This window comes from Stigmatopora argus, chromosome 10 (assembly GCF_051989625.1).
Source record: "Stigmatopora argus isolate UIUO_Sarg chromosome 10, RoL_Sarg_1.0, whole genome shotgun sequence".
In the NCBI taxonomy this organism is placed as follows: Eukaryota; Metazoa; Chordata; class Actinopteri; order Syngnathiformes; family Syngnathidae; genus Stigmatopora; species Stigmatopora argus.
Window position 1 is genome coordinate 6,253,006 of NC_135396.1, and position 242,262 is coordinate 6,495,267.

A 242,262-nucleotide genomic window follows, 5' to 3' on the forward strand; every position below is an offset into this window, starting at 1 on the left:
GAACTTTTTCACTGCCTTCCCCGTTACTCCGTCAAGCCACAACCCCCCTTTGGCAAACAGATTAGACAGTGATGGGGTCAACCTAAGATGGGGTTCAGAGTGCTAGATCCCGACGCCCCCAATTGAAATGACATTTATCACCCTGACTTGGGTGTACATGATAAGTCTAAGAGGCCGAGTTCAATGTATCAAAGCTCATTGTTAGCATGCAAAATTGTTATATATGAAGTTTTTTTTGGTTCTTTATAGCTACTATGATGGGTGTTGGTAGATTTTGAGGCTCACACTTGATATGACTTTTTTTCTTTTGCTTCAACAAAGTTTCCAACATCACACCTTCATGTGGGTTTTTAAAAAGAAAAGCTATAACACCAGGGGCTTGCAGCATAGCTAACCGCAGAGTAATCTTCCACATCTCTTGCTGCTATTGCCATTTCAAGATGCATAGGTATATATACACACACACACACACATGCTAACAAATGACACTCAGCATCACTTATAAAAAATAAACGAAAATCACAAGGACCTGTTGCTTGTGCAACAAAGATTTCGAATTTCAGCATCTCCCTGACATCCTTTCAGATAAGCAGTGACATAGAAGAAAGTATTGCATTATCACTGCTTTTCTGTAACACTCCATTCAATTTAAAAAAAAAAAAAAAAAGATAATGTATATAGTTTATATATATTTTTAGTACTGTACTGCATAACCCAATGAACTAGAGAGGCCAAAGTGTGAACAGGAAAATTAGCATTAACATCAATAAACCTGATTTTTAATTTATTATAGTATAATTTTTACAAACCCTAAAAGTGGTTCAAAAATATCTGCTCTGACTTCAGGAAATTCAGTCTATAAGCGTCGTTAAGGGACCTCTACTGGCCAATAGAAGTATATCTCCTACTATAGTGTTTCCCAATCCTCAGGTTGCTTTATTACAGTTTCAGGTCCCAAAACGAAAAATATATAAATAAATACAACCTCACACCTGTTTTTTCTTTCTCATTTTTAATGAATGTTCGTTTTTGTTTCCCGTCATTATGTTATTATGTAACATTATGTTGGTAAATTGATTGGGTTGGAAGATAATTAAAAGAAATCCTAAGGGGTAGAGTGGGGGGAAATCCACGTGTTCATTAATACTCTGAGTGGTATTCGTAATGTTTTGTACACACATGCATGGGAACAAAAGTGTGTGAATGAGAGCAGGAGAAGGTGACCTGCTTTAAAAAAATCTAATGGGAAGCATATGTGTTGCACTGTGCAGCAGTTTTTTTCCCTCTATATGTTGCATTTCTGAGTGTGGGCTCTAGTGATAGGAGAAGAAGGGGGAGGCTGTTTGTGTGTATGGGGTGTTGGTGGCCGTCTGGTTGTTGGGAAGGCATGAGAATGTAAACTTTGACGTAAGTGAGGCGATTTACTGGGGCCTGGGAATAAAAAGTGGGGGCTGGCAGTGGAGGTCGATGTGTGTGAGTGGACACAATTCAAACCACATTGTCTAACTAACAAATACAAGCAAAACACAGTTAACTTATAAGTTTGAAAGCAATGGATTCTGCAATGCTAAGTGACCTCCAATTTGCTTACATTACAAAAAAAAAATCTAGACAAGGGGAAGTATACATTTAAAAAAAACACGTAACATATTTAATATAACAGACTTTCTAGCTTCAGAGTAGAACACGATGATTGTTTTAAAAGGAAAATAGCTGCATCTTTTTTTTTTTTTTTATTTAAAGAGGGAGTTGTTTTCATGTTTTGCAAACTAAGGGGTAATGTAATTTGCACAGAATGAAATGACCCACATTAAGGCTGCAATTCCTTTAATTTCACTACCGGTAATTAAAACCAAACCTGAATCCATCTTAATTATATTTGTTAATGCTGATAAAGTACTTACTTAGAATTTATACATTTAAGTGAGTATTTTTTTCCACCCTGTAGTCCAAACACTAATACAATAAGAGCACCACATGGGAATATGGGACATATATCTCCTGGTTCGTAACTGCCCAAGATTTATATACATTCATAAAAGAAATATGTTTGGCTTGTAGCCCAGCTCAACAGCCAATTCTCATATTTGGCTTTTAGCCAGAAAAAAAATGACAACAGTTTTTCTCATTTATTGATAAATAAATGTATAAATAGCAACATGAAGGCAGGTGAAAGAAACAGAGCCGGGCGGTAGTACAGTAATATATTTTTTTTAAAAGAGCAGATGGAGGGAAAGAAGAAGTGGGAAGAGTAGAGGGTAGGGGGCAAGAAAAAAAAGATGGGATGAGGGGGAAAAATGAATTAGGAAATCCTACAGGGTGATAGCAACACCTATCAATGAAGGTTACATTGCTCTTGTCCACCTACTTCCAGCTGCCCCCCCCACCCAATATGTCCTGGCAGCACCTGAACTCTGGGTCTCATCACCGCTACCTGCCAGGAATTAACCAGAACCTGTTTCTCTGCTGTCAGATAGCACCCCCATACCCCCACCCTCTCTCTGTCTCATTCTCTCTCTCTCTCTCCCCCATCTCCCTCTACAAAACTAATTTGCTCTCAGACACTCACACGTGCACTCAAGGAGAGGTTGTAATAGGAGCCAACTGGACTTTTCAAGGCTGTGTGGTGGACCAGACAAGTTCATTCATAACTCTGTTGTTAGTTTTAATGAAGGGAGGTTGTTGGGGAGCAGTGTGGAGAATTGAGAAAATGATGAAGGCAGATGGGGGAGGGAACATCTTGTTCCTTGTTGCTCACAGTCGCCAACTTCACTATGTTCTGTCAACAATATTGGGATCAATCCTAGACTCTTAATTTGTCTGTTAAGTACTTTTTGGATTCATTCCAAAGAACCCTTGCATTTTATCTTGCAACAAATAGTATTAACTTGTGTGCTTTTATCTTCCTTTGGCTATTATAGTAACTGTTAACAGGGAAGAAGTAATCTTCAGGCAGCCAGTGAGCGTTCTTTGCATGTAGGCCTCACAGTTTTCAGATCGAGGCTTCAAACCTGCGTAGTCCAAACTTGGTTTAGTTTAAGTGCTGCTCTGAAGACCCAGAGTGTTTGTTCCTCACATTCTCTAACATCCTGTAAGACAAAGCAGATGTCGTTTTATATTGTTTACTATGACCAGCCTATTTTGATCAAATATTATACCTTATTCAATCGCTCAACCTCTGATAAAGCAAAGGCTAAGATCAGTCATATTGACCTTGTCCTCTATCCCATGAAAAATGGTACATTAGGTAGGTACATTTAAATTTTATTAGAAAATTAATTAATTAAATTGATTAAAACATGATTCCAAAATTACTTTCACTACATGTCTTTGGAATGAAACAAGTGATGAATGTTTTGAGTGTATTTTGAATACATTTGAACCTGTATATGCTCACATCTCAGTTGTAATGAAAGCCAAATGTGAGGAGGTGTTGAAGGAATTTGATGTATTTTAGCGAACGAAGGTGGAGGAGAGCAATGGTCACCTTCGTCTTGCTTTTCACCGAGTGTGGATGGGTGATGTGTAACTTGAGCTAGTGAAGTAACGATAGAGAAACAGCCTTTTTACACCCTGAGGTCAGCCTGATGTGAAGACCAGTAAACCCCAGACTGGCATACATTCTTTCTCTTTAACTTTATTGTTGTGTGTCTTACTGGTGTAAATGTTTGGATAAAAAAAATCTTCTTGCTAAGAAATGAATGATACAATCTAACTCTCTCCACTGTGAATAAATGTGTAGTGATAAAAATGGGTTGTGCAACACTTGAGGGAATCCACATTTGTCAAGTTAAAAAAATTCTTATATGATTGTAAACGAATATAAATTGCTAAACAGGGATGCTGTGCGTTGGCTTGGAACTTTATATTTCATATCGGATGAACAGACATGTTTCTTAGAAATTTAGAGATGTTATCCTACTGCCCCAGATTGTTGCGTGGGTGCGATTATGTATTCATGTCACACCGGGCACTTGGCTGGTCTGTGAAGATTTCAGCAGGGAAGACGGGTTCACCCCGAGTTGACAAGAAGATAGTCCTCTTTTTCTGTTAGGCTTTTCTCTGATCCCGGCATGCACGACGGGGATGAATCACCCACCAGCCAGCTGGGCTAAGTGCCAAAAACGCAAGAGTTGCTGGGTGATTTCCTGTCTGAGGGTTCTCCTTGTATTCGTAACATGATCAGCCACCTCGCTCCGTCCAAAAATAACCAGTGACCCTGCAGGAGATGGCAAAGCTTTCGGGGCACCAATGCAGACTTCCCAGTTTCCTTCCTCAGAGGATGCTGAGAGGATAAAGGTGATCGTTGCTCAAACTTAGTTGTACAGTCAGCAGCTGGGTCAAAGCCAAGGCCAGTGAATCTCTGTAGGACAGGTGATACTCCTCAAAGGAACATTTAGTGTTCCAGTAATAACAACAAAAAAATACAACCAGCACTTGTTATTTGCAGATGTTGGCTCTGCGGCTTAGAAACCCCGAATGTTCAACAGCAAAGTTTCAGAAAGGAAAAGTGGTGAGAATACACACGTTGGTTAATGTCATGCACATTGTTTTCAGTTTCTCTGCTTTGTGACCTCAATGTGCAACAGCAATGCAAACACAAATCTCTGTAACAAGATGGATGGGTGTTGCATCAAAGATGAGAAAGATAAAAGGAGGCACTTACAAACCCAAAGACAGTCATTTTGCTAATTGATCGGTGTTGTTTAAAAAAGCCCAGGCTACCATTGGAGGGGATATTTCCAGTGAATGAGGAATTTTTTTAACCTGAAGTCCTTACGCTATCGCTTTGGCACAACTCAAAGAAGTAAGGGAGGGACACAAGGCTCTAGATCCACTGAAGGAAGCTAAAGTATTACTCAAAGGGCCAGAAAGAGAAGAATTGCAATTGGTCTGAGAGTTAACTTGTCCAAAGGGAAAATGTTTGAGAGATCCAATGATGAAATAAATCTGCCCACAGCTTCTTTTTTTCCCGTTTAATGAATGTGAAGCTGATTTATTTTCCGTATGGCTTGGCTGATTTGTCTGGGTCCAGAACAGAGTGTGCTCTGTTCTGCGCCACACTCACCAAACCAGGTGTGAGACAGACGGACTGAAACAGTTCAAGTAAACTGAACAAATCTGCTTCAAAATGCTGTACTCCTTTTTTTTTTTCCAAACAAGTTTGCTTTGGAATATAATAATTTGCACAATCTGGCTTTTGTCTCGCTGAACTTAATAACACAGGCTAACAATGTTTTCTTTATGTGGTTTTGCAACATTAAATGTTTTGATTGCAGTCTACATTCTTCAAACACATGTATCAATGATTATAAGTACCGTAGTTTTTGTATAATGAGTCATACTTTATCCATAGTTTGACTACACTAATACTCAGTTGCGATATATATATATATATATATGTTAACAGATGCATATTTAGCCAGTGGTTTGAATTTTTAATATTGCTACTTTAACATGCTTCTTCTTGGTTTCTGGTGAAATTGGTCTCCCAAAAACTAATATCCCAATGCGACTTTTGTCCCCAATTAACACACAAACAGGTCCAATAACATCTTACTTAGTGCTTAAAATGGTACAAAGTGTGCTGAATTAATACCAAATACGCAAGTCAATATATACATTTTATCTATTTATTTTTATTGTTATTTTATCATTCCAAGTGATTTAATGTATGTTTATCTTTGTATTCCAAATCCTAGATGATTGAGAAAACAATTTATTTGTCTAAACAGGCAATTTGAATCATTTTAAATGAATATGTGCCTTGTGCTACTGGGCAAAACCTTTTTTTTTCCTTTTCTTTTTTGTTTTGTTTTTGTTTTGTCTTGTAGATAAATGCTGCCCTCTGCCTGTAGTTCAATGCAGGATTTTTTTTTTTTTTAAATACTGTTCTCAAAGCATTTGAGAAAAAAAATCCTCAATCAATAACATTGTGGCATCTTTAAATAATTCCCCAAATACCAACCGTGTTAGGCATATATACTCTGTCAACAAGCTTGAGGAATTCAATTGCATACGCAGCACTTTTTGTGTCCCCATGTGTGTTCTATTTAGACTTTTGTGTTAGAGCACACATGTGGCTAAAATATGTAGCCTTGTGCACGCCAAAAGCAACATAGCTCATTCCAGTAAAGGTCTCAATGTGCAACCCTGGAACGTGCTGCACTGACACCAAAAGAAGTCAGGTGGCCACTTGTTCCAATGCAGATAATTTGACACTGATTCAGGATTCCCAAGGCAAAAACGCCAAGCAAATCAACCTAATACTTATTGAAATGGGTGTAAGGAAAATTTAGCTGTCTTGCGTAGATGCCTTAAGATGTCACATGGGAAGGACACATTTACAAAACACAATATTGAAGACATAATGCATGTGTCAAAGTGGCGGCCCGGGGGCCAAATCTGGCCCGCCGCATCATTGTGTGTGGCCCGGGAAAGTAAATTATGAGTGCCGACTTTCTGTTTTAGGATCAAATTAAAATGAAGAGTATAGATGTATATTAAATTTCCTGATTTTCCCCTTTTAAATCAATAATTGTAATTTTTTAATCAATTTTTTTCTGTGTTTTTAGTTCTAAATCATTTTGTAAAATCTAAAAATATATTTAAAAAAAGCTAAAATAAAAAAATGAAATCAAGTTGACGTTAGAGTCTGACACCATTGCATTAGACAGACCTATTGCTGATAAAGAGGGCTGAAGACTTTTTATATATATATGAAATCTTCAAACATGACACAGATAAAATATACTACCATATCACATCATCACCTTAACACATTTGGTTTTGGTGATACAAAAACAATAACATCACCAAGGTTGACTATCTCATACAGAAGTTATGGTTCCTTTGTGCCTCTTCATGAAGTTCTTCATTTCATATATAAAATATTCAAGGTTGAGCTGTCGGAAATAGCTAAAACATATGGGAATTGTGTGTTTGAATAAAATGTAAATTCAAGAAACTGTTTTCCATAAAATCAAGAAGGGGTGGGGCTTCATATGAGCTTCCAAGCCTTAGAGTGTCAATGTAATTCAAAACAAAGAAATAAAAACATTAATGTTCTTTCAACTATGTATGTTTTACCGTGGTATATTAACATCGCTTCAATTGGTTGCAGCTAAATTGTGCATCACTTGAACATAACCTTGTCGGACTAGGTAATATGTGTTTTTTAAAGCAGAGCCAGTGGAACTTTGGCTTTTATTTATGCAAGATGATCTTAATTTTGACTCACTCAGCCTAAAAGTACCGCTATACAAATCTAAGAAAATATAAGGGCCACACAACATAAATATATGTAGGAAGAATAGGGGGAAGATAGTATGCTTTCAAGCTAGAGCAGGCTGCTTGCCAGATGCTGTTTTCTCTCAGCAGCTGGAAAAGCGATATAATGAAATTTCAGATCATTCTATAAATGCTGTGGCCAGCTGTTTCCACTTAATGTCAGATGATGATTAAAAAGTGCAACACTGATCGCAGTTATTGAGCAATAATGCTTTTCCCCATCACAAAAAACAGAGATAATATATGAGTTTCGAAAGTAGATCTAGTGGAAAATATTTATTGAGCCATGGGGGAATTTGGTGTTAGTTTTTGGTGTTATCGTATGTTGCGTTTGGTTCCATGAAAATTTTCACTGGGTACTTTGAGGTCAAGGATGTTGGGGGGTGTGACAGCATCTTTCACCGATCCTCCCATCACCTTCAATCCCGTTGGCGCTTCTCCAGTTACCTGCTCATTCCCTCTGGACTATTTTCCTAGCACATGCGGATTACCTCCGGCTTAACTATTTGACATGCAAAAATGTTCAAACATTGTTTGCAAAAACAGACCACAATACAAGCTGCTTCCAGCATGAACGTTTTTGTTATGGTACATGTATAAAGCCATAAAAAGGCTTCGCTTTGCAGTGATTTAGTTGGTGTCAAACACAGAAGCTAAAAATATAATTAATATATTATAAATTCATCGCAATTTTGACAAGATTGACAGGATGTTGCAGTATTGTTAAGATTGATGGGTAGTGAGGATGTGAATCCAAATTAGAACTTTAAATATCAGGAGGATGAGGTCAACTTAGGGCAAAAAACAAAGCAAATCACTTACCAGATAAAATGTTTTAAAAGATGAAGAACAGAAAAATATGTTATGACTGATTAAAAATAATCAGATTATTCAAGAATTAATAAACCATTAAAGGAGGTTAGTGGAGCACTGTGTGTAATATGTAGAATCTCAATTACACCAATTAATAGTAACAAGAACACTAAACTCACAATTTAAATGAGACATATTAAATCAAATATGTAGTTCACTTAACTTCATCTATGGTGGAAGACCTCCATTTCATTTGCTGGTTGTGAATGATTAGCGGCAAAGGCACTGAAACATGATAATTCATTACTAACCCTCCCAGCTATAAATGGCAGACATTGAGTTTACTAATTAACCTGCTAATATAGTGCAATCGTAAGATTATTAGTGGATATTACACTCGGGGCAATAACCATTGCGGTAATCAACTCATCTTAAACAACACTCAAGGTCTGTTTGGCTGACACAACACAAGGGCAAGCTTGGTGAGAAAAGTGATAACCAGACGCAAAGCACTGTAGGATAAATGGGAAAGTGTCTCAACACTTTGATGAAACCAAAAAGAAGCAACAAATACAACTTAAAGTTGACAAGATAAATGTGACTGCCCTGGTGTCAGTAAAGTATTTATAGGCTTACTGTGTGGTTTGGCAGTAATGTAAAGGCCTATGTGCTGGCTGTTACTCTTCCTCATTCTCCACAGCTGTTTCCTGACTCAAACTGCTTTAAAACTGTGGCAATAAAACAAACCAAAGACTTTATGTAACTATTTGACATGTACAGACTACCAATAGCACCTTCCAGTACCTACCGGTCACCTTGCAGCACTTCCTCTCTAAATTGGGTCATTTCCTCTTTGGTCATGTAGGGAAGGGGTGGGAGCATTTATTTATTTATATATATATATATATATATATATATATATATATATATATATATATATATATATATATATATATATATATAGATATAGATATAGATATAGATATAGATATAGATATAGATATAGATATAGATATAGATATAGATATAGATATAGATATAGATATAGATATAGATATAGATATAGATATAGATATAGATATAGATATAGATATAGATATAGATATAGATATAGATATAGATATAGATATAGATATAGATATAGATATAGATATAGATATAGATATAGATATAGATATAGATATAGATATAGATATAGATATAGATATAGATATAGATATAGATATAGATATAGATATAGATATAGATATAGATATAGATATAGATATAGATATAGATATAGATATAGATATAGATATAGATATAGATATAGATATAGATATAGATATAGATATAGATATAGATATAGATATAGATATAGATATAGATATAGATATAGAGATATAGAGATATAGAGATATAGAGATATAGAGATATAGAGATATAGAGATATAGATATAGATATAGATATAGATATAGATATAGATATAGATATAGATATAGATATAGATATAGATATAGATATAGATATAGATATAGATATAGATATAGATATAGATATAGATATAGATATAGATATAGATATAGATATAGATATAGATAGATATAGATATATATATATATATATATATATATATATATATATATATATATATATATATATATATATATATATAAAATGCAAACGACACCCTAGACAGGTCGCCTTAGGGCACACAAAGAGATAGCCGACCATTCACACTCACAATCAAACTACCAACAGCGGGAATCGGGCCCACGCCTGCCCACACCGAAGTCAGCCGGGTGGACCACTACATAATCAGGCGGGTCTGAAATAGACATTACACAGTGAATTTATAGATAGGTCGTTTTAAAAATAGTGTGAGCAAGGGATCTGGAAAAACAACATCAAACATTTTGTCTGCCATCCTGGATCCCATTCCCTTCATATCTGTGACAATGAATCATAACAATAGCAAATTGGAGCTGTTTATCGCAAGCTACGGTACTGTTTAAAGAACATCCCAAAACACAAGCTGCTTCAGATTGGAATCATTTGTGAAGGAGTGCTGGAAAACACTTGAAAGAGGTCCCAAATGGGTCCATTTATAAACGCTTTGGCCCTCAAGTGTGTTCGGCGAAATTGCCCTCTCGTTGCAAAATGAGACAGATTGTTTGTGACAATTAGGCTGATGCCAGATACTGCCCACAATGCTCCACACAATCGCCAAGTTCCATCAGCCAACTCTGTTTATCAGCAATTATGAATGAAAAAAGGGGGCGGGGGGCGATTTCCACCAGGGAGTGGTCACCGAGAGAGAGAGAGAGAGAGTACCCTGCCCTAAACAAAATGCGGTGTTTGCACGAGGTCTTAAAAAGGGAACAGCATGACCAGAATGAAGAAATGAAAGAAAGTCAGAAAGAAGGATGAAAGAAGCTTTTGCCGCAAAAAAACATATTTAGATTACATCAGATACAGAAACCAAGTGAAATTTCATTTCAAATTCATTCAATTTAGCATAGGAAGCAATTAGCAAAAGCTGAAGCAATGTCAATTGAAAGAAATGAAAGACAAAAAGATTGGAAAGAATGATTATGCATTGATTATTTTCCGTAGGGTCAAATTAATTCCTCTTATTATTGACAAAAGATGATGACTGATGTAAAACTATTTTAAACAGCAGCATAGAGGTACATTTACAAGCCCTTGCTATCCTTTGTAACAGATGTGAGATGATCATATCTATTCAATAACCTGAACACGATCATAACATCTGTTTCACATCCATTCAACTTTTTTCCCTGGGTTGCGAAATTGTCCTTTTTATTTCCCTGTAATCCTCTGAGTTATGAGATATATTAACTATTTGTAGGATTTTATTGCAATTGTTATTACCATATTATCCACACAAAAGTTATACTACACTAGCTATAATTCCATACTCCCTCCTTCTCCCTAAAGGCTTCCTTGAAACAATCACAGAAATCTTGTTTATAGTTCTTCACATATTGACCATTCCCAGAGACTTTTCCAGTGAGACACAGCATATGTACAATAATCTGCTCCAAACTGCATCGAAAGTGATGAAATACAGTAAAAGTAGCATCTGTTGAAGTGATTGCACACAGAAAGCAACATACCAAAATGTATATTAACACATCTGTTTATTGCATCCTATTCGAGAAAGACAGTATTTTGTCTTCTAACTTTTCCAGTCACCACTCTGTATCACTACTGTTTTATATTTAATTTTGAATGCGGTGCAGTACAGTATTTCTCAAGGGCATCTCATAGAACGGGTTAGAGGGTTATTGCTGCTATCTAGTGGCTACCTCTAGTTAGTACCCTGCCTCTGTGAACCTCAACTAAGGCAAAAGTTGAGATTGGAGTGCTTCCATATTTAGCCAACTAAATACTAAGTACTAGTGGTTCATTTGCCTGGCATCAGTGCAGGCATTGTGGGATTAATTCCCATCAAAAATCTATGGTTTGGCCATAGCAGTTGATTTATATATATATGGCACAGCTTGTAATGAGACCACGCACAAACACATTTTGAGCATAACTTTAAAGCGATTGTGATTGTCAGCATTAGAGGGACAAACTCTGCATCATTCATTTTATTTCTTTTTGTCCTTGAAGAAAGAGGCAAATGTGTCCTTCCCAGAGCCTTTAAAAGGGATCTCTTTAGTGCAATAAACAATGAATCAATGCAAAGCTTTGTGCTGGCTCCAGATGGTGAACTTTCAATCTTGTTCGCACCTCCAAATCAATTTAATGTCAAGTTATGTTTCAATGTCAAGTAAAAGTGAAACAAACAACACAAACACACCCACGTGCAATTGGAAAAAAGTGAAATAAATCAGTCTTATCACCATCACCCAGATGAAATCTATGGATAACCCATCTGTCCAAAACTATTTTTGTGTTTGTGTGTCGGTTGGAGATGCTGTTAATTACAAAGTATAGGCCAACCATGACATGATCAGAGCATCAAAAAAGTTGTGTGTGGGTGTTTTTAAATCTCTGTTCAAAAAAGTTGTGACTCAATAGTTATAATAAGTATTTATTTAATCTATGTGTCTTCTTCCTGAGTGTATATTTCGACCACCTCAATTGTTTTGCCTTACACAGAAGATGTGTTATATTTGTTAAGATTGGTTAGGTTTACAGGTTGATTAATTCTGGTAATTAAGTCCCCTCTGAAGGCAGAAGTATCCATTGTGAAGGTAATTGGTTAGTCAATTCGAAACATGTCCGTATATCAGTATACTATAAATGCTTTTTGGTTCCATATTCGACTTGACTACACATGATCATTTAACCACGGGCCACTGGCAACTAAGAAAAGAAAACCCTGTAAAAACTAGAATTTTTTAATGTCTACCCAATTAATACTTATGCTTTAGTCTCATACACCAACAAGCTCAACAAGTAAATCATCATCCGGTCTTAATTACATTCCCTACCTTGAAGGCATAGAGTTACGTTTCAATTATAACCAAAACAAAGCACCTCATTATGCAACAAACATACTTGGGGCTATTTCTAAGAATTAATTCTTGATGTCAGATGGGGAGGGTGGTTCTATAAAATGTTGTGTATTATTATTCCATACATAAACAATGTAAATATAGTGGGAGAATTGGTGGGTTGCTTATCTGGATCCAAATATTATGATCTCTGGTATGCAACATAATACTGCAATATACTATAAACAGTAAGCAAATGTGACAATTGTTTTCACTTCACCTTCACATCATGTGTAGGTTTCTTTACATTTTAAAAGCAATACAAAATTTATGAATTTTGGCATCAGTCCAGTATCATATGTAATGTAGAATCATGGGTTGCAATTTGATTACAAAGCTGTTGCGGTTAAATTATGAAGATGACTTAATGTGCTATCAAGAAACAGAGCAATACAACTAGATACTATATGGAAGAAGCGATAAGATTTTTTTTAATAATCTGTACTTTAACTGTTTATTCCGTAATCAATTTTCTAAGACGCTTATCCTCACGAGGGTTGCAGATGTGGTGGAGCCTATACCAAGAAACTAGGAGCAGTAGGTGGGGAACACTCTGAAGAGGGGGCCAGCCAATCACTGGGCACATGAAGACAAACAACCAATGGCATATAGATTCATACCTGCAGGCCATTTGAAATATTCAATCAGCCTGCGACATGTTTTGGTGATGTGAAGGAAAACAGAATACCTGGAGACAGTCCAAGCAGGTGCAGGCAGAACATGGAAACTCCACACAGGAAGAATAAAAATTCAGCGAAGATTAAATGAACGCAAGTCCTTCAGTCTTTAAAATGTTTATTGCAGGTATTTTTATATGATTTTTTTTCAGGTAACACTGTCTACTAAAACATCAAACTAAGTCAGGTAGTATATTTTTTCATGAACAATTATCATTTGCAGGTTCTCGACACTTGAGAAGCTTAAGGAATGCCTCCATCTTATGGGAATCTTTCTTGAAGCAACTGAGTAAGATGTAGTCCCTCATGACAGATTCCACCACATCTGTTTGCATTTCATATTGGAACAGGCCTTGTTCGCTGTAACTTGTTGTCATTAGGCCTTCGTTCAGCATCTGGACAGACACATTATGGCACATCACAGGGGAACTAGTAGTTTCATGATCTCAAAATAAATCTTTAAACAGTTGTGGTCAATATCACTGCTTGATTGACTGTACTTGATTGAGTGTTATTTAATTGAACATGAGTGTTTCACAATCTATATTGATAAAATGTTTTTTTTTTACAATAGAACAGCCCACCACCTAATTCAAGAGTCAGAAAATATATAGACATATTCACCACATTATAAGAAAAGTGTGATTCTTACGATTAATTCATTCATCTTCCAACGACGCATCCTCATAAGGGTTGCTGGAGCCTATCCCAGTCGACTTAAGACGAAAGGCAGACTACACACTAAACTTTTACATTTGCATAGCAGTAGTTCCTACCTTTTTAGTGAGAACCACCACCCCATGCTCCAGACTGATAAGTTTATCAGACATCCACTTGGTCTTGTTGAGGAGCATTTCTGGAGCACCATCATAGCGGTCCATTGTTGTCTGTAGGTAGACCAATGGCTCGATCCATGACTGGACTAGCATGAGCACAGAGTGGAGCAACCATTTGTCCTGGAAGACATGGTAAATGGTTTAACATTAGGGGTTCAGTATCTTCCTCAAGGATACTTAGACAAGGTCACCATGGCAGGGACTCAAACCCAGAACCTCTGGGTTAGAGAATGACTATAGTTCTCTGCCACAGATCTCCATACATACATGGTTTACTACAATAAATGTGCTTAAACAATACTTGTGATCAAAAATAGGGTTAGAAGTTATAGTTTATGGGTCATTGTTAAATTTTACCTCCCCGTAAATGAACAATATTATTGATCTATAATACTGCATTATCATATTTTTTTCACTTCAAATCTTTTTGAATTTATTTTGAAATATTGAATTGAGTTGTATGCAAAATATACACCCATACGCTTAGTTTGTGTTTGTACGTGTGTGTGTGTGTGCATACAGAACTGTGCTATGCAATTGTATCTAAATCCTCCAGTATTGAGTTTTGCAGTCAACATTTGATATGTTATATACATGTCTCTTTAAGGCTCACATACAAACACACTGACTATTTTGCTGTTCATGCGAATACTGAACATCAATACTTGCTTACAGACATCTGCTGGACTTCACCAATGGAGCTTGGAATGGGGATGGCTTTTGTTAGGCACGCATATGCCGCCTGATTCCTTTGAAGTCGCAATGGATATGGGACAAATATGTCCTCCTGCATGTGATGGAGACAAGGGGGTGGGGGAGTCACACACACACACACAAAAACCCTCAAGTTATTATTTTAACTGTTGTTTCAGAAGAGCTCATTTGAACAGAACCTTCACTACTGGAGACCCCGAGGGAATGCGCTGTCTTTTAGTGTTATTGTCTCCAACCTTCTTTGTGACAAGTTCTACTATCATCTTGGCACATAGAACATAGTGTGCATGGTGTACCTTTTTAAAATTTACAAATTATGACACTTTTGAATCTTCATTCGTCTATAATTATTACATTTGTATGATACCTTTTTTAACTACTGTCACTCTGAAGTGCAATAGTAAATATGCATTCAGGACTAAAAAGACAACAACACTGAATGACATGACCAAAATTGTCTAGCATTTAGACAGTGCAGTTGTGTTCATTTATCCTATCAATCACTTATTGAATCACTGATAATAATTATAAACATATAATAAAGGACTTACATGCCATTCATTCTCTATATCATTATAGAAATAAAAAAATATGAGTATGAAACTAATGTATTTTATTTCTTGTGAGTTAACACTAAAAGTGTAGACTTTTCAAAGCCAATATTTGGCATCAAATTTTAAATGTACTATTATTATTTTCCCCATGTTGAAATATAGTCACACTGAATTATGTCTCAACATATTCTCATTCCCATCATTATTCTATATTATGGATGTGAAAAAAGAGAATGGGCATTGAAATAATTATTTCATCTGTTTATCCATTTAACACCACTTATTCTGATCACTCTCATGGGATGCTTGAGCCTAGCCTATCTGATTTTGGCAAGATGGTGGACTACAACCTGAATTGGCAGCTAGTCAGTCAAAGTGCTGAATTGTAATACTATCACTGTACGTTTGGTATATTTACAGATATGGAATTTCAAATTGTTATCTATGATATTTAATCTGGGGAGTTATCCATTTATGATGTCCCTAAAACATTGAACTGGTTTACTAAAGGCAGCCTTGCTTGTGCAGCAAATATGACATTTTTATGTTTGGGTTAAGGTTGGGCTTACTCACAAACAAAGAGCATGACTCTTCTGAGACGCGGTAGATGAGCTCGGCATGTTGGATCACCCTGTCGAGAAGCTTCTCCTGTGAGATAGATAAACAGTAGGGGTGGATGACCTGGTCCTGATCTGTACACTCGAGCAAAAAGCTGGCGCTAAAGAGGCAGGGCCATAACAATATCGCCCGTAGAGCTCCTTCGAAAGCTAAAAACAAACACAAAGATGCACAGTGGAACATAGTTAGTAAGTGAGTGAGTGCAGCTCTTCCTTTACTTAACTTAGTAATTCATATAATTTTGCTTTATATTTTGTCATGATTGGTCCTCCATAAATCACAAGTACTAAATAGTGAATTCTGTATTTAGAGTAATAAGAGTGTGTAGAAATACCAGTCATCCTGTAGATTCTTCTGTGTCCCTGAGGTCTTGGAGGTGATAGCGTTAAATGAGAGGTGGGCCTCTTTTATATACTCTTACAAGGCCATGCATACAAGAAAAGGTCATCCCGGGCAGGAGTGAATCATAGTTGTCGTTATTCTTGCCATTTAGATCAAATTTATATTCAGTATATGCAAGGATATTTTTCTTTATGATCAATCATTTTAAAATTGATTCGTATTCTAATGTATCATTATTGTAAAATTATACCACTTGTTGTTAGAGTTTTGCAAAACATTTTTGTAAGACAAACCTGGATTGAGAAAATTATATTATGCTAGATCAGGGGTGCCAAAGATATACACAAAAGGCAAACATTTTAAACTGTGAGAGGCAGAGAGCCGCACCTGCGGAGATGATTGGCGGTCTCTTACGTTAGAAGCAGCATAAAAGAAATCCAGTCTACTAAATTATTTAAAAAAATAATGTATTATTTGTATTTAATGGGCCCAGATGAATTTGAGTGTTTTAGGAGAGAATAAACATAAGAGAAACATGAATCGAGGCAAAGAGCCACAGTATATACAAAATATGATAGAAAACAAAGAGCATGCGGCTTGAGAGCCACATGTTCGCCAAGCCTGTGCTAGATAATTAAAATATATACATACATGTATTTGAATTGATGATATAATAATGGAATTTTAATCATATTGAGATAAATTCATTCAAAATAATTTAAAGGTCAAATTGCTGAAGAAATGCTGCAAATGTGCGAAAATGCAAATGTTTGGGAAATAACACAAATCCTCTGTGTTCTGTTAAAGACAATATTTCCAGCACATGACTTTAGAACATAGAAAGCTTACCATTCCATCAAAATAAGAAACACGTTCTGAAATACTCATCCTAACTAAAAATAAGCAAACACAAGAAGCCTGGTTCTATGACATGAAATTATCACGCCGTGTTGTACATTTGACTGTGGGTCAAAGAAAATGCCTTTATTTACGCTCAATGAATGAAAATAATTTAAAAATGTGAAAATTTTGTCTGTGTCTCCTGCCTTGTGCCCATATTTTGTGGAGTTAGGCTCCAGTACAAGCCATGGCTACATTATGTCTGTATATCATTCCAGAGAGGGAAGCTCCATCATGACTCAAACACAGGAATATATATTTTTTACTAATCTTGGTGATGGTCCTTTTCCCATGTTTCTATGGATTAGGGAAAGAAGCACAGGTGTCATGTTGCTGTACGCAACATTGCACTTGATGTGTATTCACAAATCCTAAATATATTCACACTTGAGGATTATTGACACACAAAGGCCAAAGGTTTCCATATTAAAAAAAGGGTCTCCCTTTCCCTCCCACTCCTCTGGCAGGTTTTCACATTTAAAAAGCTTTTTAAGGGTGCTGGCTGTTCTTTCTTTCTGTTGCAAAATTAATGTCAAGTAAGAATCAAAAATTGGTTTATTCCAAGGACAAAATCCTGGGAAGTAAACTCAGCAATGTTTTTCATGCAATGAAATATACTGCAGATTCCTATGATTTGTAGAAACCCAGCAATGCGCCGATTTATATCTTCAAAAGAAGGGGAATTCTTTTAGGGACACTAATTCAAAATTTTGCACTGGCAGGACCGAAATACTAAGAAGCGTGAAAGAAGCCTTCCATGTAAAGTAGGAAGCCTTGTCTAAATGGAGGAGGAGTCTTATTCTATCACCTAGTACTTACAACACTGTTCTGACATATCCAATCAATTCAACTTTATTGAAGCAGCTCTTTCGAAAAGCCGGAACTATACCAAAGAGGTTTAAGGAAATGTATGAAGACATATTGCACAGGAAAAGTGGCAGCTAAACAAACTTTTACCACTAAAAACGTACATTCCCTGATGATACATATGGTAGCTGCCGACAACCTTTATCTGGCAATGATAATATTCTTATTGTGACAATTCCAGGGTTTGCATTAAGCACAAAAAGGAGCCTAAATGTGACCTACATATCATAATGATTTACCTTGCTCTTTTAGAGGTTCAGGAGAGTGGATGTCATATAAATTGCTAGTTTGTAGTACGTCTTTCAACTGTGGGTCTGTGAAGCTCTTTGAGAAATTTGTTGTGATTAAATATAGTATTTTTTATTTAAAAATGCTTTGATTTGACATCAAGGTGGACATAAACTACGTTTTAGTCCATTGTTTCAAGACATTCCCAGTCTATGGTTAGATGTTGATCCTGTCAAATAATAATCCGACTTTTACAGGAGAACCTTCTAAATGAAATTTGAAATAACTTTTTCTCTCTTTTTGTATTTAACCAATCAACCTATAACTTTGTTCAAGTTCTTGTTTTAGAAAGAATCCCACCATTGATGGAATTGCGACAGAAATGCAATGCCGGGCCATTAAAATTTTGCCCTGAGCTTATTTGGCTACCCCCCTCCATATTAAGAAGTAAAACTCTCATCGTTTAACACAATAATGTTCCTAATTGGGTTGTATTATTTTCTGTTTACAAACACCTCTCCCTTGGGAACAGAGGCAGAGCATACCTGCATGTAAACTAACAATTACAGATCTGTCTTATTCATTAGTACAGATGAATTCCTTTGCAAGCGCACCTCTGGGATTTGGCAGTGTTGCAGTACCCGTGTTACCTTGCCTAGTGATGTGTCTATTTTTTTGACAAGCCATGGGGATAAAGAGCAAGCGTGTAGCTTCAACAATCAAATTGGTCACGTCTCCCTGCCATTCCAGACAACAAAACCAGGCTCACAAACCAAGGTCATTGCCGCAGTATCAAAAAGCTTCCAGGAACAATGTTAAATTCTATTAGAAATTGTACTGTGAAGTACACACACACACACACACAGTGTGGAAGGAATTTGTGTGGGGACAGGTAAAAGTATATTCTATTATAACTGAAAGAAAAAAAATAGGGTTGCTCCTCTTCAAAGTGAGACATACGAAAAAGGAAAGACAAGTTTTTTTCCAAAGCAGTTCCTGGTGGTGGAGAGACTAAAGGTGCTCTATTCCATCTTCCCTGGGGCACACTTACGCTAAAGCTTTGCTACTTCATTCCCTGTTCTTAGAATGGTGCATGTTTCCACAGAAGTGCAGTTGCTCTTGCACTTGTCTATTAAAATTAGGCTTTAAAAAACAACAACTGTTTTTCTCTTTCCTCTCCATGCTCACGTCTAATATACATGCCTTTACCCCTTGTGCACTGCTGCATATCTCTCCTGTTCCCTTTACCTCCTGCCTTCTCACCTCAGGCTTTGTCTGCATGTCTCTCCCTCAATGTCTGGCCCAATCAGATATATGTTAGCTCAAAGCCAAGCCTGCTTTTAGCAGAAGCCAATGTAGCAGGTCAAATAAACTTGAAATGTATGGTATCTGTAGCAACAAGTCATTTTCATTTTTTTTTTTTTTGATTTCCGTAAATACCCTCTTTCGAGAACATGCCCCGCTTGACCATCACTGGTTGCAGATGATCACGTGACATTGCTTGGCCAATCAGTGCTGCGAGGAATTTATACATCTTGAATTTGAGAAAAAAAAACATATATATATATATATATATATATATATATATATATATATATATATATATATATATATATATATATATATATATATATATATATATATATATATATATATATATATATATATGAAACTGGTGGGGTTCGGTATCTCCAACCAGGTTAAGAACCACTAATCTAACAGTTTATCTTTACCTGGGAGATTCAGACCCATAATTTCCATGCATATTAATTTCTATTACAGTAGTAATGTATGCCAAAATGTGCCGAAATGTCCAACGATTGTCAGGTAAGATTCAGAAACACTTTTTCTAAGTCTTACTTAACCCTTTCACCTGTTTATAATGCGATTGCCTTTTTTTGTTTTCGTCTTTTTCTTAGCACTGGGTAATAAGTTCATTGTAATGCAGAATGTGGCTCCACGGCCCAATGGGTTCTGTTTGAAATTAGATTTGAGAGAGTGAGCATGAGCGACCATGACAGAGAACCTTCAGTCGCCTTAATGAATAAAACATGGGGTTTTGAGCATTCTCTAAACAACAACAGAGCCTAATTAGTTCAGTTCTTTTTATTTATTAACTATTTACATGACACTTCCTTTGTGTTGCTCCTTTCATCGTATGCATGTTGCCTGCATACTGTAAAATGTTTTTTTCTCTCACCTCACATTCTTCTGAATCAATATACGTAGAAAACCATATTTTCATAATAAAAAGTAAAGTGTTTCATATATATATACATGCCTTTTACGCTAATACCTACCTTCTTCCTCAAGGACCACTTAAATCCGGAGCCCTAAACACTGAAAAAAGCCATTTGGAGGTTGCCAATTCCTGGTTCTAAAATGTGGCATATTAAGCATATAGGGTGTAAATGTATAAATGAATGATAAATAACCGAATGAATATGGTGGCATGGTGAGTGGTTAGCACATCCGTGTCACAGTACTGAGATCGAGGAGGTTCCATCCCGAGTGTTCTTATATATTCTTCCCAGCCTTGAGGTCCCGTCTCTGTATTCAACTTTGATTGACAGCTAGGGTTCATGATCGCCATTCATAATGCAGACAGGCTTGAGCAAAGACAGACTCATGGGTAGAGTGACACATGACAACCTTGAAATAGTCAAGGCTTTGTTTGCTTAGAGTAGACCCATCAGTCGCTTTCTGTTTCACCTTTTCTTCTGTGCCCTTTCGTGAAGTCATCCCTTGATGGCCGTTAAGTGACCTTGGTTAAAACGTGTTGGTTACATTGAATTTACAACACTATTGAAAGTCTGAATGTTACATAAGGTAAGAGGTGTCAGTAGAGATTGATGGCGACATTATAAATGCACCTTTAGATCATATTTCCTAAGAGTTTAGATGTTCTTTTTTTCTTAATACATAGTTGATTTTAAACTGCAATAGCTTATTTGAAGATATCCTGATTACTAAATTGTGGATAGATACATATGACAATTTAGTTTTTCCACATTTCTCTTTGAAAACAAACATCACATTTAATGCAATGATTGTATTATTTTAAAAGTCTCCCTTATGTGATTGACAGTTGACAGATATAAGGTATAACCTACCTCACACCATAAATCACCTAGGACACCATTCAGCTTCTAGGCCATCTTGAACTAGATAATTGGCACAAAAGAAGGCACAGTCGTTCAAGGATGAATGAGTGCCAAAGAAAATAAGGTATAGCCATCAATCTTTCTTTATTGTAAGCATTGCATCTGTGACCCAGTTTTCACCAGCACTATACTCAGGATTGCCAACAAAAAAACATATATATATATATATATATATATATATATATATATATATATATATATATATATATATATATATATATATATATATATGTATATGTATATATATATATATATATATATATATATATATATATATATATATATATATATATATATATATGTATATATATGTGTGTATATATGTATATATGTATATATATATGTATATATATATATATATGTATATATATATGTGTGTATATATGTATATATGTATATATATATGTATATATATATATATATATATATGTATATATATATGTGTGTATATATGTATATATGTATATATATATATATATATATATATACAGTAGTAATGTATATATACATCTAATATATTGTTATCATCTTCCCTCCCCCTGCACACTCCTTCAAATCTAGGACATTCTTCTTCATGATCACTGTGCTTCAGACTCTGAAGTAGACTAAGACTCGATGCCAAAATGAACCTCTAGGGCTGGCATTGCTGCTCCTTACAGTTATGTTGCTGGAAAAGGTACCACTAATTGCCTTACACCTATTCATAGAATTATCAGATTTGGAGAAAGATGAAAGCAAATATGGCATCATTTTCTTTAGACTGTGTTCTTGTTGCTAAGACCAACACAAAAGAGAGAAGGCATTGTGTGTTTGCAAAACTTCAACAAAGTGTCAAATTGCACTGGAGAATGCGATCCATCAAATAAACCAAACAAGTGTATAAAATAACATTGATAATACAGTTGTAAAAAAGAAAATTTCAAATAAATCATAGTTAAGGGGTACTATGGTACTACTATTGAGACACAGGAGCCATTATGCCATTAAGTAAATGGTCATTTCTGTTTGTCTTTGATACATTATGGTTCTCCTGGCGGTGCCTTTTAGAATAAAGACATTACACACTGTATGAAAATTATGATGAAGGAGAGCCTTTGCTTGAAATGTAAGAGGGACGGCGTGAAGATAACAAACAAGCTGTTTTTCTCAGGATTGGCTCAGGGCGGCGCTAAAATCCTGCACTCCCTGTTTCACTATTGGTATGGAGCATTTGGGTGGCAAGCAATAGACAGTTGTGGTGTTATTGATTTAATACATAAATAAATAAAACACCAACTATTGTACATTTAAAAAATGCAATGTGATTTTATAAACAACAAATAGTCACTCACCTGAATGCATCACTAAGTATACCCAATATTAAAAAACACGGTTTTACAATTAGTTGCCATTGTTCTTCAGTTTTTCTGAATAAAAAAACAACAGAAAACATTGATTCAATGTACTCAGGATCTCATAGTAAAGCATGTGGGTATTGAATGAGAAAATGGATTCAGATCAATAAAAAGCAAAGTATATTTTTTCATTCCCACACAAAAGGGGTATTGAATTTTACGGAAGAAAAAAAAACGGAGGCAACCAAAAGCTGAAGTGAGACTGTCTAAAATGACATTTAATATATAGTATGGAACACTGGAACTGGTCTATCACTCACACAGCATTTCATATGCCTGCCAGGCAGCGGAAAATTAATTAGCACACGGAACGGGGTTAGAGACACATAATGGAAGTTATTGGCCATGTCACTTTTATCATCATTTCCCCTGCTCCTGTATGACATTTACCTGCTTAGTCGAGTGTGAAATAGGAGCTAGAATGTGTAACCATACCTGTCCACCAACACATTCAATGGCTGATCAAGGCAGATTGATGGCTTCAGCCTTACCATACTATTTAAATCCAAAATAATTAAATAAAAAAGGTCGCTGCATACCTTAATTGTTTTAGACCTTCCTGTACAGCCATAAAGAAAGGTAATCATTAAAGAGATGCCTGGAGATAGAGGTTTAATTAGTCCTGTGAGCATGCGTTATTTTGCTACATGTTTTGTGGCATCACTTTTGTATTGTAAAATATGTTTTGTAAATGAATAATCAAATGCAAAAAATGGAAGTTATCCATCCGAATACATCAGGCCGTGGACCGGTATCCGTCTAGTTTTTTTGGAACCACCCATCACATTAAATGTGAATAACTTACATCATTTTCATTGTATATATTACACGAGTTTGAGGAATGTTGGAATGGGATTTTCTGTATTTTTAACAATATAATTCTGGCAACAATATGTATAATTATATATTGTTTTCCTCTTCATTGTGTAATCTTTGGCTGGTGCGTCTTATTCTCAGGTGCGACTTACAGTTCAAAAAATACGGTAATTTCAAATAATTAGCATTTCTTTTACACAAATCCCATTCTATTCATTTTCTGTGTTACACTGCTACATGGACCTGAATGTCCCACTTAACACAAGTTGGGGGAAACTTTGTCAACTGTGTTGCAACAACCAAATAAACTAGAAGATCTTTGCTGACTTCAAATAAATTCATAAAACTGTGAATTAATATAAAAGTTACACACTAAGCCCACAAAGTAAGTATGAGTTGAATATGGTAATTGGTGTATTTATAGGTTTTTTTTTACATTGTGTCAGCATATGTGGACTCATAATCTTGGTTCCATTTTCCATTGTGCCGAACAAACACGGCAATAGGATATAATAATGAGAGCTTGTTTTGTCTGTATAGCTAACAAGAGTTATTGTGTGCAATGTTTCATCGAGTTCCTTAATTGGGCTGTTCATAGCAACGTTCAAATTTCATGGAAAATCTCCTGACTACACACACTAGAACCTTCCAAGCAAACAAAATATAGGAAAAGACGAACAAAGTTTGCAAAACATATAAGATGTGTTTACACAACATGTGCAATTGTCCTCCTATAGCCTTGAAAGAGCGTGACTTGTATTTCCTCTGGAAAGAATATGATTTGTTCAGTGAAGGTTTTCATTTAAAGAGGTTTTTGATGACCACATACGTACACACTCATCACACGAGCGTAGTGTAAACCATGTATTCTACCTATCTCTATTCATGTATCCTTACATCCATTTATTTCATCCTTTTCACACTGACCTGTAAGTAAGTAAGGGTACATAATTGACTGGCGGCCAGACAATCATAGGGCACATATAGATGAAAAAAAAAACCCGGATCATTTAGAGGAGGGGTGGGCAATTAATTCCACAAAGGCCCTCAGTGGGTGCAGGTTTTCGTTTCAACCCATAAGAGGAAACCTTTCCACCAATCTGGTATGTTAGATATGCAATCAGTGGGTTGCAGGCAGGTGCTTCTTGTTTCAGCAGAAATCTAATTGGTTCAATTGTCTGTGTTGGATCAGTTGGTACAAAAACATGCACCCACAGAGACCCTCGAGGACTGGCTTGCCCACTTCTGATTTAGAGTTTTCAGTGGCCCTGACATGCATGTTCTTAAAAAGGAGGAGGAAAACAACACACCAGAAGAAAATCCACACAGGTTGAGGGAGAAGATCAAAAGCCCAGCCAGAGGGTTTGAACAAATGATCTTTTCAAATGTGGGACTTCTGCTCTAATAAGTGAGTAAGTGTTATCTTTTCCAATATGTCGCATTATCTGTCGTATTTACTGAACTCAGTAGAATACATATACTCCCTTTTTAACACCAACTAGAGAGCAAATTTGGTATAACAACAAGATGTGGCTGTGTAGATTCTGAATTATTAAAAAGAAATAAATAGCCAAGAATTATGCTTCAAAATGGATTGATATTATTGCATATGAATGTCTGTTTCAGTTAGAGAAGGAAGGTTTTTGTCTTTGTAAAAATTTACAATTTCAAAATACTACAGAGGTTTTGTTAAACATTTGAGGTATTTGTCAACAAAATGCTCAATACAGTGCGTGCCCAGGAGGAACGGTCCTTGCCAATGCAGTTTGTTTATCTTTTTTATACTTTTCGTACACTACTAGAAAGAGGCACCATTCATCATAGAGCCATCACAGGATTCAGCGTGGTTCTCCAAATCAATGGCTCATTGACTCCCCCAGCAGCAAACATGGACACACGTCTATCTTGTTGACAGCTACAAAAAAGAAACAGGAATACAAATTGGGCTACTGTCTGGCTGAGAGGGCGAGTGAGCGGATCATTGACAATCATGACAGAAATCCATCTCTGAGGCGTGAATCTTCCTTTATACTTGTGTCACCCTGAGATCCCTACAGGCTCCATGTCCCCAAGTACATATCAATATAGTCATGCTTCTAATAGAAATTTTGTGTGAATTTGAATGTACAGGCGTTTCAGAGGCCATCACAATAATGGGAGACGGACTGTGGCAGCGAGTGGCTTTACTGTTTATTGATTGCAAATGTGCTGTGAGCTTAATTGACATTTTGCTGAGCAGCACACAAGAATTGCAGGTCACAGGACAAAAAAACAGGTTTCTGCTTACCTCTCGGTCATCCCAAATGGTACATTTTAAGATTTTTTTTTATATGCATACTCGGCCCAGGGTTTCCCTTATGAAACATTGCTAAATACTTAAATGATTAAACAAAACCCTTACACATCTAAAATTGAAGGACGTGTGTGTTATACACTTTAGGTGACTTAGTTTTACAATTCATTTATTCATTCATTCATTCATCATCTCAGCCAACTTTTGGCAATAGACGGCCGACACACTGAATTAGTTGCCAGCCAATCGCATGGCACATAAGCAATTATTTGCTTATTCCCAAAGAAAATATTGCCAAAGACTAGACAGTCTTGACATAATTTTGTCTTCATTGACAGCTAATTGGGAACAATTGATTTAGAGTCTAGAATAGTCAGCTCATAAAGAAAATGAAGAATGTGCCACAAAGTGGATCCATGCGAATATAGACTTACAGCTACTAGACAGTTGAGACCTTGTACAGATTTACGTAATTGTATTTGCATGAAAATAATCAAGCACAATTGTAAACATTTTCAAGCCGAAATTTTTATTCTAAAAAGTCTAATCCTTTGAACAAACAAAAAACATAAATTTTTAAATGCCATCTTAAACAATATGTGGCAACATACTTTAACACAAACTGAATTTCAGACCGTCAGTTGAAGAAATTAGAATAAAATAAATAGTGTGCTATGAAGTTTGAGTGAAGTTCCAGACTGGTGCCTTATCACATAGGTTATTTCAAGATCAAGGTCATGTCTTTGCACACAGTCATCTGTCTTATTATTTGACTCTACACAATCACCCGTCAACCAAGCTTTGAAACATCAGTGCCTTCTTCTCCTATTAAAGTACCTCCAACAGTGTCTCCTGATACATGATAGCACCAAAAGATCAGCCGGTCCCTTATCTTCCTGGGGTGAAAGCCTTGAATTTGACAAGAGACAGAAGTCGGTAATGACACTGCTGTAAGACCTGCAGGCAGGAGGTTGGAGTGGGTGGGCGTCCATCTAACTCAGTAGATGGACACCTAAGAGAGTTTGTCCAAATTTTGCCTCAGTAGCCTTTAGGGACTTCACATTGAAAATTCATGATAAAGAAAAACAGGCATAGAACCACCGCTATAGTTCAATAAGATCTGCAGATGAAGAGAGAAATCCCAGGGCAAGATAGAAGGGAAGAAACATGAGTGGGCAACCAGAGGATTTACGCCTACCAATTGTGCGTAATACGCATGTTTGGATGTGCTCGTACACGTTGATGTGTGAATGTTTGTGTAGGCTGTCTAACTAACATTCATGAATACCATAGCTTCTTTGCCAAATCCATTTTTTTTCATTTAACCAGAGTGAATATTAAATTAGCTTACCCTGACAGAAATGAATCATGCTGGCGAAGAGCACAGAAAAGAGCATATAATGAAATAGATTGTTCACTGCATCAGATATTTTTTTTTTAAATGTTTTGTTTTCTGATGTATTAATTAATTAATTAATTCATTGTATGAACCACTTATACTCACAAGGGTCTTGGGGGGCGGGGGGGGGGGGGGGTGCTTGAGACTATTCCAGCTAACTATGGGCATCAGATAGGGGATGATCTATTTATCTAAAATAAAATCATTAAGGCAAAAAATAAAGCATATTTAAGCCATTGTATTTTTTTTATACAATATCAATGAACAGCACACATTTACACAATAAATTTGGCATTAATAACCTTAACTTGCAATGCTTATAAATAGTATGTTCAGGTAAATGCCAATATGCACTTAATCTGGTATTAGTTTTGGGGATAATTTAACATGTTTTTAACATTTTGAATAATCCGTTAACATACCTAATTACACAGGTTTTTAAATTAATTGTTAATTTTTTTTCTAAAGGCCACAAACTTGACAAGGCTAAGTATTGTTGAGATTGAAATAAATTATTAAATGCATCCCTTTGTACAGTTTATCCGCACTAATGTGGCATTTAAAAACAAAACAAAATAAGAGTACCCATTCAGGTAGAACATAGGTGACTTGTTGCCTATTTTGGAATTGCCACTGTTGTTTTTGTTTACCTGTGCAGTTGGCATAAACAGTATCATGCAAAAAGTCAATGTCATGTCAGCAGAAGAGAATTAATATGAAATAAGTGCTGAAAGTGTATGAATAGTTGTTCAGGTCATTCCTTTATATTCATGCGCTTGTGTGCCAGCGTTAGCTATCCTGTGTGACGGAAGACTGAAAAGAACAGAGGCATTGAGTGCACATGTTTGATTCATATATTCTGAAGGGCATTATGTATAAATGTGCATGCATAATGGAAAAAAGGCCTTCTGTGATGCAAGATGCCTACATGACATTTGATGGTTTCTGGGCATCTTGGAGTGGTCAATTTTTAACAGAGGAGAGAACTCACGTAACCAGAATGAGTGAGAGTTTCAACCTCTGACCTCAGATACCTCAAGCATCTTGCACATTATTAAAATTCCGTAGAGTGATGCACTCAAACTCGCAAACAAGTATTGAGAATGTAAACATGGAAAATAACAAAGTTTGGGACATAAAAATTTAACGGAACATGTAGGATGAATTGAATCTCAGCCGATTTTGTTCATCTGCAAAATGTAGAGAGACAATTGACTTTATTGTGCTAATTACAAATCATTGCTTAACTGTACTGTGCACGTCATGCATATGTGTATTCAAAGTTGTTTTTCCACGAAATTATATTTTCGGTCCCATCCGTCTTGACACTGCATGCATATTATAAACAGTGCAAAAGCCTCAGTTATACGTTATGATTAAAATAAACTTAAATACCCTGCGTTGTTTCAATATAATACATAATTGAGTCCAAGTGAAGTTAATGGTGTATACAAACGCAACAGCCTGACTGATTGGTTTATTAAGCAAGACAGTTGGACAATGTAGAGAGCTGATTTAAGTCATTCTGTGAAAGGAATTAAGACCTATCAGCAGCAGTTATAGAGTATACAAGCGCTATAAACATTGTACATTGTATACACAATGCACAAACCACATGCCGAGAGAAAGGTAAGGCAGCTGTGACCTTCCAATGTGTAAGAGAAAGACTAAGCCAACATTCAGTAAGGCAAAAGAAGAATGGAGCACATTTCACCACTATGACAATTGCACTTTGAGGACGGCAGAAAGAGAAGTGACAAGTGAAATGCCATGTGTAAACTTTGGTGTGAAAAGGGAATTGAACGTCACTCATTGAAAGAATGTTTTCCAAATTTGATTCAAATGTTTTTTTCTTTAAAAATCCAATTATGCCATCAGATTTCACATTGAAACTGTGGTATATATAAGGTGGTATCTATGCCAAATTTTATTTGTAGCTATTCTTAGTCTCTGCAGGAATCAATGCCAAAAAGTCTTAATCCTGATTCTGCAGAGAGAAATTATTGATTGCTCCACTCAAAAGATGTTTTTTTTTTCCTCCGGGCATTAAAAACAACCTTAATTAACTAGTTTCTATAAGGCACATTCGTGTATTGAAAGACTCAACAATACCAAAACACAGAAAAACATTATGGTAGTAAATTAGTAAACCCAATAGATTAAATTTGTATTATCTTTGTGTGTGAATATTACTTATGTTGATAACTTTTCAAAGTTGTTGCACATGTGCAATATAATAAAATACAACAGGAATTGCAACATTGCTAGAGGAAAACTAATGACTTGCACGTTTTACAGTTTAATTTGTGTGTGTTTTGGAGGTGGCCTGGCGGCTTGAGTGATTAGCACGTCAGGCTCACAGCTCTGGGGTCCTGGATTCAAATCCAGGTTGGTTCGCTTGTGTGGAGTTTGCATGTGTGGGTTTTCTCCAGGTACTCTGGTTTTCTTCCCATATTACCCAAAAAAAAACATACATGGTAGACTGATTGGATACTCTAAAATTGCCCCTAGATATAAGTGTGAGTGAATGGTTGTCCGTCTCCTCGTGCCCTGCAATCGGCTGGCCTCCGATTCAGGGTGTACGCCACCTTTGGCCCGAAGTCAGGTGGAATACTCTCCAGCACCCCCTGCGAACATAGTGAGGATAAAGCGGTTCAGAAAATGAATGTATGAATTGTTTTAGTTGGTCAATTACAATGTGACTTTGACAACAACAGAGCATAATTTTTTATATTCCTTCCAGTTTAACATTAAGAGGATTACTTTGGAATCAATTTAAAAATGTTTTCGTTTTTTATTTGTCTGTAGTAGGTCTCACCAGGTGTTAATTTAAGAATGCATTAATGAGGAGAAGAATAAGATGTTGCCCTGAGGGGGGGACATTGGAACATTGTCCTACTTCCCATGCATTAGAAATGTGGTGTGATGTCTGTCTTGGCTGCTACAAGCAATACAAGAGTTTACTGTATTCTCAAAACCACGTGACTGCCAAAATGCATTAACCAGTACAAAATCTCTGAAATAATGAAATAAGTGGGTGACATGGCTTGGCAAGAAGAAAATTCAGATTGATTAAAACTTTATGATGTGTCTTGGTAGGAAAGTTTTGAAACAATTACTACTTAGCATAGTATAAACGGTTGTGTGCTAAGTGAAAAATGTGAAGGAGCGGAATATAATTTAAAAAAAACGTATTCTGTTTTCACAATTCTAGCTTTCCAATGAGCCGGACACAATTGTCCTCTTTTCTCCCTTATTGCTCTCTTCTATTGCTTCGGGGGAAGCATAGTAAATCATTTGTTTTTGCTCTGGCTTTCATTTACATGTCATTATGTGCATTGTGCTACCTATCTTGAATCTCATGATTAAGTGTGTAGATGTAAAGCTTCAAAGAATGCTGCTTAATTGAAGAATAAATTGTCTTTTGGTGCAAATGTTAGTGTTAATGATTATTTGCCAAGAAATTGGCTTGTCAATAGAGTGCAGGCTGAATCCAAAGTTTGCTACTGGTCCCAGCTCATTTATGACCCTGGTAAGGATAAGCGATACAGGTAGGGGATTAAAAAATGCTTTTCAATTCAACATTCAGTCTTTTTTTTATATTGAAAGAATGGATAAGTGGATATAGTGACCCTTGTGAGGATAAGCAGTACGGAAAATGAATGAATGAATTACATATTAAATCATGTAATGTGTTCGTGTATGTAGACTGAATGGATTCAATTCTGTTTGCGTGTGTGCATGTGTGTGTGTGGGAGCTAGCACTTGTGCTTGGGAGGGGAGGAAAGCTGGGTGATAATTATCGGCACACTCGGAAGCAGGCATTCCTCAGGACAAAGGCAACAGCAGAACATACTGCAGATTATAAGGTCAGACAGGAGAGATGAGGCAAGTTGCCATAGACTCCTACCACCCACGCAAACACACGTGAAATGCACATAAGACACACGCTTCTTTCCTCTTGCAGCTTTGTCAAATCCGACTCCGCCCCGCTGGCTCACGGCCGCCTGCGCTCCCAAATCCCTCACTATTCCCAAATTGCTTGTCAAAAGGACAAAATTAGAAAATAAAACTGTGCAGCTGACAAACAAGATTACATGCTGTTTGCACCTGGCTCTGGCAATTAAAGCTCTGATGACAAGCAAGGATGGCCTCCTAATGTGCTGTCTCAAGGCTCATAAACCTTTTTCCGACAACACTGCGGTCCACATGCCATTGTAGCAACACTAGTAGCCAAGTCGCCTGTCATTCTTTGGCCCTTTTTCTGTCACAAAGCGTTGAAAAGACGTCTGGCTTCATTGAGACATTACTATTCAAGACTGAGATACAGCTCAAACATTACTCATTTGCAATGGCGGTCCGTGCATTTTCTCGTAGCGCCTTCAACGGGTAAAATCCACTTCCTAGCAGCATTTAATGATTAATTTAAAATTAAATCAAATACTGGAGCTTTTCAGACATTACAACCCGGACGGGGGGTGATTTTCCCGGGAAAAGACAGCGATGGACGTCAATGGCGAAATGGCAAAAAATGCACTAAAATGGGGTAAAATCCACTTCCTAGCAGCATTTAGTGATTAAATACAAACACTGGAGCTTTTCAGATATCAGAACCAGGCCCACAATTGAAATATTATTTAGGAATATAGCCATATTTTACTCACCAAAAATCATTTTTAACTGTACACAATATCCATCCTCCTTTCTTCCTTCTTTTCTATCGCCATCGAAGCTAATGCTGAAAGTCGACCCTGTCCTGTCGTATTTCTGGCATAGTCCGTCTTGAAAATGGCTTTAAATCAACACAACAATATATTTGCTTCTGCAGCTAGCTCTAGATACAGTTTGTTAGCTAATCACGGTTGGTGAAAGCGATGACGTATCCCTACGCCTGAGACAATACATTGTGGTGTTGCTAACTCGAAATCTGATTGGTTAAAACAAAAGTCTTATCGACGCTTGTTTAATGCAGCAGAGCCCGCAGAACTGATTGTGATGGCTTTGAGGCAGATTTCTGACCCTGGCAACAAATAATGGCTGAAATGTGATTGGTTAAATGCTTCAATATGAAAACACACATCTGGAAGTAGTGCAACCAGGGGGGAAAGCAATGAAAGGAAGCTAACAGACAATTTGGAATTATTTAATAAGTATTGATGGACAAAATATAATATGATTCAGATATTTCTTAGGCCAGCAGAGAAGGCCTTGAAGGCCCTGACGTCCCGCCACTGCTCATTTGGAAAAAAAGCTAATTGAAGAATGCTTTAGAGTTTATATGATGCATTTTGACTTGAGCAATCAATTATGTATACAGTATTCCTTTATTATTGACTAAACTGCTTGAGCTATATTAGAACAAACATTTTTTCTTCAGTAATTGGAACTAAGACTTCCCCATGAGCAGTTACTATTGGTATTCTGTACTTGGTGACATGGTACATCTTGACTATCTAGCTCCTGTTGATTTTCTTTTTGTGTGGGAAAATGCTAGTGTCGTGGGCTTTATCATGACAGACGGAGTCAGCTTTTGTGACTTCTAGAATCTGACAAGCCCCTTCTGGCCCCTTCTGATTGAGAGTCTAAATACCGATCGACTCGTGTGCATCAAGCCAAGATTTGTTGTGTGTGAGTAGTTGTCTCAAGCGGCTCCCACGTGGCTCACTCGCAATGACGGCAATGTCACATCTTGACAACCATGTCATTTGCAGCCAGAATTGATGCCATCGCGGGATGATGTATGACGTCTTTATGAAAGTAGTCAAGGCAGACAGAGTTATGAATAAAGATAAGAAGCAATAGTCAATAGTTCATTTTGTAATATATACCAATATTTCTACTGAGTACTGTTAGGCATACACAGAAGTGTAGTTGTTTTTTGGTCACTGTCTGTAAAAGGTTTTTGTTGCATATATTTGTATTGTTGCATTTACTTACTCTGTTCATTTTTTTCCTTTCAAAAGAGATGCTACATTCTGTTCAAGAAAACTATTTGAACTTGGCTGTATATGACTTACTTTCATTCCAAAATGTCAGCACCTAAGAGTTTGCTATTTTCTGTGTTGAAGCAATAGTTTTTCCATTATCATAATTCTAAGAAATGTATGATTTGCATATTTATATTCTCTTGAGCAAGCATCTATCACAGGGTCTTTTATACTCAGATCCCTATTGCTTTAATACAACAATGCAAATATAGCAATTTGTTTCAAATTGCTCTTACATATCATTTGTGTTTATAGGGAGACTAAAATATTTTCTACTTTTGTGTAGGTGTGTGCACAAGTTGATGCTGCTGAACATGATTCACATTTGATTTTACTCCAATAATCTTAGCAACTCTGTAGCATTATGTATTTCGGCATTATACACACAAGCAGGCAGCAAAAAAAGGATTAATGCAACCCAGTGGACTCAACTCTACTAAATTACCCTACTTCTATATGCCTACTTCCACTCACTGTAATTACTGTAAAGGGCATGTCTTCCAGAGCGTCACTTTAAGGTCCTTTTATTTTATACGAGATTAGGGCGATTAAAAAACTAGAAAAAAGTACAAGCAAGAAGATGAACACATTTTAACACCCAATTCTTTTTAACACAATTCGCATGACCTAACATGCTTCATTAAAAATATTTTAGTTATGTAACAGTGCTCTTTAATATTTTCTTGAATAGGTTTGCATACTACATATACTATACATTTCACATTGAGAAAGCCTGCATCTTTTATTGAAATCACAGTATGTGGTGAGTTACCGTAAGTCGAGTAAGATGACATCATGAACGAGGACATGTGAATAAATAAACAAACAGATAAACACAAGTCGCACAAGTTGGTTGCATTAATATCTTAATTTTTCTCAAACCTACATATTATTAGCCTACCAATATAATTGTTAAAATAAATAATTTGTACAAGTCAATATAATTGGGCACTTTTTGTTTGATGATTGTGTGTTTTTATTTTTTTAACTTTCATTGTTTTCAATGTTCAAAAATTATATTTGCGATTATTCCATTGGGCTAACTCTATGAACCATTGCATACTGATTGCATGCATGCTACAATGTGTTCAAGGTTTCAACATCATCAAGTATTCAGGAGCTGCTGCATGTAAATGTCATAACCTTTGTTTCCAATAACCAGGATACATATAGCTCAAATATCCCAAATGTTTTATGAATGAAGATAGCTGGTACTTTTTAATATGAAAAAATGCAAATTACAGTGCTGTCCATTCTTTTTTTTCCTCAATGGTTAAGTCCATTAGCTTCTGTTTTGCAGACTAAGTTTACCATCCACTCATCCAAGTCGTCACATAAAAACATATTTAACATTTATATATATTTTTTATAAAACTAAAAATGTCATTTTATCTGTAAAACTTGGTTCTAACCTCAAGTAAACATTTCAGAACATTATAATGTTTTTGTGTTTCTTGGAAAACGTTCAGTGTTGTATTTTTTGCTGGAAATTTAGAGCTTACTACTTCTGGGATGTTTAGTGATATGGCTCCTCAATGTCAAAAAATGTGCTGATGGATAAAAATTACTACAGGAATACATTCTGTGCAGATGTATTTTCTTTGCTTACAAGCCACAGGATTGAACAGGTTTTAAATACCAAAAGCCATAAAAATGTTTTGTATCAGCTTGTTTTTATAGTGTTTCATGATAGATTTTGCATATTTTTATTCTATTTGAAGGTATTATAAACCTACTCATTCAAATTAAATCTTTTTATTATCACAATCCTATTTATGTTTCTGGTTGTTTTCAAAGATAATTTAGGTTTCCATTCATTCTGAAATGCTGTTATGTTTTAATATCTTCTTGGATGCACAGTATTGTTTGCCATAGCTTACTTGCTTGATTTAAATGGTCTGCATGCTGCAATTCCTATTTAATGCTGAAAATCCAGCCGCAGCTAATGGTTTTAGCTATGAGACAAATTCCAACGCAAGTGCCAAGGAGGAAAGCCAAAATCCCCTTCCCCTCCATTGCCTACAGATAGAGCAGCAGATATTGGTAAATCCTCCAATGTAAACCAAAGGATATTCACAGGTTATTTTTAAAGATCCGAGATGAAAGATCCTATTTGTGTAATTTGCAAAGAGAACATTATTTACGCTTTATCAGCGTGCTCAATTTTAGTTATGTACTATGTCAGAGTGCCAGCAAATGTGGAATCTTAGCAAAGCAAAGGGGGAAATGTTGTGGACATTTGATGATGGTTGCAGTATCATTTTTAGCCAGAAATCTTACTCAATGATCCCTTAAGTTTATGGAGATTTTTACTTATTTATTTATTTTATTGACAGAATGAAAGAAGTGCAACATGTCAGTATTTGTACTGCATTTGTTTTGGAGCACAAAGTGGCATTTTAAAAACTATTATCACAATTATTCATTCTCCAAATGAGTTATGCTCCTGGAGGAGTTCACAAGTGCTCCCACAGCTCCCTCTCCTGGGTTTTAAACTCTGTCTACCTCTTTGAAGATCCCTTCTTTTTTGCAACATCTGCTCTTTTCTTCCACCCCCAACCCGCTGCCATCGCCCCCATGCTTTTTTTTTTTTAACTTTGATTGCGTGTATCTCTCATTGGAGTCCTCTGGCTAATTGCATCATTCTAATAGGCTTTTTCATGATCATACTAATACATACTGCGCTAAGTTGATGTCCCATGCAGCTTATTACTTGCAATTACGTTTAGAATAGAACTGAAAAAGTAAATATAAAAGTGCTGATGACAGTTTATTCTGTGTAAAACTCAGTTGTTTGGAAAATTGTTATTTCGACCGTTAGGGACAAAGGAAATTAAGGGCTGAGCCAAAAAGTTTACATCATGCTTTTAACTTATTTGGGAATTACTTGCATAATGAATACACAGTCAGTACTAGTCAAATTTTTGATGTGATGAAACATATTTTGCATGCAGTTTTTTTAGACTAATTTTCCTGAAATATTCCAATGATCATACTAAAGAAATAAAGAATCACGTATTCATGACGGACCGAATGATACATACAGAGAAATAATGTTCACTATTCGACTTTTGGGTATAAACATTGAAACATGTCTAATCTAGCTAGAAACCAACTCGGGAGAGGATTGACGTTTTTGGAGAGGTCCCTACAACCATACCTGTCAACCTCTGCCGATAACTGCCCTTATAAATGATTATGATTCCCCTTACAAACCCCCCAAAACACCTTACAAACACCGTACGACTCGTACGTTGAACACAGTAACTCCAACATCAACTTTTATAGATACGCTGACTTTTTAATAAGTACTTAATGACTCACTGAGTAATTATTGTCTTTATTTGCAACCTTATCAGTCCGTGATACTCACTTCTCGGCTTCCATGTTAGCTCCTCTCAACAAAGATCCTTTTCAAGATTAAGATCGCTTCAAGATCAAGTCAAGATCACCTAAGCAAAATGGGACAAAGAATGAACAACAGAGACATTTGACCCTACATTTCCCACATTTCCCAAGGGCGGCAAAGATGAGGTGTCCCTCAGGTCCATTACATATGTCCATGGCAACGTCGAACTTTATTCATTTATTGCACATTTCATCATTATGAATTGCGTGAAGTGTTGCAATGCAGTATCCAGCAGTGAAAAGACGGGAATTGATTTTGTATTGCTCTACTGTGTACAGCCAGGCCTGCTTTGCAAATGAGAATCTGTTCTCATTTCTGGATAAATTAAGGTATATATAAATATATACACACTTTTATTTTCTGAATATTCTGCAGCCACGCAGTTTTGGTTGAACATTGGCCTTTCATCTTAAAGGTTTTAGGTTACATGGTTTTGTTCACAACATGACATCTAACGACAGAATGATGCTTAAGCAGTAAACCTTGTCGTCTCATGAAGGCAATGTAAATCTAAGTCAATTCCTATTGATTTGATTCTTTTCTTCCCCAAGAAAATGACTCCCAGCAAGAGTCGATCATTACCTGCCTCTCTCAAAATAACTCGGCTCCATAATAGTTATACCTCGAGCCACCTTGAATAGTTCAAACCTCGCTGAATCCAGGAGACAAAGTCTGACTAACACAGCCATCATCGTGACAGTTATGAAAGATATCAATCGTTATCGCTATCAATATTATTTTATACTCGGAAAATAGGATTCAGTAAGATTCTGTTGTAAATGAGTCTCATGCCGCTTTACAAAAAAACAAAACATTATTATCCAATAACGTGTAGAAACCTTCTGCAGTCGTAATTGAAACAACGCAGGATGGAAAGCTTTGCCGTTAATGTGATTGGTGAAATTCTTTCGGAAAAGAATGACTGATTTTGCGGTTTTCGTATTGGTGAGAAATACTATATTTTTATTACATTAGCTAAACATAATGTTGTTGACTGATAAGATTGCTATGATATAAAGTGTTGCCTATGACTGCAAGTCCGTTTGAGAGTGAGCGAGTGCATGCATGTGTGTTGAAGTGAAAACAAATTTGCCAATACACAATGGGGCTCTAATTAAAGCTTATTGCTTCACATTATACTAATGAAGTCTAATGAAGCATTTTCCCAGGACCATTAAGATTTAGATATGGATTCCGTGCACAGGTGTGCTAACATTTATCATAAAATCAATTGATTCCCATGCCTGAGTTGTAATTAAAACTGTCAAACTCTGATAATATTCACACAAAACTTGGAGAGAGAGAAAAAAAGAGAAAAAGAGACCAACATACTTGCTGCACAGTACGCTTAATGACCCGATAACAATCATAATACAATTATTTAATGAGCCACTGGCAAATTTGAATTTATGGATTGGTTGATTTATTGATCGGTTATATGGACCCATCAAGCCCGCTGAGATTAAATCACATTTTACTTGTAGATTGTTTAGTACAGCCTTAAAAAAACACCAACATTTGCAATGTTTCTCGGTCTTTTCACAGAGCAGGTGTGCCGTTCATATTGCCGATAGCGATTGGACATTTTAACCACCATGTTTTTAGGCAGAAGAAATTGAATAAATGTGACATCTAGGTAGCCAGAAATTCTGCCTGACTTGGTTGAATTTCTAAAACGTAATACGTAAAAGAAAACCCCCATAAGTGCTTACATCATGTACCAATCAAAGCCCATGAATGACTTTGAAGCCATTAAAGTTGTTTGTTTTCTTGAGAGGAAAAACAAATTCAAACCCTCCGTGTTTGCCACTTTATTTCAGCTCATTGAGGCTTAGTCAAGCATTATGGGAAAGGAAGTAATTACATGCACCCATAATTACGGTCTTGTAAAATATTCATTTTATTCACTCTAGAATGCCTCCTGTACACAATAATGTGATTCCTCCTCTACACAAATGTTTAAGGCTCTGTTTTGTATTGTTAGCTTACCTGACGATGGCTCTTCAGACACTTTGTGTAGTTTATTTGTATAGTAATTAATCAGAACAACAGCTCCAGGTTTTTACAACTACTACCTAGCATCTGGGAGGAAAGCATCAAACTCTTACGTTTTACAACTGCTTGATCCATGAAGGGTCATCACAGAGAGAAACTGGCTCAATATTCGAGCCCTGTTTGACTAGACATTGTCAGCCGTAGAGTTGAGGTGTAAACCCTGGCGTAACAGCAAATGATTGGCTAAGAACACCTCCTGGGAATCTTGCAGGGATAAGGGGAAATGAATGAATGTATTTTCTAAGTGGAAATATAAATAGAAAAAGATAATATCATGATAATTTTGTTTTGAACTTTTGACAGTGTGATTTTCACTTACACACGTGGTGATACAAATAGTGAACTGATGATGTTATGGCACTATAACCTTTAAAAAATCAATTCATGGCTAAGGCTAGTCAACGTGTCAAATGCATCATGTACCAAATTTTATAGGCCTTCACAGACATTGACCATGGATAAAGTCTAAAAACAGCCATCTTCAATCATGTAAATGTGACATTAGATGAGAGAAAAAAGATGGCATTTGAAGATTACTCTACCTGAATAGGAAACGAGTTCATTAGGAAACGCTGCAGGGGTACTGATATCGTCTCATCATGTAATGTCAAAATATCCAATTATTAGTAACACAGTGATGTTTTTTCTTCCAGAGATGTCCTTTTGCACCACAGTTTTGAGGTGTCTGCGGATGTCTAAACACTCTTTGTGGTTAATTTTAAGTTTACTACATTAGAATAAAAAATCATTTTGTATAACACATTCAACAACTTAACTGTTGAGTTTATCACTCTTCAGTCTGAGATTTATTATTATTTTTATGACGGTAGCAACACTTAGTAGGCGACGTTAATTAGGGCCAACTTGAGTATTTGAAAAATATGCTCTATATCGGTCGAATGTGTTTATAAATCAGAAAACCATAGTGTTTGTCCAATGTCAGCATTTTACATGCTCCAGGGTTTTCAACAACGCAATCCATACCAAAAGCCGAGATAGGGGGAAAATTCAATTCCCTGGATGAAAAAGATGGAGCACAGGGAATTTTGGAAATGTTAAGGCCTTGCAAAGTGATGACTAGTGAGGATCACTGGCAACTTCAAAGCTTTCATGGATCCAGGTCACCTGCCAGCCAGCCTGCTGCGTGTATTAATGAGTTGTGATTAAAATGAACCTGCCTTGATTCACTTCCAGCCACTGACTCACTCCCACCGCATATAAAAGTGGAAAACATGTTCATTGAAAAATAAAATAAAACTTTGGCCATTATCTCACTTCTACAGGCAGTATGGTGGGCAAATGGATAGCACATCCACCTCATAGTTCTAATGTCAAGGATTCAGCCTGAACAAACCATACCTATTTTATTAAATTGAAATCCTACTGCATTTAAGAGAGAAATAGAAGTGGAGGAATCAAGAGTAAACTAGCTCAGGTATCAATAATCAAAATCCAAAGTCAGTGTTTGGAATTGGATGTAATATATAATTGATATTTTTTTTGCTTTGAAATGTTTTGCCCCACAATAAATATAATAACCCCTAAAATGAAGCTTTATTTATTGCTTGTCCCGTTTTGGGTCACAGAGAGCTGGTTCCTATTTCAGCAGACTTTGGATGAAAAGATTGACAGCTTCATGGCTCCTTACCAGACAGACACAATGATTAAGTCTCGCTTTCACTTAAAAGTACAAACTGATTTAATATTTTCTGCAGCTTCAAGTTAATTACATTAAGGTATACACCACAAGTGCCTTAACTGCCAACATTTTAAAAGTTAATTTTCTTTTCTTTGGTGGCCTAGTTTCCCGGTGGTTAGCGCATCAGCCTCATAATTCTGGGGTCCTGGGTTCGATCCCAGGTCGTTCCTCCTGTGTGCATTTTGCATGGTCTTGCTGGGTTTGCGTGAATAAGCTGTTAAGAAAATGAATTTTTTTTTTTTTTACAATTAATAGTTATTTTCTAATGAATACAGTACTATTCAGTACACATAATGCAAAGTGTCTGTTTAGATACTTATCTTCCTTCTAAATGGGTGTTCATTCATCCTACCAGCTTCACGAAAATCCTCCCCACGCTTCTCTGAATTTAAGACACGTTTTGACTCAACCAGCAGGGGTGCGTTGTCGTCACGGTGAAGTAACAACTTCGCAATTAGGATGACAGGAAGCTTCATACTGCGACTTTATAGGGTACTTAGAGGAAGTTTGACCAGAGTTTTAGGTGGAGCATCCTTCTTCTTTCATCTGTCTTGCCCGCCAACAACATGACTGGATGTTTTGTACACACCAGAAATGGAAGCAAATATGTTTATTTTCTTTTGCATCATGAAAGTGTAATCTAATATGTGGCTGGGATGTCATATTTTTAATCCCACCATTGCATTTTCAGGCTTTAATATCATACTTCACACCATGAGTATTCAGGTCTTAATTAGTTTAGGTTGATTATGCACTGCAATAAGTGACTCCTGTTTTACGTCTTCTTTTCATCTATACTTTTAAACTTTTATTGCCTTGAGCAAACCTGCAGTGGGGCACCTCATTCCGAGAAAGCTCTCTGTTAGGTTCTAATTTGCTAATATAATCCCACTAAAGATCTCACACTATTAATTTGCCCATTTAATCACCCATACTCTTCCGATTCAAAATGAATCACACACACACACACACGCACACAGATTATTACTTGCATGTTAATCCTCAGTTTTCAATTTTGTACCAGCATATATGTTCAGGTCATAGGTTCCGTCTTCATATCCTGGAAATCATTTATCAGTGAGCCTTGCAATCATCACTCTTTGTCTATATATATAGTATCTGTGGAATCTGCTTTGTGAACATTTTGATTTTATTTTAAGTGTGTATGTGTGTGTGTATATATATATATATATATATATATATATATATATATATATATATATATATATATATATATATATATTTTTTTTTTTCTCTTAAAATAAAATCAAAATGTTCACAAAGCAAATTCCACACATACTGCGTTTACCTAGATCTGATCTTTAATAAGACATTTCACACCAGCTGTGCATAGAAAATTTATTTGGTTTTTCTATCTCATTTTAATAGTTTCTATCCCTGACTGGGAGCTTCCATGCTGTGCAAACCTGTTTCCCCGAGTCCTGATTGAATCTTGGTTGCTTTTATGTCTCAATTTCTTCATGAGCCACCTGATGGTGTAGTGGTTTACTCACCTGACTTAGGTGCGGGCAATTGTGGGATCGATTCCCGTTCTGTTGTGGTATGTATGTCTGTTGCTGTGTGTGCCCTATGGCTGACTGACAACCCGTCTAAGGTGTAGTCCGGGATAGACTGCTACAACCCTTACGAGGATGAGCGGAATGGATGATGAGGATTCATGAATTTTGTTTTGCCCTCAGATTGTTCATGTCTAATTCTGGTGTTCCACTTTCTGTTTTTATTTGGGACTAACTGTTAAGCTTGGATCAGATAGCAATCCAAAGCTGCAAGCTGACACGGGTCTCTAAGGGTGATGCCAAGCCATCTGTTTCTCTCCAGCTTCCAAACAAGAGAAATCCCCGAAGGAGCAGGATGAGAGCAGTTTAAAGGAAGCTATAATTTTCCATGAAAAACGATATGCTTACTCACAGGTAATCTCTCAGAAAATGATCATGTAAATTGATTAAACAGGTGTTTTAGCATTTTTATTTGCTCTTTTAACTGAACACTATGAAATTCAGCCAAATGTGTGAATAAATGGATTCACCTTTGTTTTCATTCTGCTTATCCGCACAAAGGTTATGAGTTACTGGAGCCGATCCCACTCAAATTTAGGCAGTAGGTGGAGGACACCCTCCAATACTCCATTGGTTGCCAGCCAATTGCAGAACACATTGAGAATTAAGGGTGTCCCTTGCCCAAAGTCAGCCGGGATATAATGAATATAAAATATAAATACACAATACGGCCTTATAGATTATCCACAAAAGAATTGAATGACAGGGAGTAAGTAGGGTTGCTCAGTGAATGCAGTTGTATGTAATGTACAACTTGTGACAATGTAATAATAAAGACAATGCTAGTTTCCACTGAAGCAAAGAATACCTCCAGATTTGTTTGCGACAAACAAGTCAGGCTGAAGGAAAGCAACAGATTTTCGGTTCTATTTTGGTAGCCTATTTGTTAATGTGTAGTTGCATTTGTTCTCCCTTAATGTCCTGAATGCCAGTCAGCAGCACTCAAAGCTGCACATCAACTGCCTCCCATTCCACTCATGGATGTTTGTTTCCTTCCAGTTTCTCGGCTCTGACAAGGAACACAGTGACTTGCAGGTATGTGAAGTCCTAGTTCTATGAGGTGGTGGATGACAGGTGCTATAAAACACATTCAGCAAGAGGAAACAATTGCAAATGGGAGCGCAAAGAATAAATGATTACTTTCCAGAGAAGAACTTTTTGCATTGTTAAATATAATCATCCTCTGTTCAACTTGCAAACTCAAGACAAACACTCTTTAAAAGAAGGTATCTGAAACTTTTGCAACCTTAGTTGTATTTTGTCAAATATAGTGACTAAAATGTTCCATACAAATAGTTTAGAATTATTTGTAATTGTAACTTAGATAAATCATTCAAGATGCATTTAAATGTATAATACAAATATATTCTAGAATCTATGCCTCATACTGGACCTTCTTAGGTTAGGTTTTGGCGTTTATTTGCTATACACACAAATGGCATACATGGATAAGAGTGTCTTTGAATTTGGATTACGTACTATTTTGAAATTAGAAACTATTGTTTGATACACCTGTCACCCTGTCCAATGCAGTAAATGAGCCAAATGATCAGGTCTTTTTATGAATGTGCAATTCTTATTGGATAAAATGTTTTCTGTAGGATGGGAACTCTTTCATTGCTGATAGTGAAAAAGTGCTTAACAATAGGCATGATTTACATATTAAATTATATGAAATTTACATTTTAAAATAATAGTATTCAAATGGGTCCGCCTCGTGGTGAAGCGGTTCACTTGCCTGATATCGGTGCGGGCATGCGCGGGCTCGATTCCCGCTGGTGGGGTATGATTGCGAGCGTGGATGGTTGTTTGTCTCTCTATGTGCCCTGTTTCTTATTTTCCCATCTCTTCAAAACACTTATTTCGATGTGTAAGACCTGGGCTAAATCTGGGACCCTGCTGCAGGGTTTCAGAGTAGGGCCAATTCTTCTTCATAAAAGGAATCAGATGAGGTGGCTTAGGTATCTCTTCTGGATGCCTCCTGGACACATCACTTCGAAGTGAGACAACTCTGTCACTCAAGTGTTGACTTGAAAAACAGAAAGTAGGCTACAGTTGTTGAAAAAAAAACAGTATTGTTTCACTTGAATATAACCCCAAAATGCACATTTGCCTGCATAAAACATGTTGTAGTTTGTGCCTGAATATAGAAGTAATATTTTCGGAGCTTTAAACCTCTTATATATTGATTTAACTCCCATGAATAAAACAATGGAGCAGTCCAAGCTTTTTATAAGCCTGTTTACAAAGACTTTGTTCCCTACTTATTAATATGCAGTAGAAAATTGTAAAAATTGAAAAGTAATTTCCCTGAGAATCACATCACCAAAAACTGAGCGACTGGATTTGTCTTCTAATCCTCTTTTGTAACATTCATAAATGATTCGGCAGTGCCAACAGTAGTCATGTATGTCTAATCTATAGGAAACTCTTGTACATGTTTTTTTACAAGGTCTACATGCCCTGCTCTCCAGCCACTGTCACCAGGAGCAGTGCCTTCTACATTCTAATCCCAACAAATCTCACAGCCTGACCACGCAGTCAGAGCACAACCTGGATTTCTGTAAACCTATCACCCAGCACCACATTGCTCTGGAACGTCGCCAGGTTCTATGTTGTGCCAAAACAAAACAAAACTCATATCTCCAACAACACCTGTCTGCTGATACAATTTGACCAGAAATTAGATACATTTTTCTGCAGAGTTGGATAATTCTGAAATTAATACAATGAACAGAATTATATCACGTCAGACAAGCTGTGGAAGTAGTATACTGTATTTCCTCATACTTTCTTAGTTTGTTTAGTTGGCATCTGTTAGAGAAAGAAACAGTTATTTATTATTATTATTTTTTTGGGGGGGGGGGTCTGTTGGTGGGTGAGGAAGAAGGCTTTATGTTAGTGATTTTATAACATTAAAAATATGGCATGGATTGTTTTTTAATATTCTACTTTCACTGATGATGTAGTGGTTCATACGTCTGAGTTTTGGTGCAGATAGATTCCCCTTGGTGGTGGTGTGATTATGACTGCGAATGGTTGTCTGTCTCTGTGTGTGCCCCATGACTGACTGGCGACTAATCGAGGGTGTAGAGCGCCTTACGCATAAATGCCGCTGCAATAGGCTCCAGAAACTTGTAACCGTGATGAGAATAAGTGGTGTGGAAGACAAATTCAATTTTCTACAATGCTGATTGTTGATTAGGCTGTGAAATAAATTAAACATGGATATTTATGACAATTAAAAGGAGAACATATTTTCAAAAAGCAGCATATAAAAAAGGTTAAACAAAAATTATCAACACTTAACAATTTCAAGATAATTTCAAGCTGTGTGACTCTATATGGTTCATGTCAGCCCAGCCTCCCACCACCATTGTCGCCCTCTTGCCCACTACCCCAAATACTGCACTTTATTATTGACATTAAGTTTGTCATGTCATTGTCCCACTCTATTACATTTATTGATCCACACCATGCATTTTTGGTAAATACTGCCTATTGTCTACTATTGTCTAAAATTGGTTTTGTTTTACGATCTTCTTCTGAACTTCTTGTAAGTCCCTCCAACGTCTTAACGTTTTTTACTGTGCCATATACTATAAGCAATGTTCACTTGACTATCTCCAGAATGCATTATATGTTGAGTCCGTGGTTTGGTGAAGAGGCTTTCTTAATATAAAATGGTCTACTTGGTGTGACATGGACTGTTAAGAATATTGTCATGTTTGTTAGTTTAGGAATGTAAGGTTTTTTTAAGGTAGAATGCAATCTTTTCCCCACTTGGACTCAATAGTACATAGATACATATCTTCAATACCGCCCATCTTTGAAAGGGTTGCTAGAGCCTAGCCTAGCTGTCTTTGGGCGAAAGGCAGACTACTCTAGACTGGTCACCAGTTAGCCGTAGGGCACACATGACTCAATAGAACACATCCATTATTATAGGCATATAGTAGTGTATTTTTTTTCTATTCAAATTGACTACGTACCGAGCATATAATGTGAGAATGGTGTCTATAAAGATGCTGCTACTGTTTGATTAAATATGGCAAAAGAGACCCTTGCATTGCTTCTCCTCAAAGATACCACCACTATCATAAACTCTCACCACACTGTTAATTTGGGTCACTGTGTCACCTCAGCTGAGACTAAGGTTCTCTCATTAAGAGCATCATATGAAGTAATGCATCACCGTCTGAAATGCACACCTTCGGGGTTTGTGTCTGTGTGCTTGAAGCAGGAGGGGAGGGGGCGCGGTTGGAAGGGCGAGAAAGGACCAAGTGAACAAAGCACAATTTCTTTTAGCGCAATTATGGCAAACCCAAGCCCCCTGAATGAAATAGCTGCATTGTCATCTTTTATGGTTTTCAATATGCCGATGAATGGGCCGCAAAGGATTGTGCCTTGATGCCTAGAGTGAGTCATTGATGATTTTCATTTCACAGCCTAGTGAGCACATTCAATGTGGTCTTGATATACTGTACATAGAAGGAAAGGCAGGCCGAGAAGGGTAAGCTGCAGCAAGAGCACTTGATCTGATAGTACCTGATATTACCCATTCAAAAGCATGTTTTTTTATTAACAATGTAAAGTTTATTTTTTGTTGTGACAAATGACGACCTAAATGGTTTTATTCCAGTCTAAAGTAGACAATTGAAACATGTACATATTTAAAGTGAAATTTTCCAACGTAAACTTTATGACCAGGTCAGTTTTATGCATTCACAGTATGAGAGACAATTTTTTTTCACTGTTTGTTTTTTTCACTATAATATTTCCACCTTGGCACCCATTTGGCACTATCTCTACTACCCCTGAATAGACCATATAAGGAAAGCTGTGTAGTTTGATTCCCTTATAAATAGAACACGCCGTCCGGGATCCTACTGTAGCCAGGGATCTGACCACCAAGGACCGCTCCTTTGGCTGCCACCCAACTGCTTACAAACCCAACCTCTTTGGCCCGACCCACAGATGGTGTGCTCATGGGAAGGGGAACCCAAGTTGACTTTTCAGGCTGTGCCTGGCTGACCACTAGAGATGCAGGACTGGGAACCAGACACTCGCCATCGTGCCTCACCTACAGGAGTACACAAACCTGATTTTGTTTATTCCCTGCATATGGGCATCATTTGCGATCCAGAATTTGTAGCGGTCGGTTTAAATTCAACCCTAAATGCAATGCCACTGCAGTCTTGCTTCAGAAAGGAGATAATTTATAGTTATAAATATCTATTTCGTTAGTGAATGAGAAAGAAAGACAGCGTAATAGTGCATCGCTATACTCTAAATGTAAATTTAGCAGGTGGAAATGGAAACTAAACGTATAAAAGCTCTTCAAATATAAAGTAAGAGGAAAGAACTAACTTTTAAAATGATTTTATTTTTTGGAACATATGCTTGTGCCCTAAATTAGCGAGATTACCATCTGTTTATTTGATCTCCCTCACACCATAAACAGTGGGCAGGGCAATCAGATTAAAGAGTTGCTAAGTAGCTTCCACTTTATCTATAAGGAGTCCATTAATGGGTTTGAAAGGGGGAGGAGTAGTGAGAGTTTCATGTATGGTAATCACTGGATCCATAACTAAAGAACCTCCTTTCAGGCTACCGAATGAGTGTGTGTCTTTGTTTGTTTAAGGAATGCTACATTATTAGTTTAGTGTGACCTTGACCTGAAATACTGTAAGTAATTGGTCACAGTAGAACATCGTTTGTTTTAAATTTAACTGTACTTTTTTTCTCGCTTGTAATTTTGTTGATACTTATTCAATTTTAAAATTATACGTTTTTTAAAGCTCCGTTCGCTGTCCATGGTGCTGAATGCACACTGCTAATCTTTGAGGGACTGGATAAGACAACAATTCAGTTTAATGGTCAGTCATTGCTATCATAATGGGCCGACATGGGTGTGCATGGATTGGATTGAAATTGCCTTCTAAATATTTGTTGGACAGATGTCACATGGAATAAAGAAAATAATAAAATTTTAGGTTTCAAATGACATAAATGAGAACAGATGAATGAATACATTTAAACAGTATAGTAAAGATAAAATACTCTATACAGTTCCTAATGTTGGTAGAGGAAAATGTTGTCACTTGTGCTGCACATTTACATTATAGCAAACATTTTAATGTCTTAAATTAATCTGATATGTCCATTCTTAATGCAGAGACAAAATTCCACCCTGTGTTTGTTCAATACTATATATATTTGTTTCACTGTTGATTATGTTTCACCTCCTGTTTTAGCCAACCAGTTTCTTCTCAGACTTTGTATTCTACCAGCTATTTCATATTTTGTCCTTAAAGACTGAACTACTGCTCCTCCTCCTCTAATTAGGTCCCCAGCCTCTGTTTAGTCCTCGTTGCTGCTTTCCTCTTCATGCACCTAGCGCTCGGCTCAATTCTCTAATTGCAAAATTCTTGGTCCTTTTTACGAGCTACACACTCACAGCAGAAAATCCATCAAGGAGATGGTAATATTGATGATATGAAGTGGGAGTATGGGCACAAGCTTGTAGAATAGAGGTGATCCTTTCTTGATGACGTTATTAAATGGAGATAGAAACTACAGCATATAATACTACGTCATAGCTTTGAAGAGACCTTGGACCTCTGGCCAACAGTCCAATCTTTCTTCTCCTTGGTCCAGTTGAGATGCTACACACCCACACTAATACACACACACATACACACAATCAATACCATTTGTGGCAAGGTATGTAAGGTATAGAATATCATGTTACAGAATGTTTCAGGAAGGTATGAATCATGTTTCAAATTGCACCTTTGTGTGGGCCATGATCTTAAAAAAACAAAATACACCAACATGTGACAAATTAAATACATTTTGTTAGTCTATGATTGTCCAAGTGATATTTGAACAGTCTTGAAATACAGGAAAAAAATACAGTTTTACGAAGTTCATTAGTGTGTTTTATTTTTATTTTTTATTCATACTGTAAAAATTAGATACATAGATATATTGTATGCTCATCTGGGTACAAAGGCAGGATAATGCAGTAACATTAGTAGAGTGAAGTAAGCCAAAATATGACTAAGGCAATTATGCTAATAGGCTAACAATTTGTCAGAAAAGTAACATAAGAAGTGGATACTTTATGGGGACATTACATCTTTATCTGCTCTGCAAGCATTGGCTCCCACTCTCTACTCCATTACACTTTATTTCATTTATTGCTGAATCCTTCACAAATGCTCTCACTTTATCGTTTTTTAAAATCTTCATAGCAATAAAACTGAATCATACTTTTGATGCAATATGTTTAGGGAAATTCACTTAATTGAAAGCGCTCAAATCTTTGCATCACTTGAAAAAGTGCCTGTTAAGACTATTTTGGGGGGTGGTTCTCTTTTTCAACACCTTAACTTTCCACAATTGTCTCCACATCCTGGCCCTATTAACTCTCTCTTCACTACAGCCATTACTCCTTCCCCCTGCACTCAACCAACTGTAGCCCCACCCTTAGTTCTCATTTGGTAAAGGAGTGGATATGCCTCCCAGCAGGCTCACAAGTGGATATCCCGAGGGCTGGCTGAGATTGATGCCTGCAATCCAGCTGTGCTGATTTACTCCCAGGATCCGTCGGGGACTGAGCGATTGAACCACAACAGAGGAGGAGGGCTAGACAGATAAATAAATAGATAAATATATATAGGACAAAGAAGACACAGGTCATGTGGTGAATGTAGGCCTTTGGATATTAGTGCTTTTTTTTGTTACCTGAGAATATCTTTTATCACCCTCTCATTCAAATCCAGCACCAACAACCAATTATCAATGTCTTTCAAAGATATTACTAATACTATCAATTACATTTTTAATGATGTTTTTCATTTCAATCAAGGTACACAGGATACACAGGTGATGGCAGTGTAACCTGAATGTCTACATAGATTGAAACACCAGAATGATTGGACTGAGGGTGATATAGCATCTTAAAAAATGCTGGTCAAGCCAAATCTGAGTTTAAGCCAAGACAGGTGGCATATATTAAAGTCAGTCATGATTTGGGGTACAATGTCCAGTGCAGGTGTTGAAACTCTCCATCCTAAAATCCAAGGTCACAGCAACAGTCTACCAGAATGCTTTAGAGGAAGTCATGATCACCAGTACTGAGTATGTGTATGGAGATCCATATTTCATCTTACAGCAGGAGCTGGCATCAGCCCATAATGCCAAAAGCACAAAATATGGTTTGATGTCTATGCCATCAGAGTGCTTAAGCAACCAGCCTACTCACCTTATGAAAGAGAGAGAAAAAGGAGACCCAAACATAAAGAAGAGCTGACAACAACCACCATGGATATCGAGCCCTCAATAACACTCAGGCACTGCCACAGGTAATCAAAATAGTTATTCACAAGTAAAAAAGACTGACTTGTTGTTTTGAAAATACAGTCCAGTTTGTATTGTCAGTTGAGAGCAAATGCATTCATTTAAGTGACTCAACATTTAATGGATCACCATTGGAAAATGTTTTTTTGACACTGTCACACTTGTATTGGTTGTATAGACTCAAGAGATTTAGTGGTCTTCTCTTTTCTTAAACTACAACACTTATATTAGAAATAGACAGTTTTCTCTGCAACTCTTTGAGAAAGTTTGAAATGGGTTAGCACAGTATATTCAAACATCATGCCTACCCTACCTAACCCCATCAAACAATGCTGATGTGGACTAAAAAGCTGACTTCTTACTTCCCCTGTAAGCTCTCTCCATGTAAGCATTTGTTAAGAGTGGCAATAAATATCTTTAATTTTCACAGATATGTAAAGAAATAATAACACACTTTTGGCATAAATTCAAAAATATATGGATACTTATTTTTCACAGTGAAAATTTCAAAATTTTGAGCTTCTACCAACTGGTGTATTATTCACCTCTACAGTAATGCAAATAATACTTTGGCAATTGCCAATTCTGTTAATTTCATCTTGGGCATGCAGTGCTATTGGGTGGTATTAAAAAATAGTGAAATTTAAATGACACAGCTGAATCCTCTCCACTTTGGCATAAATCTTCAAATTGTCAATCCTCACTCTTTAAACACACACAGCATCATCCTTTAGAAAACGTCACTGACAATGAGCAAAACAAATACACATACAAGCTGTACTCGTTAAACATGAAATAGACTGTCGGTGTGGGAAAAACATGAAGATTTTTTTCAACTATCTTTTGGAATATTAAAATACTCCTCACAATATTGGAAGCAGCTCCCTCTTCTCATGCTCTCTTGACAGAAACTATAATGGCTCTGTGATTTCTATAGATTTTCTTTGCCATCCACATCAAAGAGCAGGGTTATGTTTGCAACACAAACACATGACATTTGTGCAAGGATGTCTGACACTCATTTGAGGCTCAGGCTCCTCAAAGTCTGTTTTCCTTTTTGTGGAAGCAGTTTGTTTCTTTGTTGGTTTGAAGCTTGTCTCAACAGGGCTGAAGTGCCTTCTGCAACATAGCCGTAGCATGTGTTGACAAATCACACAATGCAGCGTACACCTGCATGTGAGAGATTAGACTCTTCAAACCACAGCAAACTCCTGAATGGTGACAGCAGGTAGGCAAAAGGAGAAATCATTATTCCAATAATGAGACCTAGAAACAACAATATGTTGCTAGTCACTATCTGTACACAGATGTGACCTTCACGTAAGTGTTTCTAAATAGCAATAGCATCATGTATTATTCAGTTTGACAGGCTATTTCAAATTGTAAAGGTGCTGTCATCAGCATCAGATTTTATATATTCTAATTTGTCATGTTCGCTATTCACACAATAGAAGAAATCACACAATCCAATGCACTTATTGTATGAGAGTTTTGACAGTGAGTATTGGACCGGCTTTGACAGTATGTTTGCTTTATGCTTTATGTCAACATATTTTGTAGGTGTAGTAGAATTCTTACGCAACTGTTCTTCTCAACTGCATTCACCTTGGGCACCGTATCTCTCTATTGTAAATTTTACAGACATGAAAATAATAATTATAATTAAAATGTAACAGAAAAGATGTATAATGTCAGAAGGGTGTTGGGAAGCTGTCTCAACGGCCGTTCTCCTTGCAAGAAAAAAATCCAAAAGACTGTCTTTTCCTATTTGTTTGTGCATGAATTTAATAGCAAACCTGACATTCTGACCTCAAGTGTGCTGCAATGTGCCCTGTGATTGGCTAGAAACCAATTCAAGGTGTACCCCATCTAGGGGGCTGGGATAGGCACCAGCATCCTTCGCGAACCTTGTGAGGATAAGCAGTATGGAAGATGAATGAATGAATAGTCCAGGTTGCATGTTGAATTTATCAGCCTTTATATGGTTGGGAGGGGAGAGGTCTCCAATATTTAAATAAAATGGTTTTGATAATTAACTGTTTTTATTTCTCACTTACTATATTTAATTGACATTATAGCAGTAAAATGTACTACTATTCAAACCAGTCACCCTAAAACAGATACCCAGGGATCAAACTTTTCCTTTTTGTGGTTTATTTACAAGTCTTCCCATTATTTTAGATTGCTGACCATGTGAAACACACTCACAAGAAGACTTGACTATAGAGAATACTTGATTGCCTCTTGTCAGTAACCTTTGCATAAGAAGCAACATCTGTCAAAAGGTGATGCTCCCTTCATTAGAAGATCTACAGAAGACTAATAACCGCTGGTGCAAGAAAAGGCCAAGAGTTTTGTTGAAAAAGCTGTAGTCTTACAGTAAGGGAATGACAGGGAGCGGGAAAGAAATAGAAGTTTTGGAAAGGATTTATACATGGAAAAGATTAGAAACCATATCGGGCTTATCGTGCAGCCACCATACTTGGGAGTTGAATGTAGCAGCTGTCAAATTTGAAACACACAAAAGCAGTAATCCTACAGTAAACAGAACGTTGGGTTTAAATGCAGCAAAATCTACAGAGACTGTATAAGGCAGCGAGTAAGTATCCAAGGGCAAATAATCTAACAAGCAGTTTGTTTAGCAATGATCTTTCCGTACATACATACAGCTGACTGTTAACACTGATAGAGAAGCATCACCCATATGGGGAGTGGGTGAAAGTGATAGATAGCGAAGATGCTGCCAAATTCCCCAATTATGACTGCTTTTGTGTTGTCATGAAACTCTGCGCTGACATAGCTGTACAAGGTTCCACTGTAGAAATTAGGATAGTGTGCTGCCCCTGTTGCTTTGAACTAGCTAGAGCTACTTCTTGACTTTTTGTAATCTAACTAAATGTGCATGAGAGTAGAGAAAATTGACCATTTCTGGATCAATAAAGTTTGAGAGGAGGAGACTTTCCTTTGAAAAAAATTCTGTAGTTTAAACCAGCAAGATTTGGCATCAGATATAGTCTGGCAGGCATTTAGATGAACAATAATCTCGCCACTCCGAAAACATCAGGACACTTCCGTGACAATGCATTACTGTTGATCGCCAATACTGGTATCAATGTGGAAGTTGAGTAGACTAAAATAGATAATGCCACTCAACATCTACCCAACTTCAAATAATATGACAGTCAACAATACTCCACGACGTGTCTGTCTAACTAAAACTGGTCTGAAATTGTGTAGTCTGAATAATTAGAGAAACATGTTTTCAATACCTACCCTGGCATAACCTACCAAATGAAAAGCCTGCTTTATGCCACAGGGACAATATTCATATGCACATTCTTAATGTACAGGTACAATAATAATTAGTGAGACTGAAAAAAGTACCTACCAAAAGAGGATGAATTGAAGTGTTTTGCTCAGGCAATACAATTCGGGTTGACTGAGTATGTATGCTCCAAGGCTTCCAAAGCAATGTTTTTGAAAGACATATTTGTGGGACTAATGGGGCTGTAGTGCGGTGGTGTCAAAACAGCCCCAAGGTATGTTGCTGTGTAGTTGTTCCTGATTACTGAACAGGTCATTTATATATGCATACTCAGCAGCGCATTTGATACCCCTTTCTGCTTCTTTAGCCTGCACGCTGTTGAAACCAGCATTCTGCTGTTTGGTATGCAACACACACATTCTCTCCTTCCGGGCATCATCAGTAGAGGCTGAAGTCTGATGAGCGAAAAGAGAGCATGGAGAAGAGAAAGAGCAATAAAATGAAAAGGGTGGAGGGGAAGGGGACTTCACTCAGTGAACCAGAAATGAAGCACATCATTTCCCAAAGATGTCAATGTTTTTACCAATGGGTTTTGATTTGATTAGCCACAGCTCAAAGGCTACATCTTGACCTCACAATGAAACAATTTGGCCATCACCTGTTGAAGAATTTCATCCACCAAATGTCCTTTCAACTCCTGGGGTGGTAAACAATTTTTTTAAGGTATCTGTTTTAGTCAGTACTGTAGCTCAAATGAATAATCCTTTATCTGTCTTTCTCCCCATATAAAAGATATCCAGGAAAGAAAGCCAGAATCATTTGGCATTTCTTTAGCAAAGGCCTTAACTATGTATTAAATCATGCCTGGCACATAATTCTCATCTCCTTTGCTGTGTATTTGGCTGCTCGACAACATAATTATGTCTGGGGATGCAGCTCTGGGCAGAGTTTAGATATAAACTATAATGGGGGAAAAACAGAGGTGAATACAATGTTATTTTGTAGTTATAGCATGGCTCAAAAGTCCAAAATATCATAGTTTTACACCAAACAAACAAATAAAAATAGAATAACTTGTGGTATTTCAAAATTAGAGTGAATTAAATTAGAAAATCGATGATTAAGAAAGAGAAAAACATGATGGGCACTCACTCAGAAAAAAATGTTTGTTATTTCTTGCTCGCCCATCTATCTTATTTATCTGCAAAATATTTGTTCTTGGACTCTCTTCATGCTTAAATACAGCAAAGCCTTTAATAATCTGTCATCTCAGAGAGTTGCCCCTTTAGTCTTCGTAATCCGGAGGGGTCAGTAGGCAACTGGCTGGCTGTTTTTTTTCTTCTTCTCCATCTCCCCAGTGATTCACAGTATATGTCAGATGGTCATGAGTTTAGTCTCCATTTTGTCACCAATCTTACTCCAAAAGACTCAGTGGGCCATGCATAACAAGGATAATGAGAGGGCTAATAGTAGGCTATTAAAGTAAAAAATGCAGTTAGACCTTTACTTTTGACTGTCTGAAAATCTGGCTCTGCACAGCAATCGAGGCCTGTAATGTTTGGCTCCATCTTTTCCTCCAACACTGTGCAATGTGCTTTATGCTCTGTCTTCTAAAAGTTCTCAGTAATCAGTTCTGGACTAGGCTCCATCTCACACTATAATTGTTACTTAGCAATAGAGCTGTGACCAAATAAATGTTTGTGAAGACAAGAGATACAAACTTATTGAGAGCAACTTCCTCAACTAGATCCGCCAGTAATATATCATTTTTGGAGCTATGAACTGGCTATCGTGAAACCAGGAATTGGTTAGTATTTGAGACATCACATTGTTTTCTTTTATAAACCATTGTGTGCACTCAGTGCAGTTTTTAAACTTTTAAGATTGTTGCGACAGCTTGCTTGACTTTGTGAACTCTGGGACAAGAATATTCAATATATTATTATAAATAAATAAATTAATATTAGCACTTGTTTACCTTGAAATGTTATATAAGAGGTGAAAATGCACTTTTGATATTTTTTGTGTTTAAAACACAATGACTGCAATTTTTTTCCTAACCCTTTTCTTAAGAAATGACACTTGTTTTGACATTTTTGCACCAACCGTAAAATATGTGATGAATGACTTGTAAGATTTAGCATCCGACCATGTGAGCAGACATGAATTCAGACATGGATCTTAGATATTGCAGTGCTTTCTCAATTTAGAACCAGAGTTATGATGGTTCCAAATGTAAGGTTGTCTCCAGGGATGTCCAAGCCAATGCTCAATCTAATAAGGGAGAGACAAGTGAGGAGCAGAGCAGGATATTGTTCCTTCAGGCTATTTAGTCTGCTTTATAAATAATCTACTTGTGGGGGAGTTGACTTCCTTATGGTATGCGTCAAACCAAGGGAAAGCAAAAGCTTTGTTTTTTTTGTTCGTCTTAATGTTATACATTTGTGAAAAATGGTGGCCTCACGGAATCCTAATGTGAATAATTATCATGGATGTCTTAGAACTATGATGACAGCGAAATTAATCTTTAGACACCAAAATTGACAAACCTCATATGCTGCCATTGTAGAATGAATCTGACGTCAGTTATACCCAAGCTTCTTTGTGCTAGAGATAACTTACGCAAAGTTTGTTTAGAGGAAACCGGAGCATCAATGTTTCTCAAATTAGTGGGTTGAAAAGCCAGAGGAAGACTTGTTGTGATTTAAACTGTGTTGATTAGGTTGATCTAAAAGATATAAGAAATAATGTGAGTTTCCTTAGAAAATAACGAAAGATCAGGATTGTTTGGAATTAAAGAAAATTCCAAATAAATGCCCGGAGAACATTCTCTATACCATTGATGTTGTGTAGCTCATGCAGGAGGGTACCTTTTTATTGCTACAACTCTACAGTCTCCAATAAAGATTGTGCCTTGGGCATTTTATTTTCTTTTTCATGCTGAGAAAGTGCAGGCATATTTAGCCCTGTGTGATACTCTCAATAGTTGCTTCTTTCTTGCTTGTATTCAGTCACACATGGCTCACCTCACCACACCAGCAGTAATGCACCTTTCACAAGTCAAACACACTTTCACAAGACCGTACAGAAGAAAAAACATATCACCAGACATTTTTCTAAAGGTGCTTGCAGGTTTTCTGTTGTTCAATGTTGCACACATATAAAGGTTAGGTCACCCGATAGTAATTAGTCAACGTTAGATTTTCCCAACTGACATTAGAAACTTACTTTAGAAATGGATCATACACAAGTCTAAAAAAAGATTTACCTCACAAAACCAAATAAACCAGGTTTATATTGATGTAATATACTGTAACAAATAGGTTTTCCTAATATCATCAGAAACGTGGGGTAAGTTGGTAGTGTCACAAATGTGTAGATTAGTTACACGTATTTATATTTTTGCTTAATAGATACTGAATGTCTTGCTTTTATAATTCTCCAGAGAAAGACTATCAGAATAATAATAAACCAATTTAAGAGCACATTGGGGATTTTAAACATAAAATACATTAATGGAAGATGACACACATTTTCTATGAAACGTCGCATGCTCAGGTTTAAGTATGAGCTAAAGAATGATCTGTGAACAACACAAATTTAAAAAAAATGATGGCTCACAAATGACGAATTTAAATTTAAGACTTATTACGCAGAAAAAAAAAATGCAATGTATTTGCTTCTGTTCCAACTGTCTTTCATACAATAAATGTATCAGGATTACACAGACAGTATTCATATTATTACTAAGAGACCATAATGAACAACACCTCCTGGAAAGGGAATATTTTGAAAATAATGATAATATGAAAGAAATATATGTGGTGAGTCAACAATCGGCCAAACCAGAAGGTGGGGGCTTCGCTAGTGTCTTATAACTTGCAGGCCATCAGAAGAGGGTTGCTGAGAGATATGTTTGAAGACTCCAACACTATTATAGATCCGTGTACAATTTTACATTAGTTTGAGACCTTAGCCCAACCCCGCCCCTTTATGCCCACAAATTAGCCCCCTTGGGGCCCGGGTGCAGACTGGAAAAGCTGTGTACGTCATCATAGCACAAAGCATCCAATCAGGTTTTCCCTCTTGTCAAAACACGCAATTAGTCAAGTTTGTCAGCAGTGCTTTCCTTTTTCCGTAGATTTTTCCAATTAGCGGTGAGTCTAATGTGTCACTTGTACCCATCTTTCTTCATGAGTTACTTTCCTATGTGATCTGTTGTTTTTTTATTGTTTTTTTTGTCTTGTTCTCATTTGCAGTTGTTTTTTCATAGTTCGTTATCATTTTTTAAAATGATTTGCCAATGTGTTTTACTCTGTAATGCCATGGATTTGTATTTAAAAAAAGCAATTGACAATCAATTTTCAACTTCCCATAAAGAAATTTTCTTCTATAGGGTCAAAAACCTAGATGATAACTTGTCCAATTGTAAGTTTCTTCAGAAAACAGTATTGTTCATGGATGATCGCCCCTCACACAAAAGCCAGTGGAAATGTGTTCGCGCATCCTCCTGAGATGAGTCATTCTGATGCCTTGTGACAGCCCTCATTCCACGAGTGAGAGAGGCTAAGCAGGAGGGCAGGTTTGCCCCAAACACACGCTTCAGGGCAGACTCCATCTGGCCCAAATAAGAACAAGTGAAGCGAGGTTAAAAATAACCAACGGGGAAGGTATGGCAGCAGCACAAGGCAGGGGAGATGAAAGCATGCACGCATGGTAGGAGGCTGCCATTGAGGCATAACTGTACAGCTCTCAGAAGGCCAAACAAGCTGTATTGATTTGTTTTCTTACTTTTGTTTTCTTTCTTTTTTTGACAGAATTCGAATGAAAACAATCCTCACTGTTAAATCTATGGGGGAAAGAAATATATAGCACATGGTGATTGAGTTGGTAACCTACACAGCTATACACAAACCTTTCAGAATGTTTGTGACTCATTTTCCGTTCTCTTCGATCGGGCAGACAATGGCACCAAGTTGCGTATGAATGGCATTTTCACAAGCGGGATCAGTTAATTAATTTGTCATTTTAGAAGGCTGAAACGGGTTTAACCATGATGGACATTTTAGTTGCAAGTTAAAATATTGCCTTTTACGTTAAGTTGATTTCATTGCCACTGAAATAATTAGTAATTGTTATAAAAGCATGAAAACTACGTGCCTTAAATGAACAGTAATGAGAATATAAAGGTTGGTGAGCCGCAATAATAGAAGTCAGAACATGCATCCCATTATTTTATTGTATTAAAAGAATTTTAAAAAAATTACTGTATACTTTTGGGCTTTGACATCTGTTCTTTTTCTCATCACCAGCCTATTTATTAGGTTTAGGGGAAATGAGACAGAATTTAATTTCTCAGATTTGCTTTGTATTTTCACATTTCAATTGAGATATTTATGATATTATATAATACTAAATTAAAGTAAGGATTTAGCATTCTCTTATTCTCGTTCTCTCTCAGTCATTACTTACACTCTGAAATTACATTTTAGTTTGTCCTTACTCTACTCTGTCAGTCTTGCATGTCTTGGAGCATGCTCATGGCATGATCGGCTAATGGTGTGGAATGCCAGAGCCCAAGGTGAGTAAAATACATATGTGCTGTTTTAATCATTTTTCACCCTTCAGGGGTCTTAGATTTATTCCTACAGTTTTGTCAATGCTGAAGTGAAAGATAACACATTATCTCTAAGTTTAGGTAAGACTCGTGTTGGACATCTTGCGAGCTCAATCTGAACAAATTCAAGCCAGTTACTTCGTGGATATTGGCAATAGCAGTGTGGAATAGTATATGTATATGAACCTGAGAACTGTGAGGTGGAGGATTTTAATAGCCATGCCTGTAACATTCAGAATTTTTTTATGTGTCTACTAGAAAATATATATATATTTTTAATGTTATGACTGTTTGATCTTATCTTGAGGCAATGACATACAAATCTCACAACATGGCTAGGGGTTGACAGGCATTGCCATTTAATAAAAACAAAACAAAAAGAAAAAGAAAAATATAGAGCTCCCTGGAGAAATGTTATCGCTTATTGAGAAAGTGTTGGGGTGAGGTCCGATGTGCGTGACACATTGAAGCTCGTCGTCTAAAGTCACTTTGAAATGTTTTTACTCATAATACAGCCGACAGTGTGACATTTTCCAGCCATTCCCTGTTCTCGTGCAAAGTTCATACTGATTCATACATATTTGAGAGGCAGCCTCAGGCTACAACTCACCTCTTCTGGCCATCAGAACACAAGGCAAAAGTAAAGGAATATATATTTAGTATTTATATATATATATATATATATATATATATATATATATATATATATATATATATATTTATTTATTTATATATATTTATTTATATATATTTATTTATATATATATATATATATATATATATATATATGTATATATATATATATATGTATATGTATATGTATATATATGTGTTCCTATGACTTTTAGCTTACGTTTAACCTGTTACTACTACTGATACTGATTGGTAGTACAATTAAAGAGGACTATGGCCTCACAGCAATTTCCTTATATACGTTTAATTTATTTATTATTTGTTTACTTTTATATTTTCTACTCAACAGCAGAACCATCAAGAGCTACTTTCTGGTAGTTGCTCACGGTTTAGTATCACAATCGTGTTTGTTTATGCAGCCTTCAATCCCCAAAGCGTCTCAAAGGGCTTTACAGGCCCATAGTTAACAGAGATTAAAGACACTCCTAAGGTTGAATACGTCTGATTTGACTGGCTGTTAATCCCCAATAAAGTCACTCCTATATGTTATTATTGCAACTGATTATTTCTGAGTTTGGGAGGATGGTTATGCAAAGAGGGCGGCCCGATGGAGCGAGTGGTTAGCTCGTCGGCCTCACAGCCTTTGGTTTCAAATCCAGGTCACGTCCACCTGTGTGGAGTTTGTATGTTCTCCCCGGGCCTGCGTGGGTTTCCTCCGGGTACTCCGGTCTCTTCCCACCTTCTAAAAACATGCATCATAGGCTAATTGGACACTCAAAATTGCCCCTAGGTATGGTAGTTAGTGTGCATGGTTGTCTGTCTCCTTGTGCTTTGCGATCGGCTCACCACCGATTCAGGGTGTTGTCCCCTGGTCAGCTGGGATAGGCTCCAGCACCCCCCGTTACCCTGATGAGAATAGAGCAGTTCAGAAAATGAGATGAGATGAGGTGAGATGAGGCTTTTTTTCATATTAGAATCCAAACTTCTTTTTTTTTAGATGTCAAGAAAAAATATGAAAAAAAGAAAGAAAAAAAAAGATTGCAGTGAATAATCATAACTATTTTATTCCTTATTTTAAATTAATTATACGATGCATAGCTCAAAACAGTGTTGATTACTTCCTTTCACTGGCACATAATGTCACTCACATTTCCACGATTTGTCACTACCTATCCTAAGTATGATCTATTTTTGACTGATCATGACTTAATGGGATGATTCCTTTATCTCATGGAAAAAAGATGAATAAAAAGATTAATAATAGATCACAGGATAGGAGTTCTTTGAGAAGTTATCTTTAATCTGCTGCAGAGATGAGAGGGTGGAGAAAATATGTTTTTGTTTAATGGGACTCAATTTCCTATAAATGAATGGCTCATGACTATACTCCCAATGTAGTTCTCTGGTATGTGTTTCTTTGGAATCCCAGTTCATAACCCAGCAGGCCTTTTGAGAGTACGCTTAAGGGAGTGCCCATTTCCCCTCCCTCATTGCTTCTATTTATCTCACAAGGCTGGTATGCCCTGCCAGTTTTTTTTTTCTAAACACACAGTGCCCTTAGCTTTATCTGCTTAATTGGCTCTCCTCCCATCAGCAAGGTAGCACTTTGTAATTGGCTTCCCCTTAGCCATCCGATTGATGCCATTGTTCAGGTACCTGCTGTGTCACTATGAATAACCCTCTCTTAAGCACAAATTCCCAGACAGAAGGCTCACCCCATGAGTTGTCTCTGGACCAATGTCCCAAATCTACCTGCTGTATGTTTGTGTCAAAACAACCACAGTGTTCTGAAAAAGTGCCTCTCCTGCCAAGATAAGACTAGTGGTGCAGTCTTGGTGTATGGTCATTCATTCATTTTTTCTTCCTTGCCAACAGCATTACCAGAACTTCCTAAAGTGTTCAAACTTGAGGGATCCTGATTGGGAGACTGTTGTGCCTTTGAATTGCCACTAGCTTACCTAACTAATGGCCAATAAAGGATGGTTGTGAGAAAAGCCACTGGCTCAACTTTATGAGTCAGATGGATGAGACATATTTGAAAAGATCACATGGATTGATGTTTTTTAAGGTTCTGTCTCCTAAAAAGTAGTCAGTTGTCACCCAGATGACTGCCACTTTGGCCCCGGGTGAGTCTGTTTCCTGTCAGTATGTAATGAGCCCCAATGTGGGTGAACTCCCTGTTCCCTGAGCCCTGGCCTGTCTGAACTAATGATCTTCTGAATAAATCTGTGTTGGTAGTCTACCACCCGCACAACGCCTTTCTCCTTTTTAAATCTACTTCCTCCTTCTTTTCATCGATATATGTCAACTGTCCTTTATATTTTCTGACCCTGGCTTATTGTTCAAAATTGTAAAGGTCAAACACATTTCTTTCCAGAATTCAGGTTAAACTTTATTTTCTTTGGATTACTAATATATAATTTCTCACACAAAATAATCATAATGGAATTTAATTTCTCAGTTAGTCATTTTTACTGTAATTTCAAATGTGTTACGCAAGGCTGTATTTTTTTTCCGTATTTAATACCTCCCATCTGAAGCTATCCAAAATGCCCCAAATAAATAAGAGCACATAGAAACCCTGTTTTTGGTGGTCTTTTTAGTTTTTTTTGCCAACACAAATCATGCCGCTGCACATGTCAAACAGCTTTGCACTTGAACAAGCATAACTAACAATACTGTTTTGTCCTTGCACACATGCACAGCTCAAGTCACAGTCAGGTGGGCAAAAAACATAGCCCAGCGGATGAGTGGTTAGCGCGTTGGCCTCACAGTGGGAGTCCTGGATTCAAGTCCAGGTCGGTCCACCTGTGTGGAGTTTGCTTGTTCTCCCCGGGCCTGTGGACTGTGAAGGAAAACATAGTATAGGTCGTGGCGGCAACACAAAGTGAGCTTCAAATGTGAGCTGGAAAACATTATGGATGATGCTACCTGCAATCTGTCTTTTCTTTTCACCCCGTGCAACCTTTGTGAGGATATGCAGTATGGAAAATGAATGAGGAAAATATGCACTACTTTGCCAAAGTAATAAAAGTGATGAATATTTTTTTCCATTACATTACCTGAGATTCATTTTATATAGATGAACTCAAATTAACATTGGGCACCATTGTGGTATTATAATTGGTGCACATTATCATTTTTTTTAATCAGTTTTCCTAGCAAAGGCTAGACATATTAGAAAATCATCATCAGCTAGATGGGGAGACGTGGAAACGCTTTGATAAGTACTTGTAGCTGCAAGTGCGGATGGTCGTTTGTCTCTGTGTGCCCTACGACTGACTGGCGACCAGTCTAGGGCGTCGTCTGCCTTTCGCCCATAGACAGCTGGGTCAGGCTCCACCAACCCCCTCAACCCTTTCAAGGATGGAAGGTATGGAAGATGAATGATGAATAGTACTTGTAGCTACTTCTCAAATACGCAAATATGGAGCCAAAAGTTTTGATTTATTTGTCTCAGTCTGCATAATTTTAATGGTGATATGTGACTAATCAAATTATGAGGGAGTTGCCAGTAATTTAAATGGGAAATAAAAGCACATCCAATACCATTTGGAGGATTTGGAGCAGCCTTTAAGATGTGCGTCAGATAATGGTCCAATCAATCCAGCATGTCGTGTAAGATACAGCATGAATTAGGCGCGGGTGGCAAGCTATTGAGCTCTTCCAAAGATAAAATGTAGCCCTGGGCTAAGAGCAGTTACTTTTACAGTGTGGTCAGCATTGTTGTTCCTCATAGATTGCCTTTCCAAGGTGGCTGACCTCTGAGCAAATGATGCTAGTCAAAGAATTGGCTGTCATCAAGTTCTGTGGCTTTACCCACAGATTGCCGACCTCTGAAAAAAGTTATCATTCAGCTTGGAGGAATCAATCGGCAGATATCGTTATTTTCTCTCCACTGTGTTTGCCGAGCCTGTTTTGTGATTGAATTATTGTAATGGTTTGCAACTCAAAACCTATATTTTACAATTAAGTTCACCCCTCCAGAATTATTACAACCACATCATTGGCAAAGACAGAAGACTACAGCGAGTCCAAACCCAAATAGTCTAGCCCGTCCATGCATACGTGCAACACAGATGGCTTTAAACCCCTCGAGCAACACACAATTTATTCAAAACTCCAACAGAACAATTTCAGATAGTCTGTCAGATTTCCAGATTCAGTAGTCACCAGACCATCTGAGACGAATACTGAGACCATTTACCATTAAGATAAGGACCTCCTCATTTCTAGGCTTGACCACTGAACCAAAGCATAAATCTTCCAATCTATGACCAGTACTCAGCAACCAAGTCACACCCAGTGTGGATAAAATCCATTTTAGTTTTCGCATGAAAGTCTCCATTGAACATGAGGCTTTATCATTCAATCATCTAAAAAAAAAGATTTTTTCCCCATCAGTCACATAAAATAACGTAGGCCAATGGTAAAATTTAAATTTGGATGAACTGATATGGGAAAAGTTAATAAAAATATAAATTGATAATTTCAGCTTTTGAAAATGTAATATTTCCATTCAGGGTGACTGTTGCCGTCTGCAGGTCAGATAACAGCACAATCTCAGGATGTGCTGCATGGAGAATTTTAAATCTTATTGTCTTTATTGGCTGGAATAGTTTTAATTTGCCAAATGTGAGTTTGGTGTAGGTAGGATAGGAAGTACACCCACCAGGTAAAGTCACCATAACTTTTCTATCAATTGCAAAGGCTTAAAGATGCTACACACAATGAACAAATAGTTGTTTACATCAGCACATGAGTAAATGTGAAATGCTGCAATCTCAGTTGACTGACTAGTTGAAGAGAATTTCTTGGCATTGACTCATTCCACTCAACTACCACTTGTCCTATCCTTTTCCTCGACACTCCACCCACAGCCAAAAGTACCTTTCTTGCTGCTGTTGCTACTTACACATTCTTACTTGCTATATTTGTGATTGTGCCCACTGAAGTGTTAAAAGTCATCATCTGGGCCAGTGGATCTGGAAATAGGGTTCTAGTTGAGGTCAGCCTGAGACAAGTCTTGAGAGCTTGCCTGGCCAAAAGTACAGGGGCAATGAGTTCTAACCTGCGTGAGACAGAAGTCTTGGCTTCCTATTTTTTTAAGAATTCAATGAGTGAAGTCGATTTGGTTCTATAACACAACAGTGATATGAGTCTCAAAAGATTGTATACTGTCTGAAAATGTTAATGCTTCAATGATTTTGAAAGGTGCAGACATGAATCAATAAAGCTATTTTGATTCACCCAAAATAGGCTTTTCAGAAGTACACAACAATCTTAAAATGCAAAAGACTTTTATAGTAACATTACTTAATAGTTATTGTGCAGTAATCATTTCTCATTCATTTGTTCAGATGTGTGAAACAAACAAAATGTCCTTAAACATGTTTTTGGTAACAATATGTAGCTATTGAAACATTCTGCTAGATCTTGGAAATATACCGTTATTTGAATTGCGTGTATATAGTTTCCCAACGTGTAAATTGAGTCACATTATAGAGATTTCTTGTTTTCCTCCTGGGATACTTAATGTAGTTAGGGTTTCAGTTTCTTGGTGTTTGGTTCATTTCATGTTTTTTTTTCCTCAGAGTTTGTAGTTCCTGTGATCATCATTCGATTTCACCTGTTGTGTTGTGCCTGATCCTTGTGTTTCGAAGAATCGGATGCCTTTCATGCCTCACACCTGTTGTTCATTGTCTTGTTTCTCGCTGTCTGTCTATTTAAGCGTTTATTTGCTTTGGTATTTTTCAGATGGTTATCCACGTTACATCACGTCATTGCCCATGCCAGTAGTGTAACATCCAAGCTTTGTTCCTCGAAGTAAGTTTCTTTTGAAATCCGGTCTTTTGTTTGCCTTTGGTGCTTTGTTGTGTATTTTGATTTTGGCACAGTGCTATTAAAACAATTGGAGTTATCTACTGCCTGGCTTACGTGGTTCACAGGAGTTGTGGTGGTCCACTGCTCATCCTCAAACCATAAAATGTATATTATATTACTATGATCTCAACTTCTATTGTAAATGTAATACCAAGAGGGCATCAATTTGTTGGTTAAACATGTTTCAAAACTACATATTCTCTGAAACAGCTTTCCTGCTCAATAAAATGGAAAATAATAAATAATAGCTAGTAATAGCAATCAATGCATGTTAAATCCTTGTAACCTACTTAAATATAGCATTCTATTTAGTGCATATATTATACATGAGTTTGAGCTGGGAAATGTATTCCTATTAATTAATTTTAAATTTCAAATGCGTAGGGAGGGAATTTTAGGCCACCAACTATTCTTATTATGCACATGGCAGTGCATGCTGAATATATTTTTGTCCTATGCTAATTTATCAGTAATAGTCAACGCCACACACCACCACAGTAATTCCAGTTTCCATATGAATGTGCCCTTATTGTAACAATTTCTATTTCCATCCTGTCAGCAACTCTTCGCAGAAATAATATGCTTTTAAAGAAAGTGCCCTCATTCACTCATTAAAATATACTTGTACGTATATTATTTTTGGGGAGCCAAAAGTTGGTGGAATATTTAGGTTATAACTCCTGATTATATTTTATTTCCTGCTACAAATTTTTAACCCAGCCAACAGTGATTTGATCCTCATCTTAAAATAAATCACTTCAGCCATTAGTAACAATATTTTTTTATTAAAATACAGTATACAGAACTTGAACCCAAACTAAGTAGTAAAAGTTGATGATGCTATGCAAACTGGTTTGCACATAAAGCCTAACGTGTGCATGCATTGTTTATGATTGCATGGTGTCCAAAGATTTTACAATAAAGTTGTGTACAAATCAAACACAGCAACTTAATTAATGATCGGAAGTTTATTTGTTGCCGAGACAAGAGCCAGCCAAGCTTTCTTGCTGCTCCCATTCTTTATGCAAAGTAACCTGTAAGCTCATACACATCTTCTCGTTTTAAAGGACAATTTTTGGGGACCATGCTGATGAAAAGGAAAATATAAAGTAAGGAAAATTGATGCATGTGGTATTCAACCATACTTTCATAGAAGAGATTTTGAGGAATATGGTTGTCTCTCTCCTTGTTTCTTTGGTTCAGATGTGCAATATAATTCTCTCTATGCTTCTCTACTTTGACACTAGAAAACATACATAGATGAAGGGGGTTTTGGAAATAACTTAGTGGGACCTGCTACCATGGAGTGTACTGTGATGCTTTTAGATTAGCAGACATTGTTCACCTCAGCACCTCAGGGAAAACAGTGTTACCTGCTGGTCTTTTGCATGGCAAGCACAGCATGCATGGGCCAAGAAAATAATTTAACCACGGGAAGTGATTGAGTAAGCAAAGTCACTGGTGCCAGATGGCAATAAGGGGGTGAAAATCAAATACTAAAAGCCTGGGGTCATGGTTAAGTGGAATGTTGGATAAAGTAGAGAAGGCAAATAAACGTCACATAGTGATTAACAAATTCTGAGAAGCTCACCACTACTACTTTCTCCATCTAAGAGATTTCAGGCCAGTTTGAAAAAGAGTTTGTAATTGCCTGTCAAAAGTAACATATTTAGTAAAAAAGAGACTGTTTAAACAGCTACCATTTAAACACTTGTCCCTTATACTTAAGGTCATTATATTCAGGACCGGCGGCAGACTCACAGTTCTGGGCTCGTGGGTTCGATTCCATACCGTACAACTATACTCATTCATTTCATTTGATCTCAATTACTATTTGTGGGTACCTAGAAAATATGACCAATGTCTGCTAATTACCTTTTGTATTATGCTGAACAGCTCTTATAGCAAGGTATGTTGATAAAGTCATCTATTGTACAGAATCATAATTACCTTGTTTACATCGGAGGGGTGGAGCATTAGTCTGTTTTATATGGTGTAGCGCTTTGGAAAAGAAATGAAGAATGGTCTGAGTTTCATTCAACAATTTGGCCCTTTCTGCCTACATGAGACCCCTGAGGAGGTGATCCAATACGCCTGTGTGTCAAAGATAAAAGGCTGCTCGCCACATCCCCAGAGCTGAGGGAACTTGGCACTGAGCACACTGCCAGTTTGCTCATGTAACCGAGCCCACCACTGACACTGAGGAGTTTGCAGAGCTGGGAGATTAGCGTGTAAAAGGTAAGATTTTCAGTGATAGCAGCAATGGCAAAAAAAATTGCGTAAGGCAATGGAATTTTCCATTTACAGACCACAAAACAACATTATTGTCTAGAGAGAGCTTGCCATTGATTGAATGCAGAACTTATACTGCATTTAGGGTAAACGGTGTTCTCAGAAGAAAAAAAACCTGCAGAGTTAAGATGAAAATCTTCTTTTGATTAATTTTGTTGCTAAAAATGCTCCAACTTGAATTTAATCTTTAATGTCCCAAGGTCAAATTGTACTCTCACCATCCATCAATTTTCACCACCGCTTATCCGGTTCAAGGTAACAGGGTGCTATTACATCTGCTAAATACTTAAATTGGTATCTTTTCAGTTTTACTGTTCCGGTGTTTTATTGTTAATTTTGGGAGTATTTTGTTGTCACTTATGTTTTGGCTTTCAATTAAGCAAGTAGTAATCAAAAAGAAAATGTCTAATGTTTATTATTGAGGTTCAATACAAGTTCTTTAGTATTTAAAGCAACATAGTGATAATATCCCATCAACAGATGACACTGTGCCATAAGGGTCACAACAAACATTATCTGAGTCTTGATAAACACTCAGATTGTTCACACGAAGTGCTTTTGAAAGATGCTATCTTTCAAAATTTTCTTGGAACTCACCTGAAACTTATTATTTAAAATCAGTGTAATTGCTCTCCAAAGAACAAACATTTTATTTTTTCAAAGCAAATGCCAGTCACTTGGATCAGCAGCATTCTCTCTCCCTCCCTCTGTTTTGATCTCTCCCCCTCTGTCTCTATCTCTCTCTCTCTCTCCTTCCTTGTCATCCCACTCTCTTCAAGCTGTGGTTAATTAAAATTGAAAAGGATTTGCAGTCAGTAATTCCAGTCATTTGCTGGAAGTTCATTAAAAAGCATGAATCATATAAGAAACATGTTCTGTTCTCATAATTTTTTTTAATATTACTTTTTAAGCAACCTGGTAGATTAGCATAAAGCGAAACATGGATGTACTGAAAGACATCTCCGAGACATGGATTTTCACTAAATTACCATTTTCTAATTCACAAAACGACCTTGACATGTTTACCAATGTCAAGGTTTTTATTTCATATTATTATACATTTGCTCGCAACAAAGTTTTAAATTGGCCTTTGTAATAAAAAATGCTTTACTCACCCTCAGCCAGGACACCTCGGAATACTGAGAACCTGCTCTAAGCACTGTACCTGTGCCCCTCCACTTTCATAATTATCTTCTTTATAAATTAATGCAAAGAGTTCAGGATACCTATCTGGATGTTATATGATACAATATATAGAATCAATACTCTGTACTTTTTATGTGCTATAATCTGCTGTGCACACACATTCCTATGCTCTGATTGCTTGCAGTGATAGCTTCCAAATAGGTCAAACAAAACTTCAGTAAATGTAATGGTGTAAAATCATCGCTTGTTGACAGGCCAGGACACAACATTTAAGTACCTAAAAATCAATAGTCTTCTTGTGAAAGCTCCTTTGAGAGTATTGGTGTCGTAAACAATGCCCATTATTGGATTGATATGAATGCAGGGGTTGTATAAAACCCCCAATGGGGATGACAAGCTTGATTAATGAATCTTCATGAGCACACAATTTTCCAGAATTTTTTTTCAAGAAATGTAAAAAATAGGAATGCTCGAGCATGTATGTCCAAACCGCTCCTCAAGCAGTGGGTGCAGATTTTCATTCCAACTGATGAAGGACACACTTTCCCCATTCTGATGTCTTAAAATTGTAATCGGTTGGAAGTCATCATGTGCTGCTTGTTTCAGAAGAAACCTCATTGGTTAAACTGTCAGTGCCGGATCCGTCGGAACAAAAATATGCTCCCAATGCGGCCCTTTGTGGAATAGTTTGGACACCCCCTGTTTTAGAGACAGTTGAATAGCATATGAAGACAATTAGTATCTCTTTGTAGAATTAATTGGTAACGTGAAGGGATTTTGTGAAATAAACATGCCACATTACGGACTTGCAATGATTCCGCATCGCTTGGAATTTGACAACAGTGTGCGATGGCGCGACAGCTGATAACAGCAGTCAGGCAGCTTTGAGTCAACAACAAAACCCGGGGAGTTTTTATGTGAATCCTGACAACAGACAGGAAGACTGGCTTTCAGAGAAAGCTTGGCGATGAAACAGTTTGACGCACATTGACATGGGAAATAAAATAGTCAATGATTTTGCAACAAAAGGGTAAAATCCTGAGATTACATTCAAAGATTCATTTTTGAACAACCACGATCTTTCAGTAAATTAAATTGAATGCCTTTATTATCATTATACAAGTATAATGAGATTTAAAGGTTCACAAAGTACACATATAAATAACCAATAAATAAGCAATAAATTAAAAAAGTACTTAACTTAAATAAGTAGTCAACATAAATGAGTAGTCAACATAATTAGTCAACATAGATATTTAGTCAATCTATTGCCATTTTGTGAATAATTGCAAAATGAATTGTCAAGTATAGTTCAGTAAAATAGCAAAACTGCCTGCAGACCTGCCACCTTTATTTTAATTCCTTATTTGGTTTCTTTTATATTACTCCACTGATAAGTGCTCTAAATGCTCAGCTGCTCTTGTGGAAGTCGTGTGTTTGATTCCCACTCTTAGGTTGCATATGGAATTGTATTGACAAAGAAAGCCTACGTGCCAAATCTCTCATACAGCTTCGCTGCAGAGACTCCTGAAGGAAAAAGCCAAAAGAGATTGAGTAGCTTTGTGTCACGACATGATAGTCTACAGTTTCCAAATCCAATATTTAACCATGATGTTTGAAGTTTTGTATGCTCTCCTTATATAAATGTGAATTTTCTCCAGCCATATTGCAGTTTTATTGCCATATCAAAAGCTTTGCTAATGCTTCATTAGAATAATTCACAGTCAAATGTATGCCCACCATGGATCTTGAACCTATCTTCATGATTCCCTATTATCAAAACCAAAAATAACACACTATTTATTATCCTGTTGGTGAGAGCGGCTTCATTTGCACAACAGAGGCCTCAATCGTCATCCCGGCAATAATTTTGTTTTGATTTATGTGCAGTGAGCAGTGTTAGGAGTGCATTTTCACACTTCTGCTCCCTTTTGTCTCTATTAATGTTGATATGGAATGTGATGAAACACGGATGTTAATCCACACTTATTTTTTTATGCAGATCTGCTCATTCATTATGTAAGATCAAAAACTAATGGTTGTTCTATAAAAACTGCATTTAATGGTTTGGCATAGATTTCTGGCAAAGCATCTAATTGTCTGTGTATGAATTTGTAATGAAGGATCAACAATAATAGCCAAGCAGATTAGTAATCCATTGTAAAGTGAACCTTAATGAAAAACAAAATGATTGTAGGAAAAACAACCATCGATGCTCAAAGTTGCACCAATGGGAAATTTGGTGTGTTCAATCAATCTACCATGCATGTTTTGGGGGATTTGGAGGGAAACCGGAGTACCCAGAGAAAACCACTTTAGACACAGTAAAAACATTCACCGAGGGAGGCTGGAGATATGGATCGGATATGGAAGCCTTGAGGTTAGAGCCATGAGGCGCCGTGAAAGAGAATTACACATCATGCAACTAGCTAGTGGTCATTTAATTAACAATCTGTTCAATATTGTGGTTGCATTTATATCTGTGAAGAATTGCCCTACGCATACCAAAAGGCTTTCCTCGTCCTACTATTGCGTATTTACCCTTTCAGCGTGTATTATTAGTCACATCACATTGAATCAATCAATAAAAAATAAGATATCAATATAAACAGGGTGGGGAAAAAAACTGGGAGCTTTTAGAAATTAAGTAAACCTGTGATGTGATGGGAAAAATATTTTCTTCATAGTAAATTAAACATTTTAACCATGCCATTTGTGGAAAAATGATGGCCTTTCCACAAGTTTAAAATGGTGTCTTTCTGTACGAATGTATTCTTGAAATCTGCTGTTGAGATTCCTCAATGACCGTTGCAACATATCAGCCTTAATTCAGTGTTTACTTGTTCAGGGTTGCTGTCTTGCAGTGCTGTCACTTGCTCATGTCTGCCAGTACACACGTTTTGTTGTCTAACGCTGTGTTCATAGAAACTATCAATCCGATGTCTGAAATTGTTCATTAATTGCCAAGCTTTTGAAGATAGTAGCTCTTCTGTTGATTAAAAACATGGTAGAGTTGACTTCACATTATATTTTTGTGTGCACCCTTGTTTTACATTTAATTAAATGGTAAACGTGTTTGGACTCAATTGTGCTGGCAGAATGTGATTGCCTTACAGCTTGACAGTTTATGATTGGCCGCAAAAGTGATTATCAAGGTGGACTCTGTGACCCATGAGTTTTTGATGTGGCTGTTGTGAAATGATGTATTATATTAAATGATATTCTCTCTCATTGTTTAGATAAAGTCTTTGTTGATGCTATGGCTGTGAAAATCACATTTTCAAAGTAAAATGAAAGAATTTCTCTGGCAGGTGTGAACAATCATGTTATGAGATGGTGGGTATGTGTGTCACACCTTAACCTCGTTTTCCAGTAAATCTATCTTTTGTTTGTACTGCTTCCCGGAATGAAGTCTCTGAGCCAAGATGATTTAAATATGAAGTATGTGCACAGGAAGAGTCCAATGTTGTGCTATTTCCAAAGCACATGCATTGGATTTCCTTTAAGAAAATGAATCATGGAACCTTTTTAATACATTCAGTACAGATCATTTATTTATTTATTTAAACTGCAATACTTATCTAGTGTGAAATTGATTATTAAAAGCTAAGCCTATATTTTTTTCCAGTGGTACTTTAAATGAGAAAAGGGTTACGCCATCAATGCATGAATGTATTAACCACAGAAAATACCCAGCTGTTTTGCTTTAAAGTACAATAAAGCTTGCAAACATAACAGTTTTATGATCCCTTAATGTAATTAAATATGCAAGAAAAAAATAGACGGACAAATTCTTGGTCTCCAGCCAAGCGCTTCCATTAACAAGTGGGAGGTAATGCCTTAAATTGGAAAGCAATAACATTTTATTTGTTTAACTGATATTTGATGTTACTTCAAAATAGCTGCACAAAATGTCAAATATATTGCACGTGACCTCTGCCCTTTAAATGTCAGCTGTTAACATACTTTTCAAGTAATAAAGATGCATTAAATTTCTGAACCGCTTTATCTTCACTAGGGTTGCGGAATGTTTTTATTGTCATTATACAAGTCTAATGAGATTTAAAGCTTTTACCACGTAGTGCACAAATAACAACAAACCAATAAATAAATAGTCAATACATAAGAAATGAAAATAAATAACCAGTATATCAATGTTTGCGGGCACCGTTGACAATTTTTGGGCAAATTGTTTGTTATTAATAGTACAGTAGCTATTGGATGTTTCCAATTTTCCATTTATTTTTTCAAAATTCATTTTTTTCTTGCAGATCTTTTCAATCTGGCAGCAACCCAGTTTGAAAAGGGTCAAATAGCAAAGCGTAAAGAGGTTTGTGTGCATGGCCAAATTTGTAAATGCTGACGGAACAGCATTTCAGAAAGTTAAGAGCGAAGTTTTTCATCAGTGAGTGATGGAGGAGTTGTTGCAGTCTTTAAAAAGAGCTTTACTAGTTTTGGAAAGTGCAGAGTATAATGTCATCTGTAAGATACAGTTTCACAGTTTCAGAATTTGATGACCGATAGTCAAAAGCGATGATATCCAAGCAAAAATGTGGCGACCGTTACTCTTCAAAGAGCATCTTTAATTTGTAAAGAAATATGGCTTAAAAGTATAACAACTGTAGGAGGAGCATTGGACCTAATTATTTCTCATTATATGGGCCATCTTCTGTTTTCCCATGACGACCTCTGAGCCCCGCTGCCCTGCTGCATATTTAATTAAGAAGGCAACAAAAAAATTCTCTTAGTTTGACCTGAGATAGAGGAGGTTAATCATTGTCACGGATAGAAACAAACTTCAGGAGCGCCCCTCTTTATAGATTGCATTTTGCATGACAATACATCATAGGTCACTATTTTTTTCAGAAATGTTTTTTTTACGCAAATGAATGATTCCCTACTCTCAGCAATAAAAAGAAAATAAAGGCACTTGAGTGCTGAGTGACATTTCAATTAGCCCCCTGTCCTCCAACACTAATAATCAGATTGTAAGGCATGCAAAGGACAAGGCAAGCCATTAAATTATCTTTAGAAACCCTCAAGATTTAAAATGAGCTGTAGATTTTGCTTGTATTGCCTGACAGCAAGACGGGCTAACCCCTATCATCCGTTTACCCATCCCCAGATGAAATGGACACTATCTTGCTGTAATTGCTAAAGAAAACTGATTTACCAGTGTCGGGAATACTTTATATGCCATTTAATTCCACTATTCAATTGCAAGACTCCACATCCATTCTGTTTATGGCTATTCAGAGTGATGTTACTATTGAGTAGATAACAATATTACGATGGCTCTAACCCTGCTATTAGACAAGGGAAGCTACGTATCTTTATAATTGTGTTGACACTCAAATGGAACTTGATATGAGCTTGTCCTAGTTTAAAAGCAGGGCTTCAGAAGCAAATATTTAATAACTGGACAAAATTTAATTACAATGAACAATTAAAAGTCAACCACTGTTATCGCTGCTCAACTTCAAATTAGTTTATGTTTCAGAACTATTTTCGGGAACTGAACTTCAATGGATATAGAAAAAAAATCTGTTCTAAAATGGATGTGTGCAATATTTCAAGTACTAATAATAACAATAATAATAATAATAATAATTGATTTTATAACTTAAAAATTAGCAATCTTGTTTTAAGGGTTATTTTAAATAATGGTTGTTTAATCCTGATGGGTGCAATATATAGTAAGTATATACATCATGCTCCAAAAATATCTTTATTAAGTCAGAACTGTTTGAAATCAGGGCCAACTGTTTTGCATCTGTAGGGAATAGAGTGCCTGATAAAGATGGAGTGAATGTGCTTCCTTGAGAGACATCTGGCTTATTTGCGAACATCAAAACACAAATTGAGGCTAACACATTTCTGCACACTCAACACACATGTCTACAAATCACAGTGATTCATATGTTTTCTTCGAGATCCAAACAAACAAATGTACTGGCCCAGGAGAGATAAACAAATGTGTCACATTCCATTTAAGTCAAAACTCTCCACATGTCCATCATATAAATGTGTTAATTTTCAAAATAATCTCAACAGGAAATGTGCTGAATTTGACATTTTAAATTAAACAAAAGTTGATTACAGTCTTATTTTTTCATTATCATTACCATATTGATATTGATCTATATTCATTCTGGGAGAATTCAACTAAAACCATTTCATTGAGGTTTCAAGCAACCAAGGTCACTTTCAAACCCAATCTAATTAATATAGTAAGTCAAGGGATACTGTGTTTTCTGCTGTGCTTTGCAGAAGGTGATCCTTGAGCTTTGACCTGCATCCCTGAGAAAATTCTGAACAAACAAGATGTATTGCCCTTTCTCCCACCAATGTGAGCTGCTTTACAGGAGGTTAATTTGATGTTGATGTCCATTATTGAATTATATCAGCCATAATTACAATTGAAGATTGAAATGTTCAGGTAGGTGGTGCGTTTAAATACTATATTTCTAGAATGACTTCTTTGGAAACAGAACGGTGACCTAGTGGTTACATGTCTGCCACTCAGTTATTATATATATATATATATATAGGGTTCTGGGGGTGTTGGTAATTCATTGTAAATTATGAATGGAATGAATTTGAAAAATAAATCTATATAATTAGAGGCTTCAAAATTAATTAAGTAAATTAGGTTAATCACATTTTAATCACTTTAAAATATTTGTGCCAAAAGCAAATAATATTTAATTGAAATTATGTAAGTGGATGACTTAATCAAATAATAACCACAGACTTAAATGTTGTGAAAACTGGATAGTGTTTAGTTGCATTTCAATCCAAAGAAATATAGCACAATAAAAATCTAACATCCTATGCAAAAATGTATCTGTGCATCCATCCGTCCATCGACCTGGCTTCTTAATTTTCTGCTTTTACTTCTAATTATTTTTAATTGGCATCCATGTTGGTAATGGCAACTGGTCTTTCTTCATTAACAGTGGCATTTGTAATGGCCAACATGATACAGGCTGCATCGCCCCCATGACTCTTGTGAGGAGAAGCGAAACAGAAAATGAGTGCATGAATATTTTATCAGCAATATTGATCTTTAGTTTACATAATTTAAAAATAGAAATGTGTATCATATATACAGTAAATGGCATTTCTTGTCGGAATTTGCTAAAAGCATTATGCAAATGTCCAATACAACTTCATTCATCATTGTATACCTACAATGCTTAAAGAATGACAAAATAATAATAATAACATCATTTTATGCTAAATGTGTGATGTTCACAAATGTTCTTCCCTGTAACACCACCACAATCTACATTGAACAATTAATTGGGACCGTTTTAGCCTTGAATGCCAATGTGATCTTTATCATTTGTCTAGGAAACCAAACTCCCCCCTGTGAAATCGTAGTAATAAAAAAGAAAATAATCCAAAAAGGAGACAAAGGTCTGTCTGGGAAAAGGGGTTAATGCTGCCAAGCCACTTGTATTCTGATTCTAATCAGAGCTAATTTTTCTCCCACGGTTGCTCCGTTGCCAGAGTGAGGACAAGCACCTCGCTCCGAGGAGAGGGGCCAAGAGAGGGAGGAGCCTTGCAGCTTCATCCCCATTGAGTGTTGGGAGTTGTTGAGCAAGCGAGGGAGAGAGAGAGAGAGAGCATGTGATGGAGAGAGACGGGGAGAGTGAGGGCTGATGAGCTGGAGTATGGACGGCTAGCGAGTACCGAGACGCGCGTTCAAGGCAGAGAAGATAGTGAAAGAGCAAGGAGCTCCTGTCAGGAGAAGAGCATGCAAGTCCGAGCTCTCCGCCAGCAACTCTGAAGATTCACACACAGGACAAAGACAGAAGCAAGACGACCGGCGAAGGACTGAAGACACTCTATTTCCTCTGGTAATAGGACACTTTCAAAGGGATGGCTATTTCAGCATCCATCCCCTCAGTAGAACAGAGGACCACTATGTTCTTACTTTTGCCGGCAAACTTCACACACCCCCACTGTTTTGTTGTTATAGGTTTTGGCTTTTCACACTCAGTCATGATTCCTCGAGTAGTCCTGCTCATGTGGATCTTCGGACATGGTAGGATTTCCCACATATTTTAAGTTGTTTGTTTGTTTGATATTGTGATGCTGGGTGACTTATTGGAAGACACATACTATTTATTTATATATATATATATATATATATATATATATATATATATATATATACACATATATATATACATATATATATATATATACATATATATATATATATATATATATACATATATATATATATACATATATATATATATATATATATATATATATATATATATATATATTTTTTTTTTTTTAAAGGAACTTACTTTTTATTTTCCTTGATTGAGCAAACAATTGTCTGTGCTTTTCTCCATCAGTCTGTCATAGCACTCAAAGCTGATAAGTTAAATACTCTCTTTGTGAGCTTGGTATTCCTGTCACACACACTGACACGCACATCACCCCCACCACCACCACCACCACCACCGCACACGCACACACAAACATAAAGCCCTCTAACACCAGTCCAGTCAAGCGTTTACTCTTGAGCCATAGCTTTGAATTGACAGCCCTTTCCCACTGAGTCCAACAAACGGGTTTTCGGAATTCTGAAGCACTTTTTCTCTCTGCCAGAAAGAAAAAGTGCTTCAGAACACAGGTTTTTTTTTCTTCTCTGATTGCTTTTAGATTGTTCAGTTTTTGGTGAGATTGAAGATGGACTTGATTTTTCTACAGTTGCCATACATATATACATTTTTCTAAAACAAACTGATACAAGCCTTACTTTTATTGTTCCTGATACACAAACTGTTTTAATCTCCTGGAATATTCTGCCACCTGTTTCACGCAAAACTACCGATGCCATTCTCAGTGCAAACGTATTACTACTGATAAAGCCAGAATATGTGATAAGGCAGATGGCAGTCTGTTTGTTGGTCAAGTAGATTGCAAACTTGGCCAACAGGCTGCTGGTCATGCTGATTTATAGCATGGAGGAAATGCCTATCACATCACTTTGCTGTGGTTATCCTTTCCTGCTGACTTAATATTTTGTGTTAGGCAAAATGCTGTTAGACTGTAATGGTGAAACGCGGACAGTCTAATTACCGTCTTCAGAGTGGTTGTCCACTCGATGCTTTTTACCTTTCACTTTTAGGATACAAGCTGTACTTATGTTATGCCAGTGTGCTTTAGATGCCCCTAATGGTCCGATGTTGTTTTTTTGTTTTTCTCAGTTTGCATAACCTTACTGCCGTCTGTGCTTATTGTGATGTAAAAAGGAAACAAAAAAATAAAAATATAATCAGCCTTCAGCTTTATCTCTTTCAAACATCTGTCAGTATTTCTATCTTCTTAGTTGCAGTGGGAATAGCAATCGGCCACAGTAACAAAGGTTAGGTTAGGATTTATAGTGTATTAGTATATTATAAGAAAAATAGAACAAGCGAAAAATATAATATCAGAAAAAACAATATGCTCTGAAACTAATTTTGATTTAGTTGTTTCCTTTTTTTTCCCAACCATGCACTTTCCCCACACTTTACTAAGGAATAACCGCACATACTGATTGCAAATCTTACAGCGAAAGAATATACTTATTTAAAAATGCTAAAAGTGTCATTTGTATGCCCGTGTTGACAGTGCAGGGTGGATAATTTATCCAGACATCATTAATATCGACGATGAATGTTGGTTTACTAATATAATTTATAATATATTATATTACAATATCAATATGTTTACAATTGCATCTACATTTTATTGCAATCCAGTTTTCAATGCATTCCTTACCTAGTCATGTTATCGACTAAAACATTTTTATTTATTTTGTTCTCATTATGCAATGCAACCATCACATTCTCATTCCCTCGCTATGATTGGTTTGGTTTTACTTCCCGAAACAAAAACCCCACATATCAACTAAGATTGCACAAATGATATAACAATATGGTTTAAACAGGTAAACATGGCATAATTATGGACCTCCCTCATGCAAGTCTCTGGGGGGGAAAAAAGGGGGGTCTGTATAAATGTGATTGTTGTTGTGCAAATTACTTCCTTTTATGTGGCTAGTCTCTGTCAGCAAAAAGCCTCTCAGAAAACAATCTTGATTTTATGAACAAGGGCACAGAGGGAAGTAGTGGCGGCAGTGAAATGTCCTGCACAGGTGTGAGAGACAAAGATAGCAAGGAAATATGAAAATTATAAAATAGACTTTTTCACTGCATTTTTTTCCCTCTACCCTCTGAAAGTAAAAATCTAGAAACTCTAATCACCCTGTTTGTTAACATTGCAGAGTAGCTTTTTGCGGTCACATCTCCTGCTAGTGATATATGACACAGCAAGACCAAGGTATCCAGGACATGCACCAGGAACACATTCACCTTAGACCATTTATCCCAGACATTGTCCATTTTCCCCTCAAACTCATTTTTTTCCCTTCCTACTCTGCCAACAAAAACGACAATAAGCATGCCTTACGCTAGTGTTGGTGTCTTGATTTGCCTCCTTAACTGGCAGCAACACATTTCTCACTCCCTCTCTAGCGATTCCATTTGGCTGCCCCCGCTGAATATTTTAATGTTTGCTCTATGATAATAAGTTTTAGGTATTTAGCTGGGCATATTTTCTGATGATTTAGAGCTATAAATATAAGTATTTATTGACTTGAATTTAAACCCGAATTTTTAAAGTGCTGCTGCATAGAAATAACATCTCAATCTGCGCAAAATAATAAAAACTGCGAGAAAAAAAACTCCCTTGCTCAGTTGCCTTCATTAACACACTGTCATTTAATATCTTGAGTCAGTAACCAGTCAAACTAAGCTGTCTTTCAGTCATGGAATGCAGATCTTAATATCCCAACACCCACTACCCCCAACCCCCCGCTTCATTCACTGCTCTCTATTAATGACTGTCTGACAACTTCAAATCTGCCTTTAGGTTGGATTTTTTTTCAATCTTTCTCCAAGGATTTTCATGAGCTTAAAGTCTTTTTCACAGTATTCTGTGGTACATCATAAACACAATAATGTAAGTCTATGTGAAAATTTAAATAAACCACACATAATAATTCATGTAATGTTTTATAACTACTTTCAAAACTGAGGGCAACATGACAATTATTTTCCCTGCATGTGTTAAGTAAACATGTTACATTTGATAATTGTGACCATACAGCCAGCAAATGACAAATTAAGACATCATTTCACAGCTAATGTCATTGGGGCAAATCATTTCTTTTATTTTTGGGCCACACGTCCCATCAAGGCCAACCAGTTTAAGTCACCTCAGCCGCTGTAACACCCCTGCTCATTTTTGCGCCATGGTAGATTAAACCCAGTGTAATCCCCCTGAGCTTGGAGCCCTGTTGGATATTTATGGTAATAAGTAAACATATGAGCGAATAATCTAAGAGGCTGCCTGTGGACAGCTGGAAGTTGTAATTCCTAATATTTGGCAGATGCTTTGCCATTAAAAGGAGATGCTATTTCCAGGGAAAATAAGTATACCCAGTAACAGGACCTTGTATACTACTTATGGAAAAATATAATTGAGTTTCAAAATTAGATGTATCAGTAAATCAGTGGAAAAACAAACAAACAGACTGCATGTAATGTGTTAAGATGATTTTTACCAATAAATGTTAAGTACAGTATATCCAGGGACTTCACTTTAGCCCAAAGCCTCATTTGGATTCAGCCAGGATTCAGGTCAGACAAACCAGGATGATTAGACTGGGGACTTCACTGAAGAATTAAAAAAAATGGTGGCCTTGCTGTGTAGTTGGCCAACCAGTCAATAAAGTAAGTTGTTTATTCTGGGCTTCATTTATTTGTTTATTTATTATCCTTTGTGAAGACCCACTTTCCAGTCCCAACTGATCTTTTTAGTAGCAACCAATCGACCTCCAGCCCCTCATCTTCTCTCTTCATGAGACACTGTGGCTGGATCTAATTCCTTTGGGATGAATTTACCCAGATTGAAGCACTCAGTAAAAGGGCATTATCCCGGATTACATGTCTGTTGGGTGGCAGTGTTAAGTAATTCAACCAGATGCTGTTGTTATCACTGGCTAACCTGTGAAGGCATGTCAAACAGCTGCATGTCATTCAGCATTTCATTAGTCATCTACCGTATATGAATTTATTGGATGAAATGCAGCATGGTTAGATATTTATAGACAAGGATAAATGTATATGGAAGTACATGGGAAATTTTGTTGATCTCTTTCAGGATTTTATTTGAGATGGATTAAGATGAGGATTAATGACATTTAAATTGCAGTTTAATGCACTGGCAACAACAATCTAGGTTTATTCCTTCAGGAGCAATCATAGTAGTCTGACGAGGCTTTCATTGACCCAAACGTGTAGGGTAGCGTGATGTTATTTATATTTTACAAATGTGAAATAAATACATATTGAAAACATACAAACCACCCCAAAAACCTATACATTTATAAATGTATATGTTTGTGTGCATAGTTTTGTGTGCATATTTCAGTCTGGGCATTTACAGCTGTGGATGGTAATATAAATGCAAATTTGCGCTTTAATTTGTACAAGCAGAAAAAGAAGGAATGATAAAAGATATGATAAGATAAAAGAAGATAGTCTGTCTCAATGTGTGCCCTAGTACTGACCGGTAGCAGTCTAAGGTGTGGTTCGCCTTTTGCCCAAGGTCAGCTGGGATAGGCTCCAGCTACATGTGACCTTGACAAGGATAAGTGATTCTGAAAATGAATTTGGAATAAACTGAATGAATGAATAAATAAATGAAAGGACACATTAGTGAGTCTTTCCTGCATATTAAAAACTCTTGTTTTTGCCCTTTATCACTCTTTCAACTTGTGAGAAGAGGCCCGAACTTTATATCAGCGAAAGCCAAAACTTTTCAAACCTGAAAGGGGATGGACGTGCAGCTTTGGGAATAAAAAGTTCCCTCCCCCAACATTCCCATACCCGGTCACAATGTGCATGATGTTTTTTGTTTTTATTTTCTTCCCAATTGGGAAAAGGGCTCTGAGCCACCTGCTTGTCCTACCAAGACAATTAAGCAATTAGAAATAAAGGCCCTTTCATTACTAGATACTGCACCGTTGAAAGGGCCCAGCTACTGCCAGCAACTGAATGCAGTTCTCCCCCCACAAACTTAAGTGCATCAATGCTATTGGCAGGACTCAGCCAACTTGCTTTACAGATGCTCTGTGAAAAGAGATGACACAACCTTGAAAAAACATGAACCATTTTCAACGTGATCGAACACATGTACAGGAAATAGAACATATACATTTGAATCAATGCAAGCTCCAAAAGGCATATTTTTGAGATGTGGGAAGAAAGCGTAGAAAACCCATGCATGCTCGCGGAGAACATGCAAACTCCAAATAGTGAGGACTGAGCTCGAACCCTTGGCTCCAGAACCGTGATGCCTACATGCTTACCCTTCAGTCCCTGGGCTCCCATTACTAATTAAATAGATAAATGCACATTTTAATGGTTTAAATGTTTCTGACTCCTAGAAATACAGAAGTCTTTCATTGTACATATAGTTGAGGAGCTTGATCCCCGCCCAGGAGACAATACTTTAAACAACAAAAGGACACATAAGTCATTGAAGTTTCTCTAACCCTTTCAACCTGACATAATCAAATAAAAATACAGCAATGCAAACCAATATGAAGGCAAACTTTTAGACAAGCAGTTGAAGAGCAGACAGAGATCCTTGGGGTGAGCCACCGGCAATGCCTTCCATTACTTCCTGTACATCGAAGAGCAAAGAGATGTGGAGGCCTGTGGTGAGCAATGATGAACAGACTCAACATCAGAGATTGGATTAGAGTGGCAATATGGGGAGCCCTAAAAGCCATGTGCACTTTATTGAAGTGATAATGTTAGTAGAGAAAGGTTGCGTAATGACTGACAAGTGGACAGTGTCCTGTTAGAGAAGCGACATTAGGCAAGATGGGGTAAGGTGTCAGGCCTGCCATGGTCAGCTCTTCTTTCAAAAGCAGAAAGTGGAGCCAGTTTGTAGCTGCAATAAAAAAGATGGTCTCTGGCACCATGGTGCCCCGAGGGCAGTCATTGCAGCTGTATTTAGTTTGGAAAGGCGGCCAATGCATTACAGGCCCTATTCTAATAATCTCATCTCATTTTCTGAACCGCTTTATCCTCATTAGGGTCACGGGGGGTTCTGGAGCCTGTCCCATCTGACTCCGGCCCAGAGGCGGGGTCACCTTTAATCGGTGGCCCCACGCAAGCCCGAAAACATGCAAACTCCACACAGGTGGATGTGACCTGGACTTGAACCCAGGACCCCAGAGCTGTGAGGCCCACGCGCTAGCCACTCGCATCACCGGGCCGCCTATTCTAATAATGATATATAATATACAATGTAATCTTGGGGCATTGGCAGGACAGATATTCTTAGCACTCAATTTCAGACACGCAACATTTCTACATCTAAATTAGCATTTGAACTCTGTAGTGAAAACCTTATGTCGATATAAATGGAGATGCAAAGAGTATGTCATCTGCCTCGGTTTCAGAGTATGGTGTGGGTCATGGGGAGTGCTCGAGCGGTGCTGTAGGTGCCATGTTATTAGTTGCTTTCGTAGGGGCTGGTGCTACTTTCTATCTTTTTTGGCACTAGCCTGCAATATATCCCCTGCTTGGAAAGAAAAAGAAAAATGGAAATCAAAATATTAATATGAATCCCTTACTTGAAGCCCTAATCCTAATCCATGTACAAGCGCATTTGTTGTCTGAATCGAGTGCTGGTGCATACACTATTTGCAAACATCTTGAAATGAGATATTCTTCCTTTCCATTGTATGCTAATTGAATTATTTCGCATTGTGTCATTGTATCCAATAAGCTTTGCCTCTGTTTTTAATACACTAGCTTCCTTCAAGAATTAGTATTGAGGGCATGAATGCATTGGAGCCTATTTTACTCCGATGATGGTTCAGAAAGTCTCTGTTGGCACTGTGTGACAGCAACACAGTAACGCATCAAAAATGCAGAAGGGCATCTAACGATGAGGGTGTTAGCACATGGTGAAATGTTCACCGGTGTCATCACTCGCCTCATCACCCATGATGCATGGTATATATACCGTCCCCTGGTTATTAGTGTGAATTATTAACATAAATTTCATTTAAAAATGCAATTTTCCCAGACCCAGCTGTACGAACTTCTTGCACGACCTCAATTCAAATTGCAGTAACCTATACATTTAAGTGGATTCTCAATCTGCATTGAACGAATGATGAATTCGGATGGTAGTAGTTGAGGGAAATGATATAATAACCAACATTTTTTTCATATAGATATACAAGTCATTAAACTGTTAACTAGTTTCTCAACTTTTTCAACTGTTGTATGATCATCAGCATACCCTGCAGAGATCTCACCCCTGGTGTCAGCAAATTAACTCTTGCCCTTGTGCTTAGCAGAAGTATCTGCTGATTATATTATTTTCATATTTTTGTCAGATTCAACTTAGTCTTAGAGTAATACAGCTTGAGTGGGCATTGGTGCTTATTTCAAATTAAATATACATTTTTTTCTTCCTCAGTTTACATTATTTTGATCATTTACACCATATTGAAGTTAAAATGGTGAATGAACAATGCCAAAAACAAAGTGACAGAGCAGTTTGGCTCTTTGAAGAGTTTCAAACACACATACCTTTTATAAAAATATAAATAAATAAAATAACAGCTGCGTTATACAAAAGGACTACTGCGCTTAGCAAAACATCTTAACTGATTTGTTTTCCTTGAATTGGTGTCCTTACGAGTGCATAGTGGCATTCCGACATTTGATGAGACAAACCAGAATTTTACTCGGAGCTCCCAGGGGACAGAGTTAGGGTCTCACATACAGGACATTTTGTCCCAGAGCATGGCCAAAAGGGAGGTCCATGTCAACACCCTTATGGTAATGTAACCCCCCCTGTATAAAAAAAAGAAAGAAAACGAAACTAGGGCAGCTTTGCATAAATGAAAGAGGGAACGGAAGGGAGGGGGGGACAATTTGCATGGGCCGTGTCAGCATACCACATCTTTTATACTGACGGCTCTAACTAATTACAGCAACAGATTGCTTTGGAGCAAACAAAGCTTGATGAAACTAAAATGAAAATTAATTGCCAAGAAAAAAAATATTAATATGAAGCTTCCCAAGGAGAGAGTGCTTCAACAATGGATATATTTTACACTCAACAAAATTATTTTCTCTAGTTTTTCCTTTTTTTCTCTGCACCCTCTGTTCTCCACCTCCCACACGCCCTCATCGTTCCTCCTTGTTTTGCTTTATAAAACACAGCAGTATGTAGACTGTTCTGCTCTGTAGGACCCTTGCTCCATCAAGCTAGCCAGGTCAGAGAAAGCCTGGAAGCATTTTGTTATTAAAATGCTTCAAGTGGAGGACAACAACGAGATGTAGGGCAAGGTGAAATTGAACATATGTCATGTAAAATCAGTATGACTGTCAGACTATCCATCCAAAAAGAGAGCTTTAAATAACCTTGGAAATGAGCAGCAAACTAAAATAAATCCTAATAAACCAATAGGTACGTTAATAATAATAATAATAATAATAATAATAATAATAATAATAATAATAATAATACTAATAATAATAATAATAATAATAATAATAATAATAATAATAATATCAGTCCAATTAGGTAACTCTCCCACAGGAGAATAAGGTGCACAATAAAAGATGTTATCATTAATTTTGAATAATGAAAGGTCAGAGCTGGCCAAAGTGAAAACAGTGGCTAAGAACATTTCCACAAATGAGGGGAGAAAGCCATTAGGGAATGCAGATAAAGCCGATCAAAGTACATATTGCATACCAGACTATATGTTAAATACAGTATAAAAACTCTTTTTAACAGTTCTGCCTTTGCAAAGTTTTCCATAGACAATATTTTTTGCAGTTTTTTTTATATAGACATTTTTGCCTCAAGTTTTTTAGGGATTGTAGCTAAAATCAGGTAAACAAAATAAATAAAAAAAATAATGGTGTGGTGGTTCGGATTCCTGTGCTGCTGTAGGCATTTGTGCTGTGGATGTGTGTGTGTGTTGGTTATTAACGTTGGTCGAGGTAGCCTTATGTAGAGCTATTTGTCTTTACCAATTTTATTTTCTCAAACTCCCAGAATAAGTGAAAGTTCAGGATCCCACAAGAGTGTGGTTAGAATGCTAAATTTAATAGAGTGGCATCACGGCTAAGTGGGGAGGTCCCTTAACCACGGCTTTTTTTTCCCTCTTCTACTAAGTTAGGGAGAATTTATTGGGATGGATACAGAAACCCATTGTTTTTTAAATAATAAATTAGCGTGGTCAGACAAGAATACGGTCTGTCAGCAGCAATATGCCAATGAGCAAAATTGCCTCATTCTTTGTGCTGCGGAAGCTGTTTGAGTAAACACTTAAAGTGGAACAAGGCGGGTATCTAGAGGCATGAAGTGTGAGCCATAACACGATGCTCCCTTAGGCATGATGCCTGTCCTACTTTTTACCAAAAAAAATCCCTGTACACTCATCCTTATGATGGTGTGCTTCTGGGTGTACCTGTGTGCATGCTTAGTTCATGGCTTGATTGCACATGCCATCTTGGTGCATCCAACAGAGAGCACTACATTTCGAAAGGTGCCAGAATTAGTTTGTCACGGCTAGCACAAACTTGTGGAGAAAGCGGACTGTGGAGAGAGTCATTCCCCAGGCATGAAGAGTCTGTCAGACTGATTAAGTCACACGGTTGGAGTGAGGAGTTCGCCAAAAAAACGAGGCATTGTCGGGAAGCATGGTATGACAGCTTTGAAAGAGTCAAAACTAAGACAACATGGAAGTACTAACATGGCTGCATGTTGCATGCTCATGCATTTATTCCTGACCCCAGAGATTCCTGCTGGGACCCTGCATACCAGCTTGAATCCCACCCACAGTTCCTTCACCCTCGGGCGACATAAAGCAGGTCAGGGGCATTTAAAGTTCATATAATGAAACATGACAGGACACCTCTAACATATGCCTGTGTGACAGTGAAGGAGGTATATGACTGATGGCAGATATGTATCTGAAGGGTAAGACAAGTGCTATGGAGAGTGCAAGCTTGTTTTTTTGTACTACTTTAGCATTTCACAATCGGCCATATATATATATATATATATATATATATATATATATATATATATATATATATATATATATATATATATATATATATATATATATATATATATATTGCCAAGTGTCTCAAGACCTCAGTGGTCAGAATTTACTCTTTGCATATAGTGCATACATGCAATATTTTCATGTAGCATGGAGTGATGATTATGCAACATCTATCTCCAAAGAAGGATCAACCTCATCTTCTCACAACTGTTCACCTCCATATTGAAATTAGTAGGCTGTGACTTTCCAAATTTATCTGCCCGTCTATACCACCACCATCACTGAATGACAATTGCTCACCAATTGCATGGAGAGAAAACGGCTCACAGAATTAAGAGTCATTTAGCAAGAGGCTGAGTTCAGTGCAGCACTCTCTGATGCTTGCAAAGTCAAATCCATGCAGTGATGCACGGAGAAGCACTGAGAAAAAACTGCTCTCTCCACACATCCTTTAATACAAATTTGAAGCTGTGCTTAGCCTTGTGAGTAATTACTGCGACAGAATACAATATCCCACTTAATAGGTTAAAAGTCGACCATATTTTCACTTCACTTACCTTTTCAAAAGGACACTAGTTTGCTGGTAATATTACGTTTTTGTAAGATACAATGAAAACAAACAGGTTTCTTCATATCCAGGTGGATAACAGGATCTTAGGTAGCCCGTACATGAGAGCAAAATGTGTAGGCCTTTCATCAGGGATGTCTGTGTTGATAACAATAAGACATCTGCGGTTGGTCTCAAGAGGTTTTGAAGTACACTTTTTTTTAATCTCTCTTGAGGTACACTGTCTCTGTAGCTTCGGTTTCTCGATATCAGTCTACATTATCAACCAAACATTAAAAAAAATACTGATATATTCTGATGTTGGTCTTTTAATAAATGTAAAAAATGGACGATGTAGTACTTTTTTATTAAATGTGAGAACACTCAGGAGCCAATGACTCTGGCCTCAGCTGCATCATTAAGACAGGCAGAAAGAGCAATCTTCTGTGACTGGGACCGACCCATGTGTTGTTGCTGGGTCAAGGTTTGAGCCAGTGGCACAAGCTGAGTCCCTGTGCCATTTGTGATACACAGTGGACCACATCATAACAAGTGTAGACAGCAGGCCCTAGTGGAAGTAGGCTATGTTCTTATTTACCAAGTCCTACAAGCAAACAAGGGCTGCGCTATTTAAAATATATTAAAAGCAAATGACATAGAGTCAAGGAAAAAACTTAAACAAGAAGACTACAGGTAATCCAAGGAATACGTAGATTGTAAGACTAAGTGAAATGTTGTGTATTTTTTAAAGGGGTCCATGGGGTGGGGATACAATACATGCAATTCTTGAGGATTATATATTTTCTAAAGCGATTAGCATAAATGACCATGGGAAATCTACTATCGCAGCAGGATCCTCAGATTTTCTAGTGTCTAAATTCACATCATACCACTCCTGTGAGAGTGAAGCCTGATGAAAAAGTAAACAGAACCAGAAAGCACCAGAGTGCAAACCTCTAACAAGGTAGCCAAGCAGAAAGGGGAGTTTTCCAATGATTGCTGGACCACTATATAAGAGGTACATAAAATGTGGTATATAATTTGTATTGTTGCATTTTTTTTTAGGTGGCCTGGTGGCGCGAATGGTTAGCGCATTGGCCTCAGAGCTCTGGGGTCCTGGGTTCAAATCCAGGTCATGTCCATCTGTGTGGAGTTTTCATGCTCTCCCCTGGCCTGTGTGGATTTCCCCTGGGTGCTCTGGTTTCCTCCAACATTACAAAAACATGCATGGTAGGCTGATTGGACCCTCTAAATTGCCCCTAGGTATGGGTGTCTCCAGGCTCCAGCACCCCATGCGACCCTAGAGAGGATAAAGTGGTTCAGAAAATGAGATGAGACATTTTTATTTAGGAATTTTGATGTTAATATTTCCTGAACAAATCCTAATGGATCCTCATCTAAATGAATCATATCTTTCTGTGGATAAGGAATACACTGTCTAGTTCCGCATGTGCATATTGATAATGTCAAATAGTATTTTTTTTTGTTTGGCTTCATTTTGGTTGTTGATTTGTTTCCTGCTGAGCCAAATCAATTAAGACGTTAATTGGACACCACCTTGATGTAATTGGAAAGAGCTTGGATAGTTCGAATGAACCAGAATGCACTTGTCTTACAACCATGCCTTGAGAATTTAACATTTAGAAGTTTAATTAGAATTCTTTCCAATTAGCTCAAGGTAAGGGAATTAATTATATGTCCAATTAGGCTGTGGGAGTTGGCAAATGAGTTAGTTCTTAAGTACAGGGAAGAGACTGTTTGGTGGAGAAATGAGTTAAAGGTCAAGCCACAACAAGACAAGTGGTTATTCTGCTAATCAGGGACACACACAAAGGATACATACAAAACTCTTGAGAAGGGGAGGAAGCAATTCTTAAAGGTCCTGACTTGAGCAAGTAAGTGGCTTCCTGCTTGAACTCTGTTGTGCCTAATTAACTATCAAAATCTGTATTAATGTTTGTCTTTTTGATTTTTTTTGATACTTCTTAAATGGCTTCCAGTATTCAGAGAGATTGTAACCCTTTAGAATTTTTTAGTAGTTATTAATTTAAAAAGACAAATTCCTTGTGTTTTCTGTTTTCCATTCATTTGAACAATGAAGATGATTCTCATTTTCATTTAAATAAGCGAGAGTTACTGTCATTGTCAGCCAGTTGATAAAACAATACATTGTGTGACTGTTTGAAAATATTACTAGGTAAACCAGACACAGATCCAGCTTAAAAATCTTTAAATCCTGCCAAGCCTTTTTCCCCCTTCTCCTTGCATGCTCTGAAAACTGCAACAAAATTCAATTTTCTATCCTTTTATGAATACAAATATGCCATGCATTATATTGTCAAAAGAATTGATTACTTTCCAGGGCAGATGCAGCAATCTTTATCTTTTTAATAAAGGAAATATATCCATAGATCATGTCATCATTAGCACATTGTCTCTATGCCATATAAAACAAAGCTTATTGTGACTTGGAAAGCTGGGAAATATATCTGCAAAACCTCTAAGCTTTATTTTACAGTCACTTACGGTAGAATATTTCTTAAACATTTAGTCTATTGTAACTAATTAATACATTTGGTGGTGCGAATGGCCGTTTGTTCCTCTATAGCTTACTGGCATCCAGTCTGGGGTGTAGTCTACCTTTCGCCCAAAGAGAGCTGGTTTAGGGTCCAGCAACCTTTTCAAGGATGGGCGGTATGTAAGATGTATGAATGAAAGAATGAATATGGTACGTTGAGGTGTCCTTGGAGTGTATTGTAAGCCATTAAACCTGGCTGAAATGTTCTTGTCCTTTTTGTCTCATTGTAAAAGCTGAGCACTGTGTCCGCCCTCTAATAAATCTAAAGAACAAAAGGGATTCTGTCATTTAAGACCTAATAATGCCTACTTTAAGTTGTCAGAGAGAAATAAATAATATCCAATTGTTGACTCAACGTTGTGACATTGAAACTGCATACCTTGATGACAAATATTCATTGTTTGAATTAATATCAGTTTTTTTCCCAAGACCTATTACCTGCTATAATTTGAAAATATTTTTTATCTTTGGAAAATATTTTTTGGCCCCTGTTCCTCTTGATTTCCAGAGCACTTATCATTTTAACTTAGTTATCCATGGGATTTCTTTTTTCACCCTTTTGAGAAGAAGCGTCCACACAATACATTTGCAAGTCATACTTTATGACATGGTCAGAGAAAGTGTAGATGCTCCATAGAAATTGGGAAAGAGGTATCATTAATCCTCACCCATTAACACAGTCCATTGCCAGGGATTGTGGCAGCTGGATTCTGTCTGAGATGAGCTGCACTTCCTGGGAAATTGAAACAGGATGATGGAGATCAGTGACAATACCGTCTGGATAATCACTCCCAAATCACAGCCATCTGCTCTCAATCTTCATTCTGATCTACACGCACTGCTGTCAATCCCTCTCCACCAAATCTCTAAATCCTAACAATCTGTAGCACTCAGTTTGGGACCTGGTTTAATCCACCTATGGTAAGACCACATTGGTGGACAGGAAGGTATCATGTCTCCCTTTTCACACTATAAATACAACTTTGCTGTTTACTTTATAAATACATGATGCAATATATATACTTGATATAATAAATTAATAGATGGTGTGTACATACAATATAGTACTCGCTTATATTCACTACATGTTTAAACTGACTGTCCACTAATTGCTCACACTTACATTAGGTGGAAGAAGCGAATGTGCATTTATTTCACTTTGGAATCTGTTGTGTGCAAGCGTGTAACTTTTACGTAGTTTTTTTCTTAAAGGTTTCATTGGTAAGAAAGGACAATGCATTTTTTTTTATTTGGACACGTCACCTCATTGGTAAATCCTCTAGTTTCCTTATTGGTGAGAGCAAAGAGTGTGCTGTAAATCTTGCAAGGAGGCTTTGGAGGACAGAAGGTCCTTGTCCAATGCCTAAATTGCATTCTTGGGGAGTTGCTACCGTACAGCAATTGGTGGGTTGTTGAGGTTGATTGGAGGAGGAATCTTGATTAATACAATGCACCTTGACTCTTACCGATGAATTCACTCCGTTGCAATCCACAACCTCATTCACTATCAGGATTCCTGTTTTTTTGTGATTGGGGTGACCGCTAACAAGGTCAGAAAACACAATGTATTTCTTCTCTCTAAGCACAATGTTATTCAGTACAAAACAACCTATTTTGTTAGAACCCCTCAAAAAAGGGCTGGCATGCAAACTGCTCAATGGGCCATTGATATAAACATGATATATGTATTATTGGTTCCAATGATCTGACATCAATGTAGACCAAATACAATTTTCCATATTTTGCCTTTCTATGAGCAAAAGTAAAGCTTATGAAACATGGCACTTGTGAAAAAAATGGAAATGTTGCAGAAAGTTACCTTATCTTTGCAAGTAAGGGTTTTTCTAACAATACACTAACTATTTCCCCCCTATTGGTTTTTAATTTAATTCCTGAACATATGTTATCGGGAGCTGACAACCAGCCAATGATTATGATTTCTTCGAGTTCCAAAGAATCGAGGTATTTCGAGAGTATTACATTTAAGGAGGATTACACTACAGAAAGCTGCTGTCACATTTGCTTGCTCAAATCCTTGCATCAAAATTGGCGTGTCATCTGTTTTTAATTGTATCATTTTGAATATTCTTCTTTTTCTTTTGTGCTATAAAATTAAACAAACCATCTAAAAACGATTCCTAACTGTGGACATGTATAACAATGAATTCAATTGTATTCATTCCTTTCATGATTCAAGGATCACTAGGTCACTCGAACATTTCAAATATGGCAATGACCAGGAAGGAAATACCTGGAAACCAAACTTAAAGCTGTAAACAATCATTTAGTTATTTGACCTTGGAAGGATATGAAACATGTTTACAAACAGCAGAACCGGGATTTGGCCCTTAAAATGATCTAAATTCAGCACCACATCAAAGTATATTGTATAATAATTATTAGCAAATTAGGGTAATAGATGAGTGAACACTAATTCTATTTGAAATAACTCTGAGTCTGATAAGTCTGATTGGTACAAGAAACAATTCAGTGTACTGTATCCAACCAAGAAGCACATACCAACCCTCCCTTACACCTCCAGACCCTAATTAAAAATAAGAATAAAAAAAAATGCCCCATTTTCTGATCCACACACAGACCTCATACAAAAAATATGTAGTATTATGATTTGGGAATTATTGGGATAAATGCTTGGTTTACTGCAGTGAATTGTTATATCCTTGTAGAGATGATATGGAATGAAACGGCATGGACCTAAGAGTCTTACTGAGGAAGAATTTAATCTTTTCTGGGAGTTGGGAGTACTTTCTGTAAGTTGCTATGGCAAGATGTGAAGACACATTAGGCCATACTAAGCCTACTATGAATGACTATAGTGCTCTTCCAAATTTATTTGCAGTGTACGTATATCATTTCTTTATGAACATCCTGATTTACATACTGAAGGTTTCCAAAATGTATGGTACGCTCCTTCGCTTTTCTAGAAGCAGACTATAATTAAAGACATCTGGCCATATGTATGTAGATACCTGCATATGTCGATAAAGCTTGATTAAGAAGTCAGTAGGTTGTGTTTTGGATTCCAATTCACCAGTGTTATGTTCATTTGCTTCACTGGTGGAAAGCATAATAAATCTGCTGTGTTTCTGTTTTATCTTATTGACAAACATCAACGCGTTACTCCTTTTCATTTTTTTTGTGTGTTAAGCATATGCCATAATCTTTGTTAGAAGCTCTGTCTAATCAAACATTACATAAAGTATTCATAATTACTTGTTTTGTTGGTTTGAACTCATGATCCCATAATCAGGATGATCTTTTAGAGAAGAATTGCATTTTGGTGTAGAGTATCCGAGCCTAAACGCCATCCATTTCAGTGACTGTACTATTAGCAGGAAGCGAGTATAGTGAAATAGCCACGAATCTAATGGCACTTGACAGAATGGTGAACGATATGTAGCTTATCTTTGTATTATGTGAAAAGAAGCCATTTTCTCGGGTGATAGTGTGGAGTGGAGAGCAAGCTGACTGCTGCTCAGGTGGATGTTTTCATTGAGTGCAAATAGGAAGCATATATTTTCATGAAACAAACATATTTGTCAAACAGCAGGTTGTCATTTTTGAACGAACCAACAATGCGGTAAAAATTCCGTGCAAGACATTTCTTCATCATAGCATTGATTTTCCTTTTTTTGCTTTTCAGTATATGGATAAAATACCAAAGGAACCCTGATTAGTCACCATTTTGGTCTCATACGAATTTAACAGCAATAGGGCTAAACATCAGGGGGACACAAAATACAAATGATGTCACAATTACTCTACTATGTTGCCTTGTTTTCATCGCATTTGAGTAAGCCTGGTTTGTAAAAAATGTGTCTGTAGATATTGCAACTGTATCAGGCTGTCGAAGGTAAGTGTGGACATTTATTTCCATCATTTAACCTGCATTTTGTCATAAGCCTACTCATCAAAGCCAGCATTTCCCCAGTGACATCATGCTATGTTCCACAATTTTGATCAGTCATTCATTTATTTTCTGAACCGCTTATCCTCACAAGAGCCCTGCGATCGGCTGGCCACCGATTCAGGGTCTCCCCCGCCTTTGGCCCGAAGTCAGCTGGGATAGGCTCCAGCACTCTTCGCAATCATAGTGAGGACAAAGCGGTTTCAGAAAATGAATGAATGAATGAAAATGATTTGCTGTGGGTAATATTTGCAACAATTGGAAATTGTATCTGATACCCTGGCTAAGCTCATTGATTTTATACTGTTCTATAAGATGAGATCATTTAAATGCATTGACACTTCATCCTGCTTAACATCATTGTAAAAAAAAATCGGGGATCACAGTCCATAATACATTCAGCTGAACCCAAGAAATACTGTTAATTAATACCATCAGTTGTTGCATTATGAGGGTTCTGTAAATCCATGCATTAGACAAGGACACACAGCCCCATGGTTATCTGTTTTGTTTTACATTTAACAAGCACAAAGCTCATTGGTTTCTATTGCAGTACAGATTATTCAAAGGCACCCAGCATGAAATTGAGAATTGATTATTGTAAGACAATTCTGCTTGGTTAACTCGACTCGGTGACACTCATTCATACAAACTAACACAGCATCCTGCCCCCTGGCTTTCAGCCTTAATTGTCTAAGAACTGTGCTGCTGACCTCACTGTTTAAATATTTACACTGGTGAAATTTTGCTCCGAATGCCCTTGCTAGCATGCTCTTTGGCGCTTATGAGTGACAGTCACAGCCCTTTGTTGCCATAACAGATGAGACACTGAAGAATCAGCCAAGCAGGCCTTCATGCGTTTTTAATGCAATTGCTGCTCTACTCTTAGACATGAACTCTTTGTTGTCCTTCATAACTTTGTCAAAGTTTCGACTTAAGATAGGGGTTAAATGAGGGTAATCTAAACAAGTTTACTGTGATGTGCCTTGAAGTGACAAAAAGCCCCCCCAAAAACCTGCATCACACCAATGATTTTGAATGAAGGGGATTTTTAAAATATTTCTTCCCCCTCAGTGTTGTAGCAGGAGCTCAGATTTCATCAAAAACAAACAAAGGAACAAATAAACAAACATGATAAATAAACCACAACAAAGCGACAACCAATATTACAGTCTCGAAGCTGCTGCCATTGGATATTTCCATATAATATCAATTTATATGCTTTAGAATTTTGGTTATTGGGATCACTTGTCATCCAAAACCATGGGATGGTGGCCCAAACTTGCAGTGCAATCTGGCAGTGTAGAGAGGATTCAATTTGCATGGAATAGCGTAATAGTAAATTTAAAAAGAGAGCCATCTGCGCTGTTTCCAGTAAAACACTCGTGGCTTATTTTGCTTTCCCTCACACCAATGAGCAGTCCTCTCCTCGTGTCCTTTAAGGGCCACATCTTCCTTCAATGTGACGAAAGGAGAAAGTCAGTTTCACCAGCAGAAGGTTAATGCGCTTTCAATGTGCAAGTTGATGCTGGCTTCAAATTTAGATTTTGTAAAGATGGAGAAAGGGATCTGAGAAGTGTCATGGGAATCTTGACACACCTTCTTAGCCAATAACTCATGTAATGTGGCATGGGAATGAGATGACTTCCCTATCTCTGTGTTCTGTATTTTTTTCTTCTTTTTTTTTAAAGCATTCATTCAAATAATAATAGAGAACTCAAGCACTGGGGCTCAATTGAGACTGGGAAACAGAGTGGGTCTGTGTGCCATTCGGTATGACAGCAGGGAATAATTTGTCTGCCTATTATAGAGCTTGATTGACATGTTGAAAGCCTTGACATTCTTGCAGGTATTGCAAAGCCTATGATTATTACCATTCTAATCAACACACGGTCAGCCTTTAGGGAAATAATTTCATGTCAATGGCCTTATTGTGGTTAATGAGTGTTTTCTTTATGGTACGTTGTCTGCACGTCTTTTTTTTTCTTTTACAGTTTTTCACTGGTGATAATGGAAATTCTGTGAATATCGAATGCAACCATCATGTACTTCAACCATACTAAGTCACAACTCTCTCTCTTGCTCTCACTCTCTCTCTCCCTATATAGATATAGACACAGATATAGATATAGATATGTAAACGCATACACATACACACCTCTCTATATATACACACACCTGCCCTTGGTGTTATTTAAACCCAGTGTAGTTATCACGTGTTTTCCCCCCATGTCCTATTTATTACACAACAAATCCACTTATTAAGAATAAAAGCAGGATTGTGTATGCGTATTAATGGCATAACGTGGCAAAGACATTAAAGCCTTACTCCACACCTCCATACTATACCTTGATCAGCAGCCCAAACACTTTGTAAGATATACTTGTCAGCAGATGTAGTATACTGTATGAGCTCCCAGGGGCTCAGCTAAAATACATTTATAAAACCATGCAGCAAATGATAAAAAGCCAAAGAGTTGCAAGTCAGGCAGATGGTGTCAGATTATGTTACAGTCGGCCAAGATAATTTTGCAGAGCTCCTTTTTTCATGGTTTTCTGCATGTGATTTTGAGTAATTCATGAGTACACATCTATTTACCCAGTGCCTATGCTATATCTGTGAAACCAGCAGGGATAAATTACATTTTTCTCCATCATGACGCTCCCTCTCCCACCAAAGAAAATGCTCTGGAAAGCCCCACGGGGAGGACTAGCCCTAACCCTCCACTCACCTAACCCTTGGAAATATACAAATGCCAACATTAAGTAACTTTACAAAAGGCCCCATGAGTCCAAAAGGAGTCATGTCGGTTAACTACTATCTGCTCAGCCAGGTGTTTTGTGCGGATTGACTCCTGTCTTATGGGTTACCCAGCAGTAAATCAAAGACTCTAAACACTTACTCCCCTTTGTGCCTAAAATAGAGCTCAGTCACTCATGGGAAGGAGGAACAGAGCTTACGTGAAAGAATGCCTAATGCCCATGCGCCAAAGGGGGCAGTTCAGCACTAGAGCGGAAACTGACTGGAAAAGTGAGAGCAACGTGATGTGCTTGTCAGCCTCTTTTATCACGTAGTCCTAGTGAGACCGGGCCTTTCAATTATTCAGCCATTTTCTTTGTCCTTGAAATGTACATTAGTGTTGTTTCATTCTCTGTGTGTTAACAAGCAACGTCTTCCCTGCACTGGCGAGGATGTGACTGTCACTACTAATTCTCATCTATTTATTTTTTAATGGTAGTGGTGAATAACTCCCAGAAGGAAGATAATATATATGTATATATATAATCTTCCTTCTTTCTAGCAATACTTTTGTCTCTGTGTAACAGGTCTCAAACAAAATACAAAATTAGCAGTGAAAACTAAAAAAAAAACAAGACAAGAAAATTGGATACACAATGGAGCATGTTTTTTTTTTCCAATTAGAACTGTGCAGCTTCCAGTTGACTGCATGAGCCAACCAGTATTCTTGACCACAACATCACAATCTTTGATTTTAGAATGGTTTCAAATTAAATTAATCGTAATGTCTTGATTTTTCCAGGCAGCAGCACAGCTTGAGTGCTTAAAATCAACCGTCTGCCCCAAATTTACTCATGCTGTGGCTCCCCCTACGAGTCCTGTTTGCTCATCCCTTCCTTTCTTACTTTAAAAGGCATAAAGGCCATGACCTTTCTGTGGTGCCTGTGGTGTTTGTCCTTTGAATGTTGACATACCTTGGCCTTTTCAGTCATTTAGATTTTTGCAGCTAATCAATTTACCTTTAGATCATGACTGGCAATAGCTCATAAGCTTGAGGTGTATAAAATAGTGTTTATCAGTTTCACAAGCAACTTGAGATAAGTTGACGTGAGCTGACACATGATACTATCACAGTGTACGTAGTTTCATGGTTTGGAAATTGGTCAAGCATACTAGACTGAAGTGCACACATAACCTGTTGCATATCGCCCAAAAAATCATTATTAAACCTTGATTACAGTAGATGAAAGGTAACCATGTCATTGTTGATTTTAAAAAAGTTGTATGTGCATTTTCAAATGCGCACAATTTTGTTTTCATTGTTTTTTCCTTATTATGGCTGATACAGAGCCAGCAAGTGATACAAATAATTATTATATCGTAATATATCTTCCCTGGAGAAATTAACTACCTAGCTACTTTTACAAACTAAAATTAGACCAATGAGACTGAAGCTTACTCTTATCTTGAAACGATGAGTTTGTATGAACAAGCTTTTAGGTGTGACTAATTGTTGGTTAGAGAAAGAAGAGATTTGAAATGAGTCACATAGATCACATTTGACAGGAATTAACAGAAAAGCTCAGTTAGATTGAATGTGAGGGGACAGGTAGGTGGAGCCTTAGAGACCTTGTTGCTGTCTGAAACCATACAGACAAAATGGTAAGATAAAGCCTCTTGATTGGTGTAACCAACATGACAAATCACAACTTTTTTTTTCATTATATCTGCTTCCACTTGATGATGTTGCGGCTGATAAGATATGACACCAGTTTAAATATTGACTATGGGACCTTAAATTAATTAAATTTTCAATGATTGTGGTCAAAGGTTGCCTGATGTAATGAAAACAGTGAGGGACATCACTGTAGGAGAACAAATATTCACAGTGAAGCTATTTCCTTGAATAAACACTCGTTATAATCATATAGGCAAATAATTTAACGTTAACAGTGGTTTACAGTAACTGCGGAACACAAAACCACAACCTGTGTTTTCAAGGAAACTTTGTTTGGACACTTAATTGTTGGAAGGTGTTACTCCATTGCATTGAAAGTTAGATGAGGAAAATATTGAAGAAACATGAACTGCAATAGACCCAATAAAAAGATTGTGGAGATTTTCCTTCTTCTTTTTTTGATACAACGTAAAAAAAAAATGTCTTTCTGGGAGCTATACCCTGTACCGCTGTGCATGTTTGTGCTATTCTACATCTAAAGGGATTATTATTTTTAGCACCATGTGTCATTGTGAAAAGCTAAATAGATAGATTAAATGAAATCCATTTTGTCGTTGTACTTAACCTTTTCTTCTTCTTGTATAAGGGTGCCTTTCGTGTGTCTGCGTAAATGCCTTTTCAGTGACTAATTATTTTAAAACCACCCTTATCAACATGTTTAGCAAATCCAGTCTCACTACATACCATGAATCCTTAATTGCCTAATCTAATGATCTCTTATTGCTATACAAAAGTCGACCCTCTCAAATTCCCATGCAAAAAGCCATTTGTTGTATTTATGTATCATATCATCACCCATCCTACATCTTTCCCGTATTCCATTCCTCTCTTATTTGCGTGGCTACACTTAAAAAGTTCACACGGCACTTTATCACTGTTATGAATCTGGCGGACTCCTCAAGGAGAGGCCGTCCTACCGTAATGCAAAGTCAACTGTCCACTTCGTCCCCCCTCGCAGCCCCTGTAGCTGGCTCTTGTATTTAATGTGATGCAAAGAGACAGGTTGATTAAAAGAAGGTTAAGAAATGTGGCGGGCCCCGTCACTCTGTCCTGGTGACAGATTGGTGACAAGCAGGTCAAGGGTGTAGATAGCAGTGGAAGAAAGAAAACAGTCACCTACAAATACTTACCCTCCTGCTTAAAGTCACAAGCACTTATGCCTCCCCTGCACTTGCCCCCATGCGCAGTTCAAAAGGATTTACAGCGATACAGGTGTTGGCCAGGAAACGCCTTTGCTTTAATTAAGACGGACATTTACCACGAACAATGGCAAAGTCACATAGAGGGGAATGGGACCTGGAGGGATGAGGATGTCAAGCTCATCTAGCTTACTGGATGATTCCAATTGACTGTGTTTTATGAATCATGCCAGACGGGTGGTTTCTCCACAGGAAAAATAAATAAGATGTTCACAATTTTTGAATAGTTCAACAAAAGAATCCAATTTAACACACCGACATAAAAGATAAAAACAAACCCACACTTTGTTATATTACTCTGAGGGCTAACTATTTTCTCAGATGCGTTGTTTTGACCGTGAACTCGCCATATCTGTGAAAAATAGCCCCTGTGAGTGAGAGCGAGAGATGGGGAGGGAGAGGGAGAGAAGTAATTGCCCCGCAGCTATTCTGGCAGACTGCATCTAGAAACGGCATCTAAAAACCCAGATTCATGGAGTCACTGGAGAATTCCTCTCTAAGATGAGGGGAGCATTCTTTCACGCTTTCACAATAGAGGAAATCGTATGTCATTCATGCAGAGGGCAACAATTATTTTGAATTAATGAATTTATTGATTCATGCAATGAAAATCGCCTTTGATGGCGCTAGATGTCTAATTCATTTTGACTGGGAGAGGCCGATTGCTGTGATCCCTCACAGTCAAAATGGATTGGACATGTACCGTATTTTGCTGATTAATATACCCGGGTATATTAAATGATTTTTGCTTTTTTGAGCCTCCCGTTTGTGCGACATTTAATATACCCCTGCCGTTTAATATACCCGGGTATATTAAATGGCAACTCAGCTTTTTTTTAGCAAGATTTGTATGGTGTTCATGGGGGCATAATTATAGATACTTAAGGTCATTAAAATTCCAAGTCAGACTTTATTCAGCATTAAGTAGTTTTAACCTGAGCAGTAAGTAGTTTTAGTCTGCAAAACATTGATGCACCCCGTCACGACAGAGTGCGTAGTGGATCGTACCTTCCCGTTTGTGTGCCATTTAATATACCCAGGTATATTAAATGGGGGGTATATTAAACAGCAAAATACGGTAGTGCCGACAATGGCATTGAAAGCTAAACATTCATTAATAGTCCTCCCGAGTTTAGATGAATTTCCAATCTAACATTGTGAAAGACAGACGATGACTTTATAAATCAATTTATTTAACACAATTGTGACATATTGAGCCGTCTCGTGATGTGTATATATTACAATTTCTGTTTTCCACTCTTGATGCAACTGTTGCCATTCATCTTGCTTGTGTTCTGTCGCTGTTTCTTTCCTGTTGTCATGCCGCGTGAACGAGACACGCAGAGATGGTTATTATTTTGAGAATGTTAGCCTCACAACATCAAACACGGAGACTTAAGGGAGAAAGCAGGCAGCACATCCGACTAGTATCTCAGCCGCCATCTGTCTGTCACAAGTTCTCCAGGGATGAAATCAAACCCCACTCAAATTTTGATTTAATCTTTTCCAGAATTCTATTTTGTGATAATATGCACAATTGCTGGCTTGTTTAGAGCCACCAAATGAAGCAGCAGGAGAAATTCTGAGGAGCAACAAAGTATTATGTCGGCTTAAGAGTGGCCGTACAAACATCTCTCTTTCCGGCCTCGGATAACCATGCAACACAGTTTGTGTAGCAGACTGTTTATTTCAATGCAACATTTGAAAGGAAGTACACCCTTCATTTCATTCTAAAATAGGTATAAAATGAAGAGAAAATCCATCTTCCTATTTCCCACCTCTCCCAGTGGCATCTGAGGTTTGCTTATCGGAGATGGCAGATGCACCGAGCTTATGGGACCTCATCAGAAAGGCTCTCTGAAGGGTATACCTGCTCCTGCTGCCCGTGAACCGTTGCCTCCATTTCCTCTCTCCATCCCTTTTGAGCCCCACCTAACCCATCGCCTGCAGGCTTGACGGACGGGCACTCCAATTACTTCAACCGAGGGAGAAACTCGTGTCATACAAGGTGGAATGACAACATGCCTCACAAGAGAGGTCTCAACTACTTCGACTGTTGTTTTTTTCCATTTTATTTTATTCCTCAAATGTAAATTGATAAAATATTATATAAGGTGCAGCCTTTGAGATTATTTGTCAATATGCTATTTTTTTTTGTCTGTGAATTTTATATACATCGAGGACAAATTGTAGTATGCAAATTATGGAATACAGTCTTTATGTATAGTCATGATAAATATGTCCTTTTTAAATGTTTGCTTGATTAGCTTATTTTACTAATGGTCCAATAAAATATTTTCTTGAAACATTTTTACCACAACACATTGCCTTTTTAATTATTATTATCTAGCAGAGCAGTGGATCTCTATAAATAGAAGTCGAGTCAATCAGGTCTTATTTTGAGGGCACACCTGTAACTTTGTGTTGGGGCTACTGCTGTTTTAATCAGTATGAGTTCTATATTCGTTATAAAATAAAATAAACAACAGACAGATTGCTTAACCACAAAGGTCCTTAGCTAGTCTGCATGGCATGTTGTTGAATCTAGTATCTGAAGATGAAGCAAAATGGAAGCTGGTGAAGGGGAAGTTACAAAGCTGTACTTGAGATAGGGCCCAGGAAGAGTTGTCAGCTTTGATTTATTAAGTGCAACTGCTGCTCTGACTGCTGGTAACTTGTCAGTCTCCACATAATGGATGGGGCTCACAGCTCACTGCACCATGATTGGCTTTTTTTTTTTGCCAAACCCTGTCAGTCGGGCCGCTCATCCAAAGCTATCTTGTTCTCATTTCTAATTAATTTGTTATTCACAGCCCCCTTCCACTTTCCCTTTGCCCTGTTACCGATGCCGGGCTGCTTCCTTTTTTCACTTTCCTGCTCCCTTCACATCTCTAATTCTATATTCTTAGTGCTGTCTGACAACACCTCCCTGTGTAGTCAATGTTGACAAATGACTACTACCATTCATATCCTATTTCTCTAACATATGTTGACATATTAATAGAATTGCAGTCAACAGAGATGCCCGAAAGTCATTTTACCTTGGCCACAGTGACTACATTTTCACAGACTTCTGTATCACTTTCTTCTTATGAAGTTATACTAGTTATAGTATTGGGTATGACTCACACCTGTGTGACATGACCCTTTGCCACATTTCCTATAGTCAGCCCTGATGCCTTTTTCCTCTTAAAATTTGACTTGGTATGAAAACCTTTTGTATTGTGTTAAGTTCTATTCATGCTTAGAGAAAGTAAGAGATTTCAACAACTGTGACTGAGTTCAGGTAGACATTTACAATGTACTCCAAATATAGACTGGGCTATGTTTTTATTCCACATTAAACTGAGCCAATACATTTGATGTTGCTGCGTACATGGATGGTTTAATCACAGTCATTAAATACACTGGGCTAAATTTGCAGTATAGCAAAGTATTTCTTGTAGGAATTCCAAGGAAGTAAGCAGTATGACAATATTTGTGTATTGACAGCAATAACAATAATGATAAGGAAATCTGATCTTTTTATCTGTAAAAATGTTACTAATATACCATGATAAAGACTATAGGTCATAAAACATTTTTCACAGCATTCCTCATTACTAAAATTGCCATACAGTACTTGGTACACACTTTATAATGATGCTAAACCGTGCCAGAAACTCACAAATTTTGCTCCACCTGCACTTACACACTTACACATCTTGAACTAAAACTATTTGATAGTGGCTAAAATTCAATGTTTGTGCCTTTTAGTAATATTGGTTTAAAAAATATCCATTTGTTGTTTATTGAGCTAGAAATAAATGGTATTTGCTATTCTCTGGAAAACATTTTGTGTGGATGCTTACATCCATCCATCTCAGTGTGTTCAAGTAAAATCGAGCCAAACACAGTTGGATGGAAGCCTGTGCTATGCTTGTGCAGTGACCCACTCAATGAGCTTGTGATCAAAGACACACACAGACTTCCACACACAAACATCACACCAAGTGCAAGCATAGCTGCCCTGCGGCGGACCCTTCCGCCACGATCCCTCACATCCACGTCCTTTGCGATTAGCTTTGTCTTTAGCCAGATGCAGAACAACAGGCCTGCGGGATCTAACACAGTGTGGCCCTATTACTCAAAAACAATAAGACATAATGTCTACTGATTTTTATTTTTTATTTTTATTCTCTGTATTTCCAACTTCTCGCTAAGATCTGGCCACAATTGAATGATTGAATATGATCTTTTTCCCCTCACTTTGAGACATGTTTGTTATTTAAAGTGTCATTCTTTGGGTCATTTATCAACCCCACATGACAGTGTGACACACTGCTTTTAAACCAATGAAGATTTTTCGGTGCTAAAAATGTTGGTCTCTGGTGCATTCAACTGTGTCCTGGGCCTTTTTTTAAATTGTGATGTGCAGATTAATGCTGTCGCAGCTGTTCACAAATGACAAATTAAGCTCACCATCCAAGTGTTCAACCTCCATTTGGCTGTCGAGAGCAACTAAAATTGGAGGAAAACTTGGAGTATTGTTGCCACATCAAGCCAGAGATCACATATTTATACTAGTTTTAATGACCACATTATGTATGTATATGTATATGTATATTCAGTTACAACTGTAAAAGTATGCCATCTGTAGGGTAAAGACATTATAATATTGCATTTATAATGTAGAACTGCATATGTAGTGTGAGGGACAAAATGTTCAAATGATAATAACATTAGATAAATAAAAATATATTTACAATGTTCAATCCTGGAACAACCTCTTTGGAATTTCGTGGATGGAATCTACTGGGATTGAACACAATTTTGAGACGGAAGTGCTATCACTGTGCCGCCATATACATATAATTTATTTATTTTTAATAATACACCTGCTTAACTTGTGCTAGTGCTTGTTCTGTTTTACATCTCTGGTTCCTACATAATCAAAATCTTCCAGCACTATATAACTGTGGGGCACACTTGGACGCACAAAGCCTATAAAATAGGACTATTCCTTGTTGTGTGATGCCATTGTTATTATCAAACTACTTTGTGTTTAGCAAATAAAACAACTGTGGTAAAACACAGTATAGCAATACAATAAAATCAATAGAGCAAAACCTGTGAAAGTTTAATTTAAAGTACTGTGTATAGCTAAAAGTCCAAAGAATTATATATTTACAAGTACCTATGAGTGCATAATAGGATAAGAACAATACTGTGATTAACCAACAGCACCAGAAGAAAAGAAAGAAAGAAAAAACAATGATTTAGCTTATAGTGTATCATAATTTTAATAGTTCTTCCACATCTATTAAATATTAGACTATTTATGTATTTTTTATATCACTACTGTATACAGCAAAATATTTATTGGTGTGAAATTATAATGTCAAGTGGATAAGAAATGTGAAAAATGGTTTAATAGCTCTCAATCTGGAACAGAGCCTCCTCATCACCTAGCAACCATGTACCATGAATAGAACAATGGCTGTAAGTGGTGTACACTACATTGCATAATGATTCAATTTAAAAGTAAAGTAAAGACTTTCTCCATCCATATTTTTGCTTGGGAATTTTAAAATTGGATTCCATTTGCTTAAATAATGCCACCCAAATAATATAATGACTAGTCCAGTATATCTTCTTGAGTAGCTGTGAAGCAATATGTCTGAAGGAGCACATCTTCACACTGTGAAAAATAATTAATAGCAAAACCAGCAGAAATTTTGACGGGCGTCTTTATTTTTATAAACTTTCCTTCAAACCAAAAGTTGCTGTGCAATATGAAATACATAAAATAATCAACTTAAGCCATCATCATTAATAATTATCATTATTATTTCATTGGCCAGGTCAAAAATGCACCATATAGAAATGTATGAGGATGTAACCATATGAACTTGTCTTTAATGGCCATGAAATTTTACTTCTTCATGCTAGGGAGCACACACCAGCTGGATTTAGACCACATCTTTTATATTACTCTGCAAGTGTCTAAAAAACATCAGATCAGCTATATCAAATAAATTATTTAATGTGTACACCATATTACCTTTTGTGTATTGACAATTTGATAGTGACATTTAGTTGCCAATTTCCTCTGAGTCACAAAATCAAACCGGAAAAATTCTGGATCATAATGATATAGTCATATCTGTCCATGACCTTCTCTTTTGGCTTGTTTTGTTTCTAAACGTCTCCCCTTTGCCCGCCTTCTTCCGATCTCATGTTTGCCAGCCATTGTTTATCTCGTAAATCCAATACTTTTTTTTACTTCCAAGCAAGTGAACCAAGGGAAGCAGTAGAGGGTGAGCTCGTGATAGTAGCTAATTAGGTACAGCTGCTGATGGGACCCCCATCTTGCTGGCTGCCAGAGGAGCCTTGACAAAATTGCAATCAGATAAAATCAGAAAGGATGAGCCATTTTGCCATATTAAGATCTCAGGCAAATTGAAGATAGCAGGAGGGAAAATGGATCAGATGACAAAAGAAGCTTTGGTGAGGATACTTTCATCTAAGGGAATATTATATGTTGTCTTGTCTTTGCACTTATCTTTGGAGAGTGGAGAGAAAACAAGGACAATACCAATTGTAAGAATAGCTGAGAAAATAAATATCAGAAATAAAGCGATCTGCCTTAATAATGTAATAAAACAAAGCATCCAGAGTAATCCTATGTAAACATGCATTTCAGAACTACTGCACCTATTGACACGTCTCATCTTGCATTAAGAATATAAGAGAACAAGCAGAGGGGCCGGCTTTGCCGGTTCCCCCTGCTTGGGCGAAAAAGCCTCTCCACTTGGAATATTCATGGTGCTTTAAATAAACAAAGTATTTTTTGTCTAAAAGTGTCGCATGTACGGAAAAAAAATGCCCAAAGTTGCGCTTTTTGACCTTAAAAATGCGAGTCCCAGTTAGAAAAATAGATTTTAAAAAAACTGGGGCCCAAATTCAAAAATCGAGAGCGGTAACATCCTAGAGTCGTACATTTGCAATGTTTTGTTCAAAACCGCATTCAAATCGGATGTATGGTGTTGTCTCCATTTTGTCCGATATTAACGGACAAACACACACACACACACACGCATATTCTCAGAAATAGTGATATGTATAGATAAAAAGGTGGCCTAATTTATCACACTGAATTCAGCTCTTATTTTTTTGCTGACAAACATTTTATTTTTCCTCTTCTCTGAACTGTTTTTTTCTACATCCATGCCATGGGCCATGCATTTGGAATAGATCTCTTCTGCTCAGGTAGAATAGCATATTTAGTCCATTATGCATACTTGTTGGGACTTAGAGCTTTTAAAATGCTGAGTTTTGTGTTATGATGTAAGTCTACACTGGTTACTCAGATCGTTCATCGATTTAACAACTGCTGAGCATGACATTTTCGTAAGAAATACTTTCTGGAATCATATCTTTGTAAGTTCCAAGAGGCCTGCTTCTGAAGACACACACAGAGACACATACAAACACTCTCCGGGGCTCAAGATGCATCATTGCAACAGATGGAGCATCATTTTATCTATAGCAAATGTGTGGGCAGAGCACCATGTACATTATGTCTGCAATTTGTTATGTGTCTGATGCCACATTCTAGTCACGGCTTTAGTGGTATATTCTTGGCAACCTGTTACGTTGCCAAGATTTTTGTCTTCTCATTCTGAAGCTATGAAGACCGGAATGACTAAAAAAAGTCTGGCCAACAAAGACAAATGGGTTCTAAGGGGTCTTATATATACGTTAAAATTTTGTTTCAGTTGTCAATTGGTTTTATTTTGTCCACGTTTACATGCATTACCCTTACAGTCTGAAATAAGGCTGATTTTTTTTATTACTGTTCAGGCTGTTCTGAAGTGACAATTTCCAGGGGTTTACCTTGGCGTGAGCTTGGGGTCTCGGTCCAGGTTAGGGAGGCCTGCGGATGCCAACATGCTGACAGCAGCTGGAAAGATTCAGCAGATGTAAATTATCAAGTGTACTGTTTGGTTCATTAGCTGCTCTTTCACTTGCACCAAACACAGCTGTTGCTTGGCCTACAGAGCAAAGTGGCAAGAGTGTGTTTGTATGTGTGTGTGTGTGAGTCTGTGTGAGCGAGAGAGAGACTGTGTCAAAGTTAAAGTACTGTAGTTGATCTATCCCCACTTCCCCACAGATTACATTTCTGTCTATCAATCTAGTAGAATACAGTCTATTTCAGCCCCCTACCACTACTCCTACCACACACACTACATCATTTTATATTATCATTATGTTTGCCAAATTCAGAATGCATGTTAATCAGCCAAAACACAGATGTTTTATTAGCAATGTAAAAATTATTAAGTTATGCATTTTGTCTTTTCGACTTGGGGTTCAAGATATTTAATTTGACCTGTGTTTATACCAGGGTTAGCATATTGACAATTAAATATGCTATAGACATCTCACTTTGCATCTCTGCATACACGGTTATTAATCTTATAATCTTGTTTACTTTAATTTCTAACCATTGTTCCCTGTATATCCAAGAGAGTGTACATACATTATATATGCAGATTGCTCTGCCCTCCGAACAAATATTATTCAGAGCCAAGGTCTGTTGTAATTAACAGGAAGGCGACTGGGAGGATTCTATTATCCTTCTCTCTGGACTCACTAGCTGCTCTGCAAATCTCAGGTCAGCTGGCTGTTTTATGAAGATCTTTTATCAAATCATTCTACTAGGCATCTCTGTGGATGATTGCATCCTGTCAAGAAACATTTTGGACTAATGAAAATGCTGTGGCCATCACCACATTGTTTTCAAAACAATGTAATAAACACATTTAGCAGTTATTTTTCATTTTTACTAGTTAGTTTTTATATTTTATTTTTTAACTACAATTTTATTAATAACAATGCAGATGCAACACACAGCCACCATAGTGTTTTAAATAAATCCAATTAAAATGTGTAACAATTAAATTAGAACAAAACCATGAAAGTTAAAAGATAAACATAAAAAAACAAACACAACAATGGTGTTCTGACCCTATTGACAGGCATCAATAAAAGGCCGCTGAACATTTACCATCTAGTAGAGAAGATATATGGTAGGTAGAGTATGCATTTCTTACCAAAAAAACATAAAAGCATATCACGGAAAAGAACAGCTATATATCTATGTGTGGTAAGGTGGTAGTGGTACAATAGCCAGACAGCAGAATGTTTTTTTTTAACTTTCCCTTACCCACCCTTTTTGAACTGCTATCTGATTTTGTATGTACACAGAGAAAGTTGTCTTTCAAGTGCATCAGAAGAGGTTTCAGAAAAGCCAATAGTCTTTGAAAATGTACAGCCCCCAAGTCTAATGTGAATGTATTGGCAATTTAGGGAGTATTTGGAAAGTGTTGTTGCTTGTCTTCGTGCTTTCTGAAGGCGTTGCTTACCGCTGAGTAGTTGTGTTGCTTTCGCAAAGCCCTACTGACCAGAGAGATGTTGCTCTTCACGATCAAAAAGTTTCGCTGGCATGGTAAATGACTTCTGTAGACATGGAAAACATCTAAACAAATATCATCCACGTTGTAAACAGTGTCAATTTGAACAGTCAGTGGACACATTACAGTGTCTGAGACCTGATCTGTAGTTAGAACTTATTTAAATATGGAGAGCACACTTGACCGTCCCTTTAGAATAAATAATCTTTTACAAGCTCTTCTACCACCCTTTTACAATGGTTGTATACATTGGTCAATATATGGTGTATAATCATGCTGTATACTATTTGTATTTTATTTAGACATTTTGCTGTTATAACAACAAAGTTTGAAATTAACTTCGGTACAGCACTGCACTTATGTATTTATTAATCTACTCGAGGGTGCATAAAAGGCAACTTATTAAAAAAGGAATTTTGTTTTAAAAATAAAAAGATGTATTTAGAGCTAAAGGGTGAGTGATGTAATGATAGAGCCCACATCATAAATGCGTTGGATGAAACCCCTCGTGTCTAATTAACTGAAAATGGGGAAAAAATATGCTCATGAAGCTTTCAAGTCACACAGTGACACCCACTAAAGAGTCATCAACTGAGAAAGGTGGATAAACTGAGCTAAAGACAAACGTCAAGAGAGTATTTACCTTGAACCCGCACCGTTTGCACAGATGACAGCTTAATAAATAACACTCTATGATTTGTTTCAATAAGAACTGCTCCATAGCTCTCGGACGTTGCGGACATCTTCATACCTAATTGGTTTCCCTTCCTCTATCATTAGCCAATAACCATCAAATACTAAAGTATCTCTATCAACATATTTTATCCATTCCTCTTGGTTTATCCCCTCAGAGGTCACCTATGTTCAACAGTTGAGTCACATGGTAGATTTGGCAGACATTTTATGCCAAATGCTCTTCCTGGCAAAACTTGTAAGTGGGATTTTAAACCTGGCGACCACAATGTCAGTGTGGCACCCAGACAGCACCAGCATATAATAAAATACATGCTCTATAAAAGCACCAAACCTAGCCATCACCCATAATGTGGCACAATAAGTGCAAATTCAGTTTTGATATTTTCCATTGCACAATATTTATTTATACGCATTTGCTCCTGCAAATACACATGAAAAACACCCAGATAAGAAAAAAACATCACAAATATCCATTACTCTTCGTAAGACTAATAGACACATGAGCACTTTCCCAAACACTTCCTAAATTGCCAACCGCCTTACAAGGTTGTGGTGTGGGAGTTCAATCTCTGGAGACCTGACAATTTTGTCTGAGCATTAGAAGTCAGTTCAGTCTGCATGAGCTGCCAGCCAATCTGTTAATTAAGCATGATAATGATTTTAATTGAAGCTGGTGGTGAACACAGTGGCTGAGGTAAATGCTAGGTTCAGCACATTGTCGTCACGGTTCACAATGTGCCTGTATACTGTATACATATGTGTCTCAAAAACACTCGTGATGCTATACCCCAATTTAGTTGTACAACTGTGCCTTTACAACAAATGTCCTAATCATGCATATGACCTTTAATGCAGTGGGCTTTGTGTGTGTTTACATCATTTAGTTTGATCCTGTTTTTTTTCTTTTTCTTTTTTAAATATAACCCTAGATTATGCTAAACTGCTATACCTGTTGTGCTGCTGTATGTGTTGCGAGTCAAATCCGTTTTCATTGTCTCCAAATCTGTTTACCACTTCAATCATTTAAATTGTGTCCTTGTAAAAATGGAATATGAAGCACGGTTTGATTAAGGCTTATTCAAAATTGTAGCGGATATTATAATAACTGTTGGATACTTGTGAAGCATATAAATGGTACCATTGAAATGTAAATGTGCACTGTTATATTCGCCATGATGAAAATTCATTTAATCTATCTTGTTATGGTTTCATTATTTTCAGCAGAGTATTTGTGACAAAACTCCCATAGAATGGCTTGAACATAAACCTGTTAAACTGACTGGAAGAAGAAAAAAGTAGTTTTAAATAAAATGTGTAAGTCAATAATAAAGTTTACACATTTGTCTATAAATCACAACTGAAAGACAGTGGCACAGAAACATGTGAGTAATGATATTTAATAACTCTTTGGTATAATGAACGATCTTGAGTATGGGAATCCGAAAAGGCGGGTAGATCTATTACTGGACTGTTAAAAAAACGTGAAGTGGGGAAATTAACCCTGTTAACTTGATAGTGCTATAAACTACCAAAGCTTTATTCATTGGAGCATCTCATGGGTACTTAAGCACCTGGAAAGAGCTGGAGGACACAACAATGTGAGATCAGAATAACCTCCACCCTCTGGCTTTGGGATTTGTTTGTAATATTGAGAATGGAATTAGTTCCATGTAATCCATTCATCCTCGTAGCAGATTTATCCAAAACAACATTCCAGTGATTATTGGGGGAAGTCCCATCAATGGGGGTTTCATGCATTATTATTATTGTTTTTATTTTTTGTAAAGGGAGCATGGAAGCACCAGTTGGAAGCAAATTTAGCTTTAATTTCAGAATTTCGTATGCACCACTTTTACTTTAGTGAGAATAACAAGATACTTCCCTTTTGTTAAAGTATGCATTGACATTACTTTATAGTACTATATTCACCAGCTTTTCATGTTCCTCCTTGTTGATATTGGCGTCATCTTGTATTTCCACATCTATCATCCCCACTCTCTCCACCCAGCAAGGTGCCTGGTTTGTTAGCTAGCGGCTGTTTGTCAGTTTAGAAGCTTGAGTCCCACAGAACCTTGCCCTTGTCGTTCTCAGCCACCCTATGTTATGTATGTTGTGGGCACTTGTAATCCAGAGTTATAGCTGTTTCTTTATACAATCATAGCTACTTGGTTGGGCCTCTCCATGAACTCTCTGTATGCTGATCCAACGAGCATCATTGTGTTGGAGAGTCTTCGGAGCAGTGTGTTCATTCATGGAGTGTGTTAGCTTCTTCGAGTATGCATGGTTCATATTGGGGTCGGGTATATAGCTTTTCGTCTTCATCCTTAAAACTTTCTTTGAATGAAAAGTGAGGTTTTGTATACTCGTACAGTAACTTTTTTTGTAAAACTTTGTAATTAATAAGAACACAATGAATGTCAAGTCAGAGAACAATTTGGCAGCTGAACAAAGGAAAGCAACATTTTTTTTTAGGTGAGGAGAATTATTGAAGGATAAAAAAACTGGCTTCAAGGTGTTGTACTGTTTTCTTCAGTGCTGTTGTTCTTCAACATTTTGATGTTTGGAAAAAAATGATACAAAAAAAGTTTAATTGAAGCTGAAATACAATTACCTTGTACATGGCCGGATTACATTTAAGGTTTTAAGTTTCTGTCATCTATTTAAACGTAATCACAAAAAGAAATGTCTCAATGAAGCTGCAATTTAGTTTGTATTTACTTTTTTATTATGATTATTTTGTTTTTCTTTAATAAGATCCAAACGGAGGACAGCAATGCTCTGCTGGGGGACTCCTACATCTATTACTCAGTGACAGAACATGCCACAAGCAGTGTGCTCTGTTCACCTAATCACCAAATCTGTCATGCCAAGCCTCATTAGCTTGATGGGAGATCTATGGCAAGTGGCCCCCACACTAACCTCCTGTAGCCCACAAATCAATGTTCTCACTGTGTGGTTTGGTGAGGGAGGTGAAATGGGAGCCTCTCTCCTGTCTGTCAGTGCCCACTGCAATGGGTTAATTATTTAGTCCTATTTTTTTAAAGTGGGGCTTGAAAATAGATGAGACAAACGTAAAATAAAAAAGGAGTTAGAACAAAACCAGCATTGGATTATAACAACTTCAACAGCTATTGTGGCACGATAAGTGGTGCACATGAAGTGGCTTCAAAGCGTAGTTTTGCTCATATGTCCCTCCGTCCAACTATTCAACCATTGTTCATGATTGATCCTCTATGGCCACTTATCCATATTTGAAATTACAAAAGCCCTCTCTTGTGGCTGCCTTATGACTTGTGTAATGGAAGGTTAAAATGTGATTCTATCCACATAACTAAGAGAACTTCTATGATGCTGGTGGCCACACCAGCAATCTAAAACTATATGATTTATCTGCAACAAAGACACAAAACATACATTGGTATGATTTTGAATCAATAAAAAAAAGTTGGTAAAGGGCTAAAATACTTTTAAAATCCTGATGAATGGACAAATACACGTTGATTGTTACCAATTTAAATATATGTGATGAACAATATGTTTAAATTGTTGTCTAACTGTGGGACACAATGCAATAAAATTCATTTAGTATTTGAAAATACTGGAAGTTACATGCACCATTTTTACCATGACTTACAGGTGCAGGTGAATCTGCAAGCATTTTCACACGTGTCAAATCTAATTTTATGCTTCTCTGCCTCCTTCTCAAAAAAGGACAGCATCATAAGTTTGTCTACAGAATATCAATTCTCAGACCTGAGCCGAACTGTCATTGCCAGTAAATCATTTAGTGGGCACCTCGGCAGAAATAGCTTTTTTTTTTCTTACTCTGTCTCATCTTATCAAAGACAGCAGCAATTAGAATTCCTCATGCACAAGGGGATGCAATGAAAAATAAGAGAAACCAAAATAGAAAATGAAACTTAACCAGTTGAAAATAAAGAAGAAATAATAATTATAATAATTAAAACAAAACAAAAAATTGCTGTTTTGCGTTTTTTGGTTCAGTTTTGGTCAACTTGGTACAGACTGGTAAATCCTATTTAGGCTTGAAAATTCACCAGAATATATCCATATGATAAGATTGTTTTTTGATATATCATTGTTTACATTTAATCGTATTGTATCATTGTAGTGTGTGACAACAAACTTGTCTTTCTATTACGATAAATGTTTTAATACCACAATGTGTAGCTTCAACATAAGGACCTGAAACCGCAAAAACAGAATGGCCTCTCATCCGGCACTGCGGTATAATTAACTGGAGAGGCTGACTAGGGATTATGCCAGGAGGGCCGGCGAATTAAAACTCAGATAATGAGCTGAAGTTTCTTAATTTGTTCTCCCCCGTAATTCCAGAATGGATTAGCAGTAAGTGTAGTCGCCTCTTCCCACCGATTAGCATGCCTTGCTCAGTTTTGTCAGAAGCAGTGGAGAGGTTACAGCAGAAGCGGAGTAGGGGTGATTGCATATTTTATGAGTTGAGTTATTCTCTGCTTAATGTGCATTATGTTTTGGAGGACAAAGGTATTCACCTTCTTGGGAATAGGATTCATTGACTTGAATTAGCAACATAATAAGGAGCTAGACAAAAATAAGGCATTTAAATGTGATGCTCAAATTCATTATTGTACTGCTGGGGTAGTTTGGCTTGCCAATGGGACATAGAACAGGAATGATTTTTTCAATTGAATATTTGAATGTGCAATGCTCGGAAATAAACTCCTCAGGATTTTGCACATTAACGACAATGTGATTTGTCAAAACATATCCACACTTTAAAATTTGGGTTGCTAAGGCAAATAGAAAGTCAGCATCATGTGTGTGGTTAAGTGAGAGTCTTGCTGAGACTCCTGTTGATAGTATTACACAAAGACAATCTATCCCGGAGGGTTATAATAACGCTGACCTCTGCTGTGACCTCACTTATGTTGACAGCAACTGTGCTTCAGACATGTTCTCTGAGGTCCAATGTACCCACCATCCTTCCTAAATGAGAAAAGATTAAAGAAGAATTTAGAGTCGATCTTGGGCACTACAGACACACAGAACATCACAGGGTGTACTAATACAAGTCTCCCATCCTGCTTTAAACAGCTTCTGTTTTCATCTCAGAATGCAGAAGAAAGTTGCGTATCTTAATGTTGCAAAATATCGACTTGGAAGTGAAAAGCATGCCTTGATGTTTGCTCTCGGTTTTTAATAAGATAGTGTCTGCTAATTGTATATTGGTGGCAGTGAATACACGAAAATTCCACACAGGGAGGTCGGAACCTACTGGGAATTGAACCCTCGATCTCAGAATTTTGAGGAGGACCGCTAAACACCCTAACACCGTGCCGCACAGTACAGACACACGTATTTGTCTAAATTTCAACCACCACCTCTTCGTTTAAATTTACACGAATAAACTTATACTTATCCAATACGTATAATAGCTATTTATCTTTTCCTAATACTGAGTTCAAAACTTCAAATTGTTTATCAATTGTCAATTGTCAATTTTTATTTTAGGCGTTATGAAGTGATTGTAGTACATCATTTGGGTAAAAGATTCCCCTCCCCTCACTTGAACAGTATATGCTTATTGTAACAGTTTTATGAAGATCAAATACCCTTTTTCCAAGGTTGCTCACAAAGTCATGTCTTTTTTGACATTATCCTCTGTTATAATCGCTATCAGGGGTAATTGCCATTCTTTTAAACTGACCACAGGTGAGCTGATAACAGGGACAAAAGGTGATTCATTAATATTGTCCTAGTCAGCACTTTTTATGGAGCATTTAGAATGTTTAAGGACTAATTTTACCAGCATGTATGAGAACAAAGAGTCCCTCACATAACCCATTATTGCATTCCAATGCAGCATTTTTCAAGGGGATCTATTGTCAGTTTTAGGAGATTTTTATCAACAATTGTTCTCCTTGTGTTTCACTGATTGGGTCCTGGCAGCTTAAGCAGCCGATAAGAAATGAGCATGAAAAGCTACGTTAGGATACCTGTCAAAGTTGTCAGCTTCGCAAAGCTCAAATGAAAGGCCCCCAGATAAATAGATATTTTATTCGTTTTTGGAATAGTTCTTTATCTTTTACTGTCTTTTGCTTCTAATTCGTAGCAGATTGTTTGAACTGAAGATAACCCTATTGTGGATCAACAAAATGAAGTTAGAGAATAGAATCTGCTGTACATGTCTCGGTGGCACAATGATTGGAATCGCCTTGTGAGAATAGCCTGTGATTTCCGCTCATAACTACGTAAGCCTAATGCTCTGTGACAGCTCTGGTACTCTACTGCCCAAACACATCTGTCATGTTTTGTCATGGTGGGAAAGAAACCAGCAGACATCTACCTCTGTGGACAAAATCACAATCACACTGCAATGGAATCGTGAAACATGGATGGGTTGGAACTTGGTACAAAGTAAAATAAATTTCATTTCACTTAAACCTAATTCAATAAGATATGATTTGCTCATGAAATTATACACAGCAGAAAATTCCTACTAATAAAATGAGAATAAACTCGCTTGCAACCCACAATATATTCTAAAAAGTGCCTAACTGTGGAAAAGGATATACATATGTATATACTTAACGGAGCTTTTTGTTGTTTTTAAACACACAGCAAAACTATTCTCTTTGCTTCATTTCACCCTGAAGTTTCTAAGCTAGTATTGATGTCAACATGAATTGATTTAGTCCAACCTAGAAAAATGAAACAAATCAATGAGAAGTCGACTGGCACACACAACTTGTACTCATCTGGGCCTTTATGTATCCCTTGGCATCCAATGCGCAAAATTCACTGCTGGCATCAAATAGCAAAATTGTTCATGGAAAAGTTGGAGGAGTGCTTTATTACTGTCTTGAGTTTAAATGATCACTATTTATACTGGTTGTATTTTGAAGGTTTTCTCTCTGGAGTAGATAATAAATTATTGGAGTATATTGCAAGACTTGATTTCTATGGGAAATTGCTGAAATTAAACCTATTCCAATGAGAGGAGGGAGAAATCAGACCAAGACAACCGAATGATGTCATGTTGGAAATAGGTTATGAGAAATCTAAAAATCTGGCACATTTACTGTTAAGTGGAATACAAGGCTGAAATCAATAATAATGGTCATTGTTTTCATTAGTTTTTCAGTTTTTGTGAATGAATTTGCTCTCTCATACAAGAAAGGAAAATGTTATTTTACCAAACAATATAGTACTTTTGATTATTTCAATATCAGAATGTGTATGGTCAAATCTTACATGTCAACAGTGGGGACTATCAGTGGAGAGACAAAAAGCTTAGGGAAACACTTGTTCCCACTGGTCAGGCAGCATGACTGACAGGAGTAAAGTAATGAACGCATCTGTCACTCAAGATTTTCTTGCCTGTCATCTGGAATATGGTGTCTGTCATGATGGTGAGCTGATGATGGGTCACAGGTGGGGCTAAAAGTGGAAATGGATACAGTGTTAACTGTGATGGACAGAGAGAAAAAATTACAACCTGCTAAGATTCACTAGAGCTGAACAGAATTTTGTAGACAATGTGTATATTTTTAAAGGACAAAATATTCAAATAACACACTGGAGTTGCCATTAAATGAGAATATGTCTTAGTGGGTGTAATGTAATCATCTGATGTTTAATGGAGTCTTTATTACGACTTGGATAATTTTGGTGTCACTACTAAGGCAGCTTTTTAAAATTATTATCATTAATATGATTATTGTCCGTAGGAAAAATTATTTGTTTTCCACATTTTACCATTACAATTGGCTGGCAACCAATTTATGGTTTATCCTGCCTGCTGTCCATTGTTAGCGTGGATAAGAGGTACAGAAAATTAATAAATGAATGGTGAATGAATTTAGTCTACCACCTCTGTAGTAATCAAATGCAAAAAAAACTATGTCCCTGTCATAGTAAAGTTTCTGTTACATAGTCCATCAGAAAAACACGTGTGTATTTTATACATGATTGAGTTGTTGTTTTAACAAGTGTTGACATGACCACTTACCGGTACTTTTTGTTGTAAAGGTCATCTGAGACCATTGGCAACTCTACTGTTGCAGGAGACTAATATGGCCCCTCTCCAGGAGTACAAGATGGCTAAAGCAGATGGCCAATTATGTCCCATAATGTCTAATTGCAAATGATGAGGCAGGTGTCAAATTGGGCTTTTGTACAAATGAGAGGATTTTGAGTTTTAGAGAGGAACTCATCTCTATGTTCAAAGAAGTAATCGTTTAAATGAAAATAAAAATAAATAAAACTTGAAAGGCATAACTGCATATTCAGACTGTAGAAACTGTAATACAGGGTTGCTCCATCAAGGTTCATTTCACAGAAAGAGGAGTGATATAGAACCAAGTATATTTTTAACATTTCTATGGGGAAAAAAAGTAAAACAACTTAATAATAGAAATCAATGAGAGTTTTGTGCTCAAAATGCCCATGCGACTGCAGCAAAATGTTTATTTAGATTCAAGGAGTCCTTGAAGTGCTGTATGAAGGTTTGCATAGGTGCCGTTCAATTTCTCTATGCTTTTCTCACAGGTCACTGTGTCCTGATTCTCCTTCTCGTCCTTCCAAATTCGAATACTGTCTGTCCATTTGTTGCACAGTTACTTCTATTAATTAGGGCAAACCTTTTTGTCATTGAACATGTATTTCCTCCTACAGATGACACAGACCCTCGTTAATCTGGAGTGTCTACACATTACGTCAATCTCTAACCGCTTCGACCTCCATGGGGGCAGCTATGACTCCCTTCATAAAAAAATGACCTTCTGAATACAGCAGGACAACTAATTTAAAACTCGGGATAATATATACGCAATAGCCATCCAACATTCCAAATGACATCCCCATCCAATTTGCATGACAAACTATACTCAGTTGCACTGTAGATTTATCTTGATTGAATGGAACACAATTGAATGTTTATAATCCAACACTAATTTCTTCCTAAGAGCTAAAATAGCCCAAAGAAGTGTTATTTTAAAGAACGTTTTATAAAGCAAAAAAAAAATCTGTGATTATTACAAATGTCCTATTTGATGTTTGACAACTAGCAATGCTTTAACATTCTGTCACTGGCATGTGATAGCAACTGTCCCTAATGAAATGGGAGCATGTATATAAAATGTATATATATATAAAAATAGTGGATCTTCCAAAGGACAACAGTAACGAGTGGAAATAAGAGATGCATGCTTGGTTGGGAACAGCTAAAAGCTGTTGATTGCTTTTTCTTGAAGCCAAATGTTAAGTCTATAAAGGGATGCCCTTTTCCTAGCTAAGCCTGACCCTGTTTCTCTTATGAGACCATTCATACGCTTTTAATGACACTCCCCGTTTCCTCCACACGTTGACCTGAGAGCACACAAACGTTAAAGCATAAAGTTCAGATATATTGTCCCTGCACACCCTGGTGTTCCTTGAAAACCTACAGGTGGAGCTTTTGGAATTTGGGTTGTGTAGTTCAAACGCTTTCTGAGCCGTCACCTTATCACCCTGGATGTGTTAGCATGTGCCAACAATCCTAGGAACTAACCTAGGAACAGGAAGGTCTATTGTTTGCTTTATTTTGCCCAGACCAAAATACATTGAACCCTTTTTAGATATGGTGCAATTCCTTCTTACATTTAAAACAGTTCCAGGACTAGACAACAAACCCTGCCATCTGCCTGAGCTATGTTGAAGTAATCTAAAATGAAGACAGAATAAATCTAAGAACAATTCCCAGCATATAGAGGAAAAGTTGTGCCAATGGGGTAAAGGGTGGCTTAGATCCACCTGCACAACAGTATTATAGCTGCACCGAAGGCACACCAGCAATCAAGAGCTCATGCACCCCCACTTGCCTCCCCCATTTGATAAATAAATGAACAGTGACTTGCTGTCTCCAATGTTGTCTCACAGTGCCACAGGATAGACATTAGTGTCACTCGCTTTGAATATGAATGTCATAAAAGGCACATCAATAACCAGAGATGCCTCAGTGTTCTCCATTATTATCATTCTTTAATGCGACTGGTGGCATGATTTAATGCCCCACACATTTGTCTCTTGACTGCCATTGCTTATCCACTGAGTTTCATTAGCATACAAAACCCTTTTTTAATGGTGGGGGGTTTGTGGTAGATAACAGCCAGCCAGTCAGCTCATCTTCCCTAAACTCTTTTGTGTGTGCTTCTTGCTGCCAGTGTTGAAGATGATGATTTTACTGCACGTTCAGGAAATCCTGTCACATTAAGCTATCCTAGACATTGGGTATTGAGCCCGAAGCTCACAATCCCCTGCAAAGCTACTGGGATGTCCCCAGACACTAACAGCAAAATACTCAAGGGTGGGAAAGTAGATGGGGGGGGGAAAAAGGTAAAACATCGTTCAGGCACCAGTGCCAACTCAGCTGAGTTTGTGTTTATGAGAAAGGGATTGACAATAGCAACATGGGCAGTTTGAGGAAAATATCATTCACTGCATTTCATAAGCGCACTTAAAATAATGTGTTCCCATTCGAGTTGGGATTCTGCGTGTCACGCCTGTCATGTGCTTGGGAGCTGAAGTGCAAACTCACTGCCAGGCTCAGCTTGAAAAATGAATCGCTGCAAAGGGAGCTGCTTCCTTCAGTGGTCACCTACCCTCAGACTTCCAAGCATCTAGAGCAGGGGTCACCAACTTCTGGGTTCGAGTGCACCTACCCAGTCTGTTTTCCATATAGTGCTTGATTGTGTGAGTAAATGGTTGCTTGTCTTATTGTGCCCAGTGATTGACTGACAACCAATTTAGGGCGTATTTCGCCTGCTGGCCGTAGTTAGCTGGGTTAGGCTTCATCACCTGGTGACACTTGTAAGGAGAAGTGGGATGAAAAATGAATCAATTAAAGTAAACCCAACATGTTTAATCCTTGAATGAAGACCTTGAAGTTCAACCCATGGATAGCTATTTGCCTTCAGAAATAAATTGAGCTCTGCAATGTTAAATTGCCGAGGCTTTTTGGGGGGAGAAGCATTTGAAATTACAGCGGAAAGTCTTCATTTTAGCTCATGATTGCTTTATTTTAAATCTATGGTGGTGCTGTATAATGTTCAATCATTAAAGCCAGGGCAGTAAGAGAGAATTTCTCATCTTCAAACTGAAAGTCATCCAGTTTCCTATATAGCATATGAAAATCTATTACACATGCCTTCAAGTGGAACTCAATTTCCCCATATGATAAGAACTCAAAGAACAAAGGATTCAAAGCCACGAATCTAATTTTTTTTCCTAGTTTTTAGTCGTGGAATAACTTTGTAGAATATTGGTGCATATGTGACTCTGGGGGCAATGGTCGAGTGATGAACAGGCTGTTTTAGTCCGACATATCGCATTTAAAAAATATATATAGCGGTAAAGATTTGTTTATTTTGATCCTGAAAATGAACATATATGGCTAACAAGATTGAATATGTGATATGAAAATGTAATCTACACAGCAAAGAAAACCATAAAGTGTAAAACATAAAAATGTCCAAAAAGAATAGCTCAGGAATGTCCAATTCAGATGTGCAAATTGGTTTGACCTGAGGTTTATTATCGGGAGCTTTGAGTGCTTCATCTGTTGTCTAGTATTAATGTGCAATGCATAACCAATGAGATTTATAATAATCATAACAATAATAGATAACATGCTATGATGATATCTACCTTTGAGGTGTCCAATTACATTTTTCACATGCAGAGAACCAAAATAAATCACGATAACAAGGAAGGGGCATCTTTTGGGATTTACACAGAAAGACAGGTCACAGACAACCCCAACAGTATGAGTTGCACTGAATGTTTATGTCACTTCTCACACTCTTCACACCCTAATATGTGGGGCGCACACTGAAACAGTTCTCCCCCATGGTTAATGTAGTTGTTTGCTTTAATAACTTTCATTAGCATAAGTACAACCTTAGAGGGTAGAAGTCCAAGATGAACTCAAATGCTTCCATCAGAGATTGTGTATACTGTATTTTACTGTGCCAAACTAACATTTGGACTTACATAAAATCTGGGGCACTGAGTTTTCACATCTGATCCAATCATAGACTAAAATAAGGTTCTCCACAAGGTAAGTCTGCAGAAATAGTTGCAGTGAGTTTTCTATTTTAGCTGGAGTGCCTGCAGTTAAGAGGGGTCTCTGTTTGCATCACTGCTTAATTAGAACAACTCTAATGACAGCACTTAAACAGAATGGCACTCAGTATAACACAAATCTTCTCTAAGGCCCAATACAGCTTTTTTTGTATTGGCCTGGTCCATGTCTCACCTATTCAGGAGGTTTTTCAGACTTGATATAGAATTTTAGAAATTACCTTGCCTGGACGTGACTTTATATTTTTATATTTTTGAGGTTGTGGTGGAAAAATTGATCACCCCATGTGCTTAAACATTATAGTGTAGTTCCTGCAATTTTCCAAAAACAATCTATTGTATGCATATATGTGCATGTATGGGTGTGTGTTTGTGTCAATGTTGGCAACTGATTGTATGTGTGGTTTGCTGGCTGCCATTAGATGAGGTGTCTTGGCTCTCTGGGAATACTCTGTGGCAACGTTTGTTAGGCTATGGTGCTCCAGGTAATAGCTGACATTTCTTCATTTGTGTACCTAATTGCTGATTTACACCAACACTAATGACATGTGAAGTTGGATCCAGACTGTGTAATAGGTTAGGGAATCTAGCCAAAGGTGTCCAAACAGTTCAGTCTTGCTCTCTGTGCATACCTCCTCTTTCCTATTATGTCTGTTCCACTACTCTGCCACTGGCTGAAATCCTCTCTACATCCTTTATTTATGCATTCTTTTATCAGTTCACAAGAAAAAATCCTAGGTCCCTAAAGATCAGAGATTAGTTTGCGTGTTTTGGAAAGTTGAGTCAATGGCTTTGCAGTTGTGATAGACACAAAATAGTCCTGTTTTAGAGTGTTTCGCTCTTGCATTGAGAGAGGATTATGGAGTTCCAAGCAAGAGCACAATACATTAAGTTTAAGATTATGGAGCTAATGGGTTTTTCCATTTGAATAGTCACCCAATAAGAATCGAACCCAGGTTAAGAACTACTGCTCTAAATTGTCCCTAGGTTTGAGTGAGTGTGATTGGTTGTTTGCCTCATTGAGCTGTGATTGGTTAGCAACCAATTCAGGATGTCGCCTGCCTGCTGTCCACAGACTAGTATAGGCTCCAGCACCCCGCAACTCTTGTGAGGATAAGCGGCATGGAAAATGAATGATGTACAGTAGTTGTCACCTTTAATACTTCAGACATACGTCAATAATCGAACCCTACAAAAACAATTTTTGTTCAGGATTTATTTCTGCACACCTGACCTTATAGTCAATTAGTTTAGGATGGAAAACCAAACACAAGGCTAAAGGTTTTGCAGAGTGAAACTGAGTCAATACAATGATCCATGAGTTGCTGCTATCAAGTAAAACTTTTCCGTGTTGGCCTCTAAGGTGTGATCATGGCAGTCAAGGAAAATCAAGAACAACCAAGTTGTAAGGCGCCGTGATAAAAAATAAATAAATAAAAAATAGAAAAAAAAGTGTGTGATAGGAGTTTTAAGTGCCTCTTAGAGTTATGCTATAAAACTGAAAATACCCACTCTGTGCTTTATTTAAAACTAATAGGCCACTAGAAGTCTGACTTATGAGAATCCATTTGGATTTTTGCAGTAAAATATGTGCACCAGTACATTATTGTTTTACAAAATAGTTGACATACGCTGTTCTTGCCCTCATAAAAAACAAATAGTAGTATTTATAATGTGTTTATTCCTGGTTCCAACAAATTCTAGACTGACATTTTGAGCTAATTTGCAGATAAATGGTGTTACAATCATTCTGCACGATGCACAAGTAAAAATGTAGATGCTCTGGGTTTCTAAGAAATACATGTATTTTACCATGTTCTGACTGGTCACTGTGGAAAATTTGCACTGTTAGGACTAGTTTCTGAAAGGTCAAACTGTCAAGGCTAATAGAGAATCTCGACTAACCTGACCTATAATAGCTCAACATTATCTCAATATATTACTACAAAAGAGCCAATCCATATCACAATGTGTGCTGGGTCATGTTATCCATCTGCATGTTTGTGGGTTGGGAAAAGACATTGTTCAACTTTTCCCTGTGTGGGAGCTTTGCAGATTTTTCTTTTTCTTTTTGTGAGTTGTTAACTGGCATCCTGCCCAGGAATGTTACAAAATACCAGACTAACCAGGGAACTGCATCCTAGGGTTACAAGCAAGGTTAACTTGATGAGTGCAGTTCAGTGACCAGGCAAAAGAAACAACAACAACAACAAACTGGGATGACTCCAGAATTGTTGAATAAAAGAAAAAGAACAATGACTAAAAGGACATTCACGTTCAAAATGTTCCTGGAAACTATGCACCATACACACTTGGGAGGAAGTTGAAATATTTTAGGTATATGTGTTGGAAAGATTTTTAAAATGGCATTTTATCTGATCAAATGATGCATTATAAATTAAATGGGAGAGGGAAAGACAAAAAGAATTGGAAGTGTTTATGACTTATTTATATCTTATTCCATCATCAGCTCTAATTTAGGCAGATTTAATTTTTTTTTAAACTCAATATTGATATTTATATACATAAAAATATGGATTTTCAACTGAACATTATTTTAACACAACATTGTTGAGTGAGTGTTGTTTCTTACACTTTGGGTTGGTCAAGCAACCATTCACACTCACACTCATACTTAGCGGCAGTTCACAGTGTGGGATGAAACTGGAGTACCGGGAGGAAACCCACGCAGGCCTGGGGAGAACATTCAAACTCTACACAGGAAGACCAACTTGCATTTGAACTCAGGACCCCAGAACTGTGAGGCCGACATGCTAATCACTCACCCGCCAGGCCGCATTTTCTATAACATATGTATTTAATTCAATTTCTAGGGGCTTTTGCCAACTTCACTTCTTGGGAAGCTTTTTCTGTCACCACTCTCCGATTTATATTACTTCCTTGCCTCACCCTAAATCCTATGACTACTGCATCTCACACAGCTGTGCTCGTTTATGGCATTTGCTAATGTACTGTAAACGCCATAAAATATGTCAAGTTTAGTCCTCTGGCCAGCACTTGCCTTTAGTATATCATTTTTACACCATTTTTGAAACCTCAATTTATTTATTTGAAAGCAGATGTGATTTTATGTCCTCGGCTTGGCTGTAAAGTGCTACTTTGGAATGCAAATTAAGCTTTGATTGAGAGATTTTCATGAAGGGGTTGTTGTGGGTGAGGTCACAGAAAGTATGAAAGCACATCCCCAGGCGGCTGGGGAAGTTGGCTATTGAAGGTGGAGAGAGGGGATTGTTGTGCTATGAGCTGTCTGGCGAAAGTGGAAGTCTGGGAGAGAACCGAGGGACATGTGACTGCGCTTTTAACTCCGAGCACGTCAGTGATATACATACTCTGCAGGAATTCAATTTTATCTACTGTTCTAGTCCACTATAAAATGTACATCTCCATTTAAAAATGTACAGTATCCCACTCTTTTTCAACCCTTAAAAAATATTTTACACAGCTTGAAAATAATGCAATATAAAGACAAATCCCAAACACAGGCTTTTGGGGGATTCTAGTGAAATGATAGGAGTTAGTGCATACTTGGTGCCTCCTATGCACTTAAAACTAGTGTATATTCATCTCTCCTTTGGCATGTATGATGGTGTTTTTGCAGACTGAAATGCTTCTATTTCTTCTCGTTTTTGGTATTCCCCTTTTAGCAGAGGTGTGTCATATGTAGTTCAGACATGTGGCACGTGTTTTATGTCACAGCTTTATTCGTCACTTCGCTAATGCTTCCTTCTAACATCAGTACACTGTCTGATAGGTTCTTTAGCCAAAGGAATCCTTCCTTATCACTGTCTACATTTAACTAATGCAGCTTGTGCAACTGGCTAAATAGCTGAATGAATAGAACATTTATGATCATCACCCCCAACCCCATGGCTTTAGGTATGACAGGTCCTTTCTTTTCTCTTCTATTCTCTTTCTTTCCTTCTATCTTTCTTTTGTAAACCTGTCATGGAAAATATTTAATAAATGCCGCTACTTGATAATAGCCTGATCCCACTCTTGACGTTTCGTTTTACCAATTTTGATATGGCAGAGGAAGAATATATGAATGTTGGGAGGTATTGCACTAAATCCTTTGATGGTCCTTTTGAAAATAATATCTTGGTAAGCCTCCCTTGAGCTGCGTGGTTACTTCCATGACTCATTCTGTTCAGTAGCATTTGTGTGGTGGTGGTGGTGGTGGTATTACCCCGAATAAACACCCAAACATTTTTGGGACTCAAAGTAAGTATTGATGCACTGCAATGACTTGACAGCAAAAATATATTCATGCACAAGCTTCCATGTTTTATAGCAAGCTAAACCAAAGGTTACCACGTCATATTGACCAAAAAAATACACATCCTCAATGGCGGTACCAAAAATGTAATCTTAGCTCACATGACAATAGATAAGACAACATATTCACCGCGTTCACATGCATTAATGGTAAATGCACTTTGTGTAATGGCCAGGACTAGGCTGCTGTCACTTCTGATTTAACCTGGCACTTTGGTGGTGGCGAGACGCTCCTCCAAATCAAGGCTAAGTGGTGGATTCATCAGTGGCCTGTCGAGATGAAACACTCACCCGGCGGGGACAGGGAGATGAGGCCCTGATTGGGACAAATATGTCTCCCTCTGGTGTCAGCTCTCATTCGCCATTCTGTGCGCCAACTGAAAGAAAGACAAATGTTTTGATTAGGGGTCTCTTTCAATGTCATAGCAGCCCACAATGAAGAATGGGATGAGGCTGTCTCTGAGGAAAGCAAATAGTTCAGAAGGATGAAAGGGAATTGATGTCTCCACTGTAAGGGAGAGTGTCGAATGGTGATTTTACAGTGAGTCACAAAAGCTCTGCAACAGCTCTAGTTTTAATGGCAAAACATTCCTTCTTTGAGGGACATTTCAATTTGATATTTAATATGCAGCGATTTAACTTTTTTCCATAGTCCTTTGTAAGACACAGTGACAACTGTTTACATAGTAGTGGGGTTATATCTCAAAGCTTTTGATCTGCCTGTATTCTGTCTGTCCTATGATCCTGATGCTATGTCTGTATTGCTGTAATTCATAGTTGGCAATATGTTTGACTGAGTTTAAAGTTATGTTGATATATTACTACGCAAACAAATCTGTTTAAGGCCTGATAACAACATTGAATTGTGACGGTATTGTAAGTCGTGGGCGGTGCTGGAACCTATTCCAGATGACTTCGGGCTAGAGGCGGGGGACACCCTGAATTGGTGGCCAGCCAATCGCAGGGTACAAGGAGACAAACAACCATTCACGCTCACAGTCATACCTAGGGGCAATTTAGAGTGTCCAATCAGCCTACCATTCATGTCTTTGGAATGTGTGAGGAAACCGGAGTACCCAGAGAAAACCCACGCAGAACATGCAAACTCCACACACGTGGACCGACCTGGATTTGAACCCAGGTCTCCCACTGTGAGGCTGACGGGCTACCCACTTTTCCACCGAGTTGCCCCATGCACAAATGTGAATGTGAAAAAGGGTGTAATCTCTCAACTGGCAACCAATCTAGGGACTAATTTCCCTTCCTAGATTAATTCATTTTCTGTTGTTTGAACCTTGCTAACCTTCTTCACTCAACACAATCCAAAAACTAAACTACAGTTTGTACCCTTTAGATATTGTAGAAAATGCATGATACTGCATGTCCTGACTGCATCACTATATCAAATGAATTCAACATCCTCCTTTTTGACCACATCATTCATTAATAAACATGATCAAGGTTCCCTTTTCTTAAAAGCCTCTCAAGATGTAGAAATAAGAGCTCCATGGAAATTGCCAGCTGCCTAGGTGGTCTGTAAACACTTGAGTGTTTACTCAAAGGCAGGAGCCCGCATGGCATTGAGTACTGCAAACAAATGCTGGCACAAATACTCCAGTAGCAGAGGCAATGAAGTAGACTGATATAAGAAGGAATGGACAAAGAAAAAAATGTGGAGGCACAGAAGGGACCAGTCCTATTTAATCTCACACATTATCCAGAATTCTTTGCTTCGATTTGTTCCACAATCATTTTAATATCCCTGCTTGCCATTATGTAAAAATGTGCAATAAGCCACATCATCTCTTTACACTTCTTCAATAAATACCAAGGAACTGTGACTTCATAACATTAATTACAATGAAAAGGGGGGCTTCTTTAGTTAGTCAACAAAGATCACATATGAGCCGATCTCTTACGATATTGGCAACCTTAAATAGATTACACTTCAACTTCTGCTAAAAAAATAATATTATCTTGTTTCATGCTCTTAATAGAGGATTGTATTTCCTTAAATACTTTCCCAACCTTTTGACCATCATCCTCTGAAGCCCTCTGGAAAAATTCACCCTGAAGCAATGTAATAATCCATTTGTGGCCCATGATATTCTAGTTTCTGATGTCCATGAAATCTCACTTCCCCTGTCTCTGTAGCTAATGATAAAGTGTGTGTGTGGAGACCCTCCTGCTGTTGCCATTTGCAATTTATAGAAGTCATCATCTGAGGTGATTCATCTTGATTGTGCCTTAGCAACTGTCATGCACCACTAATACACAATGAGAGAAATGGAATAAATGTGTCTTCCCATAGCACCCATGTTTATCTTCTCTGCTTTGTGAATTTGCATCACCGCTGACAGCTCCTAATGACGGGCATTATATTCTAGATAGGCATATTGTATTATCACTCGGCATTCAGTGTGTGTTTTACAAAGGAATGGACAGGAGAGAAGGCTCAACATAATGATGAGGAAGATAAAGTTGTGACAATACACGTCTCAATCTAATGTGATGGACTTCATTTATTATTCATAACTATTATCCATTGTTATTCCCAGCTACATTGAGGAACTCACATTTTGATATTAATAAGTGTAACAAAAACCTTGTTTACTAAAGGATTGGGCTTATATAAATAGAAAATACATTTTGTCTTTCAAGCATCCAACAGTTTAGTGGTATTAAGTAGTAACACTGTGCACCGCCTCCCAAAACAATGAATATTCACACACTCAAATGCCTTGGGGACATTCATTAACACCAACTATAACAACACTCACAGGCATATGCTCTTTGTACACCAGCAAAACAAGTTAAATCAACTCATGGGTTTAGAAAAAAACTAGTTTTTTTCTGTCTTTTTGTCCAAACATTCGTATTGTTCGTAATGTTCGGTAAATATAACTTCAAAGTTCCCCCATTATGGCCCAGGTGCCATTAAAAAAAGAGTACTTGATTTAAGCTTTAAATAATTAAAGAACATTAAAAATGACAAGAGTACCACAATGTAATAATTAACCCATTATTAAGACTACATGATAAACATAGGAATATTTTATTCTATGTTCTGCAATATAATTTTCTAACTTATATTTTATGTTACATCACATGCATTTTTTAAATGTATTTCTCCATATGCGGGCCTGTGAATTGCAAAAGAGAACAACTCTGCTATGACCTTGTCTGTCAATAGGAATAAGGGGGGGGGGGGGGGGGGGTGATTTTTACAGGGAAAAGGTAACCATCTGATGATGGCAGATAAGCACTAATCAAAGATATGAAAACGCATAATGCATGATTTAGCAAATCCAAATTGCTGAGGAAAACATTTATATGATACTACCACTAATCCTCCTTCCCTGTGGGTGGTATAGGCAAATTCCTATTTCTGCTGCTGTGCAAAAGTATACCCATAAGGTTGTTCTATACTGGAGACTGCTAATCCCATGTACTCAAAACGTTTCCAAAATGTACCTTTATAACCTATCCAAGGTTCGAAATATATATATTTTTTATTTTATTTATTTTTTTGCATTTACTGTACTTTGTTGGTACAAAAATGCTTAGACAATTTGTCAATTTATTTAATTATGTTGAAATAATCATGCATGCTTAGCCACTTTACTGTGAATAATTATCAATTTGTATCCGCAAATATCGACATGTCAGTGGTCAGTATTTCAGTTTGATCAAGTAGGCCTTGTCCATTTATCTGTCTGCTGTAAATGTTGGCTTCAAGGAAATTAAATATGAAATGGCCTCAGGGACAGAAAAAATGATGGACTAAGATTAATTTGCCCACACTAGCTTTTGTTTTGGGACTCCGAATTTGCCTTTTTTTTAATTTGCCTCTCGCTTTCTAGATTGTAAATTACTTCCACCGAATCTACACTGCCTTCCACACACACTGTAAAACCTCAGCTTGTATAAAATATTATATAGACAGAAGTAATATAATCAACGGTCGCCAGTTTGCTTCTGCAAATCGAATAAAATATATTTCTTACTATTGCAAAGTAACATTTTATTTTAGTTTTAGTGCACTCTGGCTGAGCTAGTCTACATGGCACTTTTTTGGCCACGCTGTTTTGAAGTGGGTTGGATATGAGCTCAGATTGTTTCGTGCATTTATAAACACCTTGTTAAGTGCAGTGTTTTTGATCATCCCATATATGGTTCTTTGACCAATGGCAAGATTTTACAAAAGGGGTGTAATTAGACCTTTCCAGGATAATGACTGTCTTTTTGGGGAAATGCTTAATTCACGATAAGGCCTATTATTATCAAATTTGCTAAACCTAATATTTTATGTGAGTACTAATTGAGGTAGACTTATTCTGTAAAGAGACTCAATAATTTCAATAAATGATCTAAAAAGCCCTATGTGCATATACATAAGGACTATTCCATAACAGACCTAAAAAACACTCAACATTGTCAAATTGTTTCTCGCTTAAAATTTTCTCTCAGCCACTCAGAATATACTACATAGTCACAATATAATCAATGGTACATTGTTTTGCTCCAACTTTTTATCATAAGCTAATGTTTTGGTCATGTCTGAAACACTCAATGATAACAACATTAAACCAACACAGTTACTAGTGAGGGGTTTTCAAATAGGTCAACACATGCAATCAGTATATTCTTCTTCAATCATATCTTCAAAGAGTTACTATATAGGCAGGAAGTTGTAGGAATAAACATTGGGATGTTTTGATGTGTGTTTGCTTTTGGGATCTATTTGCTTTTGGTTTATTATGGTAATTCACTACGATGTCATTATTTCATGCTTTAATTTCAACCAATTTTCTATTATAATAATGCAAAAGCTATGTGTGGAATGTGGCAACGGTGTAGTGTATTATGTTGAATTCTTTTAGACCTCGGTGGTGTAAGCATGATAAGGCAATGTTTTCACATTGGGGTTATTCATCCCACTGTCTATCATCTACACACCTCTTCAGCATACAGGTCCCCATTAACAAATGCTCTTTCCCTAATGGAGTTCACTGGACACACCTTTCTGTCTGCCTGAACACACAGTAGAGAAGGACAGGCAATAGAAGTGGCATAGTTGGAATACATGGATGTTAGCTCGCGTTAATGTATGCAGCAGGAGCACTTGTCTTTTGGCAGACAAGATGGTGTTATCTGCAGTTTGAACAGACCCAGCCGGGCTGTATGAGTGCATCCTTCATAAATGAACCAATTTAAGGTGGAGCAGCTGTGTCTCAGACGGCACTTCAGTACTGACACCTCGAATGCTTGTATCTCATCTTTGCATCATGAATAGCAACACGATACATTTGTAGCTCACCCTCAAGAGTTCTTTTAACATGTGGCTGACAAGAGATGTGTGTGGAATTGATAACATTTGCCATATGGGTCATTTGCTATTTACTTTTGCCTTTGTGGCGCACTTCAGTTATTGGTAACATGGGACAAAAATGAATTTTCTCCTACTTACCAGTATATTGAAATAGTAAAATGATTTTCCAGGCTAACAGGTTTTTTTTGCCCTATTTTGCTTTTAGGTGCAGAGTCCATGTTTTCCCAGCAGCCACAGGACTTGGTGGTGGTGGCTGGCCAACCTGTGACATTACCATGTTCTATCCCTGGTTACCATGGTGTTGTCCTGTGGATTAAAGATGGTCTGGCACTTGGGGTGGGCAGGGACCTCTCAGGTAAGGACATATTTACTAAATCTGTCCAATGCTTAACTGAAAAGCTCATCAAGAAAATCATCAGCAAATTAGAAAACAATGCATCATCTTTACAATCTAAATGAATCAGTTTGCATTCATAAATTGTTTTAGTCATCACACAATGACAGCTTTACCGTTGTTCATATATTTAGCCATGATAGATTGTCGTAACACCATCACAAATAATTCGAACAGTGACAACTATTGAATGAGAGAATCCATAAAAGTGTTGAATAATCAAACCATTTAACGAATTGTTTATTATACGACTTGAACATGGAGATCTTAGCACAGCGTGGTATAGTACTCAGTAGGTGTATGATTTGAAATTAGTTAATCAGGCAGACAAATAAACTGCAGATCCACTTTGTTTAAAATTTGCTAGAAACAATGAAAATAAACCTACCGACAAAAACATCATTAGCAGAGATTACAAAGCGATTGAACAGTGGTGAACTGTCCTATTGGAAAATAATGAGTAATTTCCAGAATGATGCAACAACAGAATGCCCTGTGCCTTATTGCCACAGTAAAACATACAATGTATTCTATAGGGTGAAACAGCTCCTTGCCTGAGGAAGAAACTCTGTGGTATAGATTGAACGCCTTGTATTCATTCATTATGACACTTTCTAAAAAAATAATAATAATAAAAAACACTGCAGCTGTCCTTTTTATCCCTCCTGCCTACATAGATATTATAGGCATGCTGCAGTGAAATAATGATAGTACATGCAATGGATGTACACAGTGGAAAGAAAGCGACAGCTGTATACATAAAAAGTGTGCCAAATTAAATGTTGCGTGCAGCATTTCAATGATATACGTCTGCTTGACTATTCAGCGAGAGAGAGTGCTTCTGCAATAGCGTGCTGCGTCTGGGACCAACCGCTATTCGTGGGTTAGAGTGATTAAAATGAGACCATAGCTCCAAATTTCCTCTCTCCTCTTTGTTTGTGAAGGAGGAAGTGAAATAGACCCTCAGAAAATACCAATCAGTGTCATAAATATGAATGATATAGCGCACATCCTCTTTGTAGATGATTGTGGTATAAATAAATAAATAAAACAGCCAAATTAATTCTTGGTTGCACGCACAGTAAAAAATAGAAATTGAAATGTTTGTGTCCCTGATGTGCTTGGCATACATGCTGGTCATAAACAGAAGCTCTTGGGTGAGTCTGCGACAGTTGGTGGATGCTCATCGATGAGGGGAAATGGTTGTGTTTGTGCAGGTGTCGGGGTGTGCATGCATAAATATGGGTTTGTTATGCTTAATTTTATGTATACTGACCACCTGAAAATAACCCTGTCTCTAACCCCATTAAAATGTGAGAAATAAATTCTAGGTAAAAGCCTTAAATCATTAGACCACGCCTCAAGTGTGTATTTGTTTACTCCGATCCATGCGCAGCACACGCACACGTTCACCCCAATGAACACACATAGCATTGATCCAGCCTCAAGACAAATCCATTCCCCCTTAATGGATTCATTACTTCTTAATGGGCCTATTTTACATTGTTTGCTTTCGGTACCACATTATGACTCCGAAATTTTGCTGACTCCGAAAATCAATGTCCCCGTGTACATACAAATCTCAAATGGTCATCATTATCTGGTGGGGTGGGACATTTCATGATGTGTTCCCTATTTGTGGAAAAAAATACATAAGAAAAAGCAAGTGTTTACTTTCCCTTAAAATTCAAATTAGTCCACATTTTGGGTCCAGATGGAGAGATTAGAATAAAATGCAATCGTTTTAGACTGCCACAGGAAAAAGAATAAGTGATTGGCCAAATCATGGGATTTCAATCAAAATTGTGCACCCATTACCCCTATAAAAATGGTCCAAATCCAATTGTCTCTCCTTCCAAAACACATTACAAAAAATAAATTAAGGTACTTTGCCAAAATCAACCAATCACTATTACAAAGAAAATTGATTCGGAGGGCAATTGTTTTTTATGAAACAGTTTAATATGCCTAACATCATAAACGTACATGCAGAAGTTAGGTGTATTATTGAGTCAAAATGGTATCGTTAACTGCCATAAAGGTATCAAATATTTTTTTACCATTATAATGTACCTTCAGCACTGTCAAGGCCAGGGATAGATGACGTGGTACAGTGGTACATATGCACAACACATTTTGTCACGCGGGTCCAAGCACTATGAGAAAGAATGTCAAAATTGATACGTCTCTGTAGTGAACATTTCATTAATAGCCTATATCTGCCAGCCCCACTGCTTTGATACTATCACATCTTGATAGTATTCAGCTTACTTGACATGGGGATGCTGCCTGCTGTGCAAAGATAAACATTTGTATATATACAACTAATATTAAGGTGTGTACAGCTTAAGTTGAGCATGAAGAGAGTACATGGTTCAGAATCCTGCCCGACTATCACTACAACCTAGATGCAACCCCCAACCTCAATTATTACAAACAATAGACTAGAAAGGAATTAAAATAGATCCATGGGGGTATCAATTCCAGATGGTTCAAAACATGTCAACACACTATTTGTACTGCTTATTTTCCCCCCGTGGAGTTATGTAATTGGAAATGGTCTTTCAATGTATATTTCTATGTTAGTTAAGGGAGTAATTGACTCAAATTATTTCAAATGTATGTCTCATGGTACTTTTGTGCTTTCTTGTGATATTAACCAACAAATCATTGAAAGCAGCAAGCTAGAACTGTGTGTGGTTTCACACAATATCACATCTTCTTATGGAATAGAAGGGCTATTATACCAATAGATGCATTGTTACTTACATATGAAGTGAGCAATCTGTTTGATCTCATTTTCTGTGGCTGCACAAAACAACAACAAAAATGTGCTTTTCATTTACTTTACTGTTCCTCAGAAAATCTCTAACAAATACCTTCATACATTTGTCTTAAATTGGGACTAAAGCGATCAAATATTATTTGTGCAACAGGCTATCCCCGTTATACAGTAATTGGTGACCATGGCTCAGGAGAGCATCATTTGCGAATCCAGCGTGTGGAGCTGATGGATGATGCAGTGTTTGAGTGTCAAGCTGTCCAAGCTGCTATGAGATCCCGTCCAGCCCGCCTCACTGTTCTTGGTGAGTCTGAATAAAACACTCAACACATGATACCATGTAAGACACCACTCGAATTGTTTTTTTTTTCAATTACAAAAGCACAAATATCAACAGCAGCTCAGTTTAAAAAAACAAATAAATAAAAAATTGTCAGAGTGGAGCATGGGCAAATTGAGAGGACAATCTGTGCAAATTGTATTAGATTAAGGATTCACTGTAGTCTTATCAGTCTTATTTCTGGTGTCAAAGCGGTAATTGACCAATTAAAATGCTCTGGGTTTAGTTTTTGGTAAGATAATAATAAATAAAATAAAAAATATAGATACCAAACAATTTGAAGAGACTTCATCCATGATACTCTTGGGTTGCTCAATAATGTGGGTACTAATGTTCAAGCAATATTGCACGCTGCTAATGAGCTCATCGTTTCTGGCACTATGTTGCTTTCTTTGGCCTTTGAAAAGCTTCCTGCTGCTTCCTATGTTCCCCCCACAGGGAGGAGAGACCTGTGAAGATACTGTATCTTAGAATCAGTCAGCACAGAGCAAAAGAAAGCAAGTTAGGAATGCGGGGTGTCTGCGATGCCATATCCTCCTCATGAGCCACTGATCCGCCTTATTGATCCACCCTAATGAAAAGTGAAACCAACAATTTGTAGGGTAGAGGCAGAAACAGACGAAAAGACAAATTGAAGCAGTGTTTCCTTACCCTTCTTGCAAATGTATATGCGGGAATAATCATTAGTGCCTGCATATTTTAAAAAGGTCTTTTGCACATTCCTGTTGCTTGCTACTTGCCCTTCTTTTATTGCTGTTTACAAACTCTGCTATTCTATGTAAGAATATTACTGTAGTTTCAGAAGATTTTGGCCAATTATCATTCCAGGGTTTACTCCACTCGGCCTGGGGTGATTTAGCACACCCATGGTCCTAGTGAGGATTAGTGTTTCAGAGAATCGATGAATGTGTGGACAACAAAAAGTAAGACAACAGGGGTTCAGGTGAGGACAAGCCATATGGAGGATGAATGAATGAATATCAATTTACAATGCATACCAGATGCATTGTTAATATGTTTTAACCTATTTGTCAGTAGTAGATAATTATATCATCAAATGTCTCGGGGTATATTTGGTGTTGTTGGTTAATATTTAATCAGTCAGTAATGGATAAACTTTCCAAGACTACTCCGCCAATTTCTGTTTTCCGTTTCACATAAACTACAAATGAGCTATCTTTTTGGGTGCTGTAAAAACAAGGAAGCAAGCATGCAATTTGTAAAAAGATGAGAACACCGGCCATTTTCTCGTCCTAGTAAGCAGGCATTGTCTCCATTCCATTTAACATTGGACAAATTATTGGAACACCTCGTCCTCTACTGACCAAACAGAGAAATTGGTTTGCTTATTTATTACTTATGTATTGATTATTTGTTGTTTGTTGTTGTATTTGTGCACTTCGTAGTGAAGCTTTCAATCTCATTATACTTGTGTAATGATAAGAAAAACATTCAATTCAATTTAATTCAATATACTCAGGGTGTCTAACTCCAGTCCCTGAGGGCACCTATCCAGTGTGGTTTTGATATCTTCCTCCTCTACCATACCTGAGTCAAATGATCAAATCATGAGCAAGCTGTACTGAAGCTTGATAATGATCCTGATTATATATTTCATGTGTGTTGGTGGAGGAAGTGATGGAAAACTGACTGGATAGAGGCCCATGAAAACTGGAGTTGGGCACCTCTGCCCTATATTGATCCCTAGTCAATCGCAGAGCAACCATTCACGGACACACAATGTCACTGAGTGAGAACCCAAGCTACGTGCGTCAAAGTCAGGCATAAGTTAGTAGTAGTAGTAGTAGTAGTAGCAGCGGTAGTAGCAGTGGTAGTAGTAGTAGTAGCGGTAGTAGCAGTGGTAGTAGTAGCAGTGGTAGCATTAGCAGTGGTAGTATTAGTAGTAGTAGTAGTCGTAGTAGTAGTGGTGGTGGTAGTATATGAGTACTTGCTAAATTGTATGTTATGCAGTCAGGTTTATTCCAACAGTAGATGAAACATTTTCCTCCCCATGTGACTTGGCCCTGCTTATTGTGACAGAGGCGGAAAAAGGCAAACCTAGGTGCACTGCCTCCTTTCTATTAAATCTATAATTAAATCTTAGAATTGGTTGTGGCCTTAGGTCGACATTCTAGCATTCCTGTCTATTTCGCACATTGTATGCATTTGTGTGTGTGTATATATATGCACACTTACCCCAGGAACTCCTGGCTCTCAAACAGATGTAGAAGGACAAAACTGACAGAAGATATTTTCGGGAATTGGACCAGTAAGATGTGCATGTTCCTGCCTCCACCTGCACTTAGTATTCCCTGTTTTCATCATTTTGATTGCCTTCTTTTCTGATCCTTCCTGCACTCAGGAAGCTGATGCATTTGGTGACAGATGGCCCTGTGCACGTGTTCTTCTGCACAGGATAAATAACCCAAGCACCTCTTTGCTCACATCTTTGTTCTGGACATGTCAGCTAAGGCACATCAGCTACACATTACATTTCTTCGCTATGCCTTCCTTGAGAGGGGAACTTGTGCCTTCATTTCTAACTCTAAATTGCTTTTTCTCAATTGCTCACACTCGAAACACCAAGAGATGGTCCCCAAAATGCTCCTATGCTGTATTGCAGAAATCTCTCCCAAAGTAGATATAGCCCAGTATGGTTTAATATTTGCAAACGTTTTATGATGACTTCATTAAAATTAAAGAATCTATTGTTATTAATATTTGAAGGAATGCAAATCAAAAATCAGTTGAGCCGTAGATATTTAACATTAAAAACAACAGTTTTTATACTTGACCATAACAATGCTGAGTTTTTCAAACATTTCGGCAATAATTCTATAGTGACAATATATTAATATATCATTAGTAGTACATGTTTTAGTTTTATGAAAATGTTATGTTTTTTAAAAATCCAAAATGGATAGATTGATGGACTGTTTTGGGGTTTTATTTAGTAATTATGCATTTAAGGGTGCGAAAATATCACCCGGTCACTACAGATTGTCTTCAAATATTTTATTTTCCCAAATCGGGCAAGATCTTGCTGCAAGCAGGCGAGATTCAAGTACAATACACAGAGAATGAAAATTTGCAAGCGTGAACAGGTCAAGTGTGTTTTTATACGAATGGGAGTGGAAAATGTTGAGTGGTGCCGGGTTTGCAGTGAGTCAGACCTGTAATTAAAGACGAGCAATCAATCTGTCCCACTGACCACACTACTTATACTGAGACTATCGAATAGCTGCAGTAAAGAGCTAATTTAGAACCATTAGAGACTGCCGAGTTTGCAAACAGCCCAGTAATGATGATAGCTGATTCAAGTTCAGGGCTTGGACTCTGTATAACTGTCAGAACTGGCAGTAATAGGGTGGTCAATGATTTCATATGACAAGAAAGAACCAAATTAAATGAGCTACATTCATTGTATTCATTTTCCAAATGACTTATTCTCAAAAGGGTCACGGGGGGTGCTGCAGCCTATCCCTAACTATGGGCACCAAGTGGGGGGCACCCTGAATTGGGGACAAGGAGACGGACAATCATCAATATCTGTAATAAGGACATTGACACCGTGTAGAGTATAAATACGGATTTAGCCATATTAAACTAAAACAAATGAAAGAAATTATTGTATTCTCATTTTTTGAAGGGCTTTTAAGGGTTTATTTGTGTGATGGCTCTTTTGATTTCCATGGCTTATGGGTCACATATTGTCAGATTATCATTTCTTCTCCTTCCTGCCATTAAATACTTTTCTCTCTGCCTTCCAGGCTTGACATTTAATTAACATCCAAGTGTGGGTGGTTTGACAGCGACGCTGCATCTTTGAAATCAGCTGTCAAAATGCTCTTTTTTGGTGCCATTTTATTTACTAAATGACAAACATTAAGCTTGTTTCTGGGTCACGCTGCTTGCCACACGCTCCAATGCTTATTTACATGCAACACAGAAGTAAACACTAATGAGATCTTTGTGACCTTGTTTTCCAATTGGTATTAAAGAACGCAAAAGTGAGTACGTATTCCGCCCCACCTCCGATTTGACCAGATTAGCAGTGTCATTTGATGTGCTTGTGGTAACCTGTGAATCCCCAGGCTCTACAAACTCTCTGCATATTAATGATTAGAAGCAGATAAAAGGAAGCTAAATAACTCCACACTGCATTTTAAACTGCAACATTGCAATTCCAGTAGTTTAGATATAATTGTCAAACCTTTCCCATAATATGTATTCTACATCTGAATGTCTCTAATGATCAAATCAAAGTCAATTTACATGTCTTATTCAAAATGTAGCATTTTAATACTATGGCTAATCAGTAACCCATTGCTTTGGCACATGCAAATTTGTCCAACACAAGAACAGCACACTCGGTGGCGTTGTCTATTCATAAATTTAGCCCTTATAACCTAACCAGCAGAGCTATGGCTGGAACTAAAAATGCAAACTTCAGCATAAGGTATTTAACATTTTTTACGACCCCCAATATACCTTCAAATGGATTGCAATGCCTGAGGATGTATACCTAATCCATAAAATAATTTAGACTTGACAATAAAATAAGGAGTCAGCTATATGGAAGAAGTGATTCCTAGTAGCCCTTTTTAGCAAATTCCATGAAACAAGCAAAATGTAGAAGTTGACATACAAACACATTCATTTATGGCCCAAACCGTTACCCTATGTACATTCATTTTCAACTCGGTGAAATACAAAAGCATTTGGGAAATGGCCTGCCTTACGCTTCTGAAATCAAGGTTTCAATCCCTGGTGGGTTCCGACCTTCCTGTGTGGAGTTTGCCTTCCCCCCGTGTCTGGGTTGTATTTTTCCCGACATTTGCCCAAAAACATGCTTGGTAGGCTCGTTAAACATTATAAATTGTCCCTAGCTTTGAGTGTGTGTGTGAATGGTTGTTTGTCTCATCTCCATGTGATTGGCTGGCAACCAATTCAGGGTGTCCCTTGTGACACTCTGAGAATAAGTGGACCAGAATAATGGAAAAAAAATACTATACTACATTGGAATAAATAAATAAATAAGAAAATAGAGCTTGATAAAGGATAGACAATTTAACCACAAAGCCTTTGGGTCGTTCTTTGGCACAGTTATCATACAAACAGTTGCCACAAACAAACAAAATAAAAGTACTATATGATGTCAGTATCCCCAGATGTGAAAATGAATTAAATAACTATGGAGATAAATAAGAAAAACACGGATGAAGTATGGTGTGTACAGATTTTACGGCACATCACATAATACATTCTTCTATACAAGCTGTCAGACCGTCCAATTATACATATTGCCATTAAATGTGCAAAACAGTTTTCCAAATTACATTTCCTTTATTTGCATTCATCTCCGTTGCAGTCTGACAGCATAAATCTAACCCATAACAACCATTTCTTCCAATCATAGAACTTGTGTGGAGAGATTCGACAGCTGCCTGCAGCCTTTTACTTCATCTCGCCCCAGATCTGCATTGTAATGAGCATTCGGGTCAATCAATAATTCACTGCAGTTTAAGTTAGAAAAAAAAATAAGAGGCAAAAAAGAAAACAGCTCATGGGGAAAAGATGAACATGACTTTGATCAATGGCATGTAGATGCACACAAATATAGATAGAGCTACTGAAATGCTTTGTCCCAATGTTGTATTTGCTAAAACAAAGAGTAAATGTGTGTTATACTGAGTGTCAAGGGAGGCTTAGAGAGTTGAGATTCATTTTGATGAGTGCTTCGATTTAATGTAGTCCTATATATCTGTAGACAGTACTACAATATATTATGGTAACAGATTTGATCATGTAAGAGTTGTGAGTTGTGATGTGCAAAGTTTCTTATGTCTCAAACTATACATCTGTAGGTGGTTCAATCCCTGTAGGTGTCATTTACAGTTATTTTTAACAAGTATACATCATAAAAGGACCTGGCTTCTTTAAATAGTTATTGCACACTTTCCTTAACTCTAAGGAACTCTAAGTGTTTCCTTTGTGCCAGACTTATCCTGCTCTATGCTTGACATTTCTGTCTCACCTTAGATGGTTTAAGATATATTCCAACGAAATTGTGATTTCAAGGCTCTAATTCCCAATTTCTCTATGCTTAGTTCCTCCCGAGGACCCAGTCATCAGTGGAGGGCCAGTGGTGAGTCTGAGGGCCGGCGACCCACTCAATTTAACCTGCCATGCGGATAACGCTAAGCCAGCAGCATCTATCATCTGGATCCGCAATGAGGAAGTCCTCAATGGGGCCATGTACTCCAAGGTAAGCCTAGAGGTGTGTGTATTTTTGGACATTGTGAAAGAGGAAGGGAAAATCTGGCTTTTCTGAAGAACTCTGTTTGTATGACTATTTAGTAAGCTTTAATCCAAAAACCATTAATATGTCAATTATTCATAAGAATTACTATTATATACGTTGACTTGTTACCACTAAGCTAATAAGCATTTAACTGGTAAAGCCAGGGAGATGTCTCATCTCATCTCATTTTCTGAACAGTTTTATCCTCATTAGGGTTTCAGGGGGTGACTCCGGGCCAGAGGCGTGGGACTTTTCAAATAGATATTCAAGTGCCTACCTTTAGGACATTATGCCACCAATAATGCATGAGAATTCATCTTAGCATACAATGATTTCAATTTCAGACAACTCCAGAAGAATAATGTTTGTTGATTTACCAAACAGTTTTGGTAAATATCAGCTAGCTTTAAATAATTACCACATAGTGCTGCACATACGGCGTTGTTGATAGACCTTCGCCTTAAAATCCAGGTGGCTCTTTTGAAAGCACTCCTTTGAAAATTCATTTTAATATTCTGATTACAAAAACATTTTTGGTCCATCACCTCAGACAAACAGATGGCAACTATCAGTGATGCTTGCTTCTGCTATGAAGTTTTTCATCAGTTGCACTTGTCTTTTACCAACCTGTTCATAATGTCTGAAATCTGTCCAGACAACTGTCATATCTAGTTATGTTGGGAAAAATTTGTTTTAACTTAATTGTAACACTGATCACACTAGTCAGGTATAATGGTCACCTGAGCCCCTTAGTTTCTTGACTGTTATTCACCCTCAAGGCTAAAAATAAATTCAACAATGGTGTTTTATAGTTCCAAATTTCTGAAAAGGGACCAGGAACTTTCAAATACTACCTCCTCCCATCTCATACCCTCAACTTTCTTCCTCACCCTGGCCTTGCTGGCCATTATCGTCTCTTTTCACAGAGCAGAGAAATGTGCATGATTGAACCGGAGTAAAGCATGAAGCTCATTTGAATGTAATGATTAGTCATAGACTAGTGCTGTTTTCTAATGAGGAATTTACCTCCCACCTCCACCTACTTTTAAACAAACAGCAGATTTTGTATTATATAAATTTGTATTTTTTTCCCTGTTAATTGTCTATATTATCTTCAAAGCAGGAAAAAAAGTGATTAATGGACCACATGCGAAAAAATATTCCCTTTCCAGTGTATTGCTAAACAGCATTGGCTATAATGTATAGCCACTGGAAATGGAAAATAACGGACCATTCTATAAGACGTAATCTTATGACATGACCTGTGCACGATGACACACGTAAAATGTGTTCCAAACATAAATTTTACTCATCCTGACGCTCCCCCTACCCCCATTCTCTCTGCAGACATTGCTTCGTGATGGTAGGAGAGAAACCACCATGAGCACACTCTACCTGGCACCCAACAACATTGAGACAGGACAACAGATCATATGTAAGGCCTCAAACAAAGCAACCCCTAATGGCAAGGAGACCAGTGTCACAATCGACATTCAACGTAAGCACTTAAATTAATTTAATCTCATTTACATTTTGGTCTTTATAATTTGTCGTTTTGCAATTTGTTTATATTTTACAAACAAAGTCTTTGCATGAAGATGCAAACATGGTGCAAATGTGCAAAACTGTATCTGCTGTTAGCTGTCAATGAGTGTGGCTTATTTAGTTTTTTATTAATCAACAATCAATTTCTTACCTCTGGGCATAAATATAAATTAATACATCATTGTACAGCATGCACAGGTAATAAAGGTCAACCAGTTTCAACATTAAATGTTCAACTCTAATTATGCAACCCCGATTTTAACAGGTAAAATCAATTGAGAACAGCTTCTCATTTCCATTGATGACCTATTAGCCTTTAATTAGTATCAATAATGATTTTTTGTCCTATACTGTAATTGGATAGCTGAATTCTCTGCATCTTTTTTATGTATGCATAACTATGAGCAGATATCTGTTTTACATGAGCAGGATTGTCTCTGCTTTGATTGCCTCTCTACTTCCATCTGTCAGCTGTAGATGAGAACAAATGCAATCTGCTTTTAAAGCAGGCAAACACGCCCCACGCATAAAATTCTTTGGGCCTTTTGTCTCGGAATTGTTTGAGATCGAAAATTCCTTCTATTGAGAGGGGGGATTTCATGCAAAGGGGATTTTGCATCATTTGCAGCCCAGTCAAGAGCATTATGTATGAGTAATAAAGAAAAACATGGTGGTCAAAGAGCCATTATGACAAATTGCTCCATTCTTTTTACTATGGATGTGTCAAAAGAGGCAAGAAATGAAAAGACCGGGCACTGCATGGTCTGGCCTAGGCATATAGACAGAAATGATCAGATTGTGTATTTGAAACCCTCGGAGCATACTAAACTGTTATCTTCAATTCAATCAATCAATATTCAATCACAGGGAAATAATTCCCCACTCGGCTATTGATATTTCACTAGACTCTGATGGCCTTGCTTGCATAATGACTGTTGGTTTGCTGTTCAATGCGCAACTCTGGAAACTAAATGCGCAGGAGACCTAAATTTAGCATTCTAATATGCCTAAAGTTAAAGGTCCTGAAAAAATATATAAAAGGAAATTCCCACAGGGTGAGCATAAAGTGAGCGACAGAAGAGACTAATTGTCGTGATTCAAATTGTCTCCCACAAGGTTTAGCCTCTGCACTATCCCTCTTTAACACACTCCACCCGTTTCTCTTCCTCCTCCTACCCACTACACTGACTCGACAGGTAAGTTATTCAGCACAGCACAACGGAGCTGCTTTATTTTCTGCTGGCATCCCCTTCCAAATTAAGCTGGGAAAATGAAACATGGCGTAATTGAACTCTGATTCATGCGTGTAGGGTATCAATTTGCTTAATTTCCATGTTGCCTTATTCAATTACAAGGTTCTACGCTCAGCAGCAGAATTTATATCAGAGCTTGTTTTTTTATTATTATTTTTTAACAAGAGTATTTCTGTGTTGTTGTTTTTAAACAGTTTAATTGCCTTGTGGTAACCAATTTTACATTATGTTATGACCTTTTTATTTATTTATATCCTGGGGGAAGGGATTTATTAAATGATTTCCATCCTTTTTGGGAACCACACAAAAATTATATTTGGCAATCATAAATTTTGACAGGAACTTGCACCAAAGAAAATTGATTGGAAAAAACACTACCTTGTAAAGTAACAACACTATACTTGAGCAATACAATCTGGAAACTGTCAACTAAGTTCTGCAAAGGCTTTAGAAAAGTATTAATTTATTGTAGCGTTACGTGGCATGCTTTTATATGAGACTCGTAACATGCATGGCTGGTGGCCTGATGGTTTTGGGTTGGATCTCTGGGTCTTACCTACCAACAACATTTTGGATATTGACATTAAATATGTACAAAATGTACTCCAGACAAATCTCAATTAAAAGAGACAAATGATAAAGATAATTGACATTGACTGGCTTCCAACTTTTCTAAGTGACGTTTCAATGGAGTCGAAAATAGAGTATTACCGACGGCCGCTGTAAATGGTTCGTATTAGTCTAAGACTTACACTTAGACTCTAAGTCTAGTCCGGTCCTCGATCCCTATCCTGTCTGTTTTCCATATCTTCATCTTCTACCACATCTGAATCAAATGATCAACGCATCAGCAAACTGTTCAGAAGATTCATACCGATCCCAATTATTTGATTCAGGTGTGTTGGTGGAGGGAAACATGGAAAACAGACTAGATAGGGACTCTTGAGGACTGGACTTGGCCGCTCTAAGTAGATCCACGGCGCGGAGGCTGAATGCATCATGCTACATAACTTCACTCTGCAGCCTTTGCTTTCAAGCCACAACCTGACAAACCAATTTATCCCGCAAGGTGCCTACTCGTCTAAAAGGCTCTAGACATTTGCGTTGGACACATAGCAATTTCTGACGTGTTCACATCGACATTTTCAAAGATAGGAAAAGTACATTTGAGCAATTCCTGTGTGCAAGGAGGAGAGTTAAAAATGTCACATAATAATCAGTCATTTACAACAGAATACCCAGAACCATTGCAATAACTAGGAGAGCAAGGCTTTAATATGTGGATATTTGAAAGAGCATCATAAAAAGACTAATATTCAATGCAATTTTAAATCGTGAAAACCTAATAGTCAATACATATTTCGAGCATGGATGACTATCTTATAACAAGTAAAGCATGCCATTGGGAAACAACTTACATGTTGGTTCACATGACCAAAAAGAAAAAGAAAAGCACCACTGTGGCCGTTTTTGACCTCGTATCTAAATACTAAATCATTGCAAAGGAGGAATTGCATAGCCTGATTATTTCTTTATTAAAAGTTACCCATTAAAACTGCATTTGTTTTCCCATAAACCCCATTTTCAAACCTGCATTATTAAACATCCACATTTACAAGCGGCAGACACATTACTGTATATCTTATTGCAATATTGCCACCTTTGGAATAGCCTTGAATGTTAAAAGAAAAAAGAAATAAATATATACATTGCCAAAAATTGTACTGAAACCAGGAACAGAATATTGAAGAAAAATAATGCCAGATAAGTGCTTCATAATGAAGAATCATGTGGCATGATCATACCAACAACATTTTAGCATCAAATAAATCATTTTTAGCAAAGGTAGGTTAACACAAAAGAGAAAAATAAAGGGCGTGTTTTTTATTGAACTTATCATGACTCATTTGACATTGGGAACAAGAGTTGTTTTATTTTATTTTTTGTCAATTGATACAAAACATCATTAATTCTGACTGCCGAATATGTTTTCCTCCTTAGTTTACATAGCCTAACGAGATGTGGCAACCTGGACAAAGACAAAGAAATGAGCTCGTAATTGTTTAATCGTGAAGGGCCGAACATCCGTTTTAAACACAATCTGTATTTCAGGGTGGACAATCTACTTTTAAAATGGAAATATCCCGGCTTAACCATTGAGAACATTGGTTCATTCCAAAAAAACAAGTTTATTTAATGTCTATTGAAATATTACAGGCATCCATTAGGGCTATTTAACACAATCCTCTACATTATAAATCCCTTCTTCCCCACACCCTGAATTTTAAGCCCAGTGTTACTAGTCAGACGGTGGCTTATAAAAAGAAATAAAGTTGCTGCCTATTTTTTAACATTTTGGCCTCCTACACTCCTATATTTGAATGTTGCCTGTGATAATGATATTTGGAGAGCCAAGTTCTTTTGAGATGGTAGGTAAATATAAATAGTTTATTTTACTCTGTAGTGCAGTGTCTTTTCTCGATTGTTCATAATTTAAATTCACTTCATATAGAGATGTTAATTTAGATTTGTCTGGAGTTAAACAAATTGACAACTGCATAAAGAATGTAAATTTCATTTATTATGAAGATATTCTGTCCAGATGAGCAACTGCTTCCAATGCATAATTTTAATTATTCCCTCTGTTTAGACTTGAAGTGAAAATGCACCCCACTGTGTTTTATTTTAATACAGAGACTGAACACTTCATAGGGGGGAGCTGCAAATTTTACATTCAATATGTCGGTCGGTTGTGTAAAAAAAAAAACTCACATATGGAACTGATATTGTTTTTCAGGTTTAAAATGGTGTCTTATGGAAATAAATTACTCTATAGCCACCATAAACCGATCACATTTACAACCATGACATGTCCTGCCCAATAATCAGACCGCTTCATACAGTAAATATTCATTTGAAATTTTCCACTCAAGCTGAATCCACAGAGTGTTGACCCACATCGGCAAAAGCTGACAGATGAAGGTACTACCAGGCCTCACCAAGTGTATTCATTGCAAAATAGCTGACCTGCATGCGGATTGTCATTTGTTAGGACTAATTAATAAAGGGAGAGCAGATATACCATTGGGGATATTTTGGCAGGAGATGCAGCAACAGCATATGATCTACTCGCTTAATCAAGTGAATATTGGCATATTTGTCAACAGAGGCATTTTGAAAGTGAGATGGGCAGACTGCAGTGTGTCTACTATCTAGTATTATTGGATTTTTGTCTGTAATGTTAATAACTTATCAATACAGTTCAGACCTACTGTACGTATTAAAATGTATTTAGATTTGGCCCTTAAAGGATGATTCCCTTAAAAACATATGAAAATAATATAATTATAAATAATAATATGATTAAAACATGAGAGAGTGGGAAATGAGGAACTGGGAGTGGGAATTTCATGTGATTGGGTTTATTTAGGGTCAAATTTGTGATGATGCAGCAAACTTTACGTCAGGAGAAGGCATGATTAATTAGTGGATGGTTAAGTTGCAATTTGAATTTGTGTCTTTAGAAGTCTCTTGGCAGCTGGGCTAATGGAGTTTTAAAAAATAGCAAGAATGTAAGGTGTAGTATTGAATGCTTTGTAGAATGTGTTGTGAATTGGCTTTGACATTAGTGTTTCTATTAGTAAAGACACCAAACCCCCTCCTCAGTTCCAGATTTCTCCCAACTCTTTAATGTCTGCATTGCTGCTCCTCAGCTTCTGGCTGGATTTTCATTACAGGCCTCTCCAGTGCCACATCTGTCATTTTCGCCTTTGAGGTTCCCTCTGCCCATATTTTTGTCCATGCAATTAACCACTTGCATGGCTAAAAACACCCAGCGGGATGACTAACATTGAGGCTTCAAGTGTAAATTGGTTTGACACACACGCACATGGAACATTTACCCGATGAAAAAGGCTTTGCAGAGCAAATGAAACAATGAAGTTTGCAGATCATGACACAAAAAAGTATTGTCCTTTTGAAAAGAACTCAGTTTGTACTGTGTATAGTCACGATTTAATACATTATTAAAAATAAATAAATAAACACATTGGCCTCTTTCCTTCAAAGGAAGCAAAGTGTCATGTAAAAGGTGGAAGCTTGACAAATACAATATGATGTTGCCGGTGAGTTCTCTCAGCCAGGTTTTGATAGATGTTGAATAAGTTACATTTTTTTATTAAATTCTTTTGATATACAGTAGGAAATTGAGTTGCTTTTATATTCACACTTTCAAAGCTAGAGCAAAAGATCACAAAAGAGGAATTCTGATTATTTTGTGCATCACAGCAGTAGGTGTTTTTTGCATGTAAAAAATCAGACTCAGTTGCTAGAAAATAGTCCAATTTGTTTGTATGTGTGCTTATTTTCTGGGATCATTTCCTCCTAAATTCTCACTAGAGCACACTACTTTCTCCTCTTGGGCCTTCTGACAGCTGAGCAAGCGGCGAACATCTGCACTGCTGCGGGGCAAAAATCAGTTTCCCTCCACATTAACACCACCCCCACTTTCAGCTATACACACAGTGCTGTTTGGCTGCATATCAGCTATGTTTGTTGTTTGACTGCTCTTCATCTCCGTCCAAGTACAGTCCCTTGTTATTACAGTGTAAGTGTTGAACATAGAGAGCAAAGACACAGTGCACATTTAAAACAGATGGCATCACAGAATCAACAGATAAAACCATCCACTGCCCAAGTGACTAATCGACTGCCCTTCATGCCGTTAAAGAAAACCAACAGTACTACAGTTGTTAAAAGGTAATGACGTTGTGGAGGTGTATGGATCATGTATATAGCCTCCCTCCAATGTTCCCTCTAATTTTTTGTTTGTCTGGGCAGAAAGACAACCTCCCTGAGCACACTGAGTACCGGTGTGAGCAACATCATCATTGATCGCTATGGGCACACACCAGTATCACACCTGCCATAAGCAGGTGTATGTCTAGTACACATAAATGATTTAGTAATAATAAAATGTAATGATTAATATCTATGAATGGGCGGCCCGGCGGATGAGTGGTTCGCGCGTCGGCCATGGGATTTTATTTTGTGCGCTCCATATGATTTGCTGTGTGCAGAGAAGACGAGAGTAGTGTGCAATTGCGCACGCGCACAGCTTAGAGGGAACATTGCCTCCCTCTATTATTTTCTCCTCCCATTATCCAGATTTGCAGCAGGATTAGAAGCAAAGTAATTTTAAACAAATGTCGTTTAAATTCCAACTTGTAGATCAGCCCAACACTAGAAGGAAAGTGTGCAAAAAATCCATTCATTCAATGAGTTTCCGTTCAGATTATTCTCACAAGGGTCATTGGGGTGCTTGAGTTTATCCCAGCCAACTATGGGCAGTAGGCAGGGGACACCCTGAATTGGTTGCCAGCCAATCATGCAGTAAAACAGGACGAAAAACCGTTCATACTCCCATTCATACCTAGTGGCAATTTAGAGTGTTCAGCCTCACTACCATGCATGTTTTTGGGATATGGGAGGAAACCTGAGTACCCGGAAAAAACCCATGCAAGCACAAGGAGAACATGCAACATAGTCATCATGGAAAAATGAAAAAGAAAATAGCTTTAAACATCCTGCATAACTGTTTCACTAAAGGGAAAATTTTGTGTTTGGGGTATGCCATTATAAATAACTGTGCTTTGTTTTATTTATTTTTGTTTGTATTCCCTCTGCAAGTCAGCATTGAAATGGAAATGAGCATGTAGTACCTTCAAACGAAACCCACCTTTCTCAATTAGGATAAATGAAGTCATTCCATTTGCATAATCTGAATGCTTGTAATGTCTCTCTGATGTTTCTCAGTGTTATATTTGTAGTGAATCACACCATGAACCCCTCTTTTTTTTCTTTCAAATTGCTATTTACTGAAACTAATTATGAAGACATGTATGACTTTGATTGTGTGTAATCTTTTAATCACTATCTTCTACAAAACATAAGTTATTTTTAAATGCAGGGATTTGTTTACATTTTGGTTGGTAACCCGGCTGGGAGGAAAATAAAAATATGTGGCCTCAAATTTAATTAACAAAATTAATTTAGAAGTAGCAATGAGAACATGTTCCATAAACTAAATATAATACAAAATTCAGATTAGTAAAGCAGCAAAACATATTTGAAAAAGATTAAAATTGGTATTCCAAGTTAGAAAAGGTTTTGTTTTCTTTACTTTTGGACAAGGGCCTTTCTAGATTTTTGTTGTAGTTATTTGACTATGACTTATTCATTTAATATTGTTTTTTTTTTTTTTTTTTTTTGTTCCACAAGCGAGCAGCTAACAAGAGCAGACACAGCCGAGCACCTCTTTCCATGCATCACAGGATCCATTCAATATATCACTGACAAAAATGTCTTGTTTCTATGTGTATTTTTCTTTAGATCTGCCTCTAGTCAATCTCTCTGTGGAGCCTCAGCCAGTCCTAGAGGGAAACCTAGTGAGATTCCATTGCTCTGCAAAGGCCAACCCTCCAGTTACACTGTACAGGTGAGGTCACTATCACCAGGGTATATTCATTCAATGAACGTGATACATTTGTAGTAGTAGCAAAAGCACTAGTTTTCCTTTCAGCATATAGATATACCATTCACTTACTCAGTCAACATCACAGTGAACATTAATTTCACTATTTTTGTAGCGATTACTTTTTTCTGTATAGTTTTGTTTGTAAAAGTGTGGTAAAAAATAAATGAAATGGAGAACGATTGTTAAAGTATTTGGCGGGCCATGCAATGTTTATTGGTACGAGAAAATGGAATGGATGTACAATACACTTGCAGGTGGTAAAACATAGACGTAGCGTTTTTTGATAGATTCTTGCCTTTTGAAAAAGAGTGTGGAGTGGTGGTGATGGGGTGGGAGGGTGATATTGTTGAAAACAGGGTTTGTATTTGATTGTGTGGGTTCAGAGTAGAAACATGGTGACTATTGCATGTACAAAGAGATTCCACCACTATTGTTGTGTGACTGGATCAATGCTTTAGAACACAATTCTCCCTTAGATATGAAGAGCTAAGATACACTGGCAGGTGTGATTTATTTCTATTTTCTTATAATTCTAGACTTGCAATGCCTGGAGGCCATATGCTCTTGGGTTGTCTGTCTGTACCATTCTTACAAACAACCTCCTGCATATTGACATTAAATCCATACAAAATGTATTGCACCCAAATCTCAATTAAAACAAAAAAAATTATGAGGCATCACACAACCCATCCTGAATTTGAAGTTTACGTTTAGATTTATATTAGCACATCAACATCAGTTGACCCGTTCTTGGCCCTTAAAGTGTTTATTGTTTTATTTATGAACAAACTGAAGGCAGAGTGGTTGATTTCAGGTTATGTAAGTGTTGCCACCTTCTTCCCCTTTAATGTTGTGGTGGTGTCTGGCTTTTCTGACTGACGCATGAGGATTCAATAACATCCAGACAGACTAATGACTTGTGATACTTCAAGGTTAGTCGCGCTCTCCCCAACTGCGATGACTCCTTTTTGAAAGTCAAATGCTTACCTTTATCTGCAGTTTATATAAGCATTTCACCATTCTATGCTCTATTGGCTTTTGGAGTTGGATGGTAGAATGGGGATTTTGGGGGCCAATAATGTGCGCTAAAGGCTTTGATCCAAAGATGGCACCCCCCCAATTCACCCTCTGGAGAGCAATATCACTAGAGGAAGGGAGGAAGCTGATCAAGCATTGTGTGGCTATTATTCAGGGATAATACACCCTGTCTACCCCGGATCAGATAAAGCACAAGGACAGAGTAGTTCTTAGATGAATAGCTTCTTTCCCATCCTGGGAGAATCATCCATTCTCAGTGTGCAATGCACCACTTTGCAACCCTCACCCTTCAACAGTCACGAGGCTTTCTGATTTGAATTGTTCTCACCAGGTGGGCCAAAGGAGGAAGTACAATAACAGATGTCTCCGGTGACACTTATGAGGTGATCGTGGACCACTCTTTCTTTACGGAGCCCGTTTCCTGTACGGTGACCAACCACCTCGGAAGCACAAACGTTAGCCATAATGTCGATGTCTACTGTGAGTGCTAAATGCATCAGTGCGCAACTATAGCTTTCCAATGTTTTCTTTCATAATGCCTGATGATTCTGCCCATGATTTTTTCAAACAGTCGGGCCTCGCATGGCTGCAGAGCCACAGTCCTTGCAGGTGGACCTTGGTTCTGATGCTGTATTCAACTGTGCCTGGACAGGAAATCCTTCTCTGACTATAGTGTGGATGAAAAGGGGCTCTGGAGTGGTTAGTGTTTTTTCTCTTAAAAGAAATTATGTTTTAAATGCTGGGAAACCTCTCAATTGTGTTGAGTTCAGTGAGTTTTATACCCATATAGACAATATGGTCACATAAATTTGTTGTTAGTAAACTTCTACGTGTCCGGATATTTACTTTGTGTACAAAAAACTCAAAACTTGATTCTTTAGAGTATAACCCCATTATATCTGACCCTTCTTTCAAAAAGGGTCTAAAGGAGTCGAAACAATGTGTGCAGAGTTCATCTTTTAACACTCAGAGTTGAGTTTTGTCGAGTTGTTGTGTAATTATATACACGTTTCCTGAAAATTCTACTAAAATATAATTGCATTTCTTCACAAATCTTCGACTCCAGAGGTTCAACTGTGTATGAAATTTGGTAGAAGTAGCAAATTAAATCAATGTTCTACATAGGAACTTAATCTTTTAGTTTTAATTTTTCCTCAAATCCCCTTGGCCTTTTTTAGCCTTGATCCCCAATTCCGACTAATTCTATCGTTCCTTCTTAACATGGGTTGACAAGATGAACCTCTTTATTCCACTAAGGTCAGAACCCAAATTGGATTTTAATAATTGAGAAGAGGTGCCCTTTATAGTTTCTAAAAGTCCACATGCTGCTATGTCCCAGCCCTACACATATCCAAAAATGCAAACAATCTTTGTAAATTTCATTTATTATTATTTCATAGGTGGAATTGTCTATTGACTTTTTATTTTTCTACTATTTCCTATAGGTTCTTAGCAATGAGAACCTTCTAACACTGAAATCCGTGCGTCAGGAAGATGCTGGGAAATATGTATGTCGTGCTGTAGTTCCAAGAGTTGGCGCAGGAGAGAAGGAGGTTTCACTCACTGTGAATGGTAAGCCCTTTACAATGCGAAATTATTAACTAACTTACTTGTGGAAATGAGGATAACAATCCACACATCTGGTAATATAATTGAAAAAAAATTATATATATATTTTGTGTGTAGCGCTGTTGTGCGCCCCCAAATTGATTGCGCCGTGGGTGGTCACTCACATTGCCCATAGCAAAAACCTTGCATGCACCTTTCAATTTGTTAAAATCAGCATGAGTTACACAGGCACAATTATTTTACAAAGCAGTGACTGACTAATGATTATTACCCTTGGTTGGAGACCCAGCTGCCCCAAAACAAATGACTTCATTAGCACTGCTTGATAGTCCTGGAAAACAGCACTGTGCCATTGACTCCTAGGTGTTTCTTTTTTGTCACGGGTCCATGTCAAAGCAGTCCCAGAAGATAATAAAAGTGAAAGAAATAATGCAGCTGAAAGAATATGGTTATTTTTGCTAATCTAAGTCATGATGTGTACTTAAGGCGAACAATGTACCATTGTACATTTTGACAGCCAGCAAAAGAGTTTGCCTGTAAGCAACTACGATGTCCTGATTCGAAGATGAAAATGCATCAAGTAGAAAGGATTTTATGTGAGGATTTCCGTTTTCAAAACTCAGACATTAACTTTGCATATCAGAAGAAATGGAATACAAGAATTCCCCTGTAGCACCAGATCAAAACTGGTACTTTCTATGAACCGCCAGAAATATGGTTGGAAATGAAAGCAGAAGAGGCATCAGGCAAAGTCATGACTAATTCCATTGTTTTGACTTCATTGAAATTTACGAGCGGCCTTCCTTTCTATAGCCTCAATAAGTAAACAGAATACATGATGAAAACAACGCAAAAGCAGATGGATTGTTTTAATTAGGATTATAATGGAGCACATCTCCAAGCATCCTCGGGAATGAAACAAGAAGCAGCAGATTATTTTTATGTTGTCTCTGCAAAATGCGCCCCAGTGAGATCTAGATGTCTTTCTTGTAGTTTTTTTTTCCTCGCACTTCGCTGTGTTTAACTCTGCCTTGCCTGAATTAGTGTTTGACATTCAAAACCCTCCCACATTAAATTTTTGCCTTCCAGAACTGTTTGCCAAATCTCGAGGCAATTTGATTGTCCAATGTTAAAAGGATAATACAATTCTTTTCTTAACATGGAAATGATTGTCATGACACAGTGAATACATTTTGAATATGTAGCAAGCATCTACAAATAGCTGGCAGACCTACAATCGTATCTTCTTCAAAACATTTATATATATAGATATATACATGTATGTATGTTCTGGTAAAGATAAAACAAACATGTTTTTTTTTAATTTTCACATTGATGTATGAAGAAGAAGACTGACAGACAGTGTAGTTGTAGAGACATTTTATTAACTTCAAATCCCAAGAAAGTTTAAGAAATTCTGTTGGTAAATAAAGTAAACCCCAAAAATGTGATTCCCTTTCCAAGACAGTGGTGAGAAAAAAAAGAAGAAACAAACTATTGACTTTGTCTGTTTAAAAAAATGAAAATCTTCGGTGCAATATACATACTACAAGCAACCACTAAACAAGTTCAATGGGCATTCTACAGCTCCGATACAATTGTCTAGAGAAAACACAGTCAATAGTGTAATGTTCAAATCTCTACTGCACATATTACTAATCTTCCACTACGTATTGTTTATTTTCCCTGCAGTGATCCTCCAAGCCCTTCGCCACTTCATTTAAATTGCATGTGTCATTACATCTCTCTCCTTCCTCTCTGGCACTATTGCCATCTTCCATAGTAGCAAAACACATAGACACAAGGATTGCTGTTTTTTCCCCTGGGGAAGACTGTAATTTAATTATAATCAAACAGCTAGCAGTGGAGCCAGTTTGTGTATGAGTCACTAATGGATACATATTGCTTACTCTCCTCACCGTTACAATGAATTTGTTCCTCCTGCACCTAAAATGAGGGTACAAGGGAATACACAGTCAATAGTGTAATGTTCAAATCTCTACTGCACATAATGCACTGAATACATTCATTGTTGTTACTTATATAAAACGTGATAGCAATATATTCCATGCACTCTGTTACAAATTATTGAATAGTTTTGTTTTTAAGATTGTAAAAAAAAGATTATATATATTATTATACATGTTAAATAGATTGAGGACTAATATTTGCCGAAATTCAGAGGAAATCAAACCTACTTTTTAAAATTGTTTTTAAACATTTTTCATTTTAAGAAAAAGAATGTCATATGTTGTCCAGCCAAATGATAAACAACTGAAAGTACATTCCGTGTGTGAATGCCACAGTACCCATTAATATATCCATTTATTTCTGACCTACTTTATTCTCCCAACTCCACATGTGTTGGGCAAATAAGTATGCATAATGGTGAAGCTCCACCAAAGGTAAGAAAGTCTGTAATCACAGGAAGACAACGGGGAGCTTCAGACCATGACACACCTTCCCCTTTTGATTACACCCCACAGAGCATAAGACAAATATAGATTTTTTTTCTTCTTGCCAGATAAATTTTATTCTCTCAGTTAATGGGATTGTAAGTCCTCTTTAAACATATTTAATGCTGCATGTGGAAGAAAATAGCTGGTGCATTTTTTTATGTGTATGTGATAGATTTTCACATGAGATACTGTTGCGATGAGATTATTTTTTATGTGTACATATATTTAAAAGGCGGCCCGGCGGCTCAGTGATTTGCGTGTTGGACAGGTCTGGGGTCCTGGGTTAGATCCCAGTATTCCAACTACATTACACATGAAGTATTTGCCTTTATTTTCTAAATTAAGAAATGTTTAAAGAAAATTATTATTATAAAGGATTAAATTTTATAAATAATAATAATGCAAGCCACATTTCTACTTAACTTAATATCCCATCTGTTAAATGAAACTGTTTTAGGAATTTTGGTGAGTTAGTATCCCACTAGTTGTCAGTGGTCTCTTTTTAAGAGTCGTACAATTCCTCCACTTTATGCGCTGCTCTGTTTCAAAAATAATGATTTTCCGTCTTCTTGCAAAAGAACAAAAGGTATCTAGTCTAAAATCAGTTATGGATTTTGGTAATAAAACTATGTATGTGCAAGACAAAAGTGATGCCCTTTCAACACTCACTGAGAGAATGTATAATGAGACTGCAATGTGCCTCAATTAATGACCAACTATTCACAACACTGATAGCCTCTCCTGCTACCCTGTTGTGAGGCAGTGCCTCCCGCTGCCATGATGAAAAGATGTGTTTTGTTTTTTTGTTGCTTGATATGCCGACACACTTTTAACGTGAGACACGCAGATAAGCCTAATTATGCTTTTCATTTGCTGGTCATATCCCCGGAATAGATCCTCTTTAGTTGAGACCACCAACCCTTTACAGCCTGCATGAAATTGTTCCTATTTACATGGTGGAATCTATGAACACACGTGATTTATGTAAGGCACAAATAAATACATGAATGGAAAAATTGATATGTAACTGTACTTATGTCGTTAGAGCAAAAGTTGTTTTCGCTCATTGACACGATGCCTCATGCAACACCCTTCAAAAGATTCACTTCAAACCTTAACCATCACAAAAAAACATACTAAATGTGTGATGTCCTTGCATTTTCTGATAGAATAATCTCATCCTGTGTTCAGCATAAGGAGAAGGAAATGTGAAGGTGTCACTGAAGGTTCTTTTAGAAATGAAACACTTTTTAGTAAGGAGAGGGTAAATAGATTAAATACAGCAGTTGAATCTTCCTCCAATGAACTGACTTTTGCATTTATTAGTAAAGAGCAGAATAATATTACACTGATAAAAACACAAAAAGTAGACATCATCCCTGTTTATGTAAATGAAAAAGTAGCATGAAGTACTGGCACCTTTTTCTAGTTGTTTTTCCATGGAGGACTAATTATAGGACTCTTCAGGGATGATGCAGGACAGCAGGCTCATTACAAAAATAAATCTTGTCTTAAAAACTCTTTGGACTGCATATATAACTAATCACAGATAACCAAACTGGGTGGAAGCAATTGAGTCAAGTGTAGTCATCTGGTGTAAATCGCCCACAGAGAAGATGGAAGGCTGGCCACTCACTAATTCTATGCCACTCTTGTTAAAAAAAACCTTTGAGATCCTTTTAATAGGAGTTCAAAGGTATGCTTAAGAAGCCGTTGTGATGTTGCGCAAATGTTTTTATAAGGTTGAGTGGCTATTTAGCAACCATACATTGGTCAGATACTTGAATAATTAGTAGTTTATCGACGTTACAATAACAACTACTGTAAATCTGATTGATTATTTTACTTCCATTTTTTTTTATGTCAAATGGGTATTGCACACAACCAACAAACCACATACAGTACATGACAAGCATAACTTAAAGATAACTTCTATATGCAGGATGAAATGCTTTGGGGATAAAGCCATTACTAATTTACATATAAATCTCATACACTGTAATTTAGGCTCTGATTTGATCACAATAATGGTCTGTTTTGCCTACATTTCAAGGGAGTGCATTATTCTTGTGTTGTAAATCATTTCATCACATGCAGGTCAAATCTTCTTCAGATGTGGTCAAACACGGTGGTTTGTTATCACCCAATAGGCAATATATCTTCAGGCGGCTGTTTTTTCCCGATTACGCCATGAAGTACAGCACCAATGTCGCCCAGTACGTTTTCTTTTCAGTGCTAAAAATATCAAAGACCATAAATAAAAATAATAATAATAATAAAATATTGATCTTGAATGAAGTCGTTTGCCCTTCGTTCGGTCCCTGCATGTCCTTGAGTAGACAATACATTGGGGAGGAGACATTGCAATACATCTTTTCAATGAAATGCTGAACTACATAGCACGTCATCCATCAAAATCTTAACAAAGCTAAACAGTATTCAACCTGGTATTACTCTGAAGATACTGCAATTAGGGAAAATTATCCTTAATTTTGGGGGAAAAATGTTGCATGTAAACCAAACGTGTTTTGCTTGCTGTTTTGTTTCCACTTTCTAACCCAATATTTGATTAGTACCCAAAATAAGTTGGTTCATAATAAAACATGTTTGTTTTGCAGGGCCACCGACCATTTCGAGCACTCAGACACAACAAGCCTTACATGGAGAGAAAGGACAAATCAAATGTTTTATCCGGAGTACTCCACCTCCAGACCGAATTGTAAGTACATTTAAACTAATTCAACTTTACGAAAATCAATTCATTTACTCATGTTTGTTTCATCTGTGAAAGTGGTGGGAAAGGGTTGAATACCATTACAGTTCTATGACAAACATTTATCACCACATGAAAGGTTAAAACCGTTGTGTCTCGTTTGATTTGCATGCTTACTTTGTTGTGGGCTCTCAACAAGATCCATGGATCTAATAAAAAGAGGCTGCTCTCAAAGCTCTGAATATTAATGTGCATGACATACCTGTGTTTTTGAGTGTGGGCATGTGTGTGCGTTGGTGGATGGCTGTGTGTTTGTAACAGCTAATGATTTGGGAAATGTACTTTAAAAAATGTATTTTTGGCTCAGGGTCCTCTGGTTTGGATTAGATACTATCAATATGGTGAACCGGTTTTATTTCTCAAATCCAGCTACAACATAGTCTGCAATCACATCACATATACCAACCAATGAAATGTCAAGGTATCCGAAGACGTCCCTGATTATGGCTAGAGATCATTTATGTGATTTGGCAGTCCGTTGAATGACCTAGAGATTCCTTAGCACCAATGTCTCAGGGTCCTTGATTATTTTTACAATGTCACATTTTATTTAACTTAAAATAATTTTGAGTAGGATAAAAGCTGAGTTGGCACACAGAAAGACCATTTACTGTTTCTTCAATGACTACTATGTTCTTGTGCGCATACAGCACATGTTTTGTTCAATACAGACATTCCCTTTATCTCACACAATATTCCTTCTCAGGCCTGGTCCTGGAAAGAAACTGTATTGGAGTCTGGGACGTCCGGTCGCTACACAGTAGAGACGGTCACCACAGAGGAAGGAGTCCTCTCTACACTGACAATGAGTAACATTGTGCCAGCTGACTTCCAGACCATTTACAACTGCACTGCGTGGAACAGCTTTGGCTCAGACACTGAGATCATACGCCTTAAGGAACAAGGTGGGAGCCAAGGTGGGACAGGTTCCATCTTCTTTTTCTACAAATAATGTGGAGTCAAATAATAAAGACAAACGCTAAGCGGTGTCTTGCATGTGTTGTTGTCATCAGCGGAAGTGATTTACTCAGTTTCGTGACGTCAAGTCATGATAACTGTGGCTTCCCATTGGCCCCTCCCTGAAAACATATGGATCCAATTAATACATCCAAAGGGGTTGCATCATCCATCAGATTTTTATCAGGCAACATTTAGTCCGAAAGATGTTGTGAAAGATTAGTAAACCAAGACCAAAGCATTATATATTTTTATCTAGACTTGACAGGTTTCCAAAAAAACATGGAGCAAATTATTTTCTCAGTAGTATCATCTAAACCACAGTAAACAGATCTCCTGATTTTAAAATATTACAAATGGGTGGAACAGAAGATGAATAAATTGATATTATACTGTATGGTCTTACAAGCCCCACACAACAGCGGTAACTGTAGCCAACACACTGACAGAATGTGCACTTAAGTGACTTGGAGATGTTCTTCACAAGGGCACCTCTCCCGTTAGATTTTATGCACATCAAGGGAACCAAACATGAAGGGCTTTTGGTCACAGGGCTCTTTTTAAACCACTTTTCTACAGCTGTTCTAGCAATTATGCCCTGGTGTTTGTGTTAAGATAGCCCTTAATAACATCCCAAATAGAGACATTACTTTCTTTCTTTGTTAAGAGACCCTTTTAAAAATTAATACCGCTATCTGTTGACCTTTCCCTCCCTACAACGGGGAAGGTTGTTTTGTCTTCCCACTTATCACAAATGATAAATTATAAGACGCTTATGTGCAAGTGACATTGACCAATGGAGACATTAAACAGCCTTTAATGGTGTGGGAAGAGCACTTGGTTGTTTGGCTTCAGTTTAAAATTGCAGGGAGGTCATAAATGTGGGCAACTGCCCTTATTAAAGTGTTTGATGAGGACCTTTAATGTTGGAGATGTTTGCCCGCAGGTCTAAGATCTTGCCCGTCCTCCAGTGTACTACTCATCTGTTCACATACACATAAGGGCTACTTCCGTTAAACCAATACACACTGGCACACAACAGCCTTCTGGCTACTTTAATACTAAAAAAAATGATAATAATTAGGCACAAAATACTTGGATTGCACCAAAACTTCAGATGTTTACCATAATAAGAATACAGTTATGATTTTTAAATGAGTCCCCAATGTGTGTATTATTATTTATAATATTATGTAAGATGATTGATAATGATTGATTTCAGCATCCTATTGGAATGTTGTAACACAAAAAAATCAGAATGTGAGTTATGTTATATAGCCAACTTTTTGTATTTGAATATTATTTGTATTGAGTGAAGCTGCAGATTGCTGCTTCTCTAATTTCCACCAAGATATAACTAAAGTCCTTACTGCAAGGGTGTCAGACTCGGGTTGGTTCGCGGGCCGCTTAAACGTCAACTTGATTTCCCGTGGGCTAGACCATTTTAGATATATTTAGATTTTTTTAAATAAATTGATTAAAAGAACTGGATTAAATGCCCTGAATATTCAGTTTTTTATAGATCTAAAACAATGTTTATTTTAGCTTTTTTTATATTTTACAAAATGATTTTTGAACTAAAAACACAGAAAAAATGGATTAAAAAATTACAATTATTGATTTAAAAGGGGGAAAATCAAGAAATGCATACATCAAGAGATGCAATACATCTATACTCTTTATTTTAATTTGATCCTAAAACAGAAAGTCAGCACTCATGATTTACTTTCCCGGGCCACACAAAATGATGCGCCGGGCCAGATTTGGCCCCTGGGCCGCCACTTTGACACAGGAGCACTGCATGACTAACTACATTATCTATTGGATTCCAACTCTTCCTACTAGCTTATCTGTGCATGACCTCTTGTTATCAGATATTTGTTTAATTGTCAGGAATTACTTTATTGTTGTAGATACATTCTTATCTATTTGTTTTGTTTTTTTGTTTTTGTTTTTTAACAGAGTCTCTTCCTGTGGCGGTGATCATTGGCATTGCTGTGGGAGTTTTTGTGGCACTCATTGTCCTCATGGGCACCATCGGCGCATTCTGTTGCACCCGCTCCCAGAGAAGTATGTTTACTTGTAATCATCACACCCCTTAAAATCATGCATGCCGATGCTACATTGAGCCCATCATCACACTTAGTGTCCATCTATTGTCCATCTGTCTTGTTTTTCATTAACTCAAACAAAAGCTGCTATTGAAATGAAGATAGGAGACAAATTGTCACATTCAGAGAAGATGAGATCCCTTCTTGAGATGGACATCTTTTTGGTGCTGCAAAGATAATGAGTCAGATTGTGATAAGGACTCATTTCACGCAAACTCAGTGTGGCCGCATCACATTTGAGGCTATTTGCATCATGCGCTATGTTCACTGCCACCCACCCATGTACCAAGTGACTCAGGTTTGAGACAGTCAGCAACTGTCTCTTTCCAAGAAACGAACAAACTGTGCTACGGGTCCCTTCAGCATGTCTATTGTGTGTATACTACAGAGGAAGCGCAGCTGGTTATGCCCTCACTGCCCGTCTCCATCTGTACTCACCAGAGAGAACTTGCAAGCAAAATTAAAACAGAAAGTAAGATTTTATCTGACAGTATCATCAGCATTGTCCCTTACACAATGAGCAACCATGGAAGGTTGTGCAAGATTGCATATGTATGCAGGACCAGATAATATTGTGTTGCCAGGAAACTAGAGATTATTATTATTTTATTTTTTTTATTTTGGGGGGGGGGGGGGGGGCGCTATCACAAACCAGGGATGTCAGTAAAATCTGTCATACTGCAAACCGTACTCTGGGAAATTGGAATGTCAACAAATATAAAATGGTGTTTATGCAAGCTGATTGAAATAAATGTTCCATCTGTTTCTGACAGATCTGAAAGGAGTTGTGTCTGCAAAAAATGACATCCGAGTAGAAATTGTCCACAAAGACCATAATGCTGCAAGGGAAAATGAAGAGCACGCATCCATGAAACAACTGATGGTGAGTGTGAGTGTCACAGTATACTACTTTTTTCCTTTTTTTCATAGTCTGTCACAAAAAGAATCCTAGAAAATTCAAGTTATGTAGTTATGTATGTGCTTTAACAAGATAGCATTATGCACTATTACAGGCTAAACTGTGGAAATAATTATTTTTATGAGTAAGGATGTAACAAAAAGACATGTAGTCGAGGCTTAGAGGCTAAATTTGTCGATATGAGGTTCAAGGCAATACTGTTTCTGGTGTTTATTCTAAATGGCTAATCCTACAGTGGGTGCACTTGTATAGCTACATGCCTGCAAGACACAGAAAGGCCCATTTTGGAGCTGTACCAGGATTAAGGCTTTTGTGCATGTTCCTCAGGGGTGCGGGTATGTGAAGAAAAGGGGGGTTTGAGCTTCGCTTCTTTCACTGCACAAAAGCGAGCTCAGCCAACTTACAAAATTGTACGTACTTTGTGAGGGGAAGATTTTGTGCAAGTATACATTATTAATGCTACCTGCCAGCATCAGGTGAAGCGGTTCGTCTAGTATATTAAAAAGAAAAGTGCAAAAAAAGTTTTTTTTTTCCAATCTATAATCTTCTCTTTTACTTTGAATAGAAGAGTTTCCATAAACACTCAGTCTTTGCGTTTTTTCATGCAGGTGGAACGTGGGGATTTTCAGCAGGAGTCTGCACTGAAGCAGCTGGAGGTTCTGCAAGAAGAAGAAAAAGAGTATCAGCACATTAAGGTACAATTCTTGATCAATGACAACATGAAGGCACTAAAAGCAGTCATGGTGAGAGTAATGCCGTTGGGCTTGAAAGTCAGCTTTAATAAAGAGACAAATGCTCTGATGTCTCACCTGCTTTTTTCCAATGATTGGTCCTGAGGCAAAATGTGCCGTGCAGTTCTTGTTTTATTAATCAGAGGGTGGTTCCGTATATTTGCTCCTGACTTGCCCTTAATATGAGAAAGATGATTCATTTTCGATATGGAGTATAGATGTGGTAGGACTATACTTCCCAAAGCACAGTAGTCTGAAAGAGGTTACGGGTATTCATTAACCTGTCACTCGTCTCTAAGTAGTATTCTTCAGCTTTTAAATTAAATTGCACACCCCACTCAGTATTGGCTTTAAGTATTTTATTACTACTATTTTTTTAGAGGCTCAAGGAACATTGTAATTAAAGTATTAAAACAAAATTAAATTAAATGTGTGCGTTAATTAATATGTGCAGATTAATTGAGTAGCTGATTTTTCTAGAGAATTATTCCCTTTTAATTGTTACAAAAACCTACATGCCAAAGCGAAGGAGAGTTAGGTTCTTGTAACCATTGCAAACTTGGGAGAATGCCATGTGTTTTGATCAAAAAAGCAATGTGTTTTTTTGGTGTTAACCTGCTAACCTGGTTTTCTCTGGGGCTAAATTTATTTCCACACTATGGCAACAGGTGTTAGGGTGAAAGGTGGTGGGGGGAGAGTAAGAGATAAAAGGCAGGCGGAAACAATCTCCGTGTATGCCGTCTGATACTGACAAGCCTAACAAGTATCCCCTCCCGCTGTCTTGCTCTCATTTCCCACTTCATGAGTGTTCTTCTTTTGGGATTTGACTCTTACTATGCTTGACATTCACATCCATTCCTATGGGGATAACTCACACATATTCATGCCTGTGCCCTAACTGGACCCTCGGCAACAGCGCGTTGCCTACAACCAAGCACACAAACGATGGCACCGCTGTAAGCACAAAAGTCATTTTGATGCAAAGCCTGCATGATAATACAGAAATGGCAATGTGTTTGGCTCCAATTAAAGATGGTGTGTGATTAAACTTTGCACTGACACATCGAATACCAAACTGTGAATCATTACGCACTGCATAATTAGCAAAACATATGGTTTTAAGGTTTGAATCCTAACACCTGGTTTGCCGCGATTCGCTTGTCATAATTTATTCATTTATTCAGCCTTTCGAGTGGTAATTAGAGTTTGACCGTGAGTTCTGTTAAGCTTTCTATATATTATATACATATGTATATACATACATACATACAACCCTAGAGAAGAGTAATTTCCATTACATTCTCTTTCCCAATAGGACCCCACAAATGGCTACTACAGTGTCAATACCTTTAAGGAGCATTCTACACCAACCATGGCAGGGAACCAATCCACTGAGGGGAGGAATCCAACAAATACAAGCACTCTGGGAAAGCAGCGGGTTCCAACAGGCATGTCCTTCACCAACATCTACTCCACTCTGGGAGCAGGCCCTAATCGCCTGTACGACTACAGCCAACGCTTTGTGTTGGGCATGGGCAGCAGCTCCATTGAACTCTGCGAGCGGGAGTTCCAACGTGGCTCATTAAGCGATTCCAGCTCCTTTATCGACACACAGTGTGACAGCAGCGTCAGTAGCTACAGTAAGCCAGATGGCTATGTGCAGTTTGACAAAGACAGCAAGGCATCAGCATCCTCTTCCTCCCACTACTCCCAGTCCTCATCTCAGAACTCTGACCTAACACGGCCCCTGCAGAAGCGAATGCAGACCCATGTCTGACAGGGAAGAATTTGGGGGATGTTGTTAAATCAGGGTGTGAACCAGACTTTCCCATGAAGCTGTACATTTTAAAGGAGGTGCAGAAGACAGATGGCTTGATAACTTTACATTTTTTAAGACTTGAATGCAAAATGTCTTCAAATCTGGGTCAAGAAGCCTTATTTGGCCCTGTTGCTTAATAACACATTCTTTTTGAATCCGTAATCTTGGATAGTGCCACAGTTGTGATATTTGCCAACACAGAGAGAACCCAAACATGGAGTTTACTAGACAGACTGGCCTGCTGTTGTAGGAACATTGATTATCATTCTACAAAGAAATGCTTTCTTGTATTCTTATTAGTGGTGGACTGAAAGAGTACAAGTGTGAGTTATTTTTCCTGCTCTTTTAGTATGTTTGTTGTTTCAAGCACAACAACTGAATGTGCATGAGGTTGCCAGGTGTTGCAATGGCCATACAACACCCATCACCGCCCACTACCTCCCTTTGGCATCTTGTGTATTGCTAAAGTGCAGTAACACTTGCCTCTCCACATGCCCTAAGACATGTTAAGAGCAAGATCTGTATTTGGGCCAAAGAGGCATGAAGATGAAGAAGGGCTGACACCACATTTCAAATCAAATTCTTGAGTTTTACATTGACACAAGTGTCAGTGTACATATTGTATATGATTGTAAATTATTTTCTCAAGAGACGACATTGCTTTACGTGGTCTCAAAAAAATAATAAACTGTTGTCAAGTGAAGTGTTAAAACTGAAACACGTATTGTGTATGAGCGCTTCTCTTGACCTGCAAGGATATTCTCTATGGTTAAACCAAATGCAGCCTGTGAACTCATTTGTCCACTTAAGCTGTACAAGTCATTATCCATAAATGTTGAAGTGAATTGTAAGCATATGGTCATGATCACTCTTATTTTTTGGGATATATTGGTGTGTTAAGTGTGTTACAGATTGAACAGGAGCTTGATGCTAAGATGTTAGTGCCTATCACAGGAGTCAAATTCACAAAACACTTCTTGTTTAACTTAGCGGAATATGTAAGTAATCCTCCCCTTATTTATACCTTAAATTGGTTAAGCAGGTTTCATTCAAATTAAGATTTAACTCCCAAACTTCATTAATTCAAGTGTTTTCTCTCTTTCTCTCCTCAATTCCAGGGAGCAAAATTTCCATAGTCTGGTCTTGTCACTTGAGGCATTGATTCTGAAAATGACAAATGCTTAAGCCTTGGCAGACATCTGCTGAATGCTTGAGTGCTTTTGTTTTATTCAGTTTTGCACTTTTATATGCTAAATTTTGATTCATTCAGTTGAGAGTCATAAACAAAAACAATCATAAACCAATGTTTTAAAGTGAAACTCATGTGGATGTTTTGGGTTTCTGCAGTGCAAAACATTAGAAAAGAAGTTAAAATATAAACAAAGACAATCAGCAGTAATAATGTTGCCACTAATACACCTGTGAGTCGTTGGACATGATATTGTTGATTCATTTTCAACACTGCTTACCCTTGTCAGGGTCGCGGGGTGCTGGAGTGGCTGAATTCAAAAGCAAGGCAAACTACATCCTAGAATAGTCGTTCGTTAGTCATAGGGCACACATTGAGCCAGACAACCATCTGTACACGCAACCACACCACCACCAAGCGTGAATCGAACCCACACAGCTCGCAATGAAGCTAGGCGAAAGAACTACTTGTCTATTAGGAGGCTGGGACATCCAAATTTATTAATTCATTTTCTAATCTTCTGTGCAACTTAATCACATGAGAGCCACAGGAAGGCTGGAGCTTATCCCAGCTAACTATGGGCAGTAGGCTGGAGCGTCCGCTTGATCCCTTGATCGTAGAACTGTGAGGCTGAGGTGCTACCCATTTCTACACAATACCACCTCTTTCAAATTTAATTAAAATGAAAATATCATATCTTTGGCCCTATTTGGCACAAACATAGGTGAAGTACAGATCTCAAGATGAGAGGGTTGCTCACCCTTTATACGACAATGATAATAAATTTACAAATGACTAAACAATTAGGTATTTCTAGCAAAATTAGACTGTGATGTAGAGCAGTTTAACTATTAAGGTATGGAAAAGGTATTCACCCTCTGCATATACATTGATAAATGGATTAAACGCCATTGTACACCTTGATGCAAACAACTTTGTTTCAACATTAATTATCCGACTTGGCAACAAGCAAATTGTAGATATATATTTCTTAAATGTTGTGTCTTTGTATATAGTGTTTTTTCGCCTTTTGTTTTTCATTTGTTCTGAGCTATCAGATTTAACTATATAAAAATGTATTAAATCCATAATACATAACAGACTGTACAGACAACCACTTCCAGTTATACATTAATTTATGGAACTGAAATCTAGTTTTCTGCTGGCACATTTTCAGGAACGAAGGCCGAAATGAGAAAGTCCTCTTCACCTTAATTAGCTGTGTTTCCATTTAAAAAATAGAATTAAAACGATATCAACATAATAACAATTAATATACTAAATTGTTGGTTTTGTATAACCATGAATTAGAAGCGTTTTGACAAAATTATACTATCGTCCAATGTAACACCCCTATTTTGTTAAAACTAGTAAATTAAACATGCCATTACGACTGACTATTGAATACAAGAAAATACGTAAATCAGTGCAAGAGAAATCACAGAATTATGTCATAAAAAACAAAGGTAGTCAACATAAAACAAATACTTCCACTTTTTTTCAGAGTGCTTTGTACCGTCTGTATGAAGATACATAAACGCCTCAAGACAATCTCAATGTATCTCATGATTACAATAAGCCTTAATATTTTCAGTAAAAGAGCTGCTATGTTATCGGCATATTCCTACAGATCTAAAAACAGCACATTTGTAGTCCAAAAAGGTCCAGTTTTCTTTCGCAGTAGAACTCCTGCAATAACCCCCCAAAACAATGCATTTTACTGGTTGAGAGAACAGGCACTAGTGCACAGCAAAGTAATAAATATTTGATAGGCCAGCCGTTCATCCCAATTTCACCACCCCATGGCCACAGACACAATGGCCTTGAATGTACCACTGAAAGAGTCAAAGCCCATGAGCCCTATTCACCTGTATATGCCTCACTGGCTGGCGTGTCGTGTTTGTCTGACAACAAGCTGCGCACAGAAGCAGAGACATAACAGATGAATAACACAAAGACCCAGAATAATTACAATAGGTTGCTGCCCTTCGCTGATAGGAAAAACAATGGCTAAGTGATTTATTTTTCAGAGATGCCAAAGAGGAGATTTTGCTACAAAACACACAATGAATGGCTATCCCTTCAGAGAGGGGCAAGGCCACTGGTTAATTGTTTACTACTTCAAATATTTGTTTTTGTTACTCTTGAGGAATGTGCACAATGGAACATCAGCCAATAAGTCCACCTTGTTGTATAGAGCTATGTCAATAACTGAGGACATTAAGGAAAGTGCCATTTAAAGGGTACTATTTTTCAATCTGTAACTGCAACTGTAACTTTTGAATCTTTGTTGCACTCTATTGTAATTTATTTTTAAAAAATACACACACATATATATATATATATATATATATATATATATATATATATATATATATATATATATATATATATATATATATATATATATATATATATATATATATATATATATATATATATATATGAAGAGAATGGGCATAGCGTACATATTTTAAAAGGTTTTGCGACAAAATACACCATCGCCGTGCAGGGGTCATGACCATAGTTCAGTATGCAGCATACAATGAACAGTGGCCACAACAGCAACATATTTTTAATTTTAAATATCTTGTACTGAAAGCATTTTCATTCAGAAACACGATGTGAGCTTGCGTGGGAAAAGTGAACTAAGAAACGAAGCTAAACGGAGGGTCAAGATGTACATTTTTCAGGGGTGATTTTTCAGCATTAGCTTCACCTGTATGTATGGTACAAAAGAGAAAAAAGTTGTATTTTACCGTACTGATATGTGAATTTATGATGCTTATGCTCTGTATATTTGGGGAATAAAGGTCCTGTTTCAGTTGTTTTTGGTTAACATTTCATGAGTGAGACCGAAACCATCTTCTTCAAACACTAGTCCAAAAATGAAAGTAAATCAAAATATCACACATTCCTAATCCATTAGTCTAGTGACTAGAAGCTATTCATAGGATACGATGACTATAAAGTTCCCAAGCTATAAGAATGACGACTAAAATGTTAAAAACAAATGGTGTCTGAAAAAAGAGACACCCACCCTTACAAATGAACCAGTCTTTTTATGAGAGACTGTAATCAGCCTACAAACAAGTAAGTTGCAATAATTCTTACATAATTAATTCATGCCCTGCAATTGGCTTGCAACCAATTCTGTGTGTCCCCCTCATTCTGTCCATAGTAGGTTCCAGCTACCCCACGACCCTTGTGGGGATAAGCGGTAAAGAAAATTAATGAATGATTTATACATATCATCTGAAACACCAAGGGTTAACAGTACTGCTTTTGCCCATCCAGTAATAATATTCCAAAACATTTTTTCTTCAAAAGACTAGATATTGCTTCTTTCATCCATGGTAAATAATACATAACTATAGATGCACTTTTGACTTAGAAAAAGAAAATCGGACCGCATGAAACAAAGATTTTAATTCCATCAGATCTCTGCTTGTTTCTGAACTTCATGTTTTTGCTTTTCACCAGTGTGAAATATAAATTTAACAGCGTTACAATAGCAACAAAATGTGATTTGCATTGATTTTAATTCTAATTTTAATGATTCTACAGTAGTATTTGAAATATATACCAGCGTGTTGCAGCTTGACTGATCTTTAAACTTAAATGTTCTGTGATTTTTGTTTATTCCATCATTCTGAGAGGCTGAATGTGTTGTTTTTCCCTTCCTTTCTTTGTTGGAAAAGAATAAAAAATAAACCACCAACACACACGCCCGCACAAACACACAAACATTAATTTCAGATCCACACAAATAAATATATCTTGTTGATTACAAAGAGGACTGCAGAGTCAATGCAGGGGACATCTTTAATGAACTATTGATTCCACCATTCCATTTGTTCAGGTTTACATTTGTGTCCCGCAACTCTGTTGATTCCACACAAATCTTAAACCTACAGTATACCGGGCTTGTGCTTCTGAGATATTTGTTAATCATTACAACATACCCATAAAGTTTATTTATTCATTGATTTTTCATTCCAGTTGTCCTCACAGGAGCCACGAGGTGTAGGAGCCTATCTTATCTGACATCTGACGACAGGTGTACTATACTCCCTAAACTGGTCACCAGTTCTTCGCAAGGCACACACAGAAACAGACTTCCATTTGCACTCACAAGCACATTGCCACTGAGAGGAATCGATCCCATGCTCCTTGGGGACCACCACTAAACCATCAGGTAGCCACGTCTATAATAAGGGATATTTTTATATAAGAAAAATACAAAGGTATATTTCATATATATATATATATATATATATATATATATATATATATATATATATATATATATATATATATATATATATATATATATATATATATATATATATATATATATATATGAAATATAGCTTTTTCTTTTTCAAGATTTTAAAAATTAAAAAAAAATAACATTTGACATTTACTCTCATTTTACACAAAGCGGTGGTTGCCAAACACCAAAATGTATAGCCAGCACTGGCTAGTTGTTTGGGCAACTGTACGGACAGAAATTGAAACAACAAAATGTCTGCTGGGAAATAAAATTGGAGGGTTAGAATGGTAGATGAGAAATTACAACATAAATCTCAAATTTCTGAGATCTAGGGATAAATCCTGGGTTCCTGACTTCCTGGGTGGAGTTTGCATGCATGGTGTGGGTTCTTTGGTTTTCTTCCACACTCCAAAGACATCCATGATAGGCTGATTAGAATTTCCAAATTCTCCATAGGTGTCATCTTATGTACCCCGCAATCAGTTCAGTGTGGACCTCGCCTCCTGCCCATAGTTAACTTGGCTAGGCCCCAGCACCCCCACGACACTCGTGAGTATAATCGATATGGAAGATGAATGTCTTAATAAAAACTGGAATGCTAATAATCCCTGACTCCTCCAATACTTTTGGATGTGAGTGGGGTAAAAAGAGATGATTGTCAGCAGTGCTTTAGAGATAAAGAGGTGGGTGGTTGACTCGAATCATAAAAGTCATATGAACCCCTCACGCAGCCTAATGGCAGGTAATAGACCGGTATATTTTGTAGAATATAGTATACTTAAAAGGTTTAAAATGAGATGTAAAAGAGTTGCCTACATTGTGTCTTTTAGACCATAAGGATGCTGTTCCCTCACCCACCCACTGCATGAGTGTCCCACACTGCACAGCTGCTGGCACTGACATGACTCAGGATGCCAGGTTTCTGCTTGGAAAATGCGTGTGTGTGTGTGTGCATGTGTGCCATTTATGTAGACATTGGCCACAGTGTGAAATGGCTCAAACAGGCCAATGGTTGACAGTGAATCATAGTGGAATTGTGCACTGCACCCTCAACAATGGTCCATCATCAACCAAGAACATGTGGTCCTACAGAGGATTTTATTATGTCTTAATTGTTTTATGGACAGGGAGAGTGGCAATTAAATTATCCACACAAGCTTGGAAGTCGCAAAGGGGTGGCTTAAGCCTAGGAGCTTTGACGATACAAGAAGATGCCGTACACTGTTGCCTGGTCTCATAAAAATTCTTGTTCAACATTACCCATTTGATATCAATCCGAAATTATAGTAAGCATATATTTAGGTTCACCAACTTTTTGTCAGTTATTGTTTTTTATTTTAATTATAGTTTATTTATGAGTTAATTAGAATTTGTTTTCAAATTTAGTTTAGTGTGGGCGACCCGGTGGATAAGTGGTTAGCGCGTTGGCCTCACAGTCATTGCGGTCGAACCTAGGTCGGTCCTCCTGTGCGGCGATTGCATGCTCTCCCCGGGCTTGCATGGGTTTCCTGCCACAGTACAAATACACCTACTAACTATTGAAGAAACAATAAGAAAAATACATTTTAACTTTATCATGGACAGAAAAAAACCTTTGAGATCCACAAATACATTTTATCGGATTTCATACAGTATCCAAACCAGTCAGTTATATTGAGTTATACAATACGTTCTTTGGTGTACTGCACAGATTCAGCAGCTTTTTTACATAAATCAATGTTGTGGAAAACATTTGCACCTCAATCAGCACCAGAACCAGGAGCGAAGAAATATTGTGTGTGGGGGTAAAAAAATGCCTGTGGGTGACAAATTCACGACCCTGTGTGGGAACACACAATGTTAAAATATGCTTCCATGATATTTATAATGTTTTGGCTAGTAAACAACTAATAAAAAGCAGCTCGCTACATAATGCCAGATGTTCGGCTTCCCGAGTACAGTTCATTGAGGTGAGAAAGATGTGTGAAACGTTTGCCTCCCAATGGCATTGATTGACCATAATAGTTGTGTCTGGACACTTTCTTGCCACTCTGGCCTTTCAGAAAGCGTTTTTGTATCCCTCTTGAGGAGCTGTTTTTATGAGGGAGAGGAAGGGAGAATGTAGCACTGTTTCACACAAACACACAAGCATCAAAAGGCAAGATCCAGTAAAGCCAGAAGCTGTTGTATTTGCTGCATGAGCAGAAGGCAAATTGGATTGCGATCACATGTAGTATTATTGATTGGATTTCTACCTTGGTAAAAAAAAAAATCCTTTATTTGGGCCCCATTGTTGTCAGAGTAATACCAAGACTGGTGTTTCATCAAAATTATATTCAAAAAGCACACGTTAAGACCACCAGTCGAGGATGTAGTCTGCCTTTTGCCCCAAGTCAGCTGGGATAGGCTCCAGATTTGACGGAAACAGACAGAGTCGTTCGTAAGTCATTGTGAAGTGATTCAATGCAGTAAGTTTAGATTGAATGGAACGTTTGTGCATCTGTAGGTTATCTGGCAAGACAATCTGAAACAAATGATCTCGTAGTCTGTCATGTTGTAATGTAAAGCCAGCCTTAAATGAAAATGGAAGGGGAAATAATCTAGCCAAAAGGTTCACAAAGCATACACGGAGGGAAATGGAAAAAAAAAACATGTTTGAGTTTGTCTCAGATGAAAATCAAGGTTCATGGTGTTGCTAGCATAGTCCTCCCACACATGACCGTCCGTGTACACCTTTGTTGCTCTTCCTATGAGTAATGATGCTTCATATATTACTCTCCCGGTCAGATATTATCATTCTCAACAGTTTCCTTCCTCTCTAACTTGCTGCAATAGAAGCGCAGCAACAAAAATGAGAAGAGTATTTTTTTTCACCATCGTTTTACGGTGAATGTATTGTACCACAATTGAAAAACTCCATATTGGAGCAATGCCACCACAGCACCCTTGTTATATTTAGAGCATCCAGAGTGAGGGTACAAAAGGTCACTCACTTTGTTCTTCTTTTCATTAGGGGAAACAAGGCTTATTTATATACATACGTTATACTGTTTGTATCGTTTTTCTGTGGGAGCCGAGCTACCACACTGTGAAACATGCAGCACTGATAGAAAGGTTCACTTCCATCTCATCCCATGCTTAAAAAATATTTTTCAAAGTAGACTGACTCTAGTTTAAGTAAAATCTTTATGGCAGGAATCCCATTCGGGCTTTTTCTGATAGTGATGGAAGTCAAGTCGATTAAAACAACTGGACTGGGCATGGAAAGTAGAACATCCTTGCCAGTGATTTGCCTGCAAGTTACATTCTGCCAAAACATTTTCTACCTCCGTGCATTAGCCATGAATGACTTCACACGGCAACAAAAGAGCACCAAAGTTAATAGAGAGAAGCTTCTGTCCCTGAACCATGGCACTTCATGCATCTGCTGGCATGGTTCATAATTAAATTGACAACTGCTCACTTTCACTTGTCGATGCAACCCGTAGAACATGAATTGAGGTTGAGACAAAGCAGGGAACATGGAGCTCAGGGCAAAGATGAGGTTCCTATTTTTTATGTTAAGTGGCATCTTTTACACGCAGCTATAAAAAAATAAAGAAATCTGTTACTGCAGAAAATCAAACCAGATTTTACTGACAGGCCAATTTGACACGACTGTGCTGGTTTTATAATGCTGAAAACCACAAAGCCTGCTCTAGTAAGAGTTTTTAACCATATTATTCTAGTAATCTATAAGGATAATGTGTGAAATATGCTGGAGTTTATTGCATCATTAGTGGACATTGTTGCAAAAGTGTTCAATCCATTAATTGTTCCTGCTATGCTATATAATTTTGGGGGTTATTCCACAAGGTTCAATTTTGAGCAATATTTACAGCCATACATTTCACATAGATGTCTTCACATTTTTTAGGAACACATACGATTCATTTGTAGGCAAGTTGTGAAAGGCTTTTTATTGAAGACAATATTGTAGTGTGTCTTTTTAGACCAGCCCTGGAAGAATGGAGCATTATTATATACTGTTTATGACAGGAGCAGGCATGCGGAGAGAAAAGTTTGAGGAACTATATAACCTTTAACATTTATAAGATATTTCATAAAATGTTTCTGTTGTTTGTGTCTCGTTACACATTTTAAGCCTAATTTATCTTCTGTTGCTCCTTTACACTGACAACATGTTTACTTTCAAGGATATATTGACTTTGATTAATGAGCCAAACTATATAGTTGCCTTGAGGATATACATCATAATCAAGTGAGAATGAACACCCATTGCCTTCCATTAAAAAGTTTGAGGCTGGGAAATAGTAAATTAAAAAAAAGAGTAAGTTTCGGAACCTTTGACAGGCCTCAATGTTAACAAGCATCCACCTTTGCTGCTCATCATTAACTGTTCTATTGTCTTGGTGCCATTTTGAAGACTTGGTTGTAGGAAACAGCTTGTTTTCTTTATTCTCCTGACAGTCAAGTGTCTACACCTAAAGCACAGTGAGAAGAAGAAGGCAAATAAATAAATAAATTGCAGGAGTCAGCTCTTTTACATCCTACCCAACTTGTATCCCTCCATCTCATTGTTGAATAAGGACAATATATTGACATTACACAATAATCACCTTTCTGCCGAGGTCTATTTTAGAGCGAATTGAATCTCACTATCTACCATGTTTTCTATCAACCTAGCAAGTTGAATGTAACTCACATAAACCAAGTAAAAGTTGCATTTCGTTTTTACAAAATTAATCGAGTAGAAGTATGTTCCATTAAACAGCCAAAATAATAAAACTTCATTTGCCTGTCGTGAATATGAATGAATGCTTTTAACAGATGTCATTACACAACCCAATGAGATTTGAAACAATGTCTACTGGGCATCAAATTCAATTCAATGGTACTGAATAGATGTGACTTGTTCTTAACATCAACCACTGTTGCTCACTTTTCAACTGCAATAATGTTTCTATAAAAAAATGTTATGAATGTACAACTTTGTAAAACATTTTTTGTTACCACGTTGCAATGATCAATCTTTACGGAATCCACACAATTTTAAGCTCTACTGAAAGTTTCTATCACAAAGCACATTCAACTGGTAGTCATACGTTCCACTTTCACAGTAGGCCAACCTTCTAGCGCGGGTATGCTGACAGCAGCGTGCTGACAGCAGCATGCAGCTTTTATGTCTTCCCTTTGTTTAATCAGCAGCAAGCGAGGAATCTACGCGCAAGTGCTGGTTCAAAGATTGTAACGATAACCTCCTCCAGACAAAAATTTATTTATGTCTAAAAGGAACTGAAAATCTCTCATTGGCGGCCCGGCGGCTTGAGTGGATAGCTCTGGGGTCCTGAGACCAAATCCAGATCGGTCCACCTGTGTGGAGTTTGCATGTTCTCCCTGAGCCTGCGTGGGTTTTCTCTGGATATTACGGTTTCCTCCCACGTTCCAAAAACATGCATGGTAGGCTGATTGGACACTCTAAATTACCCCTAGGAATGAGTGTGAGGGTGAATGGTTATGACCCTAGTGAGGATAAAGCGGTTCAGAAAATGAATGAATGGAAAAAAAAAATCAGTTGAACCCAAAAACTTGCAGACGTGAGTTAAACATTCACCATGACTGTTTCTTTCAGCCATTTAAAAGAAAAGAAGTGGGAATTATTTATTAGGAATTAGATTATTTGGTTGGATACCTGTATCATTTGACTTTTATTTTTATTTTTTCCTCAAACTTATCCTACCTATCAATTTGACATGCAAAGCAGACTGAACCTGGAATGGTCACCAGTCAAACAGAGATCAACTGAGTGGGAGGAGTGGGAAAACCATTCCACAATCAGCCACCAGTGGGTGTAAGTTTAGGTTCCAACCTATGAAAAAAAAAACTTTCCACCAAGCTGGTATTTTAGGAGTGCAATCAGTGGATTGCAGTCAGGTGCTTCTTATTGCAGCACAAACTTCATTTGTTAAACTATCTGTGTTGGATCGGTTGGAACAAAAACCCTGCTCCCTGCATGGAAGTCAAACAAGTGAAACAATGTTTAACGTGCTACTTTTTTAAAAAAATCCAAACTAGAGCCAGTAAATCAATTAAAAATAAAAGTAAAAGAAAACAAGATCTGAATCGCCCACGGATACAATTTGCAGAGCCATTCAAGGCCTTTCATAATTGATTTATCTTGCCTGCATTTGTTCGCACTGAGGAACAACAAAGCTTGTCTTGGACCAAACAACAAAAAACATACATTGACATCAATCAGAAAGGAGATGGATATCACATGTTCCCCTTCTGAAGAGGAAAATTGCATCAAGTTTCATCACATTTCTTTTTCACCTTTGGTAAGTTTCAATTTTTCTACTCTGGTCGATCTTTGCTTGTTAACTCGGGAGCTGTCTGTCACTTGTGATATTGTCCGTCCATCTTTCTCCTCGCCAACACTGTTTTTTTTTTTGTTTGCTCCCCATAAAAAAATTCTGTCTTCTTAACTTTAAATAAGCTTTATCCTTTTGGTGCCAAGGCTAGCACACTTGATAAGAGGAATTGGATGAAAGTATATGAAAAGATGGGAACATGAGGGAAGAAGATGAAAAACAATATGTGCTGAAAGAAGATGAAGGCACTGTGAGTTGATGGAGGCTTTTGTCCTCACTAATTACTTTGCATGGCTCATTAAGCTTCATACTGGTATGACGTTAGTAGCTATGTTACTTTTCATTATGTTTGCGGGTGCGCTGAAGTATAGTGGAATATAGGCAATAGGGAATGTAAACCCTGGACTGGCCATCAGTCAAGTTGCAAGGTACATAGGAACAAACAATTTACAAGAGTAGGGGTCTTTGGCATGAGAGTGATTCAGTATGTATCTAGATATGATCAATTACAATCAATAACTAAAGGCTCAACTACGATTCAGTTTATTTGGGGAGTAATGTGAATCTTTTGGTGACCTTGAGAGCTTTCTTCACTCCACTTGGTAAGAGAATATATCTGAAAATGTGTGTTAAATTTCATCAACACCGCTAGAAGCAAGTTCTGAATATGGTAATTCCTGCTTCGAGTGAGGTGGCATTCATTTTTAAAAGCAGATGTCTCATGTTGGAAGAAGCCGGGAGAAAAAATACCCTGACATCAGTAAATTCTGCAATCTATATATTGTTTCTCTAAGAATATATTTGGTATCTTTTAACCTCATCTGGACCATTAATGCACAATAGTCCAAGAAAGACCTGATGAAATGTTTCTAAAGATATATTCTCATGACAATAAGTTATTTCTTAATACCCATGTGGTCTAACCACTCTTAAGAAGAGAACTTATTGGCTCATGTTGACCTTCCCTAAAAGCTCACTGGCTGGAATTGGGTTCCTTCTCCATGCTCACTACTTCTGCACACTGCAGTGCTATTGCCATCTACTGGAGATTTTTGGAAGCGTTGTACTGTGCATATTTGTACATTGATGCTTTGCCATTGTTTTTCCAATGATTAGTTATGTATCAGAATTGGTCCAACCTGCTATATGTGCAATCATGTTTTTCATGTTTATTATATTTATACACGATGCAGTCATTATTTTACCTTATGTTTGTCATTTCATCTCAATTGATTATAATATGCAAAATCAATATTCCAAAACCTACAGAGCTCATTGGATTAATGATAATAAAAGGGAATAATGCCAGCAGCCCTGGTAAGGGCGGACCTATCACAATAAAATCCATGGATAGGATTTTCCATGTTTTTGCTTGGACAAAATACCCTTAATTCTGGCTATATTCTTTAGATTGTAATAAGCTGATTGAGTGATGAACTTTAGGTTTGACAGAATAATTATGCCAAGATTTCTGACTTGATTTGTAGCTGTACGCGACATTGTTGCAAGGTGAATACTCCTCTTTGACCTCTCCTTTTGATCACATGTCTTTCCCACTTATACTAGATATATAAACCTCTAGTACACGACATTCTTTATAAATCATTTTAATGAGCAATAAACAGCAAAGGGCTTCTATGAGTTCATCGCTTGGCCCATTGTGGAGATGCTGACCAGTTTATGATTTTAGAATTGTGTGCTCAGAACCCACAAGATAGCTGTATTTTTGAAAACACTATTTCCCCTAGAATATTTTTGAAAAGATGAGGACAGTGTTTGTTCTTTTCAATGGCCACCAGATGACAGCTTTACTTTATAGGCAATACACTCCCTAATTAGTCCTTGTGCCCATCTCCTGAAGGAATTGAGCTCCATTAATGTCAAGATTAATAACTTACAGGAGGGCCAGTTGTCCCTTGAATGTTATCATTCCTTTTATGGAAGCTGGTAAATGAGGGGAAAACTGGTTTGGTTGGCTAGTCAATGATGGGAGTGATTAAAACTTTGGCCAGTAGATGGCAGCCCTGAATCACTCAGCAACTGCAGATTTGCACACTTTTTGCGTTCATGCCAGATTGATGGTTAATTTATGTATTGATTATAAGCATGTCAGGCCCCTTTACAAAGTTATATTTTCTGTAATTTCTTAAATTTAAATCTAAATTTGATTAATAATTCAAAATCAGAATACAGCAAAGACAACAGATAAAACCATTTGTGACACAAGTACTCCCGGTCTGTTTTTTTAAATTTTATTTATATTGTAGTTTATGTTTCAAAGGAACTTTCTGGATGTTTTCATTTTTTAAGCATAATATTTTAACTGATCCTACAGAGTAAATAGTATAGATGTGATTCTGGTCAGACGCTCATTTCATGAAAAAATAAAAATCCATTTGAGTATATTTACACAAGCATTTTAACCTTCAAATGCAGATCGAACTGTAACACAATACCAGATAATTTAACTGAACAGTACTATAAGTTCCAAGGGAAAAGCTGCAAAAAGTTCCTAACAGAGATTGGTTTTGACTGACACCCTTTGCCAGACTTATATAAATCAAATAATGTATTTTTTGTTTGTTTGTTTTATAAAATTACATTCATTCCTACTGAGCAAAATATTAGAAGCAGGTCTAAGTATGTTGCTTTTCTGGAAATTTTAACCATGATAATAACTAAGTCAGTCAAAATTCAATCACTTCTCCTACTTCTCTCGCTAACAAAAACAATACCAAGAACAAATGGGTTATTCCAATCATTGATATAAATATACCAGTATTCATAAACTGTTTATGGCTATTTTAATTTTTTAAACAGTCATGGCAATTTTCTTAAATGTATCAGCATTTTATTGCAACTGTAGTTCCGTGTAGTTGTAATTTATAGGGCACCATTATCTTAGTTATTTTAATGGGCTTTTTCATAGCTCTAATTAACACATACTAACCTGTTTGTCAATCACAATAATTAGGGTTGCAGGCATTCACATACTGTTTCACTTATTCAAATGACTCCATTGTTTGTTGTTACCAAGTGTGTATTTCCTTAAATAATTAATTTTCATGGTTGTGAAGTGCATTTACCTAATGAATTAAGCTATATGTAACAAAAGTGCATAGTATAAATATATTTTGAACACTTGTTAACCAATTTATATGTATATTTTTTTTAATCTTTTAAAACATACTCGGTTGTACAGTAGTACTGCAACTGTGTAAGTGCTGTTCTGTTGTTGCCCACTTTACCCTGTTGGTGGATTAGATAATGGTTTATAAGAATTAAAATATATTAAATCTCCCAATGACATCTAAAAATTAATGTAACTTAAGAATGTTTATGATGTTGTTGTTTTTTCTCCATTAAAAAGTGTGAGCATATGTGGACTCAGACTTATGGAAAAGTTGGCACAAGCCAGTATTTGGCAGCGCCATAAGGCCTGGCCCTCCCCTCCTTGATCAGAGGCAAACTTGCCGACGCCACTGTGTCGCATTCTAGGGATAGCTACACATAAGGACACTGTGATCTGCCACCTGGCCCTTCGCGCCGTTGGTCAGGAACTCTCACTGACCTCTCCATTAAAACTCGTTTGCCATTGAAAGCCACGTCAGACAGAGTCCCCAGGGACCACTTGAATGCATTCCCCAAGTGATGAGGACAGGACAGAGGGTGATTGCTGACACCTATAGGGAATTTTTTTATCGCCTACCCTCTTGCACCCCTCCTCTTCTCAACTGGCCAGTGAATCCAACGGGAGTGCGCGACGAAACAGTTGCAGATCAAAGTTTGTCCGTTTGGTCTTCAGCCAACAGACCACTCTGTGTGCCTTTTGCTCGATTACAAATCAAGCATATTTCTACAGGGATTAAAAAAAAGTCTGATAGATGGGAGTCCAGAAAAATGTGGGAATAAATAAATGTTATAGTGCATCATTTTCTGGGTTTACCTCACAGACCACTACTGTCATAAAAGAAAAACAATCTTCAGTATATACCCTTCTGAGAAGTGGAATCGCTAAAATCATAATTAACCTTTGTCATCCAAGCATTATAATTACTTAATCACCTTGCCCACACAGTTTTTGCCTCATTACTTCATTTAATGGATTTAGATGGCATACAAGTAATATCAAACTTTGTCTGAGAGGTTCTAATAAATCCCCAGTAATTCTGCAACCACGATTTTCTCTGTTCTTTCACAGTATTATGCCCGGTTCCATGTCCTAAACAGGTGCTTGAGCTGTTTTCTAAACTCAGTGACCAAACTAAGTCCTCTTCTTTTCAAAGACATAGCATTTACAGCCACAAAGACATGTGTTATTAGACCTCACATGTAGCCTCCATCATGTTTGTCTGGAGTGCTCTTTAGCAAAATGATATTTGCTTAAATAGCTGACAAGAGTTGCTAAAAACCTGCTTACACTTGGCGCAACTGGCTGAAAAGACACCGTCTTCACCTGTTGCTGGTCAAGGGTTAATGCCCTAAGGCCAAAGGTTGTTTCCACAAGGTTGTTTAAGAACTCTTGCTTTCAGTGGTGTTAAGAGTTCCCACAGACTCGCAGCAATAAGGGTCCATTGGTAATTTAAATGCATAAATGCATATAATTTGCATAAAGCATAAGCAGGATTAAAAATGGTAGATTTGTTTTTGTTTGTTTACTGCAAAAAGGTAACAGGGTCCACATAGCATTTTACTGTGCTCAACAAGGTTGGGTAGAATACTACCGTGTAACACATACCCAAATAACATGCACTTGTAAGGCTTTTTTTAATAGTAAGAGAGCCATACGCCACTTATAGATACATTTATCTCAGGGATTGCAATTCAGGAGCTAATTAGCTTGAAAAACAATAGCTCCCTGATCACCATTCCATTGTGCTCAGTACCATTGTGTGGTGGATCTGATTACCAACTTGTGATAAACAAGGAGCTAAATTAGATGTGCAGTTGTTGCCATTGTCCCCGATTTGTGATACCTAACCCCTACAAGCTTCGAGGCCTTTGTACACGGTATGTACGCACCAAAGCAGACAGGCAATCCCAAAAGAGTCCCTCTAGTCCCAGATGGGGTATAAGTGTATAGTCAATGACAGTTGCCTCGCTCTCTGCGGTCACCTTCCACTGGCAAGGCCGAAAGCATAATTAAGCCCATGAGTGCAGTCCAAGCAGTGGGCAGCTTAAGATGGAATATTAATGTAGCTTTGATGGATGGAGTCAAAAGTGATTTCTTGCGGCAGAGCGTGGGTTGAGGGCCAGCTGGTCTTGGGTCAGAGACCTGGATGGTGGGCAGATGTTTACAGGCCATCTTAGTCTCTGCTGATGGGGCACAATTGATTAATGTCCCTCAATTAAGAAAACATTAAAAGCTGCTTTTTTTCCTAAGCATGGTCTTGTGTCCTACAACGCACGGTGGGCTTTTTGTGTATTCTCAAGGGTACGAGTGAACAGACTGGGTCAGTGCATGGAGTCCACACTTGGCAAATACTCACAACATTAACTGCCAGGCATGTCAAGCATTTATCGTTTATGGTGTAGCTTTGGAAACATCAGTGTAGTGGGGTATTTTGATATAAAGATACCCATGTCGAGCAGAGATTTTTTCGTTGGATGTTTTTATTTCCTTTATGATTGACATGTTAAGCACACTCTGGAGAACTAACATGTCTTTAGTAACTTTATTATATATTTACGTTCTGTTCTCAAGTCTTGTTGAAGGTGGTCCTTTTGGGAAAGTACTTCAATGTTTGCTAAACTGTCTTACATTAGGTCTGAACACAAGTTTCAAAGTAGAACATGTTTAAATGAAAATGTGTGAAGAAAGTGTTACTCAGCACAAAAAGTCTTGAGTCCAAAGATATAATGTCATGAAACATTCAAAAAAGCTTTTAACTTCTCCATTTGAAATCCTGAAAATTCCAATGTTATATTGTTATAACCTCTCAACCTTAGCGCTATTATTCATAAATGTTCTTCTAGTATGTCAGTAGATAGAATGATCACAACCCCGAGACAATACACTCCTCAAGACGAGAAGAGGTCAAAGCAGAGGACAACTGCTAGGACTTGTAAAGTGTCAAAGGCTCGTGCCGCTGGGACTCCCAAGCCATTCTTGGCATCCCGCTCTGGCAGACCCCCTTACAGCGCTCTCGGGGGTTTCTTTTCCAATGGTACCCCGCTTGTCCGTTGCCACCACCATATTATGTCTAGACCTCTCTATGCTCTGAGCTCAATATTCTTTTGGCTGTATAGAAACTAAAAATAAACAAATAAACAAAACAAAAGTAGAATAGGAGTCAAAAAGAGGCGAGGACAGGGGGAGCGACAGGCTTCTGCATCTGCTTGGATCTGTCAGCACCCTATCCACTAAACTTCACAAGGGCCTGTTGTGTCTTTACCATGATGCTACAGAATAGCTGAGATAGCCAAGGGTGCATTAGATCATATCCTTTTCCATCTAATTGGCATAGGGTGCACAATGCCTTGAATACCAGAATGTGTACTAAAAACAATCAGAAAATGTCAGACATGTAACATGACAAGGAATGGCGGCGTAATGTTTTCAGAGGATGTTCGTCTTGTGAGCTTCCAGTGAGTGATTTGTATTATGACAGTACAATAGTCAGACTTGTTTGCGCAGGCACAGTTAAGATGTCAGTTAGACACAGACACTGCTTACTTTCTACAGAACAAAATGGATAGTGGGGCAATGTAGCATATTAAAATCTCTTCATGAATATCCAGGAAAACAAAACTTTTTAATAACAAGATCTTCATAACCATCCTCATTCCACCCATGCAATTAACATTGTGTTGTTTGCAACCTAATAATTTGAAGCAACGTGCAGCTGAATTTATTGCCTAGTGAACTAAGCCAAACATTGTTCAAGAAAATGTCAGCTGTCGAAACTCCAATAGGCGTGCAAACACAACATACAACGCTAATAAAAACCAATGATTTATTGTGCTGATTGATTATTGAACGTCGATCGGGGTCAAATGCATACCATAGTTGGATGTCATAAAACAAGAGGAATCTTTAATGAAGGGTTAACAAGATCCAAATTTTATTAGCACACCTGGTAAAGATGACTCCTACTCATTCAACTGAGCTGCTATTATTGGACACCTGCTATTCTTGTTTTTCAGTGACGCAACAACATTGCATCTGTATTGAGCATTGAACAATAATGGGGGGGAAAAATAGAGACTGTATTCTGACTTTAGGCATTTTAACATCTGTTGGTAAATTCTTAGAATGACTAAAGCTTGAAGCTATTGTGCTACTGAAGATTATCTCCAAATGTTATTAGTAATAGCGGATGTGTTTTTATTTGTTCGTTTAGTGTATTGTTTTGTTTAAATCGTGATTCAGTTTACAACCTATACATAATAAATACAGATGTTTCATGCCCTTGCGTTTTTACGCAATTCCTAAAACCTTCATTTGTGAAATCATATACATGGTTCAATTAGTGTATATAATTAAAGTTTCCAGGCTTATGTAATTTCACAGCATCGGCAGGCTTCTATGCAAATGTAAATTGTAAGTGTCCTGGGGCTGTGACTGACTGGTGACCAATCTAGAGTGTAGTCTTTTTTTGTCCTCTAAGTTGGGATAGCCTGCATTTGTAAATAATAGAATCGCCAGGAACATTTGGATGGATGGATGGATATTTACTTTGCCACTGCTTTGATTTGGGTAGATTTGACTTCTGGGATGTATTTTTTGTCTTTTGTTTCATGCTTTTAGCATCCTTGTGATTATCCGCTTCAAATGGTGACATCTTTTTTACATCTAATGCGCAATCTCTAGTTGCCCTGTGTTGTCATCAGTCGGTAAATGCAGAATTTTTATCAAAGCACATTGAGTACCTTTGAAGCAAGTAAAATATTACACAAGTAAAAGCCCGTCACTCCAGTTCTGTGGGTGTGACACACTTTTTTCCTTTTTCTTTTTATGTTTTCAGTGCATTTTTCAACATCAGTACATGTTTAGAATAGGATACTTGTATATCAGTAACCAAGGTGGGGAATGGAACCCACTGACTACGTTTCATAATATGAAACAAATCTTTAAAACTGAAGTGTTGTAAACAGAAAGCATCTCAGGAGACTAGGCAAGCACTGTCATAGTCAACTTCCTTAATGAGTTTCAACATTTTAGTACTGTAATCATTTAATGGGATAGACTTTTGTGTTGCACAACACACAGGAAACCAAATCACAGAGTCAGGTACATAGAGATGTCAGGGCAAATCTTTGAATAGGGTGTGTTCGCTTCTGTGTCTTGCTCAAGGGTACCTAGTCTTCAAGGGGCCTAGCTCACCAACAACTATGCAGTATTTTACATGTTTTCTGCAGCAGAAATTTAACTGTGACCCTCTAGATTCAAAGTCCAAGTCATATAGAAGAAATACTGACTTATTGATAATCGCTATGAATCTCATCTCATATCCTCACTAGGGTCATGGGGGGTGCTGGAGCCTATCCCAGCTGACTTCGGGCCAGAGGCTGGGGACACCCTGAATTGGTGGCCAGCCAATCACAGGGCACAAGGAAACAAACAACCATCCACACTCGCACTCATACCTATGGGCAATTTAGAGTATCCAATCAGCCTACCATGCATGTCTTTGGAATGTGGGAGGAAACCGGAGTACCTGAAGAAACCCACGCAGGCCCGGGGAGATCATGCAAACTCCACACAGGTGGACCGACCTGGTATTGAACCCAGGTATCCCATTGTGAGGCTGATGCACTAACCACTCATCCGCCAGGCTGCCCCTATGAATCTCATAATTAACCTAATTTTTGACAAGAACAGCATTAAACAATAGTTGAGCTACATCACTGATGGGTAACTGGAGTTGCCTTGAGAAGAGCCTCATGCAGCGTTATCACGACTGGAAGGGGGTGTGAACAGCGGCAGAGATGCCTCCGAGGTCAAGCCTTTAATAATGATTACAAACTGGAGCTGGCTGCTGGAGCGACAGGCTGCAGCTGTGGGCCGGCCGTCCTTTGAAGTGCCCCCCGCCTGTTGCACAGTCCCAGGCCCCCTCGAATGAGGAGACGCTGGAACTATGTGACTGCCTGTGGGAAAGAATGTCATGCGACGCCAGGGTGACGGAGCGCTGGACGGCTGAAGCGAAAGCTAGGCTGGTCCTGCTTGTGGGCTCGTAGGCTGAGCACTGGTGACCACTGGGGATGGCACGGGGAGACAGAAAAGGGCTTTGGGCAAAGCCGGTGTTCTTTGGTTTCATAGACTTCTAGAACAAGGTTCCATAAAGTAAAAAAAGGGGGGGCTCGGAGTCGTCACTTGGATTTCTTTTTATGATGGCTGTGGTTTATTACATATGAATAAACACCACAATCTGAATAATCTTTTTGGAGCAACTCCCATATGGTGTGTGTGTGATTTCCATTGCATAGCTCTTTTTCATCATAACCTTGCCAAACATTTTTTAAATGATATTTTTCCTGAATAAATCAGCATTTATTCATTATTTTCTGATCTCACAGGTTTTAACTTGTTAGTCGAGCTAATTGTTGTGACCAACTGTATGCAGAACAAATATACTATTTAAAAACTAATTGATAATGATTTTTAGTTGTTGGTCCAAAATAACAAAATAATGTTTTTTAATAAATTAACAAATAAATACATTTAATTCAACATTAACAACCTAAAATTTTATTATTATTATTACTTAAAAAAAGGTTATATAAAAGAGAAATGTGCTACCTCGATTAAATAAGCAATGTAAACCCTTTGCCCTCGTTTGCATCTTGACATTAACTTGAAAGTTTTATAGGTGATCTTAATTACTACCTGCTGAGAATTCTTGCAAGTGAATTATTATGCACTCACAGTTTATGATGGCAGGAATCCAAATGTTCACTTAACTTTCAAAATGAGCATTGAATAATAAACACTTTGCGGTTGGGATAAGATTGAGGCATAGTTTTTTTCCTGTTTGTTTTGTTTGTCATCCACTGTACATCTTCCCTTTTTGAAATGTACGTATACACTGCACATTAGGCAAGTGGCACATTTTAGCATATCATCATTTTATCTTTTATTTTCAACTCCAAACTGTATAAATGTTACTGCCTGCTGGATGTAATTCATAACATATTTATATGATGACATTTGGTGTGGCCCAAGGAGATCAAAACCCTAAATCAAAGGTGTGCATATTTATTAGGCAGATTCCTTTTCTTAGGGAAAATGGACCGGTGACTGAAAAAAACATTAATTGTGAAAAGTATTTCATAGGGATAGGGAGTCCTTTAAATGTGTACTATATTAGGACAAAACAATCAAATGTTTTGCTGCAAGTAGTCGAGAGTATCCAAGAAATGTGTCGAAGGAAAGACAGTTTAACTTCCAAAGATTTTAGAAGGAGCAAACATGAAGTTACCAGGAAGCAATTATCCTACAGTGCTGCCATAATCCACAACTACAAACCACCATCTGTGGATATACGTATTAGTAAAGCACACAGAGCTTCACTTTGACTTTGACGTGAGCAAGGTGGAGGGTCTGCTAGTTGGAGCTTTTATTGTAGAAAAGGCATTCAGAATGAACTCTTACACCTACAGCCAATTTTTAGTAGACACCTTTTTTAAGAAGTTTTACAGAAAAGTCACCTTTCAAGAAGACTGACTTTTATGCAGGACAGAGCTTTGCCACATGCGTCAAAGTACTACACTGGATGGCCTGAAAGATGAATGTAGAGACGATGAAAATGTAATGACATGGCCACACTTTAGTTAGTTGCCTTAAACCCTCTTGAGAACTATTGGTCCTTTCTTAAGCAAAACAATTACAGTGAAGGTAAACATTGTATTTATTCAAACAGTGTCCACTCCAACAAACTGACTGACTCAAATATTGTTTTGGCTTTTGAGCTTATATGTATTTATTTATTTTTAGTATAGTTTATTTTAGAAGTTATAGTTAATTTGTAAATTGTATTTCTTAATCTCAATTCAACAAGTAAAAATAAACAAGTGAGATGGAAAAATAATATTTGTTTTTAATTCCATAGACACACTAATAGTTGCCAATAATTGAATTAAAGACAATACTTTTTGGTGGATTTGTGAAAAGCTGCAATGAAGGAGACATGACATCAACAGATAGAAACACCGAGAGCTTCCGCCTTTAACAAACGAGTGGAAATGAAGAGGAGCAGGCAAATCATGACATCATCCTTTCCATAACAATGATCCATTGTGTTACATGGACTCCTGCACTCTGCCAATGGCCGTCCATATGTTTTATTTGACATTTTATTACCGTTAGATCACAGACACACTGTTGTCTGCTCAAAAGGTGGCAGAGAAGGCTGGTCGTTTCTATTCGTGGCTAAAAAAGTAAGCATATAGAAAGAAGGGACAGATCTGGGCTAGACGAGACCACTTTGATTAACACGACTTACACTCGTGCGCTTTCATCTCTTGGATGAAAACTTTTTTTCTATATTCCCCTTAGCAAACACAGAACTACTAAATGTCAATGAAGCCGGATAATTCCACATGAAGCAAATCCCCTCTATTCTTAACAGATATGACGGCTTCCAGCACTGTCATGGAAGATTTCAAAAGAGAATAAGATTTCAAGGGCCTTATAGACATGTCTTTAGTCAGCCGCTTGAGCAATGGATGCACTGAAAGTAGTCCACTCGGGCTCAATCACCCTTGCCTTCCCTTAGATGTGGGCGAAACTCTTTCTGAGGAGAGAATTGGAACTCCTTTTGATAGTGGGCTCTACCAGATGTTCTAATCACGACCTTTGCCATGGTCACACAATGTGGCCAAATAATTCAAAGAAAGAAACTATAAAACTAATACAGAAAGGGCATAGCGTTGTTTAGAGATGTTCTGGTGGTGTGTTTGTTTTGCCTGGAATGAAAATTTACCTGACAAAATGAAAATGTTCTTAAGAAAATATCAGTAATGCTGCTGTTAGGTGATAATAGTTTGCATTTCAGTAAGGGGTGTGGCCTTGGTCGGACATTAAAATCTTGATTGGAGTTTTTGCTCAACTAACTTCACTAATGAAAAATATTTTTTCTTAAATGTAAGTGTAATTTGTCTTTAGGTCCAGATATTAAAAGGGGGAAATAAAAGTAGTTGTGTGTTCGATATTAGGATGTGGGCAAGTTTTGGATATTGATGTCATAAAAGCATGGTCCAACTGGAATAAGTTCACAAAAGAATATTATTAGTGAATGTGTTGATGTTGGAAGGGACAGAAACCTGCACATTAAAAATGACCACTTGGGTCCATATGAGCGAAATTCTTAACGTCTGGCTCTCATAAAAACATAAAATAAAACATTTAGAGTTTACATCTTGTTGCCAGGCACAAAGTCTTCGCCCACAAATAACGTTTTAGCCTTGCTGTCCTTGTGTTGACTTTGTTACTTGTCAACATAAAACTTGTCCCGTTCGATTGTATATTTTAACACACTACTCATTACAATGTGTTTAAAACCTCCAGATGTGACATTAAAATCCCTTACTTGACCACAAGTGAAAAGTAAACACATTAATGCAGATTAAGGGGCTAAATACAGCAAGCGATTAGCTAAACATAACAGGTCACCATGTTCAGATATTTTGAAGGAGAAACCACCGGGTGGTTTATTTGACTTTTTTATGACCCGCTTTATAGTAAATGAAACCATTCTCCATTGATTTCACGTACGTCTCTCATGTGACCAATATCAGTGCTAAACCTGATGAGAGTGCCATAATGTGATTTGGAAAGAAGGCGAAAAGTTATGCTTTGGCACCAATCGGGTGTTGGTGCTTTATCCGAGCACATGACCGCAGGATAATGTTCCCCTCTGCCACTATTAACTTCAATAGCCTTTCATGTTCCTCAGCCAGTGGAGGTTTGAGCTACGTGGCACCTGTACAGCTTTGACATGAAACCATATTTCTTATTCAGCTCTACTAGGTGTCACTTAGAGGTTTCCATGGTAACTAAGACTATTTGCTGTCAAAACAGACATATTTTATGCTAGTAGTGGTGGCCAATATTCGTCAACATTCTAATATTTGGAAAGTAATAAGAGAATTTAGCAAAATGTGTGTCACATTCATTTGGCTTGTGACTGTATGCATTCATTGAATTTGAACATTTGTCCAATTGCTATTAACATTTCATGCGATTTAAAAAATATATGGTATAGATTTCATTTTATTGCAATTATATATTTGAGAAATTGAACTCATTGGTATTTTTGAGTGGATTTTTGTAACTACTTCTTTGACTTAGTTTCATTTCTTTATTATATGAAAAAATATATATGTATAATTTAGGATGAGAGGAAATAAAGCATATATCGCTGACTCGGACCATCACCATGTGGAAGAAAAAAGACTATAATGTGTTATCTAACATTTGTAACTCAAGCCCAAAACAATAAGATGATGGATATGGAGTGCAAGGTGAAGGGTTATCATGTAATGATCTATTATCCAATTGAATTTAATTATATAACAGCATCTGAGAAAATCTACCTGTTTAATGTTTTTATATATATAAATTTTATATGCAAGAGTTCAATAATGTGAACAGTGCAATGCCCCTTTGTGGAGGTGAACGGTACAACAACAATAAAAACACCCACTTAGTGTATTTTAGATGTCACGGCTTGGTCTGACAAATTAACTCATAAACTTTATTTATATATATAAATATATATATTGCTGCACCCTGGAGCTGTAATAATATATGAATTAATTCTATCATAACTAAAATGCTGGACCTGTAGAAAATGTCGAACTGTGGAGATACAATAAATCAAAGGACTGTTTAATGTATTTGAATGGACAGAAACGGTTTGATTAAATTTAACTAGCATTGTAAAGTTGTTGGAATGCTATTAATATAATAATTGTAAAAATTTAAATTAAACAAAGCTTTGGAGTAACAGTAAGAAAGTTCTGACTGATTACATTTTAAGAGATGGCAGACAATTTGTCCACCGGCTGGATGAAAATGCAAACTTAGACTTGGTGTTCTTTTCAGTGGTGAGGGCCAAAAAGCAGCATAAACTAAACATTGTTATTAATAATTTTGAGCACCAGCAAGACTCCTGCTGTGAGAGCAGACTAGCTTTGTATTTCTGGGATCTCTGATACTGAGCCATACGCAAAAGGGGGGCAAGAGACAGATGTAGAGGATATAAAGAGCTTTCTAATGTGCCTCAACCTCGTCCTCCAAGTGTTGGGGCTCGTTTGCCACTCTGGGGGCATACATGAGAAATGAATAAGGCTATTGTTGCATTCACCTGCTAGGCCAAAGCTCCACTTAAAGTCCTACTGCTTGTTGAACTGGCTAACCCACGATTACATCATCGGGCCTGGATGTATACCTGACAGTCTCTAAGCGGCTGCCAACATATTTTCTGTCCTTCCACATTTCTTTCTCCTTCTGTCATTCATCCCCAAGACCCTGCTCAAACGCATATTTCTTCGGCTTCTTTCTGGCTTTCTGACTCTGACAAATTGCCCCTCACTCGCTGACAGATTTCCATGCCCTTTGCACGTTTTTTTTTCCCCCTCATCATTGCCACTGCTCATCTTTGCTGAATGGAGAATTGTGCGTCCCCCCCGCAAGTAAGCCCCGCAGGAGAATGCATGCTGAAAGACGACCCCCTCCTTCTTATCAGTCAATGGACGTTATTCTATCAGCAGTTAAGACCTAGAGGAAGGCTTAAGTTTTTAACAGTTATGAATAGGTGCTTTGCTTGCTTCCTTTTCCTCCCTATTTTTACCCCTGGGGCAGGTAGTATGGGCGTCTTTGCTTGAAACTAATAAAAACGCAGTGAAGAGCGCGCCTGAAGGTAGTAAAGCTGGTATGATGACTGAGGCATCCAATTGTCCTCAAGGTTTCTGACATTTTGTTAAATAATTTGTCCAGAAATCCAACGGAGAGTTGCAAAGTCGTACAATGGTGATTTATTGGCTTCTACAGACTCTTGTACTACAGTCAGTAGTTATTTTAGTTTCTTTTCATTCATGAATATTCTTAATTAGTCAGTCGTAGGGGTCGACATTATTTAATCAACATGCTTTTTCAGAGAACGCGGCACAGGTTATTTCCGTTGAATTCTGTGTACTGTTTATTACTCACTCAATGTCATTTGTCAGCTTATAAAAATTTTGACAACCTGCATTGCAAACCCTAGTAAATGTAATTCAGTGAACAGAAAACATAATTATTGTTATAGTTGAAGCTCTCTTGTTGAGCAAGTTGGACCAGAATCTTTACATTATTATGTACCACAGAATGTCAAGAAAAAAAATATAGAAAAATGCAAGGTTAAAAAATAACTGTATTTAATAGTGATTTTTTTTTTTTTTTAAACCTGTTTTTAGTTTCTCTAACAAGTGCTATGTCACATACGGGAAGTGAGAGTTGATAAAAAAACAAACACATTGGTCGTCTTTGTGAATAGGTTTGTGACGGCTACAGTGTAAGATTTTAAGTGAGCAACAGGGATAAATATTATTTGAGATTGACTCAAGGACTATGGATGCATGACCATGGTGGAGGTCAGTGCTCTACTGAGTGACAGTTTGCATTGCAGTTTATCATTTTAGTTTACCTGTTGCCTCTAGATGGAAATAAATGATCCAAGACTAGTATTGTTATCACAGGTCTTTCTGCCTTGTTCCTAAAAGACTAACATGTGTTCCTCTATTTGGAACTCAAGATGTAAGATGAAATGACATTCGATATATTGATGAGATATGGAGAGACCCTCTGGATTCATTGTGATTGAGTGGAAAATAGCACAGTTGAAAAACAAAAAGGTATTCAAGGCAGGAGAGGAGTTTTGCATGTCCAATCTTGAGAACTTTGTTTGAGCATTACGTGCAAATATTTGAATATATATAGTCATGTGAAAAAAAAAAATATATATATATATATATATATATATATATATATATATATATATATATATATATATATATATATATATATATATATATATATATATATATATATATATATATATATATATAAATAAATACACAAGACAGCATGATTCTTTTGCAATTGCTGTTATGAATTATTATCAGAGCTAAACTTATATTGGCAGTTAAGACTATTATGCTCCAAAGCTTGTCATCGTTAAAACATCTATTCTTGTTGCAAAGATGATTTATACCAATGCTCACACCCTGCATGTTCAGGGTGATGTGTTGACAGACATGTCAAAACGTCACTCTTCAAATACAAGCACAAACCCTGGGCTTTGTAAAGCCTTTCTATAATTGCTATTTAATTTATGTTCTTAGACAGACAGACTTTAATTTTTGAGACAGGCATTAAATTTAAAAAAGAACAAAAGAAAAAACAGTTATACTGATAATACTATAAAAGTGATTGCAGCAATATATCAACTATGTAGAGGTGCTTCTATCCGTTAAACATGGATAAAGTTGGTTGGGTAAAATTGTTAAAAATTGGACACTATGTGCATTTTTCATTTCTGTGATACCGTCTCAATATTGTATGTAATCATTTAAAAACAAAGTTTCGTGCCCAAATGAAAACAAACCCCGTATATATAGCCAGGTATGTACAAGGTCGTTGGTCTAATTTGACCTTTTGAACCTGATCAACTCCAGAGGAGCCACATGAGCTGAGCACTCGAGCGAGCGTTTAGCTTGCAGCATGTAATTTTCTTTCTGCTCAAGTTGCCGTGGCAGATGACAGACGAGGTAAAAGTCTCCAGCCAAGTGAATGTGAGATGCGCGCAAACGTACTGTAGCCTGTCAGTATCACTGCTCAACTGAGGTGATACTCTCTGTTTCAATTCAGTTCCGCTCCACCAAGTAGTCTGGGGACATTCCTCAAATGAACAGGGCACTCATGAGCACATTTGCACACACCCTGTCACAGGCTTAATTCAACCTTGCAGAAGACATCGGCATATTATAATGTGTTTGTCTTCTTGACATGTTAATCTGCGGAATGTACGTGGAACGACGGCGTAGGTGTTGATGAGGCTCAATGGCCTGCTTTTCATCATCTTTGGATCATAGCAACATGGCAGGCATGAATTAATAGCCTTAACTACTAATGTATACACAAACAAAGCTGCACACCTAGCACTTGCCGATTACTTGCAAAAATTTAAAGATAAACTCAGTGATTTTTTTTTAAGGAAACAAAAGTTCAAAGCCAAAATAACACCCTCTGACCTAAGATATGTACACAATATAAAGGACGGCAGCCAAGGAAGTTCTCATGTTTCAAAGGGATGCATGATTCCAGTCACATATTAATATCTTCGCTAACCACATACTATTTTTAATCATCATGAAATGAAGATTGGGATTGTTGCTGTTGGGAAGCTGGAACATCATCCTTTTGAGGTTACATTAATGATTTCTCAAGCACATTTTAAGTAATGGAATCGATGGCATGATTACATCCCCCCACTTGACAAAGCTGGTGGCATTTTATCAACCCAGCTGCTGGCAGTATCACTCCACACAAGTGACTCGGTGCCATAACTCGAATCGAGCTAATGGGCCCGGCGTTACTTCATCACACTTCTAAGTGTTGGTCCATTAAAGAGGGCGGCAATGACTACAGAGGCACTAATAAAGCCATTCAGACGAGAGCGGCTCCCTTGAGATTTCCCGGCTCAACTTGAGAGTCGTTGACAACATTTTTCTAAAGACGCAGGTGTATCTTTACACTACACTAACTCTTGCACACCTCATTCAAGTGTTAAGACATTGGTTGGACTTATTCGCAACTGACCATACAGCAACGTGAAGCAAATGTACACACCATGCAAAAATAGCAATACAATACAAAAGCATTCAATTCAAACAACAACAAAATAAGGTAAAAATATAATGCAGCTGTGGAATGGTTAAATAATTTATTAACAGTAGCTAAATACACTAACATTTTCTTCTGTACCTATGATTACAACTACAAATTTTAAGGAAATTTGTTGAGGCCAATCATGCTTGCTGATTGGAGGACAGAGAAAATGTGATTATATGCCAGTTACTTTTTTTCAGTTCTTATGGTGAGTCGGAAAATTAAAAACATAAAAAATAAGTTTTAACATTGTTATGCACGAATATGATTTCTTTTTTTACCTTTTTGATTTGTTGCAATTCCAAAATAAGTCATAACAGAACCAATATGTATCACCACCAACCACCCAAATACATCAACATTCAGATTTTCAGTGAGAGATGACAAAACACAGCTGAATAACAAACTGTATACTTTAACCCTGGTATATTTGCACTCTTTATTTTGTCAGGTAACAATAACGTTAACAAAAGATTTGCTATCATTTGCCGCCAGTTTATAGCCAGCCAATTTGACAAAAAGCTGCAAGATTATGGGAATACTCAGAGGCTCCTTATGAGGTTGACAATAGAGAAACAGATTGGCAATTTCAAAAAATTATAAAAAGTCGGCGTTATTAGCTCATGAGCTGGAAACAGCCTGCTCTTCAATGGATAAAAATACAAAGGATGGACCCTAAAATAAGCTGTTACTAAGGAACAAAAGCAATGTGATGTTTATTATGGCAGGAGTATTTTTTTGCTCCGATGAAGAAAGGAATTGATCACAATCATAATACAAAAGCTAGTTTGTGAAAGAAGTAAAAACAGTTTGAGCCTTGCATTTAAATGGCTAATCCAATCCCCGACTAAAACCCCATCGCGCAAGACTCAATGCATGTTTAAATGGGTTACAATGGTATAGAAGCAATAATACCAACTGTGCATTGTAATACTAATACTATGTTTTTGCTTCAAAAGCTGCAAAATAACAATATTGATTATAATAAAATGTTGCAATTAAGTGTAAAAATACATGATATGATGGCTGTCCAGCAAGTGACAAAGACAAATTATGTTGAATGGAAATAAATTAAGGAGCTAAACGATTTCTGGTATTTCATCCTGGACGATACTTGGCCAGCCTCCCTTGTGAAACATGGTTGCCGTACTTCAGTGTTGACTGGTCCCCACTCCCTTAAGGCTGATTTACACCCAATTACTTCATTGCTTTATTTGTTTGGATGTTCCCTAGCAACGGAATGCTTTTATTTTGCTAATGCACTGTTACCTGTCCTCTTTGTCTCCCGTTTGTCAATTGTCTCATTGTATTTAGTGCCAAAGAATATTGGTGTGTTTTGGAGATGAGTATCTTGATAAGACAACAACGTTGAGTGACAGCTACACTTACTGGCACTGCCACAGAGCACGCTTGACAGATTTGTAACGAACCTTTTATTTTGCTTCAATTTTGCTCATGATTCTTTTATCTACTGCTATCAAAACATACTAAAAGGTTCACAGCGACTGACTGGCTGGATGTCGAGTAATGGTAAACCATTACTTGCTCGCTTAACCTGTCATTTCCTGAACAAACACGTATTTGAGGAGTTTGTGCAACAATTAGGCGTTCACATTGCAAGGTTTGACGGAGATCAAGGAGCATAGTACAGTGTTGTAATTCCTTAAATTGTTTAGAATTCTTTTAATTTTTTTTATCATATAGTAGCCTTAAATACGCTTTTTCCGGCAGTTTCTCTTAGGATAAATATATCTAATTTTATCACCCGAAACACATGAAAGCACTGCAAATATATCATAACAGGTTATACAATCCTGTCATTTAAGGACAGGTGACTTCTCATTTTGTATTGCCAAGATGTGCTGCACCTGCAACTCTCCAGTGTTTGAAAGGGGGGTCGTTAATTGAAAACGTGAACTCCCCTGTGCTTTTTCATTTCCAAAACGACAACATTTTTACTAATCTGTACAACGAGACAAGTTTACTTGCACTTTCTTGACGCAAACTTCTTGCAATTTCTTTTATTTTTTTTATTTTGGTGCACTTTTTCCGAAATATTTGCATTTTAGGGGATCCTGACTCATACAGTTAGATGTAAAGTTCTTGAAGTCATACATAAGAATGAAGTAAAAGACTCTTGGGTCACATGCTTGCAGTTTTAGAGATATCTTTTGCCAGGGTATGAAGCAATGTAAAATCCATAACACATTGCTCCAAGTGTTTTCAAGTGCCATTGGAGGAAGAATATGAAAATATTGACACACTATTGTTCATTCATTTTTAACATAGCTTGTCCTTGTCAGGGTCATGGAGCCTATCCTAACTGACATGAGGTGGAAAAAAGACTTTACCCTAGACTGGTCGCCAGTCAATCATAGGGCACATGTAGAGAAAGACAACTATCCACACTCATAACCACACCCAAGTGTGAATCGATCACATGCTACCCCTCAAGGGCAGACCAAAGACAGACTGTACGGGTGGCCACACTGTTATTTTTTCTCTAGAAATATTTCAGCCTTTTTTCCCATTAAAAGAGGAAGAGCTGGACTATGGTTTTTTTGTAAGCAGCTGCGAAGCAACAGGTGCTGCCCACTGTCTCTGATGGATATAATGGCTGTTCTCTGGCTGGGATTCTCAGAAGAAGCGTAATCCAGCTCTAATCTCTGTCTAATTCAGAGAGGATTGGGTTCTTTAGATGAACAAGTGGAAACCGCTGCAAGTGCATGAAAGATGACCTCATTGAAAACAGCATGAGATGAAAACCATTGGCACCAGTTTGTCTTTGTAATATCCATCCAAAATTTACATTGTACGCTTCTGTTGTGAGGACAAATGCTGTCATAGTGAAAGCACTAAGTGTGTAAGTGTGGCTTTTATTTCTCCACTGAAAGTTCTTAAATCCTGTAAGCATGGCTATAGGTCTGCTTTAAATTATACATATATCCACTGGACCTTCTTTATATATAGTTATACTAATGGGGGGTGGAACCTTTTTAACTGCGATTATCAAAAACCCAAAATATATATTGAAATGTGATTCACAAAAGCCATACAATCTCCTATATATAATTATGCGTGTGGAAGTACTACAGGATTGAGACTAGGTTTCTCAATTGGCTCAAGAGCAAATTTATTGAGGCTCTCTGAAGTCATTAATATGTTTTATTCAATGTCAAACTTCCTATCTTTATTAATATTATTTAAAACAGTTGACATGTTAAACAACTGTCATTAATCAAGTTTACTTTTACTGTTCGTACCTCTTAATCACCATCACTAACTAACTTTTTCACATGTTAATAATAAGAAAAAAACAACCTTCATTACATTAAACTTAATTGCAAGCTGCTATTGTTTGTCTTATTCACATTTGTGCCTATGTCTTGTCTCTGTTGTGGCCTTCTCCTTGTGTGTATACATTCAGCTTCCTTTTGTGTCACTCACCTGTCCCACATTGTGATGCTATCCCTCACATTGTGTGCAGCTTTGAAATTTGTGTACTTTAATTTTAGTAATTTTAATTAAAGATTTTTGCACCGACACCCATCTGCGTTGTCAGTTTCACGGCGTTTCATACCTTTCTTGTTTCTCGCCTGCCCGCCCACGACACCTGACAAAAACATAACTGAAGCATGCAATTCATGTTTTGGGACTCACTTTAAATTGCAAAATCATCCGAGAAATGAAAAAAGAGCTGGCATTAGTGCTTGACTTTGCAACATTGGTGAACGTTAACAGTAACAAATCACTCCTGACTGAACAGGATGCTTTCTGCTGACACGTGTCATCAGATTGACTCAAAGTGTTTGAGTCAATCTGTGCACTAAGATCACCAAGCAGGTTGCTGTTGACACACACTTAGGGGCATATGAAAAACTTGCACAAGAAACCCGCAGGGATGCATGCACCTATGTATATGTGCACATACAGATCAGCTAGGATTACTGTCACAGAGGTTAGTACATCATGAATGACTTACCCCTCAGTATGCATACAAGTGCCAACAATTTCTTTTCACCTGAGGACAAAGAGGAAAGGGGAGGAGATTAAGTGGAAGATAGCAATTATTTATTCATATGGAACTTTTTTATTGCTACCGAGGAAAATGTTTTTTTTCTGTAGTTTGGAAAAGATACAGATTTATTGTCTCCATAAAATACCGGATCTCTTAGTCGAATCATCGTTGAACAGACCGAGACGTCAAAGACCTCAGGAGATGGAAATATACATGCATTTTTTTTGTTTCTTTCCCCCCCCCCCCTCCGCAAACTTGAATGTGGGAGGTCTCAAACCTCACTTTGAGGTATAATCCAATTATGAAAATGATCATTTGTGTGGGCACTGGTCTGGAAGACACTGTGCAATCTTTGTTCTCAGTAATTCAGGCTTAATAGATTTTCGATAAGAGAACAAAATACATTTGAAATTCTAGGGAAAACATCTGCGTAGAAAAAAGAGAGGCACTTTTGTTAGAACCTTATACCAATAAATGCTTTAAAGGAATGCAAAATAAACCAGAGACGGACAAGAAATTATGCCAAAAAAAGTGTTTTCATTATAAGGTTTATTCACTAATAGAGAACAAAAAATAGGACCTATTTAGTTAAAACTATACTTTATAGTAACCATAAATGAGACCGTCCAGATGAGTACACTTTCAGCAAAGAGCATGTATTTTTGCAAGCACATGTATCATTGTGTGTTAAAAGTGAATGTAATTTTTTTCCAATGGAATGTCTCAGTTTCTCATTGGTATTAGAGCCTAAGTAAATCATTTATGTTCTGATTTTGTCAGTCAACACACAGCATTGACTTTCTTTGTGTATTATCATTCATGCACAACGACATTTACAAGCTTTTTTTTATGATTGCTCACCACGACCCATAACTGCAATGGATTTGGGGTAAATGCAAAAAGCCGACGAAAGGAGACGAAAGGACAGCATCTTAAAAAAGTTCCGCCATACTCCTTTATCATTCATTCATTTTCTGAAGCGCTTAAACATGGAAAAAAATCTACTTGCTTTGATTCCAAGTGAAACATAACCTCATTGAAAAGGTGACAAACATTTAATGCTAGGTTTAAAAGACGGCGCCTGACAAGTTGACCTTTGACGCCAACACAAAACCTCTTCGAATGTTACTTCAGATGGAAAACTATGCAAACACTCTCCTTTACACCTTCCTGTTATTTTTGGACCTACTTCTGTCCACCATGAAATTAGCTTGGCCTTACTTGGCAACTCACAGATTCATCCTGGACTAGTAATGTGTATTTACACAATATATATGTTTGGGGGTTGCATTCCATAATGTGTCTTAAAGCTTCAAGGCTCATCAGCTATCCATACCCCCAGCCCCCACTTCCCTCTCTGACAACCCAGAATGGGAAAGCACACGAGTGAAGTGAGGATTAAAGAAAAGTGTCCTCTCAGATGACAGCTCCATCTGTCCCCAGGATCGAGTTATAAGGCGTTGTGATATTGGCTGATTCATTTCAATCATCAGCAGATCCGATTCAAATAAGCCCCCGGACTGCAAAGAAAATCCCCTCTGAGGCTCTGGTACAATTCCGCCTATGGTTGAAGAAGCAAAAATTGTTCTGACACTTTTTCTTCTTGTTATATTTCATCTGGTTATTCCAACGTTCATTCGCGTCATCATTACAGAACCTGGAGTGATGACCGTAGTATTATTTAGTTTTTCAATCCTCTCTTTCTCATCTGGTTTAATCAATCAGGAAGCACCTAGACCCCATTCATCAAGAAAATTGGATCACTCCCACCCACTCTGCAGGAAAGAAAAACATCATCAGGGCTTTAATGCATTTTGTCAATGCATTTCCAGTGTGCAAAATTGTGTTCATACTTTGATCTTCTTCGACTGACTTAGGTTTGACCCCTGCACATGTTCATGCTGAGCATCATTAATAAACCGGTCATGCTGGAACTGACTTTCTTTTACGGACACATGTTCGATTGTATTGTGTCAACTAAAATATTTTTGTGTGTTTTCTATTGGAACAAATGTTCTATACAATGGTAACAGTACAGTGCCATTGTATTAATAGTTACGCTTCAAAGCATGACTCAGAATGCCCTTTAACAATTACTTATGACGCCCATTTCAACAACGGATCTACATAATGTGGTACCTTTTGAGGAAATGGATATATATTTACATTATTCATAATAGTATACAATTAGATGCCAACTAGGGACACATTGGTTCACATTTTTTTCCTCTTCCAACCTGATTGCGATAACTGAATCAAGATATCTGCCGATACTAATACCAGATTGTCTTTTTTTTATTTTTTATTACTGGCCGAGCAATTTTAGTAATTTAATTTCCTAACAAAAAAGAATGGTGTCACATGGTGTAACCCATATAGTAACTAAGCTCAACATCATATCAGTACTAAGGATTGAACGAGGACTTTGCAATTTACAAAATATCGCATTTTGTTTTCTTTTTCTTTTTTTAAACAGTCATTTTGAATTGACAGTAATGGTAAATGATTATGATCTGTGAAAAACTCAGCCCTATATTCAACTCTGCCACGCATTAGGCAGAACAAATTGCACAATACATTGTTGTTTATTACTGAAAAGATTGTTTTCCTTGTTCTCTGGTAGTTTATGGTTATTATACATGACTTATTCCAAATAAATGTGGGTCTTAAGCAAATAATCACTGTAAAAGAGGTATACGTATTGTGCACGAGGCCAAGTTGTGTGAAATAAGCAGACTCACTTTCAAAGCTATAAAACTTCACCATCATTACTGTTTCGTGAGTGCCAGTTATGGTATTATAATGTCACCAACAAAATTCTGCATGATTTAAAAAATACTTATGGTGGCAACAATTTGGCCCTGTGTGTGATTTAATCTTTAAACTTCCTCCAGGAACTTATTTAGATAAGAAATGATTCATGCTGAATGAAAAATGAAATGTCTACTGTTTATTGTGATGCAGAAAGATCCAGTCATTGTCAAATAAACTTGGGATAATAGCAGGGTTGGTTTAAAAGGGGATATAGTGTAAGTGTCAAAAAAATTGATGTCTTTTATTAGCTCTTTCCAGCTGTTGAAAATGTGACAGAGTGTATTTCTCTCAATTAACACTTGCACATGCACATATTCTTTGCGTTAATGTGCCATTTTATGTTCCCTCCATCTGCCTTGCCTTGTGTTTTATCAACCTTATGTGCTTGTGAAATTATCTATATTATAGCCATGGCTTGGAGCCTTTTTCTTTTGCTTCATCAGCTTGCAATGTTGTTTGTGTGCGTAGTGCTTGGGGCAAAAAGAACGTGTCTTGTCTTTGCCAAGGACAGCCATCCCACCTCCTCATCCTTGTTACATCCCTCCTCATCCACCCCAAAACAAAACACACAAGAGTGCACGCGCATACTGACAACACACACGAATGGAAGCTTGTGAGTGACTACATGAATGTGTTTCAACCTGTGAACACAGCCTCAAGTGCATGGCACAGAGCCAACTGAGTCTAGATAACATCTTGAAAGAAACATTACAGTATTGCCTGTTCATTTCAAATTGCTCAAATGTTTATAGCAACCAGCGTCACAACAGGTGGAGAAGGCGACGAACTTTTGGCAGGCTTTGCAGGTCTCGCTTGTATAAGGAGCCAAGTGTTTTGATGGCCTATGACAGCAAGTTAAGAGGAACTGACTCACTCAAGCATGTCTTCAAATATAAAGACAGTTTTGTCTGCAGGAAGAAGATAGTAAATGAAAGGGTGTGATAGGATACTATAAGGAAATGTCCAATTTGCTCCTGTTTTGATGTTTATGTCTAAAAATGTGTTTCTTATTCATTCACTCATTTTCTGAACTGCAAGGTTTATTCACATTCACAAAGAAGAATTGGAAAAAATCTACTTTATCTTGACTCAATTACCTTGAATTTCATTCAAAAATACCCATGATATGCTGTTGATTAACTCAGGTCTAATGGCCACCAACCCAGTTATAGAGGTCTAGCTTGTCTCAAAAATTGTAGTACCATTGTGCTACTGGATCTTGAGAGTTACAGGTCTATGACTCAAAATTATAATATGATATTTTACACTTTTTGCAAGCTTTACCTATATCCAGATATGTACTGAATTTGTGAGCCAGGTAGGATGAGAAGCTCAGTTATCTTGGAGAGAAACAAGTTTCTGCTCCACCGCGTTAAAGGTGCCAATAGTTGTGGTTTGGGCATCTGATCGGGATTCCGATGGTTTGATAGATAGGTGTTCCCAGCATGCCACATCAAAAGAAGCTATCACCACCGAAAGACTAGAGCAGGGGTGGGCGAACCGGTCCTCGAGGGCCGCTGTGGGTGCAGGTTTTTGTTGCAACCGATCCAGCAAAGACACTTTAACCAATGAGATTTCTGGAGAAAACAAGAAGCACCTGACTGCAATCCACTGATTGCACTCGTAGGACACCAGATTGGTGAAAAGGTGACATCTTTATGGGTTGGAATGAAAACCTGCACCCACTGCGGCCCTTTGTGGAATAGTTTGCCAATCCCTGGACTAGAGTGTAGAAGGAGATAAATATTCAAATTAGCATCGCTAGTTCCATTACATTGGAAAATACATTACAACAAAGAAGTTTAAGTATTTTCTTTCATCAATTATGACATTCTCACTTCCCTCAAGACAGTAAGTCATTAGACTTGAGTTTCCTTTTGTGTGCCTGATTCATAAAGCAAAGTCAGCTCTCACGTTAGTTTGTCAAAAATGCGATACTTTATACTGTACGCCTCGGCATGCTAAATACTAATTATGTGGATTTGCTGGTTTGCAATTGAACATATAATTATAATGAGACTGGGGTAATAGTGGCACTTACTTCTTTGACGTAAGTGGCGGATGCTTGACATATTTAAATTTAATAAAGTTGCTATAACCTTTGCACTACTACCGCATGTACTCCCAGTGAAGGAGTTCATTTGAATTATAACTACCACTCGTGTACCGATGAGAAAAGCACAAAACCAAGCTAAAATTCAGTTCAGCAATTTTCCCTTACCATAATCTCTCATCCATCCATGCATGCATGTATTGGTCATATACTTTTCTGTGAGGTGTGCAACATAAAAGATGCTTAATATTTCATGAACATTAAGCCCAAGCCACAATGAAGTAAAAAATTTTTTTTAGATGTTTCAACTGACTGTAGTGACACTATGCCCTCGATACCCCAAGATTTTTCCCCCCTTTACCTTTACATCATAATCACTCTACTCATCAGGTCCACTGGTAAATTAAAGCAAATCTCAGCCCACATTGGGCAAGAGGTGGGCTAAACCCAAAGCTGGCAGACAAACACATTGTATAAGCATTCATACATCGTAGAGTTGTTTGGTTTTGTCAGGCAGTTTTGCTAAGCCAAATATGGTTTAATTGCCGAATGGGGCCAAACCACTGATGACAGAGTGACATATCTTGCTCAACATGTAACAGCCAACATGGTTCACACAGGTCATGCGTATGCATTACCTGAAAAGAGGCAATGCCCATGCCTGATGACTGCTACACTGTTAAAAATAAAGACAATGGGACACTTTGTGCTCACTGTTGAACATATCCACCTGTATTTACGTAGTTAAGCCCTGCTGTTGCTTCTACTGTCAACATTTAGAAACAACTTCCTCTGTCAAGAATCATCAGGCTGCGCCCACTTAGTGTGTCACATCAGGACTAATTGCCAGCACTAAGTTGACAGAAGAAGGTGCGCAATGGATGTCTTAGTGGGTGAATGGATTTTTGGGATTGTCGGGGGCTCACGCTTGACACCACTCTACTTCGTTGACCTGCAGGTGAACTTGGACCAGTGAGAAAATAACAGATACTGCAATTAGCCCGCCACTGTGGCACTGCAGGGCTCTTGAGGAAGTCATTCTTACCTTTCTATACAACAATTAGCCTAAAGGGAGGGCCTCCTGCAGAAACATGCAAAGTGCACAACCTTAAAACCCTGCCAGCCGAAACCTTTACCTAACTAAAGGTAATATGAGATGGAAATGTTTGCAGTAGTTGTCTAAGGTCACTCTGTATGCACCTATTATACACATTACCGGTATAACAGTTTAAAAATGTTGATGGACTAGTCCTACCCTAATATTCCTTAACATTGCTGAACTTGTACAATACAGCAGATTTTTAATTAAAAATAGCTAGAGTCAATCAAAATGAATATATAAAAGAATGTCAATTGGCCTGGAGCGGTCTCCAGGGTTTTATCTTGATCTAAATGTCAAAAGCACAATTAGACAAACCATTCACTTTCATGCCCATGGACATTTTAAGTGTTATATGAGTCATGAGAAAAAATCTTAACAATACAGTCATACCTTGAAATTGTATTTCAAATTCCTTGTATGTCGGGGCACTCGTATGTCAAGGTACTAATGTATCTATATGCAAAAAAAAATGTATCACGTGTTCAATTGGTGGACCATACCATTGAACTGTGTTAAGTGCCCCCGTTGATGCAATGAACACGTGTGGGATGGACATTAGGAGTGTTTACTCAAGGCGTTAAAGCACAGCACACATCACTCAGTGCTAAACCTCACTGTTTGCATTAGAAATCATCCATGTCCGGGGTTTGGCACTAAAAATACACTTTTAAGAGTTCTTTGCTTTACACAGGGTCAGAGTGCAGCCCTAGGCATTTGAGACGCCATCCGGTCTGTTTTACCAGTTAGATGATAGATATCACAACACGGAATACTTTCTGGCACCTGCTTTGTTCACTAGAAATTATGGGCCGGCAGGACAATGTCTTTCAAAACCTTTTTGTGACATTGATTGTTGCACCTGTAGCTCACTTCACTACTGTACAAACTAGAATCATTTAGACAGTATTATAGAGCTATGATTTCCAAACATGGCATTTATGCTACAAGACATTAGGGCTGGTGTGTTGTCGGAAAATTGAGGTTTTCATGTAAAGGTACATTTTCATTTATCAGAGGAGTTATAAAATTCCTTCATTCATTTTCTGAACTGGGGCTTGGGGGGTGCTGGAGGCTATGCCAGCTAACTACGGGCACCAGGCCGAGAACACCCTGAATCGGTGGTCAGCCAATCGCACACAGTGCAAGTTGTAAAATGAAGCAAATAGTGCCCATCAAGATAATTCAGGTTATAGTATGAGGCTTCTGTAAATATGGGGTGAAATTTCTCTAGATTACCTCAACATATTGACAGCTAGAAGGCTAAAGGTCTATAATGCTTTAATTGCTGCAAATGGAAGATTATTTGCTATGGAAATATATTTATACCGTCTCTCTCTCTCTCTCTATCTAGCTTGCTCTTTTTATACAGTCCAGTGCAAGCTATATGGAACAATCAAAGAAAATTTAAGACAAAAATCAATTCAATTTTAGTGTTGCTTTAATAGGTCCAAGTGTAAAAAGAAAATTTAATTTGAGAAAACTCAAAGCAGCCACAATAATAGCATAGGCATTTGAAATGGTATCCATTAAGCGCATTTTAATATATAAACACACAAACCTGAAATATGGAAAATGAGCTCAGGAAACAGGCAACATTTACATCAGAAAAATACTGCATTTTTAATATTAAACAATAGAATTAACATGTTGGATTCATGTCCATCCAAGGTACAGAAAAAGCTTGCAAGGCAGAAAAGTAAAGCTTTGAAGCAAAGTCGGTCACAGGCAGTTAAAAAGCCTGCAGGCTGAAAATGTCTGACATTTTAAATGTTGCTGTGAGTTTTTGGCAAGAAGCTGTGATTTATTTCTTTGGAGAATCTCTGACAGCTTAAAAGTTTCTAATGGCTTTTGAGGCAGAAAGAGGAGCTGTCCTGACACTGTAAGAAAAGCAAAAGATCATAGAGAGAGCTACAACGTGAGAAATACAAACTATTTCTTTAATACAGATTTCAAACAGCAGTTAAAATACTGTTGTATGTATATATATCAAAAGGACCATGTGTTTTATAATTTGCACATTTCTACAGTATTTGCAGGTAAAACCTTTAACAAATATGCTTTCTAGAAGAACTCAAATGACACATTTGAAATTAGGTAACTAAAATATATATTTGCATCCCTCTGAGATCAACAAGGCACTGGAGCATTTGCTATGATGGCAGTCAAATATTATATACTGTGCAGCACAGTTAGGCAAAAACCTAACATTTTGGCAAAGGTGACATGAGAGGCAGCTTGGCAGAACATAAACATAAAATCATTTCATTCGCTAATAAATATTAGTATTATCGCAAAGGTTTAATTGGCCTATGTGAGGGCACATACTGTGTTTGAAGAAAAAGTATCATTCAAATGACTTTTACATCCTCTTCCCTGGTGGCATACCTTCTGAGCTTGGCCCAGATGTCAACATTGGCTTCTTAAAATCAACCTCAAAGGAGCACGATAAATGAAAAAAATGGCTAAGTTGCAAGTTGTGCCGCAGTTGCCACATTTTGGGTTGACTTTGGTATCCGATAAGCGCTCTGCATAAACAAGTGTGTGCATTTTACTTTAGTATATACATATTTTATTATATTTCATGTGTTTAGTGTATTTTAACCCCTATAATTATTTTTCGCTCCTGTGAAAGTACACCAATGTCTGAGCCGATTTTTTTTTTTCAGGCTTTGGCATTTGGGAATAGTCTTTGGTGGTGTTCTTGTTGCTTAGGTCTCTGCATGAGTCTCTGAGGGTAATAGGAGAGGCAGTGCCTTCTTTGCGCCGTCCTCCACTTTTGCTGCACTCTGACATTGTGGAGTGGCGATCTGCAAAGAGTTTAGAGCTTCTAGATCCAGATGAGCTACCATTTCTTCTTTCTTAGCAGGAAAAGAGTTTCCCTTCATATCTCTTAGCTGCTCCTCTTCCTCCTGCTTCAGTCGCCGTTCCTCGGCTTCTATTTCTTCGGTTGTAGGAATTGAGTTTTTCTTGGGTCTGCCCTTAGGCTTGGTTGGTGCCTCCTGACCTCCTTTCAGGACCTACAAATACACACATAATCTATTTAGATTGTTTGTATATTGAATGGTCTCGTAGTCAGACAGGATGCAATACAGTCATTAGGACAGTTGAGTGCTGAATACTCATTTTACTCCCATTTGTCTTGGGAGTTAACAATCTCACTTGTTGACCTCACCCTATTTGACAAAGTGTTTTCTCAGACAAAGTGTTTGCTCACTTTTGTCCCTATCATCACTCACACATAGCGTACACCTCTGACCCGGCACCCTGAGGTGCTTCTTAATTATTTCAACCTGTCGGCTTAACACATTAAAAACTATGGAAAACATAGTAAAACTTCTTAAATTGAATGCATAAAATGTCATATAATCTGGAATTGAACTCAAATCTATAGAGAAAATGTTGAGAAATGCTACAAACCAATTGTAGGCTCTTTGATTATTTGTATTAAGTCTTTTTTTAAAATCTTGTAACGGCATGTGAACCAAAAGTAATATGTATGATCATGGATATTGATTTAAACTGAACAGGGGCAGAAGCTGTTTTTTCCATTTTAAGGGCTGGAATTATATTTGAACCAACTCCCTACAATAGTGTTGCATGTACATTGTAATTTTCTTTACCATCTTCTTCCACTTCATGCGCCTGTTTTGGTACCATGTCTTCACCTGAAGCTGTGTGAGGCCAAGAGACTGTGCCAAGTCTAGCCTAAATGGGGAAAAAATAAATACATGAATAAAAGAAAAAATCATCACGATTATTTTCTTTAAAGATAATATATAGCAATATTGTAATTTGTGTAACACTGGGAGCATGTAACGTTTCATCTGTTATTGCCATTTATTAGAGTGCTGAATATAACCATTTATTCTTGGGTGTAACCTAAAAGAATTATTGTCGTTGCTATAATGCTCATGATGATGAAACGCAGAGATCACAAAAGAAAGAAATCATTATTGTTTAAAAATAAAACCGTTGGTCTATTTTACGATACAATGTAGATTTTCAAATGAAAAAAAATACACAATTTCTTACCGCTTCAACCATTGGTATACCATATCACGATATATATAAAATTTGGCATGATTGGGGAAAACTGGGGGACCAAAATGGAATGTATTTTTGTTCTATACAATAGAGCAGTATGCATATTTCTGTAAAATATGGCTCAGTCTCTAGAAAGGTGTGCTGAGTGGAGCATTTCAAACGTCTCCTGAAAGTTTTCCGATTATATGCTCAATTAATCTTTATACCAGCATTGGAATGCAATATTATTGTTAAAACCAGATTTTGGTCCAGTCATGCGTACACAAATGTGGGTTTGAAGACTGAGCTGTTACGCCGTTGGCAATGTGTTTCAAGAGGAGAGGAGACATAATGACTCTTCCAACACCTCTGGCCAAGCCAAGATACAAAGAGAGAGATATTTAATCTTACTTTTTGGGATTTTCCACTTAAATACTCTTAAATAATAATCTTAATTACATATGATCTGTAAAAAAAAAATGCTCACGTTTGTCAAAGATGATGTTCAAGCATCTATGTTTACAGGAATGTACATATAATATACCAAAACAAATCCAATATAGAGAACTAGAAGGGGTGAAAAACTTGATAGTGCTCATGTCACTTTATTGTGTCAAGTGTCTAGTCCACATGTGTCAAAGTTGCGGCCCGGGGGCCACATCTCGCCCGCCGCATCATTTTGTGTGGCCCGGGAAAGTAAATCATGAGTGCCGACTTTCTGTTTTAGGATCAAATTAAAATGAAGAGTATAGATGTATATTAAATTTCCTGATTTTTTTTTCCCCTTTTAAATCAATAATTGTAATTTTTTAATTTTTTCTGTGTTTTTAGTTCAAAAATGATTTTGTAAAATCTAAAAATATATTTTAAAAAAGCTAAAATAAACATTGTTTTAGATCTATAAAAAACTAAATATTCAGGGCTTTTAATCCAGTTCTTTTAATCCATTTATTTAAAAAAAATCTAAATATTATATCTAAAATGGTCCTGCCCGCATGAAATCAAGTTGACGTTTATGTGGCACGCGAACCAACCCGAGTTTGACACCCTTGGTCTAGTCTATACACCTGCACGTGATGGAGAGATTTATTATATATATATTTTTTTAAATACATTTACTTGCATTGGCTGCCGTCCCCTTTTTATGAATGTGGCTTTGTTGCTTTTTTCCACCTTCTTCATCTTTATTTTACCATTAAAAGCAGGGGGGTGAAAACATTATTCTTGTTTGAACTAGCATACTGAGGTAATACTTGGCCAAAATTCACATTACACGAGACGATCCCCACGGGAGATATAAAAATTTACGACGTTAGCTTAACCGCCGCTTGATAATTGCGTTTGTGGCTTTGTGAAGTTCTGTGTATGTGCAAGTGTAATACTTTAGAAATGTTCTCTATGCCAGTTATGCAGTGTATCAAAATGTCATTCTTGAGTGATGCTTAAGTTGTGCATAGTCTTTTTTTTTTCCTCTTTAGCTGTGTTTGTGTGGCATGTTAATTATTATGAATTTAAGAATTAGCTACATGCACACATGTATTGCAAGTCTGCCATTGCATAGATAGTAATCCTTTATTCTGATTAGCCCCATCTGAAAAATTATATATATATATATATATATATATATATATATATATATATATATATATATATATATATATATATATATATATCAGGAAGGATTATCGATGTGAAAACAAAAGTTAAGCCTTCAGAAAGCAAACTTTTGTTGAAATTACATCATTTTATAAATGTGTAGAAAAACACTGTTTATCCTTCGTGTATTGCAACAGTTTAACAGTAAACGTCAACACAGACTTGAAGTAACACTAACAACAGGCTGTGACTCGGACTTGAAGAATTGTACAAGTGTATGAGCAATAGCCTATTCTATTATCAACTACACTAACCTGTCAGGTGTGGACAGGTACTTCTGCTTCTGGAACTTCTTCTCGAGGCCCATTAGCTGCAGCTCTGTAAAAATAGTGCGACTCCGCCGAGGCTTCTTCAGACGGGGGGTGCCGCGCTCTGTCTCCGAGTCGCTGCTAATACTGAGGGGGGTTTGGATAGGTGACGGCTCAGAGCCTCGGCAATGCTGTGGTGACAGCAGGGGGAGGTGGGGTGACACTCCGCCAGGAGATGGAGGTGTATGTGGGAGGTGGGCTGGGTGGTTAGAAGGCTGCCGTGTGATGACCGAGAGGAGTGGGTAGGCACGTAGTGAAGAGGATCCTGAAACGATCACACACACATACACACACACAATGTAAGTCACATATAACAACCGTAATAAACAGTCAGGCAACAGATGAGTGCAGGGTCACAGTAAGTTTTAAAGAAGCTCTTATCTTTTTATCGACTATGTTTAATGGCTCAATTAATATTTGCCCGGCATTTTCTGTGAAAAGTGTTTTACTCTTGACCTCACTTTTGTAAAGGGCATTGACCCAGATGACGCAGTCTTGTGTTTTACACCATATCCCTCGACCCTCAACATGAATAATTATTTTGCAGGAAATGTTAAATCAGAACAGGTGACAGAATGATGTGCGTGGAAATTCTGATTCATCTCCAATAAAGCTCTGCAAAACAAGTCGACCACTGTTTGATAGAAAAAATAATAATATGTATGCGGTCATGCATGTACACACAGTTAAACGCTCTTTCAGAGCACACAGAAAGAGCAAGAAGCCAGAATCAATAAAAAGTAATACTTGTCTAGAAACAGAGGGGCAAGAGGTTTAGCTGAATGGATGTGGTGGGTCAATGAAAGTCAATGCCACACATGCAGAACTTGCCGGTAATATTTTCCTGGCCTCAAAAATAACAGTGATCTTCCAATTTCAAACATTATGACTATTGAACGCAATTCTGGTGGCATTAATGTATAGATTGTCGAGATTAGATGTGTAAGCACACAGGCAATGTTTTTTTAAATATCTGACTCAAAGTTGAAAGGTTTAAGATTCATGATATAACCTGCCTCTTGCCTAAACTTAGCCAGGATCGGCCCCATCTCACCACTGAAAACTGGATGGATTATATTCATACATGCACACAATTGTTTGTAATATTATGGATGTTGAATGTAAATTCCCCAATGAGCTAACAAAGTAACTTTGAATCTGGCATCTAATCTGGAATCTAACCCTAGTATTGGTGTTCCACTTACACACGACAAATCTGATGAAAAATAGCATTACTTTGCAGAAAAATGAGAATCTGTAGTCTTTCAATGAAATGAGGCCAAAGAATATACCTAATCACTGTAATCAGCACAGACATAAATTACAACAAAGAGAAAATAATTATTTTTAAAAAATGTAAGTTGTCAATAGAGCATACATGCTCCATGTAAGCACTTGCAGTATACAAACACCTGCTTACTTCGTACCTGTACATGCATTCAAATAAAGATTTACACATATACTGTAAACACGAGGAGACATTGCCTGTAGCTGACAATGACATCATGTTAAGGTAGGCGCTGAGGTCATTCTAATACTCCGTCAAGACATTGCTGCGGTTACAACAGGCCTAGACATGACCTTTTCTGTATTTCACTGCACAACTACTAGTTACATTTTATCACAATGTGTTCCTTACTATAATCACCTCCACTGGCACGTATTATACCTAATAGCAACCATTATAAGCTGTAGTACTTACTACCACTGATGAATGGCACAAGTGAGAATGGATTTTTGGGGGAGGAAAAGAAAAGATGACTTGTCAGCAAGGAGCTTGACTTGTGAATGAGAGACACCAAGAAAGAGCAAAAGAGGAGAATGTTAGCGTCAACAGTGACTTTCCATTGAAAGCAAGGCAGTCTCACATGAGCTTACATCTGACACACTGTTGACAAGGGCCACGTCCTGTCAATAGGCTACAAATAAACTGTTTAAGGAACTGCAAAGAGCACAAGTGCAACAGATACGCTTGATAATCAAGGTCGCTATGTAAGAAATGCTTACGGTAACCATTACGGCTAAAAATAGATCAAGACGTTCAATTTCCTTTTTTTATTGCAGACACTAGCAGCATTCCCTCCATTGGACACGTATGAACTTCTTGACTGACTTTTGTAAGAAATAAGTGGAAAATTGTGCAAAATGTTTAGTCCTGTGTTTTATATTTTAAACTATTTTCCTTGGAATTAATATTTGATTAAAAAAAACTTTTATACTCAAGAGATCACACTGTTCTATGGATAAATTTATATTTTTGTGTAATTCAAACGAAACCACCTAGAAGTGTGCCCTTCATTTAAAAGCATGTCCGTACAATGTATTACTTCATTGTTTTATTAGGACTGCAGGGAAATATTAGATTTGTAAATATGAGTTCAGAGCAGAAGGGTTAAACATACAAAATTTAGTGTGGTGTAGTGATGATAAAATAGTGTTTTAATTATTTCTAAATACAATTTTTGTATTTATTTTTTCAATAGGTTTGCATATGTACAACAAATGATATTTTTATTTTTCTGTAACCAGTTTAGTGTCACCATTAGTACTTTTATTTTTCATTTGACTTTTTGCATATGCTAAAACTTATTTTTAAATTTTATTTTATTTTTACCTTTTTTCAAGGTCTGACTTTCCTGCACGGAGTCGGCAAGTTCTGCATTGGTTTTCTCGTCATACTGTGGTTCCTCCCACATTCCAAAAATGCAAGGTAGGTAAAATGTTTAAATTGTCTTCAAGTGTACTCCTCACTCACACACACACACACATGACCCTTGTGAGGATAAGCGGTTCAGGACATGACTGAAATGCAGTTGAATGAATTGTTGTTTCATTTGTTGTGCAAAGGTTAGTTGTTATTGAATAAGTGAAACACAATTGTCTCAAATGTATGAAATGTCCTTGTTACTTGTTAGTTCTGTGGGAATGGCTTGCTCCTCAAAGTTAATCTTAACTGAAAAGAGTGTATTTGTGTGCATGTGCATACTTGTCTGTGTATGTTGACATGGGTGAAATCGAGCCTAACAAGGCAGCATTATGCTAAATGGGATTTCATTTAATGGGACGCTTTATTGTCTGACAGATTTAGGGATAAAAACTCTTTTGCAAGCTTGGATTTATACTCTTAGCCTGAACAAAAACCTGCACATAAACGCACACGCACACGCACACGCACACAAGAACTAACACATTTCTAGTTCTGATTACATTTCTCACCCTTCCGTTAAGTGAGTTTATACTAGAGTGAATGTTAAATCTCATAGACAAAAGACAAAAGTCAACGCAACATATTCCATGCTGACATGTTGTTTAAAATGCATTTCTTCCGCATTTTTTATGTTAATAGTGGGTTGAAGAAGTGGGATGGCAACAGATGAACAATGAAAAGCAACATTTACTAGTTATCATTTTGTAATGACACTTTCTTCTGCAATGTGTCCGTCTGCGGCATCTGCTGGGAGTAATGGGCCATGGCACCCTTCTATCCATAAGTGATGACTTCCACTGATGAGACCCACATCAGGCTGAGTGCTTCTATATCAAGCACTGAGGGCAATAGATGTTGGAGAATATAGTGTATCTCACACCCCACACCCTGCAGCTCCAAATAAGTGGGAACCATGTTCCAATACCCCGAAGCAGGTTACTCTATCCATCAGATCGGTGTGCTGCCAGCCATAGTGCCCTCCCGCATACATCATATCACAGGGAAGATGGGATCACTCTTCCTATTTTTGTATCCCCCCCCACCACCACCACCACCAATCACCACTGTCGACAAGTTGTGCTGATTATTATTGCAGACTTTGGAGCAATTATCTTTAATGGTTACTGAAGAGGCCCGTAATCGTTGACACCAGAAGCAATTGAGAATCCCAAACAGTTGATGCGTTGACGTAAATTAATATTCCATTTTTCATTCGTTCTATCTATCGATCTGTCGAATTAAAATGAGTTATTAATTTAGACATGGAGGCAGGTACTGTAGCTAACATAAACTAAATAAATGGGTAATGTTATTTTTTTAGAATAAAATATTTGACAGTTTGTTTTATGGTTGATAATATAGTGCATTTTATACATATAGAAACTTCTGTTTGTAGATCGTTTTAATGAACTAAAGGCTTCATTAAAATGGAAAATGTCAGTGAGAAAATATCTTTATAAATCTTAACTAAATTGCATGTTGTCATTCCGTAATAATAATGTACAAATGAAAATATATACACCAGAAGCCTTTAAGCACAAGGGATGTTCATACTTAACACTTCACTGTCGTGATTTGTTACCTCCACAAGTGTGTCTATTTGGCAATATAGACGCATTGAGAACATCAATTATATTCAATAATAACAATTGGGTTTACTGTAATTGACCAAGTAAAATAGGAGTATTAATTAGTCCGCTGGCACAGTAATGCACGCTAAATGTTAAAAAGACAAACAAAACGTCATCTATCTTGTGTTAGAGTTTAATCTGAATAATATGAACTAGACATTGAAATTGTCCCAGTGCGTGAAATCATGCTTCAAAAGTGGCTGCGCGCTTATTGCCGTCAACTCTTTGTTTTCTATAAAGAAGCAGGTGATACTAAAATATTAAATAATTCTCTTACCCGAACACGAATGAAGAGGCTTCGGTCGGACGATGAGCGACGGGCATACGGAGTACAGGGAAAACTTTTCAAAATAATCACAAGCCTCTTTGGATAGGATCTCGTCAATCATGAAGGTCTTGTAGCGCCGTCTGGCAGCCTTCAGCTGGCCGGGAGACGAGAGCCTCACCTCGGCTTGACAGTGCATGATGGCTCCCTGGTTGGGAAGGGGTCAAAAGCAAAATGCAAGAAGGTTTTGTTTTGCAGGGAGGTGGACAAGACCACTTGCACGCTACGCAACTATTTGGGCTAGTTTCATCATGTGTAAAAACGATTCGTTGGAAATGAGCTAACTGAGACCTGAACACACGCACATCCACTTCTATATAAACCGACGCATAGCGCGCGCGCTCTATCTCTCTCGCTCGCTCGCTCTATTTCTCACTACTACCTCCATCTGCACCCGCCCTCTTCTAATGGATTTTTCCGACTAAAGCCAATCTCCTGACATTTCAGTATAATTACATTTTTTTTCCAAATTAAAATGTGAAACTGCTCTAAAAATCTCATATTACAATTACTTCGTTTTTTGTTTAATTTAAAAAAATGTGGGCCCACTTCAAGTGTATATCTTGCATTATTTAGCCAATTTAGGATTGGACGTCAGTGGCAGCCGATTAGTATTTTTTTTAATCGTAGCGAATTATATCGACCATTATTTACTTTCAAATTATGAATATATGAGCATTGTCGTTTTTTTATAAAGATTTTCACATGAATAATTTGGTATTTATTATTAACCATATAATTTTTTTGTCAATAATCATACTAGAGGCCCTCAATGACCCCAATTGTTGGCGCTTCATGACTCCAACACAACCTGATACGGAAATAAAACACGACAAACTACTAGATTAAATTTTTGGGCGAATCTAATAATTCAGAAATGCAGTACAATTCAATGTTGCAACAACAAAAAATAACAGCAGATAACCTCGATGCAAATGATTAGGTCTCAAGACAACTGATTTTACTAGTGTTTAGCTAAGGAGATATGTTCATTGTGTATATAATTTCCCTGCAGTTTTAAGGAACTACAGTAATTATAATAATTAAGTCATGTTTTGATAGAGGCTGGTTGCTAAGGGTAGGACGTGGGTCAGTCGAGTTTAAGTGGATTCAGAAGCTTGCAGGCTGTCTAATCTGGCTGCTACAGCTCAGGAGACGCCAGCCAGATCAAGTAATTAAAGCAGTGATACCACCACATGTCATAATAACAATAAAGGCCTTCCGCCTTACTCCGTGTCGAGGATAGAATTAATTAGAGCACCGAAGGGTGTAAATACACCTTTACTCCTACAACTCGGCAACTTTAAGCACTTTCGGAAGGCTAGATTAGGACCTGAGTATTGGTGGTTAGGAGATGTGATCATCACTTTGTTGCCAAGACACCTGGGCAGGGATGCAACAATAGCAACGTGAGATGTTGTGGATCAAATCATCTCCTATTCCAGGAGGATTGTCCAGGAATAGCTGGGTCCAGGTCCACATTAGGGTAACAAGAAAAACCTCCATGTAATTGTATGTCACTGTGAGCAGAGGGTGACAAATTCACATGATGCCTTGAAAATATCCTTAATAGAAAGGTCGCATGAGGGAGCTGATCATGTGGTTGGGATACATTTACTGTGGTAATTGGTTTCATTGAAAGAATACGTGTGGCGCCACCTGTAGATTACTTCCTAAACCTTAGCACAAGAATATTAGTTACACAGTGGGACATTTATAGGTGCACACAAGGCCAAGCTTTCCATCTAACCCCTCTGTATACAATAGTTTGTTCAGGGATTAAAAGAAGGACACAAACATTTAGTCAAAGAATGTTTATAAACATGAAAGTCTTAAAACATCAGTACTTTGTGTGTTACAAATCAACATTAAAAAAATAGTTGTATCTTAAGCAATGCTGGTGCAATTTTTTTCCCCTCCCCAAATTACCTGACATCATACAACTACTTTGAGCACCATTTAAAATTATTTGTTAATTACAAAACCAGAAAAAAAGGCAGAATCATCAAATTTTCTGCCATCCTAATCAAATGTATGTTATTGAAAAGATGCTCAATTTGTAAAATGTTAACAATAAGTACAAGTTAAAAATGTTTTAAGTAAACAAAGTTAAGAAATATTTTCAGTTCGTGTAGAAAACAACCTGAGCATACACTAGATATTATCCACATAATCATAAATGAGTCTCTTTGCCTTGTGTCAGTAGCGTTGCCACCTATTATCATGGTAACCATGGTTACCACTCCTCTCGGCATGGTTCCAGTTACCACCCCAGCGGGTGAGTTGGAGGAATGTATGGAGAGGACACAAAATGGGATGACATCCTGGAAAATGAACATGATCAAAATCAACCATACATAAAAAAGTGACTATTGGTGGTGGCTTTACTAAACCACTTCAAGTATGGTCTCACCTCAAGCCATGGGGACTAGGAGTAATATGATTCGACTGCCCTTGACTGTTGCTGTGGTTGCTGCCTAATAAGGGATATAGAAAAAAAAATGTTGCATTTATAAACAGCACAATTCATTATTTTTGAAAAAGTCTTAATTACATAACGCTTGCAAAAAGATTACGTTGAGCAACATGGTTGCAGAACTGATTCAACACATTTAGATGGTTACTTAATGTAGAAATGAAGGATTTCCCTGTGTACGAAATGATAGTTTATTGGTTTAGTACTGTCACGGTTACGCAGGTAAAACCATAACATTGCACATTGGAGGCTCTGGAACCCTAAGGTAAATTGAAAATCATTACATTTTCTTCTGTACCTAGCATTTAAAAAGCAAGTGTTTATCGATTTAGTGTAGTGGTAAAATATTGAGAATGGGGAAAATTTGTTAAGCACTTAATTAATTTCATGCATTTATTTGGAAGTATTGGTACATGGTTTTACATTGAATGCATGCAGTTGTGCAGTTTTATATTGTGGTTGGGAGTACAATTTTTAGTAATACGTAAAAAAAATGTTAGTTGGTGGCTGAATGATTGTGTGAATAATTCCATTACGAATATTAAGCGTGGTAAAGTAAACGGCATACTGTATACGCAAACGTAACATACCTGAACGGAATTGCACATGGATCGCTCTACCAAACACCGACGTCCCGTTTAGGAGTTGTATGGCATACGGCACCGATTCCTCGTGTTTGTACACGGCAAAACCAAATGTTTTCCGTTGGCCATCGGCGTCTTTTGGAATTTTGGTTTTGATGAGCGGTCCTGCCTGCTGAGAGAGGTTCATTAATGTCGTTCCTGGCATGCATTTCTGATCAGATTCAACTACATATTGTTTTGGATTGTGCGGATTGTTCTTATATTTATATATATTTTAGCTTTGAAAGGGAAATGGCTACAGCGTTAAGAGGCTTTCTATCGACTGTTGTTGTGCTAGCCAGCTAGCACTCTGAACCTACTAGCAAATCTAGATCCCCAAAACACATCACCTGTAAAAACAACTCGAATAAAAGCTCCTCCGTGACTCGTGCATCCAAACACCTAATGAAAAGCGTCCGATCGGCTTCGTCTTCAAACCCCATGGTATCTTCTCAATCCGGCCTTTCTCTGGGAAATGCAAACGGATGTTATGTGTTTCAAAACCTTTTATAAAAACGAAACTAAGCCTGTTACGCCGGGTTTCAATGGCGTTTATCGATGCATGTTAAGATATCATGTGTATAGATGGCTAGATGTCTAATGCGCGCTATGAGTGTAGTGGGATGAACGTCGTCGTTTCCCCGCCATTTTGAGTCAGAGCTCTCAACCCAAACGTGATATATATAATCAAAATTGCTCTTTTTTTTCAACAAATTTTAAAAATATGTTACGTTGTAATATACGTCGGATATGCAACATTTCAACTGCAAATTCTGAAAATTTAAGCCAGCCTCACTAATAGCCACATAAATACAAATACATATATTTAATATAAAACAATTTGTTTGAAAATCTGTTAAGACTTCGCGGGGTTAATTGTACTGTAGTTTTAGTTTGATTTTTTTTCTAAGCATATACTGCCAATTGGCATAGGAAAGTGGAGTTTTATTATACCAGTTCTATCAATAGTAATTAATGAGAATTATTCATTCTTAAAAGCAATGAAAAAGTTTTTGTTGTATTGATCACACATACAGTCGTGAGAGAAGTTTCGTCAGAGTGACAGGATTTATCAAACTGCATTGCACTTTTTTTGTCATCGTCTAGCTGGCGACCAGTTCAGGGCATAGCCTGAAAATGGATAAATGAAATAGTAGTGTGCCACTTTTGAACCCTGAAAAAGTGAGGACACTAATAACATTTATTCATTAATTTATCTTCCATACTACCCATCCTTGAAAGGGTTGCAGGGGTTGCTGGAGCCTAATCCAACTGTTTTCGGGCGAAAGGCAAACTACGCCCTAGAATGGCCGATAGTCAGTTGTAGGGCACACACAGAGAGATATACTGCCACCGAGTAGGAATCAAACCCAGACTCCCCGCACCAAAGTCAGGCGGAAGAACCACTACACCATCGAGTGGTCATAATAAGATTTAAGCATCCCATATAGGTATGTGTATTAATTACAGTATATGTTTCACAAAAATACACCATGTATTACATGAGGACTATTGCCGATAGTCTCATAATTTTCATTTCCAATTACTTTGACGACTTGGCTGTTGCACAGTGATAGAGTTTCCCCCTCCACTCGGCCCTTTGAATATGTTGGCAGATTTTTGCGCTTGGGAGCAAGTGCTCCTGGTGTGTATCACAGCAATCATTGTGAAGGTCAAACAAGTGGCATGTTAGGCTTAGCTTATTCCACCATAATTAGATGGGCTTTGGTGTTGTCTCTACAAATTCTATTAATCTTTTCAGTGTTATCATTTTCTCTTTTACACTTCAGGGACTGCACTAATATTTGGGCGAGAATAGGTTCAAGAAAGAAGGAGTTGTAAATTGAATACATTATTATATATTATCAATTTTATATTCTTGAAGCCCCTGTGGAAAAAAATGACTCACTTTATAATATTTTTTGGCTTCTATCCTGTAGTGATTAGATTGTAATTAAGTAGTTTGTATTTATTAAAACAATGCTGCTGTTTGTGTGTTGAAAGTTGCCGCTTGGGTACGTAAAACTGTTCCATAGGTGTTGTGGAATCCACTGAAAATGCATAGAAAGCACAAGTACTTACATATAATTAATCCATTTGAATACTTCGTGTCTTTGTATACTACATAATAAGCATAACAATTTGCATATGCTTTATCACCACTACTTTAAGTTCTGACTTTTTAAAATGCTACAGTGATGAATATGGTTTCATGACTAGTCACATATCAACTTCAACATATATCAGCACAACAAAACAGTAGATGGCAGCATTGATTCAATGATATTACTGTTAGATGCGAGTCTTTCATAAGCCAAACAACACGCATGCTTGTGTCAGGGCAGAGGAGTGTTTATTCCCTCCAGTGATATACAGCAATAATAACACAAGATCTAATATTAATTATTAATCATTCTCATCATTTTCTACACTACTTATCCTCATCGGGATACTCAAACTTATTGCATATGGCATTAAGCAAGTCATGGTGCACACAAAGGAACTCATTTCCAATCAATTCCACATACAGACAAACAATTGCTCCCAGTCACATTGACACCTATGGATGACTAAGCCAAAAGTCAACTACTCATGTATGCTTTTGATTTAGAATTGGCCTCTTTGTATTAATTTTTAATGCCAGAGAAACCATTAAAATAGGGCTATTGCTGAAGGGCAATGCAATGGTGTTATGCTTGACAACAGAGGAGGACAGCATGGAAATAGGCCCATGATGATGTCAAATATCTGTGTAGTCCCATGACTTCACATGCAGCTAATGTAAATAGGTTACACCCACACACAGCAATTTCACTTCTAACCTCTGGCCTGGAGTGTTTGGTGAGCCAGTAAAATGATTGACTGGTAGACAGACACTTATTTCTCTTTGACCGACAGCCACCCTTGCTTTTGGCTCCTACCTACAGAAACCCTGACGTTGCTGTCTATCCTTCATCCCCATCAATTCATGTGACACGGCCTTGCACGGGGAGCACTAATATACTATGTAAATAAACGGCCTTGCACGGGGAGCACTAATATACTATGTAAATTCTTGTTTTATTCACTTTTACCTGATCATTTGCTTCTGTGGTGTCTTTTCACACAACAACTAACTATTAACTGGCTGTACTGTTAGAAATGATATATTCAATAATGGTAAAAAGAAGTGACACACTAAGCAGTTAAAGTGGCAACATTGAGATAAATCATAAACCATTGGAGTATTTTGCAGAAATGCCTCTCATGCCTACTACTATTTGCATAAAGTCAAAAAGGTGAAATCCTCATAAATACTAATAGTGGTGTTTAATCCTTTTTGTATTTCTTCATATTTCAAACCTTGACCTTGGCATTGCTGAATACAAGTTGTATGCTAATTTTTTGGTGTGTTGGTTTGAGCCTTACTTCTCCACCAATGGAAATTCTGTTGATTGGCTCCTCACCTTGCACAAAACAAGCGCACACAAAAGGCAAAGGCTGATATCTACACACACATTTGCAACAATGCTCGCCCCGTTTCTGTCTGACAGCTGAGACAGAGAGGGCTCTGCTCCTGCCTTTTATTTGTGCAAATTCAAAACAACCACATCTTGATAAAAATGCGAGACATCGTCTCTATTTGGGGGATGCTAGAAATTTCTTTAAATTGTGGGAGAATCCCACCCAAATTGGTGCATGTATTTATCCTCGTCTCTGTTCTGGCTCTCATTCTCCCCCACGGTCTCTCTCAATCCTCCCGATTCCCCCCTTCCTTCTCTTTCTAATCGAGGGAACATCTATGCAGAGATTGGCCATGTGGCCACATCATCCAATCGTGTATGCTTGTTATCTCAATATCTGAGCCGCATGTTGCAGCTGCTGTTGACACATAGTCTGTAGTTATTTCCAGGTACACTCTCACATCTTACATCCCTTTCCCTTCTACACACATTAGAGAGAAATCCACCCCAATTACTGCAGTGCCTCAATGCTAGGTAGCAGTGTCCAAAAGAGAGACACAGAGTTGTGCCTGAAACCACAAAAAAAGACTGTCAGAATCCAAATCTCCCTTCGGTTCGTTGAGTTATCACGATACCCTGCCGTCCCTTTTCTCCACCATGCATGCTTAGTGACAAATATTAATTTTGGGGGAGTGCAATAAAAGTATACCAATACCGATTACCATATTACCTTGACCCCTTTAAGTAAACACCTTGAGAAGCAAGGTGTCAACACGTTTCAGAGGAACATGATCACCCCTGATTCATTTCTAGTAAGTAAAAGAATATAGAAGTTTTTTCATGCCGATGGAAGGGAAATGACTGCTCCTGATATCTAATCAAGACGTACTCCCCCCAAAGCTTAGGACTCATCTCATTGCCAATCTGAAATCTATATTATGGAGGGCCCTTATCAACCTCTTTTCTTTATTGACTGCCCTCTTTCTTTTGAATGGTCCTTAAACAGCCCAAACATATCCGGGTTTAAATAATGAGCTCAGTCAAAAACACTATCGGCTTTTTCTATCTAAAAAGAAACAAGCTTACTTTACCCCCTTATCTCTTCATTCTAATCAACATTGGTGTGTCCCATATTCCTGCTGCTGAGAAAGAACAGGCCCACAGAGACAGCAAAGACTGCAGCTCCTAACCTATAACTCAGAGCTCAGCCCCAGAAGAAGAATATGCTCCCTTTTGAAGCTTCTCATCACTATGGTAATCAGCTGATCACAGGATATTTTGCCAATTCTTCCAGATGCTAATATTTGTTTCACATGCAGTCTCTATATTCAATCTCACTCTCCACTTCAGACCGACTATATACTAACCATTGCCAATTAAAAATTCCCTAATATTGGTGATTATCAAAGTAGCACTAAAAGATAAATTAATGCAAATCTGTGTTACTTCATGAAAAACAGTGTATGATGGATACAAAAGCCTCAAATTTAGAAACTGGTCTTTCAATTTATATCCTGCATGTTGGAAATCCTTTTTTAGACGAAACCTTGTGATTTTTTTACATATGAAAATCGATTCATCGACTTAAACTTTATTGAAGAAAACTAGGTGAAGACTAACAAATTTTGTTTGACTGTGATATGACTAAAAAGACAGAAATTGAAAGGAATGCCAAAAACAACGATGTTTATACGTATCAACACTCCTCTAACAATTGCTTCACACTGCACCTTGGGACATCATAGTCAGTCAGTCCTTCAGCCATTTATTGGGATGATGTCCACATAAATTTGAGTGATGACTGTTGAAGCCCAAAGAAATATTCATTTTTATATCCTGTCTGGTGACCTAGAAGTTGAAGCCAGGGTCCAATTCCACTAGCTTCACAAATTTGTGGTTCATACATTTTCTATCAGATACTGTTGGATGGAATACTGAGCAGAAGGGATATTGATTATCTGAATGAGATGCAGAGCAAGGACAAATGAAAAGAAAGTCACTAAGATTTAGAAAATTGAATTATTAAATAGAATCAATTATTCAATTTACTGTTGTACAAAAATGTGTGTGTATATGTATATGTCCGTGGCGGTCCGTGATTTCCTAGCGACGCCTTCAACTGTCAGAATCAATCCAACCCTCAAAAACTATTTTATGGCTATAAAACCACTATTGTAGCTACAGATGCGACACATAAAAAAAGCATCAATAATAACCTCATACAATTGAAATATTATTTAGGAGTATAGCCATATTTTACTCACCAAAAATCCTTTTTGCCTGTACACAAAATCCATTCTCCTTTCTTTCCTCCTTCTTTTCTATCGTCATCGAAGCTAATGCTGAAAGTTGAGCCTGTCCTGTCGTATTTGTGGCATACGTTTTTATTCGATTTGGTGCTGAAAATGTTCCTTCCCGGTTGTGACAGGCTTGCTAGCTGTGTAGTTGTCCGACCTTTCTTAATGAAGTCCAGCTTTTCTTGAAAAGTCCGTCTTGAAAATGGCTTTGACAGTAAATCTGCAAACAAATCCATTTCTTCTCCTCCTTCAGCCGTTGCGGGTTGACAAAACCGCTATTAAATCAACACAACAATATATTTGCTTGTGCAGCTCGCTCCAGATACAGTTTGGTAGCTCTGTCTATTCCACGCTATCACTAGCCAATCATAGTTGGCGAAGCTAGTGGGATTGGACCCTGGCTTTGAAATCTGATTGGTTAAAGCAACAGTTTTATCGACGCTTGTTTTATGCAGCAGAGCCTGCAGAACTGACTGTGAAGGCCTTAGGCAGATTTCTGACCCTGGCAACAAATAATGTCTGAAATGTGATTGGTTAGATGCTTAAATATGAAAAGACACATCTGGAAGAAGCGCAACCAGGGGAAAAGTAATGAGAGGAAGCTGACAGACAATCTGGAATTATTTAATAAGTATTCATAGACAAAACAATTAACATCAGTCTGTGATTCAGATATTTTTTTAGGCCAGCAGAGAAGGCCTTGCAGGCCCTGACGGTCCACCACTGGTATATGTATATGTATGTATGTGTATGTGGTGGGGATGTGCACTGCATAAAGAAACCTAATAACCAGTCATTACATGTTCATGCTTATCATATTTCATATTGATAGTGTTAATAAAAACATTGCACTCTAACAGCGACTTATGCTTGGGGTGAGCAAAGGTGATAAATTTGCGATTTCCCTCTGTGTTCTACAGCAATGTGACAGCACTATAACAGCACTTGGACGATTCTCCAAGGTTACTTTGTGGTTTGATGCTTTCTATTTAAAATGTGTCGGAAAGTAAATAAATTATGTACATAAGCCTGCTCGATGTGCTCGGGGTACACGAGAAAATGCTGCATCTTGTAATTATGCGGGCATATATATACATAGCAATTGAAGAGGTGATTCCATAAATCACATCGGTGTGCAAAGTGTGTGGTTATAATAACAACACATGCTTGCACTTTATGATACTGCATTCTATTCTTACAACCAGGGTATTTCGGGGAGATAATTTTGTAGGCCTATATGCACCATGGTGATTTAATGTTTAGGCTTTTGTTATTCACAAAGAGTGGCCATCTTGTCAAAGTGAAGCATGAGTGTATACTGTTAAAGAAGAAAGACAAACAACACAAATGCGAGAGAGTTAAAATTAAAAGGTTTTCATAATGAGGATCTACTCCCAAATCAATTCCTGTTGAACAATATTCTATTGCCAAACAGAGAGCGTGTCAAGCATAGCGCTGGTGGAAATACGGTCCCTCAAAGGAATAAAAGTAGAAAGATCAGCAATTTTTCTAATGATGCTCAGCATGATTAAATTAATTGACCACATCTAAAGAAGCAAAAGGTTGGGGAAATCACAACTCTAGCGGCAATGTGTCAAGATTACTGGCGAGCTCCAATGTTTTTCATGTCTTCACGCTGGCTTGTTATCCAATGCTGCAGTGTCACTCATGGGGATGTTGGTACACAGCAGTGATGTTAGCATGCAGGCGAGAGTCTCATCTGCCTCAAGTTGTCCGATGTCTGGTATGTGGCGCCGACCGAATCCAGCCTTGCTATTCCATAGATTCCTTTTTCCATGCGCCTGCCAATTTAGCAATGACTCTAGTTTTCACACTTTGCTGATATTTTATTATGTCTACATTTTGGAGCAAGCAAACCTCTTTGGAGAATATATGACTATTTAAAATGTGTACAGTCAACACCGAGTTCCACTGACTCACTGTCTGAAAACAGCAATCAATGGTCACCAAAATTTATGTTGACATATATGCATAGTGCAATTTCCCTAACAGAGTTTATTCTCCTCAGCAATGTTCCTTCCCATTAACACAGCAATAGGAAACATTTTGGATAGTCACAAATAAGTCCCACTGGAATAGAATCCCAAAATGTAGCAATTCAGCACAACTTGGGGGCCATCTTGTAGCAAAATATCCATTGTGGAAAATGTCTATTTATGACAATAATAACAAAAATGCAAAATGTCAGAATGTTTTATATCATTTTGGCTATATATAGTATATATATTGTGTTATTTTGGAGCACTATTTCGTAGGCACTTACGAGATCACGGGTGGACAAACCAGTCCTGACTGGCCGCTGTGGGTGCAGGTTTTTGTTCTAACCGAACCAACAGAGTTTAACCGATGAGGTTTACGCAGAAAATAGCACCACTGATTGCACTTGTAAGAAACCAGATTTGTGAAAAGGTGTTGTCTTGATGGGTTAGAAGAGAAAAACTCCACTGACAGTGGCCCTTTGTTGAATAATTTGCCCACTTCTGTACTAAAACCTCTGCTGGCACCAGTGGTGCTGTGCACTGCTGTGTTTTTGCTGTGTCATCTGTCAAAAATAGGAGCCATGGGTATCTGATACAAACACCACAGCTGCTCCGCACTCATAACACATGGTGAACACACTGTGTAGAATTACACGCGTTTGTCCAAATGCATTCGTATTTGATCTGCCAGCCATTCCCCTGCAAAGTGTAACCGATCTGTCTGTGGTGGAATTTATCCTTAACTTACATAAATAAAGTGTGTGGACTACGGTGACCTGTGGACAGAATTTTTTTGATTGAAATAAGTAGGCTAACTATTTAAAGTGTGTTCTCCAAAATCAGCACAACATTTCTAAAACAAAATCCATGAGCGGCCACATTTGAGCACTTGTAAAACATTAATGAAACTTTACTTTTATTTCACAATGGAATTACGTTGACATACCTTTATATGATATAAGAACAATTCTGTGTGTGTGTTGGGAAAAGTTCTTTTATATAAAGTGTTGAAGCACTGGCGGGAGACATGAGAATAGACTTTGCTCCAGGCAATGCCCAAATTTTACTTAGCTACTTGGCTGGAGTTGGTAATTGTCATTTTATAAGCAACTGTCCACAGCATTAACTAGACCTTCTTTCACAATGTGAGATCAAAATTAATGTTTTCTTTCAGTGGACATGATGAAAAGTTAGAACACAGTTTACTTATCAAGAATATCTCTACAAATGTAATCCCATATTAACTGTTAGTTTATCTATGCCACACAAAGATGAATATATGGGTTGTAAGTGTTACAATTTATTCCATTGGTTTGCATGAATTAATGATGTTCTCTGTATCCCCAAGATGTACAGACATTACAGCAGTGAACAAGTTAAAAGCTCCCATGTAGAGGTATTTTTAAGCAAACGCTGTTCTCTCTTGCTCTGCTCTATCTCAACTCCCAAATGCATGCTCCACAGCAGAGTGGCAAGCAACCTCCCTCCTTTACTTTCCGCTCTGAAAGTACGCCGGAAAGTTTTGTTCCAACAACAAGACCTCCCTAAGGAGTTTCCGCCAGGAAGAAAGTCAAAGGACTGTCATTTTACCTGAAATGGGCGCACGCCCCCCAGCAACCCTCCAACAGCAAAGCCATAGCACACTAAAGCAATAATACATGAATAAAAAAAGAATTGGAAATGCTTTGGAACATGCTTATTATCTATGCATGGAGACACATCCCTAGCCACATAAATGACATTATTTCTCAAGGAAATGTTTATCTAAACTAATGTCATAGTTGGCCACCCCTCATATGTTTGGAGTCATCGTAAATCCATCCTAGTTGTCATGGGACAAGAGGCAGACTAGACCTTTGACACTCTCCAAAAATAAAATAAAAACCATTTGTACAGTAGAATTTGTATGTGAAAGCGACTAACCGGCGCCTCGATTAGTAAATTATAATTGCGTATATTGCTAGTTTATGACAAGCACAGAATACGTTTTGCCCACTAAGATGATGTTTGTAGAGGGATGTACATCATTGAAAAAACCCCAATCTATTTTGCCCCATCTTACCAATTTAACTGCAAATTAACCCACCTGATATAGAGAGAACGTCAATCAGCCTCATTAAGATCTCCCTCTGCGCATTGGCTTCAAGTGTGAATGAAAGAAAGAGTGTGCTGGGGGTATGGTTCCCTCTCATCACTTCTTCTCACCTGCCATAAATCACTCTTATCCAATTATGATAAAGTCTGCAGCCTAGATTATAAGGTCTTTTTTTGCCTGAGCAGGGTAAAACTCATTCTCAAAGATGCAATTTAGAATGAATGAGAGGGAGATTTCATTTGAGCTTCACGTGGGCATATCTTTTTAATTAATGGGTATTGCTTGAGTGAGAGATCGGAGGAGCTATTAAAATATGTTTAATGGCTTTTCAGATTTTCTTTCACACTTGGATTACTGCTGACACACACAATCACTGTGTGTGAGTGTGTGTGTGTGAGTGCACGCTGTCATTCTCATGCTGTATGACAGCTATGATTATTATTTTTTTCTGCGCTGCAAGTAGGGATTTAGTTCTTTATTTACAAATGACCAAGACGTGACAGAATTTTTATGATAGTTTGATGCTAAATTTAATCTACAACTAGCTACTGTATATGCCTGTCTTTTAATGTTTTTAGCCAACACAGTATCCAGAATGTTTCGGCCAACAGTGTACAAGATACTGAGATCCAGTACACTAGTAGAGTCAAACTTTGCTTGCTGATAAAGAGTATCTAAGTCTCACCAGGGGACTGAATAATAATGATGATAATAATAATAGTGATAGTGAGATTTGTGGATGTCTAGATAGCTTTGCAGATATTCCACCTTGTTAATATTTTGGGTGAGCTAGAGATTATTCTACCTAACTTTCACAGCCACTATACAGTTTGGATTGGTCAATTGTAGGATACCATCCCCCAAACAGATGTTTACTTTGTTATTCTCATGTATCAGGTGTTTTATGTGACAACTATCTGAAATAATGAAGGCCAAAGTAGTAACATTTTTAGCAGTGGTAAGCCCAACCATAATATGCAGCTTAGTTATAGTGACACTGAAAAGAAGCCAGACTTTAGGTGATTAAAATCGGAGGTTTTTTGTTACTAAAATTTGGACATTGACATGGCCAAATGAATGTGTCTTCTCAAGATGCAATGAACTGGTAATTATGGATCTAAAGAAACTGCCCGGCAATGCTGTCACTTGCTTGTGGGCAGTGGCTGGTTTGTCTCAACAAAGTAGAAGACCTCTACATTCAACGCTATGCATTGATTGAAACGTTTGATGAGGCTAAGGACTGGTAACGTTCAATTAAACTAAACCTTCAACTTGCCCAACCAACCCCCTTTTCCATGACCTCTTCTTCCCCCCCCTAAAAACCACTGGTCCCTTGGGCTACCATTTGTGAAATCATCTCTACCCTCACAGCTCTGCTCAACTGTCACATCGCATCTTGCAGATGCAGACAATCTGCACTAACAGTTTTGGAGCATTTTTTTATACTCCATAGAGCCAATCTTCACCTCCAGTTGTGCACACATGCAACCTGCTCATCCTGTAACGCACCATCAACTTTAGGCAGTTTTAATATTTCTCTTACTAGGATTATGGAGCCTCTAAGCAAGTTTTAAATAAGATTGAATTAATGTTGCATAAGGTGGCCGAGTTGTTAGCGCATCGGCCTCACAGTTCTGGGATCCTGGTTTTGATCCCACGTTGCTCCTCCTATGTGGAATTTGCATGGTCTCGGGGTATCTGGTTTCCTCCCACATTCTAAAACATGCAAGGTAGGCTGTTTGAACACTCTAAATTCCCCCTAAGTATGAGTGTGAGTGTGAATGGTTGTCACTCTCCTCGTGCCCTGGCCAAAGTCAGCTGGCTTAGGCTCCAGCATAAGACCTCCTATGATGAATAAGCACAATGAGTTCCATTTTGCTTCACCCAGACATGGGACCCCAGGAGCTCTCTCTGGAGCCAGGTGGGACATGGTGAGTGCTTCTATAGAGCTGTGTCATAAGGTGGTCATTGCCTTTTGTGGCAGCAATTCCAGAACATGCTGGGAGACACCAGCCCTAAGTGTGAAGAAGGAGTCCTATCAGTCCTTTTTAACCTGTGGGACTCCGGAGGAACCTGATGGGTACTGGCGTGCCAAGTTGCCCATTGCTCTTGTGGGCACAGTGGCAAAACCTGGCCATGGGAGGAGTTCCAAGAGTACGACTTCCGGAGGGCCTCGAACAAATTTTGGTCCTCCATCTGGCATCTCACAAGGGCAAACCAGGGCACCACTAATACTGTGCACAGTAGGGTTGGGGCCAACCCATTAAACATTCTGGAGAATATATCTCCTGGTTGGACTGGGAACACCGTGTGTCCTCCCAAAAGAGCTGGATCGAGTGGTTCGACAGAAGGAAGTCTCAGCTTCACTTCTGTGTGTGCTGTTGCCACCGCTACTCGACCTCGAATAAGCGGAAGACAATGTTATCAAATGAATGAAGGCAAACATTTTTTTCTGAAACCACAAAGTATGATCGGTTTTTAATGGGAGGTAAAAGAATGGGGCAGGTTGAGGAAAATGAGCTTTGCTAGGGAAAATAGTGTTTCATAATAGCTGGCCAAATGTATTGTGAGAGTGCAGAGCAGGGACAAGAGGCTTCGTAAGATAGGGCCAAGTAGAAGATGAAATATAATATGTAAAGAATAAATATATTGAAAGAACAAACTTCAAAATCTATTTTTATGCCACTGTTCAATGTAACAACCAAAATCTCAGTTGTAAAACAGGTGTTTTGTTCTTTACTACAAATGAAAAATGACTTTAGACAGTTAAAGGACTATTACAGAAGCAAAGAGACAACACAGTATGACAGAAGAATGGAGAAACTTCAAACGCAAACTGTGGGCTGTAGTCTGTCAAATCAATAACACCTCAGTGTGCACCTCTGCCATATCCACTCCATTGAATGCATGCATGAAAGAAAGGCCCTTTGTACAGAGCACAAAAAGTTCTGTATAGTTAGTAAAGGTAGAAAAGGGAGGTATTGATACTAGAGTTTTTCCAATTTCCTTTCATTTGTAATTTCTCTGATATCTTTTAATATTTTTATATAAATTAATGTGCAAAACAGAGTATGTCATAAGTATTTAGAGTACACTTCTTTGCTAGCAACACCAAATTTACGATAGATCAAATTTAAAATAAGGTCACACCGGGATCATTGCTGTCCATATAATCATACCCACTGTAAAGAACAGCCCAAACATAGTTAACCACTGAAGCGCAAAGCAAATATTCTGTCCTCTATGGCTGAAATAAATATTTGCTGACAGCCTTTTCCCCAAAACACTTACTCAGTGATTGTTCTGGACGTATTTTTGTACGATGTCAAGAGATAGGATCTACCCTTCAATCAAACAGATTCAACCTACCAAATACACACCAGCACATGTTTGGATGTCATGTATGTTTGTAGGAACACTCTTCTGTGCTGCTGTCATAAGCAAAGTTGAGCATGTGGAAAATTTAAACAAGATTGCTTCAGTTCACTCATCTGGATATTGACCTTTGACAAAATAATGCGGACAAAAACATACATGAGTTTTGCAATTTCATGGATGACGTCCTTGCGATACTATGTTGTATTCAACAGCTGCTGGGTTTTGGATTGTAATCATTTTTCTATCACTTTCTTGCTACTCCAAGAATTCTTGCAAATATCAGGTTATATCAAGTATCAGGTCATGTCAGGTTTTAACATTCCACACCAGACCGTGGCTATTCAAATCCAACTATAAACAATGTCGGTCACAAAGCAGAAGTAAAGATCCAGATTCTGGCTTTTTTAAAAGTGTATTTCTGTCTTTGTGCCTTCTGTGTCCACTGGGATGCCTGTCACATGAGCAGGTCTCTCAGGTTCTGTGCCCCGTTGTTAAAAAGAGAAACAAAGGATTGTTACTCGAATGGGGCCGACAAGGACACGTGTCAAACTAGGAGGCGAACCTCCTCACCCTAAATTGCATCTGTGAAAGTGATTTATTCTGGGCTGACACCACACTATCTTTAATTCTTTGGTTATCCTACCTTATTGTTTTGCATTTCCACTTATGCCAGGATGACAAATGTTACACTTTAGCATCGTACTGCTGGGCTGTTTGCCATTAAGTGTTTGATTGCATTATGGAACATAAGCATGATTGATGCAATTGTGTCCCAGGGAGGAGTCATTGCCGACAGTGCAGACTCTAATGAAGTCTGAATCTGCATATTGACCCTTTTGATCATTGAATGTAAGACTTCACGTTTACTGCAAAGTAACCAACTGTAAATGATATACATCAACTATCATAAGCAGGATACAATGTATGTTTTTCTAGCGCTCCATAACGCTGTCATCTGCAATCATTGTTGTCATTTTACATTTGTGATTCAGATCAAGTCATATTCCCAGAGCTACAATAAGTACATTGTTGTGTTGATACACATCTGCTTCTGGTAAGCAAGAGAAACCTACTTACCCACTTAATCTCCAGTTGCTAAGGAGATATAGCAGCCAACATATAGTACAATGGATTGACTTTGGTGTAATGGGTGATAACTGCATGATGGTCAGCTGCAATGAATCAGCAGTGAAAAAGAAAAGATTACAAACACTATTTTTGTATAGATTGTCTGAATGAGCCAAACACATAGTCGAAGTGAGCATTACAACGTCCAAGTGAATCTAATCCAAAATGGAGACTCTTCCATGAACTGTATACACTATGGTTTTTCTGTCACCAACATTTGGCAATGTACGTTTTTAAAATAGCTGAATATGTCTGTGCCAAGGCTTCAGGGAAATAGTGTTCCCATGAATAATTCAAACCCTGATAATCAGAGGAAGACAGGTTGTCAGTCACCAGATTTCGTCACTCCTTATATGTGAAGAATCAGGAGACAGTGCTGCAGAAATGGGGAGCTCTCCATCTCTGTTTCTTGGCATCCTCTTTCTTGAAGATGAACTAGCTAATCCACCTTCTTTCCAGGTAAATCGGTGATGTTTCTGATGGCAGTGATTTACACTCCATCGCAAGCACCATTGCAGTATCTTTATCCACAAGCATTGATGTTTGCTAGAGAGTAGTTAGTGTGGAACGAGTAGATAATAAGTCACTGCAGAAAATAATCGGTAGGAAATAATCAAGACGGTCAAAAGGCACTTCATTCGTCGTCAGTGTTTCTTCATGGTTGACTGCAGATAATCTTCGTTTGCTATGTTTCAAGTTTAAGGTCAATAGTGTATGTGTGGGTGAAATGTTTCATTTATCCAATACACCTTTTTTTCTAAGGTACACAAAGAGCCGAGGCAAATTGCAGAATCTTTCAGTGGCTCTATGAAATAGCACAATTCCCAAAAAAGAAATTCACAATAATGGTCATTTACAAGTACATTTAAACTATGAGGAGCATGGTGCTTTTCACACTTGTTTGAGAGCTAAACAGGAAGAGTCACATTTTTCCCTGAGGATGGGGTGCAAATGGAAAGTGCAATTCACACACTCTGGTCTGTAACTGCTTGTGGCTATATAAAATGGAGACCCTTTATTGGGGAAACCACTGATCTTCCACTTCTCCTGATAAATGTAAAGGGGCAGGAATACTATCCATGTGAGGCATGATGCGCAACAGTGTGTGATCTGTATGCCTACTAGCTCAACATGAGTGTCTACTCTAATTATGGCGTTTGCTCCACTTAGCTATCTGGAACGTGTCGGGTGACTGGAGGTTTCACTTTTTTGGTGGCTAATGTAATTGGCTCAATTAAAGCACCCATTGGCAACATTGACATGCACAGCAATGACTTAGCAATCAAACCAGGCACATAAGCATGTATATATAGTTACAAAGCTGAAACATTTGGTTTTATCAAATATATTCCTTGCCTCGTCGAGGAAAAAAACATGGCAATATATGAGAAAAAACTGAGCTTTTATGAAACCATTCATAACATTCATTTTTCTTTTGTGTATCAAAGCATAAAGGAAAAACGACGGGGTGTGGGTTATCAATGACACTTATGAATTGCATTGTAGTTGTTAATTTAAAAAATGCTTGTGCAATTTTACATACATTGTATTATAGTAAAAATGCTAATACATTGACCTTATTTTTCATGTTACATATTGTTACTGCTAGTTGGAAACGTATTATGTCCATCTTTGTTATTACAAATTGATTCTTTAGGTGACTCCGATATTTCCCGACTAGATGTAGACAAAATCATACACTCTACAAAATAATAAATGATGAAGTGGCCTACTTGTGCATAATTAGTAATTAACTTTGTGATGCCACCAACTGGCATTAGCTATTCTGAACTAAATGTTGCCATCATTATGTCAGTGACCAAAATAAATGACCAGACTTTCCTCTCCACAGGCGTTCCCCTCAGGATACCTCATCAACAGATGTCCAGGTATTACCCCGTCTCTATGAAAAGACAGTGTCTTTCTTTTGAGTTTGCTTTACTGACTGTGAAATGTCAGGCAGTTTTAGACAAGAATTGAAAGAAAATCTGAAGCAGTGAGCTGCACAGAACATGCACTAACACACCGGGGACGTGTTTATGACAGAGGGTGACGCCTTGTCCCACCTTCGAGGCCTGCCTGGTGCAGTGTCGCAAAAATTGATCTTCTTCTCACTTACACTTGTTCTATTTGAGTAGGGATTGAATAAGACAGTAAAACACATTGCATGACTTGTGTAACAAGCTAGAGTACTGTTGATCACTAAGCATTTCTGGTAAATTTTGTGTTAGAATTTAGTAACAAGTTGGATCCAAGGTAAATGAATATATGTTATGGAATTCCCTGATATTTATGAGACTACTCACTCATTTATTCATTCCAATATTGTACTGTGAAGTAAGACCAGTAAGCGGGGGACACCCTGAATCGTGAGATCGTTTTAAGAGCTAAAAGAAAGCACCGACCATTTTCAACCATTCATTCTACAATTTACTGCTCTTGTAATGTTGACTGGATTAGATTTGGCTGTTGCTGAATGATGTCATTCCAAGCCATCTTGTATTTACGGAGTCGGAAAAGAAGGCCTGGTTAAGTAATTGGTGCAAAGTAAAAGCTAGAAGAAACAACATAGCATATGTGTTCTATGGGGTTTAGTCTAATTGATATCACTGCCTTTTAAGATGAACCAGCCATAGTCAATACAGATGCTGCAGTCTAATCAATTGTACTCTGATATAGCGAAGGGCGTTGTCAGTTTGATTGGCATTTCATTTATAACCAAGAGGCAAGAGACTGAAGGTGTAATGCAAATAGGCCATCCTACATGGCATTTATTGACTTGTATAAAAGCACACTAGGAGCGGCCAAGACTGAAACCCCAAATATAGCAAACACTCTCCCTACTGTAGTGCTTGTTGAGGGGGGTAAATCATGGTGAGCAAAGTTGAAAGTTTCAAAATATGAAGAATAGGATTTTTAAAAACTGCTATATTTTGAATATTAAAATATATCTAATTGTAGAGAATTCATTCAAAAGTTGTTGGGAATCACTCTGACAGGACAATAAAAAAAAATGCTGTCATGATTGAAAGTGCTTTTTTAAGCACAAAAACACGAACTAGTCCTACAACTAAAGTATTTTACTAAACCACAGCAAATATACATGTAGACATTACATTTAGATTACATTATTTATACACTGTATGCTTGATTCGTCCCTATTAAAACCAGGAAGTGGCAGCAAGCTTTACGTGCCTCCTTGGCGCTCCACCAAGAAAAGTTTGTACTTTTTAAAATGAAAATATTCGCTTTTGAGGTCTAGATGTTGGTTGGATCAAGTGTGTCCCAACGAAAAAAATGTTTTTGTCACGCAAGCCTGTCTTTTGCCTTACCCGTGGACTTACACAAACAGCAGTCTGTCTGACATGTTTGTATTCCTCCACTTGACCAACTTTTGCAAGTGGATTTTATTTGTCAGGAAGTGAGGCTAAATGCCCTGTGGAGGACCAGACTGGAGCCTTGTGGTAGTTTGACAAAACACAGCTTTATTTTTAGCAATCAAACAACGGGAAGGAGGAAAAAGAGGCCAATTCTACCTGGCTAGATATGCAAGAGTGATGACATCGGCTCAGTGGAGTGTAAACCGAGCACTGTGAGGGGTTGTTATGAGTTGACACCATTTGGGACATTCAGGTTGAAAGTAACAATGTGAAGATCTTAAGAAAGGGAAATAAGTAAACAATGATATTGTGCATTGCTAGAAGTTGATTGGGTAGCCACTGAAGTGTTTTTAAAACTCGGCTGCAGTCATGAAAACAATTATCATATTTCATTCAGAACAATGAAGCCGGCATTTATTTATTTTTGAAGATGAACCATTCATGAATCCGTTTTTGCTGAAAATACAGGTTCATTGTTGCTTTTGTTTCTGTTGTAAGCTCTATTTGATTTTACAGCATTTTACTGTATATGATATACTTGTTAGACTTTAATCAAAGTGTTTTTATGTGGTATATGCCAGCCTTGAAATGCTTCTCAGGGTCACCAGTAAAATTTTCTATGGTTTACACAGTACATTTTATTGGAAATATTTCATACAGAATAATAAAAATAAAATTCTACTTCAAAGAAGAATGTTTAATGAGCGGTAGACACATTTTACTGTCGATAATATCATCGCTAGAGAAGTTACCTTCACACTTCAAGTGAAATAATATTTACTAGTTAGATTTAGAGTCAGGCATTCGGGTTTGAAAAAATGTAACCCGCCTTTATTTAAAGCCAGCCTTTAAATTGTGTGTGGGACACCTGTTTGCTGTCTGTGCAAGAATTAGCCTCTGATGCACGATGGACAGCAAAATTCATTTTGAATCAAAGAGAAATAAAAGCTTTGTGTGAATTAATACATTAATACTTTCAGTTTTATGGTATTTTGCAGCACATTTCCCAGTTTTTAGTCATTTTTTTACATTTTAGAATCATAAGTGATTTGTCTTTTATGTTGCAAACAAGAAAGTGTTTACGTAACGTCATCATTCAAATAAAAATATTTTGAATTTATTCATCAATAGTCCTAAATATTTCCTTAAATACTTCAGTACATACCTAATTCGCAGTATGTTTTATGTGACATTTAAAAGAAGAGTAATGATAACATTTCAATATTTTACTGCTATTTTATACAGATACAGAATATGCATATAATTAAGATTTTGGCATTAAATCTTGGTCGGTCGGCGTGAGGGAATGAATTAATTGACGGTCTTTAAAATGTACCCTAAAAATCATTTAAAAAATGTAAAAACACTACTTCAGTGATCAGCTGTTCTTTTGTTTTTTTTGTTTTTTCCAGAAATATATACATGGCATATTCCGCATATCATAAAAATTATTGGCTTTATAGGGTTACTTTTTTCTTAGTGGAACAACCCCCTCTGTTTTGTTTACCTTTTGATCTTCATTAACCCGTGAGGCATTTATGCAAGTGTCCGGTGCCGGCAGCTCTCATTAGCAAGTGACCTGCTTACTGAAATCTCTAAATTGGCTCAGTTTGTTGTTGGGGGTACTGCAGAGTGAAGATATGACTCAAATGCCAGCTAGCTGCTTCTCAGCAATTTGTTCAGGTATCTGAAAGTGACGCATTCAGTACTCGTCTCATGACAGGCTGCATAAATTGTGCCTGCAGGGGTTTCGTTGCTTTCTTGCTTATTTTTTCCCACATACTTTTTGGTTGGATAATTATATGAACTGCTACTCTCCATTCATCTGCTTGTAGACTGTTGTATGTGCTTGACATCTTTGTCATATGCCATCCGCAACATTATAACAGTCATTTTAGCAATAGATTATATTTGTTGCAATTTCAATAACAAATGTGAAATGCAACACCCCACAAAGAATCATTTACATAACAATACACTGAAAATGCTTTGGTTGCTTACTTAATCATAGAAGATGTATTGAATATGAGCCTTTGCTGCAGCTCTGGTGTAAAATGGGTGCATTCTACAGATCGTGTTTAAATGAATGGGTTAAGATATGAACTTTAACAATAAAAAAATGGGTGCTTCTGATTAATATGTGTTATGAGGGATGTTTTATATAATAGACCCATAAATCACATATTTATTTCCAAGTTCTACTGCTGCTATTCGAGCATGTGACTTAAATGCAAAGCATATTTTATTTTGAACTCACAGGAGCTCATCTTTGTCTGGCTTAAGTCTGATTGAATGATAGACAAGTGCCCAATGACAATCATAGTGGTTAACCTTCCTCCCGATATAATGAGGGGAAACTGTCTCATTCAGATGCTCTCACAGCATCTCACGTCACTCGGACCAACTTTAATTAGTTTCTAGGTTCCATGTTACTTAAATATGTCTATTTTTAGAATGCTGAGACACTTCTCATATTTGTTACGGAGTTTAACTTGGTCATTAGCATGGCTCTGGTGACTGACCACGTCTGAGCACAGAGAGAAATGATATGGAATAATCACTGAAAAGGCGGCCTTATTCGTCTGTGCAATGAGATGACTTTTCCATGTGACTTCTTTTCCTTTTCAAAGTTTGACACGGCCAATATTCAATATTCTGCTACTATTCCTGGCCTTTCAGGCATCCAATGAGCCACTTGATTCAATCTAAATTTATTAATATATGTATGCATTGCTCTCTTGTACTGTATAATATAAGCTTCTAGTTTCATGCCAGCAGAAGACCATATTACTACTCTTTGTGACACTGCAATAATACCATTTATGTTTAAGGCTTTATACACAAAGTAATTCAAAGATTGGTGATAGCGCTGCATGATCCCTCAATGACAGAGGAGGACGTATTGACAACGTGGAAATTATTCACACCCAATTTAGCATAGTTCCCACTGAGAAAAACACGAAACCTGAAGCACAACTCTTGTTCATCGTAAGAAAATGCAATATATGTGTCACAAACAGCAAGTGACAGAGGATATTCTGCCACAGCGTCCAAATATGTAAAATGGGTTTCCACTTGCACGATGCCAGTGATCTGCAAGTATAATGATGTTTGCAAGCAAATGACTTCTTCTAAGTAAGGGAAATATTTAATGAATTTCAAAGGCCTATGTGCTCTTGCCCCATTCCACCAACAATCATCCATCATTTATTGGACGTTGCCCTCGCCATCAACTTAATTCAGACTTTTATTAAAAGCTTCTCTACTATCGAAAGATGCTTTTTAATGTGAGTAAATAGATTACAGTCTAACTTAAGTCGAAACTTGCAGGTAGCATGTCTGCCTTAGAGAATAGCAGTTTTTAGTTTATTTCTTCACTTAGTGTGTTGTTCCTTTTATGGTTGCATTTTTACTCAAACAGCCAGAGGCCAGTATTCGAAAAATTAATTGTTTACTTGCACAAAGAGTGCAATTGAGTTCCACACTAAATACTAGATGATTTTCTTAAGGCACCCTTTGGTGTCCCTCCCTTGACTTTAATTTTGGTGAGCATTAACGATCTTCTGGTAAATTTTATATTGTTTCTGGAAAATTGCTATCATTTTAGTGGACAACCAGGCAATCAATCAGCATGCCATCTTCTCCTTGCCTCCTCTCAAAGTACTCAATCCCTTTCATTAAACACAACTAAGGGATACGTTATGTGAACAGCATGTCCTGAGGAGGAAGCTTGTCTTCCAAAAGAATTACCATAACCCTTGCACCTTCTGTCCTCAAGGCAAGTTGTTTTACCACTCTTTCTCGCCAACATGTCTGCAGTGCCCCACAGCCATGTGTGTGTATATTTGCTATTATTAGGAAGTCGACTGCTGGAAGCTACAGAACGTGTCAGAAAGTGTCGCTATTTTTAACAGTTGGAGCTGGGCGTTAAGCCTCCATTTTACCACCACTTTGTTAACCCACAGAAAGGAGGTCATGCTCTTTTTCCTCATTTCCTATCCTTTTGTACTTTTTTCCAATGATGGCTTGGTGTAATTTGGAGAAAAAAAATCTCTTAATGTATCAGGGGACAACAGATATACCAGAACTCGGGGGGGCTTCCACTGTGCCAGTTACAGCAGTGATGGTACTCTTTAGCCAGGGTGCCTCACTTTTTGGTTTCGACAAGAACGCTTCATCAATATGCTTGACTCAGTAAATTAAATCAAAACGCATTCATTGATAATGAATTGGTTATCTTCTTAATTAAAATCTGATTTCCTTGCCAGCTTGTGAAATAATTTTGACCATGAACATGAACTTCTTTTATATTCCTTGATAAAGTCTTCACTGAGCGCTACTGGAGAAAGAAAAGAGAAGTGCACAACTAGCTCTAATCACCAGCCGCTCTGTCTACACTCTCTTTCCTCTATTCAAACAACCTTCTTTCTATATTTTGATTGGCATATCACTTCATTCATACTTTTTGTCCTTGACCCATCTCTTCCCCTCAATTTTGCCAATATAGGAGAACAAATGGTCCTTTTTTATTTTCAATCTATTCAGTTGCTCTAACTATAGCATGATTTAAAATCTTGATTGGCTTGACAAAATTGTTATAAGGATACTGAACAAGAGGCAGGCACACTTTCTCACACACATACAAGAACAGTAGGCTTCTGTGATTGTGGCCTATTATCCAAGAACTACTCTGGCAGCTGTCACACTGAGAACAATGCAGTAAAACGGTTAGATAGAAGAATGTTATGCAAATGGGAGGCTGGTGTTATTTTTCTTATTTTCTCCCCCTGTTGCTATTGCAACTATTTAAAGCCAGGATGGGTGGCTGCTGTAGAACGCATTTCAGTTAAGTTGGTTGATTTGAAGACTCCTCCTGATGTAGAGGTTCACTCGTCGGTGACGTCGGTGCGGGCAGGCTTGGGCTCAATTCCCACTGGTGGCAGTGTGATTGGGGTTGCAAGTGGTCGTTTGTCTCTTTGTGTGCCCTACGTCTGACTGGCGACCAGTCTAGGGTGTGTTGTGTACTTGAAACCTTTTTGATCAGAGATATAAAGTATGTGGGCACGAAAGAGTGCAACAACCTTGGCATTCCTCCACTCACTGCCATCACCAATTGTTTATTTAATTATGAATTTACATTTTTTTGGTTTCTGCACTCGCAGATACTTTTTGGGATTGTGCCAGTCGGCGGCCTGAAAAAAATGTGGAGTCGGTCCCTTCAACCATTTATTGTAATCCTTGTTTTAGGCTTGCAATGTAAATGCAGCGTTAGGGAAATTAAGCATTTCCATCCTCAAAATTTGCATGCCCATAAAGACTTGTGACCTGTACAGTCACCTTCAGCTTTTACAGTCTACCACCGTATAAACTTACCCACTTACAGGAATGATAGAGAGAGAGAACAGATAATTATA

The 242,262-nt window shown here is 37.5% G+C and overlaps 4 protein-coding genes across 12 annotated transcripts; 1 reads left to right on the plus strand and 3 right to left on the minus strand.

Annotated features, from left to right (window-relative positions):
* Nucleotides 1-13,429: 13,429 nt before the first annotated feature.
* On the minus strand, nucleotides 13,430-16,387 carry smtla (somatolactin alpha). Its single transcript, XM_077611151.1, has 5 exons — nucleotides 16,349-16,387; nucleotides 15,970-16,163; nucleotides 14,802-14,915; nucleotides 14,069-14,248; nucleotides 13,430-13,687 (listed from the first exon to the last, which is right to left on the minus strand). Exons 1-5 carry the CDS (start codon nucleotides 16,353-16,355, stop codon nucleotides 13,493-13,495), a joined length of 690 nt encoding a protein of 229 aa, XP_077467277.1. The 5' UTR covers nucleotides 16,356-16,387; the 3' UTR covers nucleotides 13,430-13,492.
* Nucleotides 16,388-24,945: 8,558 nt separating this feature from the next.
* On the plus strand, nucleotides 24,946-166,549 carry kirrel3b (kirre like nephrin family adhesion molecule 3b). 9 transcript variants are annotated; one of them, XM_077611142.1, is made up of 20 exons: nucleotides 24,946-25,133; nucleotides 65,784-65,852; nucleotides 75,618-75,696; nucleotides 76,863-77,212; nucleotides 77,335-77,400; nucleotides 132,381-132,530; nucleotides 135,506-135,655; nucleotides 141,802-141,959; nucleotides 143,343-143,493; nucleotides 151,184-151,289; nucleotides 152,698-152,846; nucleotides 152,938-153,065; nucleotides 153,812-153,938; nucleotides 159,013-159,113; nucleotides 159,874-160,084; nucleotides 162,087-162,194; nucleotides 162,624-162,707; nucleotides 163,009-163,124; nucleotides 163,763-163,849; nucleotides 165,201-166,549. In XM_077611142.1, exons 5-20 carry the CDS (start codon nucleotides 77,358-77,360, stop codon nucleotides 165,660-165,662), a joined length of 2,331 nt encoding a protein of 776 aa, XP_077467268.1. In that variant the 5' UTR covers nucleotides 24,946-25,133; nucleotides 65,784-65,852; nucleotides 75,618-75,696; nucleotides 76,863-77,212; nucleotides 77,335-77,357; the 3' UTR covers nucleotides 165,663-166,549. The 9 variants fall into 9 exon arrangements, with proteins under 9 accessions (XP_077467268.1, XP_077467269.1, XP_077467270.1 ...); XM_077611143.1 differs by having other exon boundaries at nucleotides 163,009-163,118; XM_077611144.1 differs by having other exon boundaries at nucleotides 159,874-160,072.
* Nucleotides 166,550-206,895: 40,346 nt separating this feature from the next.
* On the minus strand, nucleotides 206,896-216,334 carry barx2 (BARX homeobox 2). Its single transcript, XM_077612277.1, has 4 exons — nucleotides 215,981-216,334; nucleotides 211,312-211,630; nucleotides 208,999-209,083; nucleotides 206,896-208,395 (listed from the first exon to the last, which is right to left on the minus strand). The coding sequence occupies exons 1-4, from the start codon at nucleotides 216,165-216,167 to the stop codon at nucleotides 208,087-208,089; spliced, it is 900 nt and encodes a 299-aa protein (XP_077468403.1). The 5' UTR covers nucleotides 216,168-216,334; the 3' UTR covers nucleotides 206,896-208,086.
* Nucleotides 216,335-217,827: 1,493 nt separating this feature from the next.
* Nucleotides 217,828-219,682, minus strand: rbm7 (RNA binding motif protein 7). Its single transcript, XM_077611608.1, has 4 exons — nucleotides 219,478-219,682; nucleotides 219,095-219,257; nucleotides 218,442-218,505; nucleotides 217,828-218,352 (listed from the first exon to the last, which is right to left on the minus strand). Exons 1-4 carry the CDS (start codon nucleotides 219,568-219,570, stop codon nucleotides 218,292-218,294), a joined length of 381 nt encoding a protein of 126 aa, XP_077467734.1. The 5' UTR covers nucleotides 219,571-219,682; the 3' UTR covers nucleotides 217,828-218,291.
* Nucleotides 219,683-242,262: the final 22,580 nt, after the last annotated feature.

Coding starts and splice junctions, on each gene's coding strand:
- smtla (XM_077611151.1), bottom strand. Junction 14,249..14,801: donor GTGAAGTCCAGCAGATGTCT/GTAAGCAAGTAT, acceptor CATGTCTTCCAG/GACAAATGGTTGCTCCACTC. Junction 13,688..14,068: donor TGGTGGTTCTCACTAAAAAG/GTAGGAACTACT, acceptor GTGTCTGTCCAG/ATGCTGAACGAAGGCCTAAT.
- kirrel3b (XM_077611142.1), top strand. CDS start 77,358: ATGATTCCTCGAGTAGTCCTGCTCATGTGGATCTTCGGACATG. Junction 141,960..143,342: donor ATGGGGCCATGTACTCCAAG/GTAAGCCTAGAG, acceptor TTCTCTCTGCAG/ACATTGCTTCGTGATGGTAG. Junction 151,290..152,697: donor CCTCCAGTTACACTGTACAG/GTGAGGTCACTA, acceptor TGTTCTCACCAG/GTGGGCCAAAGGAGGAAGTA.
- barx2 (XM_077612277.1), bottom strand. CDS start 216,167: ATGCACTGTCAAGCCGAGGTGAGGCTCTCGTCTCCCGGCCAGCTGAAG. Junction 211,631..215,980: donor GCCTCTTCATTCGTGTTCGG/GTAAGAGAATTA, acceptor TGATCGTTTCAG/GATCCTCTTCACTACGTGCC. Junction 208,396..208,998: donor GCATGAAGTGGAAGAAGATG/GTAAAGAAAATT, acceptor GTGTATTTGTAG/GTCCTGAAAGGAGGTCAGGA.
- rbm7 (XM_077611608.1), bottom strand. CDS start 219,570: ATGGGGTTTGAAGACGAAGCCGATCGGACGCTTTTCATTAGGTGTTTG. Junction 219,258..219,477: donor TATTCGAGTTGTTTTTACAG/GTGATGTGTTTT, acceptor CTCTCTCAGCAG/GCAGGACCGCTCATCAAAAC. Junction 218,353..218,441: donor CCTAGTCCCCATGGCTTGAG/GTGAGACCATAC, acceptor TTCATTTTCCAG/GATGTCATCCCATTTTGTGT.